This window comes from Lissotriton vulgaris, unplaced genomic scaffold, assembly GCF_964263255.1.
Source record: "Lissotriton vulgaris unplaced genomic scaffold, aLisVul1.2 SCAFFOLD_2515, whole genome shotgun sequence".
NCBI lineage: Eukaryota > Metazoa > Chordata > Amphibia > Caudata > Salamandridae > Lissotriton > Lissotriton vulgaris.
The window spans coordinates 171-288,528 of NW_028247158.1; the positions used below are offsets into that span (position 1 = coordinate 171).

The 288,358-nt window shown below is 48.9% G+C and overlaps 1 protein-coding gene across 1 annotated transcript; it reads right to left on the reverse strand.

Annotated features, from left to right (window-relative positions):
- Nucleotides 1-894: 894 nt before the first annotated feature.
- On the reverse strand, nt 895-213,562 carry COPB1 (coat protein complex I subunit beta 1). Its single transcript, XM_086949640.1, has 16 exons — nt 213,136-213,562; nt 207,699-207,843; nt 181,966-182,195; nt 162,402-162,571; nt 161,030-161,144; nt 157,326-157,418; nt 138,551-138,688; nt 107,561-107,680; nt 80,399-80,506; nt 80,172-80,318; nt 79,608-79,753; nt 75,313-75,409; nt 73,944-74,104; nt 62,569-62,689; nt 36,758-36,985; nt 895-1,113 (listed from the first exon to the last, which is right to left on the reverse strand). Exons 2-16 carry the CDS (start codon nt 207,787-207,789, stop codon nt 895-897), a joined length of 2,184 nt encoding a protein of 727 aa, XP_086805766.1. The 5' UTR covers nt 207,790-207,843; nt 213,136-213,562.
- Nucleotides 213,563-288,358: the final 74,796 nt, after the last annotated feature.

The window sequence follows — 288,358 nt, forward strand, 5'->3', positions numbered from 1 at the left end:
TTTCGGATTCGGGGGCATGTTTTGGCGTTCTGGGTGACGGATGACGTCACAGGTGGAAAGAACACCAAAAACACGCCCCCGAATCCAAAAGAGACGGGGCTGGTTTCGAGTGACGCCTGTCTCCTCCAATGGCTGGCCTCCGCTTAGGAAGCCAGCCAATGGAGGAGGGAGGAGAGAGGCGGGTTCCAGTCCCCTTACTCCTAATCATTAAATCTCCGACCGGAGACTGCGCAAGCGCAGCCTTTAGGTCCTCGACCTAAAAGGAAAAAAAACGATTTTCTTGGACATTGTGTGTAGAAGTAGAGAATAGAAATTCACAAAAGTGCATTTTTCAAAGTTCTATGTTGCACACCTACATGCTGTTTGGGGGGGAAATAGAGGATTGTGTTCAACATGTTTTGAAATTGCAATTTAAGGGGTGCATCAGGGTGTCCTTTTGGCACCCTTGAAATTGCAGGCGCAATTTGAGAGTACCAATTTGGTACTCTCAAATTGCGCATGCAATTCCTATCGACTCATGGGTCTCTGGGCATAAAGGAATGAATGGGAAGCAATTCCTTATTTGCGAGTTGCAAATAAGGAATGTGCAGGAGTCACAATTTATTTTGAGATTCCTACATGAAAAAGCATTTGCGATTCCTAAATTGAGATTTCTTAAAATTCGCAATTTAGGAATCACAAATGACAGTTTGATGTATGTAGCACATAAACATTAAAAATAATTATAGGCGTGAGAGTCACTCCTAAATGAAATTACAATCAAAAATATTCCTAATTGTAAAGCCTCATCGGACAGTCATATGCAAGGCTAAAACATTCATTCAGTTTGTAGATGACGTAACAGGTCAAAAAAATTATTAACAAAGACGATAAAATACTTTTTAGAGGGTCAATTTAGAATAGATTAAAAACTGTAAAGGTATGTTTTTTTACCTTGTTCAATTTAGATGCAAGAGGATCAGCAGCTTCTTTTCTTTGCGTTGTACCCATTGCTGCAAGCAGACTCAGCTGGAACTGGTCTTCTTTAGAGGACATTTCATTTTTAGCAGTGAGCTGCATGAAGGAAATTGGATCGTCTGCCTGAACTGTGACACTTCTCTTTTCAGACTCTTTCTGTAAAGGTAAATGAAAGAATGTCAATTCTGCCATGCGAGCTAAAATGTGAAATTATCTACTAATCCCTATTAATAATTCATCAAGAAAATGCAAAGACATTTCAAATGTCTATCCAACAAGGAGTTCCCACCTGTTTTGTGAAGGTGCTAGTAAAAGAAAAACAACTGATATACCTGGAGCAGAACCAGATACTTGACTCTTCCAAATCTGGGTTCCGCAGCAATCACAGCACCGAAACCGCCCTCATCGGAGCCACCGACTAAGGAGAAACAGCAGCTTTGATTCTTCTCGACCTCTTGGCAGGCTTCGACACAGTATCACAGCACACACCGATCGAAAGACTCCACCACATCGGCATCCAAGGGGATGTGCTCAGATGAATCATGTCATTCCTCACCTGAAGAACCCAGAGGACCCACCTACCACCTTTCACCTGTGAACCCAAGAAGATCACCTACGGTGTCCACCAGGGCTTATTACTCAGTCCCACGCTTTTCAACACATACATGACCACCCTGGCTAACCTAGTCGATCCCACAGTCTTAATCTAATTTCCTTGGCAGACGACACCCAACTCATCCTCTCACTCACAGACGACCCCACCACCACCAGAACCACCTTCCACAGATGCATGATAAAAATCGTCAACTGGATGAAGAACTGGCTACAGCTAAACATAGACAACGATAAGTTCTGATCTTTGGCAACAACAGCAAAAAAAAATTGAATAACTCCTGTTGGCCATTAGACCCAGGACCCACACCCACTTCCTCCAACCACATCAGAGACCTCTGAATCATCATTCACAACAAGCCCACCATTAAATCACAGATTAACGCGTTCTCCCTCGTCTGCTTCCTCACTGCACATGCTACGCAAGATCTTCAAGAGGCTGCCACTACACCAAAGACGCACTGTGACACAAGACCATAGAGAACGCCACAGCCAGACTCATCCACAGCCTACCCGACAAACATACAGAAGAGATGTCAATTCAAGCAAAATTAACCACAGCCTGAACTTCCACCAACCATTGAGAAGACTACGCTCCACCTCCCTTTCACTTGACCATGCTTTCTGCATTTGCAGAAGCAAAGGACGCTCCTTTTGCCACACCTCAGCCAAGACCAGGAACCATCTCCGGACCATCACCTCACTTCTGGAATTCCAAATGGCCCTCAAGGCCTAGCTGTTCTAATAAGCCACTGGCGCCTGCATACCCTATTGGGTGATTAGCGTGCTTTATAAATCTTGAATGACTAAATTATTGACTGTACAAACTAATCATGAGAGCAAGTCCAAACAAGGAAGTGAAGTCTGCCTCAGAGCGTGTAGAATACGTCTACGCCACTTACAAGACATGCTGCTTAGCCACATCCTAACAATACAACTCAAAACTACACTATTGTCTAAAGGCAATAACATTGCATTCATATCTTTAAAAAATGTATCCTCCATAATAAGAAGGCAAAAGTGCATCAACATTCAAGCTAGAAAGCCCCCAAAAACTGACAGCTAAGAACATGTTTCCATTTGTGGCCACACCCCATTCCTCACTGTAGAAAGAGTGTAGATCCCAAGATTCTCCAGTGGTCGGTGATCAGAATGTTTGACAGGGACTTAGTTCTATTTTTCCACAATCCTTATAGCCAATGGATGTTTGCTGAAAACTGTATTAAAGAATGTTTAAAGTTTCACGGAGATCCTTAACAGAGTTCTTGGGAAAGAAAAGCAAGGTCTACTGGATGGAGCAATGTAAAAACTGCTGTTTTAATTCTATTGGAAAACTCGTTGTATAGACAGCAAAAGGCACTTGGGCGCCACTAAACAATAGAGATAAGTTTGTGTATTTATCCCAGGCATTGCTGCAAGCCTCTTCAAGGAGGAAACGAGAGAAGTTTTGTTTGGGACCCTCTGTGCTCCCATTCGAACCTAAAGCAGCTAGACATGGAAAATACGTTTCTCAGGATTGGAGTATATGACAAAAGATTTGACTTCAAGCGCAAAATCCAAAAACTGAAGTCACAACTCTCAAAGATTGAGTCCAACAGTTAGGAAATAAATACTCAATCAGTATACAGAGGAATTAGATGAATTAGCATTTATTACAACCTACAGTTCTTACAGCAATCTATGTGGCATAAAAGTGAGCCATCAAAGTGTTTTGAGTTACTCTTCACAGGCAAGAGAGTAGCTTTTGAAGAAAAAAAACACAAGATCCTTGTTTGTAAGTGAAAGGTGAAGAGAAGGTGACCAAGTGTGAGAAAGTGCCTTTTTTGACATGGTTAGCCCCCACCCTTTTGCCTAGTATGTGGTGATGTTTTGATTATAGTGCACAGGGTTCATACCAACACGGTACCCTGTGCCAGTGCTTCTTGCCTAAAACTAGTCCATAATTTGCCCTTCAGGCTCCCTGTAAGTCCATAGAAATGGTACTTAGGGCTATAAGACTGAAGAGGATCCCTGAGGGTCTATTCAGTCCCAAAGAGTTGACAAGGAATACTGCCTGTGTGCCATACTAACTTGCACTGCCTAAGGTAAAGGTAAGTCACCTCTCTAGCAGGTCTTCCAGCCCTAAGGCTCTACACCACAGGTGTGGGCATATTTGCATGAGTAGATATGCTTATACAATATTTAAGTCCATTCTTAGATATTGTAAGTGCCGGGGAAGCGATAGAGAGTACATGGGTTGGAAACTTGACAACTCTGGTTCCCCAGCACCATGATGGCTTCTTTGAAAGTAGTTACCAAACTACTCCTCTCAATAAACCCACACTGATGCCAGTGTGGGATGTACTGAACCATGTACTCAGAGATGCCCCCTGAAAACCTATCAATCCTGGTTGGGTAAAAGACTGGCTGTAGGAAGCCTGCCATCACCAGGCATGTTTCCGGACCCCTAGGTTGAGAGCCTCTGCTCTCTGAGACCAGAAACAATGCACATCCGGGACTCAGGATGGGCACAGTGCTTGAGGAGGAAGCTTCAAAGGCATGCAGTCGTAGTAATGCGACCCCCAGTCACTGCTGCTAGCAGCCCATGGCTGCCCCCGGTTTACACCCCCACTTTAGGCAAGAAAACTAGGAAGAATAGGAGGTGTGGCCACCTCTGCCAACCACACCCCTAAGGTGGGGTCAGCGCGGTAAAGCACAGCTTTCCGCACCCGCCATCTTGAAGATGGGGATACCCCTCTAATCAGGGCTAGGTCTAGGCCCCCTCTCACATGGGGGGGCATAGTAGAGGGTGTAGTCACCCCAGGAAAGGTGTCCATTGGACCTACCTATCTCTAAAACGCCTCCTAAATGTAGTATTTAGGGGCTTCCCCTGAACCTAGAGAGTAGATCTGCGATTACCTAGGAAGAAAGAAGATGACCTTACAGAGAAGACTAAAGATGGCGCCTGGCTTGGACTCAGCCCTACAGGTCTGTTCCCAGTTTCTGAGAACCTGCGATCTGTCTTGCAACCAGCGACCTCCGAAAACTCTGGGAGGACTGCTGGCTTCAATAAAGATGAAGATCTTCTGAAAACAGCGAAACTGTTACCTGCATCCTGGAAAAACTCTCAAACAGAAGACTCCGAGGTCTCCGGAACAGCCAAAAGCAGACACCCACAGCCACCACTTCGACAGTGTCCTCCGGGCCGAGTTGAAGTGGGTCACCGGTACCAGCAAGGTTACCCAGCCCTCCAGAGCTCAAGTCCATTGTGGGTTCACCCCTTGAGAACTCCTGGACATCGCCTGAAGCCTCTGTGTGCATGCTGCCTTGACAGTGACCCAGCAAGAAAAACCCAACACCTAAAGATACCTCTGCACCATCGCCCCGGGGCAGAGGAGAAGCAGACCCTAGGGGTTCCTACGTCCCGGAGCATTGCAGGTCTTGAAACCCCCTCCTCTCCTTATGGGTTCACCCCAATTGGCTTCCCAGCCAGAGCCTGCAGCCTCTTTTTACAATGCCCGATCCCCACTGAAAAGCATTGGGCTCCCGCACTGCTTATCACCCTGCACCTGGCTCCCCTCGTGCTGCTGGTAACTGTTTGCAGAACTTGTTCTTCCTTTCCTCAGGTTAACATTGCAGAACTCAAAAATTGCACTGTGTCCACTTTTTCAAGTGAAAAGAATTTCGATTTAAAAATATTCTTATCTGAAAGATTTTTCTCTGATGCCTAATCATACATAAAGATACTTGTTATTTTTATAAATTGGTGTGGATCTCTTTCTTGTGAAATGCATATTTGTAAATGTCTTGCACTCCTCTGTGTTAAGCTGACCACACTACCCAGTCATAGAGCAGTTTGGGATTGCATAGCAAGCCCCTGTCCACTCATAAGGGAATCCCTGGAATCTTTATACAGTATATCAACTTACTGATATATTACATAAAGAGCCCCCTTCCTACACTTGGCCTACTCCCTCAAAAGTGAAGAACAATGTAGTCTTCAGCCAAAATAGGCCTAGGTGGTAGATGAGAAATATACACATTTATGCCTTCTGATCTTGTGACGGGTGCCTGGTAGTCAAGCCTAAGTTAAATGAGTGACAGCAAACATCAGTGGTATCACGCTTGTTGTACTAAGAACTGTTACTTTATAAAATATTTTTCTACTCGTCCTATGACTGTCACAAAAAGCAATCAATTTGCCATCAAAAGAATAGACGTCATAGAGTTACATTCCACTAAAATGTCCTATACCAGCCTGGATGATGAATTTATATTGATGTATGCAAATCAAGTTCTAATCTAAAACAAAGACGACATATTTGGTGATCAATAAATTACAAAGGAGGGAATAGAATTTTAATAGTTTCACATTTTACACTGGAATTTTAGTATTACATTAATCAGAAGGTATCAAAGAATAGAGGACATTAAAAGATCACAATCTTTGTATGTTAATCTGAGTAATACCACAAGTTGTTTGTATCTTCAATCCCTATATAAGTACTCTAATTTCCGATTACAGTCAAGTTGTGATGTATCTAGTTAGTTCAAATAGAAATATAATGTAGCTTCTCAACGGTCATAACTGTATCCAGCTGAGTTTTGACATCACAATGCCTGCTTTCATAGCTAGCAGCCACTGTGAAAGCCCTCATTAAAGCAGCCCTCATTAAAGCAGCGGATGACATCCGATTAATCAGAGACCAAGGTGGCACAGCACTATTGGTGCTCCTAGATTTATCGGCCGCTTTTGACACGGTTGACCATAAGATCTTGGTCAACCGTGTCGAAAAGATGGGCGTGCAAGGCCTGGCTAAAGATCTGCTGGCATCTTTTCTAGCAGAGAGAACCCAGGCAGTCATACTGGGCCAGTTTGAATCCGCTGAGCTATCACTGCCATGTGGGGTACCTCAAGGTTCATCCCTGAGTCCGACACTATTTAATATATACGTGTCGGACCTTGCCAACACCATCAAAGCGCACGGGATGAACCTTACCTCATATGCGGATGATACACAGCTGATACTGGCTGTCAGAAATGATGGGGAAACAGTGGCGGAAAATTTCAAGACAGGAATGCTGGCCATTGGAAAATGGATGTCAGCAAACTGTCTGAAATTAAATTCCGACAAAACCGAGGTGGTCACTTTTGGCCACCTCAGCCCTAGCTGGTCCCCAACCTGGTGGCCATCATCTTTTGGAGTAGCGCCCAAACCAGTCACGAAAGTGAGAAATTTAGGAGTCATATTTGATGACAACCTTAATTTCATGGCCCACGCCAATCAGACAGCCTCCACGGCTTTTTACAAGCTACGTCTGGTGAGGAAGATTCTTCCTTTTCTCCCAACAAATGTGGGAAAGACACTGATTAGCGCTTTGGTCCTATCAGCACTGGACTACTGCAATGGACTGTTTGCAAACGCCCAAGTTAGGATAATTAAGAAAATGCAAACAATCCAAAATGCAGCAGCCAGACTTCTCCTTAACATTCCTAAATTCAAACCTATAGCAGAGTCATTGAGGAGTCTTCACTGGCTTCCGGTCAGGAACCGAATTAAATTCAAGACTTTATGTCTCGTCTATAAGGCACTTCACCGTCAAGCGCCGCAATTCCTGTGTGATCACCTGGTTCCATATACCCCCTCTCGAACGCTACGATCTGCAGGACAGAATGACCTAGTAGTGCCACGGACTAGGTTGGTCAACTGGGGAGACAGACGTTTCCTAGTTGCCGCCCCAAGATTGTGGAATACTCTTCCACAACCGATAAGATCAAGTCCAAACCTAATGTGTTTTAGGAAGAAATTGAAAACCTGGCTTTTCAACCTCTGAAAACTTTTCCAAGCTCCTATAGGAGGGTAACACAGTATAGCGCCGAGACGCCTGCGGGTAATTGTTCGCGCTCAACAAATGCTAAAAAATAAATAAATAAATAAAGGCAGGTCACAGAACTTCATTACATCTGCAGTTTATACAACAAAAACAAAAGACTTTTAATCCTTCTGATCAGTGTTTTTTTCTAAAATGAACAGCGATCAGCTGAAAGGCTACATGCATGGTAAGAAAATAAGTTACTCATCTGTAACTGCAGATCTCCATTATTGGTATCTTTCATAGATTCACATGTATGAATCATTCTCAGTTAAAAAAAAAAACTTGAACTTTAACCAATCAGGCGACAGCGCCCTCTAGAACACTCCCAACAGAGGCCGAATCCCTCAGATTTTCAAGCACAAGTGGGATTAAAGAATCCTGAGCCTCTCGGGGGTGGGAAGTGAGTTACAAATAAAGGAGAAATGCAGTTACAGGCAAGTAACTTTTTTTCTTCTCCAGTATTGGATCTCTCATAGATTCACAATCCTGAAACAGAAAAGCAAGCAGTTACTGCATTTGTATATCACAAAATCCTTTCCCGCCACGCAAGACCTTAAAAGAGCTTTATTGGGATATGGTAACTCAAAGAGGCTTCCAAAAATGTATTGCCCCATCAATAACAAGGGATTTCTTGGAGCAAAAACATACACCGGTCTACGAACCATATTGGGATGTTATTACCATTCCTGAAGATAGGAAATTGTTCCATCAGTACAGGGTAGGACCTCTCCCAATTAATACATTTACCAGCAAATGAACAACTAACAATAATGATGTCCTGTGCCCTTTCTGTACTACACAATCGGAAAGCATAGCTCATGCCCCGAGTACAAATTTCCACGGTCCAAATGGCTGAGGCCAATATGTATTCAGAAAGGCATCAAAAGAGGTACCGAAGCGCTAAGGATATTAAGAACAGACTGTTCTGAAAGCCTGGTAATCGCCGTGGCCACATTTTTTAAATGGATGTGGGTAATTTGCAGGAATAAATTAAAATTACTGAACACTCCATCAGTTTAATCCGGTTTTAAATTTTGATTGTAAAAAAATTGGAAATGTATTAAAACAGTGTTTTTTAATTCTGGTTTTATAATATTTATTCTCTTAATTAAACGTGTATGGAACAAACAGGGGACTGAATCAACTCAGTAGTGTAAATAAGAACATCACTTAGATCTTGTAAAATAACAGATGAAATAATCACCCTTTGCCGCACTATGGATTTGCTGTTATGATTTTACTTTTATTCTATGTTGTGTTTTTAAATACGTTGTCTTATGACTTGTCGTCGAAATAAAGACTTACCTTGTATTTGTATATCTTATAGTATTAGTGCAAATAGCAGGTGGAGGGTAGAATATTGCAAATGCTACTTACCAGTATGCATCTGTTCTTGGCATGTAGGGCTGCTGACATTCATATCTGTGCATAGATCGCCGCCTAGTGTTGGGTCCGGATGATTGCACATTGTTGTCCTGGAAGAGTCTTCGAAGTATCACGAGATAGGTGGCTCCTCCTCTGGACTACAGTGCGCATGGGCATCAACTCCATCCCCAGATTGTTTTTAGCCATGGTGGCCAAGATGGAGTGAAACTCAGTGAATGATGACCATACCATGAAATGATATGTGAATACTGCAGCTGCTACGGGCGCCGGGGAGGAGGGCGGGCGATATGAATGTCAGCAGCCCTACATGCCAAGAACAGATGCATACTGGTAAGTAGCATTTGCAGTTCGAGGCATGTGGGCTGCTGAATTCATATCTGTGCATAGAATACATAGCAGTCCCTCCATTAGCGGCGGCCGCCCGTGCCAGCTGCAGCAGTTTGGAAAAGTGTCTTGAGAACAGCCTGCCCTACAGCTGCCTGCTGTTTGGAATGCACGTCTACACAGTAATGCTTGGTAAATGTGTGTGTGGTAGACCATGTGGCTGCTCTACATATGTCCTCTAAGGGAATGTTACCTAGAAAAGCCATAGAGGCCCCCAACTTTCTGGTGGAGTGGGCTCTTGGTGGAATGGTAAGAGTGCGTTTTGCCTTTGCATAGCAGATCTGAATACATTTCACGATCCACCTAGCAATACCAGCCTTGGAAATAGGGTTACCTTTGTGATGTGGCGCAAAGGCAACAAAAAGCTGTTTAGTCTTTCTAAAATCTTTGGTCCTATCAATGTAATACATTAGGGCCCATTTAACGTCAAGGGTATGGAGCATCCGCTCCGCCAGTGACTCTGGATTCTGAAAGTACACCGGCAACTCAATGGTTTGGTTGATGTGGAATTGAGACACAACCTTGGGTAGAAATTTAGGGTTAGTGCGGAGCACTACCCTGTTTGAATGAACTTGGAAGAAAGGCTCTTGGATTGTGAGGGCCTGCAGTTCACTAACCCTCCGTAGCGATGTAATTGCTACCAGGAAAGCCACTTTCCACGTCAAGAACTGGATCTCGCAGGAATGTAGTGGCTCAAAGGGGGGACCCATCAGCCTTGTAAGAAACACATTGAGGTTCCATTCAGGAGCTGGTGGAGTCCGTGGCGGAATGACTCTTTTGAGGCCTTCCAGAAATGCTTTGATGGCAGGCACCTTGAAAAGGGAAAGGTGCTGTCTATTTTGGAGGTATGCGGCCATTGCAGACAGGTGAATGTGAATGGAAGTATATGCCAGATCACACTTGTATAGATGGAACAGGTAACAGATGATGTTCTGAATAGAAGCATCTAGTGGATCAATGCTGTGGTTTGCGCAATAGATGACAAACCGCTTCCATTTCGCCGCATAACAGGCTCTAGTAGTGGGCTTCCTAGCCTCCCGAATGATGTCCATGCAATTGGGAGGGAGGTTGAGGTAGCCAAACTCTAGGACTTCAGGAGCCAGATCGCCAGGTTGAGCTGTTGCAGATCTGGGTGCTGAATGTCGCCATGGCTCTGCGTCAGAAGGCTGGGTGTGAGATGAAGCCTCTGATGCGGTACCACGGACAGTTCCAGAAACGTGGTGTACCATGGCTGGCGAGCCCACGTTGGAGCAACCAGGATGAGAGTCATCGAGTGTTGCCTGAGCTTGCGTGCCACCAGCGGTATCAGAGGTGCTGGGGTAAAAGCGTACGCAAATCTGCCTGACCAGTTCATCCATTGCCCTGCGACTGTGGGTGTGGGAACCTGGCGGCGAAGCTTTGGCATTTTGCGTTCTCCCTTGTGGCGAACAGGTCGATCTCTGGATGACCCCACCTTTGGAAGTACGGTTGGAGTACTGATGGATGTATCTCCCACTCGTGCATTTGGTGGCTGTGCCTGCTGAGCATGTCCGCCATCTGATTGTCCTTGCCTGGGAGATGTTCTGCCATGAGGAAAATGTTCCTCTGAATGGCCCACTTCCACATGCTCTGAGCCAGATGAGACAGCTGCGGAGAGTGTGTGCCCCCCTGCTCTTGAATGTAGTACATGGCCGTCATGTTTTCCGTCCGGATCAACACGACCTTGTTGCACAGATGTACTTTGAATGCCTTTAAGGCCATGAAGATCGCCATCAGTTCCAGTACATTGATGTGCATCTTCCTTTGCTGTAGCGTCCATAGTCCCTGCACTGTGTATTGGAGTACATGCAGTCCCCATCCCTGGAGAGAAGCGTCCGTTGTCAGGATGATCTGTGGCACAGGCTCTTGGAACGGTCGGCCCTTGCAAAGGTTTCGTGGATTCCACCAATGCAGAGAGTTGTATGCCTGACCGCTCACCAACACTAGGTCTTTCAACTGCCCGTGAGCCTGAGTCCACTGACGTGCTAAGCACTCCTGAAGCGGACGCATATGTAGTCTCGCGTGTGGGACTATGGAGATGCAGGAGGCCATCATGCCTATCAACTGCATGAACACTCTTGCTGGAAGCGAGTGTTGAGGACTGAATCTTTGGATCAGCGACTGAATGCTGTTGACTCTCACTGAATTCGGCTGCGCTGTGGCTGCCAGAGTGTTTATGGTCGCACCCAGATACTGCCGTATGTGGGCGGGCTGGAGATGGGATTTTGGGTAATTCAGTGAGAACCCCAGATCGTGCAAAAGGTGAATGGTATGGGACACGTGGTTGGCGCACTGCTGGGCCAACTTCGCCTGAATGAGCCAGTCGTCCAGATAGGGGTAGACGTGGATGTTTTGACATCTCAGATGCGCCGCCACCGTTGCCAGGCACTTTGTGAAAACCCTGGGCGCCGTGGTGACCCCAAAAGGCAAAACCTTGAACTGGTAGTGCTGGGTTTGAATGGTAAACCTGAGGTACTTTCGGTGAGAAGGATGCAGTGGAATGTGGAAGTACGCATCCTTCAGGTCCAGAGTTGCTAGGAAGTCCCCCTGCCGAAGCAGTGGGAGAACCTGCTGCAGCGTGAGCATATGGAAATGTTCTGACAGAATGTAAAAGTTGAGCGGTCTGAGGTCTAGGATGGGCCTGAGGGATCCGTCCTTCTTTGGAATCAGAAAATACAGGGAGTAAATTCCCGTACCTCTTTCCTGCAGGGGCACGAGCTCTATTGCCCCTTTTTGCAGCATGACGTTGACTTCTTGCTGCAACAAGTGCAAGTGCTCGCCGGACATAGGACGGGTCTTTGGGGGTATGTTGGGTGGAGTGGATGTGAGCTCCAGACAATAACCGTATTGGATAAGAGATCTGACCCACCTGTCCGTGGTGATGGATTTCCACATGGGCAGCAACTGCTGGAGTCTCCCCCCGACCGGTGTTGTGTGGTCGGGGGGCAGTGACAAGGCGTCACTGTTTGTTGGCGGTGGAGGACCTGGAGCTGTTATTTCCACGTCCTCTGCTCTTGACATTGTTGCCACGGTATCCACCCCGACCCTTGTTGGTAAAGGAAGGTTGGGTGTTGCTCTTGTAGAATTGAGTTGACTGTGCCAGTTGACCCCTCGAGGTGCCTCTATTATTGGAGCGACGAAAGGAACCACCCCGAAACTGCTGGGACTGCAAGGCACCCATAGACTTCGCAGTGTCGGTGCCCTTTTTCATTTTCTCGAGGGTGGTATCAACCTCTGGGCCAAACAGGTGGTCTGGGTTGACAGTCTGGTTCAAGATGGTAGTTTGAATGTCTGGCTTGAAACCGGATATCCTGAGCCATGTATGTCTACGAAGTAGAACGCTAGTGTTACTTGCTCTTGAGGCGGTGTCAGCCACGTCCAGAGCGCACTTAATTGAAGCATTGGTGATAAACTTCCCCTCCTGTATCAACATTTCTGCTGCTTCCTTATATTGATCGGGTAAGTGCTGTAAAAGGGTCTCTAGAGTGTCATAGTGTGCCCTGTCATATTGCGCCAGTAGCGCCTGTGTGTTGGATATGCACCATATGTTGGCTGCCTGCGCAGCCACCCTTTTCCCCCCCGAGGCCTCAAAAACTTTGGATTCCTTATCTGGGGGAGGAGCATCACCCGTAGTTTGTGAGTTGGCTCGTTTGCGTGCATTGGAGACAACCAGGGAATCCAGAGGCAACTGTCCTTTGATGTAAGTAGGATCAGTGGGCGCTGCCTTGTACTTTTTGTCGATACGTAGGTTGATGACGCTAGCTCGGGTGGGCTCCTTGAAGACTTCTGCCGCATGTTTCAACACCCCTTTTAGCATTGGTAAAGTCTTTACAGTTTTTTCAGAGACTGAAAAGGTGTCAAAGAGGAAGTCGACGTCCACTGGGTCAGCATGGAGACGTCATGATTGGCTGCCGCCCTTTCAATGAGTGCATTGAAAGCTGCAGAGTCTTCTGTTGGGGAAGTCTTGGCTGAAAAAAGCTGAGGCTCCTGCCCTGAATGCGGGTCCCCAGGATCGCCACCAGCAGACCATGGCTCAGTCACATCTTCTGGGTCTGAGTAGACTGGATAGGTATACTCATCCTCGTCGTCGCCGTCACCCTCCTCCACATGGGAATGAGTGGGTGAAAGTTCATGTGCTTGTGGTGATACAGGCTCCATAGGGGCAGAGGCACCAGCAGAGTCCATCTTTTTCTTAAGTGGAATTTGGTAATGCTCCAATTGTGGTTCAGGGGTGATCTTTCTCTTAAGGAGAGAGAGCTTGCCCGTGTTGGCGTCGATGATCACCTCCTGACGCTCCTCTTCTGCTAGCGGCTGGCGCCGTGGGCTTGGGACCACTAACGATGCCTTCGGCGTCGAAGATATCTTCACGGGCACTCCGGCCCCAGGTTTTGGTGTGAAAGCCTTCGGCGCCGTCTTCGGCGGCAGCGTGAACATAATAGGCGCTTGCGTCTTTGCCGGTTTTTGAAGAGGCTTGGGCGGCACAGGGTCCTTCGGCTCGACTGCTGCGGCCCCCTCCCTAATACGTTGAAGGGACTCCGTAACCTTCTTAGTGAAGGAGGCGGAGGGACGCACCGGCTCGAGAGAGTCTTCTGAGACTGGTTTCGGGACAGCGACCAATGACGCGGTCTTCGGAGCCGACGTCGTTGCCCCCTTGGCCTTGTCGAGTGGAAGCGAGGCAGTGAGAGACTTGGGGTCGTCCTGCCGCTTCTTCGGGTCGAGAGTGGCCTCCTTATGTTCGTCGGCCTTCTTGGGATCAAGGCGACTGGTATGTGCGTCGACCGTCTTCGGCGCCGATGCAGCTGCGTCGGCCTTCTTAATCTTCGGCTTTGACACAGTAGCCTTCGGGTCGGCCATTTTGGCGTGGCCCTTGAGCTAGACGGCCATCTTGGATTTCTTCGGCGCCGAGGCCTCCGGAGTCTTCGATCCGACCAGCGTGACTAGCGCTTTCGGTTTCGATACGTCTGGCGTCGAGACCGATGGTTTCACTTTCGGTTTCTGTACCGTGAGTGGTGCCGTACCAATGTCCGTGGCCGGGCCGGATGGCGGAGCCGTAGGACGGGAATGAAGGTTTTGGGTAAGGCCCGAAGGCGATCCCTCGACCTGGGCCTTAGAATGGTGGCTGGCCCTGGAGTCAGTCTGAGGAAGCTCCTCGTCCGAGCTATCCTCTAGGGTGGCAAGGGCCCCGTCGTCGTCCCCTACCTCCTCGACGACTTCATCGAAATCCTCATCTTCCGCGTCGTAGTCGTCCTCCGACGCCGGGTTAGATTCTGTGATCTCCTGGATAGGGTTGTCGCCGACATCCTCCGTATTGAAGATGTCTGCAGGAGGTGGTGCCGATCGCTCGGCCTCCAGGCGTGCAGCTCGGCGGAGCTTGAATGTCTTCTTTGACCGGAACTTGGAGCAGGCCATACACTTAGCCTCGTCGTGGTCCGGCGACAAACACTTATTGCACACCGGGTGTACGTCGATATGCGGATACTTCGAGGCACACACCGGGCACCGTTTAAAAGGACTTCGTTCCATGATGGAAGTGGGTTGGAGCGTCGTGTAGGCCCGTCCGCGCCGAAAGCACGCGGAAGGGCAGTGTTGGTTCGGAGCCGAGGAAATACGAACCCGAACGATAGACAATACCAACGCAAGTCCTAAAGACCTTTTGGTCTCGAGCAAAGTAAGTTAAACAACTATCGATTCCGACAGAGGGAACCGAAACGCATCCGAACCCAATGGCGGAAAAAAACAATCTGGGGATGAAGTCGATGCCCATGCGCACTGTAGTCCAGGGGAGGAGCCACCTATCTCGTGATACTTCGAAGACTCTTCCAGGACAACAATGTGCAATCATCCGGACCCAACACTAGGCGGAGATCTATTCACAGATATGAATTCAGCAGCCCACATGCCTCGAACATAGACATAACATTCCTATGCATTTTAATAATAAATTGTACATTCAAATTTACGTAAATACATAAGCAAACACATGGCAACAAAAGAGGCTCCCCTTATTGAAAATAGTAAAAACCTGTTCAGCCGCTGCAACACAGCGTTGTGCCAATTACAGGTAATAATGCTGCATTATTATATACACACACTGTCAAGTCGCAACACGATCTATCTTTTCCAGAGGCACTTCCGTAAAGAAGCGGAGGTGGAAAGTGCCCTAGTGGAGTACACCATAGTTTTCGCTGTGTGAGGCTTGCAAGCCTTTGTGTGGCAGAACTGGATTGCAGCTCAAATTCATCAAGAGATGGTTGCCATTGTGAATGGAGCACACTTACAAGGGTGTCCATATGAGGCCAACAGTCGGTCAGTTCTAATGAGTTGTTTAGTGCGATGTACGAAGGATTTCATATATCATTTGATACCTAGAGTATGTATAGACCTATCAGCTGGTGATGCTGGATTTGGGAAGAAAGTCCAAAATATTATAGTTTTATTGAGGCAAAATCCAAAGGAACCTTGGGAAAAAAATCTCTGGATAGGTTCTGAGCAGTACTTAACTGTGAGGGAGGAGCAAGAAGGTTTTTGAGTTGAGAAAGCCTGTATCTCCTCTACGCTCCTGGTCAGAGTGAGTGCCAGTAACAAGGCAACTTTCTATTGGTGAATGGGTTTGAATGAACTCTTCCTGACTTGAGATAGAACTATGTTCAGGTTCCAGTCTGGGGAAGGGAAGGAAAAAACTCTGAATAGTTCTTTCACAAACTTCTTTGATGATTCTGCATGGCAGAAAGAGAGAAAATGTGATGAACATCTATATCTTTATATTGCTGTAAGCTGTACCTTAACAAACGCGTGTACCAACAGTGACTGAGCTAGCAAGAGGAGATAGGGTAGTTATCTGCTGAACTGTGCTAGAAGAGGATGCAGGTTTGGTAACTGGCGCCATAAGCAGAAGCTTTTCAATTACTGCTTACATGTCTTTGTCCTGGCTTCTGACTTGATTTGGAAAGAACAAACCTGCAGTCCTGAGGAATATAGAGATCTTTGAATCCATTGAATTTAGGAGCCATGTGCATAAGAGAGAGATTGAGTCGGAACAAAACACCTGGCCTTAGTTCATAGTCAAAAATGTAGGGGATGTTTTAGGTGAATGTGATAGTTTTTACACAGGAGAAGCTCCGTGAAACAATGCTGCGTGGGCTACCTGGTGGCCATCAGGATGAGACAACACTGCTCGCCTTTCCTCTTGCTGAGAACCTTTGGCATTAAAATGTATCGGGGTGTAGGCATAGATCCAGGACCATCTGTCGAAATGCATTTCTCCACGATCCTGGATGTGGATGATAACTTGTATAGAACTGGCATTTGTGTTTTTTGTTTGTTGCAAAGAGATCTAAAACCGGTTTGCCCCAGAACAAGATCATATCGCAGACTGATCAAACTCTTATTCGTTGAGGCTGTGTCCAGTTCTGCTTAGTAAGTCTGCTAAGAAATTGACAGTCTTGTTGGGCATGAATAGTTATTTTCTATGTAGTCAGCGGGCTACAGATTTCCTGATCTTCCTTGGACAGGTGCCAGTGATCTTCTGCCGCATTATTTGTTCAGGTATGGCATGCTGGTGGTATTGTCTGTGCGAAGTAATACCGAAGACCCTGCTATCATTGACAGGAAAGCCTGGAGACTAAGTTAGATAGCTTTGCACTGCAGGTGATTGATAAGTGTGGTTCTTCTGGAGCGGAGACAACTTTCCTTGAATTTGCACGTTCTGTAGAGGACTGCCTGAGTTCTCCAGCGAGGCATCCGCAGTCACTGCGAAGTGAGGTATTTGAGGTAAGAAAGTGAGGTTCTGAGACAGGTAGGAGGTCTGGGATCACCAGGCTAGAGCTTGCATCATACTTGTGGGAAGTTCACCAGTCCCTTAACTGATTCTTTTGTTGGAACTTTATTGTTTTTGTAGCTGTTCTGGTAAAGCTCTAATTTTTAGGCATGCAAGAGGGATCATACTGATCACTGGGACAAGATGCCCGGAAGCTAATTGACCAGTTGGACTTTTTTCTTTTCTTTTTTCGTTCGAGATTCAATTCCTAGGGCATCGTTGCATGTCTTGGGATAGAGAGGAGTTGATCATCTTTGATAATTCACAAGGAGACCTAGTTTGTGCAACAAATTTAGACCAAGCCTCTGTGGCCTTTAAACTTTCATCAACCAGTTGTTGAGGTAGGGTAATACCTGATGACGGTCCTTCCTGAGAAAATCTGCCCAAGAGGCTAGCAGTAGGCAAAAATGCAGGAAGGTGATTTGAAGCCGATTGGGAGAACTTTGATGCGTGGGTGGGAATGCGGAAGTATGAATCCTGTTAATTCAGATAGGTAATGTGGTGTCAGAGAGGGTGACCAATGATAAGGATTGTCTCTGGAAATAGTTGTTAAATTTCCAGGGGACTATGAAGTATCACCACTCCTCTGTTTTCATGTTTATGATGAAAAACTGAGAATAGAAGCCCGTTCCTTGCTGAGAATGTGCGTCTTTCTCCATAGTTAACATAGCTACCAGTCCCTTCCGAAGCAGATGGAGAGGAGGTGGGTGCCATCTTGGTGAACTCCAACATCAGACTACATGTGATGAGATTTAGGAATGATTTGTCCGATGCGATTTTCCGCCTCAGAAGACATTTGGGAATTGTTGGCGTAAGCAGCACCAGAATGTTGTTACTATAGGTAAACTAGCCTAAGGGCTACTGAGAGGGTTAATAAGTCTGAAAAACTCTGGTATCCTCTTTGATACGGGTGTCTTTCGAGGGTCCCTCTAAAGGGTGTTTCTTTCATAATTGTAACATGCCCAAAAGATTTTGATTTGTCAGAGTCTGCCTGGGCGGCTTGCAAGGCTTCCTCGAAATGCTTGCCAAACAGTGTGTCGCCATGGTAAGGTGAACATATTATATATATATTTGCACCTATGGTTTCCAAATGTTGTGGCCAGGAACTAACCTTGGCGTCTAGGGACCACTAACCTGACAAGTTTGAGAATTCAACTGGAACTAAATCTAAAGCGCAATCTTTGTGTTCTGATGAGAACACTTCTCCCCTCCATGCAGAATCTTTTTTGTTTCTGCCGTCTCTATGTATGTAGCAATGTCTGACCAAATCTTGTGGTTATACCTGCCCAATATTGCCAGTGAACTGGCAAAGTAGCACTGGGAGTAGTTAAATACACCTCCTTGCTGGTTAGGCAGGGTTACGAGTGACCGGGATTGACATGATTATATTTCTTCCTGGATATATGAACAATTGGAATAGATATTGCAGCTTTTCGATGTAAAATCATTAAGAAAACAAACCAATTGCTTGTTTCCTACTGGAAGCGTTTCGATACTCTTTCCCGAAGGGTATGGAAACCACAAAAATCTTCTGGTGGGGATTACACCACTTGGGAGCCTTTGCTCTATCATCACCAGATGTGAACGGGTCATTCCCAGGAAGCATGGCAATTTTGGACACTGGGATCATTGTTGGAGTGGCCGAAGTATCGGAGAATGCTGATAAATCGGAAACTATGTGACCTTGCAAGCTGAGGAAAGTATTTGGAGAAATTCTGTACCATGCATGCCCTGTAGGTTTAGTACTGGAGTCACATGGACCTGTGCCGATCCTTGACCCCACTAGGTAGGTCGCTACCCCTCCGCACAGCACTGCCTGTGTCTCCCTGCCTCAGCTGCCGCGGGAGTTCGAGGCCCTCCACCACCTGCAGGCTACCACCTGCGCCTCATCCCTGGTGGCCAGTGGTAGACCGTAGGTAGGTTTGCTCGTCCTCCGCTTTATTGCTTTTATTGTATTGCCTGCATTTTCATTGTTGTGTCTGTGACTGCTGTTGTCTGTCTTCCCCCGCTGCCTGTATGTGGTCCGTGCACCTTTTTCTTCCCTCTTTTCCACTCGCTGCCCCAGTGCTCTCTCTGCCCGGTCTTTCCTTTTGTACCCCTCGCAGCCCCCGTGCCTCTGCCCGGTTTTCCGTTCTGTTCCCCTCGCTGCCCCCTGGTCTCTGCCCAGTTTTCCCTTCGGTTCCCCTCGCTGCCCCCGTGCCTCTCTACCCGTTCTGCCTTCTGTTCTTAGCTGCCCCTGTATTTCTGTGTTTTGTATTTTGCCTCTGTGCCACTTGTTTTTCCAATATTTCTGTGCCCTTTTGCCTTCTGTGCCACTCGTTTTTGTGTCCCTTTCTCCTTCTGTTAAACTCCTTTTGTTGTGCCCGTCTGCCTTCTGTGCCACTCGTTTTTTCCCTCGTTTTTGTGCCCCTTTTGCCTTCTGTTCCGCTCGTTTTTTGTGCTCTACTGCCCTCTGTTCCACTCGTTTTTTTGTGCCATTCTGTCCTCTGTGCCACTCGTTTTCCCCTCGTTTTTGTGCCCCTTTTGCCTTCTTTTCCACTCGTATTTTGTGCCCTTCTGCCTCTTTTCGACTAGATTTTTTTTGCGCCCTTCGGCCATCTGTGCCACTCGTTTTCCCTCGTTTCTGTGCCCCTTTTGCCTTCTGTTAACTTTGTTGTCCCCCACCGTCCTCGCAGTTGCGTCCCCGCCCCACTGACGGCCCACTGCCCATTTGCTGCTACCACCTCCTACCTCGCAGCTGCTCCTCCCTACCACCTCCCCCTAGATGCCAGCCGCTGCGCGGCCGCGGTTCGGCGCGCCTAAGGCAAGCCCGTTCGTGCCTGGACCGCATCCAGCGCCAAAACCCCTGACCCCCGCACTCACCACGACGACCGCCGCCACTACGACGCCAGCACTCTGCACGCTCTCAACTCCGGACAGAGCCACACCTGCTTCAAGGCCACCCCGAAACACACACACGGCCCCTTCACCTGCTGGAACTGCAGCTACACCAGCCTCAGAGCCGACTAATCACACGCCAAGAAAGACCCCAACCACCTCCGATGCATACTACTGAACACCCGCTCCGCACGCAAGCATGCCATCGCGCTCTGGGACCTGCTCGACATAACATCCCCGGATGTCGCCTTCCTTACAGAGACCTGGTTTAACGACTCCTCCGCACCGACATCGCCCTAGCCATGCCAGACGGCTACAAGGTCACCCGCAGAGACCGCACCAACGGAGTCGGAGGAGGAATCGCCATCGTCCACAAGAACAGCATCAGGGTCTCGACTAGCACCGACAACGCGCTCAGCACCGCCGAACACATGCATTTCCAGATTCACATAGACCCTAACTCCACCCTCAGAGGGACCCTCGTCTACCGACCCCCCGGCCCCGCCCCCAGTTCAGCGACTCCATCGCCGACTTGATCAGCACGCACGCCTTGACCTCCACCGACTACATCCTCCTCGGAGACCTGAACTTTCACCTTGAGAACAACAACGACAACTCCACAACCCTGATCGATTACCTCGCCAACCTCGGACTGAAGCAACTTGTCACAACGCCCACCCACTCCGCCGGCCACACGCTCGACCCTGTCTTCTCCTCAAGCCCGCACGTCTCCGACAGCCACACCACCGAACTCCTCAGTACCGACCACTGCTGCATTCACTTTGCCTTCCAGAAGCCCACCACACACCACCGCACCCAACAGATCCCCCGCCGCTGCTGGAACAAAATCACCGAAGACCAACTACACGCAAACCTCGCTCTCAGCCCATCCACCGAACCCCTCAACACAGACAACGCTGCCCAACAGCCCCAGACGCTGGATCAAGGACTGCTCCAACACCCTCACCCCCAAGAAGAAACCCCCCCACAGAGACACCAGCAAGAGGGCCAGCTGGTTCACCCCATAACTGAAATGAATGAAATTAATGAAATGAATGAATGAAATGAAATGAAAAGGGTATTTGTATAGCGCGGCTGCTGCCCAAGGGCGTCCAAGCCTGCCGGAAACTAGAGAAGAAATGGCACAGTGAACAAACTCCGGTTAGCCACGCAGCACACAAGGACGCCATCAGCAACCACCACCACCTCATCGGGCGGCCAAGAGGACCTCCTTCAAAGACCGCCTTGACGACAACAACGCACACAATAGCAAGAAGCTCTTCAACATCGTGAATGAACTCTCCAACCCCAGCTCCAACATCCTCGACATCCTGCCGTCTCAAGCCCTGATCGACTCTTTTGCCACCTTTTTCCACCGCAAGATAGCAGACATCCATGACAGCTTCAACACCCAGACAGCCCCAACAGACAGCAACACAACAGACCCTCCACACACTATCGACCACGACCCCCTGCTAGTCCAGGCCAGCGTGAGCATCGATGACATCATCAAGACCATGCGCACAATCCACTCCGGCTCTCCGTCAGACCCATTCCCGCACCAAGTCTTCAACAGAGCAAGGAGCTCCATCGCACCCTACCTGCGCAACGTCATCAATCTCTCCCTCGAGACCGCGACCTTCCCAGAGATGTCGAAAAACGCCAAGATCAACGCCCTACTCAAAAAACCTAAGGCAGACCCAAGAGACCTCAAGAACTTCCGGTCGTTCTCTCTGCTCCCCTTCCCGGCCAAGGTCATCAAGAAAACCGTCAACAGACAGCTAACCCGATACCTCGAAGAAAACAGAATCTAGGACCCTTCCCAGTCAGGGTCCAGCAGCAACCACCACCGAGACTGCCCTCATCGCCGCCACCGATGACATCAGGACCCTGCTGGACAACGGCGAGACCGCAGCACTCATCCTCCTAGACCTCTCTGCTGCCTTAGACACTGTTTGCCACCGCACACTGCGCGCACGCCTCCATGCTGCAGGGATCAGAGACAAGGCTCTGGATTGGACCACCACCTTCCTCTCCACCAGAACCCAGAGCGTCCGCCTCCCCTATTCCGTTCCAAAACCTCCGAGATCATCTGCGGCGTACCCCAGGAATCCTCCTTCAGCCTGACGCTGTTCAACATTTACATGGCCCCGCTCGCACACGTAGCCCGACAGCACAACCACAACATAATCTCCTACACCGACAACACTCTGATGATCCTCTCCCTCACCAAGGACCCCATCACCGCCAAAGCCAACCTCCACGAAGGAATGAAGGCCGTAGCCGACTGGATGAAGACTGCAGCTGAACTCGGACAAGATGGAGGTCCTCATCCTCGGCTCCAACCCTTCAGCCTGGAACTGCTCCTGGTGGCCGACGGCACAGGGGGCAGCCCAGACACCCACCGACAACGCACGCAACCTGGGAATCCTCCTCGACTCAATGCTCTCAATGACCAAGCAAGTCAACACCATCTCCTCCTCCTGCTTCAACAACCTCCACATGTTCCGCAAGATCTACAGATGGATCCGGACAGATACAAGAAAGACAGTCACCCAGGCCCTCGTCAGCAGCAGACTCGACTACGGAAACATCCTCTACGCGGGAGCCTCGACCAAGCTCAAACGACTACAACGCATCCAAAACGCCTCAGCACGACTAATCCTCGACGTACCACGCCACGGCCACATCACCCCCACCTGAGAACCCTGCACTGGCTCTCCGTCAACAAGAGGATATTCTTCAAGCTCCTCACCCACACACACAAGGCACTCCACAAGACCAGCCCAGCCTACCTCAACACACGGCTCTACTTCTACAACCCCCACCGCCAGCTACACTCCGCCGACCTCTCACTCGCCACCGTCCCGCGCATCCGAAGAACAGCCACTAGTGGGAGATCCTTCTCCCACCTCGCCAAGACATGGCACACCCTCCCACTGAGCCTACGACAGACCCAAGATCTGCTGACCTTCAGGAGGATACTCAAGACCTGGCTGTTCGATCAGTAGTGCCACCCGGCGCCTTGAGACCCTCCCGGGTATGTAGTGCGCTTTACAAATGATTGATTGAAGTTGGAGGCAATGCGAAGTGATGAAATTGCTCCACAAATTGCCTCTCCATATATTGCTAAATGTTGTAGACATGCTCCTATTAGTCACCTTAATTCTTGACACTGTTATTCTGAATGATGTGTCTTCTGTTCTTTTTGACGACTTTCGCCATCTATATAGTCGTCGATGAAGCAGACGTAGATGACAAGGCTGATGTTGACAATGTTTCAACGCTCGTAGACTAGGACATTGTTGTAAACTACTATCGTAGATGAGGCTTTTGTAGACAATGCCATCATAGAGTAGGCCGTCGCAGACAAGGTCTTCATAATGCAAATGCTACTTACCAGTATGCATCTGTTCTTGGCATGTAGGGCTGCTGACATTCATATCTGTGCATAGTCCGCCACCTAGTGTTGGGTCCGGATGATTGCACATTGTTGTCCTGGAAGAGTCTTCGAAGTATCACGAGATAGGTGGCTCCTCCCCTGGACTACAGTGCGCATGGGCATCGCCTCCATCCCCAGATTGTTTTTAGCCATTGGCAGAGATGGAGTGAAGAAAGTGAGTGATGACCATGCTATGAGCATATGTGTATATGAATGAATACTGCAGCTGCTACAGGCGCCGGGGAGGAGGGTGGGCGATATGAATGTCAGCAGCCCTACATGCCAAGAACAGATGCATACTGGTAAGTAGCATTTGCAGTTCGAGGCATGTGGGCTGCTGAATTCATATCTGTGCATAGAATACATAGCAGTCCCTCCATTAACGGCGGCCGCCCGTGCCAGCTGCAGCAGTTTGAAAAAGCGTTTTAAGAACAGCCTGACCAACAGCTGCCTGCTGTCTGGAATGCACGTCTACACAGTAGTGCTTAGTGAAGGTATGTGTGGTAGACCATGTGGCTGCTCTACAGATGTCTTCCAAGGGAATGTTACCTAGGAAGGCCATAGAGGCCCCCAACTTCCTAGTGGAGTGGGCCCTTGGTGGGATAGTAAGAGTGCGCTTAGCTTTAGCATAACAGATCTGAATGCACTTTACTATCCATCTAGCAATCCCCGCTTTGGAGATTGCATTTCCCTTGTGTTGTGTGGCAAAAGCAACAAAGAGTTGTTTGGTTTTGCGGAAATCTTTTGTCCGGTCCACATAGTACATCAAGGCCCTTTTCACATCAAGAGTGTGGAGCATACGCTCCGCCAGCGTCTCTGGGTTTTGGAAAAACACCGGCAATTCAATTGTCTGGTTCATGTGGAACTGTGAGACTACTTTTGGTAAGAATTTAGGGTTAGTGCGGAGCACCACCCTGTTAGCATGTATTTGGAAGAAAGGTTCTTGGATGGTGAGCGCCTGCAGCTCGCTCACCCTCCGCAGCGATGTAATTGCTACTAGGAACGCAACCTTCCAAGTCAAGAACTGGAGCTCACAAGAGTGCAGTGGCTCAAAGGGAGGACCCATCAGCCTTGTAAGAACCACATTGAGGTTCCATTCTGGAGCTGGTGGGGTCCTTGGTGGAATGACCCTTTTGAGTCCTTCCAGAAAGGCCTTGATAGCAGGGACCTTAAAAAGTGACAGGTGCTGCCTATTCTGGAGGTATGCTGCCATGGCAGACAGGTGAATGCGGATGGAAGAGTACGCTAGATTACATCGATACAGGTGAAAGAGGTAACATATGATGTTCTGAATGGAAGCATCTAGCGGGTCAATGCTGTGGTTCACACAGTAGATGACAAACCTCTTCCATTTAGCCGCATAACAAGCTCTTGTAGTGGGCTTCCTTGCCTCCCGAATGATGTCCATACAATCGGGAGGAAGATTGAGGTAGCCAAACTCTAGGACCTCAGGAGCCAGATCGCCAGGTTGAGCTGTTGCGGATCTGGGTGCTGAATGTCGCCATGGCTCTGCGTCAGAAGGCTGGGAGTGAGATGAAGCCTCTGATGCGGTACCACGGAGAGTTCCAGAAACGTGGTGTACCATGGTTGGCGAGCCCACGTCGGAGCAACCAGGATGAGCGTCATCGAGTGTTGCCTGAGCTTGCGTGCCACCAGCGGTATCAGAGGCGCTGGTGGAAAAGCGTACGCAAATCTGCCTGACCAGTTCATCCACATCGCATTGCCCTGTGATTGGGGGTGTGGGAACCTGGCGGCGAAGCTTTGGCATTTTGCGTTCTCCTTTGTGGCGAACAGGTCTATCTCTGGATGACCCCACCTTTGGAAGTACGGTTGGAGTACTGATGGATGTATCTCCCACTCGTGCATCTGATGGCTGTGCCTGCTGAGCAGATCTGCCATTTGATTGTCCTTGCCCGGGAGATGCTCTGCCATGAGGAAGATGTTCCTCTGAATGGCCCACTTCCACATGCTCTGAGCCAGGTGAGACAGCTGTGGTGAGTGTGTACCTCCCTGTTTTTGGATGTAGTACATGGCCGTCATGTTGTCCGTCCGGATCAACACGACCTTGTTGCACAGATGTACTTTGAACGCCTTTAGGGCCATGAAGATTGCCATCAGTTCCAACACATTGATGTGCATCTTCCTTTGCTGAAATGTCCACAGTCCCTGCACAGTGTAGTGGAGTACATGCGCTCCCCATCCCTGGAGAGAGGCGTCCGTCGTCAGGATGATCTGTGGGACAGGCTCCTGGAATGGTCGGCCCTTGCAAAGGTTTTGTGGATTCCACCAATGCAGAGAGTTGTATGCCCGACCGCTCACCAACACTAGGTCTGTCAGTTGCCCATGAGCCTGAGTCCACTGACGTGCAAGGCACTCCTGAAGCGGACGCATATGTAGTCTCGCGTGCGGGACAATGGAGATGCAGGAGGCCATCATGCCTATCAACTGCATGAACACTCTCGCTGGAAGCGAGTGTTGGGGTCTGAATCGTTGGATCAGCGCCTGGATACTGGCGATTCTCACTGAATTGGGCTGCGCAGTGGCTGCCAGAGTGTTGATAGTTGCGCCCAGATACTGTCGCACGTGGGCGGGCTGCAGATGGGACTTTGGGTAGTTCAGAGAGAATCCCAGATCGTGCAGGAGGTGAATGGTGCGCGACACGTGGTCTACGCACTGCTGTTCCGTCTTTGCCTGAATAAGCCAATCGTCCAGGTATGGAAAGACATGGACGTGCTGGCGACGGAGATGCGCCGCCACCGTCGCTAGGCATTTTGTAAACACTCTCGGTGCCGTGGTGACCCCGAACGGCAGGACCCTGAACTGGTAGTGCTGGTCTAAAATCTTGAATCTGAGATACCTTCTGTGGGAAGGATGCAGGGGAATATGAAAATAGGCATCCTTCAGATCCAGCGTTGCTAGGAAGTCCCCCTGTTGAAGCAGGGGAAGAACCTGCTGCAATGTGAGCATATGGAAGTGCTCCGAGTTGATGTACCAGTTCAGGGGCCTGAGGTCCAGGATCGGCCTGAGTGATCCGTCCTTTTTGGGGATTAGGAAATACAGGGAGTAAACCCCCGTTCCCCGTTCTTGCAATGGAACGAGCTCTATTGCCCCTTTTTGCAGCATGACCAGAACTTCTTGCTGCAACAAGGTCAAGTGCTCGTCGGACATAGCACGGGTTCTTGGCGGTATGTCCGGTGGAATGGACGTAAGTTCTAGACAGTACCCGTACTGGATAAGAGACCTCACCCACCTGTCCGTGGTGATGGATCTCCACGCCGGCAGGAACTGTTGGAGTCTCCCCCCGACAGGTGTCGTGTGATCGGGGGGAAGTGACAAGACGTCACTGCTTGTTGGTGGTGGTGGACCTGGATGCATTGTTTCCACGTCCCCTGCCTTTGATATTGTTGCCTCTGTAGCCACCTCTGCCCTTGTTGTTGTTATACGAGGACTGGGAGCTACCCTTGTAGTATTGTGTGGATTGGGATGCCTGGCCCCTTGAGGTGCCTCTTGAGTTGGAGCGGCGAAAAGAACCACCCCGAAACTGCTGGCTTTGTAAAGCTCCCATAGATTTGGCAGTTTCAGTATCTTTCTTCATTTTTTCTAGGGAGGCATCCACCTCTGGGCCGAACAGATGGTCAGGATTCACTGTCTGCCCCAATATTGTGGTCTGTATGTCGGGTTTGAACCCTGAAATTCGAAGCCAGGCATGACGTCTAAGTAAAACACTTGTATTGATGGCCCTGGAGGCAGTGTCTGCCACATCTAGGGCACATTTGATGGACGCATTCGTAATGAGTTTACCCTCCTGAATGAGCATCTCCCCCGCCTCTTTATACTGGTCAGGCAAGTGTTGAAGGATGGCCTCTAATGTGTCATAATGGGCCCTATCATAACGTGAGAGCAGGGCTTGAGTGTTAGAGATCCTCCAGATGTTTGCTGCCTGTGCAGCAATGCGTTTGCCTGATGCCTCAAAGATTTTTGACTCTTTGTCAGGGGGAGGAGCGTCACCAGTCGTTTGCGAATTTGCCCTTTTTCTAGCGTTGGAAACCACCAGGGAGTCCAATGGCAAGTGTCCTTTAATATAAGTGGGATCCGTGGGCGCCGCCTTATACTTCCTGTCGATGCGATGATTGACCACCCGCGCCCGGGTGGGCTCCTTGAACACCTCCTGTGCATGCTTCAGCACTCCCTTAAGCATTGGAAGCGTCTTGACTTGCTTTTCGGCGACTGAGAAGGTGTCGACCAAAAAGTCCGCATCCACTGGATCCGAGTGGAGCTCGACGTCATGGTTCGCCGCAGCTCTCTCTATCAGTGCATTGAATGCCGCCGAGTCCTCCGTCGGGGACGTCTTTGCGGCGAAAAGTTGAGTGTCCTGGCCCGACTGCGGGTCGTTTGCGTCGTCTCCTGCTGTCCAGGGCACCTGCTCCTCGTCCGGATCCGAGTACGCAGGATAGGTGTACTCGGCCTCTTCCTCGTCGACGTCAGGCACGGGGGAATGGGCCGGCGAGTGTTCCAGGGCTTGTGGAGACAGTGGTTCCATCAGAGCCGAAGAGTCCGCAGAGTACTTTTTGCTCTTGAGTGGAATCTTAAAAGGTTCCAAGGTCGGCTCCGATGTAATCTTCCTCTTGAGGAGCGACAATTTTCCCGTGTTGGCGTCGATGTGCACCTCACGACGTTCTTCCACCGCGAGCGGCTGGAGCCGAAGCTTTGACACCACCAAGGCAGCCTTCGGCGACAAGATGTCCTGAGAGTGTCCGCTCTGCTTAGGCGCGAAGGCCTTCGGCGCCGACTTGGGAGGAAGGGTAAAACGAATGGGCGTTTGCCCCTTGGCAGGCTTCGTCGTGGGCCTAGGCCCCACAGGGTCCTGGCTGGGCACCGCAGCCTGCTGGATCCGTCGTAAGGATTCTCCCACCCTCTTTGTAAGGGATGCCGAGGGCTGAAACGACTCGAGCGACTCTTCGTCTTCGAGAGCGTGTTCGACGGTAAGCCTCTTCTTCGGCGCCGACGCCCCATGGCCTGGCGCACTGTCGGCGTGACGCTTTTTAGAAGCCGTCTTCGGGTCCGCGACCCCTTTCGGTGCCGACGCTGCCGCGTCAGATGCCTTAACCTTCGGCGCCGACCCAGATGGCTTTGGGTCGGCCACTTTGGCGCGGCTCTTCTGGTCAGCCATTTTGGCGTGGCTCTTCAAGTCGGCCATTTTGGGTTTCGTGGAAGTTGACGCCTCCAGAACCTTTTTCACCAGCGCCACTTTTGGTTTCGGTTTCGCATCCGAGGGTGCGAGACCAGTTGGCTTCACTTTCGGTTTCTTGGTAGAAATGTCCGTGACCGGGCCCGGAGGCGGGGACGTAGGACTGGTCGTTAGATCTTGGGTAAGGCCCGAAGGCGATCCCTCGACCTGGGCCGTATAACGGGGAGTAACCCCGGAGTCTTGTTGGGGATGCTCTTCGTCCGAGCTATCACCCATTGTGGGACAAGCCCGGTCGTCGTCCCCTACCTCGTCGGAGACTTCGTCATAGGCCTCATCACCCGCGTCGCCGGTCTCTTCTTCGGACGCGGGGCCAGAGTCCGATTCTTGTACGTCGTCTTCTCCCTCGACCGATTCCTGGAAGATGTCATCAGGTGGGGGTGCCGAAGCCGACAATTGAGCCTGGAGCCGATTAGCCCGGCGAATCTTCAAAGTTTTCTTGCTCCTAAATTTGGAACACGCCATGCAAGTGTCCTCACGGTGATCCGGTGACAAGCATGTATTGCACACGGGGTGCACGTCAAGGTGAGAATACTTTGAGTGACACAGCGGACACTTCTTGAATGGCGTCCGCTCCATAGCAAGTGTGTAGAGTAGGCCCGTCCGCGTCGAAGCACGTGGAGGGGCAATAAGAGATCGGAGCTGAGAGTCAGTAAGAAGCCCGAACGGAACAATACCGACGCCCAGCCTAAAGACCTTTTGGTCGCGAGAGAAAGTAGAACAAACTATCGGTCCCGATAGAGGGAACCGAAACACATCCGAACCCGATGGCGGAAAAAAACAATCTGGGGATGGAGGCGATGCCCATGCGCACTGTAGTCCAGGGGAGGAGCCACCTATCTCGTGATACTTCGAAGACTCTTCCAGGACAACAATGTGCAATCATCCGGACCCAACACTAGGTGGCGGACTATGCACAGATATGAATTCAGCAGCCCACATGCCTCGAACACAAGGCCGTCATGGACAAGGAAGTCCTCGATGAGGACGTTGCAGACAACCATCATAGGTGAGGCTGTCGTAGACGGCCATCGTAGATTAACATCGTAGACGAGGCTATCGTTGAATGACCGTCATAAACAACAGCCATAGATGAGGCATTAGTAGACAATCGTTGTAGACAATGCCATTGTAGATGAGGCCATTCGTAGATGAGGTCGTAATAGTGGACATGGTTGTGGTTGCCGACCTGATCATCACAATTTAATAACAATTATTTTGATAGCAGTTTTGCTTTATTCACCTCACTTTCAGGTTATGGAGATTTCCCTGATGGAGTATCGGGGCTGAAGACTGTCTGCCTTTGAGGAAATGTTTTCCCATTTTCACTCTGTGTGAGAGACCCAGGTTTAGTCTTTTTTATGGCTGTTCTGTGCGCATTGTAAAGACCTTTCGTGAGACCTCTCCCTTTGACTTCTGCTGTGAGGTGAAGGAATACTCACTGTCCTTATCAGAAATGAAAGGTTTAAGTTTCTGTAGTCCAAATAATAGCCCCATCTCTCTCAGCGTTGGTTTTTGAAGAAAAGGTTAGCCATATTTTGTAGTCCCTTACCTGGTTTTCTGCTACTCTGAAATGGGGTTTCTGGTTGGCTAGGGTATGCACATAAGCCAGGCACAACCCACCACTCTAGTCAGGGTAAGGGAGTTACACACCCAAGATAACCTCTGCTCAACCCTTGGTAGCTTGGAAGAGCAATCAAGCTTATCCCAGAGACAATGTGTAAAGTGTTTAGGCAACACGCACACACACTAGGCACACCACACAAAAAGAGACTCCACAGAAGGGTCTACAAAAATATCCTTTGTATTACACATAAAAACACATGTGCCACTAGCCACTTATCATATGTTACATAGATCATAAAATCCCTTTGCCATAAGGTAATGGTCATAAACATCAGTTAGTCCATTTTTGTTTTAATTAGTATTTCCATATGATAATAGAGCCTTCAGCTCAGCCAACACAGTTCGTTCTCCTTTGGAGAACTTCATCAGGGCTTTAGGTAAAGCAAGGCGAAAAGTCAAAAGTAGTAATACCAATTCGAAATAAAGACTTTATATACAACAAAAGTATCTTGGGCTTCATTTTCTGGCACACACCCACTTACAGCTATATTTTCAGGATCTGGGACACAGACACAACATGTAAGGGCTGGGGCCAGAGTATTGTCACACTGGACTTTTTTGAATAAGGAATCTTGTGTGAGGTGCAGAACTAACAGTCCACCGTTAAAGCTGTGTTGCTCTGTAAAGTTTGGGGATAAACCTGTCAAAAGGGCCAGGTCTAACCCAGTCAGAGAGAAATGAAATATGAAACCAAATCTTGGATGATAACAAAAAGAATAGCTGAAGAAACGGAGCAGAGCTCAGGGAGACTCAGACTCTTCTGGGACTGTTCTAGAGAGTTTTCCCGATCGGTTATAGTTCAAGTTTATTTCTTTTTTATCAAATAAAAAAAGGACATAGGCTATTAAACTAACCTTTTCATTGCCATTATAGCCTATGATAGTGATACATACTACTATATTATGGTACTGTGGGACTCTCACTTCGATGACGTGGAATGATTCAAGCATGTGAATCTATCAAAGATTCCATATCGGAGAACGTTTATTTTGAGCATACTATAGGCCATTACAGAAAAGAATGTGCATGTTTCCACAGATTCAGAATTTCATTATTTTTTTTATTTTTAATTGCATTAACAACTGCTTTTGATGATTTTCTTTTTCACACTACACTCACATCTGCACTGCTATTCTTCATGTCATGCCACTGTACTGTCTTTCGTATGAAAAAAAGGAGCAAGACAGCAAAGACTTGTGCAGTTTGGGGGGGATAGTCAATGGTGTGATCATGCATAATAAGGAATAAAATACAGTCTGCAGTAGGTTAAAAGAATATTGCAAGTCAACTCAGATTCCCATAACCTTATAAAGGAGCTCATCATTTGTCCTCATTCAGCAATATGGTCATAGCTCTCCTCAGCGACTTGCAATATACAGCAAGGGGTACTGCATCCCATATATATATATTGCTTAACAATATTGTCTAAAAAAACTTCTTAGGCCGTTAGAAGTTAGGTTAACCTGCATTGAAAATCAGCTGCTTGAGGTGGAAAAAAGTGTTATCACCCTGTCCAGTTTAAGTCTTAATGGCAGTGATGTACCTGCAATTCCCACATCGGCCCCTACTACGGCCACCTTGGCATCTTTAAAAATAAATCTATCTAATACACAGCATTCGAATAAGGATGCAGCAAAAAATGCAAATCAGAATCAGAGTGTTGCAGATAATTCTATTGCAACCCCCTTGAACCCTCCTAAAGGTAATTCTGTTAGCAAACCACTTTTGAAGGGTCCTGTACCAAATAAGAAACCCCAGATAGCGAGTGTTGCCGATACGCATTCTCCTGCACACACTGCTTCAGGCCCAAATAAGTCCTCTGCCGACACACTTCCTCTTGTACACACTGCTTCCGGTCCAAATAAGTCCTCGGCTTATAGATCCTCCATAAATAAAACTTATAATCACAATCTTCAAACACCCTATGCTTGTGACAACTTTAAGGGAGGATACATAGATCTGCCCCCTGATGCAAGTCCTTTTGTAGTTGTACTTACTGGGGTCCCTGAACTAGACCATCAACACGAAGAAACCTTTTTGTCCTTAAAAAACAAGGTGATCCATTGGTTAAACTCAAATAAACCTGTTCCCAATCACATGAAAAGTAGAATTCTAATGGTTCGCAGGGTCCCTTGGATTGGTCCTATAGTCAAATCAATTCCGGGTGACTGCATTGTTATCTCATTTGAGGAACCCCATAGTGCCCAACAGATATGTACATGGAAATCATATGCAGGCATTTCATCTATTGAAGCTAGGCCCCTATCTTTCTTTTACCCCCCTCAGAGGCGCCACAACTATGGGATCAATTGGACCACGATCAATCACCATTCCGGATTTGGCCCCGATTTGGGTAGTCAGGGTATTCGAAATGTGTGGAATGGAGTCCCAACTTTCAACAGGTTTAGTAGCTTAGATAGAGTTGACTGACTTGAGACCTCGCCAAATCACACCATTAATTTTTATGGTACTTACCACCCACCCGGTGATGAGAATACCCTTTCCAAACATGAAAACAGTGAGGAATCAAAGGATGGGGGAGAGGGAGATAATTACTGTAAAACCGGGGACTTTCTGAATAAGAAATGTATTCTTGTAGCAAACTTAGCGTATTCTAGAGAGGAAGAGGGTTGTCATGGTGATGAAGTCGACAATGTAGCAGGGGGTCTAGTCACTCAACCAGAACAGAACGACACTCTTTAGGTGTTTCATTGCAAGATAGTGTGAAACGATCAGTGGTACCAGTATTGGCCACTATTAAGTCCACCTGTCCTGGTAGTGGGGTTAATCCATTATTGCTCATATTGTCCTGGAATAATGCAGGAGTTAACAAAAATCTGAGGGACCCAGATTGGGCTGATTATATTGACTCTAGTGATTTTTGCTTACTGCAAGAAACATGGGCAATAGACATTCCCCACAGGATAGGGTACAAAACTTTTGGCACAGAGGCTGTAAAGTCTAATAGGGGGAGGCCCTCGGGGGAACTCATCATATGGGTTAAAATCACATTGAAGAGTAAGGTTGAACTAATAGATACAGGCACCCCTGATATTTTGGCTCTAAAACTTGTAAATTTGAATGGGGCTGAATGTTACATTATTAATGTCTATAATAGACCCCTTGCACATTACAAAGTTTCTACCACTCTCGAAACTTTGGATAGCTTTTTGAAAAGGGTGGTTGGTGATGCCCCAGTGATCCTGGGCGGCGACCTAAATTGCAATTTTGAACCCGTTCTAGGGCTTGCTGATGTTTTGGAGGATGTAGATCAAGCTTATAACATTCCTCAGCTTGAGACTTCAAATTGTGTTAAATGTAAGGCTTTGGTTGTGCAATTAATGAGGTTAACTGCAGATTATGGTCTTAGAGCATGTAATGGCCGTCTCCCTTCTGACCTAACAAAACAACCAACTTTCGCGAAGTCCGACAGTAACCTGGATTTCATACTTGTCTCGGTGAGTATATGGCACTTTATGGCTGACCTCAAGGTGGCAAATAGGGATGAGAGTGACCATTATCCCCTTGAACTTTATATTGATGCAGCTATGTTTAGCGACCCCTCTGTTTTATTTTCCACTGAGACTTCCAACCCCAATTTGTGTGATCAGGTACATGTCAGCAACAATAGACGTGCATTAAAATGGTCGCACATCCTTGCTCAAGGAAATGCCCTAGCAACGGTATACTCACTCTTTGACACAATGTTCAGGCCTATAGCTGGACACTCCTTCTCACGCGATCATTATGATCATTTCATTGCACTACACAAAATGTTTTTTGAGGAGTTAAAATCTTGTTTGACTAAAATGCCCAAAAAAAAGCAGCAAAATGTAATAGTTGGGTGCCATGGTAAACTATGGTACGACCATTCATGTAGGTTGGCCAAGAGGGAGCTCCTGTTTGCTATCAAAAACAAATCGAAAGATGATGTCAGAGTCGCAAGGGAATCATACAAGCACACTCAAAGGACTTCAAAAAAATTATGGGAGGAGTCGATTTGGGCGGTTATGTTGGCTGCTGCCAAATCCAAGGACAATGTTGGATTCTGGAGGTTGGTTGCAAATGAGGGCCACGCAGGTAGAGCAGTGAAGGATACTTTCTTAGACGAACTGACTTGGGTGACGCACTTCACAACTCTTTATAAACAGTATGATAGTGGTTCTGATGAGACTCCATGGTTGCCACCCCCGATAGAATGTCTTGACTTCACACTAGGTGAAACAAAAAGGGCAATCACTGAACTAAAAAACAGCAAAGCTCCTGGTCCCGACAAAATACCGGGGGACCTGTATAAACATGAGATTGAAGTCTGAGCTCCGTATATAAACCGCTTGTTTAACGCTTTATCCAGCAACTGTCAATTCCCAGATAGCTGGCGCGCAGCAGAAGTTGTTTTAATTTTTAAAAAGGGAAGTAGATCTGTCCCATCAAACTATAGACCAATTAGTTTGATGGACACCCTGCAAAAACTCTATGCCAAGAATTTATTATTTCGGATAAATGACTGGCTGGAGGAAAAAACAATACTCACCAAATTTCAAGCTGGGTTTAGGGGTAAGATCAGCACCATAGACCAGGTCTTTAGATTCTGTTGTATATACTGGAAATATGTACACATTAGGAAAGGTCATTTGTATGTCGCTTTCGTAGATCTGAGAGCGGCGTTTGACCTTGTCCCCCGCAACTTACTCTGGAGATCCCCAAGTGAAGCTGGATTGCCAGGGTGCCTTCTGGTTCAAACAGTTGAGTTGCACGCTAGGAACCATGCCAACATCAGGTGGGGTCCAAATGGTGAACTGACGCGTAATATCCCAATAGAGCGTGGCGTCCGTCAAGGATGCGTTTTGGCCCCCACCTTATTTTCATTATTTGTTAACGATATCCCTGATCATTTGAACGGCTGTGCTAATGACTCACCACAACTAAATGGAGAAAGGGTGCCTGCGTTGCTTTTTGCGGACGACGCCATCTTAATATCCCAACCCAAGAAAGGCCTCCAGGCGCTCCTGAACTCCTTTAGTATTTATTGTGTGAAGAAAGGACTAGAGATAAACGTTGACAAAACTAAGTGTATGGCACTGAATCCATGTAAACCTGATAGAGGGACTTTAAATCTGAATGGTCAAGTTTTAGAAACCGTCGATAACTTTTCCTATCTGGGGGTGGTGCTTGATTTGAATTGAGAAAAACAAGGTGTCTTATGCCCATAACGTCAAGCCAATCATTAGCAAACTTAACGCTAGTATAAGTAAAAGTGTGACTCCGGTGCTTGAGCTTTTTAAATTTAAAATCCAATCTGCTGCCCTTTACGGGGCTGAGATATGGGGACCCTGGGCAAGGGACAGTTTCCATGGTCTGGATAACAAATTTATGAGATCAATTGTAAGGGTACCCACTAGTACACCGTTGATTCCTCTCCAATTTGATCTGAACCTTAAGAGAACTGATAACCATATAACCATTAGACCACTAATGTTCTGGATAAGGATATGGTCTACACCAGAATTGATTGACTATAGGAAAGGCCTCCAGGAGATATTAGGTTTAGATTCTTTTCATTCCGTTCTATGGCTCAGACACATTAAAAAATGGTTTTCAATTCTGGGCTTGCCTCAGTTATGGGAGAGTCCAGAAAACCAACCACCTTTCGCCAAGTCTATGGTGAAACGAGCCTTCTGGTCCCACATAAATAACCAGTTAGTGAATGAAAATAGAACCGGGTCTTTAACCCAAGAATTCTTAATCTTTAAAGATGATCCCTCCTTTGAGTTTTTTTTGGATGAAATAGAGCCTCCCATTGCGAAGTCTCTATTTCTGAAATTCAGGTATGGGAATCTTATGCTAAACTCCAATCTGGAACGTTGGTCTAAGAGAAAACCGGAATGTCCAAATGTTAAACATGGGAAGTGTTCAATGTGCTTAGGTTCTTGCACGGAGGATGAGGTCCATATGCTGTTTATTTGTAAAGCATATTCAAAAGCACGAAAAAGGTGGATCAAACCCCTGTGCTCCCTCCTAGGAACAAGATCTTGTATTACGGCATATAGAATTATTAAAACTAATACTTCCCAATCCATTGTATTTAGCATCAGTAGATTTCTTTATTCTGTGTACATTGTTCGCAGGAAGTTTGGCCAAATACTTTGAGCAGTTAAATCCTTGCTGTTCCTCGAAATATCCCTCCTAACCTGGTACATGCCTAGCAACCAGACAAAAAATGAGATGAAACCTTGGTGTCTTTGTTAATGTTTTTATCAGGAGGTTTATAATGAATTTTGTATTTAAAGATATTATATTTTTAATTTCCTTTTTAAAAAAAGATTTGTATGTGTATATTGTTATGATACTGTGTTTTTATGTATGTGTCTTTTATGGCCAAGGCGGCAGAAACAAAGAAATAAATATATATATATATATAAAATATTGTCTTTCAATCCTATCTACACAGTATGCCTTTGATATTTATTTGTTTTTTTAACCATCAAGAACAGCATTGAACATATGTTCAATTATGAGAAAAAACGTAAATATTTACCTTCTGAGATAGTTTTTCCTCCTCCAGTTTAGCAGAAAGCATGTGTGAAAGAGACTGTCTGCATTCTTTGTTGAAAATGTCATTCATCAATGGAGAACATTCAGACAAAACCTTCAGGCAAAGAGAAATTCTGTCAACGTCGTCATCAGTGATTGGCTTCTTTGGGAGTGAAGACTTGCCCAAGTGAAGAATAGTGGCCATTATCAACATGGCTTCAGCAACAAATGACTATAAAGTAGAAAACAAGGAAACAAAACTTCAGCAATTATACAATTTTTCAGTACTTAAATTCACCAATGTTCATCTTCAAAGCCACTGCAGCAGACTAGTAATTTAACAAATGCAGGTTATGCACATATCGTCACATAAATTATCACATATAAGTAACACTTTGAAGGATTTGCTCTGCTGATGTTAAAGGCACTGCACATTTGTACTACAAATACCTGGAGACTTCAATTACAAAAGGTTTAAAAACAAACATGTTACAAAACATAACAGCACTATTTTAATAACCAGGACAGACTCTGGAAGAGTAAACCGCTTTACTAAAGGCATTTTTCATTAATATTTCATTTATTTCTTGCGGAAGAACACACTTGAATTCTTTCTTGTACAATTGCTTTTTTGGTGGGATAGTAGGAGATCCAATTCAATTCACTAGTTGAGCACCAGATATTCAGCACCCATTTGTCCGATATGATTTTGCACCATTCTGTAGAAAAGCACCGATTCTGCTCCAAACTGCATTGTTGTGATTGGGGGTGATTAAAGATTACTTATTTACTAGCATGGTCCAAGCTCATAAATGTTTGGGTGTTCCCCTTTCCTTGTCCTACCAACAGCATCTAGTCTCTTACTATTCTTGTCAGGGGCTATTGGATGCTGGTGTGTTCGTCCTCTATGAAGCAGTGTTACAATGAGTGAGGCAGAAGGAACATTAAGTCTGATTTCGGTAGGGTCAATATTGGGGATGGTTTTTACTGTTTTCACCCATACAATGATGAGGGTGCCTCTTTAAAAGCTTCCCGATGTGGATGGGTTACAGTGGGTAACATAGGAAGACATAGGTTTTTCCGGACTGCACAGGGTCTAGTTTTACCAGTAGGTACAGCTCCTGCTCGTTCATTTTGCTGTAGCCGGTCTTACCCGGTACCCAGAATTAGCTGTTCTCCTAATTGTTGCATGATAAAATGCTAAGTCGACTGGCAGGGTGCATTTGTTGGGTATGCACCTATTTACTCTTGAAGAGTATCCATCTCTTTATCCTTCCATATGGTTTATTCCTGATATGGGTCCTCTTGTAAGACAGGCTGTGTGTCTTGCTCATACTCAATCGTGTTCTTCCTCCTGTGGTTCAGGACATAATGGAGGGTATCTATTCTTCAGGTTCTGTTCTAAAACTTCCATAGCTCTCGTGTCCTGTTTTTACAGGTATTTGCAGGCACAGAGTATCTGAAATTTCTTTATTTTTTTAATGCTGCTACCTTGGTCTTGAGGCATTGTTTTCTTTTTTAGGGGTAATAACGTTTTCTTCTGCTTAGCTGTCAAGCATCAACACACTTCTTTTTTAAGGGGAGCTCGAATATCTTTCGCCATTATCTTCCTCTGATCAATAGCTCCCTATGTAGTTTTTCTCTATTTGCTTCTCTTTACAACCAACTGTTTTTCTCTTGGTGTCAAGTGATTTTTCTTACCGATTGAATCAGACTACCCGGTCAGTTCTGAAAGACTTTCCTCATGAGATATTGAAGGCCTACGCTTTTTCTGTATCATAAAAATCTTTTTAGGAACGGCCTCAGTATGTATGTATGTGTTAATAGAAGACAGCCAGAGTGCAATTCCTCTGAGCCTGTTTGACCTTCGTATGGCCATTACATTTTTTTTTTTAAATATCTTTAAAATCTCTGAAATCTCGCTCCCACTTATTGGTACGAGATATAAGCTAAGAAAGCCATTATTTTATTTCACAGATTTGGTGATTTTGATTGATCCACCGTGACAAACCGCTAACCTCTCGAAAGTGTTTATATGTACCACACTCGATCCAGGTACGTCCCTAAAATCCTACGGTGAATAGAATGTTCGTTTACCCTCAAACAGTCAAATATAAGGAACACCATTTATGTCATTTCAGATCGTACAGTTTGGGTTGCTTTAAATAACCTCGAACCATTCATACAAGAGACCTTTTCAAGAAGAGATACGTTTTACGACTCTTAGTAATCCTCTCAGGTATGACGAAAATTAATAAAATCGGTAGACTTGCTTTAATTTGCTTTCAATATAAGCAATATAAGCCCAAGACTGATAATCAAATATGTATTTTTCCAGCGTGCATTAAAAACCACCTCAGAGTGAAACACCATCCATTACCTTAAGACCGTGTATTTTCTCTGGTCCTCTCAAGTGAGTGTAACAAGTTTTCAGTCTCTGAAATGTATATGCGACTAGCTTAAAATATTAACAAGCAGAATAAGACTTGTAAATAACAATATGAGACAACTCAAGTATCTTACGTGAATCTATTTGACAACGTATGTTTTTAGTTTAAATGTCCATCAATAGGATGTGATGCACACAGCACTTCAGTTAGGGTGAATAAAATGTATCCTATGTGGATGTATTTGTTTTGTTACCACATTAATGAACTGTATGTCATTTTTAGGTCTCGGTAATATCCGGTCTGCCGAAGGCAGACCGGATGTCCGAGAATTATTGTCTCTTTGTGTAGCAGCTTAAACCCGCCCCCCTCCTCGCCTCTCCTCCATTGGCTGGCTTCCTAAAAGGAGGCCAGCCATTGGAGGAGAGAGCCGTCACTCTGATTTAGCCCCGTCTCTTTCGGATTTGGGGGCGTAAGTTTTGCTGTTCTTTAGCTCGTGACGTGGTCCGTCACTCAGGACAGCAAAACACGCCCCCGAATCCGAATTTTTTTCGGAGCTTTGGGCAGCCATTTTTTTTTTATCGTCTGCCGGTGAGGATCGTCATTTCTCGTAGCGCTTTCCATTCAACGCGGCTGCCCACGCCGCACTTGTGCCAATTCTTGTGCCACCCCACCTGCAGCGCAAGAAGAGAGGGAGAGAGGAGCCGGCGCCCGTGCCCGACGGTGGGCGGGGCCGGCTGGGACAAAGAAGAGCCTCGTAGGCTCCATTTCCACTTCCCCCAGGTGGGGGGAAGCTGTTCTACAGCTCGCGGGCAGCGCTGCGCAGCTCCGGTCTCAGGAGCGGACCAGGCCAGAGATCAGCACCAGCAGGGGCTCTCCTGTGTAAAAAGAGCCCCGCTCCCCGCCTGCAGCTTAAGCGCCGTCCATCTGCCCTCTGCCCCACCCCCCACTCTTCCTCCGGTGAGCGAGCGCTCTGTCCCCCTGCTGATGTCTCCGGCCCTGGAGCTGCCGCCGGCCCTCAGGTAAGAGTTTGTTGGGGGTACGGGAGGGCCGGCTGGGACAAAGAAGAGCCTCGTGGGCTCCATTTCCGCTTCCCCCAGGTGGGGGGAAGCTGTTCTACAGCTCGCGGGCAGCGCTGCGCAGCTCCGGTCTCAGGAGCGGACCAGGCCAGAGATCAGCACCAGCGGGGGCTCTCCTGTGTAAAAAGAGCCCCGCTCCCCGCCTGCAGCTTAAGCGCCGTCCATCTGCCCTCTGCCCCACCCCCCGCTCTTCCTCCGGTGACCGAGCTCTCTTTCCCTCTGCTGATGTCTCCGGCCCTCAGGTAAGAGTTTGTTGGGGGTACGGGGGTGGCATCTGTCAGTGATGTTGACCGGGGGAGCATAGGCTGCAGGGTGTGACGTGAAGGGTTGTGTGTGCATGTGTGTGGGGAGGGATGCATGTGTGTGTGTGTGTGAGGAGGGATGCATGGTGTCCCCGGCGAGCTGGCATGTGTTTAATGTGGACCCAGGAGGCTCGACCAGCATTTTCACTTGGCCACATTGAGTGATCGTGGGCAAATCTCTTCATCCATTGTGGCTCACTTCCTTTATCTGCCCACACAGAGCGCTTAGAGTCAGTATTGAGCGCGTTATTGCACTAAACTGGATGTATTCGCAATCCGGAGGGCTTACTCTATCGCAGTGTTAAGTAAGAGAGTGCAGTACACGGCACATGCTGTTTCTCGTGCTTTTAAAAGCACTACGGCTCGGGGGCCTTCTTTTACCTGTATCTTGGTCGGTGTCACTTTAATGTGAGTTTCGAGTGGCCACGGAGTCCAGCGAGAGTAGTTGGGGGGGGGGGGGGGTCGGAAGGGGCACGTGGCAGCAGATGCCATGTGTATGCCATGTGTAACTCAGAGGTGTATCGGGCGCGCTAGGTCTCGAGGGCTAAATCGAGTCAAGGCGCTAGAGCAGATCTTGGGTATTGTGCCCCGCTCCTTACGGCCTTCATTGACGCTATAGCATGCCTCATTGTGTCCGCTTGAGCATCCTCGGGTATAGAGTTTGTCACACACCTTCGTCTCTTCGCTGCAAAGACACAGGCTTACATAACAGATACTATATAGAAACATGTCACTGTTGTGCCCCTTATTGTTAAGTAATGCACAGGGCAGATTTGCCGCAGACCTGACACCTCCGCCCCATTGGCTTGTACAGCGGGCGCAGGTGTCAGGGGTGAAATATCAGGCATGATGATATGCGACCACGTGCCATATGTCGCACCCTGAGCTTCCAGCACGATTTCAGGTTAGGGCTTATAACTACTGTCCCTCCGCACGCTTGGACTTGGTGCCCATGGCGGAAAGGAGAAAAGCGAGACTACGTGTTCCAGAATGCACTTTGCGGTACATAGATCTCTAGTTCTCCAGGTTCTCTCTTCCTTCTCTCTTCACTTCTTCTCTCCTGTCTTCCTTCTCTCTCTCTTGCTTCTCTCCCTTCTCTTTTCTCTTCCTTCTCTTTTTTCTTCCTTCTCCTCCGTCTTCCTTCTCTCCACTATCCCCTCTCTCTTCTCTCTCTTCCTTCTCTCTTCTCTTTTCTCTCCTCTCTTCCTTCTCTATTCGCTCTCTTCTCTCCACTATCCCTTCTCCCTTGTTTCTTACTTATCTTCCTTCTTTCTTCCTTCTCCCTTCTCTCTTTACTTCCTTCTCTCCTCTTACTTCTCTCCCCTCTTACTTCTTTCCCCTCTCTTCCTTCTCCCTTCTCTTCCTTCTCCCTTTTCTTCCTTCTTCTCTCCGCTCTTCCTTCTCTCTTCTCTCCCTTCTCTTACTTCTTCTCTTTTCTTCCTTCTCTCTTCTCTTCCTTCTCTCTTCACTTCCTTCTTTATTCATTCTCTCTCTCTCTCCCTTCCCTTCTTTCTACTCTTCTTCTCTCTTCTCTCTCTTTTCTCTGTATCTGTCTCGAGACCGAGCTGGCACCTAGCCGGAAGTGCTGTCTGGAGCCTGCCACACTAAGCCCCGGCATGGCGTGTCGGATTATGGAGCCTTGTTAGACCACCAGCGTTAGAGGCCCAAGGGTACACAGGTCTAGGGGGTTACTGCAGGGCTCAAGTTGAGGTACCACACGGGTGGACAGCGTCCCACCACTTATTTTAAAGGGGGGATGGCATCCCCCCTGCCAAACAGCTGGACTTCACTCTTTGGCCTCTCTGGGACGAGGAGCTCGGCACCTCTCGCTACCTCACTTTCTCACTTTTCTCTCTCAAAACATCACTACCTCACTCTCTCACTACCTCACAACTTCACTCTCTCTAACTCACTATCTCAATCACTCTCTATCTCACTCTATCTCACTACATCACAACATCACTCTATGCTTATATCTCACTACCTCACAACATCCCTCTCCCTCACAACATCCCTCTCCCTCACAACATCCCTCTCCCTCACAACATCCCTCTCCCTCACTACCTCACTCTTTCACTACCTCGCTCTCCATCTCACTACCTCACTCTCTATCTACCTCACTCTCTCTCTATTTCAATACCTCACTCTATCTCACTACCTAACTCTCTCTCTGCTAATGCAATAGGTATCACATATGCCAAAAAAAGCTAATGCCAATAGAAATGACAATGCCATTTATTTAGGGATACAAATAAAATAAAAAATAATGAGCAATACCAATAGCTCTACCTATAATATTGCCGAGACCATTGCATTGTAAATGCTTGTTTGCACAGGGTTTTTTTTTCTCAAAAAACTAGTCCTGATGATGGTCTTGTTGACGACAGCCTAAAAGACCGAAACGTCGACCTAAATATCATCTCCCCAGGCATTTCTGCCATAGGACACCTAGATATATTTGTGTATTTGGTTTCCTGATGTATTTTTTGGAGTTGATTTTACTGTTACGAATTGTCATTTGAATGTATATTTGTTGCTCTTCATAATAGTCTCTGTATAGTTTTGCTCAACCTGTATCCCCATTTAATTAATTTTTCTCTGTGATTTATATCAATATAAATAATTCTTTTTAACATAATACCCTTCCTTGCTGTGTGCCTTTTTTACTCTTTTTTACTTTTTAAATTTGTCAATAATGAATGTATTGTCGTCTGATAAAAGCGTCTAACAAAGTCATTAAGTCATCCTGAGGATACGTTGGGTTCTATTGTTACTGGACTCTGTCATCCTTGAGATTCTGTGGCAGAGCTCCAATGTAACTGTGCGGGCATCGCAGAATTTCATGGTTTTCATTCTTCGATCATCGAATTCCTTTCTACTTCGATGTGTTTCATCTACTAGTTCCTCCATCTCAAGCATATATGTAGTTTTGCTTTACTTCTAACTGTCTTTAACACAGAACTCTGGTCCTTACTTCTGAAGCCAATGCTGTAAAAACAATCTGAAGATGGAGAATACATTCTGGGGCACAGAGGAATTATGATGATGTTCTAGTGCATCATCTAGACTCCTATGATTGAAAACCATAATATAACAAGCATTAGAAATGCAATAGGTCTCGCATTAGGAAAGTTTGAGCTATTGGTATTGTAAATGACACTTTTTTATTTATGTGTTGGTTTTGAAAGTAGCAAAATTAATAGCTTTGTCAGTTATAATGTCAATAGTATTAACTTTTGCAAATGTGACACCTATAGCATTTGTAATGCAATGTGTGTTGTATTTACGTGACTTACATGTCTTGATATTACAAATAACAATGGCTTTTAATTTTGTAAATAATTAATACTTAAATAAAAGTTATTGTAATTTATAATGGCAATAGCTTAAACGTTTGTAAATAACTTTTGTGAAGATTATGTTCAGTGTATTTTATTGTCACGAAAATCCAAGCACATTGCATTTGCACCTACACACACACAGAGCCACACACACACACACACACACACACACACACATATAGATATGGTAGTGGTGGATCTGGGGGATATGGTGGTGGTGGATGTGGTGAAAGCGGTGGTGGATGTGGTGGTGGTGGATGTGGTGGTGGTGGATGTGGTGGTGGTGGATGCGGTGGTGGTGGATGCGGTGGTGGTGGATGCGGTGGTGGTGGATGCGGTGGTGGTGGATGCGGTGGTGGTGGATGCGGTGGTGGTGGATGCGGTGGTGGTGGATGCGGTGGTGGTGGATGCGGTGGTGGTGGATGCGGTGGTGGTGGATGCGGTGGTGGTGGATGCGGTGGTGGTGGATGTGGTGGTGGTGGATGAGGTGGATGTGGTGGTGGATGTGGTGGTGGTGGTGGATGTGGTGGTGGTGGTTGCGGTAATGGTGGAAGTGGTGGTGGAAGTGGTGGTGGATGTGGTGGTGGATGTGGTGGTGGATGTGGTGGTGGATGTGGTGGTGGATGTGGAAGTGGCGGTGGATGTGGTGGTGGTGGTGGATGTGGTGGTGGATGTGGTGGTGGATGTGGTGGTGGATGTGGTGGTGGATGTGGGGGTGGATGTGGTGGTGAATGTGGTGGTGAATGTGGTGGTAAATGTGGTGGTGGATGTGGTGGTGGATGTGGTGGTGGATGTGGTGGTGGATGTGGTGGTGGTGGATGTGGTGGTGATGGTGGATGTAGTGGATGTGGTGGTGGATGCGGTGGTGGATGCGGTGGTGGATGCGGTGGATGCGGTGGTGGATGCGGTGGTGGATGCGGTGGTGGATGTGGTGGTGGATGCGGTGGATGTGGTGGTGGTGGATGCGGTGGATGTGGTGGTGGTGGATGCGGTGGATGTGGTGGTGGTGGATGCAGTGGTGGTGGATGCGGTGGGTGTGGTGGTGGATGCGGTGGTGATGGTGGATGCGGTGGTGGATGCAGTGGTGGTGGTTGTAGTGGATGCGGTGGTGGTTGTAGTGGATGTGGTGGTGGTGGTGGTGGATGCGGTGGTGGTGGATGTGGTGATGGTGGTGGTGGATGTGGTGGTGATGGTGGATGTGGCGGTGGATGTCATGGTGGATGTGGAGGTGATGGTGGATGTGGAGGTAATGGTGGATGTGGCGGTGGATGTCATGGTGGATGTGGAGGTGATGGTGGATGTGGAGGTAATGGTGGATGTGGTGGTGGAGGTAATGGTGGATGTGGTGGTGGATGTGGTGGTGGATGCGGTGGATGTGGTGGTGGGGTGGATGCAGTGGATGTGGTGATGGTGGATGCGGTGGTGGTGGTGGATGCGGTGGTGGTGGTGGATGCGGTGGTGGTGGTGGTGGTGGATGCAGTGGTGGTGGTGGATGCAGTGGTGGTGGTGGATGCAGTGGTGGTGGTGGATGCAGTGGTGGTGGTGGATGGGGTGGTGGTGGTGGATGGGGTGGTAGTGGTGGATGGGGTGGTAGTGGTGGATGGGGTGGTGGCTGTAGTGGATGTGGTGGTGGATGTGGTGGTGGATGTAGTGGTGGTGGGTGTGGAGGTGGGTGTGGAGGTGGGTGTGGAGGTGGTGGTGGATGCGGTGGTGGTGGATGCTGTGGTGGTGGATGCTGTGGTGGTGGATGCTGTGGTGGTGGATGCTGTGGTGCTGTGGTGGTGGATTCGGTGGTGGTGGATGCGGTGGTGGTGGATGCGGTGGTGGTGGATGTTGCGGTGGATGTAATGGTGGATGTGGAGGTGATGGTGGATGTGGAGGTGATGGTGGATGTGGTGGTGATGGTGGATGTGGTGGTGATGGTGGATGTGGCGGTGGATGTGGTGGTGGATGTTGTGGTGGATGCGGTGGTGGTGGATGTGGTGATGGTGGATGTGGTGATGGTGGATGCGGTGGTGGTGGATGTGGTGGTGGGGGATGGGGTGGTGGTTGTGGTGGTTGTGGTGGTGGATGTAGTGGGTGTGGTGGTGGTGGTGGTAGATGCGGTGGTGGTGGATGTGGTGGTGGTGGATGTGGCGGTGGATGTCATGGTGGATGTGGAGGTGATGGTGGAGGTGATGGTGGATGTGGTGGTGGATGTGATGGTGGATGTGGTGGTGGTGGTGGTGGATGTGATGGTGGATGCGGTGGTGGTGGTGGATGCGGTGGTGGTTGTGGTGGATGTGGTGGTGGTGGGTGTGGTGGATGTGGTGGTGGATGTGGTGGTGGATGTGGCAGTGGATGTGGCAGTGGATGTGGCGGTGCATGAGTGTTGTGCGGAGTCTGCAAATTGGGATGAGAACACATTGATGTCCGGTATCATTAGACGAAAAGCTGAACTCCAGGAGGAGGCTTCTGTCACAGACGGCGCGCGGCCACTCAGCTCAACCTTAAGCTCGCACGAGGAAAGCAAGGGTCCGTATATTACTGTTTACTGTAACAAAAATAAGGTGCACTGCTTCCTTAATTATCGGTTTTACATCTGTGCAGGGAGCAGGAGGGCGGGGAAGAGTGGGAACAGCAAATGTATCTTTGCCGAAGTTAAATGCGCAATATTTTTTCTTTATGTCAATTTTTTTTCCCATCCTGTTTCCCTTTGAGTAGCCGTGCGTTTTTTCTGCATTCGGGCAGAGTGGTGAGCAGAGTCCGTTAAATATCCTCTGGGAAAGTGCTTCAGAAGACATTTGCAGTGCTGAGGTTACCCCAGCCACAGTCTCCTCGCCATGCTCCAGATATTGAACCTTCCCGTAACTACAATTACAGCAGGAACCACAACATGTCGATCTGAGGACTGTTCAGCAACACCCATTCACCCGGAGTTGTGTTTAAAGTTAAAAAAAAAAGTAGACACGGCCTGCGGCTGCCGGCCCTGAAAGTGAAAGTACGGCGGCCGGCCGGGTCTCGGGGAAAATACAGATTTAAAAGTGAACAGTCAATATTTGCCAAGAGCTTTCCATTTCAACGCAAGAAGCGTGGCTGGAATTTGTGCTTTCGCTAAAGCGCTTTAGGCACGCTGAAGGGCGAGGGAGGCGAGGGAGGGAGGAGAAATACGAGATGGCCTGGCAGCCGTGAGACGTGTGAAGCAGGGGGGCGGGGGGAGCGGATACCTTTGAAGTGAAGCTAAGCTTCACTTCAAAGGCTTGTTGGCACAGCGCACGCTGGGGGATGACTGTGGGAGGGAGGCTGGTGTCTGTGCACGCGCTTTTTATGGCAATGCACATGCGCATTGAGCGAGCTTTTCACAGGCACTTCATGGAATCGCCCAATCTCGGTAAGCTCTGTTTAAGCCCCTTTATATCTCGCTCCGCTCAATGCGCATGCGCATTGATAGGTCACGAGACCTAAAAATGCAGGCAAACTGAAGCATTTTCCAGACCAAACCACTAAACATCAGACAAATGCAAAGTATGTTAACTTGGAGGAGATTCACGCTTCATAAGCGGGTGGTACAGCTCCATTCCTGGATACAAAACCTTCTGGTAAAAAGATGAAAGCACTGAAGGTCAACAACATCATCGGCCTCTTCTTGTGATGACAATGGAGTAATAGCTCAGTTCTACTTTGCCAACAGACGTTATATTGTGAAGGCTGCAGATGTGTCAGTGTTGAAATGCCTCGGGGAATGGGTTTATGGGATTATCTAAGTGTTGGGTATACAAAGTCTGTATTATGAGAAACTCTCGAATATGCCTTTGAAAGACAACAGGTAATTTAGCCCAAAAACAACTTTAGGACCATCATTGTTATTTTTGTCATAACAATTGAAATTCTCTAAACATGGGCTTTTATGGTAGAGCAACAGGTCTACCGCCCTTTGCACTCCCTTTTGACATTATAATTAACGTAACTAGTAAGGAAAGAGCCCAAAATGGGAAATTACACTTTGATGGTCCTCGGTTCTAAGAAGCAGGTTAGTAGATTGTTGTATGCCCAGAGTTCGAGATTTTTGGGCGTAGTGTGTGCCCCTTAGCAACTGAACATTCCATACTGAAATTACCATTATGTGTGTGATCAAAACTGCAACAAAGCAGAGGCAAAGCGGTTTAAGGCTGTGTAGGAAGGTGACTCCCTATATAGTACATGAAAATGAGGTACACTGTGCAGAGAGTCCCAGCAAACCCCAAAGGAATTACAGAGGCACAAAGGACATCCCAAATGTTCTCTTTTTTGGTAGTGTGGGTGAGTAGTTAGACATGTCAGAGGGTAGTGCTAAGCATTACACACACATCACAAATAAATGACACCCACTAAAGAAATCAGACACCAATTCATAAAAATAACACCTAATTATCGAACATGCTACTTACCAGTATGCATCTGTTCTTGGCATGTAGGGCTGCTGACATTCATATCTGTGCATAGATCGCCGCCTAGTGTTGGGTCCGGATGATTGCACATTGTTGTCCTGGAAGAGTCTTCGAAGTATCACAAGATAGGTGGCTCTTCCCCTGGACTACAGTGCGCATGGGGATCGACTCCATCCTCAGATTGTTTTTCGACATGTGGCAAAGATGGAGTGTAACACTAAGTGATGACCATGCTAAGAGTAATTCTGAGTGCTGCCGCCGCTACGGGCGCCGGGGAGGAGGGCGGGCGATATGAATGCCAGCAGACCTACATGCCAAGAACAGATGCATACTGGTAAGTAGCATATTCGGTTCGAGGCATGTGGTCTGCTGAATTCATATCTGTGCATAGAATACATAGCAGTCCCTCCATTAGCGGCGGTCGCCCGTGCCAGCTGCAGCAGTTTGAAAAAGTGTTTTTAGAACAGCCTGCCCTACAGCTGCCTGCTGTTTGGAGTGCACATCTACGCAGTAGTGTTTTGTAAATGTGTGTGTGGTAGATCATGTGGCTGCTCTACATATGTCTTCTAAAGGAATATTTCCAAGGAAAGCCATGGAGGCCCCAACTTTCGCGTGGAGTGGGCTCTTGGGGGAACCGTTAATGTGCGCTTGGCCTTTTGATAGCAAATCTGAATGCACTTAACGATCCACCTGGCTATACCGGCTTTGGAAATGGGGTTGCCTTTGTGTTGTGGTGAAAAGGCAACAAAGAGTTGTTTTGTTTTCCTAAAATCTTTAGTCCGATCTATGTAGTACATCAGAGCTCTTTTGAAGTCTAGTGTGTGGAGCATTCTCTCTGCCACTGACTCAGGATTCTGGAAGAACACTGGCAGTTCTATAGTTTGATTGATATGGAACTGTGAAACCACTTTAGGCAGAAACTTAGGGTTAGTACGGAGTACCACCCTGTTGGAGTGAATCTGTATGAATGGCTCCTGGATAGTTAGTGCCTGAAGTTCACCAACTCGTCGTAGCGATCTGATTGCTATCAGGAAAGCCACTTTCCACGTCAAGAATTGAATCTCGCATGAGTGTAGAGGCTCAAAGGGTGGACCCATCAGTCTGGTGAGGACCACATTTAGGTTCCATTCAAGAGCTGGTGGGTGTCGGGGAGGAATAACTCGTTTGAGTCCCTCCAAAAAGGCTTTAATGGCAGGCACTCTGAAAAGCGAGATATGCTGCCTGTTTTGGAGATAAGCTGCTATTGCGGACAAATGTATACGAATGGAAGCATAGGCCAGATTGCCCAGATTGCATATGTATAGATGTAACAGATAACAAATGATGTTGTGAGTAGATGCATCTAGCAGGTTGATGTTGTGATCTGCACAATAAATGACAAACCGATTCCATTTTGCCGCATAACATGTTCTAGTGGTGGGCTTTCTTGCCTCCTTTATGATATCCATACAGTCAGGAGGCAAGTTGAGGTAGCCAAATTCTAAGACCTCAGGAGCCAGATCGCCAGGTTGAGCTGTTGCGGATCTGGATGTTGAACGTCGCCATGGCTCTGCGTCAAAAGCCTGGGTGTGAGGTGCAGCTTTTGATGCGGTACCACGGATAGTTCTAGAAACGTTGTGTACCATGGTTGGCGTGCCCACGTTGGAGCAACCAGGATGAGTGTCATCGAGTGTTGCTTCAGCTTGCGTGCCACCAGCGGTATTAGAGGTGCTGGGGGAAAAGCGTACGCAAATATGCCTGACCAGTTCATCCATATCGCATTGGCTTGCGACTGTGGGTGTGGGAATCTGGCGGCAATGCTTTGGCATTTGGTGTTTTCCTTTGTGGCGAACAGGTCTATCTCTGGATGACCCCACTGCTGGAAGTACGGCTGGAGTACTGATTGGTGCATTTCCCACTCATACATTTGGTTGCTGTACCTGCTGAGCAGGTCCGCCATCTGATTGTCCTTGCCAGGAAGATGTTCCTCTGAATGGCCCACTTCCACATGCTCTGAGCCAGATGAGACAACTGTGGAGAGTGTGTACCTCCCTGCTTCTGTATGTAGTACATGGCCGTCATGTTGTCAGTCCGGATCAACACAACCTTGTTGCACAGATGTACTTTGAATGCTTTCATCGCCATGAAGATAGCCATCAGTTCCAGAAGGTTGATGTGCATCTTCCTTTGCTGTGCTGTACATAGTCCCTGCACTGTGTAGTGGAGTACATGAGCTCCCCATCCCTGGAGAGATGCGTCCGTTGTCAGAATAATCTGTGGAACAGGCTCCTGGAACGGTCGGCCCCTGCAAAGGTTTTGTGGATTCCACCAATGCAGAGAGTTGTATGCGCGACCGGTCATCAACACTAGGTCTTTCAACTGTCCGTGAGCCTGATTCCACTGACGTGCTAAGCACTCCTGAAGCGGACGCATGTGTAGTCTCGCGTGCGGGACTATGAAGATGCAGGAGGCCATCATGCCTATCAACTGCATGAACATTCGTGCTGGAAGCGAGCGATGTTGTTTGAATTGTATCAGCAATTGCATGCTTTTGATCCTCACTGAATTTGGCTGTGCTTTGGCTGCCAGAGTATCTATTGTCGCGCCCAGATACTGCCGTACGTGGGCGGGCTGAAGGTGGGACTTTGGATAATTCAGTGAGAACCCCAGATCGTGAAGAAGGTGAATGGTGTGGGACATGTGGTCAGCACACTGCTGGGCCGACTTCGCCTGGATAAGCCAGTCGTCTAGATACGGGTAGATGTGAACGTTCCGTCTCCGTAGGTGTGCAGCGTGATCTTCAGGATCAGTGTCTACAGGATAGGCACTTGGTAAACACCCTGGGCGCCGTAGTGACTCCGAAAGGGAGGACCTTGAACTGATAATGCGGATTCTGAATGGTGAACCTGAGGTATTTTCTGTGTGACGGGTGTAGCGGTATATGAAAATATGCATCCTTCAGATCTAATGTTGCGAGGAAATCTCCCTGACTGAGTAATGGCAGAACCTGCTGTAATGTGAGCATGTGAAAGTGTTCTGATAGAATGTACTGGTTTAGGGGTCTGAGGTCCAGTATGGGTCTGAGGGACCCGTCCTTTTTTTGGGATTAAGAAGTACAGCGAGTACACCCCTGTACCTCTTTCTTCCACAGGCACGAGCTCTATGGCTCCTTTTTGCAGCATGACTACCTCCTGCTACAATAATTGCAAATGCTCTGTGGACATAGGACGGTGTTTTGGGGGTATGTTGGGTGGAGTGGATGTTAACTCCAGACAATAACCGTACTGGATAAGTTGCCTCACCCACCTGTCTGTGGTGATGGATTTCCAGACCGGCAGGAACTGTTGCAGTCTCCCCCCGACCGGAGTGGAATGGTCGGGGGGCAGCGACAAGACGTCACTGTTTGTTAGTGGCGGAGGATCGGGAGCTGTTGTTACCACGACCTCTGCCTTTGGTACTGTTTCCACGATAGCCACCCCTACTTTGTTTGGTGTAGGTGGTTTGCGTGCCTCCTTTACTGTATGGTGTCTGCTGGGACAGCTGGCCTCTGGAAGTTCCTCTATTGTTGGAGCAACGAAAGGAACCACCCCTGAAATGCTGCGACTGTAGAGCCCCCATAGACTTTGCAGTCTCAGTGTCTTTTTTGATTTTTTCCAAGGTTGTGTTACCCCTCCGGGCCAAATAAGTGATCAGGGTTAACAGGATGATTCAGTATGGTGGTTTGTATCTCTGGCTTGAATCCGGAGATTCTCAGCCAGGCATGTCGTCGTAACATCACACTTGTATTAATTGCCCTGGCCGCGGTGTCTGCCGCGTCCAGCGCACACTTGATAGATGCATTTGAAATAAGTTTGCCTTCTTGTATTAGCATCTCTGGCGCCTCCTTATACTCATCTGGCAAGTGTTGTAACAGGGTTTCAAGTGTATCATAATGAGCCCTGTCATATCTGGCTAAGAGTGCCTGTGTGTTGGAGATGCGCCAGATATTGGCCGCTTGAGCTGCCACCCTTTTCCCTGATGCTTCTAGCACTTTAGATTCCTTGTCAGGGGGAGGAGCATCACCCGTTGTTTGTGAGTTCGCCCTCTTCCGGGCATTGGAAACAACCAGAGAGTCCAACGGCAACTGCCGCTTGATATACGTAGGGTCACCAGGTGTCGGTTATTTCTTCTCAATTCTGGGGTTTATCACCCTTGCCCTTGTGGTCTCCTTAAAAATGTCCCCAGCATGTTTTAGGATACCCTTTAGCATTGGCAGTCTTGACAGTTCTCTTTGAGGTTGAGAAGGTGTCAAACAAAAAATCCTCTTCTACAGGGTCGGCATAGAGCTGTACATCATGATTTTTCGCTGCCCTTTCAATAAGTGGATTAAAAGCAGCCGTGTCTTCAGTAGGCGAGGGTTTAATAGCATAGACCTGACTGTCTGGGGCAGTTTGTGGATCTCCTGGGTCAGCAGCATCTGTCCAGGGTTCAGCGTGATCTTCAGGATTAGTGTCTACAGGATAGCTGTACTCCTCATTGTCACCCTCCCCTGCCTCCACATCTGAGTATGTGGGAGAGATAGGGGCAGTGTCTTGTCCATGTGGTGTTATAGGTTCATAGAGAAGAGATGACGTAGCAGAATCCCTCTTTCTTTAATGGAATTCTATATGATTCTATAGGCTGTTCAGGGGTGATCTTTCGTTTGAAAATAGAAAGTCTACCCATCTCGGCGTCGATGAATTGCCTCGACTGATCTTCAGGCGGAGGCTGTCGATGCTTGGTGGCCACCTCCTCAGTTGTAGGTTTCAGCCCCACGGACACCTTCTTTGTCGCTTCGACGGCCGTCCTCGGGTGGAAGGCCTTAGGCACCACTTTCGGCGGCAGTGGATGGGTGCAGACGGTTTTGGAGGTTTACTGACTGTCTTCGGGGGCGGAGTAGCCTTTGGTCCGACAGTAGTAGCCTTCTCTTTAATACGTTTCAGCGAGTCCGACACCTGCTTCGAAAAGGAGGCAGATGGCTGTGTTGACTCGACGGGTTCCTTCGAGACATCACCGGGTGTGGACTCGAGGCCTGTACTGCTCCGAGCTTTGTCGGGTCGACGCTTAGGATCGAGAACCTTCTGAGTTCAGAGTCCTTTGTCTGTGTCGACGGCCTTTGGTGCCGACTTCTTCGGGTCGACGTCCTTGACCAGTTTCTTTGGTGCCCTGGTCTTCTGTTCGACACCCTTCAGCGACCTCACCTAGTCGAGAAAACTCTTCTGCGTAGTCGGTGCCGATAGTTCAGAAGTCTTCGAACCGACCAAAGCGATACGCACTTTTGGTTTCAATTGAGAGTCCAGTGCTTTCGGTTGTGTAGAAACCGATACTTTCAGTTTCGATTTCGATCGGTCAACCGATGGCTCTTTAGAAATGTCCATAGCCGGGCCTTGAAGCGGGGCTGTAGAACCAAGTGTACAATCTTGGGTAAGGCCATGTGGCGATCCCTTGACCTGAGCCTTATCGAGTGTTTTAGTTACGGCCCCCGTACCAACGGTTGGGCCTAGCTCCTCGCTTGAGCTATCATCCATGACCGCAAAGGCCTCATCGTCGTCTCCTACCTAGTCGACGACGTCTTCAGTATCGACCATTTCTACATCTGCGTCGTAACTGGAGTCGATCTACGAAGTTGGATCAGACAGGTTCTCCTGATCTTTCTGCTCGACTCCCTCATCTTCCTCGGCATCGAAGATCTTCACCGGGCAGGTGCCGTCTGCTGGGCCTCCTTCCGCGCAGCACGTCTAAGGCGAATCGTCTTCTTGGAGTGGAACTGAGAACAAGCCATACAGCTGGCTTCATCGTGATCCGGAGACAAGCACTTGTTGCACACCGGGTGGACGTCGATGTGAGGATACTTGGAGTTGCAAACGGGGCATCTCTTGAACGGGCTCCGTTCCATGATGAATCTTCGATAAGGCCTCTGGCGTCGACCGGGCCTTAGTGTCGAAAAGCCACGCGGCTCTACTTGATGTCCGGCTCGGGACAGAGCAGGAACAAGTACTGGTGCCGATCGCGAGACAATACCGACGATAACTAAAGGCCTTTTGGCCAAAGAGAAAGTTTATTATAGATTCCGAACTTGAGTTGACAAAGACATCCGAACCCAATGGCAGAAAAAAAACAATCTGAGGATGGAGTCGATGCCCATGCGCACTGTAGTCCAGGGGAGGAGCAACCTATCTCGTGATACTTCGAAGCCTCTTCCAGAACAACAATGTGCAATCATCCGGACCCAACACTAGGCGGCGATCTATGCACAGATATGAATTCAGCAGCCCACATGCCTCGAACGTATACATTTAGATACCAAGGTCATAGGAATCAAGTAAGTACTTTCCCGAGTTGTGAATTTTTACAGTTTTCAAAAATGGACACTTAGTGCAGTTTCTGGATCGGTAATGTTATCCTATGGAAGAAAAACATGTATTCCATTAGGTAACTTAGCAGCAACATACAGAACTGCTCTTCAGGACTTAAGGTGAATATCGGGCAAGGTCTAAGACCATACCAACAGGTCACCCCGGGAGGCTCAGGGGCATCTGGATGCAGTGCTATATCATGGCGTCAAGTATTGCATTCACTTAACTGGGAGAATGGCCCAGTTAAAAAGAGGCTCCAAGCAGTGACTAGAGAACCAGTTCGATGGACCTATAGGGTGGTCAACCCTTGAGATCCTTGGGCACACAGGGAAACCCCATGTCCACTTCTTCTCGGGCTGTAGGGCTTGGGTGCAGTAGTGTGTTATGGTGTCTCGTGGTTGGAGGGGTCTACAGACAGAGGCTACAGGCGGCATCTGTAAATCTAGTCTGGGCAAACCCAAGGATGGGCTTAAGCCTTGTGAGACTGGAGATCTTGTTGGTGCCTTCACCTTCCTTCGACTCAGGCTCTGGAACATGGGGGTATAGGCATTTTGATGCGTCAGGTGGCGGCAGTTACAGACTCACATCTTGGTCTTTGTTTTGCATAAGCGGGGCAAACAAGACAGCTGGGCCACTCACAAAGTGGCTCTCACTATCCCTAAAGCCCCTCGACATGCAGGCCAGTCTTCCTCTACACTGGTGTCCAGTTTGGGCACATTAAGCCTTGGCTGCACAAGGGGACCAATACACAGGGTATTCGTCTTATGTGGCTCCCGGTGTCCTCTCAATCAGTGGGCTGTGTCCTCTCAATCAGTGGGAGGACAGATCGTGTCTTAAGGAGCACAGGGACATCTTCCTGCGGGGCTGCTGGGTCGGGCAGGCCGGGTATCAACAGCTCGGTGGACCGCACCTTGCATTTTTGGTGCCTGCAGCTGCATGGGAGTAGTTCCTATAGTCCACTATGTTTCTTCAGAAAACTACTGAAACACGGATATCCCTCCGGGTTTCTTGGATACTGCTACACTTATTGGGGCACCAGTCAGGCTTGCCGGGTTAGTGTTAAGTCAGTCGTTGCTCCTCAGTTCTCGTGGCAGGACTCTGCTTTGTCCACTCCTCCTCTGATACCAATCTGAAGGTCTGGGATCAGGGGGACCCCCAGATACTCAATTTAGGGGAGTGAGGGCCAATGGCTACTTAGCCCTGTGGCCACAACCCCCCTAGATGACCACTTTCTTTGGGGAGTGGGAATCAAACGGTCTCAGAATTCCTATTTCCACCGCACACAATATGGTGGAGTTTCTAAACTTGTGCTGACTTACAGCTGGTCACCCTAGAGGTGTGTCCAGCCTGGCAGTGCAACACGCTTCCTGCACAGTTAATTTTCCTGCTTGTCTCTGTGCCAAAGGCTTTGGACAAAGGAGGGTGGCATCCTCTCCTGTGTAGGGAAACCGGAGTTGCATGCCAAAGGTGCTGGAAATTGCAAAAACAACAAGTGATGGACAGAATGTGGATCAATGTCACACACTCACCCCAGTCCAAGGATCTGGGCCTAAATCCATCGTTATTTTGCACTCCACACCACCCTGGGTTAGACAATAGCGATATGCAAATCAGCTCTGACCCTGAGCCTCATGGGAACAGTCCAGTCCGAACTACAAAAGCCATGTCCTTTCCAGAACGGAATCAAGCATCTGAGGACCGGACCGGTTTCGAGGTAACACCTCTCATCAGCCCGGCTAGCTTGACTCCAGTGGTGTGGAGTGTCTGGGACCCACGTCTGGGCATCCCCAGCGCACTTATGGCGGAAATTGCAAACACAACAACAAAGGTGGTGGGCTCTTTGAAGCTCCCCTGCGCTGGAATGCTAATCTGCAGGCCATCTATGGAAGGGAGTGTAAACACCCTCTGCCCCAACAGGCTTGGTTTCGGACCTCCTGAGAGCAAAGGCCCTCACCCTTGGGGGTCAGAAACCTATCTCTGGTGAGAGGCTGGTAAAAAACTGTCAGTCAGCAAATCAGTAGTAGGTTCATTCAGGAGCATGCAATAATAATACCACCACTGGAATCAGTGCAGGTTTATCAATAAGAGTTGTTTGATACTGTAGAGAACAGAGCTTTTGTTGCAGTTATGCAGTCTCAATGACATTTCACCCTTCTGTATGGTCTGCAGTTTCTTCCCTAGCCAGGGCGCTATCATTCTCAGGTACCAGGGTCAGCAGGTGAGCTTTAGTAAGGTTAGGACCCATGGCAAGGGTCAATGTTTGCAGAGTTCCTTCAGTTTGCACACCTTTTCGTAAGGACTCCGGTTGAGCGCCTCAAAATTACCTTTTGTCTCAGACACAGTGTCAGAAAGTGCCTCTTTTGCCAAGTTAGCTCCCGCTTTTTGCCTAGTTTTGATGTGACTTCAAATGTAGTGCACAGGGTCCCTGGCAACCAGGTGCCCTGTGCCAGTGCTCCTTACTTAAAAACAAACTGCCAATTGGTATTTCTGCCCCATGCAAGTCCCTAGTAACTGGTACCCTAGTGTATGAAGCTGGCACTGTATATACTATATCAAAATGAGATATAGTGTGCACAGAGTCCAGTGGAACCCCAAAGGTAGGTAGAGGTAAAAGTAGATCGCACCTTACTCTCAGTTTGTGGTAGTGTGGGTAAGCATTAAGGCTTTATCAAAGGGTAGTGTTAAGCATTTGTTGTACACACTTAGGCAAGAAATGATGTCACACACTCAAAGACTGAAGTCAGACCAATTGGTTTTTGTCAAAAATTGTTCTTGTATTTCTAGAACCAAGCCAAGCCTGCTGCAGGTAAGTGAAATAATACTTTGCAAAATCTTATGCAGTGTTTTACAGTTGTATGCAGGTTCAAATGCAGTTGGTTGAATTGCAGGTAAATCAACAATTTGAAATTACATTTTAGTTAGTTTACAGATTACTGTGTACGTTATTTTTTAGATTACTTTTCAGATTACTTTTGCTAATCAGTGTGATATGCCCAAATATCACACTGAGACATCTCCTGAACAAAAGGTAAGTAATTCACTTTTAGTACATATGCAGTTTTTCAATGTTCCAAACAAACCAACTCCGCATTTAAAATAATTTCAAGAAAAGCAGTCAATGCGATCCTATGGGAGGAAATGAATTTAACGCTTTGCAGGTAAGTACTTATTTCTGGGTGTTGGTATTCTGGGGTTAGAACTAGGGTTCCTCCAGGGTCAGGGATGCACTCTTAAAGCACCCTCAGAGACACTAGGGAGGCCAGATGTAGAGTGCTTTGGCCCACAGCCACCAACCAGAGCTGTTCATGAGTAGGGCACAAGGTTGTGTGAGCAAGGCTCCTGGTGTTGGGCTCAGGGCAAAGGGGGATCAGAGTTAGCACCCAAAGTACATCCGAGGGGCGCATGGGCGACTGGGTGCAGGGTGCTATTTTGACTTCGGGTGCCCTGTGGATTTCAATGGGGATTCTCCGGTAGCAGCAAAGACTGCAGGCTCGGGGACTAAGACCCTTTGGTGGTGACCACCAGTTGGAGAGGTAACTTGGGATGCCTGGAAATGCTGGGACACCGTTGGTTGGGCCACCCAAGGCAGTGAGACGTCGGGTGCAGGGGTGCCATGAGTAGACAAGAGGTTTATTCTTTGAATGGATCTTTTTTGGTCCCCTTGTTGGAAGCATCTTGTACAATTCTATGAAATATCCAAACTGTATTATGTTCAGGATCCATCTGGCTGATCTTCCTCCACTCCTGAAGGAAGTTCTTTATTCTGGCTCCTACTGGTGATGGGTGCGAGCAGCTGCAAATTCTGGGAGTCACTTGTTAGTGGAGGGGTGCTAACCCTGGGAGGCTGTCCCCTTCTCTGTGTTCTTCCTCAAAGGGACAGTCGTCCCTCTTGCTGGTACTGCAGTGCTGTTAGGGTGCTGCTGTTTGACTGTTTCCAGATAATATCTGGTGTGATATTCCTGACTGGAAGCTGCCTCTCGCTATAGGCCTGCTAGATGGCACTGTGTCTTCATATTCCTCTTCTAAACTGCAATCGCCCCACTGTCTATGCAGTTTAGGGGTTTTTCTTGAGATGGTTCAAGGTGTCATCAACTGTGCAACCAAACAACTGTTCCCCGCTGAACAGGGTATTTAGAATGTGAGCCTGTCCCTCCGGCTTGAATCCCAATATTCACCCTGAGTGAGGGCACAAGGTGATCCCCATCAATCTTCTGCATACATTGTCAATTTCAGCATGTGTTTGCAATGTTTTTGCCCTCTTCTGCCAAGTGTGCAGCTCGCTTCTTGCACTGATCCGCCAGGTGCTTTATCAGTTCAGCTATCTTCCCAGTGGTGGTAGGCACATCTATTCAGGAGTGCATAGGAATTTGAGATGCACCACCGGTTTGCTGCTCCGCACTTAAGTTTTCTAAACGTGAAGTCTATCCTTTTACTCTCCTGGTCAGGTTGGAAGGATGTTGGCCCTCTTCTGTGCTGTCGAGGTGATATCGAATGAGCTGGTACTGTACCCTTTATGTACGCTGGGTCCTTAGATGAATACTTCTAATTTTTCTCTGTTCTTGGACTCACAGCACTACAAGTGGAGAGTTCTTTTAATGCTTCTCTTTCTTGGTCTAGGGTGCTAGGAAACATTGGCAGGAAGTGGATCCTGGCTTGCGATGGCAAGAGGGTCTCCAGCAGGAAACAAGACTGCAGATTTTCTTCCTCCAGCTGAACTCCTTGTTTACCTGCAGCCTTCTTGATAATCCGATTATAAATATTGTCATTGGGGTGAAGGCCTTGACAGATACCAGTCTACCCCTTCCTCCAGGGCATCTGTATCCAGGTCCTGCCACTGTGACTCTGTGTACTCAGATTTCCCTGAGCCCTGAAGCATGCCCTCTAGTTCCTCTTCTTCCGCCTCAGGCTCTGTTGCCAAAGGAGGTTACATTTCTTTGACAACCTTTATGGATTTGTTGAAGTCCTTTAGTTTTTGAAGTAAGGTGGCCATTTCTGCCTCAATGCACCTTTTCTTCCTTGCGATTTCTGCCGATAGTTCACTTGCATCAAGGCTTGAAGTTAATTTTCTCTTCAGTGTCGAAGAATCCTTTGATGACTAATCAGTAATCGGTGCTAGTCTCAAGACCTTTCCTTTCTCAACGTTGAATCTTTCCCTCGACAGTCCTTTGACTAGGTCTTTTCAGGAGATTTTCCACTTGCGGTGTCTCTTTCGTGGGATCTGAGGGGTTCTCGGTCTCTGGCCTGCCTTCGGATGGTAAGTGTTTCGACAAAGAGGCTCCCTCTGATGCCCTGGAGTCCAATTTTTGTTAATCTCTACATTTTTTCAGGTTTTATATTTCTCTTACCTCCTGTCCTTATTGGTTGCCTGGCCTTTGACAATCCTCAAGTCTGCGTACAATATTTCTCCCTTGGTACTTTCCCTGACGTTTTCCTCATCATCGCTCGACAGACCTAGGTCTCTCAGTGATAGAATTGTACCCTAATATGATGTGCTTGCCTCTGCCTTTCTCTCACCCACATGGCACAGGAGTTGCAGTCTTCACTTCAATGTTCCCCAGGCAGGCAAAAGTTGCCAACCAGGTGTTGGTACTTCAGCGAGAATTTGTGATTGCAATTAGAGCAGAACTTGATTGGAGTCCTCACCATTAGGCCATACCAGGAGCCCCTGTCCAGGAATTATTGCCAAAAAAAAATGGCAGTTCGGGCTGGACTGTTCCCATGAGGCACAGGGTCAGACTGATTTGCATATAGCCATGTCTGAACTGGGGTGGCAGAGTGGGCTAAAGAACGGTGATGGATTAAACCCAGATCTTTTGACTGGGTGTGAGTGTTTAATTGATTCAGATGCTCGGTCTATCACCACCCCCTTTTGTACCAGTTTTGGCCGCCATAAGTGCGGCAGGGTATGCTCAGACGTGAGTCCCTGGCTCACTTTGCCACTGAATTCAAGCAAGCCGGGCTGAAAACGGCTGGAATGCCAGAAACCGGTCCTCAGAAGCTTGTTTCCGGTCCAGGGAAGACATGGCTTGGCAGTTCGGGCTGGACTGTTCCCATGAGGCACAGGGTCAGACTGATTTGCATATTGCCTTGTCTGAACTGGGTGGCAGAGTGGGCTAAAGAACGGTGATGGATTAAACCCAGATCTTTTGACTGGGTGTGAGTGTTTGATTGATTCAGATGCTCCGTCCATCACCACCACCTTTTGTACCGCATCTAGGTAAGTAGCACAAGCTCTGCCTAGAGGTCCCTAGTAAGCATCATAAACTGAAGATATGGTAAATCTACCCTACCCGTTATGCAGTACATGAAAGACAGTACAGCGAGTACATTCAAATAGCTATGTCCATGTATACAATTAGTAGCTTTGAAAAGTGACAAAGTAATGATTATATTAATTCCAGATTAGGTTGAACTCTATGTGAAACTGATGAAGGGAAATTTATAGAAGGTCTACTATAAATGTGAGATATGCTAGCGATTAAAGTAATCACTGCCAATGTAGTTTAGGACTAAGTGAGTGTCCTGTCTAAAGGTCTTTACAAAAGTAGTGCCTTGAGGCTGTAATTAAAACCTAGGACGTAAAAACACATGTAATACGGGCTGTCCTCATGGGAAGTTACAAGAAGAGACAAGGCTGTACTAAGGAGGGACTACATAGCCTAATGACCAATCAAAAGCTACCTTTTACAAATGACAGGGACAGGAGCCATTTCCAAAGATGGGTGGGAAGTAAGTGTAGCTTTATCTACATATCCTGAATACAGCATGCATCGAAGAGACAGCGCAAAAGCTGCCTAGGCGAGACCTAAAAATAGAAGGACTACAAAATAGTGGAGAATGTCAGATTCAACCACTAGATTGCAGAATAATGCACAGCATGTGAATCCAGAAAAGATTCACAGTGCAAACAAGTTTCTAATCAAGCAGAAAGATCCACCAATAGATCATTCTGAAGTTAAATAAATAACTGGACTAGGTCACAATTGTGAATTCCCCTGTATTGTGTGCTTTTAGAAGGTTAACAGAATAAAGAAAATGCACATTCTTCAATTTCTTGCCAGAAACAGATTGGCAACATAATACAGGTAGATAATTGCCTAGTCGCTCCAAAATAGTTGTAATCTATGATTATTTAGATTCTGCATCTAATGAAAACTCACTGAAAGAATGCAAGGAACATTTGCACACAAGGTTAACAGTTAATCCCTGCTAGCCTTGTAATATGCATTCTTTTAACAGTAGTTGGTATTTTGCACAGCTCAGAATAAATTTAGGCCAACCACTAGAGGCTCAAATTTCTACAATAATAAAGATCACAGTATGAGTCAGTAGATTCTATGACTATTATATTTTTAGAACTAACATTTGATCTTGTTCTACCAGACTTGGCACATGTGGTGAACAATGCCACATGCAGAGACAATAACACTTGCAACCAAGACTAGAATAACTTATTGGTAGAGCGTAAGCCTAGAAATAAACAAAGAGAAAAAGGAACAAAATCGCCAAAGGAGACACGAAGGCAAAACGAAAAAACACTGAAACTGGGAAAAAATTTGAATCTACAAATGTTGACATGCTTGCAGACTAGTGACAAACAGATCATTAAATTGCCACCAGACACTGATGCATTTACTAATATTCTAGACATCATAAGCACCATGAAGGGCCAATGTAAACTGACAGACTGTTAAAAAGTCCTTCTCTTTGACAATGCTAGATAGAATGGTCACAACTATTATGCTCATTATTAATATATCTTCGCATTCTACAGCTAGAAATCAATAGTAGCCTCCAATCAAAATAGTGATGTATGGAATACATAAACATCACAAAAATATCATGAAAAACAGTTAACCCAGTCAACGTAGTTTTGCAGTTTAACATTGTAAATGTATATTCACAAAAATAGTACGAATTTGTCTGCTTGTTCAAAATGTAACTTACATTTTGTTTCTTCTTATCCTGAACTAGGGCCACATAACGTAGTGCAATCTTGGTCAAAGTAGTTGCAAGTGAGGCAGCAACAAAAAAGTCTCCTTCAAGCAGGAATCCCCTTAGTGGAGGTCTAAAGCAAAATAAATAGGAAATAAGGCAGAGGTTAAAAGCAGCAGCACCATTACCATCAGAAAAAGTGAAAAATGATTAACAAACCCTAACTCCAGTAGCTTTCCTCTGTTCTTTAAGTTTGTTCCTACTCCTAACTGTACCGATTTAACTTTAATAACATTGCTAGATAGAACACATTATTGACAGTCTAACTTGGCACATTCAAAATAGGATTACTCTATGAATGATGGGTACTGAAGGTCTGAAAACATTAATAAAAATCACTGCCAATGGTTCCCAAAAATCTGGGCTGCTGGAAAGTGCAAAGCTGTAGTTGGCATGCTACCACTGTTTGACAGGGCAGCAGTGTGAAGTATTGGACAGTGTGCTACATATTGAGCACTGTCCATATGGAGTATGTGCTCCAGGCTACAGCAAGGAAGTGGAGTTTGCTTGGGCCCGGCCATGCTCCACTTGCTGTACCTCATTATCAGCTCTGCCAGTTTTCAACTGCACCATGGCAAATGCATTATAGGGAAAGCAAAGACTAAACTTTTATACTTGAACAGTTTGTGTACTATATACAAGATACTTAATATTTAAGCAAATGAATGGATGATTGTTGTTGAACTGTTTTTAATACAAACCCTGCAGTAATTCATCATCAACTTTCTTCATATTTCTGAAATAGATACAGCGTGTATGCTACACTGGCAACAAAGACTAATATACTGGCACCTGTGCACACTATAATGTTCCTTCATGGTACCGTAGAATATTAATACGCAATCTTTTGTCTAAGAGGTCCCTTCCTTAAAGCAAGGAACACATTCAGTCATAAAGATCAAAAGCAATACATACTGCTTTACACTCAAGCTTACACTAGGTGTTCCAGTGTTTGTGTGCACTAGCATGGTCTGAAATAGACTGGCATTTATGTTTCACTTGCTAAAAAAAAAAAAGTTAGGCTCCTTCTGGAAGACGTTATTTTGTTGACCTATGTCCGAAAATGGTTTGTGTTCAATTGTGTTCAATTAGAGAGGAAGTAAGGTGGGATGCTTTTGTGTGGGGGCGTACATAAGTGTGTGCGAGTGTGTACACATGTGTATTAGTGTTTGTATGTATAAGAAAGCGTGCGCTTTTAGATAAAGACGATAAAGGTATAGTGCGCGTTTTCACAACTCTTTTCTACAGACTCCATCTACCAGTTTTTCATTCTAGTTTTCCTTGATGTCAGTGTTCGTGTACTATGCTGCAATTAAGGACTTATCTTTATTTAAACCGAAAACAATTTGGAAAATCTAGCCAAATACCGTATGCAGAAGTAGACTGCATTTAGAACAAGTACCGCCAAAGCTAATAGGTCTAGCGATAGCTGTCCATGCTTGTCTTGTCATAGTTTCTGTATAACTGCTTGGTTGGGGGTGATGTAATTCCCTATACAATACATAAAAAGATCCACGGCTAAAAGCAAAAAAAATGTTGGGGATCTAAAAATCGTGCCTTGCCTTAGTAGTACATGGGACTCAAGGGAACAAATAGTTTCTTACCTGTCGGTGTAGTTTTGCAGCTTGATGATCTTTCTGGATTCACTATGCTGTGCATATTCCGCGGTCTTGTGGTTGGGTCCGGATTCGTAGTCTTTTCTTTGTTTTTTTTTTTTTCGTCACCCAGGTGGGCGTCGGCGTCACCCCTCCTTGGGTGTATTTCTGGTGACGTCGGCATGCTTCCTGTGGAAGTTCCCACCCTTGGGCGCCATCTTCGGATTCTTTTTTCCGTGTTTCTTTCGTCTCCGAAGTGATGGCAATGTTCTATGTAGGTGAAACTTCTTTTAACCGCTTTGTATATAAAGTCATTTCTGCTTTTTTTTTTTTTTGACCACCTCTTTCCTCTCCAGCCTCATCTTTCTGGCGGAGGTGGGTGGGTTCGCTAGTGAATCCAGAAAGATCATCAAGCTGCAAAACTACACCGACAGGTAAGAAACTATTCGTTTTGCAGCGTGAATATTTCTGGATTCACTATGCTGTGCATAGATTTTGTAGAGGTTTCTCATTTCTGTGGCGGCTGGGTGGAAGATGAGCTTTGGTTCTTGAATATGTGCTGGAGCACCCTTTGTCCGACTTGTGCTTCTCTGTTCATCTGAACATCAACGCAGTAGTGCTTCGTGAATGTGTGCACTGAAGCCCATGTTGCCGCCAGGCATATGTCTTGTATGGGTGTATTAGCCAGGAAGGCTATTGTCGCACCTTTTGTCCTAGTGGAGTGGGCACGTGGCCCCTCTGCTAGTTCTTGCCCTGCCCGTTTGTGGCAGAGTTGGATTGTTTGCGCGATCCGCTGGGCCTGTCGGTAGCCGCGGACGCCAGGTGTCTCTGCGTCGGCGCTTTCGGGGTCTTGCCCTCGTTTTTGCGAGACTCGGAGTCTCTCGTGCTCTTGGGGAACGACGAGTCTCCTACCTTATCAGATGTCTTTGTGTAATCGGTCTCTACGACCGTGTAGCTGTCGTCTTCGGCGGCAGCGTTGTCCTCTTCCTCGGAGGACATCCCCAGCTCGTACAGCGATGGCGTCTGGGATTTTCCTTGGAGGGTGGCGTGCGCTACCCTTTGGCTCTTCCTCACACGAAGGGTCTTCGGGGCGAAGACGGAGCAGGCGTTGCAGTCCTCGCTTCTGTGTTCTACCGGTAAGCAAAGGTTGCAAACTGGGTGTTGGTCTTTCTGCGCTAACTTGTAGTGGCAGTTAGGGCAGAACTTGAACGGCGTGCTGTCCATCATCGAGTGTTTAGGCCTCCCTGGCCGCGCGAACGTCGACGATCGTCGAAGTCCTCGATGATTTCTCCTTCCTTTTGCCGGGCAGTGTTCGGCGAAGTATTTCGTAGTCTTCTTCTTTCGATATCTTCTCCAATTTCAATCTTTTCCTAGTACTATCTCCAAAAATGTCTGGAGCCCAACGGGAATGATCCAGACCCGACCGCGGAAAAAAAGAATCCGAAGATGGCGCCCAAGGGTGGGAGCTTTCGCAGGAAGCATGCCGACGTCACCGGAAATACACCCAAGGAGGGGTGACGCCGACGCCCACCTGGGCGACGAAAAGAAGAAAAGAAAAAAAAAAAAAAAAAAAGGAGACTACGAATCCGGACCCAACCACAAGACCGCGGAATATGCACAGCATAGTGAATCCAGAAAGATTCACGCTGCAAAACTACTTTGTGTGTTGATGTGCATCTTGTGAAACAGAATAACATTGTCAATAGCAGTGCTGTAGTGGGCAGAAGAAAACTGTGAATGGCACAACAGACCAATTAATGAAAAGGCAATATAAGTGTATATATACATATTTTTTCATTGTAACATTAAGTCAAGTCAAGTCAAGTCAAGTCATAACATTTATATAGCGCACTACATACCCGGGGGGTTTCAAGGCGCTTAGGAAGGGGAGGAGGATTATTTGTCAAATATCCACGTTTTAAGTTGCTTTCTGAACGCTAGGTGATTCTGGGTGAGGCGAAGGTAAGCGGGGAGAGAGTTCCATGTTTTGGCAGCCAGGTATGAGAAGGATCTGCCTCCCATGGTGGCCTTGTTGATGCGAGGTACAGTGGCGAAGGCTTGGCTGGAAGAGCGAAGTTGGCGGGAGGGGGTATAAAAGGACAGTCGAGAGTTGAGGCACTCTGGTCCGATGTCGTAGAGTGATTTGTGTGCGTGGGTAAGCAGTCGGAAAGTAATCCTCTTATTGACGGGTAGCCAGTGGAGGTCTTTAAGGTGACCAGAGATGTGTTCGTTGCGTGGGATGTCTAATATGATCCTGGCTGAGGCGTTTTGGATTCGTTGTAGTTTCTTCTGGAGTTTTGCGGTAGTACCTGCGTAGAGGGTGTTTCCGTAGTCCAGTCGGCTCGTGACCAGAGCGTGGGTGACAGTTTTCCTTGTTTCGGAGGGGATCCAGCGAAATGTTTTTCTGAGCATGCGAAGAATGTTAAAGCAGGAAGAGGATACGGCGCTGACTTGTCTGTTCATTGAGAGTGAAGAATCCAAGATGACGCCTAGGTTCCGTGCGTGGTCTGTCGGGATCGGTGCTTTTCCGAGGGCTTCCGGCCACCAAGAGTCGTCCCATGCAGAGGGGGATTTACCTAAGATGAGGACTTCTGTTTTGTCTGAGTTCAGTTTCAGACGGCTTTGTTTCATCCATTCTGCGACTTCTTTCATTCCTTCGTGTAGGTTAGTTTTGGCGGTGCTGGGGTCCTTGGTGAGAGATAGGATCAGTTGAGTGTCATCCGCGTAAGAGATGATGTTGAGGTTGTGTTGGCGGGCGATAGCCGCGAGGGGGCTCATGTATACGTTGAAGAGGGTGGGACTGAGTGAGGATCCTTGTGGTACGCCGCAGATGATTTCAGAGGCCTCGGACTTGAATGGTGGGAGGCGGACTCTCTGGGTTCTTCCGGTGAGGAACGAGGTGATCCATTCCAGTGCCTTTCCTTGGATTCCGATGTTTCTGAGGCGTTGTAAAAGGGTGCTGTGGCAAACTGTGTCGAAGGCTGCAGAGAGGTCGAGGAGGATGAGGGCGACTGTGTCTCCATTGTCCAGTAGAGTTCGAATGTCGTCTGTTGCTGCGATGAGGGCGGTCTCAGTGCTGTGTTTGGCTCGGAAGCCAGATTGTGAGGGGTCGAGTGATTTGTTGGCTTCGAGGAAGGTAGCGAGCTGGTTGTTGACAGCTTTCTCGATGACTTTGGCCGGGAATGGAAGAAGCGAGATGGGGCGGTAGTTTTTGAGTTCGGTGGGGTCTGCTGTTGGTTTTTTCAGAAGGGCGGTGAGTTCAGCGTGTTTCCAGTCTTCTGGGAAGGTAGCGGAGTTGAAGGAGCAGTTGATGACGTCTCGGAGGTGCGGAGCTATGACGGAGTCTGCTTTGTTGAAGATGTGATGAGGACATGGGTCTGTGGGGGATCCAGAGTGGATGGAATTCATCAGGCGGATGGTGTCCTCAGTGGAGATTGGGTTCCAGGCGTTGAGGGTGTTAACGGGGGGAAGATGGTCAGCTGATGGTAGGGTGGGTTGGCTTCCGGGTTGGTTGTCAAAGCTGTTGTGGATGTCAGCAATCTTGTTGTGGAAAAAAGAGGCTAGGGAATCGCAGAGGGTTTGAGAGGGGGTGATGTCGTTGGAGTTGGCCGAGGGGTTGGAAAATTCCTTGACGATGTTGAAAAGTTCCGTGCAGGTAAAGAGTGGTGGGTGGGGGATTTCCACAGACTATGACTAGGGACAATTATTGATTTATTGAACTTTCCCTCGTTGTAGTCTTTAGAAATCCCTCCTCACCCCGTCGCACCGCTCTTACCTGCACAGGCCGCGGATGAAGTAAAGTGGTATTACATGTGCTCATGGCCTGTAAATTAAATGCTACTAGTGGGCCCGTAGAACTGATTATGCCACTCTCTTAAGTAGCTCTTTAAACAGGTCTCAGGCCTGCCATTGCAACCTATGTGTGCAGTTTTAAGCTGCCATCTCGACCTGGCAAAGTACACCATTTGTCAGGCCCAAACCCTGCTTTTAATACCTGTTAGTCACCCCCTACAGTAGGCACTGGACAGAACAGAGGGCATGGTGCATGTACTTTAAAAAAAAATGTCATGTCCTAGTGGAAAAAAACTCTGCAAGGCCTACTTCTACAGTAGGACAACATTGTAGTTACCTTGTTACATTTATTAAGCTGTGATTGCTAATTGGGAGCAGGTCGATTATGGTGTGTAAAGAACTGCAATTAAAAACACTCACTGCAAAGTCAGAATTTTACTCACAATTCTAAAAGTGCAACTTTTAGAACGTTGGTATTTTCTTCTCCTAAAAATGTGGTGCCTGCAGCCTGATCCTGAATCACATGATTAGGTGTTCCAGACAATGAGACAAAGGGAAGCTAGATGTTGGCAGAATAGGCCTCTCCGAGTTAATGAGGGGTGGGAGTGAGGGGGTTAGTTTCACCTACCACTCTTGCACATTACAAAGTCTCTTACTGTGCACCCCACAAAGAGTTTCTCACTAGTCTATTGGGACCCCAGACAAGATGGGGCCAGGACAGGGAGGAAGGGGTGCCTGACACCACAGGAGGGTGGAAACCTCAGGATACCTCTAGAAGCTTACACCACTTAGAAGTGAGCACCAGGTATAAATGTTGAACCCTTAGACCCAACTCTTCAGTACACTTCTGGACCTGCAGAAAGCTCTGCCAGGAAGAAGGGCTGTTGTGCTGCTGAAAAGACTGCCACTCTGCTGAACGGCTGCGCTCAAATGACTGCTGCCACCTGTGATGCCCTTTTGCCTGGGTAAGAATCACTCGAGCTGCAACTTGTAACCTGGACAACCAGAGTCACTCCAAGAGCTAGTCTCTTGTAACCAGCACATGGAATCTGCAACTATGAGTTTAACCCTGCCAAGTGGTATCACCCCAGTCCTGGACTCTTGGAAGTGGGCCGGAGGGTGCTCTTCCGGTCCATCTGTGGATCCTACAGACCGGATGAATCTTCTCTGCTGCCCTGCACAATCAGAGCAGAACTGACAAATCGTTTCTGCTGCAAGTATTCTTCCAACTAAAGGAGTCATCAACCTCTCAGCCCACAACCTCATCAGAACTGCCGCTGCTTGATGCATCCCCGACACAGGCCCTTGCATCGCAAGCCTCTCGTCGATGGCATCCTGGACGGAGTCACAGGACTTTGCATCGCAAGCCCTGCAGTCTCATCGCAAGCTTACCTCGTCAGTGGCCTCCTCGACGACGATGCAGGACCCTGCATTGCAGCCTTGCAGCTCTCCAGAACCGATCATGTGTGACAAATCTCTGATCCAGACCTCACATCAACTGAGCTACGCAACGTATCCTTGAAGCAGGACCTTGCAACACTCTGCAAGCAGGATTTACAGTACTCTTCTTCAGCAGGCATTACTGGGTCCCTGTAGCTGGCCCGCGTTCCATCGTAGTCCACCTGAACTTGATACCAGATTTCTGCAGTTGGTGCTTTGTGGCTCTATTTTCACTGAAATCTTGAAACTTGCATATCTCCATTTCTGATTGGATTTTTGTCATTTTGTTCTTGCTTTATTCATTAAAATGTACTCTATTTTCCTAAATTGGCACAGGATTTCCCTTGTGTTGTGTTTTCCCTTTATTACTGTTTGAAGTGCTGCATAAATACTTTACACACCGTTTCGAAGTTAAGTTGGACTGCTGTATGCCAAGCTACCAGTGGTCTGAGCACATATTAAGTGGGGGCTGCTTGTGCCTCCACCCTGACAAGGATTGTGGCTCCTGCTTGAGAAGGGTTTCAGTCCATCAACCAGTAACCCACTTTCATATAAATGGGCTAAAAGCTCACTCCAAATACCTTGGTAACTTCTTTATAAAACAGTAAAGCACGATAGCAGCCATCTAGTAGACAAGTTACGAGTAAGTTAATGAAAAAATAGATTTCTATATCTCTTTGTTTTATCAATATAATACAAATAGCTATGTTAATCTCTTCAAAGTGCGAATTATTAGCTCTGAAGGAAAGCAAGAATTAGGAAAAAAGTAGAAAACAATTTGCTGGATATATATAAAAATCTAGAATGGTCCTGAGAAGAACAGTATGATTTAAGAAGAACTTATTTTGGTATACAGCTCACAATCATGCAGATCCTGCACACACTATTGCACAAAGTAATAGTAACTGAGGCCCTCATTAAGAGTGGTCTCTTAATTCTTATCCGGCTGAAAACAGCGGGTACTAGTTCCATCAGAATTATAATGGATTGCAGAAATCTGCAAGGCGGCCACTTCGAAGTCGGTCCATACCTTTGCTATGCATTACTGCCTGGACACTGATGCCAGGGCAGACGCTCAGGTTGGGCAGGCTTCGCTGCGAAATTTGTTCGCACAATAGTGGTGTTAATTCTCGTTCTCCACCGCCGCTTGGTGTGGGGATGGGCTTGCCATTCTATTCACTAGATTATGACTATACACAGAGATCCCCTACTACAGAAGGAATAGTTTCTGTCCTGTAACTCCAGTTCTGTAGTAGGGGTATCTCAGTTATAGTCATAAGCGCCCGCCCTCCTCCCCGGTTGAGAAAGATATTCATGTAAGGAATGCGACAGGTCTGGCGTGTTACGCCTTCAAAAAGAACTGAAAGTAAAAGGGACCTGCTGTGCATTCTGGGATACTGGGAGAAGTTCTGGAAAGTTCTCTTAAAGGCACAGTATCCTATTTAAGCCACATAATGGCAGCCTATGGGGCTTGTCGGTCCATGCTTTCCTCTCTATCATTCCTGAGGCTTTTACTGGTAGCGGCAAGCTTCTCTATGGAGGAAACTGGGCAGGCTGTGCTGTTTGTGTGCTTTTTTTGGTGGAATTTCTAGTTGAAGTACTGGACAGTGTAGCCTGTGGATATAGGCACCATTATATGTCTTTAAATTCTCTCTTAAGTGTCTTTGCAGTTCTGCATTTTTTGACAATTTAAGAGATTATTTTTGATTGCCGGGGTCCACGCACATGGGCGGTACTATTCACTAGATTATGACTATACACTTAATGTTAAACACAATCACAAACACTGCTAGAGGTCCGATTGTCCCTGTCCTGAGTGTGTCAGTGATGTGAGCTCCTGCACTCGTCCCAAAGTTAAACCAGCACTAGCACCAACACCAATGATAGAACCACCATCAGTACTCATTACTGCCCTAAGTACTTGCCCCTGGTTAAGGGGCAAATAACGTTCAGTCAGAGCAATTTCACGAGTTATGGACCCCCCTCCCCCCACACCACCACCGTTTTTAGCAGCATGTTATCAGTAGATGTGACTCTGCGGGGCACAGTAGGAGATCCACTCGCTTTGCGTTTGCCGATAGCGAATTACTGAGCACTCACCTAAAATAACCTGCTTAAAGAAGAACTCCGTGGGCAAATGAAAGATACAGAGTCTCAGCTGCTAAATAGGCAGCGGCTCAGTTTATAAAGTCTATGCATCCAACATGGGGGCCGGGGGAGGGAGATACAAGGTTGCTATTGAGAATCAGGCCATCTCACACAGTTATGCCCAAGAGACCATGAGGGCGGCTACAAAACTTCTCAAAATCCGGACTACAACCCCTTCATGCACAGACAACGCACCATGAAGATACACATAGCCTGCAACTCCCAAAACCCATATGGTCCGGCTATTTGAGGTGGCCTCACCATTTGTAAAATGTGCATAAGGACTGTGGAGAGAACGGAGTAAGCCGCTGAAGAGTAAGAGTAATAACACCGGCATCTCAGTGCATGTGCACCTACTAAGTAGACAACCAACTGGAAACTGAGGGGAAATTGAACGGGCGTGCCCGCTATTTTTAAAAAAAAAACATTTAGCGGCAGGCCATGCTGTTTGCAATTGCCGTTCAAAGAAAATGCACACAGAGATACTATGTACAGAACTGTGGAACGGGGATGGAGAGTTTTAATAAAAAGCTAATGATCGTGCACAGCGTGTGGCCCCATTGTGAGATGATGGATTATGTGGCAATGGCGGAAAATCCATAACTATGGGGAAAACACTGCAGCCTTGAAAGTGCATAATTCCACAGGTCTTGATTAGGAGGCAGAATTAACTATTCTCTCACCTTAACACTCATTAGTGCCGGCCTGCGCAGATGAAATTGGTGCAGCTTACGAGGAGGTTTGCTCACCTTCAATGCCTTCTGAGAGAGAGCGTGGAAGGTAGCCGATACCTACACCAGGTCTCCGAGGAGGGGATCTACGCCGCTCCTTCCTCCTCTCCACCAGCCTCCTCCTCCCCCAGGGGCGCCTCACCGCACACGCACGAGTGAAAAAGAAACCGAAACTTACAAGGCACGCGTCGCGTCGCGTCGTAAGCTGTCTACAGTAGAAGCTCACGCGCGCGACCAAATCCCAAGGGGCGCGTCGGAATCTGCCTCTGCCATGCTTCTCAATGCTGCGCGTGGCCAGCTCTTGTCTCCACTCGTTGTCGGCAGAGCCGACGGCTATAGTTCTCGGCGAGAACGCGCTTCCTGCGCTTCTAGCCGAGACCTAAAAAGGGCATTACTTATGGGTTGCATAAAAATAGGTATGCTCCGCGAAATTTTTACAACATGAGCTGTCTCCCCATAATGCGGTAGCATTGGCAACTATACACAATGAATAATGCATATATTGGTTGTCAGAAAAAGAACATTTCTCTTTTCAAATTTGAATGATGTATGTTGTCTGTTTGGGAGGGTGGGAGTTTTACAGTACACCTTTTCAAGTGGGTTTGTTGGGCAGACAACATTATTAATTACTAGACATGGAATGTCATTTCTCAATGCTACTGCACCTATTATTGAATTATGCATAGTCGCAACAGGAACTACAAATCCAATATATTACACTGTATGTTTATGTATGAGAAGGGACTGCTGTAATAAATACATGTACTCCACTAATTCATAATTTCTGAAAACTGTAGCTGTCACCCACCCAAGCTGTATTGTGGAGACAGGCTGCAAGGTAGACACATCGGTACAAGCATTGAAATGTCCTGTCTCTAATAGTGGTATATCAAAAGCAGTAATGCTAAATCCAACTTTACTAGTAAAGAGGGTTAATCATTACCATTCCAAAGATTAAGAATATTATGCAGCTACTCCTTTCTAATCGAGAATTACAGCTTTAAAGTGTTTTAAGGAATTCCCAATGTTAACCTATGTGACTAGTTGGCCTCACAGTGGTGGAAAACTAATTTAAGTGGTTGTCACTACCAAGACATGCAAAAGCTTAAATGTAAATGTCCTAACTTATACATTCAAAAAACCCTGGCCTTTGGGCTACAAATAGCCTACCTTAGTGGTGTCTTATGTGTAATTCAATGGGAGTTTAAGGCTTGGCAAGTGGTTTTAAATGCAAAGTCAAACTGGCAGTAAACTGCACTCACAGGTCTTGCAATGGCAGGCAGGTTTAAAAGGATACTTGTTTGAGTGGCACAACCAGTGCTGCAGGCCCACTAGTAGCTTTTAGATAGAGACCCTGGGTATATGGTATACCACTTTACAAGGGACTTCTAAGTAAACTAAATATGCCAACTGGTTATACACAAAAGTCACCGTGTTTAGGGGGTAGCACATGCACTTTAGCACTGGTAAGCAGTGGTAAAGTGTGCAGTTTCCTACGACCAACATAACGATACACCAAAAAGAGAAGGTAAGCAGGTATATAGGTTTTGGGGAAGACCGCCCTAAGGATGACAAATCAAACAAAGTATATAGAAATGTGGGAAAATCTAAATGGTCAAACCTGTCTTCCTCCTTTTTGACTGCCCGGGAACTGCTGAGGGCGCTCTGAGTAGCATAGGTGCCCATCTCCGTCACAAGTTTCTGGGCCGGACCAACAGTCACTTCTTCTTCTGGTTTATTTTCACCAGCTTCTTTCTTTATTTCAGTTTCTACTATTGGAATCTGAAAAGGAGTATGCAAATATGACACAAAGGGTGACCACTGTTTTTATGGAGGCATCACAGTAAATTCAGGACCAAAACATAACACTGGATCATATTTAATTCACAGTAGGGGGAGGGGGATTGTGAAATACTTAGTTTGTTAGTAGTTGTGGGCGAGGGTGGGTTGATTAGCTTATTATTGCCATTATACCATACTATATGTGTGGGAACTCACAATTACATCTATCACTGTTTATTTTGATTGACCTGTCGATATTGACATGCTTTGATGTATACCAGCGACTAAGGAAGTTGTGTATCAAGAAAAACTAATAAAATGTTTAAACAAAAAAAAATGTAATTCATAGTATAGAAAAATAAAATTTTAAGGCATGTTTAGTAAAACAAGTTTGTGTAGAAATGAAACATAACGGAGGATTAGCTGGTGGTAACAGATTTAAATCCCTGGAATCACTGTGAACTGGAGGAGTGGAGGAATGACTATCAAGCAGTGATCACTGTGAGAATGGAAGCAGGCTGGGGTTTGGAGGCAAGAGGTGAAAGCAGGGAAGGATCAATCTAACTGGGATGTGGGCAGAAATGTTGGGGTTGGACACGCACTCTTGTGGACAAGAGGACAATCAATGTCAAGGATTTAGCACTGCCTTTGGTAAATTGGTTTAGAACTGGAAGGCAGAGATCAAGTCATTAGAGGATCCTGAAGAGAGAGTGATGTTTGCAATGTCAGACATGAATCAATGGGAAGAGGGTTAAACAGTCAGTGAATATTTAGTGGCTGGGTCCAAGGGGAATGGACCTTGGGTACTAAACTCTGTAAATGCTGGATGCATTTTGTAGGGTCCTTTTGGGGAACAGAAAATTATAACAAAGGGGGAGGGAGTGCCAGAACCGGTCTTTCATTGTTTCTATGGTAGTTTAAAGTGTGTTACCTCAGGCATGGCTGTCAGCAAAGTTCCTGTAAGACTTTGAAATCAGTTTATTGGGTCAGAAATGACCGTACAGAAAAACACTCAGTTCATAGTTACAAAAACTCTTTGTGTCTTCTAGGAAAATGGCTTTTCTAAACCAAACTTTAGCAAAAACTTGGATGCTTTGAGAAGATCCAACCCTGTCAGTAAATAAAAGACTGAGGCATAACAGCACGGCCAGTCTTTTTACAGTACAGTGTCCATACTCATGAGAAATAAAAGCAATGATATTCCATACCTCCCCCAGAGATCTGCGGACCTCGGTCATCACACTTTGTATATCATCCTTTGTGCTGCAGTATTCTCCAAGAATCCATAAAGCACCACGATAAATTCTAAAAAAAGAAAGTACAAAGTATTTCAGATCATGATAGTGAATAATACTTGAGGCTCACCAAAGCAGAGCATAGTGGGAAGTATTACTTTTAAACCTTTACATGAAAAAAAAGAAGATTGGTTATTTGATGAATTTGAAGATTTTATGTGAAGTACTTAGAATATTTCAGCTTCTAAGAATATATTTTGCAAACTTCGGTAGTATGCGTTTTAGGATAAATCAGATCAAATTTGCATTTCATAGTCAATCCACTATGTTAACTTAATAAATCACTCTATTATAGATCAGTTTTTTCTTGCCAAGACAGGATATCCTCATTCGTTTATTCAACCATTATGGGTGCTAATTTGCTCATTTTCACCATAAATTTTCACTGAAAATGTGGTACCTGCATGCAGGACATTTTTTATTGAAGGCTCAAGTTTTTTTCAACAGGAGATGATTTTAATTCAAATCTTTAAACAACTTTTTTTTACTTGAATAACATCTTTTGAAAATGTTTTCCTTGAATACATTCAGGCATTCGTTTCACAAATTAAATCACGTTCGGAAGGTTTTAACATTTTAATCTCAGCAAAATGTTAGCTAAAAAGATACAAGAAGGTACTTAAACGTGCCTAACTTTTCTAAACAATAACCTGTTTAAATCAGAAACAACGTTTTGAAGAAGAAATATTTTATTATTTTTTGTTTGTTTACACTGCTCCACAGCAAATGTAGTATGAGGTCTTACATCAAACAGAACAAACACAAGGAGACGATGGACAGAAAGCTTAAACTTTTCAGACGCTCACCGCCAGTCACAGATCTAGCTCACTTTGCCATCCCAGTTCAGACCCAGCCATATGCAAAACAGTCTTGGACCTGTTCCTAATGGGAACAGTCGAGCCCGAACTGCCAAGCCAGGTCTTCTCTGGACAGGAAACAAGAATCCTTGGACCAGTTTCGGGGTAACAGCCCTTATCAGCCAGGCTAGCTTGAATCCAGGGAAACCCATGCAGACTGCCATTGCAGGCTGCTTGTCTTGGTGCAGACAAAAGTGAAAACACAACATGGCACACAGCCCTGTGTGCTATGCCTGCAAACACGGCATGCAGTACAGGCAAGTCACCGCTATAGCAGGCCTTATTGCCCTAAAGCAGGGTGCACCATACTACATGTGTGGGGATAACTGCATGAGTCGGTATGCACCTGTGCCAGCCAACTCAATTAACGCCAGTACAAGTAATCAGGGAAGCCATTTTGCATCCTCTCTTCCTCATCATCTCCATAAGTTCTGTGAATCTCCCGTACATGTCAGTCAAAACTAAATAAGTCCTCCTGGTGCCGCAAACACCAGTGCAGAGGCAAAGGCACAGCTGGTGGATCCTCCAGCACTACTGGCTGGGTGTTAGTGATTTCATAGAGAGACATTGGTCTGGATCTCAACAAACCCTACTATTAATCGGAGATCAGTTTCAGTGTCAAAACCAGAACTGGAATCTTTGAAGGTAGGGACGGTGCCGTAGGATCAGACATGGTCTTATGTGAAAAAGTGGAACCACGATCTGCCACCAGCAGGAAGATAAACAGGACAAAGTGGGCTTGGTGCCAGGGAAGGGAGTGTCAGCAGGAATACACTTGGTGGACCCAGTGGAGACGTAGGTGCCCAAAGGCACAACAGGGTAACTCAGAATCATTGGAAGTATTGCAGTGCTGCTTCACTGAAGGTCTCTAACCCCTGCAGCGTCTCAGTTGGCCCAAGAAACTTTGGCACATTATTTTTTACTAGGGTTGGATGCAGACATACTGTGCAAAGTTGGGCTCCCTGTCTTGACTGTGTGATCCAGTCTCCCGAGTGAGAATGAAGGGGGTCCTTCTGCCAAAACTTTTTGTGTATCTGTTGGGACTTGTCCTTGGCTTCGCCTTATCCCAGGATGGAGGCCTGGATCGGACTTGGAGTGGCAGGGAGCTCTCAAACTGGAGTGAGATTGGCCCAGTTTCTTGTGCTTGATGACAAAGCTTCACCTTCCATACCCCAATGGCCTTCTAGTGCAGCACTTACTGCATATTTTAAAATCACTCCTGGATCCACAACACCAAAGACAGAAATTATGCTAGTCTGTCATCAACACAGGCTTCATGCAGGTAGGGCACGGTTTGAACCATATAGTCTTCAGGGGAGACAACCTTTTTGAGGGAAAAAAAATAATCAGTTTGGAGATCAGTAAAGCACCGACAAAGTTAGGGAGATGAGCTCCTGATCCGTGTCAAATGGCGCAGAAAAAAAAGGAACTGTTGTCAGCATGCGCAGGTGTTGGCTATCAATTGCTCTACGCTAGCACTATCAGAGGTGGGATAAAGTTGGCATGGAGTCTGATAGTGACACCTATTAGCACGCATGAGCAATTGTTGTAAAAGGTTCCAGATCCAGTCTGGCACCTGGAGTAAATGAAAAAGGTGAAGAATTTTAGAAGTATCCATCAGAGAAGATGATATTTCTCGCTCTACTTTTTATTGTGTCCAAGACTTAAAACGTTTTGCTTTCACTCCATTAAGGGTGTGAGCTCCCTATTCTCACTGGGTCCTCTAGCCTAAATGGAGTGAATACTTTCCCACATCTACTCAGCATCTCTTGAGCTGCGCCATAAAATCCGACATGTGTGATCCATGTTTTGGAAGCCACTAAGATATCACATAGGGAGTGTTGGACAGGCCACATGAAGGGCTTGCTCCCTCCCCGCATGACAGGGCCCGAGCCCCGGCCCTCCAGGTGGTATCCACAGAAGCAACCCGCACCCCGTCCCCTACGGGACTCCTGCCCCCGGACATCTCTGTATCATGGGGCCGAGCCACTACCAGCTCCATCGCCCGGCCCGGCCGCCATCTTGGACACTGCACCACGAGGCCGCGTGGCCTCGACTCGACCCTAACCCTGGGCCTGGCCAGGCCCCGACATCCCGGCACCACCATCCTCCCAGGAGGTGAACGGACCACTTGGCAGGTCAATGGGAGAAAGAAGTGTCGATGGCTCTCCCCCGCCAGGTGCCGATCGCCCCCAGCTCCCCCGGGCGCTGGCTCCACCCCCCTGCTGGGTGTCTGGACTCCCTCATCTCGGACCTCCCGACCTCCAAGTGCGAGGGTCCGGACATCAAAGGGCGCCAGACCTATAACTGGGGCAGCTCCAGAGCAGGAAGGCAGTTGTATCCTGGAGTCGAGAGACACCGTGAAGAACTCATCCTTGACGGACTACTGGCGCTGCCGTAGCCCTGCCTTGTGAACTATCGTCCTGCCTGCTGGCGCTGCCGCAACCTTCTGCAACCTTCATCCTCGTCGGGACCTGCTGGCGCTGCCGCGGACCGTTATAACTACCACCTTCACCGGGACCTGCTGGCGCTGCCGCGGACCGTCGCTACCTACGATCATCTCGGGACCTGCCGTCGCTGCCGCGGCCCGTCCACCTAGAACGCCGAGCTCGAGGATTGTGAGCTATCCATCATCTCATCGCATCTACCAGATTGGTAACAAGACTGTCCCGCTACCCCCTTTCCCATCCAAGAGACTAGAATCGAGGGGACCCCTGAGTCCTGACCTCCTTGTACCATTCTACCGTACCTAAAGATTGCTTATAAAGAACGTTAAACCTTATCTTTGTGTGGTGTACATCTGTGGGGGGGAAGTTACTCGTCTGTTCGATCGCTGGAGACGGCTCTCCCCGGAGACCTCTCCCCTTGTCCTCGGCCGACCCTCCAGGTCCGTCTAACAGGGAGGCAAGATGATGGCAAGTATTCAAACCTCTCAAAACTAAAGAGGGATTACTTGGGTAAGTACGGTCTTTAAAATAATCAACAGGTGTGAATTCCACGTTAATAATGCCATTAAGCAGAATGTGCTTTCCATGTCCATGTCAACACACACATCAGCTGCAGGAATAAGAAGTTTGAAGTGCATAACCAGTAGTCCATTGCAAGTATCATTAAATCACAATTATCCAACTGATTTAGTAGCAATGTTAAGGACCTAAAAGGAATCAAACTTGCAATTAAATGGTGGAACGTTTAGAACGTATAGCTGAAGATGATGGCACAGATTCTTAAAAAGCATACAACGTGAACTCGCTTGAAGTGACAGAGTGGAAGTTACAGTGAGGGAAATTTTAATTCAGAATTGAGCACATCTGTCATGTTGTTATTGTAAGGAAATAATGAGACACATACTTTACTGTTTTAATGGCATGGAAGACCTCCAACATCTTCTCCACAATAAGTGGCCTCAGATTTTCAAATCGTTGAATTGCTTCACGCACAAACTCTAAAACGTCAGCAGCTGCAGCCTCATTGTTATCACTGAGGAACTCCATCAACTAAAGGAGAATTATAGAAACAAAACGTGAAATTATTTATCTTGGCAAAACGTTTCAATAAGCATTTCCAGACACATCTAAACACCACTGCACTCCTTTTAGGGCCATATGTACTAACACATTTTACCATAGACAGCGAATGGGTTAAGCCCTTAGATACATCTGCCCCATAGTGAATTAACTAAAATATTTAGTAGTGAGCTATTGTTTTATATTTAACAAGATACTGATTTTCCAAGAAGAAAACACAGCTACTAAAAAGTAAGTTGTTTGAGCTGAACTATAAAACTGCCTTATGAAAATATTTTTTTTTTTAGTCAGTGCATGGCCAATAAAGGGAGATTATAACTCTTTTGAACACTATTAGAAACTGATATTGCATGGATACAGCAATGAACACTGAGAACTGGGTCCATACCACTGGGATAACATTTGCAGCCATATCCGGAAAACGAACACTACAGGAGTGTAACGTCCGAACAAGCAGCTGCCTGTACTTGTCAGTGTCTTCATGTTCCGAGGCATTATTTGTCTTAATCACTTCTTTCTTCAAAACTATCACCAGCTGTAACATAAAGAGTCCATATTAAATGCCTGTTTCTTTTAAATGCACTATATAAATTGTAAAGGACAGAATATATTCACCTCTTCAACATTCCTGGAAGATACAAGATCAAGAGCTAACTGAAGAGTTTTCTTCCGGACCTCTAAATCCGGCGTACTTAACACTCTTAGTATGTCCATAACCAGATCCTGGGGCGAGAAAAAAAAAATGCAACATCATTAACAATCCAGGAACATACCCAAACCATACAAGTGGAAATTGCACGAAAAAAAATTAAAACAGAATAATGTAAACAATAGCAACAGTAATACAGGTTTGTCCATAACCACTTACATACTATCAGCTGGGAAGATCAAGCTATATTCAGTTCCAAGCAAAAAGCATGAAAATTAAAAAAAAAAAAGAGTAACTTGGGGGTCCGTGAAAAGAGACTTCTTGCATATAATACTATGACTTCAGATCACTGGGCAGTAACCTTGCAGGTCTCATGCTACTCCAGTGAAAGTGTACACACTGTCAAATTAAATAAGAAACTGAGTTGCACCAGTATAAGAAGTCCTTTTGATTGGCAATTAATGGTGGTTAGTAATTCAAACTTATGATACCATTTAGTTCCTTCAGATAGAGAACATATCTACGACGTCATGACTCATCGGGCATCAGGATAAATTCTGCAAGAAGTATGTGTGACCTATTGCCTGCACTAAAGAATATGCTTATGCTGCACACTGACTAATAGGCAGGTTTTAGAAAATCGCTTTGAATACTATGATAAAGGGAAGGCCAGTGTTATTATAATAGGAGCTTTAAAAATACATTTTTGAAGCAATATATGGCTGTGTAAATCCTTGCCCAACGACAACTCAGCCCTCTAATGAGCATAGTTTATGAACTAATGGCAGCTCGTTCCATATCCAGGCTATGGAGGATGTCCTCTCAAGTGCTCACACCTGATATTGGAATAAAAAGGAGAAGGATATACAATAAAGTATTGGGTGTTTTCAAGGGTGAAGATAGTACAAGCCTGGAGTAAAATCCCACATGGTAGACTAGGATAAAGTTCCGAAACAAAGATATCTTCATTTTCTTCAATCCTCCTCACAGAACCTCCTCATCTAAAGAACATCAATATCAACAAACACTGGCAAAGCCAATAGGTCTCGCCTATGCAAGAGCTATTGACTTTGTTTCGACATTTTTTATTAACATGTGTTTTAGCCATGTTGTACACCAGTGTGGCTGTTGCTCATCATGGATAAAAGTTAATGGTGTGGCTTAGGGTGGGAGGTAGATTGGGGCATAGTGGATTGGGGTTGATTGGATTAGAATTAGGTAGAATAGTGTAGGCTGTAGTGGGGTAGGCTGTGGTAGGGTAGATTGGGATAGAGTGAGGTAGACTGGAGTGGGGTAGTTTGCCATTGTAGATTGAAGTGTGATGGATTGGAGTAGATTCGGGTGGATTGGGGCAGCGTGGAGTGGGGTATATTGTGGTAGATTGGAGTGGGGTAAACTGGGGAGGAGTGGGGTGGAGTAGGAAATATTTGGGTGGAGTGGGGAAGACTTGAGTGAAGTGGGGTAGATTGGGGAGGAGGAGATTTTAGTGGGGTGGATTAGGGTAGGGTAGATTGGAATGGACTGGGGTGAAGTGGGGTAGATTGGACCGAGTGGAATACTTTGGGGGGGTGGCGGGGTACATTGGGGTACGGTGGAGTACATTGGGGTGCACTGGGGCGGGGCAGAGTGGGGTGGGGCAGAGTGGAGTAGAATGTGGTAGAGTAGAGTGTGTTAAACTGAGATAGAGTGAACTGGAGACTAGTGAAGTGGAGTGTGGTAGATGGGAGTCGAATAGACAGATTGGAGTGGGTAGACTGATGGGTATTAGGGTAGACTGGAGGGGAGTGGGGTAGACTGGAGGGGAGTGGGGTATACTGCAAGGGTTAGTGGGATAGACTAGAAGGGAGTGGGATAGACTAGAAGGGAGTGGGATAGACTAGAAGGGAGTGGGGTAGATTAGAAGGGAATGACATTTCGGAATACCCACATCCTCTGGCATATAGGACCTTTAGTTCTGCAAAAGGACACGGTCAGAACTAAAACAGTCTCAATGCCATTTCTTTAGGACAGAACAAATGATGAACAAAGCATCAGACAAAGATGCTTTTCTGATTGCCCAGCTAAGGAAGAGTAGAAACAGTGAAGGTCACAACTGCATACACAATAAGGTGGAGAGGGGTACTGGCACTCAAAGGACGACACATTTGGGTTTTACAGAAAATACATCAAAGCCTGAAATATGACCCTACGAACGCATGGAACACGGGACACAAAAAGAACAAATATGTGGGTCCTCTATAGACACATTTTGGGAACAAAACAGGCATAAGAAGAAGTCCTTTGAGATCGAAAATTTGGGTGGTATAAAGGTGTACCCTGAGGGCCATTAATGCACAAAACGGGGACAATATATACAAAGTAGAAAGGTGTTCAAGATATATAAATAGATGAAATCCCAAGGAATAAAAAGACAATGGGTGGTGCTAAGCCCCAGGGGGCCTAGACCGTGGTGCCAGGCTGCAGCAACAAGAGCAAAGGGGCCAGGCGACGGCAACTGGCACAAAGGAGCCAGGCGTCGGCACCCGGCGCAAAGTGGCCAGGTGGCGGCACCCGGCGCAAAGGGGCCAGGTGGCGGCACCCGGCGCAAAGGGGCCAGGTGGCGGCACCCGGCGCAAAGGGGCCAGGTGGCGGCACCCGGCGCAAAGGGGCCAGGCGAGCGGCAACCGGCGCACAGGGGCCAAGGGGGCAGAACCCGAGCGCACAGGGGCCAGAGGGGCAGAACCTGCCCCAAAGGGGTCAGGGGGGTGGAACCTGCCGCAAAGGGGCCAGGGGGCGGAACCTGGCGCAAAGGGGCCAGGGGGGGCGGAACCTGGCGCAAAGGGGCCAGGGGGGGGCGGAACCTGGCGCAAAGGGGCCAGGGGGGGCTGAACCTGGCGCAAAGGGGCCAGGGGGGCGGAACCTGGCGCAAAGGGGCCAGGGGGGGCGGAACCTGGCGCAAAGGGGCCAGGGGGGCGGAACCTGGCGCAAAGGGGCCAGGGGGGCGGAACCTGGCGCAAAGGGGCCAGGGGGGCGGAACCTGGCGCAAAGGGGCCAGGGGGGCGGAACCTGGCGCAAAGGGGCTAGGGGGAGGAACCTGGCGCAATGGGGCCAGGGGGGCGGAACCTGGTGCAAAGGGGCCAGGGGGGCGGAACCTGGTGCAAAGGGGCCAGGGGGGCGGAACCCGGCGCAAAGGGGCCAGGGGGGCGGAACCCGGCGCAAAGGGGCCAGGGGGCGGAACCTGGCGCAAAGGGGCCAGGGGGGGCGGAACCTGGCGCAAAGGGGCCAGGGGGGGCTGAACCTGGCGCAAAGGGGCCAGGGGGGGCGAAACCTGGCGCAAAGGGGCCAGGGAGGAGGAACCTGGCGCAAAGGGGCCAGGGGGGCGGAAACTGGCTCAAAGGGGCCAGGGGGGCGGAAACTGGCGCAAAGGGGCCAGTGAGGCAGAACCTAGAGCAAAGGGGCCAGTGGGGCGGAACCTGGCGCAAAGGGGCCAGGGGGCGGAACCTGGCGCAAAGGGGCCAGGGGGGGCGGAACCTGGCGCAAAGGGGCCAGGGGGGAGGAACCTGGCGCAAAGGGGCCAGGGGGGCGGAACCTGGTGCAAAGGGGCCAGGGGGCGGAACCTGGCGCAATGGGGCAAGGGGGTAGGAACTTGGTGCAAAGGGGCCAGGGGGGCGGAACCTGGCGCAAAGGGGCCAGGGGGGGTGGGACCTGGCGCAAAGGGGCCAGGGGGGGTGGGACCTGGCGCAAAGGGGCCAGGGGGGGGCGGAACCTGGCGCAAAGGGGCCAGGCGGGGGGGGGGAACCTGGCGCAAAGGAGCCAGGGGGGCGGAAACTGGCTCAAAGGGGCCAGGGGGGCGGAAACTGGCTCAAAGGGGCCAGGGGGGCGGAAACTGGCTCAAAGGGGCCAGGGGGGCGGAAACTGTCTCAAAGGGGCCAGGTGGGCGGAAACTAGAGCAAAGGGGCCAGTGGGGCGGAAACTGGCGCAAAGGGGCCAGTGAGGCAGAACCTAGAGCAAAGGGGCCAGTGGGGCGGAACCTGGCGCAAAGGGACGGAACCTGGCACAAAGGGGCCAGGGGGGCGGAACCTGGCGCAAAGGGGCCAGGGGGCGGAACCTGGCGCAAAGGGGCAAGGGGGGGGAGGCGGAACCTGGCGCAAAGGGGCCAGGGGGCGGAACCTGGCGCAAAGGGGCCAGGGGGGCGGAACCTGGCGCAAAGGGGCCAGGGGGGGAGGCGCAACCTGCCGCAAATGGGGTGGGGGGGCAGAACCTGGCGCAAAGGGGCCAGGGGGGCGGAACCTGGCGCAAAGGGGCCAGGGGGGCGAAACCTGGCGCAAAGGGGCCAGGGGGGCGGAACCTGGCGCAAAAGGGGCCAGGGCGGCGGAACCTGGCGCAAAAGGGGCCAGGGCGGCGGAACCTGGCGCAAAAGGGGCCAGGGGGGCGGAACCTGGCGCAAAAGGGGCCAGGGGGGGCGGAACCTGGCGCAAAAGGGGCCAGGGGGGCGGAACCTGGCGCAAAAGGGGCCAGGGGGGGCGGAACCTGGCGCAAAAGGGGCTGGGGGGGCGGAACCTGACGCAAAAGGGGCCAGGGGGGGCGGAACCTACCGCAAAGGGAACAGGGGGGCAGAACGTGGCGCAAAGGGGCCAGGGTGGCAGAACGTGGCGCAAAGGGGCCAGGGGGGCAGAACGTGGCGCAAAGGGGCCAGGGGGGGGGGCGAAACCTGGCGCAAAGGGGCCAGGGGGGGGCGAAACCTGGCGCAAAGGGGCCAGGGGGGCGGAAACTGGCTCAAAGGGGCCAGGGGTCGGAAACTGGCGCAAAGGGGCCAGTGAGGCGGAACCTGGCGCAAAGGGGCCAGTGAGGCGGAACCTGGCGCAAAGGGGCCAGTGAGGCGGAACCTGGCGCAAAGGGGCCAGGGGGGCGGAACCTGGCGCAAAGGGGCCAGGGGGGCGGAACCTGGCGCAAAGGGGCCAGGGGGGCGGAACCTGGCGCAAAGGGGCCAGGGCGGCGGAACCTGGCGCAAAGGGGCCAGGGGGAGGGGGGCATAACCTGCTGCAAAGTGGCCGTGGGGGGGCCGAACCTGCCGCAAAGGGGCCGGGGGCGGAACCTGCCGCAAAGGTGCCGGGAGGGAGGCGGAACCTGCCGCAAAGGGCCTGGGGGGGAGGCGGAACCTGCCGTAAAGGGGCCGGGGGCGGAACCTGCCGCAAAGGGGCGGGGGGCGGAACCTGCCACAAAGGGGCCGGGTGGGGCGGAACCTGCCACAAAGGGGCCGGGTGGGGCGGAACCTGGCGCAAAAGGGGCCAGGGGGGCGGAACCAGGCGCAAAAGGGGCCAGGGGGGCGGAACCAGGCGCAAAAGGGGCCAGGGGGCGGAACCTGGCGCAAAAAAGGGCCAGGGGGCGGACCCTGGCACAAAAAAGGGCCAGGGGGCGGGCGGACCCTGGCGCAAAAGGGGTCAGGGGGCCGGAGCCTGCCGCAAAGGGGCCGGGGGGGGCGGAACCTGCCGCAAAGGGGCCAGGGGGGCGGAACCTGGCGCAAAGGGGCCAGGGGGGCGGAACCTGGCGCAAAGGGGCCAGGGGGGCGGAACCTGGCGCAAAGGGTTCAGGGGGGCGGAACCTGGCGCAAAGGGGCCAGGGGGGCGGAACCTGGCGCAAAGGGGCCAGGGGGGCGGAACCTGACGCAAAGGGGCCAGTGAGGCGGAACCTGGCGCAAAGGGGCCAGGGGGGCGGAACCTGGCGCAAAGGGGCCAGGGCGGCGGAACCAGGCGCAAAGGGGCCAGGGGGAGGGGGGCATAACCTGCTGCAAAGTGGCCGTGGGGGGGGCCGAACCTGCCGCAAAGGGGCCGGGGGCGGAACCTGGCGCAAAGGGGCCAGGGGGGCGGAACCTGGCGCAAAGGGGCCAGGGGGGCGGAACCTGGCGCAAAGGGGCCAGGAGGCGGAACCTGGCGCAAAGGGGCCAGGGGGGCGGAACCTGGCGCAAAGGGGCCAGGGGGGCGGAACCTGGCGCAAAGGGGCCAGGGGGGCGGAACCTGGCGCAAAGGGGCCAGGGGGGCGGAACCTGGCGCAAAGGGCTAGGGGGGCGGAACCTGGCGCAAAGGGCTAGGGGGGCGGAACCTGGCGCAAAGGGGCTAGGGGGAGGAACCTGGCACAAAGGGGCCAGGGGGGCGGAACCTGGCGCAAAGGGGCCAGGGGGGCGGAACCTGGCGCAAAGGGCCAGGGGAGCGGAACCTGGCGCTAAGGGGCCGGGGGGGGCGGAACCTGGCGCAAAGGGGCCGGGGGGCGGAACCTGGCGCAAAGGGGCCAGGAACCTGGCGCAAAGGGGCCAGGGGGGCGGAAACTGGCTCCAAGGGGCCAGGGGGGCGGAACCTAGAGCAAAGGGGCCAGTGGGGCGGAACCTGGCGCAAAGGGGCCAGGGGGCGGAACCTGGCGCAAAGGGGCCAGGGGGGGAGGAACCTGGCGCAAAGGGGGCGGAACCTGGCCAGAGGGGCGGAACCTGGCGCAAAGGGGCCAGGGGGCGGAACCTGGCGCAAAGGGGCAAGGGGGGGGGAGGCGGAACCTGGCGCAAAGGGGCCAGGGGGCGGAACCTGGCGCAAAGGGGCCAGGGGGGCGGAACCTGGCGCAAAGGGGCCAGGGGGGGAGGAGGAACCTGCCGCAAATGGGGCGGGGGGCAGAACCTGGCGCAAAAGGGGCCAGGGGGGCGGAACCTGGCGCAAAAGGGGCCAGGGGGCGGAACCTGGCGCAAAAGGGGCCAGGGGGCGGAACCTGGCGCAAAAGGGGCCAGGGGGCGGAACCTGGCGCAAAAGGGGCCAGGGGGCGGAACCTGGTGCAAAAGGGGCCAGGGGGCGGAACCTGGCGCAAAAGGGGCCAGGGGGGGCGGAACCTGGCGCAAAAGGGGCCAGAGGGGGCGGAACCTGGCGCAAAAGGGGCCAGAGGGGGCGGAACCTGGCGCAAAAGGGGCCAGAGGGGGCGGAACCTGGTGTAAAAGGGGCCAGGGGGGCAGAACGTGGCGCAAAGGGGCCAGGGGGGCAGAACGTGGCGCAAAGGGGCCAGGGGGGCAGAACGTGGCACAAAGGGGCCAGGGGGGCAGAACGTGGCACAAAGGGGCCAGGGGGGCAGAACGTGGCGCAAAGGGGCCAGGGGGGGGGCGAAACCTGGCGCAAAGGGGCCAGGGGGGCGGAAACTGGCTCAAAGGGGCCAGTGAGGCGGAACCTGGCGCAAAGGGCCAGGGGGCGGAACCTGGCGCAAAGTGGCCAGGGGGGCGGAACCTGGCGCAAAGGGGCCAGGGGGGCGGAACCTGGCGCAAAGGGGCCAGGGGGGCGGAACCTGGCGCAAAGGAGCCAGGGGGGCGGAACCTGGCGCAAAGGAGCCAGGGGGGCGGAACCTGGCGCAAAACCTGGCGCAAAGGGGCCAGGGGGAGGGGGGCATAACCTGCGCAAAGGGGCCGGGGGGCCGAACCTCTACAAAGTGGCCGTGGGGGGGCCGAACCTGCCGCAAAGGGGCCAGGGGGGCGGAACCTGCCGCAAAGGTGCCAGGGGGGAGGCGGAACCTGCCGCAAAGGGGCCAGGGGGCGGGGCGGAACCTGCCGCAAAGGGGGCGGGGGGGGGCGGAACCTGCCACAAAGGGGCCGGGGGGGGCAGAACATGTCGCAAAGGGGCCGGGGCGGAGGCGGAACCTGCCGCAAAGGGGCCGGGGGGGAGGCGGAACCTGCCGCAAAGGGGCCGGGGGGGAGGCGGAACCTGCCGCAAAGGGGCCGGGTGGGAGGCGGAACCTGCCGCAAAGGGGCCGGGGGGGAGGCGGAACCTGCTGTAAAGGGGCCGGGGGGAGGCGGAACCTGCCGCAAAGGGGCCGGGGGGGAGGCGGAACCTGGCGCAAAGGGGTCAGGGGGCGGAACCTGGCGCAAAGGGGTCAGGGGGGCGGAACCTGGCGCAAAGGGGTCAGGGGGGCGGAACCTGGCGCAAAGGGGCCAGGGGGGCGGAACCTGGCGCAAAGGGGCCAGGGGGGCGGAACCTGGCGCAAAGGGGCCAGGGGGGCGGAACCTGGCGCAAAGGGGCCAGGGGGGGGGAACCTGGCGCAAAGGGGCCAGGGGGGCGGAACCTGGCGCAAAGGGGCCAGGGGGGCAGAACCTGGCGCAAAGGGGCCAGGGGGGCAGAACCTGGCGCAAAGGGGCCAGGGGGGCGGAACCTGGCGTAAAGGGGCCAGGGGGGCGGAACCTGGCGCAAAGGGGCCAGGGGGGCGGAACCTGGCGCAAAGGGGCCAGGGGGGCGGAACCTGGCGCAAAGGGGCCAGGGGGGGCGGAACCTGGCGCAAAGGGGCCAGGGGGGGCGGAACCTGGCGCAAAGGGGCCAGGGGGGCGGAACCTGGCGCAAAGGGGCCAGGGGGGCGGAACCTGGCGCAAAGGGGCCAGGGGCGCGGAACCTGGCGCAAAGGGGCCAGGGGGGGCGGAACCTGGCGCAAAGGGCTAGGGGGGCGGAACCTGGCGCAAAGGGCTAGGGGGGGCAGAACCTGGCGCAAAGGGCTAGGGGGGCAGAACCTGGCGCAAAGGGCTAGGAGGGCGGAACCTGGCGCAAAGGGGCCAGGGGGGAGGAACCTGGCGCAAAGGGGCCAGGGGGGCGGAACCTGGCGCAAAGGGGCCAGGGGGGCGGAACCTGGCGCAAAGGGGCCAGGGGGGCGGAACCTGGCGCAAAGGGGCCAGGGGGGGCGGAACCTGGCGAAAGGGGCCAGGGGGGGGGCGAAACCTGGCGCAAAGGGGCCAGGAACCTGGCGCAAAGGGGCCAGGGGGGCGGAAACTGGCTCAAAGGGGCCAGGGGGGCGGAAACTGGCACAAAGGGGCCAGTGAGGCGGAACCTAGAGCAAAGGGGCCAGTGGGGCGGAACCTGGCGCAAAGGGGCCAGGGGGCGGAACCTGGCACAAAGGGGCCAGGGGGGGAGGAACCTGGCGCAGAGGGGGCGGAACCTGGCCAGAGGGGCGGAACCTGGCGCAAAGGGGCCAGGGGGCGGAACCTGGCGCAAAGGGGCAAGGGGGGGAGGCGGAACCTGGCGCAAAGGGGCCAGGGGGGCAGAACCTGGCGCAAAGGGGCCAGGGGGGGAGGCAGAACCTGCCGCAAATGGGGCGGGGGGGGGCAGAACCTGGCGCAAAAGGGGCCAGGGGGGCGGAACCTGGCGCAAAAGGGGCCAGGGGGCGGAACCTGGCGCAAAAGGGGCCAGGGGGCGGAACCTGGCGCAAAAGGGGCCAGGGGGCGGAACCTGGCGCAAAAGGGGCCAGGGGGGCGGAACCTGGCGCAAAAGGGGCCGGGGGGGCGGAACCTGGCGCAAAAGGGGCCGGGGGGGGCGGAACCTGGCGCAAAAGGGGCCAGAGGGGGCGGAACCTGGTGCAAAAGGGGCTAGTGGGGGCGGAACCTGGCGCAAAAGGGGCCAGGGGGGCGGAACCTACCGCAAAGGGACCAGGGGGGCAGAACGTGGCGCAAAGGGGCCAGGGGGGCAGAACGTGGCGCAAAGGGGCCATGTTAGACGGACCGGGAGGGTCGGCCGAGATTACGGGGAGAGGTCTCCGGGGAGAGCCGTCTCCAACGACTGTACAGACAAGTAACTTCCCCCCCACAGACGGACACCACACAAGATTGACGTATAGCAAGACTTTATATGCAATTCTTAGGCTACGATGATATGATACAAGGAGGTCTGGACTCAGGGGTCCCCTCGGTTCTAGTCTCTGGTTTAGGAAAGGGGTAGCGGGACAGTCTTGTTACCAGAAGGTGGATATAGCTCTCAATCCTCGAGCTCGGCGTTCTAGATGATCGGGCCGCGGCGGAGCCAGCAGGTCCCGAGATGGACGAAGGAAAACGACGGTCCGCGGCGGAGCCTGCAGGTCCCGGTGAAGATGACGGTTACAACGGTCCGCGGCCACGCCAGCAGATCCCGACGACGATGAAGGATGAAGGTTACGAAGGCTGTGGCAGCGCCAACAGGCAGGACGATGGTGCACAAGACCGGGCTATGGCAGCGCCAGTAGTCCGTCAAGGATGAGTTCCTCTTTACGTCTCTCGACTCCAAGATACAACTGCCTTCCTGCTCTGGAGCTGCCCCAGTTATAGGGCTGGTGTGCTTTGATGTCCGGACCCTCGTACTTGGGGGTCGGGGGGTCCGGGATGAGGGAGTCCAGACACCCAGCAGGGGGGTGGAGCCAGCGCCCGGGGAGGCGATGGGCGAGCGGCCCTTGGCGGAGGAGAGCCATCGACACCTCTTTCTCCTATTGACTTGTCAAGTAGCCCGCTCACCTCCTGGGTGGATGGTGGTGCCGGGATGTCTGAGGCCTGGCCAGGCCCAGGGTCGAGGTCGATCGGGGACCGGGCGGCCTCGTGGCGGAGTGTCCAAGATGGCGCCCCAGGATGGGCGCGCGGGCCGGCAGTGGATCGGACCCACGAGGTTGGCATGCTCGAGGGCAGGGGTCCCTGAGGGGACGGAGGACGTGCAATGGTGGTGCGTGGTGCTTGTGTGACCGGGCTCGGGCCTGGTTGGACCGGGGGAGAGCGGCCCTTCAGGTGGCCTGTCCAACATGCGTCCCCCCCAGCTGAAGGCGGGGAGAGTTACCCATCCTCTTGGGGACTCTCCTCGTCGAGGCGGAAGAACCGGGACAGGCCATCCGCGTTGGCGTGATCTGGCCCAGGCCGGTGTTCAACTGTGAAGTCCATCCCTTGCAGCGAGATGGACCAGCGTAGTAACTTTGGGTTTTCCCCCCGCATCTGCATCAGCCACTGCAGGGGTCGGTGGTCGGTCTGCACCCGGAAGTGGGTGCCAAAGAGGTAGGGCCGGAGCTTCTTGAGGGCCCATACCACAGCGAAGGCCTCCCTCTCGATGGTGCTCCAGCGTTGTTCTCGTGGTAGGAGTCGCCGGCTGATAAAGGCCACCGGTTGATCAAGGCCCTCGGTGTTTATTTGGGACAGGACCGCCCCAATGCCATGGTCGGAGGCATCCGTCTGGACAATGAACTCCCGGCTGTAGTCGGGGGCCTGGAGCACCGGGGCAGAACACATGGCGGCTTTTAATTGTTCAAAGGCAGCTTGGCACTCTGGGGTCCAGTGGACGCTCTTGGGCTGGTTTTTTTGACGTGAGTTCTGTGAGGGGCCCTACTATGGTACCGTAGTCCTTCACGAACCTTCGATAATATCCTGTGAGGCCCAGGAAGGCTCGTACCTCGGTCTGAGTGATGGGGGGCTGCCAAGACTGGATGGCGGCAACTTTCAGCTGCAGCGGGGCCACCAGGCCGCTTCCCACCTGGTGTCCGAGGTAGGTTACAGACCCTTGCCCAATTTGACACTTGCTGGCCTTGATCGTGAGGCCAGCTCGCTGGAGGGCTTGCAGCACGGCCCGGAGGTGGTGGAGGTGCTCAGGCCAATGGTGACTGTATACAGCGATGTCGTCTAGATAGGCGGCGCTGAATCCTTCTAGCCCCGCCAGAACCTGATTGACGAGCCGTTGGAATGTTGCCGGGGCATTTTTCATGCCGAAGGGCATGACGGTGAAATGGTAATGGCCATCGGGGGTGGAAAAGGCAGAACGTTCCTGTGCCCGGGGTGTGAGGCCGATTTGCCAGTAGCCCGCCGTCAGATCGAAGATACTGAGGTAGCGGGCAGCTCCCATGCGGTCTATTAGTTCATCTGCCCGTGGTATGGGATGCGCGTCTGTTCTGGTGACCGCATTCAAGCCCCGGTAGTCGACGCAGAACCGGAGTTCTGGTGTGGTGCCGGGTGCAGCTGCTTTGGGGACCAGTACTACCGGGCTGGCCCAGGAACTACCCGAGGGCTCAATGACCCCGAGTGTGAGCATCTTGGCCACCTCTTCCTGGATGCAGGCCCGTACCCGATCTGGCACGCGGTAGGCCCGGTGGCGGATAGGGGGGCTGTCCCCCGTGTCCACATCGTGCACACACCAGGGAGTGACACCGGGGGTGAGGGAGAACAGGTTGGCGAACTGTGATAGGAGGGCTTGGCACTCTTGGCGTTGTTCTCCGGTGAGGGCCTCCGATAGTCGGACCCCATCCACGGAGCCGTCTTGCTCCTGAGTCCGTAGGAGGTCAGGGAGAGGCTCGGAGTCTTCTTCAACCCCATTGTCTGTGGCCATCAGGAGGGTGAGCTCTGTTCGTGCAAAGTGGGGCTTCAGTCTGTTAGCGTGGAGGACCCGGAGAGGGTTCCGGGAGGATTCCATGTCGATGAGATAAGTGGCAGGACCCTTGCGCTCGACTACTTTGAAGGGTCCCGTCCATTTGTCTTGCAGGGCGCAGGGCTCAGTGGGGGACATCACCCATACCTGTTGACCAGGTTCGAATTCAATGGAGGAGGCATTCTGGTCATACCATTTTTTCATGTCCTCTTGACTGGCCTCTAGGTTGGCTTTTGCCAGTTCCCTGAACCGCCGGCTCTGGTTGCGGAGGGTTAGGAGGTACCGGAAGACATCTGGGGGGTTCTTTAACGGAGGCATCTCCCAGCCTTCTTTGATTAGGCTGAGCGGCCCCCGCACTGGGTGTCCATATAGTAGTTCAAATGGGCTGAAGCCCAGGGATTTCTGAGGGACCTCTCGGTAGGCGAAGAGGAGGCACGGCAGCAGCACATCCCACTGGCGACGGAGGGGCTCTTCCAACCCCCCGATCATTCCCTTTAGCGTGCGGTTGAACCGCTCAACCAGTCCGTTCCCTTGAGGGTGATAGGGGGTCGTGAATCGGTAGGTGACCCCGCACTGTTGCCAGAGAGATTTCATGTATTTAGAAATAAAGTTCGTGCCTCTGTCGCTGACGACTTCTCGGGGGAAGCCCACACGGGAGAAGATCCCCATCAGCGCCCGGCCGACTACCGGGGCGGTCACAGTCCGCAGAGGAACAGCCTCAGGGTAGCGGGTGGCGTGGTCCACCAGCACCAAGATGAATCGATGGCCTTGTTTTGTGCGCGGGTCCAGGGGCCCCACAATGTCTATTCCGACCCTCTCAAATGGGGTAGTGACTACAGGGAAGGGTTGCAGGGGGGCCTTTAGTTTGCGGCCGCTCTTTCCACTGGCTTGGCACGTGGGGCAAGATCGGCAATGCTGGTGCACATCGTTCCTCATTTTGGGCCAGAAGAAGTGGGTCACTAGGCGACTGTAGGTTTTGTCTTGTCCCAGGTGCCCTGCCAGGGGGACATCGTGGGCCAGGTTTAGCAGAAAGTCTCTAAAGCGGAGGGGTACTACTAGTACTCGGTTGGCCCCCAGCTCGGCGATCCTTTGCTCGCTGTACAGCAGATCATTGTCCCAGTAGACCCAATGAGTTCCGGAGGTATCTCCTGCGCTTTGGGCGAGCGCTTGCTGGCGGAGTCCCTCGAGGGAGGGACAGGTCTTTTGTTCTTGGCGAAATTGTTCTTGCGTGGGCCCCCCCTCTTGGGCCCACTGGTCGAGATTAGCGAGGTCGGAGGGTTGAGCTGGTTCGAGGGGGATGTCCTGGTCGGTGGTTTCGGCGGGGGCGACCGGAGGCGGTGGCGCCGGCCATTCTGGTTCTTCTGGGCGATGGTTGGCACGGGCGGCCATGGACCGGGTGGTGACGCACGCCCAGTCCGGGACGCCTAACATCCCCAGGTGTTCTCTTCGCTCCACGGCTGTCCACGGGGAGCTCTCAAGGTCATTTCCGAGGAGGCAGTCTACGGGGGCATCGTCTCGGACCGTTACCTTCAACATGCCGGAGACCCCTCCCCATTCGAAGGGGACGCAGGCCATCCACTTTCCGAGTTATCGGCTGATCGTACAGGGCAGAGAATGTTCGGTAGATACTGTTCTGGGGTCACCAGGTGACAGCGGACGGCTGTTACACTGGCCCCGGTGTCACGAAGGGCTTCGGCCCGGCGTCCATTGATGCTTACCCATTGGCTGTACTTCTGGGTGTTAGCGGGTAGGGGGACCCGCGGGACCATGTCTCTTCCCCCTAAACATGCGAGAGTCATGGCGGCTGGTTCCCATTCTTGGTGCTCTTGTTCGTATGTCTCCTGCTCCTCGGAAATCTGTTCTTCCCCTAGGGCCGCAGCGGCCACTTGGCGGGGTCTTGGACTCTGGTACTGCGGGCAGCTTGGGTCGTTTGCATAGTGGCCGACTCGTTGGCATCGGTGACACGTGACATTGGCTCTGTGCCCCGGTCGCGCCGGGGTGCTGCCCCGGTTGGCCGGGGGGTTGGTGCTGGTAGTGGGGGCGACCGGAGCGTTGTCTCTTCCTCGTCCTTGGCCCCCTCCTCCTCCTCTTGGTCGGTGCTGACCATTGTTGTTCCGGTTCTGCTCGTAGGACCCATTCCGGCCCACTCTGGTGATCTCCCACCGGTCAGCTTCGGCTGCGAGCTGCCGGGGATCCGTTAACTTACTGTCGAGGAGGTGCTGGCGGAGTTCGATGAAGCAATTGTTCGACAGATGCTCCCATACCATCAGATTGAACAGTTGTTCGTAGGTCGTGACGTTGCTTCCTCTGATCCAGCCCTCGAAAGCTCGGCTAAAGTACGTTACATAGTCCACCCAGGTTGTACCCGGGATGCGGGTGCAGTCTCGGAACCTCTGACGGTACATCTCGGGTGTGAGGCCATAGCGGGTGAGCAGGGCCGCTTTCATATGGTCATAGGAGGTCATCTGGTGGTCCGGGAGCTGTAGCAGGGTATCGCGGCCCTCATTGAGGAATCTCCCCCATAGACCGGCTCCCCAATCGTTTCTATCGATCCGGTGTGCAGTCATAGCAATTTCATAGGCCTTAAACCATTGCTGGATGTCGTCCTCTCGGAAATATTCTCGGACAACATCCTTGGGGATGTGTACCTTTTTCTCTGTGGTCCCTGAGGTGTGGGGTTGCCCGGACATTCCTAACTCTTTATTCTGCTTGCGCAGGTTGATTTCGGCGAGGTTCCGTTCGTGTTCGTACGCCAGTTTCTTTTCCTCGAGCTCCCTTTGTCTCTGTTTCTCCTCTCTTTCTTCTCGGAGACGCAGGTGCTCTAAGTTGATTTTTTGTTCGGCCAACTTGAGTTCAATGTCCATCTTGAGTCGGGCCATTTCTAGCTCGTGTAGTCGGGTTCTTTCTCTTTCCTGGATCTCGTCTTGCGAGAGACCCGTTCTTTGCCCTTCAGGGGCCGTGGTGGTTTTTTTCGCGGTGCTTTGATCGGGGGTTCCGGCAGCCCCGGTCTCTGCCCAAGATTCTAGGGCCTGCTTAAAATCGTCTTTGGTGCTTAGTCCGGTGGTAGCGATACCCAGTTCGATGCAGAATTGTTTTAGTTCACGATGGCTGTTCCAGTTTCTCCATTTGGAACTTCTCGGTTGATCCGCTTTCTTTAGTTGTCATTGTGATTTCGTTGTGGGGTGAGCTACTCTCTGTACGTTATGCGGTGATTCGGATCGCGCCGCTGGCCACCAATGTTAGACGGACCGGGAGGGTCGGCCGAGATTACGGGGAGAGGTCTCCGGGGAGAGCCGTCTCCAACGACTGTACAGACAAGTAACTTCCCCCCCACAGACGGACACCACACAAGATTGACGTATAGCAAGACTTTATATGCAATTCTTAGGCTACGATGATATGATACAAGGAGGTCTGGACTCAGGGGTCCCCTCGGTTCTAGTCTCTGGTTTAGGAAAGGGGTAGCGGGACAGTCTTGTTACCAGAAGGTGGATATAGCTCTCAATCCTCGAGCTCGGCGTTCTAGATGATCGGGCCGCGGCGGAGCCAGCAGGTCCCGAGATGGACGAAGGAAAACGACGGTCCGCGGCGGAGCCTGCAGGTCCCGGTGAAGATGACGGTTACAACGGTCCGCGGCCACGCCAGCAGATCCCGACGACGATGAAGGATGAAGGTTACGAAGGCTGTGGCAGCGCCAACAGGCAGGACGATGGTGCACAAGACCGGGCTATGGCAGCGCCAGTAGTCCGTCAAGGATGAGTTCCTCTTTACGTCTCTCGACTCCAAGATACAACTGCCTTCCTGCTCTGGAGCTGCCCCAGTTATAGGGCTGGTGTGCTTTGATGTCCGGACCCTCGTACTTGGGGGTCGGGGGGTCCGGGATGAGGGAGTCCAGACACCCAGCAGGGGGGTGGAGCCAGCGCCCGGGGAGGCGATGGGCGAGCGGCCCTTGGCGGAGGAGAGCCATCGACACCTCTTTCTCCTATTGACTTGTCAAGTAGCCCGCTCACCTCCTGGGTGGATGGTGGTGCCGGGATGTCTGAGGCCTGGCCAGGCCCAGGGTCGAGGTCGATCGGGGACCGGGCGGCCTCGTGGCGGAGTGTCCAAGATGGCGCCCCAGGATGGGCGCGCGGGCCGGCAGTGGATCGGACCCACGAGGTTGGCATGCTCGAGGGCAGGGGTCCCTGAGGGGACGGAGGACGTGCAATGGTGGTGCGTGGTGCTTGTGTGACCGGGCTCGGGCCTGGTTGGACCGGGGGAGAGCGGCCCTTCAGGTGGCCTGTCCAACAGGCCAGGGGGGCAGAACGTGGCGCAAAGGGGCCAGGGGGGCAGAACGTGGCGCAAAGGGGCCAGGGGGGCAGAACGTGGCACAAAGGGGCCAGGGGGGGGGGGCGAAACCTGGCGCAAAGGGGCCAGGGGGGCGGAAACTGGCTCAAAGGGGCCAGGGGGGCGGAAACTGGCGCAAAGGGGCCAGTGAGGCGGAACCTGGCGCAAAGGGCCAGGGGGCGGAACCTGGCGCAAAGGGGCCAGGGGGGCGGAACCTGGCGCAAAGGGGCCAGGGGGGCGGAACCTGGCGCAAAGGGGCCAGGGGGGCGGAACCTGGCGCAAAACCTGGTGCAAAGGGGCCAGGGGGGCGGAACCTGGCGCAAAGGGGCCAGGGGGAGGGGGGGCATAACCTGCGCAAAGGGGCCGGGGGGCCGAACCTCTACAAAGTGGCCGTGGGGGGGCCGAACCTGCGGCAAAGGGGCCAGGGGGGCGGAACCTGCCGCAAAGGTGCCAGGGGGGAGGCGGAACCTGCCGCAAAGGGGCCAGGGGGGGAGGCGGAACCTGCCGCAAAGGGGGCGGGGGGGGCGGAACCTGCCGCAAAGGGGCCGGGGGGGGGGCAGAACATGCCGCAAAGGGGCCGGGGGGCAGAACCTGCCGCAAAGGGGCCGGGGGGGCGGAACCTGGCGCAAAGGGGCCAGGGGGGGAGGCGCAACCTGCCGCAAATGGGGTGGGGGGGGCAGAACCTGGCGCAAAGGGGCCAGGGGGGCGGAACCTGGCGCAAAGGGGCCAGGGGGGCGGAACCTGGCGCAAAGGGGCCAGGGGGGCGGAACCTGGCGCAAAAGGGGCCAGGGCGGCGGAACCTGGCGCAAAAGGGGCCAGGGCGGCGGAACCTGGCGCAAAAGGGGCCAGGGGGGCGGAACCTGGCGCAAAAGGGGCCAGGGGGGGCGGAACCTGGCGCAAAAGGGGCCAAGGGGGCGGAACCTGGCGCAAAAGGGGCCAGGGGGGGCGGAACCTGGCGCAAAAGGGGCCAGGGGGGCGGAACCTGGCGCAAAAGGGGCCAGGGGGGGCGGAACCTGGTGCAAAAGGGGCTAGGGGGGGCGGAACCTGACGCAAAAGGGGCCAGGGGGGGCGGAACCTACCGCAAAGGGGCCAGGGTGGCAGAACGTGGCGCAAAGGGGCCAGGGGGGCAGAACGTGGCGCAAAGGGGCCAGGGGGGCAGAACGTGGCGCAAAGGGGCCAGGGGGGGGGGCGAAACCTGGCGCAAAGGGGCCAGGGGGGGGCGAAACCTGGCGCAAAGGGGCCAGGGGGGCGGAAACTGGCTCAAAGGGGCCAGGGGTCGGAAACTGGCGCAAAGGGGCCAGTGAGGCGGAACCTGGCGCAAAGGGGCCAGTGAGGCGGAACCTGGCGCAAAGGGGCCAGTGAGGCGGAACCTGGCGCAAAGGGGCCAGGGGGGCGGAACCTGGCGCAAAGGGGCCAGGGGGGCGGAACCTGGCGCAAAGGGGCCAGGGCGGCGGAACCTGGCGCAAAGGGGCCAGGGGGAGGGGGGCATAACCTGCTGCAAAGTGGCCGTGGGGGGGCCGAACCTGCCGCAAAGGGGCCGGGGGCGGAACCTGCCGCAAAGGTGCCGGGAGGGAGGCGGAACCTGCCGCAAAGGGCCTGGGGGGGAGGCGGAACCTGCCGTAAAGGGGCCGGGGGCGGAACCTGCCGCAAAGGGGCGGGGGGACGGAACCTGCCACAAAGGGGCCGGGTGGGGCGGAACCTGCCACAAAGGGGCCGGGTGGGGCGGAACCAGGCGCAAAAGGGGCCAGGGGGGCGGAACCAGGCGCAAAAGGGGCCAGGGGGCGGAACCTGGCGCAAAAAAGGGCCAGGGGGCGGACCCTGGCGCAAAAAAGGGCCAGGGGGCGGGCGGACCCTGGCGCAAAAGGGGTCAGGGGGCCGGAGCCTGCCGCAAAAGGGGCCGGGGGGGGCGGAACCTGGCGCAAAGGGGCCAGGGGGGGCGGAACCTGGCGCAAAGGGGCCAGGGGGGCGGAACCTGGCGCAAAGGGGCCAGGGGGGCGGAACCTGGCGCAAAGGGGCCAGGGGGGCGGAACCTGGCGCAAAGGGGCCAGGGGGGCGGAACCTGGCGCAAAGGGGCCAGGGGGGCGGAACCTGGCGCAAAGGGGCCAGGGGGGCGGAACCTGGCGCAAAGGGGCCAGGGGGGCGGAACCTGGCGCAAAGGGTTCAGGGGGGCGGAACCTGGCGCAAAGGGTTCAGGGGGGCGGAACCTGGCGCAAAGGGGCCAGGGGGGCGGAACCTGGCGCAAAGGGGCCAGGGGGCGGAACCTGGCGCAAAGGGGCCAGGGGGCGGAACCTGGCGCAAAGGGGCCAGGGGGGCGGAACCTGGCGCAAAGGGGCCAGGGGGGCGGAACCTGGCGCAAAGGGGCCAGTGAGGCGGAACCTGGCGCAAAGGGGCCAGGGGGGCGGAACCTGGCGCAAAGGGGCCAGGGCGGCGGAACCTGGCGCAAAGGGGCCAGGGGGAGGGGGGCATAACCTGCTGCAAAGTGGCCGTGGGGGGGCCGAACCTGCCGCAAAGGGGCCGGGGGCGGAACCTGGCGCAAAAGGGGCCAGGGGGCGGAACCTGGCGCAAAAGGGGCCAGGGGGCGGAACCTGGCGCAAAAGGGGCCAGGGGGCGGAACCTGGCGCAAAAGGGGCCAGGGGGGCGGAACCTGGCGCAAAAGGGGCCAGGGGGGCGGAACCTGGCGCAAAAGGGGCCGGGGGGGCGGAACCTGGCGCAAAAGGGGCCGGGGGGGGCGGAACCTGGCGCAAAAGGGGCCGGGGGGGGCGGAACCTGGCGCAAAAGGGGCCGGGGGGGGGCGGAACCTGGTGCAAAAGGGGCTAGTGGGGGCGGAACCTGGCGCAAAAGGGGCCAGGGGGGCGGAACCTACCGAAAAGGGACCAGGGGGGCAGAACGTGGCGCAAAGGGGCCAGGGGGGCAGAACGTGGCGCAAAGGGGCCAGGGGGGCAGAACGTGGCGCAAAGGGGCCAGGGGGGCAGAACGTGGCGCAAAGGGGCCAGGGGGGCAGAACGTGGCACAAAGGGGCCAGGGGGGGGGGGCGAAACCTGGCGCAAAGGGGCCAGGGGGGCGGAAACTGGCGCAAAGGGGCCAGGGGGGCGGAAACTGGCGCAAAGGGGCCAGTGAGGCGGAACCTGGCGCAAAGGGCCAGGGGGCGGAACCTGGCGCAAAGGGGCCAGGGGGGCGGAACCTGGCGCAAAGGGGCCAGGGGGGCGGAACCTGGCGCAAAGGGGCCAGGGGGGCGGAACCTGGCGCAAAACCTGGCGCAAAGGGGCCAGGGGGGCGGAACCTGGCGCAAAGGGGCCAGGGGGAAGGGGGGCATAACCTGCGCAAAGGGGCCGGGGGGCCGAACCTCTACAAAGTGGCCGTGGGGGGGCCGAACCTGCGGCAAAGGGGCCAGGGGGGCGGAACCTGCCGCAAAGGTGCCAGGGGGGAGGCGGAACCTGCCGCAAAGGGGCCAGGGGGGAGGCGGAACCTGCCGCAAAGGGGGCGGGGGGGCGGAACCTGCCGCAAAGGGGCCGGGGGGGGGGCAGAACATGCCGCAAAGGGGCCGGGGGGCAGAACCTGCCGCAAAGGGGCCGGGGGGGCGGAACCTGGCGCAAAGGGGCCAGGGGGGGAGGCGCAACCTGCCGCAAATGGGGTGGGGGGGCAGAACCTGGCGCAAAGGGGCCAGGGGGGCGGAACCTGGCGCAAAGGGGCCAGGGGGGCGGAACCTGGCGCAAAGGGGCCAGGGGGGCGGAACCTGGCGCAAAAGGGGCCAGGGGGGCGGAACCTGGCGCAAAAGGGGCCAGGGCGGCGGAACCTGGCGCAAAAGGGGCCAGGGCGGCGGAACCTGGCGCAAAAGGGGCCAGGGGGGCGGAACCTGGCGCAAAAGGGGCCAGGGGGGGCGGAACCTGGCGCAAAAGGGGCCAGGGGGGCGGAACCTGGCGCAAAAGGGGCCAGGGGGGGCGGAACCTGGTGCAAAAGGGGCTAGGGGGGGCGGAACCTGACGCAAAAGGGGCCAGGGGGGCAGAACGTGGCGCAAAGGGGCCAGGGGGGGGGGGCGAAACCTGGCGCAAAGGGGCCAGGGGGGGGGCGAAACCTGGCGCAAAGGGGCCAGGGGGGCGGAAACTGGCTCAAAGGGGCCAGGGGTCGGAAACTGGCGCAAAGGGGCCAGTGAGGCGGAACCTGGCGCAAAGGGGCCAGTGAGGCGGAACCTGGCGCAAAGGGGCCAGTGAGGCGGAACCTGGCGCAAAGGGGCCAGTGAGGCGGAACCTGGCGCAAAGGGGCCAGGGGGGCGGAACCTGGCGCAAAGGGGCCAGGGGGGCGGAACCTGGCGCAAAGGGGCCAGGGCGGCGGAACCTGGCGCAAAGGGGCCAGGGGGAGGGGGGCATAACCTGCTGCAAAGTGGCCGTGGGGGGGCCGAACCTGCCGCAAAGGGGCCGGGGGCGGAACCTGCCGCAAAGGTGCCGGGAGGGAGGCGGAACCTGCCGCAAAGGGCCTGGGGGGGAGGCGGAACCTGCCGTAAAGGGGCCGGGGGCGGAACCTGCCGCAAAGGGGCGGGGGGCGGAACCTGCCACAAAGGGGCCGGGTGGGGCGGAACCTGCCACAAAGGGGCCGGGTGGGGCGGAACCTGGCGCAAAAGGGGCCAGGGGGGCGGAACCAGGCGCAAAAGGGGCCAGGGGGCGGAACCTGGCGCAAAAAAGGGCCAGGGGGCGGAACCTGGCGCAAAAAAGGGCCAGGGGGCGGACCCTGGCGCAAAAAAGGGCCAGGGGGCGGGCGGACCCTGGCGCAAAAGGGGTCAGGGGGGCGGAACCTGCCGCAAAGGGGCCAGGGGGGCGGAACCTGGCGCAAAGGGGCCAGGGGGGCGGAACCTGGCGCAAAAGGGGCCAGGGGGGCGGAACCTGGCGCAAAGGGGCCAGGGGGGCGGAACCTGGCGCAAAGGGGCCAGGGGGGCGGAACCTGGCGCAAAGGGGCCAGGGGGGCGGAACCTGGCGCAAAGGGGCCAGGGGGGCGGAACCTGGCGCAAAGGGGCCAGGGGGGCGGAACCTGGCGCAAAGGGGCCAGGGGGGCGGAACCTGGCGCAAAGGGGCCAGGGGGGCGGAACCTGGCGCAAAGGGTTCAGGGGGGCGGAACCTGGCGCAAAGGGGCCAGGGGGGCGGAACCTGGCGCAAAGGGGCCAGGGGGGCGGAACCTGGCGCAAAGGGTTCAGGGGGGCGGAACCTGGCGCAAAGGGTTCAGGGGGGCGGAACCTGGCGCAAAGGGGCCAGGGGGGCGGAACCTGGCGCAAAGGGGCCAGGGGGCGGAACCTGGCGCAAAGGGGCCAGGGGGCGGAACCTGGCGCAAAGGGGCCAGGGGGCGGAACCTGGCGCAAAGGGGCCAGGGGGGCGGAACCTGGCGCAAAGGGGCCAGTGAGGCGGAACCTGGCGCAAAGGGGCCAGGGGGGCGGAACCTGGCGCAAAGGGGCCAGGGCGGCGGAACCTGGCGCAAAGGGGCCAGGGGGAGGGGGGCATAACCTGCTGCAAAGTGGCCGTGGGGGGGCCGAACCTGCCGCAAAGGGGCCGGGGGCGGAACCTGGCGCAAAGGGGCCAGGGGGGCGGAACCTGGCGCAAAGGGGCCAGGGGGGGAGGCGGAACCTGCCGCAAATGGGGCGGGGGGCAGAACCTGGCGCAAAGGGGCCAGGGGCGGAACCTGGCGCAAAGGGGCAAGGGGGGGAGGCGGAACCTGGCGCAAAGGGGCCAGGGGGCGGAACCTGGCGCAAAGGGGCCAGAACCTGGCGCAAAGGGGCCAGGGGGGGAGGCAGAACCTGCCGCAAATGGGGCGGGGGGGCAGAACCTGGCGCAAAGGGGCCAGGGGGCGGAAACTGGCTCAAAGGGGCCAGGGGTCGGAAACTGGCGCAAAGGGGCCAGTGAGGCGGAACCTGGCGCAAAGGGGCCAGTGAGGCGGAACCTGGCGCAAAGGGGCCAGTGAGGCGGAACCTGGCGCAAAGGGGCCAGTGAGGCGGAACCTGGCGCAAAGGGGCCAGGGGGGCGGAACCTGGCACAAAGGGGCCAGGGGGGCGGAACCTGGCGCAAAGGGGCCAGGGCGGCGGAACCTGGCGCAAAGGGGCCAGGGGGAGGGGGGCATAACCTGCTGCAAAGTGGCCGTGGGGGGGCCGAACCTGCCGCAAAGGGGCCGGGGGCGGAACCTGCCGCAAAGGTGCCGGGAGGGAGGCGGAACCTGCCGCAAAGGGCCTGGGGGGGAGGCGGAACCTGCCGTAAAGGGGCCGGGGGCGGAACCTGCCGCAAAGGGGCGGGGGGGCGGAACCTGCCACAAAGGGGCCGGGTGGGGCGGAACCTGCCACAAAGGGGCCGGGTGGGGCGGAACCTGGCGCAAAAGGGGCCAGGGGGGCGGAACCAGGCGCAAAAGGGGCCAGGGGGCGGAACCTGGCGCAAAAAAGGGCCAGGGGGCGGAACCTGGCGCAAAAAAGGGCCAGGGGGCGGACCCTGGCGCAAAAAAGGGCCAGGGGGCGGGCGGACCCTGGCGCAAAAGGGGTCAGGGGGGCGGAACCTGGCGCAAAGGGGCCAGGGGGGCGGAACCTGGCGCAAAGGGGCCAGGGGGGCGGAACCTGGCGCAAAGGGGCCAGGGGGGCGGAACCTGGCGCAAAGGGGCCAGGGGGGCGGAACCTGGCGCAAAGGGGCCAGGGGGGCGGAACCTGGCGCAAAGGGGCCAGGGGGGCGGAACCTGGCGCAAAGGGGCCAGGGGGGCGGAACCTGGCGCAAAGGGGCCAGGGGGGCGGAACCTGGCGCAAAGGGGCCAGGGGGGCGGAACCTGGCGCAAAGGGGCCAGGGGGGCGGAACCTGGCGCAAAGGGGCCAGGGGGGCGGAACCTGGCGCAAAGGGGCCAGGGGGGCGGAACCTGGCGCAAAGGGTTCAGGGGGGCGGAACCTGGCGCAAAGGGTTCAGGGGGGCGGAACCTGGCGCAAAGGGGCCAGGGGGGCGGAACCTGGCGCAAAGGGGCCAGGGGGCGGAACCTGGCGCAAAGGGGCCAGGGGGCGGAACCTGGCGCAAAGGGGCCAGGGGGCGGAACCTGGCGCAAAGGGGCCAGGGGGGCGGAACCTGGCGCAAAGGGGCCAGTGAGGCGGAACCTGGCGCAAAGGGGCCAGGGGGGCGGAACCTGGCGCAAAGGGGCCAGGGCGGCGGAACCTGGCGCAAAGGGGCCAGGGGGAGGGGGGCATAACCTGCTGCAAAGTGGCCGTGGGGGGGCCGAACCTGCCGCAAAGGGGCCGGGGGCGGAACCTGGCGCAAAGGGGCCAGGGGGGCGGAACCTGGCGCAAAGGGGCCAGGGGGGGAGGCGGAACCTGCCGCAAATGGGGCGGGGGGCAGAACCTGGCGCAAAGGGGCCAGGAACCTGGCGCAAAGGGGCCAGGGGGGCGGAAACTGGCTCAAAGGGGCCAGGGGGGCGGAAACTGGCACAAAGGGGCCAGTGAGACGGAACCTAGAGCAAAGGGGCCAGTGGGGCGGAACCTGGCGCAAAGGGGCCAGGGGCGGAACCTGGCACAAAGGGGCCAGGGGGGGAGGAACCTGGCGCAAAGGGGGCGGAACCTGGCCAGAGGGGCGGAACCTGGCGCAAAGGGGCCAGGGGCGGAACCTGGCGCAAAGGGGCAAGGGGGGGAGGCGGAACCTGGCGCAAAGGGGCCAGGGGGCGGAACCTGGCGCAAAGGGGCCAGAACCTGGCGCAAAGGGGCCAGGGGGGGAGGCAGAACCTGCCGCAAATGGGGCGGGGGGGCAGAACCTGGCGCAAAAGGGGCCAGGGGGGCGGAACCTGGCGCAAAAGGGGCCAGGGGGCGGAACCTGGCGCAAAAGGGGCCAGGGGGCGGAACCTGGCGCAAAAGGGGCCAGGGGGCGGAACCTGGCGCAAAAGGGGCCAGGGGGCGGAACCTGGCGCAAAAGGGGCCAGGGGGCGGAACCTGGCGCAAAAGGGGCCAGGGGGCGGAACCTGGCGCAAAAGGGGCCAGGGGGCGGAACCTGGCGCAAAAGGGGCCAGGGGTGCGGAACCTGGCGCAAAAGGGGCCGGGGGGGCGGAACCTGGCGCAAAAGGGGCCAGAGGGGGCGGAACCTGGCGCAAAAGGGGCTAGTGGGGGCGGAACCTGGCGCAAAAGGGGCCAGGGGGGCGGAACCTACCGCAAAGGGACCAGGGGGGCAGAACGTGGCGCAAAGGGGCCAGGGGGGCAGAACGTGGCGCAAAGGGGCCAGGGGGGCAGAACGTGGCGCAAAGGGGCCAGGGGGGCAGAACGTGGCGCAAAGGGGCCAGGGGGGCGGAACCTACCGCAAAGGGACCAGGGGGGCAGAACGTGGCGCAAAGGGGCCAGGGGGGCAGAACGTGGCGCAAAGGGGCCAGGGGGGCAGAACGTGGCGCAAAGGGGCCAGGGGGGCAGAACGTGGCGCAAAGGGGCCAGGGGGGCAGAACGTGGCGCAAAGGGGCCAGGGGGGCAGAACGTGGCGCAAAGGGGCCAGGGGGGCAAAACGTGGCACAAAGGGGCCAGGGGGGGGGGGCGAAACCTGGCGCAAAGGGGCCAGGGGGGCGGAAACTGGCTCAAAGGGGCCAGGGGGGCGGAAACTGGCGCAAAGGGGCCAGTGAGGCGGAACCTGGCGCAAAGGGCCAGGGGGCGGAACCTGGCGCAAAGGGGCCAGTGGGGCGGAACCTGGCGCAAAGGGGCCAGGGGGAGGGGGGGCATAACCTGCGCAAAGGGGCCGGGGGGCCGAACCTCTACAAAGTGGCCGTGGGGGGGCCGAACCTGCCGCAAAGGGGCCAGGGGGGCGGAACCTGCCGCAAAGGTGCCAGGGGGGAGGCGGAACCTGCCGCAAAGGGGCCAGGGGGGAGGCGGAACCTGCCGCAAAGGGGGCGGGGGGGGGCGGAACCTGCTGCAAAGGGGCCGGGGGGGGGCAGAACATGCCGCAAAGGGGCCGGGGGGGGCAGAACCTGCCGCAAAGGGGCCGGGGGGGGCGGAACCTGCCGCAAAGGGGCCGGGGGGGGAGGCGGAACCTGCCGCAAAGGGGCCGGGGGGGGGGGAGGCGGAACCTGCCGCAAAGGGGCCGGGGGGGGGGAGGCGGAACCTGCCGCAAAGGGGTCGGGGGGGAGGCGGAACCTGCCGCAAAGGGGCCGGGGGGGAGGCGGAACCTGCCGCAAAGGGGCCGGGGGGGAGGCGGAACCTGCCGCAAAGGGGCCGGGGGGGAGGCGGAACCTGCCGCAAAGGGGCCGGGGGGGAGGCGGAACCTGCCGCAAAGGGGCCGGGGGGGAGGCGGAACCTGCCGCAAAGGGGCCGGGGGGGAGGCGGAACCTGCCGCACAGGGGCCGGGGGGGGAGGCAGAACATGCCGCAAAGGGGCCGGGGGGGGGAGGCAGAACATGCCGCAAAGGGGCCGGGGGGGAGGCAGAACATGCCGCAAAGGGGCCGGGGGGGCAGAACATGCCGCAAAGGGGACTGGGGGGGGTCAGAACCTGCCGCAAAGGGGCCAGTGGTGGCGGAACCTGCCACAAGGGGCCAGGGGGGGCGGTACCTGCCGCAAAGGGGGCAGGGGGGCGGAACCTGACGCAAAGGGGCCGAGGCGGAACCTGCCACAAAGGGGCCTGGGGGGCGGAACCCAGCACAAAGGGGCCTGGGGGGCGGAACCCAGCACAAAGGGGCCTGGGGGGCGGAACCCAGCACAAAGGGGCCTCGGGGGCGGAACCCAGCACAAAGGGGCCTGGGGGGCGGAACCCAGCACAAAGGGGCCTGGGGGGCGGAACCCAGCACAAAGGTGCCTGGGGGGCGGAACCCGGCACAAAGGTGCCTGGGGGGCGGAACCCGGCACAAAGGTGCCTAGGGGGCGGAACCCGGCACAAAGGCGCGAGGTGGGCAGAACCCGGCTCAAAGGGGCCAGGGGGGGGCGGAACCCGGCGCAAAAGGGCCAGAACCCGGCGCAAAGGGGCCAGAACGCGGCGCAAAGGGGCCAGAACCCGGCGCAAAGGGGCCAGAACCCGCCGCAAAGGGGCCAGAACCCGCCGCAAAGGGGCCAGAACCCGGCGTAAAGGGGCCAGAACCCGGCACAAAGCGGCCGGGGAGGTCAGAACCCGGCACTAAGCGGCCGGGGAGGTCAGAACCCGGCACTAAGCGGCCGGGGAGGTCGGAACCCGGCACAAAGGGGCCAGGGGGCGGAACCAGGCGCAAAGGGGCGGAACCATGCGCGAAGGGGTCAGGGGCGGCACCCCGTGCAAAGGGGCCCGAGGGCGGCACCGGGCGCAAAGAGGCCAGATGAAGGGGAGAGGGAAGTTGGGTTAACACAGGCCCCAGACTAGGGAAGGGATCAGGCGGCACAGAAGCTACACTGAGGGTGGTGACACAAAGATTACATGGATGGGCAGACAAAGATACCGCCACTTAGGAGTGCGATGACAAAGGAACCACAAAGAGGACGGACACAGACACTACACTGAGGGAGCAGCGACAGTCACCAAGCAGAGGGGGCTGAGACTTGCACCATTAGAGGCACATTGGTTCTTAATTAATAAAGAAATGAGGTAACTCTAAAGTGTCTAAACTGATTGGGCAAATGTGCATCTTCCTGCGATAACAAGGATCTAAATTTGTATGCCCTGAGATGGAAGACCGCAAATGAAATTCCCTAATACCCACACACACGGATGAGGACTGCATAAATACATTAACTTTTTTTAAAGTCTAGCCAGGACTTACCTGGAGTATTCTTTCGTGAGCAGGATGATCTTTTAGTTCAATCAAGCGATCCAGAACAATAAGTTTGACATTATTGTCACTCTCCTTAATAATTAAGTCAATGTAACACTGAGCAGCAGCCTATAGAAATGAAGGAGCACGTAACATCAGTTAACAGACTCTTCTGTAACCCATTAGTCATTGACACATAAACAAAGGTTTAGAGAAAACAAAATAGAACCACATATTCAATCTTATTTCTGCTCAATTTCTGGGCAAGGCAAATAAACTAAGAATTTCCATACTGTGACTACGGAGCAAAATAAGGATATGAACAAAAAGTTTAGGAACCCCAAGTAGACAGAACCGTTTTGGATTCAGAATTCTTCCCTAAGGGTATCAGATATGCTTCTAATAAGCAGAGCAGCAAACTCTAGAATTAAAACATGTAAACATAAGAGAAACCATGCAAAGCAATAGACCCAACAACACAAACTCATAAATGTAACAGTCTTATTAGAGTACAGTTCAGTAGAGTGCAGTTATTGCAATGCACTAACAGCATTCAGGAGATAAACAGAGCAAATATTGAATAAAATGGTTGTATGTTCTTACTTCGCATTCCGTTGCAACGCATGCCTTTACCACGCATGCGTTACAACGGAATGGTATTTCTACGCATTTGCTTTTCCTCGAATTCTTCCGTTGTGACGTCATACGTCGTTAAGAGGAAGCGGAAGTTTTTTTCCGTTTTCTCTTAAACGATGTGGATTGCCTGCATATCCCGACGTGACTTCTGGTGAGTTTTATTTATGGGGGGGAGACCCCCCCCCAATCCCCCCCAGCCCCCTTTTTTTTTTTACTTTTAACCTTTACCACATATGCTTTTACTACATACCTCGTAGTAAAGGTATGCGTGGTAAAGGCTTTGGTGGTAACCACGCATGCGTTGTACTGCATGCGTGGTTAAGGTATTCGTGGAAACAGCCTCGTTGTAGTGGCCGTTTCCCGAATAAAATAGTAGTGGTAGGAAAACGTTGCAAAGTCATCCAGTGCCCTCGGCACCCCTAACTGGTACTGGTGGTAACTGACCGATTGACCCTAAGCTCTGCCTAATCAGGCCTAAGGTCAGTACTATGCTGAAAACACACTAAAAATACAGATAAAACACCTACATACACTAGGTTACACAATGAGTTAGGGTACCGCTATGATTGACACAACCTCCCCTATAAGGCCCTAATACATAATATGGCAGGGGGATAGAAACTACCTTCTAGTCCCTAGTATATATCAGGGCGTGGCAGTTTAAAGGCCAGCAGCCTTTCTGCACTTGCAGCACTGCTTTTAAAATGCAAACTGTGCCCACTTTGGGGAACTTAAAAATGTATAACCTAAATAATAAACTACAATGTTTTGGGATATTATGTGCCTCCAGGGTCTCCCTTAGGTGTATCAAGGGTGAGGGGTCAGGTACTTATAAGGAGTATCCTTATAAAATGATTTTTATATGCCCTGGGGTTAGTGAAATTCCACATTTCACTTCCCACATTGTAGTAAAGTGCTTACCAAAATAGACTTTTGTGCTAGGAGCACTGTGGAGCGAGGATCTGAAATATTTTCACATATTCAGACCCACTAAAGCCTTCCCTAGTGTTCCAGGGGTGGGGGTTTCTGTAGATGTACGCATGGTTCTTATAAAACATGTTTTATAAGCCCTGGTGATGGAAAAAGTGCCCCGTTTATTTTTTCCGTTGCAGATCCCCAGCCCCAAAGGTTAACATGGCAAGACGTTATTGATTAATAACTGAAGACAGGGAATCCATAAAAATATAAGTAGAATGGTAATGATAAATCCAACAATATGCTACTATTGAATTTATCCTAAACAACACATACAAGAAGTTATGGGCCTTTCTTGTCTTTGTCTGTAAGCCAAAATTCAGCCCTCTAGTGCTCTGCCCTGATTGGCCAGAGTTAAGTGGAATAGCCAGGCTGCTTTGATAAGGTGATAAGTAGCTCAGGGGGGTCCGAGAGCCATACTGGGAGAAGAAGGGCTCTGCTACATAGGATTGCTATGACAGGGGGATGGGTCGTAAAACATACTCTTCAAAGAGACGATGGAACAGACAGTGTAAGCCAGGTCCAATTACAGCCCTACCCTTTGAATCTAGCCAGATGGCAGGAATTTCCAGATGCAAAGGGGAGGGAGCCTATGGAGATTAATTCTCCTGGCAGTTGGCTTAACTAACTCTTGCTCCTCTGCTGAAAAGTCTGAGCTATTGAATTTTGGAGAAATAGTGATTTTGGGGAGACCATTGTACCACACTTTGGAGGAAGTGGTCATGCTATGGGATGTTGCCCTGCAATTCACTGGACAGGAGTGCCCTCCTGCTTAACCCCAGAGATCACTGAATAAGTATCTGAGAGGGGCAGTGCCTCTCAGCTCTGCTGGTTGAAACTGAGAGAAGGAGAAGGATTGCAAAGCTGGTAACTTGATTTGCACAATCAGGCCCTGTACTCTGAAAAGACTATGCCTTCTGCATTATCTGGAACTACAACACTTTGGATGTACCTTAGTGAAAGAGGGAAAAAAAGGGGGACGCCAAGCTGGAAAGTTGGTTTTCACCATCAGGCCCTGCTTTCTGACAAACTGCGCCTGCTGCATTATCTGGAACTATAGCCCTTTGGATGTACCTTGCTTCAAGAGGAATAAAGAGTGGGCTCCCTGCAAACTAGGGGTCAACAGAGCTCGCCTGCATCAACACCACCAAGAACCCCTCTGTCTGGAGTGTATGTAGTGGACTTACGTGTGTTGTAAAAGTGCATTGTGGGAATTGTGGTCCCAACCTTTCAAGGACAATCTTGGAGATTCCAAACCTTTGGATTGGGTTTCAAACACTTTGAACCTGCAAGAAGAATTTCAGGAAGAAGTTCCTCACTGAATCTGACCTGCTGGAGGAGCCTGCACAACATCTGGTGAGAAATCCTCAAGAAAAGTCTGAAGGTAACATTTTGACCAGGGCCTCCCACTTAGTGTATCTGACCAGGGCTCCGTTGTGGTCGCACTCAAACTGTCAGAGGCAACCAAATGTCCAAAAGTGGCACTATTGGTTTCTAAGCACTAGAAGGTGTTTAATCTTTAAACATTCATATCTCTGGTTCCCTACAGGTTTTTCTTTTCATTTTGGTGTCCTTTTAAAGATAAAACTGTTTCCTATTTCTATAAGTTGATGTTGGATTTTTATTGTCTGTTGAGTCCTAATTATTAACTGAATTGATGTTTTTAAATGTTTTATATAACTGTCTCTGAAGTTAAGCCTGCCTACTCGCAGCCAAGCTCCAAAGGGTTGAGCATGGGAAAGATTTTCAAAGACCTATTCCCAGCCATAGTTTGTATTAGTTGCCTTATTGCCAGAGATAGATTTAAATTTACCACTACCAATAATCCACTTTCTAACAAAGGTATATATACATCAATACAAAACACCTCATACTAACAATGACTTTTATAATGGTTTGGGACATAATAAGTATAAAATCTAACAGTAAATTAGGAAATAAGGAAAGTCAAGCTGAGAAAGCAAAGTCGGAATTCGTGCATGGTCTCTAGGCTGAAAATGGAGTGATGGTCTTCAACTGAAAAATATTGTAAAATATTCAAGGGGATGAAGGGGAGCTGGTGTGGCTTTGGTTATTCAATGGTTGATATATCTACAGGATACTATAGTGTTTTCCTCTGGAAATAATTAAACATATTTGGTGCCCTGCAGAGCAAGAGAGACTCAACATGGGACAGGAAATGTTAAAACATTAGATTACGTACAACGGTTCAGTACTTCTCAACCATTCAGCCTGCAAGATGGTTTTAAAGATGAGCAAGGCTTGACCCTCCCAACTACTGGCGAAGGAAGTAGTTCATAAATGTATTAGTTAAAGTGCCCCTTTTTGCATGGTTACCCCCTAACTTTATGCCAAACGCCAGATGCAAACATGACCTGCTAAGCAGGCCCCAGCACCTGTGTTCTTTCCCAAAACTGCACCATTGGCACACCTCTGGGCACATCTAAGTCCCTTGCAAAAGCTACCAGTGGCCAGAGAGGGTCCCTGGAAATGCAGCATGTATTATACCACCCTAAGTGGCTCCACATCAAATACATGCACCGCAATTGCAGGCGATGTGTCGTAGTGTGACTTAAATAAAGGAGTCGACACACCACCAATGCCTGTGGCAGGCCTTACAGCCCTAAGGCAGGGCGCACTATACTACAGGTGAGAGCATAGTTGCATGAGCAGTATGCCCCTACAATGTCTGAGTCCATTCGTGGACACTAAGTGCAGGGAAGGAAGTTTGAATACATGGGCTGGGAGTTTGTCAACACAAACTCCACAGTTCCATGATGGCTTTTCTAAAGACTGAAGTTTGGTATCAAATTTGTCAGCATTATAAACCCACACTGATGCCAGTGATTTATTACAGACTGCGCTCAGAGGACATCTTATCACTGTAAAATGACTGACTTCTAATGTATTGGCTGACTGGTCCCTGCCACCCAGCTACCACCAGACAGGTTTCTCACCTTATGGGGCGAGAGCCTTTGTGCTACCCAAGCCTACCCCCCCCCCCCCCCCCACCCCCCCAAGACCTCAGTTGTGTAGCAGTGAAGATGAGCCCTACTGATCTGTCTCATCCCCCAGCGACCCTGGTCCAAGAAACCGGACACCGGTGTGACCCGCAGCCAGCAACCTCCAGGAACCCCATAGACCAGAGCTGTCTTCACCAAAGACTCTTTTGCTGGACAAATCCGATGTCCATGGGAGAAATCTTTTCACAGAACTCGGGATCCAGGCCGATTCGCGACTTCTGCACCAGTCGCCCAAGTCCAGGTGGCCCACCGACACCTCCCAGGCGATACTGAACTGGAATCCAGCTATGGACCACCTCTCCTGAACTTACCCACGACGCCTGCAGCATCAACTTTAAGAATCCCCAGGATCGGAACTAGTGAGAGAAATCAGAAGCCCAAAGACACTTCTGCATCTGCACCAGCATCCGAGATTCCGATCTCCGCCCCGGGCCTAGGAGTGCCCAACCGACAGATCCCCCCCCCCACTAGCCAACTTACCTCTACAGTGATGAGATTCCTTCAGCCAACCTTCTGGTTCAAGCCTGCAGCAGTTTTCTTCAACCAAGGATCGCTATTGGTTTCTAAAGTCCACCTAACGCCTCCTTTGCACTCTGCCTTCTGCATCAACCCACCCAGTCTCTTAGCTCTTTGGAGGCCCCTCCAGTGAAAACTGTTTACTTATCTGTTAGTTACTCACCAGTGTTTCACCCGATAGTACAGCACAGTGAAAGACCAATGCAATCCTAAGTGTTGAACCTAAAAATAAAGTCTATTTTTTTACATTGAAAAGTATTACATCCATATGCATTGATTCTATACAAACCTTTTGCAAGTAATAACTGTTGCAACTAGTATTGCATAATTAATATTTCTACTTACCTGTGACGGAGTTCAACTTGGTTCCTAAAATAAAAGTAGGGGCGTGGCCAAGATGGCGGTGTGAGCGGACGTGCCTTGCCGAGCTCCCGCCGCTGACCGCCACACTATAGCCTCCATCGCTTTCTTTTTGGCAACGGACGGCGTCGCCAGGCCCCTGCACTTGATACCTGTTCAGTGTGATCCCTGTGGGACGGTATCGCGGCTCAACGCTATCAGGAGCGGGCCGAATTCAGGCGGGGACGGCGCGGCGCACTGAGGCCTGTGCTCACTGGAGCCACGAGGACGAGGCCGCGAGGGGCGGGGCTGCGCGCCCGGTGCAGGTGTCTCCCCAGCGGCAGGTCCGGCCCGCGCGGTGGAGCGCGAGGCCTCCCGCGACTACTGCGCGGAGGCTTCGGCGGACCTGCCGCCATCCACCCTGTCACGAGCTGAGCCCCGGAGCCGAGCAAGGAGCTGCTGGAAGCGCGGCGGTGGGGTGCTGAGCGGAGCCCTGATTTTCCAACGCGGCGCCCAAGGTGAGGAGAGCGGGCGGCTGAGACGAGCCCCCGGGTGGCCCGCTGCTCAGGCTGGGACGCTAGAGCGGCCCGGGGGAGTGGAAGACAGCATCGACAGCTCCCTGGGTGACCGCTACGTCGGAGTCCCTCTCCGGAGCCGCCATTTTGGGGACAGGCGCTGTCCGCGCTGGACCGGCCCTCGGCCTCTGGCTGCTCGGGATCCCCGTGCCTTCGGAACGGTGGCGCTTCCGCCCCCCCGCACACTTAGGGGCAGGAGAAGAGACACTACATCCGCGGTGGGCCCAAACATCGGTGGAACGCGGGAGAGTGCCCTGCCCACGCGGCGGACAGCGTGGGGGAGCAGTGCGAGAACTCCGGAGTGGTGCTGTTGCCTCGGAAGGCCCGCGTGCACCGCCCCTACTATTGATTGCTTGTTGGTGGACTCCGTGGCCCGGCTTAGGGGCTGCCATCTTGTGTCTTTGCTTGACCCTGCACCTGACCTTCCCGCGCGGGCCGCGCTGCCTCGGCCTAGCCTCTGTCCGCCGTTGCTGGGGAGGTGGGTGTGGGGGGGTTGCGGGGGGGGGGGGGGGTAGCCAGCACTCGGGCCCCGGTGGTGTGAACTCGGGGTGTAGAGGAGGTCGGCTGCGGGCCACCCGGGCTGGGTCCCTCACCCTAACATCTCGACGCCTGCCTACTTGTTCTCAGACGCACGGTCGGCCCATCCCGGCCGGTCCTCCCTCGTGCTGCTGGTCGGCGTGAGGGGAATGGCTGGCAGGGTGCGCAAGGACAGGACCATTAAGGACTTACTCACTCCCACCACCATGGGGAAGAAGACGGATCTGCATGGCGCCGGCTCCCACACGGCACCCGCGAAGTCAACGATGGGCTCACCGGGTGCGCACCCCCAGAGCACCGACGAGCCTGTCACGAGGGCCTTCTTGGAGTCTCTGTTCGGCGGACTGAGGGAGGATCTTCAACTCCTTAAAACGGAACTGAAAGGCGAGATCAGGGAGCTGCGCCGAGACACAGACGCCATTGGCGAGCGGGTAGCGGACCTGTAGACAAAATGCGACGGCCGGGTTGTCGAGATGGAGGCACTGCAGCAGGAAATTATCCGCATTCACGACCAGCAGGTCGACTTACAGTCGCATGTTGAGGACTTGGAAAATCGCTCTCGAAGGCATAATATTAGAATCCGAGGAGTGAAGCTCGCCCCAGACACGGCGGACCTCTTCAAGTTCACGCAGGGCCTCTTCAACCACATCCTGGGGCGGCCGGCTGACTCCGCCATCACCCTAGACAGGGCGCATCGGACTGGACCGCCGCGGGCGCCTTGCCAGCCGACATCCTGGTGTGCGTTCAGGACTTTCGCACCAAAGAAGAAATTCTTAACAAGGCGCGACAAATGGGCCCCATCACTTATGGCGACCACTCCCCGACGCTCTTTCAGGATCTGGCAGCCATCACCCTGGAGAAGCGCAGATCGTTCAGGCCGGTCACTGCTGAACTCCGACGCCTTGGTGTTGCGTACAGTTGGGGGCACCCGTTCCGCATAGTGTCCAAATTGGACATCAAACTACACCAGCTACGATCCCTCACAGATGCCTGTCGACTGCTGGGCATCGAGGTTCCTGCACCGGAGGAGAGCACGCACCCTGGAAATACCTCAGAGGCTAGTTCCGCCAGCCAGTGGAGGCAGCAGCGACGGCGGCGGCGCAGACCCGGTCGACCGCCACAAGAGGAGATTCACGAGGGTCAACGGGCAGCTGTTGAGACGGCGGCACTAGAGCTGGCAGCGACGGCTGAGGGCTGATGGACATGAAACTGGGGGCCCGGGGGTTCCCTCGGGCTGGTCATACCTCGCCTAGGCGGTCGGCGGCGGGAGCGGACCTGGAGGGGCTGGACACATTCCCCTACTTTTTCCACTCATCTGTGAAAGATGAGGGACAGTGACCCACCTTTATGGTGCTTTACCTTGTGGTTTCTTGTTTGGGGTTGTGGGGGGGGGGGGGGGAGAGGGGGTGGAGGGAGGTGGGGAGGTTGTGGTGCTTCCTTTGGGGATGTTGGGGGTTGGAGGGGTACGGGTGTAGGATACGGGTAGTTGAAGGGGAGGGCGGGCGAGGGGGGGTTCCAGGTCCAGGGGGTTTCACAATGTTGAGTGGATGGGCGGCTCAAGAGGTGCGAGGCGGGCCTTTACGGGGCGCGCCTCGGCCTGGTCCCGGGGACCGGCCGCGAAGACTGGCATGCATCGAGGGTCGAGGTTGGTGCTCAGGCATGGAGGACTGGGTGGTCAGGAACGGGGAGTACGGATGATGGTTTATGGCTGCTACTGAGGTGCGCATCCTCTCACTGAACGTGAGAGGCCTTAACAACCCTACAAAACGCAAGGCGGTACTGTCGTGCCTCGAGCACTCACAGGCCGACATCTGTCTCCTGCAAGAGACGCACCTACTGCAGAAAGATTGTATACGCATGAAATCACACCTCTTCCCACACCAGTTTTTTTCATCCACACCACACAAGAAAGCTGGGGTTGCTATACTGGTGGCAAGAAAGTTCCGGGGGCAGGTCCTGCGACAGGGTGCGGAGATAAAGGGGAGACTCTTATCTTGCCACTTCACGCTGGGGGGATACAACTTTACAGTCTGTTCAGCCTATGCCCCCAATGAGGGACAGGAGGGCTTCTTCCATGAGGCGCTCAGCATGCTGGCGGCCTCGGCGGATAGACACATACTGCTGGGGGGGGATCTCAACCTAGTGTTTGACACTGCCCTAGATAGATCGGTGCAGCGCTCCACACAGGCGGGGTCCTTGTCGGTGGGAGGGTTGACACGTCTGAATGACCTAGGTATGGTGGATCTTTGGCGGAGTTTCCATCCGGGCACCAGGGCCTACTCCTATTTTTCGAATGCACACCGCACTTACGCCAGATTAGATTATTTCTTGGCCTCTACTTCCCTACATACCCTCACCTCCGCGGTTGAGATAGGCGTTGCATCCCTCTCTGACGATGCCCCCCTGCTGGCCACCTTCCTCTTCCCACCGATGCAGCGGCCGCCCCGGTGCTGGCGCCTGCGGGACACACTGCTGCACCGCAAAGAAGTGCCGGGGAAAATTGCAGAGGCGATCCGAGACTACCTACTCCACAACACCACAGCAGACACTTCCCCGACCACACACTGGGCGGCCCTGAAAGCAGTCCTCAGGGGAGAATTCATAGCCTTATCTGCAGCGGAGAATAGAGCGCGAGCTGAGAAGAGGGAAGAACTAACGCAGAAAGTCAGGGAACTGGAGGGTATGCATCAGAGGACGTGTGCGCCGAGGATCTGGAGGCAGTTGACTCTGGCGAGAAAACAGTTAAGCGCGCTAGATCAGGACAGGGCGGAATTTGCGGAGCTGAGGGTACGCCACATGTACTACACTGGGGGGGGGGGGGGGGAAGGTGCGGGCGCCTTCTGGGTCGGGCACTTAGAGAGAAACGTCTGCGCCAGGCAGTGCAGGAAATCACACTGGCAGGGGGTAGAATGGCCACGGAAGATAGCGACATCGCAGCCACATTCGGCGCGTTTTACACCTCATTGTATTCGGGGGAAACGCTAGAGGCGAGCGACCCTTTTTTGGACTCTGCCCACCTGCCCGCGCTTACCGCGGAGCAAGCAGCGACCCTAGACAGCGACATAAGGCCCGAGGAGGTGATCTCGGCCATCTCTCGGCTCCGGCTGGGGAAGGCTCCGGGGCCGGATGGCTTCACGGCCCTCTTTTATAAGAAATTCTGCATCCAACTGGTGCCGCTCCTTACCAAGCTTTTCAATCATTTCTCCGACCCCGGGGCTATCACGGAAGATTTGCTAGATGCCACCATTTCTGTGATCCCGAAACCGGGCAAGGATAAGAAGAGCTGCGCAGCGTATAGGTCCATCTCGCTTCTCAATATCGACTTGAAACTATATACCAGTATCCTCGCTAAGAGGCTCGGCCTGCTGATGCCGAGGCTGATCGACCCGGACCAGACGGGGTTCATCTCGGAGCGCCAAACCATCGACAACACCAAGCGGGCACTGCACCTTATAGAAAAAGCCACGCGCACGGAGGGGGAATACATGCTGTTGTCTATCCATGCAGAAAAGGCCTTCGACCGCGTCCATTGGCCGTACTTAGAACAAGTGTTGATACAGGCTGGCTTAGGCAACCGTTTTCGGGCCTGGGTGCTCAACTGCTACTCTAGACCCTCGGCGACAGTGCGGGTCAACGGGTTCTCATCGCCCCGTTTCCCTATAGAACGGGGTACGAGGCAGGGCTGCCCCCTCTCCCCATTACTATTCGCCTTATATATGGAACCCCTGGCACAGGTGATACGCCTTACTCCGGAGATCCACGGCATCAAGATGGGTGCCTTCACACACACCATAAGCTTATATGCGGATGATGTCCTGCTCTCCTTCTCCGCCCCACGTGAATCCCTCCCTGCCTGTGTAGCGGTACTTAACACTTTTGCAGGGGTGGCTGGGTTTAAAGTCAACCTCAGCAAATCTGTAGCGCTCGACCTCTCTCTAGAGGAGTCCACGAGAATATTCCTGGAGGGCCTCTTCCCCTTCCCGTGGGCGTCGGAGGCTGTACAGTACTTGGGCATACAATTAGCGCCGACCTTGCAGGGTACGGTTCGCAGGAACTACGCGAAACTGAGAACCACGATTAGATCGGAGTTGGGTAGATGGAGGCACCTGCCGCTGTCCTGGCTAGGCAAAGTGGCGGCTATTAAAATGACAATCTTGCCGCAAATACTCTATCTATTCAGGGCAATCCCCATGCGGCCGCCGGAGGGGTGGATTCGCCAAACGCAGGCGGAACTAGCCAACTTCATTTGGAATGGGCGGCGTCCGCGTATGAAGCTGCGCCTGGCGATGCTGCCTCCCGAACAGAGAGGGTTGGGCCTCCCGGATCTGCTTTTATACTTCCAAGCGGCGCAGTTACGGACGCTCGTGGAGTGGAGCAAATGGGAGTCAGAGAAGCACTGGCCCTTCCAGGATCAGGCGGTGGCCGGTCGCACCCTGCAGGAAGTGCCCTTCTTAAGGCGGCGCCTTCGACCCCCGAATCTCTATGCCTCCTTCATTACGAGGACGCCTCTGGAGGTCTGGGACCAGGTGAACGTAGCACACAACCTGACTTCCTTCCCATCCCCATTGACTCCCCTAGTGTCCAATCCGGACTTTGGCCCCGGCATGGATGCGAAGGCTTTTGCGAAATGGGGCCCTGCGGGATGCAAAGTGTTGTACCACATCTATGCCGAGGGGGGTGCTATCCCCTTTGATGCCCTCCGTCGTGAATTTGGTCTGCCGGAAGAGGAACGCCTTTGTTATTTTCAGGTGAGACACTGGGCGCTACAACCGACCGTCAGATCTGGGCTGACCGTAGACTCAGTGAATATGAATACTGGCTGCTCTCCCGAAAGACTGACTGTGGCCTTATTTCAGATCTTTACCGCATGCTCCTGGGCAGGTACGCACACATCCATAATGCAGGCAGAGCGAGGTGGGAAAGAGATCTAGAACGCACGTTGAGTAATAAAGAATGGAAAGGCATCTGTTACAGGGCCCGTCACTCCGCGCACCACATGGGGCTGACAGACACTCTCACAAAACTGGCCACATACTGGTACTATACCCCTGAAAAACTACACGAGATAGACCACACTAGGGATGCGCTCTGCTGGCGGGGCTGCGGGGAGACGGGTATACTGGTACACTTACTGTGGAGCTGCTCCCGCCTGCAGGCTTACTGGACTCAGGTGCTGGATGAAGTAGATTTACACTTGGACACCACTATCCCGAGGTTCCCCGCTTCTGTATTGCTGGGCTCCCCCAATCCCATTACATATCCCCTACGCTCCCATAGAGGACGACTGATAGCCATAGCCCTGGGCTCGGCGACACAGAATATCCTCACTTACTGGCGTACCACGCATATCCCCACGTTTCAAGGTTGGCTGCATCGCCTCTGGTACGTCCTGGGGATGGAGAAACTGTCTCTGATTGCAAAGGGGGAGGGGGACAAATATCCCGAACTGTGGCAGCCCTTCTTGACCCTTCTGGCCTCCGAATTCAGAGGTGACCTGCCCTAGATATCTACACCTGTTACGACTGACCCAACCGGAGGACACGAACACGGAGGCATAAACGACCATAGTGACACCACACAAGAAAGCTGGGGTTGCTATACTGGTGGCGAGAAAGTTCCGGGGACGAACTAGGAACATCAACCTGGAACAGGGGTGTGGGGTGGGTAGGCCGGGGGGTGGCGGGTACGGGGATGTTTCGTTGTGTTTTGGTTCTTTACCCTATCTGGACACTATTCAGCTTTTTGGGACATGGACTCCATTGCGAGAGCCGTTGTGTGGAAGCGATGCCCTTTTCTGTAGCGTCTCCATGGCTGGGACTCAGAGACATTCTACTGGCACTGGGGCGGGGTCCTTGACACGCATATGTCCAAGCTCCCCACACCCCCTTTTCCCTGTTTGGACTGTTTTATAAAAGCTGTATTGACGCTGGCCGGGCTGAATGTTGATGCCAGACCTGCCTATGAAGCGTTTTTTGTATGATGTACTGACTTTACAGCACAATAAACAAAGTTTATACATAAAATAAAAGTAACTAAAGAGATATATTTACAAAACATTGGCCAGGAGTTAGTCACTGACTGTGTTCCTGTCTTGTAGGAGTATGTACACCAAATGCAGTCACACTACTCTTTGATAATCCTTACAGTTCAGCCCGGCTACCACTAAATTGAGAGTAAGGTATTATCTACTTTATCCTCTGCTATACCTTTTGGAACTCACTGGACTCTGTGCACACTGTACCTCTTTTTGGTATAGTCTATACAGAGCCAGCTTCCTATATTTACTCTCTGTTATAGTATGTGAAGGCCAGGATCCTGTATGGGTATTATAATTTACTACTGGTCTTAGAGGGCCACTAAAATTCCTGCACTCCAATCCGATAAAACAAATCCTCCCTTTAGGCACTTGATTATTCAACAGTAGAAAAGCAAGCTATTAATGTTAAAGGGAATGATTCAGAAACAGGTTAAAGAAAATCAAAATCACTAACCTAAATGTTAAGCCAGTGCTATATTTTTAATAAAGTATAGGGCTTTTCTTTTCAGTTAATAACAGGAGCAATAAAAAAAATCTGACACATATAGAAAACCATAAGATGGCCCCAGCCTTCGCTGCCTAGATACAACCCCAGTCACTTTTAATGCTTTCCCACGTTAGGCTCCTAATTTTCCTTATCTATAGTCCTACAGACACTTTTATAATATGGACCTGTGTTGGATCGACTATTACAGCATTTGGATTTGGCGGTTTTGCCACAATGTTTAATAACAAAATGTTAGGCAATTTGAAGGTACCCTAAGCACTGGCACAATTCTTCATAGCCATTACGAGAAGCCCTCATACCACTGGTGAAAAAACATGCCATCCTGGACAATCCTTTCTGAATAGGGTTGCTAGCTTTACCATGTTCTTCTGCATGGATATGTGAGCATTGTATTTATTGCTCTTTGATTTTCATGGTTGATAAGCCTTTAGGCACTGAAAAGATGCACACAATCCTGGTCATCTAGTAACATTCTGACATCACAGTTTTCAAGGCTCTCTTGGAGGTCAATGTTAAATCAGACACAGAGGACAATACAACCCATTTCATTTTTGGAGTAAAGCAATCAAAACAAATTTAGTAGTGGTGTTGTTGATGCTTTAAACATTAAAGTATAAAGGAATGAAGAACCCAGTGAATCAATGTAATAACCTTAGATTTTCATTTAAACACATTTCCTGAGAATGCCAACTAGTTCAGTTAAGATTTGTTTGTGAAATTGAAGTGGCCTTCTCTTTATGGGCTAGGTCCTGCCTCAAAAAGCTTCAATCTCCTCAACGCTCTGCTTTGATTCATCTTCATTGTCACAAGACATTTTTCACTCAGATGTTCTTGATCTCAAAAATGAAGAACATTTGGAGGCGGCTCTAGTCAAGTTTGGATTTGGACTCAAATACCGCCAATGGGTTGGACTCCTCTATGCAGACCCCCGAGCTTGCGTTAAAGTGTACGGACTGTTGTCTGAAGCCCTCTGTCCCCCCTACTATTTGCCCTCACAATCGAAATAGTGGCGTGCGAGATCCGACGGAAGGAGTAGATTCTGTCCTGTAACTCCAGTTCTGTAGTAGTTGTATCTCTGTTATAGTCATAATCTAGGTAATAGTCCCGCTCATGAGCGTGGACCCTGGAGCAATTAAAAATAATCTCTTAAAATGTCAAAAAATGCAGACCTGCACAGACACTTAAGAGAGAATTTAAAGACAGATAATGCAGCCTACACTGTCCAGTACTTCAACTAGAAATTCCAGCAAAAAACCACAAACAGCACAGCCTGTCCAGTTTTTCCTCATAGAGAAAACTTCCCTTTTCTCACACAAGCCTCTAGAATGATAGAGATGAAGGGGTGGACAGACAAGCCCCATAGGCTGCCATTATGTGGCTCAGACAGGGATACTGTGCCTTTAAAAAAACTTTCCAGAACTCTGAGTATCCCAGAATGCACAGCAGGTCCCTTTTACTTTCAGTTATTTTTGAAGGCGTAACACGCCAGACCTGTAGCATTCCACACATGAATATCTTTCTCCACCGGGAAGGAGGGCGGGCGCTTAGGACTATAACAGATACCCCTACTAAAGAACTGGAGTTACAGGACATAAACTACTCCTTCTGTAGTAGGGGATCTCTGTGTATAGTCATAATCTAGTGAATAGAATGGCAAGCCCATCCCCACACCAAAGCGGCGGTGGAGAATAAGAAAAAATAACACCACTACTGTGCGAACAGATTTCGCAGCAAAGCCTGCCCAACCTGAGCATCTGTCCTGGCATCAGTGTCCAGACAGTAAAGCTTAGCAAAGGTATGGACCGACTTCCAAGTGGCCGCCTTGCAGATTTCTGCAATGGGAACATTACGTAGCAAAGCAGTCGTAGCAGCTTTGCCCCTGGTGGAATGAGCCTTAAGTCTACCCCCCTAAGGTCTTATTAAGCTTTCTGGTAACACAATTGTATACAGGACACAATCCACCTCGAAATGGACTGTTTAGAGGTAGCAAAACCGGTCCTGACTGATCCATAACTGATAAACAATTGGTCTGACCTAAGAATATCTTTGGTTTTATCCAGATAAAATTTTAACACCCTCCTAACATCCAGGGAACGTAGAGACCTTTCCGCTGGAGATGAAGGATTCTGAAAAAACGTACGTAAAGTTATGGTCTGGGTAACATGGAAATCAGAGATAACCTTTGGAAGAAATTTAGGGCGAGTAGGCATAACAACCTTAGCAGCATGAAATACAGTATAAGGTTCTTGGCAACACAACGCCTGAATTTCACTCACCCTGCGTACCGATGTAATGGCCACGAGGAACGCCGCCTTCCAGGACAGGTGCTGCAGCGAAGCCTTATGAATCCGTTCAAAAGGCTCCTTCATCAATCCGGACAGCACCACATTCAATTCCCATGAAGGCGAAGGAAGCCGTACAGGAGGGAACACTTTCTTCAAGCCTTCCAAAAAATCCTTGATCACAGGGATCTGGAAGAAGGAGGTCTGTGAAGGGCATTTCCTGTAGGCAGTCAAAGCAGCGAGATGAACCTTAATGGAATGAAAATTAAAGCCAGACTGCGTCAAATGTAACAGATATGGAAGGATGACATCTTCCTTACATGTCGTAGGATCATAGTTCTTGGACTTGCACCAGATGCAGAATCTCTTCCACTTGTAAGCATAAGAAGTCCTAGTGGAAGGACGTTTAGCCTCCTTCAGTATGGCCATACAATCTTCAGGAAGATTCAAATGGCCATATTGTACTATCTCAGGAGCCATGCCGCCAAACTCAAAGACGAGAGGTTGGGGTGCACCATCTGCCCCCCGAACTTCGTGAGAAGGTCCGGCCGGCATGGCAGCCGTATGTAAGGAAGGAGAGACCGGTGAAGCAGGTCCATGAACCACCACTGCCTGGGCCATTCCGGGGCAATCAGGTTTATCCGTGCCCTGGACTGGGACAGCTTGATAAGCACCGCCGGAATCAGGGGAATGGGTGGAAAAGCGTACAGAAAGCTGTTCGACCAGTTGATCCATAGCGAATTACCCAGCGTCCCCTGCTGGTAGTATCTGGATGCGAAGTCTCTGCATTTGCTGTTTTCGGCGGTGGCGAACAGATCTACGTCTGGAGTCCCCCACCTTGCGAAGACTTCTCCTAGTACTTCATCTTTTATGACCCATTCGTGGTTTTCCTGAATCAGTCTGCTCACTGCGTCCGCCTGAACATTCTGCACACCTGGCAGATGGGTAGCCGTTATCGTCAGTCCCCTGGCTAGCAGCCAGTGCCAGATCGCCTGCGCCTCCTGCGACAGGGTGCGCGATCTCGAACCCCCCTGCTTGTTGAGGTAATACATCGTGGTCGTATTGTCCGTCTGTACAAGCAGAGAGTTGGTCTGGAAGGACGGATGAAAGGCCTTCAGTGCCAAGTGAACAGCTCTGAGTTCCAAGAAATTGATAGGATACGTGTACTCCGTCAGGAACCAGAAAGAACCGCGAGTACAGACCTCTTCCCCTTTGAGACAGAGGGACATCTTCTATAGCCCTTTTCCTTAACAGGATATCGGCCTCCGCCTGGAGCTCGCGCAGCTGAAACTGCGAGCTGACCGGTGGAATTGCTGGAGGCGGGCTGGTGAACCGAAGACTGTATCTATTGCAAACAATATTCAGCACCCACTTGTCCTGAGTAATTTTTCTCCACTCTGCCAGAAAATATCGAACGCTTCCCCCCCACCGGAGTGGGTAACGGATGACGGGGAAGTAACCGCTCAGGGCTGAGACCAGGCCAGCCTTTGGACGCGGTGGCAGACTGCTGACCACCCCTGCCCTTCTGAAGCTTCTGGAAGAGCTTCCTCTGGAACTGCTGCTGTTGTTGCTGTCCAGACTGCTGTCCTCGCCCTCCTCCTTGCGCCCCATACCGTCTTTGGAACAGGCGGTAGTTTTTCTTCTGGTCCTTGGGCTTCTCCAAGCCCACCGCTGTCAGAGTCTCGGCCTCCGCCTTCATGCGGGCCATCTCGTCGTCGGCGTGCTTCCCGAAGAGGGTCTCTCCCGAGAAGGGCAGATTGGCCACCCTCTGCTGGGCTTCGGGCTTTAAAGATGTCAATTTAAGCCAAGCGTGGCGCCTCTGGTTGATACCATGGCAGTAACCATGGGCTGCCAGGAGCGACGAGTCCACAGCTGCGCTGATGAGCTGATTCGACACCAGCAACCCCTCGTTCAGGATCTCCGAGGGAGGAGGTCTGGGAACTGTTGGAGGGACTCCCACAGGGCCCGATCATAGAGCCCCAACAGTGCTGATGAACTGGCAGCCTTCATGGAGGTAGCGGCCGTCCCGCATACCTTCCTGCCCGCTGAGTCCAACCAGCGACTCTCCTTGTCCGGAGGCACATATGATGATGGCGTGGTGCCGTGCTGCTTGCTCGCCGCCGTCACTATTACGGAATCCGGAATGGGATCCGCCCGGAGGAAAGCCGGGTCCGTATCAGGTGCCTTGTACTTCTTCTGCAGCCTCGAGAGGACTGCCTTCGTCACTGCCGGAGTGAGAAAGAGCTCCATTGCAGGTTCCACTAACCCTGGAACCAAGGGCAATAGAGGCCAAGACAGGTGCTTCTTGTGAATAGAGGCCAAGACAGGTGCTTCTTGTGAAGAGTCTCAAAGATGACGGAGGTCGTGGGCGTGGGCACCGTCAGCTTGATGCCCAGCTTGTTAGCACCCCTCAGCAAGACCTCCTGAAAGGACACCACGTCGTCCACCGGGGATACCCTCGTCTGAGGGGATTCAGATATGGTCGGAGAATAGTCCCTCGCACTTGACGATCCCGTGCTGTAACGAGACCGACCCCTCCTATGGCCTCATCTGGATCTCGTCAATGATCGACGGCGACTCCTGGATCTCCCTCTCCGTCCGGAGCGAGATCTGGGTCTTCTAGGCCGTGGGCGTTCGCCGGGTGCCTGAGGAGCAGCCTGTGTTGGAACCTGCGGCGGCGGCCTGACCGGGGACCCGGGCCGAGGTGCCCCCTTAGGCGGCGTTGAAAGGTGAGGCAGTGAAGTCGACCTCGGATGCCTTGGTGGTGCACGTGGCGGCACAGGAGGAGGTAACAGTGGCGGCGTACGTGGAGGCACCGGAGGCGGCAACTGTGGTGGTACACATGGAGAAACCGGAAGAGGAGGAGGCAAAGGAGTGCGCAGCGGCGGCTCCTTTGGCAGTGGAGGAGGAGAACTAGGCGACCTCGGCTTAGGTCAGAGAACACCGAGCCCGGTGTCACAGTCTTCTTCTTCCAGGGCGTAGACGACCGAGAGGCAGCGCCCCCTGTCGGTGACCGACGTCGCCGTCTCGTCCCAGATGACCTGGAAGAACTCCTGGCTCCAGAATGCCTCCTGGAGGGAGATCTCTTCCTCTTATGCGCTGAGCGCCTCCTCGGCGTCGAAGAACGCCTTTGTGACGTCGACGAAAGTCGTCTGGACGCCGACGACCTACGCCTCGACGACGGGCTTCACCGTCTCGACGCTGATCTCCTCGACGTCGAACGTCTTCTCCGCTTCGACATCGGCGACCTCCTTCTCGACGCTGACTTTCGAGTCGACGTCGACGGCGAACGCCGGTGTCGCCTGGACGGCGAGCGCCGACGCCGGGTGGAATCTTCGACGTAGACGTGTCGACGACTACGTCGAAGATGACAACGGCGAAGATGTTAATGTCTTCGGCGGCAACCTCGACGGTGGTCTCGTCAGTCCCCTCGACGTCGAGCGTCGACGTCGTCTCGACCCAGAGCCTTGGAGAGAAGGGGAACAGACCGCCGTCATGCCTCTCAACGCCGTCGTCGATGCCATCGACGACGACGGAGAACGGGGACGCTTTCTGGCCTTCTTGACGCTGGGGAGCCCCCAGAGGTCTTAGCACGTGCAGAGGAGGCAGTTCCAGCCTTTCCAAACCCACCTTGACTCTGCAGCCTTCTTTCTTTCCGTCCTTGGAGCCTGATCTTCCTTCTGTCTCTCAGGGTCCTGGAGGAGAAAGACTGTCAGATCTCACACTTCTCAGGAAAATGAGAAGCAGGGAGACACAGGATACACAGTTCATGTGGATCCGACTTGGCCTTCTTCCTGGAGCACTCCGGACATTTATCAAATAATGCAGGCATATTTGATAAAAAAATAGAGTGCTCAGATGATAGAAAAAGGAAGAGGGCACCAAAACACGTCATGTGAAAACACTTAAACACTTAAGAGTGCAAAAAATTCTTTAATAAACCCAAAAAAGGGAGAGCTCAATGCTCCAGGGTCCTGCTAGCAGGAGCCGGAAAAAAAGAACTGAAAGTAAAAGGGACCTGCTGTGCATTCTGGGATACTGAGAGAGTTCTGGAAAGTTTTCTTAAAGGCACAGAATCCATGTCTAAGCCACATAATGGCGGCCTATGGGGCTTGTCTGTCCACCCCTTCATCTCTATCATTCTAGAGGCTTGTGTAAGAAAAGGGAAGTTTTCTCTATGAGGAAAAACTGGACAGGCTGTGCTGTTTGTGGTTTTTTTGGTGGAATTTCTAGTTGAAGTACTGGACAGTGTAGCCTGTGGATTAGGCTGCATTATCAGTCTTTAAATTCTCATTTAAGTGTCTGTGCAGGTCTGCATTTTTTGACATCTTAAGAGATTATTTTTGATTGCTCCGGGGTCCACGCTCACGAGCGGGACTATTCACTAGACTATGACTATACACAGAGATCCCCTACTACAGAAAAGTAAGATACAGGGGTTTCAAAGTACACCGACTGACGTAGGGGGAGAAAAGATCTTGCTCTATGCGGACGATATCTTGTTATAGGTTACCCAACCGAGTGACTCGGTCCCCGCAATGTTTGAGCTTTTGGGCAATTATGGCTTCTTCTCGGGCTATGCTATATCTTGGCATAAATCGGTCCTATATAGCTCACTGGCCAGGTAGGCGTGGCCTCCTCTCCCCGGGGCCATCCAGGTAGCGCAGACGGGATTCACGTATCTGGGGATCTATCTCACTACAGCTAGAAACCTCTCATATCAAAACAATATCCAGCGGGTGATAACAAACTTTGCAGCTGAGGTGGAAAGAACTTCCCCTCATAATCCTTGGCCGAGCTGCGATGTTCAAAATGATCACTTTGCCGCTTCCTATATGCCCTTCAAAATGAGAACTTCCCCCCCTCCTTCTCAGGCAGACATTCTGAGTGATTGACGTGGAATTGCGCTCCCTGCTGTGGCTCGGGAAACAACCAAGGAGCGCTCCAGGTACGCTGCAGCGGAACTAATATAATGGAGGGATATCCCTGCCCGCCATTGAGGCCTATTATTGGGTGGAGCATCTGGCGCCAGTGAATGAATGGATCCACTTCCCGGGTAAGCACCACTCCTATAGGCTAGAGAGGGACAACATGGCACACCGTTCATGCTTATATTGTCTATATGGGGGGCAAGGTAGGAGACGCTTACTCCCGGCTACGCAAATAACGTTGAAAGTCTGGGACCAGGCGACTAGGGCAATGGGCTGGGCACATAAACCAACTAAACAGACACCGATCTGGCACTGCACCTGGTCGAGGGAACTCCACAAACTCAAGGGCTTTGGAGGCTAGGATGCCATCGCCATCTCCAATGTAGGCGATGTGGTGCGAAGGGAGAACTCAAAACCTTCAGGACACTGGCAACGGAGTTTGGGCTGCACTCTACTCAAATTTTTAAATACGCGTAACTGCAACATGCCTGAACAGCAGAATGCTCGCTCTCCCCTCCCCTGCCCTGCCAGACTATGCCCCGCTGGAGGGACGGCTATTACAAGAGCAGATTCCCAACAAGGCAGTCTCTCTGGCGTGCAGGACACTGAATAATAGCATGCCCGACAGACTGGGGAAACTGATGGAAACATGGGAGCAGAACCTGGGCACGCTAGAAACAGACTAGAAGCGGCCCTGATGCACCATAGGGAGGTGGTGATAAAATCCAGCCTTGGACTCATGCAATAAAAGATATTACATACGGTGTATTTTGACAGGGCCCGACTCCACCGAATGAGACGAGCCAGCGAACCGCACTGCCTGCGTTGCAGACAGTCACAGGGGGATGGATTTCTATCATACTATCTGGGACTGCCCTGCAATCCACACATAATGGGTACACGTATTGGGAGAACTGAGTAAAGTATTAGACGAAACACTCGCTCTAGATCCTAAATTTGTACTGCTGGGCATACCCGGTGATATTGACTTGTGCCGCCCACAGCCTATATTTGCACTACTGGCATTGGTGGTAGCGAAGAGACGTGGCACGCACATGGGGGGTGTCGCTACCTCCCCAACTAGGAGAATGGAGGAGGGGGATGGACATGTATATGGCAGCAGAGAGGGTTACATACAAAGCGAGGGGGTGCCCCTGGAAGTTCCGTAAGATATAGGGGAAATCGAGAAAATATCATGGACTGGATGGAGGCCTGGGAGCGGATTAGCATTATACGGTTGTTAGACCTAACTAGGCTCCGGATTGGGGGGCCACTGGGCCTGTGTCTCTGACCCTTGGGGAAGACCAGGAAGATGGGGAGGAACCTGCCAGATCTGAGACCTACGAAGAGACTGTATGTCTCCCTGGGTCATGGAATGAGGGGGGTGATGTGTCTTTTGGGATGGGCGGTATGTGGGTGCTTTGAAGCGATTGTGACTTATTGTGACATGCTAGCTGTTTTGTATTGGTTGAAAATGCAAATAATTTTTTTTTTAAATGTAGAACATTACACATTAAAAATAGAACAAGCATTTGCAATGCAATAGGTCTCGCATTTGCGAGAGCTGGCATAGTAAATGACAATGCCTTTTATTCACTGCTTTTGAAAACCTGCAACCGGTGCATAAACACGCACTTTGTACGTATAGTCCTGGCTTACACAAAGCAAGGCTGGCAGTAAAACAGACTGCCAGCCTTGCTTCTTAGAAGTACAAAGTGCTTGTTTACGCGCAGTTTGCAGGTTTTCGAACGCATAAATAAAAGGCATTGTTATTTAAAATGCCAATAGCTCAAACTCTTGCAAATGCGAGACCAATTGCATTACAAATGCTTGTTAGTGTTAGTAGAGGGCCTTGCAATAAACTCCCCCTGCGAGTTTTCCACACAGTGTGCTATGCCTGTTAGCCAGGCCCTAAAGCTGCAGGTCGGGTTTGGGGCTGGGCCTGGAATGCGGGCTGCACCTCACACTGTGGGGGAGAGCGGTTTCCAGGCGGGACTTTCAGTGTTTGCTGCCTGTGCTGTTCAGAGAGAAAAGGAGCTTTTGCTAGGCAGGGTCAGAGTTCAGGTTTGCCTGCATTGCCGAAAGGTTTGCCCGCAATGCAAGTGAAAGGGCACAGCTGTTGGGGTGGAGACCTTGGGTCGGGAATACTGCACAAATGTAACTTTGTACAGGGGATAAAACATTTTCAAAGTGTCACTTTGGAACCACTGACTTCCTGAGGTTATGTATGGCAAGATCCAGAATAAATAACACGTTAGGCCGCAGGCTTCGGCTGAGTGCTCTCAGCTTAACCCTCAGGCGCTGAAGTGCGTGACAAGACTGCTTCTAGGTTTTATGAATGATTTCACCCTAACTCCGTGTATTTGACCTAAAGAATGCAGAGTTTGGAGCAGAGACAGTGGGTGTCAGATGTACTGTACCCCATTGATAAACACATTTGTTCCCCTTATATTTATGTGTGGCTGTTTAGGTGGTATGAAAATACGTACCCTGGGTTAGGCAAGAACTGTGGACTATGTCGCTAATAACTACACGGAAGAGGGCAGTTCCAAATCTCCACTGTATGAGACAGCAGAAGCATTTTCAAAAGCGGGCAGCCCTGCTCCAGTTCCAGGTGGCAGTTTACAAATGGTTTCCATGTGTTCACTTGTTTGTATTTGGGCCTCTAATGCACCTTTACGAGCAAAAATGTAGTTGTCTGTTAGAATGGTTTATTGGGGTTTTATTGTATCTGTTGGTTTCAGATGGTGTTTTCATCTGCTCTGTGTGACATCTCTTTGATTCATTCCTCGATGTGGGACTCTGTGTATCAGGCGTTTGGCTGCAAATTGATCAGGCATACAGGCCTGGATCAGAACATCCTAGTGGGCATGCAGTGCGGTGTCCGCTTCCGTAGATACTTTGGCCCTTTACCTCTGTCGGGTTTATGCACAGTGACGTAAACTTTGAACGTGTTTACTACCATAACTGGAAGCCTTGAAGTGACTTTAGGGCCAGTGTGATGTGGTTCAAATAGGAAACTGTAGGACTAGGCCGCCCAGCCTTATAAGAGAAGCCAATGGAATTCTGTAGTCCCAGCATTCACAAGGAGGTCGCTGCGCGGCGGGAGTCAGGCCCAGAAGAGTTTACCTCGTATCATGCGAATCTCCGAAAGGCTGTTTGGGCTGAAATACATATAGGGCTTGGAAAGCGTCTAGCGAAGCCCCGAAAAGCCACTGCGGCTGGGCCTCTGGAATACTCATGAAGATGGGGATGCACCAACCTCGTATAAGAAGAGTCTCTGAAGGACCACGTTTGTCAGACAGTGGCAGGTTGGTGTCTCTCAAAGGTTTGTAGGGTTGTGCCTCTGATAGGTCTGCATGGCTTTCGCCTCTGGCAGGGACTGGGCGTCTGAAAGGCTGGTAGGACTGGGTGCATGATGTAGAGTGTAGATAATCCTAGCGTGGCAAGGTCGCCCCGTCATCCCTCCTCGGAGGAGAAATGGTGTCCTCTGATGATGTCACACGTGTGTTATGTAAGCACTCCCCATATAACTTATAGCAAAAGGCGTGGGCACGTCATGGGTCAGTTTTATTGAGGACGCTACAGGGGATAACATGCCAGGAAAGGATTATTAATAGAAGACAGATTCCAGAAGTTGTTAGAACGGAGATTGTGTTTGATTCACTCTGAATCTCTCGATCCAGTGGGTAAACCATGTCAAAGGAACTCAATGCCCTCTTCTTGCTCACATTCCAAGTCATTCATGAGCGGGAACTATTTTAGGGATTTGATGTTTTTGATTCATGCGGTCACCGCGCAGACTGAAGCCATTGTTCTGGCCCGTGAACAGCTTACACCAGGACATTATTCTCATTTTCCCAGCCGGATGGGTGCAGTTTCTGTCATTTACCACGCATACGTTGGTTTAGAACCCCAAAGGCCTTCAGTTTCTGTTGAGTTAGGGTACCCAGAGTATTCCCTTGTTGCAGGCAAGTGAAGCACTTGGTGGCAGAGAATTAAACGAGTTACATTACCCAGGGGCACAGTGTGGGCTTCCACAGCAAGAGTCGTTGCCTACCAGCAGCTGTTCCCATTCATAAAAGCAGGAGAAACACTGTCTCTCCCCTGGTGAAACATAGTGAATTTCTAACCGCGCTCCCCTTAGTGGCTGTGAAGGCAAATACACACGCCTATGCGGACGACGTCACACTATGTCCGTAATCCCCAGCAGATTTTCGTCCCTATGGTCCGTGAGGTGGTACGGGAACAAATCCATTCTTTTTCCCCTTACTGACGCCACTGCCCCCTTTAATTCCGGACTACCGGTTTGTATGGGTGTCGGGACGTACCAGATACCTCGTTATGTGGCTCAGCAGGGTTGTGGACGTACTTTGGAAGACCAATTTCGGCCGCGCTGTGGACTGGCTGGAGTCTATTATCCAACTCTGGCGACGACTGCCTCGGTCTCTAGTGGCCGCATAGCCAATACCAGGATGGTGACGCTCCCGAAGTTTTTGTATTTATTCATGAACGTCCCCATCCCTCTCATAGCTCACTTCTTCCGCAGACACCGCTCACTCATAATCACCCTTGTCTGGGCGGGATGCAAGCTAGAATCGCATACAATATGCTCTCTCTTCCTCAGTCGTGTGCCGGACGCATGTGGGGGTGGAGGAGGACCTCGCAGCCCCCTGGCCGCTCTTGACCGCTCTTTTTACCCCAGCGAAGCCCTATGTGTGGCGAGATCGACACAGTTGAGACTCTGTGATGGGCCTGGGATGTGCTCTGGAGATATTCCGGATTTAGTATGCTCTCTGCAAATGCCATGCCCATTACACATAAACCTACATTTCCCCCTCTACAGACGGCGGCTATGGTTGAACGCGGAACTCGCTTGAGACTCTCTACGGTATCAGACCTCTATCCTAGCAACACTTTCTTTTATTTACTGGCTTAGTCCAGTCACATGGACACTCTGCTTTATTATCAACTCAGAGCTCTCTGCAGGGAACTTCACTCTATGTTTCCTCAGCACCCCACTCCATGGTTGGCCTTCACTTTCTTTATACTTCCCCCTCTTCCCCCCACAAGCTGGTCACTAAGATGAACGCCCTCACACTTGCGGACTCCTCTATCTCCACGGACCGCGCCCGTGCAGCCTGGAGTGCAGACCTGTGCACCGATCTCTCTCAGGAGGACTGGCTGTACTGCTGTAATCAAATCAAACGTATATCCCCAAACAAACTTCTGCGCCTCATACAATTTAAATATTTGCATAGACTATAACGCTCCCCTGCTCAGCTGCACAAAATGGCCTCATCCCCAGTGACAGATGCTGGCATTGCTCCGCTCCTGTGGCAGACTTCTCCCACCTCGCCTGGCTATGCCCTAAGGTCTCAGCATACTGGTGCGATGTGTGCAGCACTATCACTGAGATTACCTCTGCGCCTGTCACGCCGGACTCTCTGCTGGGCCTCCTAGGGTTTGTAAAATTCTGTCCAGACACTACTCGCCGGCTGACTGCAATGCTTCTTGTTCTCGCAAGGCGCAGGGTCTCCATGTGCAGGAGTCGCAAATCTATGCCCAAAGTTAGTACTTGGCTCGAGGAAGCTTCATGCTGTCAGACACTTCTTTCCCAATCCTGGGACTTGGTGCCAGCCACCTGCCATCCGGTCGATATTATGGGTCCCTTTGTCTCCTATCTCCAGCGACAAGACGCCTTACCCTCTGCAACCTCGCCCGCGCTCCCTGCCGGCACTCCGCCCATGGCGGCTGCCGGAGCTGGTTTGTGAGGTGCTGCCCCCTACCCACTTGCCCTCTGGGCCCCTTGCGCCCTTTTCCATCTGAGTGTGGTCTTCCCCGGGTACCCCCCTGCTCCTCCTGCTTCACCTCAGAATTTCTCTTTTTGTGCAACGCGGTGCGTTTCTTGCATATGGTGGTTCATATAATGTATGTAATAGATGTGATTCTCTTTGCGATTGCAGACCTCCCGCTTGTCCATACTGTAACTTGAAGTGCAAATTTTCTCAATAAAGGTTTTCAAAGATCAAAAAAAAAAAAAGAACAACTATTCCTTACTAATTCCCTCTAGCACTTGTGAACAATACTTATCTCTCTAAGGTCTTGATTTGTGGTATGAAGGACAGATTACAGGGGAGAGGGCAAAGGAGGCAGATTTTACAAAAGGGTGGAAGTATATGGAAGATCAAAATTATAGCAATATGGATCCCGCCCATTTAATCCACCCAATATTTTGCTGCTTGATCACCCAGTATTGGACCATTACTCTGAGTTAGCCTCGCCATTAATAGTGCTGCACTTAGCTCCTGAGGTGGAAGGGGTGAAGCGGAAAATCTGGTAATTAGCTTCCATACTATAACCGGAAAGAAGAAGAAGGAAGAAGATCGGATGCCAATACGGGAGAGGCTCCCTTTGAAGTTTGGTGGTAAAATTTGTGGCAGTCATGTCACCCAGGGGGTGGAGCTGAAACCCCCAGAAGAGTCATGTACAGACCACTTGACTGGGCCATATTGGATTGTCTCAGCATGCAGGAGGATTGGAATAGAGATAGAGGGGTGATGAGAGATACAGGGATTGACCAGGGTAGCCTGGAATCTAGAACTTTCCACTCACACATAAACTCTTCAACAAGGGAGAGATGGAGTTAGACCCTGGACTTGGAAGGCGGCAACAACATGCACAGCTGAAAGGACTAGCTCCCAGATGGACTAAGGACTCAGTCTGCAGCGGACCCCAGGACCAGTGGGTCTCTCCATGGCCAGTGAGTTTGGCCCTTTACACCACCTGAGGAACAGTTGGGGAAATAATTGAACTTATGAGCCCCAGCTGTACAAGTGAAGCATCAGAAGCTGCACAAAGGGAAAAAAAGCTGGTGCAGCAAGCCAATGAGATCATCTCCTGACAGATTGCACCCTTGATGGGGCCAGGGAGATTCTGTAATAGCTTCAGATGAATAGGGCTCACCACCAGGTGCAGAAGCAGCCCAGGATCACCATATTCGGTCCAACAGGGCCTAAAATATGCACAATGAAAGATTTGACCTTTGACCTTGAGTCAAGTGACAGATCGCATGGGGTTCTGCTGCAAGTTTAAAAGACACCTCCAAGGTGGGTCAAAGCCTGGCGGGGGGGGGGGGGGGGGGGGAATGGAGGGAAAGAAAGAAAGAAAAAGAAAGAAGCATGCCCCTACTCCCATTCCATGTCTGAGGGCAGTGTGTCGGTATCACAGATATGACACCAGGCAGGAGGAATACAGTTGCTGGCTCCTGAACCGGCATATGGCAGTGCCATCCAGATGGAAAGCCAGCTGGGTGGCAAAGGAGATGGTGCTGCCTCAAAGGAATGTGCATCAGAGTGTCCCAGGTAGAACTGGGCACCCCAAAGAAACAACAATAAAAAAAGAGAAAGAAGAAAAAAAAAAGCCTCCAGGTGAAAACCCCTAACTAAACAAAAACCACAGTGGTAGAGGTTGACACTATCAAATTAATATCTCCAAGGAGAGAGAGCCCCAATCTCTTCACATTCTGTGATAACCCCAAGGATTTCAGGGGCACCACCAAAACAGAGGACTGTGTGAGGGCTGCAAGAGTGGCAGCAGCCCCCACAACAAATTTGGTGAAAGGCCCTAATTTTCCACAGTCAAGAGATCCATGACCCCCAGGCTTTTTAACTTTTATTTTCAATCACTCAGGGCTGCAGCATTTGTTCTACAGGCAGGGACCGCTAAGGGTTGGTCCCATGGCTGCAGTTAATATAGCCTAAAGTGGTTCAAGAAAGTCATAGAGACGTTCATTTTAAAATGCCTTAGTTAAAAATGTATTGCCAACAGTGATTTTGATGAAAAGGGGAGCGATGTGGGCGAAAGGCTGGAGCTGTTGACCTCGAAGCTAGGGAAGCAGGTTAGAGTCTCAGCAGGGTCGCTCAACAACCTGTAACTATGGGAGAATCACTTAATCTCCCCATGCCTAACAAACAATGAATGTGTCAGTCTATAACGCAACTGGTGCTCATGTAAAGCGTGTCGATACCAACGGGTCGAGTTTGCGCTATATAATCCCCTCCCCCCACCTCCACTCCCCCAAAAAACTGTGACTTTTATTAATAATACATTTAAACATGGTTACTGGCTTCAGTGACAAGATAGTGATTTTATCAATAAAATCAATCAATAAATAGCCTTGCCCCATGCTATTTTTTCTAATGGGGGTGGGAGAGATACTTTGATTTTGGAGGTCATGACCCAGTAGGAGTCAAATATGATTTCAGAATACTATTACCGCCTACTTTAGATTCATTGAAAGCCCTATTTTGAAACTCATCCCATTGCCTTTCCTTGTTATTGTCTTTACAATACGCCAACAAAATATGTTAAAAATGTGATTTCAGAATGTCACCAAAAGGTAAATTAATTTGCTGGATATAAATATTTGTAAATTAATGCATAGTATTTAGTAGTGTGTGTAATAAATATACTTCTAAGTAAAAGCACAGACTGGGAAAAAATGTATTGGGTGCCAACGAATGGGGATTACCATCTAACACCCTCTCTCCTGACCAGGCCTTACACTGCTCTGGTTCGCAAACCTGACAGTCAAGTGCTACAATGGGGTGCTAGGTTCTTAATGAGATTAGTGTGGCAAATTACTTGTGCAGGTCTCCCATCCTGCACAACTAAAAACCCGATATTCTACTGAAATGGTTACTTACCTGTAGGTATTCTTCAAGGTGCAGAACTATACCTGTAGTTAACTAACAATTTTGTTTTGCAGTGTGAATCTTTTCTAGATTCACATGCTGTGCGCAAATCTTATAGCAGCGTTCCCTTACTTCGGGAGGTAGGGTTGAAATTTGAGTTTGCAATGAGTAGCCACACAGTAGTGCTTTTGAAGGTGTACAGATGGTCATGTGGATGCATTACAAATGTAATTACCCAACTCATTGGCAACGAAGGCCAGTGTCACTCCTTTCTTCCTTGTGGAGTGTACACTTGTTTTTTCTAGTAATAATACTCCAGTTTGCTTGTAGCAGATCTGTATTATATGGATTATAAATCTGGCGATAGTCCCCTTGGTAACCGTTTAACCTTTGCTAGAGGCTGCAAAGTACACATAGAAAAGGTTTCCCTTACTGTGATGCTTTGTTGCCTGTGTGTAGCACATCACTGCTCTTCTAACATCCAGTTTGTAAACAAGCCTTTCTGCTTGCGTTTCAGTGTTTCAAACAAAAAAAAGCTTGTGGCTTTATAAACTGGTTAACATAGAAAAAAAGAGATCACTTAACAGTGAGAGTGCGAGAGCGAGTGTGTGTGTGTAAGTAATAAGGTTCTTGCGTGGTCAGAGCTTGCAACTTTGGAGTCTGTAAGGATATGACGGCTGTGAGAAAAATAGTCCTAGGTGTTATGTTTTTGAGTTCCGCCGAATCAATTTTTCCAAAACAGAGTTCCTATACCTTTTCTACTCTTCTGCTCCAATCACTTCACCCACCCCTGTGTACTCTCTCCTCCACCCGAACATACATCCTAATATTTAACTCATTAGCTACAACTAGGTACACCGCTCAACCTTTTGATGCATATATGAGAGTATATTACTGCTACAACCACAGCAAACCAATACCAAGTAATGCACATACAAAAACAAAAATACACTCATGTCACCCATTTCATGAAGCTATGGCACTAATCGACTCTTAGTTTTTAAAGTTAGACTACTGTGACAGTGTGCTCGTGGATCTACCCCTGTAGTATTTTTTCTTACTTTATAAGGTGCTTAATTTCGCAACCAAGACAAGAAACCTAATTATTTCACGGCCAGACAAACCCCTAACCTCTGTATTGAGGTTGGCTGTAGGTCATCTACAAAACAAAAAGGCCCTCTACAAGGTAGATCAGTGGTTCTTAACCTTTTCACTTCTGTGGACCACATGCAATCATTACTAAAACCCAGAGACCCCCACTGAATCATTATTGGAATTCGGGGAGCCCCACTGAGTCATCACTAGAAGCAGAGGTCTCAGACCTAAGCATTTTCGATGATTTCAATTCCAAATGATGTGCATAAAGAAAATACAGATACAAACATTCAAACAAATACACAAAAGAAATATTTTATTCAATTCACAAACATAAAAATATCAACAATTTAATAGGAAGGATGGAGCTTTTCTAAATTAAACTGAGGCCACTCATTGTCCAAACTATAATCTGTATGATGCACGGCTACCACAAATCAATCTCAGGATACAAACTAAGGTTTTCCATTGCTCATTTTGCTTCTTTATTTACATACACTTTATTCATATGATAATAGCCATTTATTTTTATAAGCAGTTTAAGACTTTGCAAATTCTTTCTCTCCAATTGTTGGCTACTGTAAAGTAATGAAGAGCTTTTTATATTTAATGGATATCCAAGACATACCTGCACCTAAAGTGCAAATGCTAAGCACAAGTTCACTTCTTAAAATTAAGATTGCTTAAAATAAAATAAGCAGATATTATGACACACCATTTTAAAAATAGCAAGACATGTTTATGAAAAACATAATATTAATATACCAAGATGAACATTAATATCAACAATTATTCAATAATGGAGCTGCACATGGATTGATTTTTTTTAAACAAGCCCTTGTGACATACCTTGATAGCTGTTGGTGCACTAGATAAGGTGACTAAAGTTCCTGCAGCTTCATATTTCACTGCTGGGCTTGATGACTGCAGTAAATTAAATATGCAGCGAATAAAACGAGCTCTCTCAGATGGATTTGCATGACAGACCTGCAAGCAAAAGCAAATAGTGAATTATAACAATTTTAACAACTTACTAGCCAAACTTAGCAAAAGGCTGTGAAAAAGACTAGCGAAAGTAATGTCTTCAAAACAATGTAGATTAAGACACATAGCTGCCTAGCATATGTCAACTGGCCTTCTTTGAATGGATTAGTAACACAATAAAATGCATTACAAGATGGCCACAGCATATGCATACACATCCGAGAAAGCTATCATTTAAGGTATTCTGTTCTATTTTAATATACCCATTCAGAGATGCACATACACCTTGTAATGTTTATCTTTAAATAAGATTTGTTAACAGTGTCAAAACCTGTTCCTGAATGCCTGCCACAGTCATCTTGAAATAGTAGGAAAAATATTTGACGTGGATGCCGGACATCATTGCAGGAGGGGGAAAAAAGGAGTAGGGAAGCAACAGCACATTTGGTGGTGGTGTGAAACGAGGGTGGGGAGGAGGGAGAGAAAATACTACTTCATACACAGCTAGAAAGGTCTGACATCAGTAGTTAAATGCTACATTACAAAATCAGTCAAAACACTCAGATCATAATGTTCATGGGCCGAACAATCACAAAAGGAGGGAGAAAAGGTATTGAATCAGGAGCAGATAAGTCAGACAGACAAAATTATTCAATCGTAAGCGAAGGGCTGACCGAAAGTCCACTCTGAATATATGCTGTGTTGAAAACAACTTTTTACCTACAGACATCTAAAGCGGTCTGCAGCAAAGACTTAATTATGTACACCTAATACTAGATTCTCCTGAAGTACTTCTCCCTTTATATCTGATCCTCAAAGATCCATCTTGGGCTGACGTCTATTACATAACAATCCAAGCCCACTGTTTATAAATTACATAGTACAACAGTTAAACTCTCTAGAAGGCAGTAGAGTAAAATGTTATGTGTTCCAATGTGTAGACTGTCCAGTTTTCACAAGGATTTTGAAATGTGAGATTTTCCGAGGCGAGACGGCTGTACCAACTGCTGTTAGTGGAGATTGTTTTCCCACACATTTTGTTTCCTTCAGGAACAAAGATTGAAAATGCAGAGTAACTGGCTCCAGTGTTGTGATCAGTACATGGCCTTAGGACGGGGGTGGGGGCTGTCTTGGAGGGTGGTGGTAGATTGTGGAGGGAGAAATCGAAAAGGGTGAAAGGCTGCTTGCATTACTCCCTATAAACTTTCAGGGAGGGTATTGCAGCCATCTTCCAACATCTACTGAAAGCAAACCCCAAGCCAACACAAAGAGAATTCCAATCCCAGCAGACAAGACTAATATTTACTGAGATACATTCACCAGTGACACTTTATTTTTACATACTCAGAGCGAACTGAAGCACAGTGCAAACAAGGAGCCCAGAGTGAATTTCATGTGATGATAGGGATCAGAAGACTCCTGAGGGCAAAGTGGGCAGAGTATCTGTGTATGACATCTCCGGTCTGCGTAGGTCCTCTGCATATCAACAAGCATATGCACAATATCTGCAAGCCTAGGCAAATCTAGGTCCAGCATTCAAGAAAAGGTCTCCCCAAACCCCAAGAGAATGAAGGACAAGGAGGAAACCATGTAGGAAACAGGATATTTGTTGCACTACCTCTCCACTTTTTGCCTGGTAATTGATGCATCTTTGATTGAAGTGTACTGTGCTCCTGCTAACCAGGTCCCCAGTACCAGTGTTCTTTCCCGAAAAAATTTACAACTGTTCCCCCAATTTGTAAAACCTTTAGCACCCTCTGCAAGTCCCTAGTAAATGGTACCTTAGTACCTAGATCCTAAGATACTAAAGAGGGTCCCAAAGGGTAGCAGCACAAATTGTGCCACCCTAAGGGACCCCTCACCAAGCAAATGCAAGACTTCCATTGCAGGCTAGGCGTGTCTTGGTGCAGACAAGTGAAAACACAACATGTCACATATCCCTAGGTGCCATGTCCCCTACCACTGCATGTAATATTTGTAAGTTACCCCTACAGCAGGTCTAACAGCCCTAAGGCAAGGTGCTGAATATTACATGGGAGGGCACGAGCAGATATGGCACTCTGCTGGTCAGTCCTATTACTGCAAGTAAAAGTAACGAGGGAAGCCATTTTAAAACATGTGCTGGACACTGGTGAAAACAAGTTCCCCAGCTACAGGATGTCTTCACTGAAAATCGGAATGTTGGATATCAAACATCTCATATTGGTAAACATGCACTGATGCCAGTGTTGGATTCAACCTCAGAGGTGCCCCATGAAAACTTACCAGCCTCTATTGTGCTTGAGGACTGTTTTCTGCCAGCTTGCCTCCCCCCACCCCAGAGTTGCTGTCTTGACCTCAGGGCCTTTGCTCTCAGGAGGCCCTGAACAAAAGCATGTACAGGATGAGGGTGTAACACCCCCTCCCACATGATGACCTGCTAATAAGCCTCCTTGGGCAAGCGAGATTCAAAGAAACTGCCGCCACTGGTATGTGAATCTGACTCACCTTACAAGAGAGTAAGTCATACTCCCTGTCCAGAGGCCATGGAAAATTAGCTAGTCTGGTAGGTGTGCCACCTTCACGCTAGTACCACACCTAAGGTGGGCTACTGTGAGTTGGAAATGATTTTTCAGAAGTAGCCATCTTTGATGGATTACCTAGGAATTCTGTAATAGGGTTACACTCACTTCCCACAGAAAGAGAGCATATGAGAGGGTGGAGTGACCTCCAGGGTCAGTAGCCTATTGGCTACTACCCTACACTCCCATAACACCCCTAAATTCAGTATTTAGGAGAGTACCTGGCACCAGATAAGGAGATCCTGATGACTTATATATATGTTATATATGTGCGATCTCTTCTATAGCGCACGGCTACCCCATAGGGTGTCCCGGCGCTTTGGCAAAGAGATCTGAGGCCAAAAACACCATACAGCAACTTACAGTGGTCTGAGAGGTCAACTTATGAAAAAAAAGGACCCGAAGAGCCGCAAAAGCAGAAGACAGAAGAGAGCACCTGACTTGTCCCCAGCCCTGCTGTCCTGTCTGCTCTCCTCTGTCAAACCTGTGCCAAAAAGGACTCATACTGCAGCTGTAAGCCTCCAAAACCTGGGAGGACTGCCTGCCTGCAACAAAGAACAAGGCTTCCTGAAGAACAGAGGAACTGTTCCCTGCATCCTGCAGAAACTCCAACACAGAAGACGGAGGCCTCCAGAACCACCAAAACCCGACACCTGTAGCCACCATCCCAAGTTGAAGAGGGCCTCCCAAGCCCTCTAGAAGAAGAGTCCATTGTGGTTTCACCCCTCGTGGACTCCTTGACGTCACCTACAGCCTCTGCACGCAAGCCACCCTCGACTGCGGCCAGCAAGAGAAACCAGATGCCAAAAGACACATCTGCATCCGTCACCCCAGGCCGCTGAGCAGATGACTCCAGGTGTCTCCATGTCCCCAAGCATCGCAAGCATTAAACCCCTGTGTTGGTTCGCCCCAACTGGCTCCGTAGCCTCCTCTTACAGTGAAACCTATTGCGCTCACAACGTTGTTTTGCCCCCTGCACCTAGCCGACCTTGTGCTGCTAGGTGTACTGTTGGTGCTGCCTTAGGCCTTGCCCACCACTCACCTTAACTCCTGGAGATTAGTCCTGCAAATCGATGTATTGTTTGAAGAACTAATTTCTTCCTTAGGATAAAATTGCAGTGTCCACTTTTACAAATGAAAATATTTTATATTTAAAAATGTACTTACCTGAACGATTTTTCTCTGATGCCTAAAAATTATATAAAGATACTTGCTATTTTTATAAATTAGTGTGGATTTCCTTCTTGGGTAGTGTTGTCAGTTATTAATCATGGTGTATATTTGCAAATGTCTTGCACTAGTCTGTGTTAAGCTTAAGGCTCCTCAACCACACTACCCCCTAATAAAGCATTTTGGGATTGCATAGCAAGCCCCTGTCCACTCATAAGGGAACGCTTGGACTCTTTGGTGTCGTCTCCTATGCAGACGACACCCAACTGATCCTATCACTCACCAAAGACCCCAACACCGCCAAAACCAACCTACATGAAGGCATGAAAGAAGTAGCAGAGTGGATGAAGCACAGCCGTCTGAAACTGAACTCAGACAAAACAGAAGTCTTTATCTTAGGCACTTCCCCCTCCGCTTGGGACGACTCTTGGTGGCAAGAGGCCCTTGGAAAAGCACCCATCCCGACGGACCATGCACGAAACCTGGGCGTCATCCTGGACTCATCTCTCTCGATGAACAGACAAGTCAACGCAGTCTCATCTTCATGCTTCAACATCCTCCGCATGCTCAAAAAAACATTTCGCTGGATCCCCACCGAAACCAGAAAGACAGTCACCCATGCACTGGTTACAAGTCGCCTGGACTACGGAAACACCCTATACGCAGGTATCACCGCAAAACTCCAGAAAAAGCTCCAACGCATCCAGAACGCATCAGCCAGACTCATACTAGACATCCCATGCAAAGACCATATCTCTAGCCACCTGAAAAACCTCCACTGGCTCCCCGTCAATAAGAGGATTACTTTCCGACTCCTAACCCACGCACACAAAGCACTCTACGAACTTGGACCCGAATGCCTCAACACACGACTTTCCTTCTACACCCCCCCTCGCCAGCTTCGATCTTCCAACCAAGCCCTTGCTACCATTCCTCGCATCAATAAATCCACCATGGGAGGTAGATCCTTCTCCTACCTCGCAGCTAAAACCTGGAACTCTCTCCCCACCCACCTACGTCTCACACAGAACCACCTAGCATTCAGAAAGCAACGTAAAACCTGGATATTCGACAAGTAACTCCCTTCCCCTCCTCAAGCGCCTTGAGACCCTCTGGGTATGTAGCGCGCTATATAAATGTTTGACTTGACTTGACTTGACTTTACACAATATAACAGGTTCTTGATATATCACATAAAGGCCAGCTTTCTACAAATCTCATTAGAGTGATTGAGATCTCGTGGCCGTTAATGAGGCTGGGGATTTTAGTTAGTTTTTTCCTGTGAGCTATGTCTTTATTGTCTGCTGAGGATGACAGACCTTCTATTGGAGGCCCTGAGTAACAGAATGACCTATCTTTGAAAGTCTGAAGGCTCTTTTGCTCAAGTGTACAAGAACAAGCACATTGACCACCATACATCCCCACATTTTGACAATTAACTTTTATTCAGGGTACTAAAAGCAGCAGAAATGGGGTTGACGAAACAACAGAAAGACAATGTCACAAGGACATATTATGGCAAAGATATGAAGTTAAAGACAACTTAAGGCAACTAAAGGCCCAAAAAAAATAATTAGTGAAAAGGTGAAGGTGACCGACCCAGGCTTTCCCTCGTCTGGTAACAGGACAAATAAGAATTGTAGTGAAAAACCGATCTTGAAGCAAAGGTTCAGAAAAAAAGACTAACTTTAATCTTTACATAAAACCAATGCCAAAGTTTTTTTTGTTTGTTTGTTTTCTTAGACTTTTATATAGCGCAAACTAGACCCGAAGATATCCAGTATCAGAGTGCTTTACATGAGCACCAGTTGCATTACAAATCAACACGGAGGAGAAAAAAAAAAAGAGTAAGAAGGAAAAGGAGAGCGAGAGAGAAGGAAAAGGAGAGCGAGAGAGAAGGAAAAGGAGAGCGAGAGAGAAGGAAAAGGAGAGCGAGAGAGAAGGAAAAGGAGAGCGAGAGAGAAGGAAAAGGAGAGCGAGAGAGAAGGAAAAGGAGAGCGAGAGAGGAGGAAAGAGAGAGAGAGAGAGAGAGCGAGAGAGAAGGAAAAGGAGAGCGAGAGAGGAGGAAAGAGAGAGAGAGAGAGAGAGCGAGAGAGGAGGAAAGAGAGAGAGAGAGAGAGAGCGAGAGAGAAGGAAAAGGAGAGCGAGAGAGGAGGAAAGAGAGAGAGAGAGAGAGAGCGAGAGAGAAGGAAAAGGAGAGCGAGAGAGAAGGAAAAGGAGAGCGAGAGAGAAGGAAAAGGAGAGCGAGAGAGAAGGAAAAGGAGAGCGAGAGAGAGAGAGAGCGAGAGAGAAGGAAAAGGAGAGCGAGAGAGAAGGAAAAGGAGAGCGAGAGAGGAGGAAAGAGAGAGAGAGAGAGAGAGCGAGAGAGGAGGAAAGAGAGAGAGAGAGAGAGAGCGAGAGAGAAGGAAAAGGAGAGCGAGAGAGAAGGAAAAGGAGAGCGAGAGCGCGAGAGAGAGCGCGAGAGAGAGCGCGAGAGAGCGCGAGAGAGAGCGCGAGAGAGCGCGAGAGAGAGAGAGAGAGAGAGAGAGAGAGAGAGAGAGAGAGAGAGAGAGAGAGAGAGAGAGAGAGAGAGAGAGAGAGAGAGAGAGAGAGAGAGAGAGAGAGAGAGAGAGAGAGAGAGAGAGAGAGAGAGAGAGAGAGAGAGAGAGAGAGAAAAGCAGAGAGAGAAGGAAAAGCAGAGAGAGGAGGAGGAGGGAAAGCGAGAGAGAGAGAAAAAAAAGAGATGGTGTGAGTAGGAGCGTTAGTGTGTTAGTGATTCCATGGATGATGACATCAGTGATTTCTTCTTTCATGATAAAATCCACCTGATTCAACCGTCGTTTGTCCTTGTGGGCACAGCCGAAACGGATGAGACGCTGAGTACCCTGCCTTTGGGGTCAGTTACTCACTCACCCAATTTCCCCCTATTTCCTTACAAAAATTCAGTTCTTAACTCTTCACTTGAACAGAGAATGGTACCTAGCTGCAGGAAAAGGGCAAAAATCATCCCCCTTCAGAAGAAACCTTCAGCGGACCCTACGGTTGCATTCAATTATAGGCCCATTTCTCTGATGCCCTTCTTTTCAAAGGTCCTGGAGAAGTACTTTAATTCCGTGCTAACAGATTATATAGAAGGAAACCATGTGCTTCATGACAGACAGTCGGGCTTTAGAACCACTCTAAGCATGGAAACAGCCCTATTGGAGGTTTCAGAAACCATTAAACTCAGATGGACAAAGGGGGCAGTGCGGTGCTGATACTGCTGGATTTATTCGCAGCCTTTGACACCGGGCCCCATGACCAGCTGAGGTCCTTCACAGCTCTTGCGAAGGTTATTGGATGTGGTGTTGGGGGCACGGTGTACAATTGGTTTGCGTCCTTCCTTACTGAGCGGTAGCAGGAAATTTGGTCCCCTCCCCCTTACAGCTGCCATTCCTCCAATGCAAGTAGGGGTCCCGCAGTGCTCTATTTTGAGCCACACACTTTTTAATATTTATATGGCTCCACTTGCACGTCTGGCAGATTTGCATGGTGCAAAGATCATTTCCTTTGCCGATGACCCTCAACACCTGTTCACTTGTGACAAAGGTGCGAGTTTTCGTGGAATGGAGATAAATAAATGTTTAACTGAGGTCTTTTCTTGGATGCGACTTAACCAACTCAAGTGTAATCCAGAAAAATACAAAATCATCTTTTTCGGCTGCTCCCCTTGGGCGGACTGGAATTTATTGTAGCCCTGTGACATGTACCCTCCTTCAACCCCAGTCAGCACAGTAAACAACTTGGAAGTCAAGTTGGACACTAGTCTAGCTATTAAGTTCCAAATGACATCCACCACATCGTGAGGGAAAGAAAAAGAAATCAGGTTGCCCCGTTCAATCTCCAGGCATGAAGGTGTAATGTCTGGAGGTGGGGGTGTAGAACCTGCCCCTCCATCTGAGAGAGGAGATCTGCCCTGTAAGTGAGACGGAGCGGCGGGTGAGAGGAGAGGTGGAGAAGGTCTGAGTACCACACCCTTCTTGGCCAATCCGGGGCAATCAATATGACTCGGGCCCGGTCTTGGCGAATTTTCCTCAGAACCCGAGGAATCAAAGGTATGGGAGGAAACGCGTAAAGGAGTTGTGAGCTTCAACTCAACTGAAACACGTCCCCCAAGGCTCCTTGCATCGGATACTGGAGACTGCATAATGACAGGCAGTGAGCATTCTCGTGAGTGGCGAACAGGTCCACCCGAGGAGTCCCCCACATCCGAAAGATGTCGTGAACAACCTCTGGATGGAGCCTCCACTCGTGATCGGCAGAGAACTGCCGACTGAGACTGTCTGCACGAACGTTCTGAACCCCGGCCAGATGATTTGCCACCAGACAAATCTGATGGTCCTGAACCCAGGACCAGAGACGCAGAGCCTCTCTGCATAGACACTGCGACCCTACTCCTCCCTGCTTGTTGATGTACCACATCGCGGTCGTGTTGTCAGTCAGGACCTGAACAGACAGACCGCAAAGGGAAGGGAGGAAGGCCTTGAGCGCCAGACTTATTGCCCGCATTTCTAGAAGGTTGATATGAAGCAACCTTTCCTCTGGAGACCTCCAGGTCCCCCAGATGAGCACCCCACCCGAGAGTGGACGCATCCGATATTACTGTGGCAACCGATGGAGGAATCTGAAAAGGCTTCCCTTGAGACAGATTGCCTTCCACGCTCCACCAAGTCAGATCCGCTGCAGCTTCCTTGGAGATTCTCACCGACTCCCTGAGATCTCCGTTGTGTTGATACCACTGCCTGCGGAGGCACCACTGGAGCGCCCTCATATGCCAGCGTGCATGGTTGACCAACAGAATGCATGAAGCCATCAGACCGAGCAGGCGAAGGACCTTCAGGACTGGAACGACCGCTCCATTGTAAAACAAAGGAATCATCTCCTGTATGTCGCGAATCCTTTGAGGGGGAGGGAATGCACGACACACAGTAGTGTCCAGTACCGCACCTATGAACAGGTTGCGCTGTGAGGGCACCAGGTGAGACTTGGGTACATTTATCGAAAAACCCAACCTGTGCAACAACTGAGTTGACACTTGCAGATGATGGAGCACCTTCTCCGGCGATTCCGCTTTGATCAGCCAGTCGTCTAGATACGGAAACACATGTATCCCCGTTCTCCTGAGATGAGCTGCCACCACTGCCATCACCTTGGTGAAGACTTGAGGCGCAGTAGTAAGACCAAACGGAAGGACCACAAACTGGTATTGTTGTGACCCAACCGTAAAACGGAGCTACTTTCTGTGCGACTTCAAGATGGGAATATGAAAATACGCATCTTGCAAGTCGATCGACACCATCCAGTCTTCTTCCAGCAGCGCTTGAAGAACCTGTGCAAGAGTGAGCATCTTGAACTTTTCCTGTTTCAGGTAAAGGTTCAAGATCCTGAGATCCAGGATTGGCCGAAGCCTGCCATCTTTCTTGGGGATCAGGAAATACCGGGAGTAGCACCCCTGACGCCTTTCCTGCTGTGGAACCACCTCTATCGCACCTTTTTGGAACAGAGCCAGGACTTCTTCTGCAGGCAAAGCAGGTGGCCCTCCGAACAATAACCCTGGCAAGGAGGGTAATTGGGAGGGAATTCCTGGAAAGGAAGTGCATACCCTTCTCTACAAGATTGAGAACCCAAAGATCCGATGTTATTAATTCCCAATCTTGTAGAAAAGGAGTAAGCCGACCCCCCACTGGGCCCACATGATCCGGAATGGCGGATCTAGGGCTGCTTTGCTGCGTTGGCCGGGGGTTGGGAAGGAGAGGAGGAGGAGGAGGATTGACGACCTCTAGGGCGGGATTTTTGCATGCCCCTGTATGACTTGTACAGCATATTCTGCTGCTGTTGAGGCTGCTGCTGGGATGGTCTGTAAGAACGAAAGGAAGATCTTCCAAACCCCCTGAAGCGTCTACCAGTAGTACCTCTGGACTGAAGACCCAAAGATTTAGCAGTGGCCCTACTGTCCTTAAAACGTTCCAAAGCAGCATCAGCCTTCTTGCCAAACAATCCTGAACCATCAAAAGGCAAGTCCAACAAAGCAGACTGGATGTCCGCAGAGAACTCCGATGATTTAAGCCAGGCAGCCCTCCTAGTGGCCACGCAGGAGCCCATGACCCTTGCCACCGAATCAGCAGTGTCTAGACCACTCTGAATAACCTGTCTCGCAGCTGCTTGAGTGTCTGATATCACTTCCTGAAAATCCTTCCTGTCATCCTCAGGAATTTTCGGAATCAGCTGCTTGACAGAATCCATCAAGGCATGGATATACCTTCCCATCAGACACGTTGAGTTGGTTGACTTTAACGCCATACTGGCTGATGAGAAAACCTTCCTGGCATTCTGATCTTGCTTTCTGGATTCTTTATCCCCAGGAACCTGTGGAAAAGCACCAGCAGATTTCTTTGAGCAGGCAGCCTGCACCACCAAACTCTCAGGCAAGGGATGAATAGATAAAAACGCAGGGTCCTCAGGTGCAACTCTGTATCTCCTCGCCACTGTTCTAGAAACTGCAGGAGCAGATAAAGGTTTCTTCCAAACCTCATAGATGGGCTCAGATAAGGCCTCGTTGAAGGGTAACACAGGTTCAATAACTGACGAGGGTGAATGAAGAACCTCTGTTAAAATATTAGGTTTATAATCAGCAGTGGGCAGAGTAATATTTAATAAACTCGCTGCTTTTTTAATAACGGTGTTTTAAGGCACCACATCCTTCGATGGCACACTTGACACTGAAGCCAATTCGCACTCAGGCGACAGTTCAAGCCCACTGGCCTCACACAAGTCTTCAAAAGGATCCTCAGAATCCTGTAACTCCCCTTCTTCAGTATCTGAATATTGATATCTTTCCTCTTCCAGAAGCCTCTGGGCCTTTCTCCGAGATCTTTCCTTCACAGCAGACGTCAACGGATTCGGAATCGACTCCGACGGGGTCGGTGCCGGCGTCGAACCCGAAGTCGGATGAGGCTTTTCAATACGAGGTCAGACAGAATCCTGCCTCGGAGTCGTAGGCTTCGGCGTCGATGAGACTGGCGTTGTGCGCTTCGGCGTCGACGACACCGGAGGTGTCGGAAAATGCCAATGCGGAGGTATAGCCGGCATAAAAGGCATGAAGGGCGCAGGGGCGTAAGCATGGGGAATACCCAAGTTGAATGCCATAGGACCCGTGGGACCAACAGGTGCACCAGACGGGAACATTGCCCTGGAATAAACACCAAACATGGTGTTCAGGAACTGAAAAGGATCCTGACCTGGAGCTGGAAATTCAGGATATGGATCTTTGGGTCGTTTCTGAGGAGGTGGAGTCGAAACGACGTCGACCTCTTCACCGAGTCCAGGAACCTGGGTCGACGAATCCGCAGGCATCGGAACTTCGACTTCACCAGCCCCCTGCTCCTCACCTTCATCCTCCTGACCAGAAGGATGGGATGGAACCGGAGATTGGACCTGCTTCTGAGATTCGGGTGAATCCGGATGTGAAGCCTCACCAACAGAGATATGTTCCGACTCCGAAACCTCCACTTCCTTATTCAGAAGTTTGACCTGGGACTTCGGTCTTGAACTAGAGTCCTTTCCGGAGTGATGATGTGACTCATGGCTCCTCTTCTTATGCTTCTTCCTCGAAGACTTCGAAGCGTCAGCCGAAGACTACTCCGAGCGTGACCTCGAACGAGACCTCGACCTCGATCTCGACCGACGAGTTCGAGACTTCGAAGACTTCTTTTCTTTCTTATTTTTAAGTTTTGCCACAAGGAGTTTCGTCTCTCTTTCTCTTAACGCCTTCGGAGTCATCTTCTTGCAGCAAGGACAGTCCTCGACGTCATGGTCGGAACTTAAACACCAAACACAGCATTCATGAGGATCGGTGATAGACATAGTCTTGCCACATTCGCCGCAAGCCTTAAATCCAGTTTTCTTCGACGACATTTCGAAGAATATAAAGATAGACACAATAACAGGATAATAGTAACAAAGTTACTGTAAAGCTACAGTACGATCCCTGAAAACCGTTAGCGTTGACGACGCGGAAAAAAGGGAACTGATGTCATCACGCCGGCGTGGGCCTGTTATAGGCGTCGGTGACGTCAGCGGAGTCGCGAGCGGTGCCGTGCCTCTGTGACGTCCGGATCCACGTCGGCGCGAAGCTACAAAAAGAATTTCCGAATGTTGCTGACGCAAGGGGATATTCACAAGGTGAGGAATCCACACGGCAGATGTATCTATCAGAATCAAGCTATTGCTGGTACTTATTATTTATTCAGAGTTTTATATAGCGCGAACAAGATCTTTACAGATATCAGAGCGCTTCACAGAAATAAGGGTGGGGATAGCATGAAGGTGACGCAACATAATATTAGGTGCAATATAAAATTCAGTAGCATGATCGGATGGCAGTCATGTTCTAATAAAAGATCAATAAACAATCAAATAAGCGATAATATAAGACGATACTGAGTCTTTCATACAACTACGATAAAAGTCAGGCGAACTAATGCTAAAGGGATTGCTTATGCCAGTACCTAAAAGTTACGGGGAGCAAAGGGGAACGGGCATCGAGATTCAGTAGGCTAACGTGTATAGTCTAATAGATATTTAGTGAGTAATATAAAAGGATCGACTATCCAACATGGAATTATGGCAAACAAGAAGAATAAACGAGTCTAGATCCTGAATAATATGACATTATTTGACATTAGACAAACATGTAACCAGTAATACCCAAGCGGTGCGAAGTCTCTGCTTCGGCTTGATAAGAATGGTAAAAAACTTTCTTCCCCTTCTCCCGGTGGAATCCCATAAAATCATAGTAGAAGCCTTAATTACATCTAGGTTGGAAAACGTAAATATCTTGTATCTGGGGCTGCCAGAGTATTTGCTCAATCGGCTGCAGGTTGTTCAAAACGCTGCAGCCAGAGCTATTCTTATGGTAAACCCCAGAACTTGCAAGTCACCCCACCTGAAGGCGTTGTACTGGCTCTCGGTGAGAAAGAGGGTCCAGTTTAAGGCCCTAGTACTAGCTTATCATGCCTTCCATGATACGGGTGCGGTTTACCTGAGAAATAGGATCCAACGTTATCAGCCTTAACGGGCCCTATGATCCTCTAGACAATCCCTCATGGTTATTCCCAAGATCATGAGATCTCAGATAGGAGGACAGTCATTTCAGGTCCAAGCTGCTAGTCTGTGAAATAAATTGCCCCTTTACCTTAGACTGACACAGGACCAGTTGTCTTTTAGGAAACAACCTAAAACGTGGCTGTTCCAACAATAACATCATGGTGCCAGGGCGGGTCCCTTTCTGTTTCAGTTTTGAGATTAGCACCGGGACACTCTCCGTGAGTATCAGCACGCTTTATAAATGCCCAATTTCATTTCATTTAATTTCATTTGAGATGTGATGAGTGATGCCACTGACCATGTTATAAAAAAAACCACAGTTGATGGACAGAATGCAGAACGATGTCATACATTCACCCCAGTACAGAGATCTGGGCCTAAATCCATCGTTTTTTTGCACTCCAAACCACCCCAGTTCAGACATGGCCATATGCAAATCAGTCTGACCCTGTGCCTCATGGGAACAGTCCAGCCCGAACTGCCAAGCCATGCCTTCCCTGGACCGGAAACAAGCTTCCGAGTACCGGTTTCTGGCATTCCAGCCGTCTTCAGCCCGGCTTGCTTGAATCCAGTGGTGTGAAGAGCATGGGACTCACGTCGGAGCATACCCATCCCACTCAGGGTGACAAATGCAAAAACCACAGTTGATGGACAGAATAGTGTGGAGTGCAAAAAAGCGATGGATTTAGGCCCAGATCTCTGTACTGGGTTTGAATGTATGACATTGTTCTGCAATCTGTCCATCAACTGTGGTTTTTGCAACTGACCATGTAATGTCATGAGTGATGTAATATGCGAGGTCATAAGCAGTGCATTGTGGGGGCGCGAGTTATAGTTAGCTCGACTAACTAGAACTGCTGAGTTTCACTGGTTTTGTAAGAGTGAAACATGAGCCCAGCTATAACGTCCCTATAACCTTTGGCTCTTTCAGTGAATGTCTAAGGTATTTTTTATTCTATTTCATAACTATAACATTCCTGTGACCTTTGTTTTTTTAAGTAGTATTCGCATTTACACAGTGGAGGAGAAAGGGGGTGGGCCTCTGACCGTCTCTCAGGAACATTACGGTGTAAGACTTGAAAGGGTTGACAGGAGGACTGCTTGACCCCCAAGGTCCCTCGAATGTAAAGTGGACTAAACCCCACCAACCAGTAGTGCGCTAGGAGCCGCGTTTGCAGAGAAGTGGAGAATGGAAAGAGGCCTCGGAAGACCTCTTAGCAATCCCGCAGTGTGGAAACCTACTGGCCTTGAGGTTCCTTGGGGTTCAACAAGCCCTCCTGTTACCTCCAGTAAGTCTCACACAGCGGGATTGCGGAGAGGTTTTCGGAGGCCAAGCCCCCTTTCTGCGCCACTCTGCAAACGTGCCTCTTGGGGCACTACTGGTTGGGGGAAGAAGTCCACTTTTGTTCTGTGAAGTGAACGCCAAAAATTACTTTTCAGGTGAAAAGAAATTACTGCATAATAGTAAGGGCAACTCGAAGGAAGCTTTGTTGTCACGCATCCTTCAGAGGAAGTGATCTTGGGGTGATCACCAAGGTGACACTTTATTTTTTTGTCCTCCGACTTAGTCTTCTTTTACAAACATTTTCCGCATTAACACCTAATACGTCTACCAATCATGCAGCTTGTGGTAGATACAGGATTCTTACTGAATGAAGGTCTTAAGCACATTACCAGACTCACGCCGAGTATAATGAAAACAAAGGTACCTGTAACACCAATCCCAGAAAAACCACTTTGCTGACAAAAATGCACTAACCACAATAAAACAAAATCCATGTAACAGCACATTACCTTTCAATAATAATACCTTTCAATAAAAATAAACCCACTACAAAATTAAGATTTTTTTTACACACACGTTGTGCGCATGTATATATATATATATATATATGCAGTGATGGATCAACGATTCTCCTGCATCACACAGGTTGCACTTTAAACACAGGGTGGAGGAGAGTTCCTTCCTCCCAAAAGTAGGACACATACATTTACTGAAGAGGGGCTGCCATCAGAGTTTGATGTCCCCAACTTTGGTCAATTTGTAAATACATTTTATGTGACTGGTTTCGACATCAGTATAGACTGAGGTGTAAGTAGCACTTTAATCTTTTGCGTATAGTTGTACATTTGTCAGTGAGGTTTACATGGTCATTGTTTTGCACATTCCATTGGCACCACTATAATGATGAAATTAATTTTTATAAAGGTGGTTTTAAGTATGCATATTATTACTTTTTAACCATGAAATGATTTATATATATATTTATTTATATTTATATGTATATTTATAGTGGTATATTTACAGCTGCGATATTTTGCACATGTGTAACTGCACTATTGAAACGCACTTTGAAGATTTTGCCTTTATAGGACCTTAAAGCAGTCTATACTATCCAGCATTTATGCAGATGTTGAAGTTCTGTGAATACGACAGTAATTCCCTTCTATTTACAAATGTGGAATGGCTGCAATCGCTGTTTTCAGCATTTTGACTTGCCTACTAGTATTTTGTTTATTTTCATTCATCACATGGTGTGCACACGATCAGTTAAAAAGAGGGCATTGTGGGTAAAAATTCTGATGTGATCAAGGGCAACTGCCCGAAACGCGTCGTCTGCTACGCTGCTGAATTTTCTGGAATAAAGAAACCCTTTTGCCACTATTTGGGATTCGTTGGTCTTTTGTTTGATCGCCGAGGCACTGGAGATTCCAAGCTGACCTTTGAGTTGATATATATATATATATATATATATAGAGCATTTATATAGCTCACTTCTACCCGGAGGCCTCGTAGCGCTGTATTCATACCGCTGTGGAACCCATCCTGGCTTTCCTGTGACATGTCCACTCCTGGGCACCCCCAAGGTGAAGCCAGGCATCCACAGCGCTGCAGGGGCCGTTGTGGAGATTAAGCAAGCTATTGCCCAGAGTAAAAGAGTGGGACCCATGATTAGACTAGGCACTGAGGCGAGAATTATCAGATCCGGGGAAATTAGGCGGGAATTGAACCCTGGTCCCGGGCCAGACCTCTGCATCAGGGTCTGCCACTCTAACCATTGAGCCTCGCTTCTCCGTGTATAGATAAACATGTACAGTTTGTGCACAAAAATGATTAGCCTTTATTTAAATAATTTAAAAAGCAACAATCGCAGAGGTCACATTTTGTACCATAACAGGACTTTCCTGAAGACAATTCTAAAACTTGATGGACCTAAATGGATAATAACTACTTTTTTTGCACAGTATAAATCAATTATTCACTCATCTAGTATTTCAGACATAGTTTGGCTCTGTTAACGAACGCTGCAATAAAGACCATCAAACATGCGGAGGAGCCAAGCCAGCGACTGAGATGGCCGCATAGACGCTCGGCTCCGTGAGCCCTCTCGCCCCGCGCATACGTCCTGGCAATTATCCTGAGCCATAACGGCATATTTAAGTAGGCGAAGGAGAACTTTCACTTACCGTCTGCTCCTGAGGCTTCTACGTGTGGCGGACCCGGAGGAATGTTCCCGACTGTTCCGCGGCCCTCGCGGTGTTGGGACCGGGGTGCCGAGTGAGAGGAGCAGCCGGCCACGACTGCGACAACAGCGGCCACTGGTGGAGGTGAGGAGTCGGCCGGTAGGCGCCGGTGAACAGATGGGCCGATGGTGACAGTGCCGACCCAGTCCACCTAGCGGAGTGCCTCGTGGGGCTGCGTGGCATAGCAGGGTCGAGGGGAGTGCACGACTTTTGCCCCCCCTTACCAGTCCTGTGTCCGGGCATACTCAAGGTTCACCCCCGGAATCAGCGGGCAGCTCCCGGGGAGCGGCAGAGATTTTGTTTAGCCCTTTGGTGACTCTTCTCCAGGGAGCCTGCCTTACAATTCTGAGTCCCGGCTGTGGATCCTGTAGCGCCCTGGTTTAGGGCCCGGTCCCTGAGGTGAGGTGAAGAAGGACGAGGCAGGATCAGCTAAGATGGCGGCCGGCACCCTCCTCTGTGGACCACATCCAGGTCGAACAGCTGCTGTGCGGGTGAGATCAGGGGACTCGCGGTGCGAGAAGGAGCCCACATCCAAAGATATCTTGGCTGCTCTAACGACCCTGCATGAGACCCTGATCTGTAATGCTCGGGACTTGGGAAAAAGGATGGCCGCCATTGTTGTCCCGCCGTTCCGTACGGGCACAGATCGATCTCAACGGAGTGCCGACGTGCCCGCCTCCATGTCCATGAAGAGTGCTCCAGCTACGCCTAGGTTCATGGAGACGCTGAAAGACTCGGCTCAAGTGATCGCCCTGGATAGCTCTGCTGTATATGCGGGTGTCTCTTCGGGGCACATGTCTAATTGGCGGCTGAGGAAACCACGCCGTTTTACTTTTTGGGCTGCCCCGGCGACGTCGCGGCGCTTGCCGGATTGTGTGACTCTCCCTCCTCGGATGGTGAGACTGTGTTCGGACTTGGAGGTGTGTTCGGGGTTAATATCGGCACAAACGGATTTCCGCCATATAATTTCGGATGGGTTTGGGTTGCTGCAGTCCCATGAAGCGAAAACTCAGCCTGGCCCGCCCGGATCACCTGGACCCTCCAAGCCGCTCCAGAGTCTGGTGGACTTATTGTTGACTGACGGTGCTTGGGGGACACTCGGCTGGAATTATATTGCTGGTGTGGTCGGCGATTGATGTTCTCCATGGATATTCTGATCTTGCTTTTAGGATGTCTCCTGGGCGCAGATCCACTTTTTTCTTCTCTTCTTCTTTTTCCTCTTTTTCTATATTTCGGGTCTCCATTAGGGCGACGGGCACGCTGCTGGGGGGGGGTAGGCCGTGGCCTTCTGCAGGGGTGCAGGGTGGGGGGTAGGGGGATGGGGTTTGTTAATTTGTCCGTTATTGTTTCTATGGCCTTTTAGTCTTTTTTCCCTTTTTAGTGTCGTCGTCATTCATGTCTCCTGCAATATGTTTCGTATTGAGGGGTGGGGTTCAGTTTTGCTACGGAACGAGTTTGTGCCCACATTTATCCTGATTCGCGTACCCTACCCCCAATGCTTCATTTGTATTTGTATTATTTGCGGATATCCTGATTCATGCTCGTTATTGTAGGACCATGTATGACCGTATGGCACTTCTTTTTAGTTTTTCCTCATTGTAAAATGAACCTTCGTAATCCTGAATTCCGATCTGTACGCCTGCATACAAGCCATGCCCTGGACATTTGTAGGAACCCGGTTTTCAACCTGTTCTGACCTTTCCACATTGCTCTGCTATACTTCTGCTTTGACTAGCGGCCGGCCGGGGTGGTTGTAGGCCCATACTTGTAATTCCTTGAAGTAATAATAAAGGTTCCCCAAAAAATAAAAAAGACCATCAAACATGCATGTAATCCAGGTGACTTAGTGATTGCAAACCAAGTGACCAAAAGTAAGCAGAGAGTCAAATGACAAATCTCATGCAAATGCATGGAAATGCAAAAGTTTGTAGCTGTGTTATGAATGATCACACATACCTTAAAGTATTCAGTGAGACATGCATAGCATAAAGGATAAAGTGAATAAAGTTTCACTGGGAATTCATGTTATTAACGGATAATCAAGGAAATTACTAAATGAAATACCATAACACAATAAGGTCCCTATAAACATTACTAATATTTTACTACATGACTTGTAAAATGTGAAATATCGAATACCTCTGCATCATCATTCCTAACAAATACAAACTGATCACAGACCAGGGTATGAAACAAATGATTATCTCAGCATGCAAATGGCTGCTGATTTAGACATTAAATTTAAAAAAAATAAAACATACCTTGTAAATTAGTTCAACAATCACCAACTGCAGAATATCTCCGAAAGTGTGCACTTGATCAATACAAGTGCTCAAGTAGTCCAATGCGCGGTCCTATGGGAACATATTACAGTATCAAAAGAAACATTTGGCTTTCACAACATAAATTTGGCACCATTAAAAACATGCAAACTATTATTAGATGGCCATCAAAATAATTTTAAAGTGTAGAAAAATCTTTTCAGGCATATTAATTTTTCAGTGTTCTTTTCAAAGTTCGGTTTTTCCTTTTAGTAAAAATGTGTATGGCAATTTTTCAGGAGCAAAATTATGACCTTTCTTTGCATATCTATTCTAAACAAACACTGCTCATCCCCTTCCATGGTAAATATTTAGTTTTATTTTACTACGTACTCTTATTCCTTTTAAGTCTATATTAGTGACTACATCCTTCAATATAAGGATTTGAGGAGCAAGTAAAAATGTGGTAGAAAAAAAAGCTGGGGTTAAGACAATCTTACATCCAATCAAACACATCAATCATGCAAAACTAAATAACAATATTAATAATTACAAAACGGATTACAATGATGGAAACAAAAACATTATTGCCGAAAAAAGGATGTAGAATTTGTGAAGAAAACAATAAGACTGCACAGGAAGACTGTCAAGAGCAGAAATCTATTGACATAGTGCTAGTTATTTCCACTGCTTGTGAGGCTAGGCTAACCGCAGGTTTAAATGAGTTCTCAGTAAAAAATAAATGGATGCAAAGACTGTAGGAGAGTAGGGTCTGCTTCCTATGGGCAGCCCCACTTTTTGCTGTGATTTTCAGGTTTTTCGACTTTAGTGTGGCTGGGGGCCTGCTAATCAGACCCACAGCCCAGCTGTTTTCTCTCTAAATTGATACCATGTACTTTAGGTACATACCAGATTGGGTACTGGGTCACCTTTGTGAGTCCCTGTATAGTGTACCATAGGTACCCAGGGCATAGGTGCATCCAAGGCCTACCAGGGGCTGCAGCATGTATTATGCCACCCCTGGCTACCCTCCAAACTGACACCACAGGCTGATCACTCAGCTTGGGTAAGGTGGTGTAATCACCCCTTACTTAGATATAGTATACCTATATCTACCTTATATATAGACACATATGCACCTATAAGTCACTCCCATGGTAGGCCTCGACAATCCTGGAGGCAGAGTGCTTGGGTTTATGTGAGAGGGTGCCCTAGCATGAGCTGAGCCCCTCTGCAGCTTTCGGAACCATCTCCTTATAGCTGTTGTTTTATGATATAGCCATACCATATACTCTGAAGTGCATTATAATCCTCGCGGTTAATGCTAACTTTCGTTTGGCTTTATCAAAACACGTTGTGTAAGGTGTCAAACACTTTGGAATACTACACCATGTATGTTACTGCTTTGCCCGGTTAAGGTTAAACAGAGCCCCAGCATCACAAAATGGATGCTGCTGCCACAGACAAGTCTGACCTCCTGCTGCTGGACGAAACTCCGGCAGGGGAGGCCTGGACAATAGGTTTCCTGTCCAGGGAGGTGCCAGCACCTCCCCAGACAGGCAGATGTGTATTGGGACAGGGAGGGCTGAATCAGCAAATGCTTTTTGAGACTCTGCATTGGGCACACAAGGTGCTCCATGCATAGCCCGGTTCAAACCAGTTGCTGGGGCACTCCAGCCCCAGCTCTGGCGCGAAACTGGACAAAGGGAAAGGGGTGTAATCACCCCCTTCCCAGATCCGCCCATAGGAGGGATCTAGGCAGGTAATCCAGCCCCTTAGCTTAGTATAAGTATAGGAGCTGTGTCCCCAGGACTTCAGATTATCCTGGAAAGAAACATTGATAGAGAACTCTTGGACCTTCGACATTCTATTCTGACTAGAAGACGGAAGACATCTCCCTTGTGGTCAAGGAGTGACCACCCTGTGCAAACAGGCACCACCAGCAACTTGCCGGTCTGCTTTGTCGACGCTACCGCCGAAACCCGAAGACGCAGCGACACAGGAACTAGACTCTCAGACTTCTCTAACTCCGACCCACATCAACAGCAAAGCTGAGACCCGTGGCGGACACGAGAGACGTGGGACCGGACACCCTGGACATCCTGCATTTTGCTAACTGCTCGACTATTGAGGTACCCTCGCAGTTGTGCATTGGGGTACGAGAAACCCCAGAACTGAGCACCATTTGCACCGAAGCTCAGCCCTCCACACTCCACGAGTGCCGCGTGGGGCCTGCTCTTGCATTTCAGCTTGTGTCTTCCTGGTTCCTTATCGTTGGCTAGTGAGCCCCCTGAAGACTTTTCCTTTGAACTAAACTGCTTTCCTGGTTGCTCCAAGCTTGCTCCAGCTTCCCTTCAAAGGAGAAGCGCCACAGACCTTGCTGGTCTGCAACAGAGCCAATCTCGACATCCTGCGTGGGTTGAGTTTGCCAAGGCTTGTTGGGTCCAATCCGGATACCGACACCACAGTCAACTAGATCCTTCGTGGGACTGCTCGAATCCAGCGCCTGGCCATCGTCGATGCCTCCTGGACCTCGTGGCTTAAGAGACAAACTCACCTTCTTCACTTTCAAGCACGCGACATCGCCTGGTTCCTTCCTGGTCACTGGCTAGTGACCCAGACTCTGTCCACCTATGCTTTCTGGTTATTCAGATCTACGATCCACCCTTGAATCCGCCCAGACACTTTTCCTCTGGTCACCTGCAGCACTTCTTGGCAGATCTCCATAGCAAACGACGACCAACCCAGACACGAAAAGACACCTATGTATCCCGCTTCCCTGGGTGAGGTAACACAAGTACTCCGGTGCTCCCTTGGGTCTTGACTCTCGAAGTGTCCTAGTTTAAAAGGGTTCCATCCTAGTCCATCGGGAAGTGCCCTTAAACATCAACTTTGTAACTTCTTCGTTTCCCGTTATAAGTCAATGGTAACTCGCGACTGTGTTTAGACACTGCACGCATCTCCCGTGGGCCTCCTACTTCCTAACCTTTGGTTGTTTAGTGTAGTCCCAGCGATTCTACAGGCCCTAGGCCTGCTGTCTAACTCTCACGTGGTTCTTATACCACTTCCTTAGTATATGGTTTGTGAGGCCCCTAGGGCATAACTGTATTTGTGCAACTCATAGTATGCTAATTGAGTAACTTGTGATGTACTTTGACCTCGGACCTCAAAGAGTGCAGAGGGGTTGTGTTAGAAATAAATACATATATATTTGATTTATATACCTTGTGTGGTGTCCTTTAATTTGGTATTCAAGGGATTATAACTGGTAAAACAGCTTGCTTCACATGCTCTCTGAAGTCTTAGCCTATGACTGCTGGTCCATGCTACCACTAGCTTGTCTATAAGGTTGACTTGACAACCACTATCAATAAGGGTCGATTAGACTGGTGCAAGGTGCCCACTAGAATAGTGGACGTCATATGCCAGGCTAACTTCTCACCAAGACCACATTAGAAATAAATATCTAAACGGCAATGTGCTCAAACACCATCTGTCTACAAGCTAGAAATCCACTTGCATCAACTAAGCACAACTTATGGAGTGAAAGTATTGTTTCTCTATTTTCAACGTTCATAGCTCACAATTTCCAATCAGTGAGAATGTAGCTTATTATTCATTAGTTTAACCACACATACATACTATTTCAACATGGACATCCAAACTGTTTACTACACCAACCATAAATCTTTAAATGCACTCACCTGGTCTGCATGTATTAGCATCATGAACGCATTTCTCTTGCAACTGGCATCTTTTTCGTTCACCAAGAAATCATGGATCAGTTCAGGAGCATCTGGGATGAGGTTTTCAAAATTTCTGAGAACCAAATGTCAGCTTTTAATAATAAGGGACTAGAGCAGCTAAAATATCACATTCGTTTGGAAAAAGGAGGGACACATTAACAATTGCAAACTTTAAATTTTCTAATGCAAAAATGATTACTTCCTGGATAAGCACTTTCCGCTAAAATGAGACCTCGTCTTTTTTTCATTTTACTTACTTAATTTGGAATAGGATCGCGCTGGAGTAGCCTCAAGAGGCAATCAACCAATTTACCTAGCAAGAGAGGAGACTGTACTTTAAGGCAGGTGACTTTAAGTCCCACCAATGAAGCAACTGCGATAAAATAGTGGCCTGGAGTATAAATGAAAAGCATTACAGGGTTTAGTCTGAACTCTTCATGGGGAACATGGTTGGCCTGGTGCATAAAATGAATGAGAGGCTACGTGCTTTTTTATGACCTATCAGAAAGAGTGAGAATCAGTGGGTACTTGATACAAGATGCAATAAAACAAGAATTACAAACATTGCCCAACTGACAGCCAAATGGTAATGTAATGTAAAGTGGGTCTGAAGAGCGCTGCTTGGCATCCATGAGGGTATCCAGGCGCCGAGTAGGTGAGAGAGGCCATGTGGTAAGGCTGGGCATAAGTACATGCAGTCTTGATAGTCCCGTAAAACAACTAATTCAAAATAAAGGTCTTCACCATTTTGCGGAAATGAAGAAGTGAAGAGGAGGCCGCAAGGTGTTGGGGAAGATCGTTCCAGAATTTGATGACTTGGAAGGAGAATGATTTACCTCCCATTCTGCTTCTGTGAGTGCGGGGGAGAGGGGGTATGTGAGACAGAGTGAAACTGAGCGAAGTTTGGTGGAAGTGAAGCCGGTGATGGAGTTGTGCCGAACGTGTGTTTTGTAGTGACTTGAATGTATGTGTAAGAAATTTGAACTGGCAGCACTTCTGGATGTGGAGGGGGGGGGGGGGGGGGAGTGAAGCACTCTGAGGAGTGGCGCAGTGCAGGTTCGGCAGGGGGGGGGGGGGGTGTTGAAGTGTTTGGATGATTTCAAATCTGTGAAGAAGACTGGTTGTTATGCGGTGGTTTAAATGATCAACTAACCAGCTTAGTATGGAATGTATTGAGTTACTGTCATTTCTGGCGAAAAGCACATATTGATCAGGCAGCAACCTTGGCACTAACAATGGAAATCTTATTCATTTGTACACGATGTGAAAACCTACCAACGAGCTCTCAAACATACCCAAATTCACGGAGGCCAACCACTTAGACTCTTACCTGTAAATTGTGTAGATTGCAAGGACAGCATTCCTTCGCACATAACTGTGACGATGCTCCAGACAAGCGCGGATAGCTGGCATCAGAGGTTCCAGTAATTCAGCCTCCTTCAGCTTGCACAGAAATCGAAGGGTAGAGCCTCGGATGAATTCATTAGGATGCTGAAGGTCCTATAAGAAGATTAAATATTTTTTTGGCTTAAACATCGCTACAATGTAATACATATATATATATATATATATATATATACACACTGACATGCATCTGCACGTCTCGCTATTCAAACAAGGGAAATAAAGCTTGAAGAGCAACTTGGTTAAAATAGACCCTAATGTGCCCAACATTAGTGCGACATATGGCTACAGCATTCTGGGACATATAGGGTACAAAACCCAAAAAAGAAATGGTCGATATACATTGGAACATGTATTTTATACAGGATGTATTTGGACATTTTGTAAGATTAATGCCTATTCTTTTATTTTGTGGTATTTAAGTAAAGTTATATATTATGTAGGACATCGAGACGACCTGAGGGGAGCACAGTCCATGTTAGAAAAGTTTAGACAATTATCTGACTTAGGAGTCAACAGGCAGAGGTCCAAGCTCTTTCTTATGGTGCAGAGCAGATTCTTTCCTCTCTTACCCCAGCCAGCTAAAGAAACGGTCGCTAGGGCCCTCATACTATCCCGCCTGGATTATGCCAACGCTTTGTATCTGGGTTCCCCTTCCTTTCTGGTTAACCTCATGCGCGCTAGCGGAATTCCGCTCGCGCGCTGAAAATTCGAAAATCGCACTTTGCATGACGAGCTGGGCTCGGCATCAGCGTGCGAGCGGGCTACGCGATGACGAGCCCAGCTCGTCATCAGCTCCGAAGGGGTTAATAAACTTCAGCTTATCCAGAATGCTGCCGCAAGACTCCTGCTGGGCATCTCCAGACGAAACAGCATTAGACATCAATTGGCTACTCTTCACTGGCTGCCGGTGGCCCAAAGAGTCCAATTCAAAGCTCTGGTACTCACGCATCGAGCCCTTCATGATACAGGTCCTGTCTATCTCAGGAAAAGAGTGACTTTCCATGTTCCAAGTCGCCACCTAAGGTCAGCCTCCCAACGAAGGATGGTAGTCCCCCGCTTCCGTCGAAACAGATTGGGCGGGCAATCTTTTTCGGTCAAAGCCGCCACCCTCTGGAATTCCCTCCCATTCACTCTCAGGGACACCAGAGACCTTGGTTGCTTTAAGAAGCTCCTTAAGACCCATCTTTTTAACATAGCCTACTAAAGCTGCTTGGTTCTGCTGTTCAGTTCTCGACTTCTCTGTGGTTTTGCTTTGCACCAGGATACTCTTGAGTAGTTGTGCGCGCAATAAATATCCATATAACATAACATAACATAACAGAGCAAAAATCCCCCAGAGTGGAAACCCTAATGTTTGGGCTACCTTGGGGTTCAGATTTTATCACGACCAGGCTGATCTAGTGGACGGAAATGTTGGGTGGGCTATTAGGGCACTGAGGGCTTCAACTGAGTTCTGGAAGACACTGCCGCTCTCAGTGGCGGGCAGGATATCCTTTCTAAAAATGGTGGCTCTGCCCAGTCTCCTATATTTTTTTTACTACACTCCCCAATGGATTCCGAGGGCATCATTTAAAAAGCTGGACTCCTTCATCACCGGATTCATCTGGGGCAGGGGGCAAAGACGAGTTGCACTAGCCACAATGCAATGCGCAACAACAGTGGAGGGGTTAGCGGTCCCTGACTTCAAGACATATTATATTGCAGCCCAACTACAATGGCTGATCCAGGGACTGGTGCATAGACAGAATCAAGACCGAATTTTGTACTGCCACTACTCGACCTGCTCCTAGTGTTTCTCAGAGTGCTTGGAGCGCCTCTTGGTGGCTCGCAGGAGCTTAGATTGATGTCTAAATGCTGGAGTAGGGGCCTACAGAAGATCCACATTGAAGCCCCTTACTCCCCAACGAATTACTACAAGATCTATTTAAAGTACTGCCTCATGGCGGCAACTGGCAGGACCTCGACCTCTGGATGGAGGCAGGGGCAACAAAGGTAGGAGATCTGTTTAGAGATACGGAATTGCTCCAGTTTGAGGAATTCCACGCAGAATTTGATTTACCCCAGGTCCCTTCCTACTGCACAGAGCTCTCACGACAGCAATAAGTGCATATGGAAACGCAGAAACTACTGAACCTCCCACATAACAGAGTTGCCAATATATAGCTCTCAGGGGGCACTATTAAGATAGTCTCCGCTTATACAGAGCTTTGCGAGCAGACCAGCAACAACCGCTGGAGAAACTATGGACCTGGGGGGGGGGGAGGACGATTTGGGTATCTCCATTTCTGCTAAGGACTGGGATGGTATCCTAGACAAAAACACAAGGTCTCCAGGAATGTGTGCTTCAAACTCATTATTACAATGTCCTCCATAGGTCATACTTCACACCAGAGTTCGTGTGCCTTCTGATGGGCTCTGTCGGAAAGGAATCAGACTCGGATTTCCAGATTGCGGACGACAGGCTCAGAGAGCCCGTCCGCTGTCCCGAAATCCCTCAGTACTCTCCCGGCCGCCTCTGTGCGACCGAGGGAGTACGATGGCAGTTTTTCACTGCCTTTTCGTGCCAGTTTTTAAGGCACGAAAAGGCAGTCAGAAACTGTCTTTGGTGGCCCCCAGTATGGCCCCCATGGGTGCGAGGCTGCCTGGGGGCACCTATGGTGCCCCTCTGTGGATCCCTGTACCCGGTGTCAGGCACCTTGGGGTGCAGGGATGAATTGCACCCCTGCTTTTCACAATGCAAGCATGCTTTCTGCTCGGAATGGATGCTTGCATTGTGAAGTGTCCGTCCGACATCGGAATCAGCCCCAGAGAGGGAAGAGTGCACATTTTACACATGTTTTGGGAATGTCCCATTCTAACTGAGGTCTTAAACATGATCGAGAAGGCTATCAAGAGGGAAGTTCCCCACACACCGGGACACTGTTTACTGGGATGGTTTCCCCACACAACTAAGACGAAAGTCACAAGCAAGTTCCAAGACTTAGCATTTATTCTGGCCAAACGAGAGATAGCGAGAAACTGGAAATCCCCAAGAGGCCCCCGGACTCATGTATGGAAAAAAGAAATTATTAAATGGGCGGTATGCAAGGGGAGGATACCCCTAAGAGAAGTTGGGATTTATTTGCTTTCCACTAAACAGATGCAAGTTGACTGATACAATTGTATTGCTTGATACGTGAAACCCAATAAAATCGGTTTAAAAAAAATGTACATCTTCTAACAAAGCAACTGATTGTATAACTCTTCCCCTGATGAAGCAAATGGCAATGCATTGGATTACATTTTGTTGAGTAACAAGAATCTGCAAATGGACACAAAAGTGTTTTGATTTAAGTATGCAATATTTATTCGAAGAAAATAATAAGCTACGAAACATGAATGAAAAAGTATTCTTTTGAAAAAGTATATTAACTATTTGTGATTCTATTACAGTCAAGAGATACCGGTGCAAACCAGGAGTGACAATAATTGTAGCCATACTTTTTGTTGATCAAATCTCTAGTAGGCAGTGCTGCTGAATCCATTTACAAAAATTATTAATATAATTAATTGATAACATGAACGCTCAGAAAGCGATACCTGTATTAACATTTTCACAACTCAATTTCCTATTAATTTCTCAGCCAATGTGGAGTCCCTTTTGCCTCTCCTAGCACTCTTCTGAGGAGCATGAAGGTGGAGGGAGGAACAGATGTCTTCCTTCCATTGTCTTTCTCTAGCTGTTTGACTTCCAGTTTCTGATTCTTTATGCACTTCCTTTGTTCCTACAACAGTCTACTTCTTTACAGCCATCCGCTTTTGAAAATACAGAAAAGCTAGCAATGGCAGACTGTCATGCTTGTATATACTTTCCACTAACATACCAAGAAACAAATATTGGTAGTACCATACTTCCCCCTCCCCTTATGTGCCTAAAGGCAGGTATTGGATAGTTACAGTAGGGGTGTCCCTCTCAAGTCAGTAAGCCTGGGAAAAGATCAAATATAAAGAAAAAAAATCTACGTAACAAGAGTTGGTTACTTGAGTTACTAGAGGAATGTACAAGCAAAGAAGACTTATCTTAATACTTAAAAATATGAATGTATTCAAACTATTCAAATAGGAAAAACAGCACAAACTCAAACATAACCAATATTGCTTGTTCAAATGATCAATCATCCATACAGTGGTTCCCAAACAGTGGGTCGTGAGCTAGATTTTGGTGGGCAGTGAAAGTCCTAGCATATGTAAGAAATCAGATTTTTGATACTAATATTCAATATAAACGTTTTTAAAAAAGTATCTGAAAAAATTTACTTTTTTAATAAACAAATAGTAAAAATACTTGGACTTTTGTCCCTTCACGTAGTGAAATAAGTGAAGTGATACTATTCCTGATCTGATGTGGAATTAGGTTTCTCATACAATTGTCTAAAGTATTGAATGTCCTCTTTGGGTTTGTTAAAGGATGGTTATCATCCACCCCCCCTTTCCCCACTTTCACCCAGAGGACGCGCTCTCCTTTAGACTCACTCGGGCAGGATATAAATAGTATGGATCCTTGCTTCCCAAATATTTTAGAACCACAACCCAATTTTTAGAATGCCAAACTTTTGCGACCCACCTAGTTTAATGGACATTTTAAAGATTTTTCTCGAGAAATTTCTCAAAGATCAAACCTTCCACAACGAAAACAAAAGATTGACAGATATTTGTAACGGCCACCTTTAGTTCAGATGTACTCTGGCTAAACAATTTGGCTCATGCCTTCTACCTCTGAACAACAAGCCCCCAATAAACCTCACCCTTTCCCATACCTAGGCAAAGGTAGGTAAGTAGGTGTTGCACAATTAATAGACTTTATCAAAATCTAAATATGAAAAGCTTAAGAACCTAGCAGTGTAATTAAATCTAAGTCCCAAATGGTACTTCTTTATTTTGTTGGTACATATTCACTAAGTGACAGTGCACATATGCTTGTGTGTGTTTTTTAGTCCAGTAAATAAGGCTCTTTCTGCAATCACCTTCTAGGCTACAGAATGCTCTCCATTTATGACTTCTCTCGCTTAGCTCTTTCTCTCTTAGCTTTTAGTCTCAATGATAGACCTAATATAAACAACTGATTGGGAAAGGGTGTTTTCATTCCTATTTCCCTCACTCCTACTGCATAAACTCCAGGTCACTGGTTTGCTTCAGTGTCGATATTCTACTCACACCTTATAGGATTCTGCCATTTTAAACCTTAAAGACTTATTAAATGTAGGGTTACCCGTTGAATATATACTACACTAAGCTTTGATAAAAGTCTACATAAAGAATGAAAAGTGAAGATAGAACCTTCAATACATTTAGCAGGTTTGTTGTAAGAGCAAGACCACGTGGTTAAGTCTTGTACTTGCCAGCCCCTTAAGAAGACAGGACCCGTCTACCCGCTGCCATATCCCAGGCATTAGCTGGTTTGAGACAGATGTACCCGCCCGTCTCAGAGTCCACTGTGACTCACTATCGCGGATTCTTTCAACCCAGACCTCAGACGCCGGGTCGGAAATATCACTATCTATACGTACACAAGTATTTCACATCAAATTACTGGACCAATCTCCTGGAGTTAAGGGAAGTATGGGGCAAGGACCGAGGCAACACCAACAAGTCACCTCGGAAGGCTCTAGATCATCCAGGTGCAGAGGTGTGTTACGACGTTGGATGTTCCATTAACTGTTATGGGGAATGGTCTGGTTGCAAGAGGTTGCAAGCTGGGACTGGGAGACCAGTGAGGCTGAACCAACAAGGGGGCTCCGGTATTACAGATGTGGGGACACCTATGTTCCTCTGTTCCTCTGGCCAGGGCTGCTGGGTGCTGAGGTGTTCGGGGGTTTTCGTCAGCCGAAACACATGTGGTAGAGGGGGCCTGCACACAGAAGTTGCAGCCAGAGTGGACAAGTTCACTGTGGACAAACCCAAGGTGGGCTTTGTTTCTGGAGGGGTTAAGGAGGCACGCTGGCACTGCAGTCCCACTTCAACTTAGGATAGGGGGCACAGGCGCAATGGTGCTTTACAGCGCTAGGTTTGCGGCAGTCCGGAGTCCTCACAATCCTTCTGGAGTGCATGCAGAATGCAGGGAAGCAGCTCCGGTATTCCACTGTATTTCCTAGGTCTTTGTTGAAGGCAGGCAGTCCTCCCAGGCTTTTGGAGGTACAGCAGCTGCAGGAGGAGACTACAATGGTGCCAGTTTGTCAGGAACAGCAGACAGGCCGACAGGGTTGGCGCCAATTCAGTTGCCTCCCCACATTTCTTGCTCTCCATGGATCTTTGGTGTCCTTATTAGGGCAGCAGGAATCGGATTTCCTGGTGCCAAGGGCTCCTCTAAATACTAGAATTAGGGCTGTTAGGGGAGAGTAGGGTAGTATGCCAATTCACATGCCAAAGGCGGTAGGCTCTTTGAAACTGCCTGCCTTGTAATTCATATTTACTAGCATTCCTAGAGATGGGGTACAACACCTCCTTCGAGAGCAGGCATTGTTCCGGAGAACGTAGAACTCTCACCCCTGGGAGTCAGAAACACGTCTATGGTGGCAGGATGGACTGGAACAGTCAGCCAGCATACTAGAGGGCTGGTAAGTTTAAAGGGGTACCTCTAAGGTACACTCTACGTACATGTATTAATAAATCCATCACTGGAATCAGTGTGGGTTTATTTATAAAAGGGGTTTGATACAAAACACCATATATTTCAGTGAAGCAATTATGTCGCAGGGGAACTCATTTGGACCAGTGCCCAGTACATACCTTAAGGTGGCTTCATTGTTCACTTGCAATATCCAGTCACAAAACTAGACACCATGGGCATGGCTTGGAGCATCAAGATGGCGGTCGCACTCTAAGACTGCTCCGGACCACGCCGTCATCTGCTCCGAATCCCAAGGCCCACCAGCACACTAAACAATATCTTTCACCTCCTGTCCTAGTCCGGCAGTAACAGCAGTGAAATCAGGCCCCGAAAAGACCCTTCTGTGCAGTAATTCATCCGGGGGGCGGCTCGGAGGTCACGGAGGACCAGGGACAAAATAGCGGCACCGTGATCCAGGCCCAGGATGAAGCAGACCGAAGAAGATGGCGGTGCGCGCCCTGTGGCACAGAGAGGCTGCGTTGATACACCGGACCTCTCCCACGAGGCTAGAGGAAGAGGCGACACATAGGGTGGCAGGGAGCACCAGTGGAATCCCTCACCCAACACAAGAAAGGCGGTGAGTGCAACCCCCAGGACTGTTGTGGCGGGGCAGGCCCAATGTCATGCCGAATCCGAACTGGGGCCGCGGGGCAACCACACAATCGCGCGGGTGGCCTCTGACCTCTGCGCGAACCTCAGTTTAGAAAATAAACTGACAGCTTGCAAGAAAGATAATCAAGGGATACGGATCGGGCCTCTCCCCTCTGGCGCCGGCGTGGACTTGTGGGAGATGCGGAAGAGGCCTGGGACACATCATCTAGAGATCAGTCTGTCCCGTTAGGAGAAAAGAGAGCCCTGCGGACGCCTCGAGGAGGCGAGAACAATGCAGGCCCTCAATGGCTAATCTTGACGAAGAGGCCCACTGTGAGAGATTTCTCCGACACGGCACCCTCTTGACAGACGGGCAATGGGCACAGAATGTGAGGCCCGAGGCCGGATAATACATTAGGCCCAGCGAGGAGCGAGACCCAGGTTGAGGACGCAGAGTGGCCTCGGAGCAACTCAGGAGGGCATCTGGCCCCCACCTTGGAAAAAGAAATAAGTGGCTGAATGGGCCCCTTACCCTCCCTGGAGTGGAACGGGCTTGAAAGAAGAGTGGAGGGTGACCCGGACACAGTGCCCCAAATCGACTGAATGGGTAAGGACCAAAGCAGGCCTTGGGCAGGCTGGGGGCATAGGCCGCCCAAAATGCAGGGAGAACAACCACCTGGCAGAAGAGTGACCCGGGCCGAGGGAGAGAGGGCGACCTGGGACTGCAAGCAGAGAAAGAAGTGGTGAGGACACCAACCTAGAGCCCCCCCCTCCGGGACCACGTCCATCTAGAGAGATACCATAGCCCTTAAGGCATGGAGGTCGCCCACCCGGCGTGGGGACTGGGGAGGTGAGGTCAAGCGAGGGTACAGCAAACCACATCCGGGCGTCGCGCCCCCCCCCTCCCCCCTCATCCCCCCCCCTCCTCCGGGAGCAGAGGATCTATGGGAGCACCAGTGGGATAAGGCTGCCCTCCTGAACAGATACGGAGATCTGAAGGCAGGGGTCTGGAAACTCTGGGAACCTGCCAGAGCAGCACCGAACCAACGGGAACCCACGGGTGGGGCTGGTGGGCAGCCGGTCACCCCCAGCCACAAAGGGGTCCCAGGTCCACACAGAAAAGTCCCCCGTCTGAAACAGAGCAGCGGCGGTCGGTGCAGGTGAGGCCCAAGAAAAAAACAAGCTCCTGACCCAGAAGACTTCAGAGGGGAACCCCCCCCCCTGGCGCTCACAGGGGTGGCTGACGTGGGAGCCTGGTCGCGCCCAACTGGGTAAATGGATGGTGCATCCCGGGATCCCCACCGCGAGCCATAGGGGATCCTGAAGGTATACCCTCCAGAATAGGGCCGTGAGAGTACGCATGCCCGGGCAGCATCGGTCCAAGGCAGCCAACCGGGCAATGCAGTTTTTCCTGCGACCAGCTTGCAACACGCCTTAAGACAGTTCTGGACTTCTGATCAATAGTCAGACTTGCGGCACTGTAGCACCTTAGAAGTGGCACAGGGCCTAATTCCCAACCTCCATGGGGAAAGAGAGAGGCGCGAAACCACCCAAGACAAAAACCCGGATGGATCAATGCACTACAAACGGGGCCGGATACCCCAAAACAATCAACGAGAAAGCCCCCCTCCTCCCAGAAGAAGACCTTAATGCAATTTTTCAGGCTATACGCTCCTCGCAGGCCTCCGTGGAAAATAAAATAGGCGAGTTATGAGTGGCTATGACCCTCGTACAGCAAGATCTCTGCAACGCCACTGCCCATATATCGGAAGCCAAATCCCTCATCTCTACAGTAGAAGATGACGTGCACCAAGTGAAGGAACAGCGCAAACAATTCCAATCCCACACAAAGGGGATGCACAGGAGAGCTGAGGATGCAGAAAACCGCTCGAGGCACAATAACCTTCGCCTAGAGGCTTTCCCGAAGGAGAAGAACAGGGAAAAGCAGTGACTTTCATCAAGACCTGGATCAAATCATGGACGCCTGGGAGCGAATTATCGTCATGCTTTGCTGTGGAACGGGCCCAATCAGGCACTTGCACCCAAACCACCACCAGGAGAGCCCCACACCGACCGATCATTGCAAGGATTCTCATCTTTAAAGATAGAGACGCAATCCTGCAAGCAGCCCACTCTCAGGCAACCCTGACCTACCAAGGACACAAAATCATTGTCTACCCGGATTACACCAGGGAAGTACAGGCCCAGCGGGGTCCTATGCAGAAGTCAAGCAGAAACTGTGTGCGCCTAGTCTTCAATACATACTACTCTTCCCTGCTAACCTCAAGCAATCATCTGAGGTGGCCTGGACTTGGCTAACTGAAGAACGCCCGCTCAGATCTCAGGTGGGGCCTTTCCTCCTGCCCCCCTGTCCAGGGCAACGGCACTGCGAGCTCTGGGTCCCAGATGCGACACAACGGTTCCTGTAGGGGTCGAGGTGCCCGGAGAGAAGTGTTTACCTCACCCACTGTTATCCCCCATAACTTTGGTGCGCCGTCTGGGTCTTCCGCCGCAATGACCCCACAGCGGAGCCGGTCTATTGAGCGGATAACAGCCGAGGGATGCTCTCTAACACCTCTGGACGTCTGGTCGGTGGACACGACCTTTCCCGCAATCCGACAATATAACGGCATCTGATCAGAAAGCAAGTCCAAACACTTAGGGAAGAACTCTCCCCAATGAAATATCTGACTGGACTGTCAAGTAGAGCTGGTGTGGTCAGCAAGAATCCATAATGGAGACAAACACAATCTGATGCATGGAGGGGTCCATCAAGCAGCTCCCACACTTACCTTTCAAGTTGTTTTTTTTTTGTAACTATTGTTACTAGGGCGACAGATGCTTCCTTTCCGGAAGTATAGGGTGAGGTGGTGGTTGGGGGCAGGGTGTGGGACTGTGGTCTCTAGTTCTGTGCTAATTATGTTAGACAGCAGCAGCACCCAATTTCTCACAATAAACTCATGCACACACGGCACTCACGACAAAAGACTAGGCCTCTTCTTACATCGTACCATTGACCAACTCAGCCACCAGGACAGTCAAATCACTGGGCCATCATTATCCCACTCACAGACCATGACCTCAGCAAAATATAGGGTGGGAGCCCCCTGCGAATCCTCTCCTGGAACGTCAATGAGCTGCTCGACAAGGTGAAGATTACGGCGGTCCAGAGAGAAGCCCAGAGATACGCCTGACGCCCTCCTGCTTCAAGAAATACATCTCATGGGTAACCACTACCCCTTTCCCGCGAGACATGGATTCAATAGTATCTGGCATTCTGGGTTTGAGAGAGGTTCACGTGTGGTGGCAATCCTACTTCGGCACACCCTTCCCTTTGTACCCACTAATGTAATCAGACCCTCAAGGCAGCTTTGTGGCCCTAGTGGGGACCTTGGGAGGAGAGGCAGTCAACTTGGTGTCAATATAGATGACCCCGGCAACCCAGACAGCCACCCTGAACGGGACCAGCGACAATATATCCTCCCTGCCGCTAGGCCGGACAGTGATAGGGGCGACTTTAATGCGGTCATGCAATCAGGCATAGACATCACAGGCACACCTTCCCAGTGCAGGACACTACAGGCTAGGAGGATGACAGAGTGGGCAGCAAAGTTAGGCCTAAGTGACGTTTGGAGGACATGGAACCCCAGAACACTACACTAAACTATACCAACACCTCCACGACACACCCCACTCACGCATGTATTGATATTGTCTTCATGCCGGCCCCAGTCTGCTGTGACTTCATGGACATTAGCATCCTCCCTCGTGGCATATCGGACCAATCTCACCTTCACTGCCGAATGGGAGGCCCCTTGGAAACGCCGTGCCCCACTTAGAGGCTGTACAACTGGTTTCTTCGAAACAACACATTTCGGGCGACAATCGGGGAAGAACTCCAACAATACTTTCTCGCTAACCAAAATACAGTCCCCTACCCGGGCACACACTGGGAGGCTGGCAAAGCCACAATTCGAGGCTTCACCATGGGACAACTTAAGGCCAAACGCTCAGCACTAGAAAACCACCTTACCATCCCAGAAGCCCAGGCGATCTGCTTGGAGCAGGCCTTACCCGAATCTGAGGGAGACTTGACAACTTGTGCTCTTGAGAGATAAAATAAAACTATTGCTCGAATCGGAGAAACTAATGTGGAGGTACTCAGTAGCCCGCGTATATGGCTGGGGAGACAAAAACGGAAGATACTTTTAGACTGGGCATTTATATGTGATCGTTTTATCAAAACTTTTTTTAAAGGAAAGGATGTTTTAGTTTGAGCAGGAAAAGGAAAAACGCTTACTGCATTCTGGTTTCATCTGGTGCCCTCGGTCCGCCGCGGTTTTCAGTTTGTTGCGGAGTGGCTTCCAGACCCTCTCCCCCCCCCCCCCCACCCCCAACCCAACCCAACCCAACCCCTCCTCCCTCACACCTCAGGTGTTCGGGTGGGAGGAGCATAGCGTGCTGATCTCTTACGGCCAGCAATATATTCCACATGATGAGCAGGACACGCAGCGGGCGAGTGTAGAGGGGCTTGCCTCAAACGCTTGTTATCCTGTTTTTAAGTATCTTGTAATGATTCAAACTACTTTGCTGCTAGTTCTGCCTTTTGCTTTTTAACAGGGCATTTTAGACGGGGCATTTATATGCGATTGTTTTACCAAAACTTTTAAAAAGGATGTTTTAGAGTTTGAGCAGGAAAAACTCTTACTGCATTCTGGTTTCATCTGGTGCCCCCGGTCCGCCACGGTTTTCCCGTTCGTTGCTGAAGGGCTTCCAGACACACACCCCCCAGGTTTGCGGCGGGAGGAGCACGCGCGCTGATCTCTTCCGGCCAGCAATATATTCCACATGCTGAGGCAGATGCGCAGCTGTCACGCCTAAGGCAAGCCCGTCTGTCCCCTTCCGCTTCACAAAAGCGTCCAGAAATGCTGGTTGTGATCCAAAGAACTGCTATTCCAGAGATTAATTATTGTTGTTTAACCTGCAAGTTAGTGACTGTCATCATCACCTGCATGTAGATAAAATACTAGGCTTAGGCACATACTTAAAATGCCGCTGAGAACTTAGATATGAAGCCAGTACCACACTTACCCTCGACCAAGTCCATAAAGTAAACCCAACTATGTACCTTAGACCATTACACTGTGGCCTGGTGAATGTTAGGTCATTAGGAAAACATGCCCTGCGTATATATGATTTAATTTTATATTATAACCTAGATGGCCTCTTAATCACATAGACATGGCTAAAGGACTGGTCCAACCCAGACCTTGTACAATCCCTTCCTCCAAAATATACTAGATCTAGAAGAGATAGACCTGTACAGAGAGGGGGGCCTAGCAATTATTGACAGGGACACTTTAAAATGTTCAACGTTTGATATCACAGAGATTAAGGGAGCAAAAAGTCTAGGCTTCCGTCTACAATTAGCTAGCTCAGTGGTATTTGCAGGAGCCTTGATCTATCAGCCAGCAGGGACCAGCCTTAATTTTCTAGACACCCTTGGTGAAAGTCTCAGTGCCTTGATAGTTAGGTACTCAAACTTCACCATATTAGGGGATTTTAACCTTCACTTGGAAGCAGATAACTGCTCAACTACAAAAAACGTTATAGAAACAATAGAAACGTTAGGACTCAAGCAGCTGATAACAACGTCAACACATAAGACTGGGCATACCCTGGATGGAATTTGTACTAATTCCAACAATGTCACAGTGACCGCTCCGGCTACACTAACCTGGTCTGACCACAAGCTCATCCCTTTCGCGATTGGAGGTACCACCATTTATACAGAAAAATTGAATAAAATGTTAATGATCCCTAATCTGCACACCTTGGCAGAATTCGGTAAGCCCATTGAAACAGGGGATCCTTCGCTTGACACGAATATATTTAATGACATGGATGGCCGCACTAGCCAATAAATTGGCACCAGTGGCCACACTCCGCAGAGCCTCCCTGGGTAAAACCTCGGTTCCCTTGTTCACCCCTCCGCTAAAAGAGCTACAAGGCAGATGAAGAAAACTTGAGCGGAAATGGAGGAACTATAATAACAAAGAGCTTATCATCTTCAGAGCAGCCCCTAAAGACTATCATATGAATATCAAATGTTAAAAGAAAGTTCACTACACCAACCTTATTAAGCAGGCAGCGTCTGAGCAAAAATACATTTTTAAATTGTTGAATTCTTTACTCATCCTAAAATGCTCGATCAGGAAATCTCACGGTGACAAAAACTATGTGACCAGATCGCGGACTACTTTGACAAAAAGGTTGGAGACTTTAAAAAGGATTTTAAATTAACGGATACCCTATCAACAGAAAGGTTAGATCAGGATCTAGAAAATAGACAGATGCAAAACCACTTTAGGGAGATCACCCTTGAACAGTCCAGACATGCTATCATCACAGTAAATCAGGTTCTCCATGCGATCCCTGCCCCCGAAGATCTTACATGCACTTATCGATACCATTAATCCAATAATCAATCAGATCATAAACTCCTCACTAAGGCAAGCTTTAGTACCGGATAGTTGGAAAACTGCCTCTGTTAAACCACTCCAAAAGAAACACCTCCCAGATCCACCTTGTCCAATCTTAGACCCATCTCTTTACTGTCCTGCTTAAGTAAAATAAGGAGAAGCTAGTAAACCGACAACTAAATGCTTTCTCCTACAAAACATCATGTTACACCCCAGGAAATCAGGAATTAGGGCCAGGCATTCAACTGAGTCAGCCCTGCTACTCCCTTTGGAGACACTAAAATTCGCATTTGATCAAGGAAAGGTGGCAGTGCTGATTCTGTTGGATCTCTCTGCCGCATTTGACACTGTCTCCCATGTTATCTTGGGTGAACAGTTAATAAGAGTGGGGATCTCGCATAAAGCGTTGGCTTGGCTAACATCTTTCTTGGGGAACAGAAGACAAAGAGTAACACTCTACAATTGCATATCAACAGAGAAGTAGCTTCTCTCGGGTTCCAGGTTTTCAGTCTTTTCTTAAACATGGATTCCATTTGTGCGATTCTCAGTTGATGGGTAGGTAGTTCCATGCTTTTGTTCCCAGGACTGCCATTGACTTTCCTCCTCTGGGCATCAGACGGAAAAGGGGGTGCTAATAAATTTTCTGTGAAGGATCTCAAAATGCGTACAGGCACAAAGGTGTGACATCACTACTGGGTAACTCTGATACTTTGTAACCCGGAACGATGCAAAAGCAAAACAGAGCAACCTTAATATTACTACACGGTAGTAGGTGATCAGGGCTTGATGAATGCAACAAAATAAAAATAAAAAAGCAACACATTTCGTTTTAATATGGCATATGGACGTTTCTATTTGTCTAATAAAGTTACTGGGCACAATGGAAACGATTTCATGTTTTCTAACTCACATGAAATGTTCTAATCTACCCTGATATAGGCGCTGAAAACAGAGATTCCGAACTGCCTATACCATGCTACTGGGGATGCCTTTCCCAAGAGAGTCCACAGTTTATGCTAAACCGCTCCTATTCTCTAATACTAGGAGGCGCTATATAAAAAGCATAAACAAATAAATACATTAAAAAATATTTAGTGTCTGTCTCTCGGAGCCGGCAGGACACGAATAGAGTGGGTGGGTCTGCGGAGTCTCGTCTTCGTCAAATGCAGCTCTAGATATTGTTAACGTCCTGCCAGGAACATACCGGGGTGGCAGAGACACTTGGTTTTTCACTTCCTTCGTAATTGCACAGAGAAGTATCTCTGAGGATGAAGCCGGGAATCTCCTCGAGTGAGGGACGGGCAGCCCCGAGTGAGGGACGGGCAGGCCCGAATGACTTCCCCCAAGTACAGATCCCCGATTCCTACAATCCCCTGTGTCTTCGGTACCTACTTAAGTTAGACGGTTACACTTATTTGTATTTATTTTTAGGATACAGATAGTTTGCAGCATGTTAAGGCACTGGTAAGGCAGGGCTGAATGAAGCTTATGTTGTTAGCACAGTACAGACAGCCGATGTTTGTGCGAGATTGTAGATTATTCTAAGGCGTTTGTCCGCTTTAAATGGCATTTATAGAACGCTTCCTACCCCTGACGAGGTGCTAGAAGCCTGCAAAAAGCCCACCTTGCCTCCAGCTCTTCCACATTAGGTGTTCACTGCGAGTCTGCCCTCAGTACCAGCTCGGTGAACCCTGATCTAGGTGCTGGAAACAGAGTTTCCAAACTACCTTTCCCATGCTACTGTGGATGCCTTTCTCAAGAGAGTCCTTATGCTTCGCGGTTTATGCTAAAGCGCTCCTATTCCCTAGTACTAGGAGGTGCTATATAAAAACCGTAAGCAAATAAATACATAAAAAAAAACTTTAGTGTCTATCTGCAGTGCCGGTGCAGGACACAAAGTGGGTGGGTCTGCAGAGTCTCGTCTGCGTCAAATGCAGCTCTAGTATTATCGGTTTCCTGTCAGGAACATACCGGGGGGGGGCAGTTTCCTTGCCAAATACATACCAAAGGATGGGGGCGAGGACACTTGGTTTTTCACATCCTTCGTATTTACAGAGAAGTATCTTGGAGGATGAAGCCAGGAATCTCCTCGAATGAGGGACGGGTAGCCCCCGAGTGAGGGACGGGCAGCCCCCGAGTGAGGGACGGGCAGCCCCTGAGTGAGGGACGGGCAGCCCCCGAGTGAGGGACGGGCAGTCCCTGAGGGAAGGTCAGCCCCAAAGTGAGGAAGGGCAGCCCCCAAATGACTTCCCCCAAGTACAGCTCCCTATTGAGCGGTGGGGGGTGCTGAACAGAGACTGCGGAGACTGCAGTGGAAGAGGCTGAAAAGAGGGGAACTAATACAAGGCAGTAAACAAACATGCAAGCAAAAGGAGTAAAAAAAGCCAGATTCTCATTTCAAATTGCTTGAGCCTAGGCAAATATTTTTTTTCACTGAGTCACCTTTTTCTTTATCATCATATAGGAGAGCACCTTCAAATATGTGAGTTCATCAGGTCTGCTGCACAAACAAATCTTAAGTTTGACTTCATTTACTAAACATTTGTTCAATGTATAATAAAATTCTAGTCCACGGAGGAGAGTGCTTGCCTCTTATTTCACTAATAGCATTGTCAGAGGGACTTAAAGATGGAGATTAAAAAAAGCAGAGTCAGTGGAAAACTCCACTACGGAACGGAAGAGTCGTACAAGTTTAGGGCAGAAAGTCATTTGTGCAGTTATGAAGCGTTACATGGTGGAGAGACGGGGTGCAGGTGGAGCCCCACAGGCTGAGACGAGTCAGGCAGAGGCAAAGGGGAGATGTGTATATAAGAGCTGCCTAAAGGGAGAGGCGGGGCGGAGTCACACGGATGGTGGGGTTGGATGACGTCCGAGCTAGGAGAGATGCACCACAGAGCTCCAGAGAGGCCTGTGTGAAGGAGTGGTGAAGGTCTGCAGGGGACTCGAAGCCTCATCCGCTCTTTCCTTTGTTTGGTGCTTTCTTAAAGCACCTTCACTGGGAGGAAGCGAGAGACGCTTGCAAGCCTGAACCCACTTAAAAAGAAATTTGCTTTCAGCTCCCGTCAACCCCAATCCCGAGACTGCTCTCCCTCTCACCCCCCTTCCTTTAACCTTATTAAACTGAGATAGGTGCACAGCGGCGGGCCACCATCGGCTGGGAGTGAGCCCAAGTGGTCCCCCAGGGGCCCTTCACAAGCACCAGCGAGCGAAAGTTGTGCCACCTCAGGTGTAGGTAGTTTATCCAGTCCGGTACTTATTTATTGCAGTATGTATGATGCATGCAGTTGTAATGCTTTCTCACTAGCAATACCGGATTCCAAGGCCAGGTACACACAAAAAAACAAGGAGGCACTGCAGAAGCTCTATCCCGCAGGCAAAACGCGGTGGGATGCGAGGAATGCAGCTGCAGCGTCCCGCGAGTGGTGCGTGTGCACTGTAAGGAAGACAAGCGCGGCCAAGAAAGTAAAAACGAGCTTTGTAATATGAGCCACAACAGATGGCATCCTGCGCGTCGCTGCTCACTCCCACAAGATGGAGGCCGTGGGAGGAAACATTTACTGGAAAAGGTGGGACATGCACCCGACTTTGGGCAATTGCGTGCTTTCATTTTTGAAAGTCACAAGCAATGGCCAATCACTTCAGTTTTTCAGCAAACTCGTGTATGTGGCTTTTTTTAGCCACACGCCCGAGTTTCCTGAAAAGTTGAAGTGATTCCAAGAGGTCATTTTCTAGAGCAACGCATGCGCACTGTGCTAGGCTCGACCTAAAAAGGGGCAACAAGTGGGTGGAACCCTGCAACAAAAGCCCAGTTTCCTGCTCCTCACAAGGGGCCTTTCAGGCTTCAAGAAATCTACTTGCCCATTTACTATGGCGAGTCAAATTATATAAGTGAGCTATTTTTAGGGCCAACTGAACCATTCTGGCGAGAGCTCGAGCTGGCAAAGACCAAGTGTTCTGTTCATTCAGGAAATTAATGAGCAATAAAGATACCTTTAAATCTCGTTTTATCTTGTCGCATTTGTGTTCGATCAAAGACAGAGGGCAAATGGCAGCTAATATCTTTCTTAAAAATTGCTGCTTATTTTATGCTGGAGAGTAGGGTTTACTTTTGTTACTCTGACTGCAAAGCTAGAGGATTTTGTAAATTTAACTGTCTAAAACTCCGGCCTGGCGCGCAACATTCAAGCTTGTAAACGAACTGCACAAATATTTCAAAATACATTCCAATAGTTATGAAATCATTATTTTGTAATTCTGAAGACAATGGAAGCAAATATTTTCATAGGACCAAACCAAATCTTACTCAGTGATGGACAAATGATAAATATTTGCTATACGCTAGTTAGTTTTAATCAGTAAAACTGTATGGCACTGGAAAAGTTTGTGGCCACTTCAATATAGAATGTCTATCAGTAAAAGAAAGCTCGCTACCGCACCATGCGTTAGTAAAAATTTTAATTAAAATTAAGCTTTAAATAAGAATTGAGTAACATTCATGCACCCCCTCTGATGACAATGCTATTAGTGAAATAAGAGGCAAGTAGGGAATCATGTGCACTCTACTCCGTGGACTAGAATTTTATTATACATGGAACAAATGTTTAGTATATTAAATCAAACTTAAGATTTGTTTGTGCATCAGACATGATGAACTCACATATTTGAAGGTGCTCTCCTATGTGATGATAAAGAAAAAGGTGACTCAGTGAAATAAAATATTTGCCTAGGCTCACGCTATTTGAAACGAGAATAAGTGTCAAGTGCATTAGAGTAAGATTATTTAAATAGTTAGACCTGCAGGGCTAGCAACATCTTTCTGACTTTACTCAGATTTAGGTCTTAACTTATGTGACATGGCTTAAAGAGCAACACCTTTGGAGTGGTAGGGGAACAGAAGCATCCCTATGAATTGACAAATTTTAATGATCTATTAGTTTTACAGCTTTAAACTATGTAATGTGGGCTGACTTTACTATACAAGTATAACGTATTTTAGATTCAATGCTCTGGGCAGTACATTAAAACTGCTGGACGTAAACATTAATTAGACAAAGGCAAAAACAGATGATTTTTTCCAAAAGCTCCTATGTACTTTTAATAGAGCTATAGTACACATTAATTAATAGCTACAAGATGAACAGTATGAATTGGTAGCAAACACAATACGAAGTAAAATCAACAAAGCAAACTACTTTTCTGTGACGCAAATACTGCATTTACCTACGTTTCTCCGACAACGCTGTTATGCAGAATTTGTTGTACTGAATGTAGAGGTCATTCTCTTATGATTCAGTTGTGTCAATGTGGAACAACTGTATTGCTTTAATAATTGCGACTTTAGTATACATGCCCTTAATACATTTTATATAATATGGTTCTATTTTGATAATTATATGGAATTACAGTACACTTCAGGCTTGATTACAGTTTGTTTCATAGTTCATCTTTACTACCTTAAGCCTTCCATTTTCTTTTTTGTACGTCAAAAAGCAGCAATGTAGTTTACATTTAAAATGTTATGGTAAAGAAAGTCACTTGGTCTGTACTGGCACCACTTAAGCATTTTCAATTTTCTGTCCACTAGTTAAGGAAAATAAGTAGATGCATACTGAGTGTGAAATTCTAGAGTCTGAATAGCAAGACTATATTTTCTTGCCTCAATTACCCAACCCTCTGCATAAATCATTCTCATAAGCCTGGCAATCACATGAATATACATCTCCACCTAAAAATACTGAAATGCATTTGCCAATCAGGCAAGGGCTTACCTTTCTGTAAGCATCACAGACTAGGATCATTTCTTGCAGAAGCCGACCATCTGGAGTTGTTTTTGGAACAATTTCCCAAAAAACAAGCAGAAGTTTTTTGATGGTGTGATCTTGCAGAGGCAGCACAAAGCGAATGATCGTCATCAGAAGGCCTGGGAGCTTCTCTCCATTAAGGATCATTGTGATGACTTTCTTCAGAGCTTCTGTCTTTGACTTTACATCTCCCTTTTCTGTTGTTAGGAAAAAGGATGCCAAAATTAGTTCACTAAAAATGCACAAAACAATAATATGCAGAAACACACAAGTAAGCATTAAGTTTTCAACTCTTCTTTTGCTTTGGACAGCAGCAAACTATGTCATGTAATCAACTTTATTACTTTAAAGTACACTTCTGAGAAACCCAGAGTAATTTATTTTAAAAAAAAACAATAAAAAACCTGCATTTCAATAATGGTATCCAGGCAGTCATCCATGACAGTCTCTTTTATGCTAGTGGCAAAGTGAAGTATTTGATTTGTGCTGCCAATTTTCCTTAAATAACTATGTACAATAGAAACCTATCGAAATTTTAACAAGTTGCATAATTTTACTTATGCCTAGTCTAGTAATCACAGAGCAATCAGGTTTCATGTTTATGTTTGCTTGTTTCCTAAATTGCAGCTGTCACCCCACTGGAGTATCATGGCGCTAAACACAGGTCAAACATGTTTCTAGCTGCATCTACTGAAAATCGGCGATAAATATCTAAAGACACCCATGTATTAAGATTCTTCTTAAAACTAAAAAAAAAAAATCTCCTTTTTTTGAGTACATCTGGAAGATAATTCTACATCTGGGGGACAACAACAGAGAAAGCTCTTCCCTCTATGGTCTTTCAACGAAATCCAAGTGTCACAAGGTTCTGACGGAGTTGATGTCAGGTTCAGCGTAGGGTAATACAGCATAAAGCAAGATCTCATAGAGCTGTGACTGGGTGAGTGAATTACTTTGTGTACCAAACATAATACCTTGAATACAATTATTTTTTTCATTGGCAGCCAGTGAAGTTTGGCCTACACCCTGGATATATGGTAGCTACACAGAGTGCCGTTCACCAGCTTAGCTGCAACATCTTAGAACAGTTGTGTCAGAAAGGCTGGTACTCAATCAGGTGTTAATGGAGCATGGATACTCATCTGTTAGTGTCTCAAGGTGCTGAGGGTAGAGGGGGGCTGCTGATAAGTCTGGATGTGGAGGTTCAGTTGTAGAGCCAGTTCTTGAGGTCATTCATGAACTGCGTCAATGACACTGATTGCCCGAGGTGGAGGAGCAGGGTGTTCCAGGTCTTGGCGGCGAGGTAGGGGAAGGATCTTCCGCTAGTTCTGGTCTTGTGGATCCGTGGGATGAAGGCCAGGGCAAGTTGGACGGAATGCAGTGGTCTGGCCGGTGTGTGGAAGGTGAGGCGGTGGTTCAGATATTCTGGTCCCTCGTCATGGAGAGATTTGTAGGCATGTGTGGGGAGCTTGGAGGGGATTCTCTTGTTGATAGGGAGCCAGTGGAGTTGTCGGAGGTGTTGTGTCACGTGGCTGTGGAGGGGGACTTCAAGGACCAGTCTGGCTGCGGCATTTTATACATGGTGTAGTTTCCGGAGCCGTTTCTGGGTGATGCTGATGTAGAGTGCGTTGCTGTAGTCCAGTCTACTGGTGAGGTAGTGTGTGGGTGACCGTCTGTCTGGATTCTGTGGGGATCCATCTGAAAATCTTTCGAATCAGGCAGAGTGTGTGGAAACAGGATGAGGATCCTGCGTTGATTTGGCGGTTCATTGAGAGCGAGGAGTCCAGTATGATGCCATGGTTGCGCGCTTGGTCCGATGGGGTGAGAGGGCTTCCTAGTGCAGTGGGCCACCAGGAGTCATCCCATGCTGAAGGGATGGGTCCTAGGAGGAGTACTTCGGTTTGCCCGAGTTGAGCTTGAGGCACCTGGCTTGCATCCAGGCAGTGACTGTCTTCATTTCGTTGTGAAAGTGGATTATGGTGGTTGTGGGTTCATTGGTGAGTGAGATAATCAGCTGGGTGTTGTCAGAGCGTAGGAGATTATGTGGAGTCTGTGGCTTATGACAATGGCTGCGAGGGGAGCCATGTAGATGTTGGAGAGGGTGGGGGATCAGGGAGGAGTCCTGGGATTACTCTGCAGCTATTTTCTGTAGGTTCTGAGAGGAACGGGGGGTAGTCTGACTTGCAGTGTTTGAGCGATCAGAAAGGAGTGGATCCAGTCCAGTACTTTATGGTGGATGCGGGTGCATGGAGTTTGGTGATTAGGGTGCGGTGGGAGGCTGTGTCGGAGGCGGCTGAGAGGTAAAAAAGGATGAGGGCTGAGGTTTCTCCCTGGACGAGGAGATAGCAAATGTCATCAGTGGTGGCAAAGAGTGCGGTCTTGGTGCTGTGGTTGCTTCAGAAACCCAACTGGGAAGTGGACAGGCAAGGATCCAATAGGTCTCCTGAGGGGATGCTCTTCACTGTCTTGAGTATGTTGCCTGTGGTAAGCGGAGTCCAGTTGAGTACAATCTGTTGGGGTGTGGCGTGGTTGCATGTGGGATTGGGCGCATTGGCGGGGTCTTGGGTGCTGAAGCCACCGTAGATCTGCCTGATCTTGTGGTGGAAGAAGGTGCAGAGTTTTTCTCAGAGGTCTTGGGAGGATGGGACGTCTGTGGTCTAACTGTTGGGTCAGGCGAATGCCTTGACGATGGCAAAGAGTTCTTTGCTGTATTGTGAGTTTGCATTTATTCTGTCTTTGAAGGCCTTTTTCATTGTAGTTTTGAAAAGAATTTTGGTGTGCATTGATGGCGGATTTGATGGTTGCGTGGGTTTCTGAGGTTGTTTTGTTCCTCCATCTCTTCTCGGGTCATCGGCAGGTGGTTCTGGACTTGTGAAGGGCGGTAATGAACCAGCTTGGAGTGTTGCTTGCCTGGTGTCTTCTTGAGGGGTGCCAGAGTGTTAATGCAGTAGGAGATCCAACATTGAAGATTATGAGCTGTGGAGTTGGCGTCAGTTCGTGTTGGAGGCGTGGTCGTGCCGAGGAGGTCGAGGAGTAGTTCTGCGGTAGGGTGAGGTGGGGAGGGGTGATGAGGGCATGGTGTACGGTGGGCTTGACGATGCAGAGATGTACACAGTGGTGGTCGGTCCAGAGGAGCTCGGTGATGTGGCTGTAGGTGATGTTCCCGCTGGCAGAGAAACGAGGTTGAGCATCTGTCCAGATGTGTGGGTCGGTGCAGTCACTAGCTGCTTGAGTCGAATGTTGGCAAGGTTCTCCAGTAGCGAGTCGGTGTTCTGGTCGCTGGGGTTGTCTAGGTGGGAGTTGAAGTCCCTGAGTAGGATGTGCTCGGTGGAAGCAAGGGCCTGGGGTGCGATGAGGTCTACAATGGAGTCTGTGAACGGCGAGCAGCAGCTGGGGTGTTGGTCTGGATCTGGAAGTGGACGTGTTCCATGGTTGTCGTTGGGTGGTTCGAGTGCTTGGTCAGTCAGAGGTTTTCCTGAGAAAGACCGCGATGCCTCTTCTCCTGGTCGGTCGGTGCAGTACTTGCAGGTAATTTTGTTGCCGTCCAGGATGGCGGTTGTGATGTTCAGTCCAGAACAGGGGTTGGTCCAGGTTTCCGTGAAGGCGATGTCGGGAAAGGCAGCCTCGAGGAGATCCCAGATTTCTGTGGCGTATTTGTGGAGGGATCGCACATTTATCGCAGTTGAGCCAGTCAGGTGCGCTGATGGTCGGCTGAGAGGTGAGAGGAGCTGGCATGTTGGTGTGGGTGAAAGCGTGATTGCAGTTCCGGCAGGTGAAGGGTAATGCCAATAAATGGAGATATAGTAATTGAAACGAGATTAAATAGAGGAATTTAGAATTGTGACCTTTGAGATAGTGTAAATGAGTATAACACTGGTTTAAAACAGAGTAATTGAAACAGGACTAAACCACTGCTGATATTGGTTCTTTTACGGTAATGCCACATCAATATTGATGTCCAAGATCCTTACTACTGGAACAGCAGAAGGTAAAGGATCAAAACTAGGTGGCCAGAAGCTTGCAGAGGCAACAGGTTTCGAAAGGGCCAAGATCAGTCTTTAGTTTGTTTAGTTTAAGAGGATTAGAGTTCATCCATAGCTGTACCTTTAACAAGCAATCTCATGTAGTATGGTTGTTGCCCTGATGTTATCTTTAAAACTTGCAATATTTTGAGTGTCGTCGGCATACAAAATACATTTCAACCAAACAACCCAATCAAGTGGGCCAAAAGAGTTAGGTCAAATTGAAAGGAATTGGAGAAAGGATAGAATCCTGGAGGAGGCCAACGCTACTGGAACAAGAACTGTCTTACCAGAGTTGGGGATGAGGGGTGCCGAAGGAAGTAAAACAAAATCTACAAATTGAGTGGAAAGGTAGGACATTTTAGCTCCAAGTGGCACTGAGCACTGCGTGCCACATCCAAGAAGGCCACTATGCTGGAGAAGTAGTGAAGCACAGCGGGCCGATGAGAAAGATGATGATGATTCAGAAGAGGGAGTGGTGATGGACAGAGTATCTGAATTAAGCAGAACACTCCTACCCAGTCAGCAGATCAGGGCTTGATCCATCACAGTTTTTTAGCTCACTGCACCATCCCAGCTCAGAACCTGGCTACATGCAAATTAGTCTGTCCCTGGCCCAGTGCATCATGGGAACAGGGCAGACCAAACTACCAAGTCAATTCTTTTACTGGAAAGGAAACAAGCTTCCGGGGACCGGTTTCTGACATTACAGCCGTCTTCGGCCCGGCTTGCTTGAATCCTGATGGTGCAGTGAGCAAGGGACTCATGTCTGAGCATACCCTTCCACGCTTGTGGTGGACAAAACGATTCAGAAAAGGGGTGGTGATGGACAGAGTATCTGAATTAAGCAGAACACTCCTACCCAGTCAACAGATCAGGGCTTGATCAATCACTGTTTTTTAGCTCACTGCACTATCCCAGCTCAGAACCTGGCTACATGCAAATTAGTCTGTCCTTGGCCCAGTGCATCATGGGCCAGGGACAGACTAATTTGTGAGCTAAAAAACGGTGATGGATCAAGCCCTGATCTGTTGACTGGGTAGGAGTGTTCTGCTTAATTCAGATACTCTGTCCATCGCCACCCCCTTTTCTGAATCGAGAAAGATGATGAGGCACAATTTACATCAAGCTCACAGTAGGGATCTCAGCAGAGACCTGTAGCTGAGCGGCACCGGAGGATAGCACAACAACGCGCCAGGAGAGAATACCCACACAATGTATGAGTTAGATGCATCAGCACACAACCCAATCAGCAAACTTGGGGGGGGGGGGGGGAGGGGGGGGGGGGGGAAGGGAATAAAATATGCAGATGAAATCAGTATCAATAAAAGACATGCTAAGTGCCCAGAAGCCTGACAATCCAAACTCAGTCGGATACCGTCCAGTCATTGCACACTCATTTCCAAGTCAGAAAGCTTGAATCTCCAGACTCCAGCAACCAAAGAGAAAACCACAAACTTTTATTAAAATTTTGCAAAGAGATTATGGCTTTGCATCAAGCCTACAACAAATCTCTCTCAGATCGTGATCACTATGTACAACTAGATTTTGCACTGCAATAGGTCTCGCATTTACGTGCGTTTGAGCGATCGACATTGCAAATAGCAATACCTTTTATTTTTGTTTTCATTTTTAAAACAGAAATAAAAGGCATTGTCATTTACAATACCAATAGCTTAAACTTACGTAAATGTGAGACCGACTTTATTGCAAATGCTTGTTTAAGGGTAGGCAGTGGTCCGTCCGACCACTGCCTGCTCTTAAAAAATATTTCACATACATTCACAAGTCGCAAACCCCATGTTGCGAGGTGGTGATAGGTTAGCGACTCAAAATAGGATTTGTACATGGGGTAGACCTATTTTACGTCGCAAACGAGCAGATTTCCCGTTTGAACTGCAAAAAAAGGTCGTACATCTGGCCCTTAGTCCCTAACCCAACTCCTGTGAGCGAGCCATGTCTGCTCACCCACAGTTGCCTTAGGAAAGCCAAAGTATTGTATTGTATTGTATTGTATTGTATTTGTATTTATTCCGATTAGTTCTTGCTTATATCTTTCTACTGTATTGATGTGTGTGGGAAGTTTATGAATATTTAGTTACTAATATATAAACTAAAATGAGTCATGAAGTTCAGCTGAGCTGATAAAATAGGAAAGAATCGGAACGGAGTACAGACATATGTCTAAGGGCTACAATAAATATTTTACTTTCATATCTGCAGTAATTTGTTATCGGTATTTTCACTCAACAGGCCTACTGAATATGAGTTGGGACCACCATCAAGCAGAGTATCCTTTTACAACCCCAAACTGGCAGACTTCATTTTAAAGCAGTTGAATGAATAAATCAGTTGTCGTTCAATGCACTATTGTGCAGACCATGTTTTAAGCGGACATTCATAGGATTGAAAGCAAAGCCCATTTTGGGGAGTAACGTAAGTGTGACAAACAAATCAAGACACTTTAATTGGTGAATCACAAATGATAAATATTTACTGAAACCCGATGTCCACACTTTATCACTTGTGTACAATGTAGTTTTATCAGTAAGGTAAGGTATGCGCACATTTAGTGGCCTTCTCAAGCAGGCTCCGCGTGAACACCTCACCGCTAGCACAGCAAACGTCTGCACGTGTCAGCCAGCATGGGCAGTAAGGGTCTCTGCTGTCAATCATCCAGAGAGGGGCACCAGGGCCCGCAGAGGAGACAAACCACTGGCAGCCACACAGGTTATGCTGTGCGAGGGGGGCCCAGGCCGGCCTCGGCACAGCACTGCCTTAGAGCTGCAGAGGGACAGGGTAAACAAAGTACAATATGCATGATCACTCTGTTCTGCGATTGAAACGCACTTTGCAACCCTTGCTGCAGCCCCCCTCCAGCTCAGTGTGACCATGTAACCACTGAGCACTCCCCAGTCTCCAGGCCCAACCCCTTCACTCCACTCCATGCCAGAGGAAATGCCCATAAGCTCTCGCCATGTAACCACTGCAGCTCCGCCACCCCGTGCCAGAGGAAATGCTGATGAGCTCTTGCCATGTAACCCCTGCGCTCGTCTGCAGCCCCGCCACTCCGTGCCCGAGGAAATGCCCATGAGCTCTCGCCATGTAACCCCTGGGCTCGTCTGCAGCCCCGCCACCCCGTGCCAGAGGAAATGCCCATGAGCTTTCGCAATGTAACCCCTGCGCCCGTCTACAGCACCACCACCCGGTGCCCGAGGCGATGACCTGGGCTACCATCTGGCTCAATATGAACAAGTAACCACTGCCCGTCTCCATTCCAGGCCCCCATTAGCACAGACCGGCAGGAGCGGCGACGGGCAGCAAGACCAGAAGAAGGGCGGCAGGATGTGATGCATGGAGCTGGCAGGACAGGCAGGGACGGGTGCGTCAGGCGGGGCACCGCCTGTAGCGGGAGCCCAGTGATAACTTCACATCTTGGCATTACCCCGCCCACCACCCGAGCGCCTCACCGTCCGGACACGTGAGACAGACTCTCACAAGGCACTCTAGTAGCGCACAACAACCCCATCCCTTGTGCAGGGCAGGATGGTGGGGTGGGGTGGGGCGGCCTGCAGGCTATGTACCTGGACAGAGCCTCCGGCTGCAGGAAAGGTGCAGGGATTAAAGGGGCGTTTCCCACATAAAAGGTCCACAGGGATAGGACGTGATGCCACGCACTGGAAGGGACAATCATAACTAAAGCGGACGAGGCCACGCGAGGCAAGAGATCCCGAACTCAGTGCGGGCAAGTAGGACAGGAAGGCTCTGCATACTCCATAGTGGATAACGCGCCCCAAGGCCACACAAGCGTCCCCCACAACTTACAGTATACATTGGACAGCTTAAGCAGATGTAGGAGTTAAGACCACTGTCCGCCTTTCAAGCTGACAAAACATAGTGCCTACCGACTTATGAAGGATACTGTGTAACACTGCAAGTAAACGATCCAGTCAAGATGGGCCGGTAACAAGGAGGGACTAAGAAGCCTCATTATCAATCAGAAGCAACCGTTTAGCATAAACAATGATGCCAGCCAATCAGAATGATGGGCGGGGCTTAAACTCCACTTCTGAAATCTCCTCAATAACAATAAGCCTCGCAGAGGGACCAGCGCATGTGCGCTGCATCGCAGTTCTGCGAGACCTAAAAAAACGGAGGTACCCGTCACCAGGTGGACACTAACATGGCAGATTTTACGCATGAAAAAGACTAACAAGATCGGAGTAGAACAACCATTGAACAGAACCACCAATAAGTCAGGTGAAATATAATTAGCATCAGAAGCATAAGAAAAGATATCCCTAACAAAGGTCTAGAATTCTATATTCAGGCAGTATTCGCCAACTGCTACACTCCTCCAGCAGGTGACCACATGTCGAGATAATACAGACAGAATCTACTCTGCATATGAACAAGACCAAAAACTTACACTGGATGACCTCAATCATGTTACTTTTCCAAAGAAAAAGAACAGTTTGTTTAAAGGTCAGAAAAAACAAGAGCACCTCTATGATAAACCAAGTAGTGGGAGTAACATAAGGCAAACAGGACAAACACGTGAGGGTGACAGTGTTAACTACCTAGCCAGATCCACCACAAGCGACTACCACTCAGCAATTAAACTTACAAAAAGAAATGATCCACTATATATAATATTTATCTTAATGTGCAGGGCCTCAACTCTCCCTAATAGCGATATTTCACTGGATAAAACATATGAAAGCAGATGTTGTCCTCCTCCAGGAGACTCACTTTGTAGCTACAGGCACAACCAACCAAGAATCTGCGCGTATTGGTTCCTGTCCCAATTTCGTGCCACAAACACTACTAAAACGAAAGGGGTAGTGATTCTATTGCATAGAGGTTTGACATTTCACTTGGAGGGGAAATTGTCCAACAGGTGGGGCTTCTGGTTGGAATTAGAGGTCAGCTTGGTGATCCATTTATTTCACAGATCTCACTCCCAAAAATGATGCAGGTATTCTATGCATATATATTCCTCAAAAATACTGTCCTCTCACCAGCAATCAACAGGTCTCACAAAAGATAATCCAATTCAGATACCCGACCTCATCCACGGGTTGAAGGCAGCAACCGCTTAGATATTTAGTGTTCTCAACATATGGCAGACGAGGATTTCACATGTTTCTGTGATGTACACAGAACCTATTCGAGGATCAATTTTATACTTATCTCGAGACAACTGGCCCCTGAAAATAGGTTCTGACATTGAGACAATAATGCTAATGGAAAACACTCCAACTAGGCTTCACTTAGACACACCAACTGATTTATGCTGAGAACCCTGGAGGCTGAGCAAACTGGGGCTGAGAAAACAAACTGCGGGGACGGCAGACATGTGGCGCCGGGCCTGAGCGGCAGAGCTGGGTGAGCCCGGGGGCGCTGTAAGACTCGTGTGGAGTGGCCCCCTGCTTCAGTTCCGGTGCCTGTGTGGGGGCCCCATTGTGACCATTTTGAGGGCCCATGGAATCGAAGGCGCGGCCAGTGGAGTGTGGGTGAGCCGAGTGCTGCAGCGACGGTGCGCACTGGGCCGGCGAGATATTGGCGGTGGGCGCTTCGCTCTGACCGGTGCCCTGGGCCTCTCGACAAGTGAGCGGAGCGGGGCCCTGAGGAGAAGAATCCACTGAGTGCCGGTAAGAGACAGACTGGTGGCGCTGCGTGCAGTGGATCTTGGCGGACGCGCAGTGGATCGGCGGTGGAGCCTGGGACGGTGCCAGGGGTTCTGCAAGGGATCGTGTGTGGACACGCTGCTACTACGGGCCCTGCCCTGGACCCACAGCCTTGAGACTGCACTGTACTAGTGAGGAGAGTGCAGGGTGGCCCCCTTTTACCCCCGAGCAACCCCTCCTTGGTGCCGACGGAACTCTTGTGGAGGGCCAGACGGGGGCTCTGCCTGGTGAACACTACCGTCACTGGGGACCCGCGTCGCAACGTGGGCCTAGGCGTGGGAGGATCGGATCGCTGGAGACTGGCTGCCATGACGAGAGGCAAAGGAGGAGGGGGCACCGACGCATGGGCCTATTGATAAATTTACAGGGCCTAGCTGAGAGCCGGAGCGACTGGGGGCCAGCAGGAGCCTGGGCCGAACAATGCGGCCTTGATGGCGGCAATCACGCAGTCCCGGGATATGTTGCATGCTGAAATTGGCGCAGTGGGGGGGGATGTTACACTCCTGCGGCAGGATCTGCGGAACTCTGTGTCTCGTATTACGGAGGCGGAGACGAGGCTCTCGGGGGTGGAGGACGATGTCGCGGCCCTGAAACGGCAAGTCGCCAATATGGAGTGTCCAGAAGGGCCTGGCCCTGCGGGCCGAAGACGCAGAGGGACGTGCCCGACACAATAACCAGTGCTTTGTTGGTTTTCCGGAGGGCTGCGAGAAGGGCGACATGGAAAAGTTTCTGACCCAATGGCTGGAGAGCTGGCTCCCCCCGGATCCCCTGTCTCTCTGTTTTGTAGTGGAGCTCACGGGCCCTGATCCAGAAGCCTCCTTTGGGGTCCCGCCCGCGTCTAGTCTTCGCGAAACTGCTGAATTACCATGACCGCGATGTCATCTTGAAACAGGCCAGGGCTAAGGAACCGATCCTATTTGAGAACAGTCGCATTATAGTCTTCCCTGACTACACACGTTTAGTGCAGCAGCAGCGCCAGTCGTTCCAGGCGGCTAAGGCTCGTCTTCGAGACCTTAAACTCCCATATGCTCTTCTGTTTCCCGCCCGATTGAGAGTGGTATTTCAGGCACGCACTCATTTTTTTGATACCCCAGAGGAGGTCTTTAAGGAGACCGATGAGACAGTGAGAGTGCGACCGCACACGCCGCCGGGGCTGGATTCTGACTCTTCGGTGAATGGGGCCCCATCGCAGAATGCCCGGGGATCTCGCCGAGAAGGGAATTGGCGATCCCGGTCGCCCGGGGATCCAGCCGAGAAGGGAACTGGCGATCCCAGTCGCGACAGCGCTCCTCCTCTGGAGGGGCCTCGACCTGGATGCCCCATGCCTCTGGACACTGAGCAGCAAACCTGTAACTTGTGTAATGTGTATGCTTTATGGGGGTTTGCGGACTCCCCTTTGTGGGACATCTGTGGTTCTGTGCTTTAGTTCTTGGCTGCGGGAGGAAAATATGGTGTGGGCCGCTTCCCCCTCCCTTCTCAGGGTTTGGTGGTGGGTGGAGGTGGGCTAAGTTGATATGGGTCGTTGGGTGGGCATTCATTGGCATGGGGGACCTCGGTGCCCACGTTTGGGATGGGGTGCCCACCTTGCCGCGACAGGTACTTCAACTGTTTTGAGGTTTTGAGGGCGGGGGTATGGTGGTTGCTTGTTGGGGGATGGTTTGGTGGGGGTGGGGTTGCACTGCCTCAGGGGTCCTTCTTGTTTAGTTTTTCCTTGTCCATACGTAGGTATGGAAGTGAGATACCTGAAACACCTCTCAGATGACGCATTGCGCTGATAAACCCATGGGGACCCATAGTACCCTGCGTATACTAAGTTGGAATGTCCGTGGGGTATTGGACAAGATTAAGCAGAGAGCGGTGTTGCGACAGGCGAAGCGACTTGGGGTAGACATTCTCCTCCTACAGGAAACCCATTTGATGGGCACTAAAGCCCCGTGTCTGCAGAGATTTGGTTATCAGCAGGTCTATCATGCTGGGTTCCTGAGGGGGTCCAGGGGTGTGGCTATACTCATACACCGTAGAATCCTCTACACTCACACAAAGCTTTGGACGAACACACAAGGGAGGTATCTGGTTGTACAGGGTATGGTGGGGGAAGGTTCCTCTGGTCTTGGGTTGTGTCTATGCCCCTGCCCCCTAGGACGGTATCTGATGAGGGGCGAGATGAATTTTATCTTCCTCTGACAGATGAGGAACTGGGCACCGCCCTGGCGGAATTGAACTCTGGGAAGGCCCCCGGTCCGAATGGCTTCCCCAGTGAATTCTTCAAGAAATACAATACCCAGTTGGCTCCACACTATCGGGCGACATTGGAGGAGGCCAGAGATCAGGGCAGGCTCCCCCCGGATTGGAAGCATGCGGAGGTGGTGGTATTTCACAAACCGGGTCGACCCCCGGAGCGGCACGCCTCCTATCGTCCGATCTCGATCCTCAATGTGGAGGCCAAGGTCCGGGCCAAGGCTTTGGCCAATCGGCTCCTTCCCTATATCTCAGGATTGGTACATCCGGACCAGGCTGGCTTTATGCCGCAGAGGGCGACCAGACACAACATCAGACGGGCGCACGTGGCGATGGAGGCAGTTCAAGGTACTGGGCAGCAAGCTGTGTTGCTCCTGGCTGATATGGACAGGGCATTAGACTCCTTAAGTTGGGTGTACTTGTTTTCACTGCTTCCGCGGCTTAACCTGGGCCCCCGTTTCCTGTCCTACCTGCGCCTTCTGTACACTGACCTGACGGCCTCTGTTCGCGCTGCGGGAGCGGTCTCCTCTACATTTCAGATTCGGCGCGGTACTTCTTTGCCTTGGCTATGGAGCCGTTAGCGGCGTGGGTGCGCATAGATGCACAGATGAGTGTGTTTGAATGGGCGCAGGGCCAGTCAGACAGAATTGCGCTCTACGCAGACGACGTCCTCTTTTTCCTTACGGACCTTCATAGATCGGGACCGCGTCTTCTGAGAATCATGCAGATTTTTGGGGAGTCGTCGGGACTCTATATGAACCCCCGCAAATCCACACGGTGGATGCTGGGTGAGCCGAATCGTGCAGTGGGTGACTGGGCCGCTGCACTTCAGGTAGCAGTGGGAGGACTTAAATACCTGGGGATGTTCCTGTCGGATGTCCCGGCCGTGTCCTGGGAGCGGAATCTGGTGCCGGTCAGGGATTGCGTACGAGCCGACCTAAAAACTGGGTCGCCTATGCCGCTTACCATTTACGGCAGGTCAGCGATTTTTAAAATGGTGGAGCTCCCACGCCTGCTGTATCAACCGCAGCACCACCCGTACCCAATACCCCCGTGGGGGTGGGGGAGAGCGGTTCATGTGGCGTTGCGCACGTGCTTCCTCTCCACCTACTGTGGGGGGTTAGCGACCTCGGATATCCTCTCCTACTATCAAGCCTCCCATTTATTGGTGTTAAACGAGTGGTAGTATGGGGACAGGACTGACCCGGCATATGCCACGGAACAATACTTGATGTTTCAAATACATTACACACCATCCTCTATACGGCATCCCTGCGGAATGCGCTGCCGGCGGTCACCCGGTGGTGTTTCACATCTGGCGACAGGCTTTGCGCCCTATGGGGTGGTGGAACACTCTGACAGAGGAGACCCCTCTGTGGCACAACGGACGGTTTCCGGCCCTGGCGTCGCTGCGCGGCTTTAAGGGGTGGGACAGCATCGGAATCTCGACCTTAGGGGACGTGATGCATGGTACTAAACTTAAATCCTTCCAGGATCTTAGAGACGGTTTGGAGATGCCCAAGTCCCAGTTCTTGAGATACCTTCAATTTCGTCACGCCCTGTCCCCCAGCCTGGAGGGGTTAGAGACTCTCCCAGAGTTTAGCCCACTGGAGGCAAAAGTGTTCATGGGGGATCTGGAGAAGAAGAAAGTATCTCACACATAACTGGTCACGCACAGTTCCCCCACACTACAGAAACGTAGGGAGCCTTGGGACGTGGGTGGGTTAGAGGAGGAAGATTGGAGGGAGGCATTGGCCGCACCCAGGGGTGCCGCCATAGCGATGCTTCTTCGTCTTGTCCAGTTCAAATACCTGCATAGGGTCTACTATACGAGGGTTCGTCTTTGGCAGGCGGGTCTGATTGCTTCGCCAGACTGTCTCCGCTGCCACAGGGAGGAGGGGATGTTTCTACACATCGTCTGGAACTGCGGGGCTCTTGTTCGTTTCTGGAGTCGGGTGCTGGATTGTCTGTCTGAGGTATTGGGGTGGGAGCTCCCCCGCACGCCACAATTTGCCTTACTGCAGGTCATGGATGGGGTGGGGGGCAACATATACAAGAGACATTTGATGTTATTGGGCCTCACGACAGCCAAAAGAGACATAGCTAAAGGGTGGAAGGATCCACGGGCTCCATCGGTGGCTGTATGGAAGAGGGGCCTAGATTTTTACATGGGGTTGGAGCGTCCGATTTTTGTAGCCAGGGGGTGCCCGCGGAAGCACTTTAAAATCTGGAAGCGCTGGCCGGACTACTGGGGGGTGTGGCTGGAGCCCCCAGTAGAGCAAGATGGGCTTCCTTAGGAGGGGTGAGGGGGAGAATGCAGTGGAATGTAAAATATGGAATGGACAGGACAAATGGACTACTTCTATCGTTCTCTTTAAGCTGTATACTGCTTACTATGATGGAATTGGACCGAATGAGGACTGTGCGACCTTTGGGGCGGGGGGGGGGGGGGGGAGATGGGTTGGGGGCTGGGAGTTGGGGGGGGGGGGAGGGGGTTTGGGATGGTGGGGGGGGGGGGAGGGGAAAGGGGGGATGGGTCTCTTTCCTCTTTGCTCCTTTTCCCTTCTCCTGGTTATCTTTGCAAATGTTTGCCTTTACAATGAAAACGTCGATTGCTGCTGATGCGGTTATGTTAATTCCTGCAGTTTTTCCTTGGGTAACAGGGCCCTGCATTACTTGTGCAATCTGACAAAATTTTTTTAAAAAAAGAAGAAACCGAACTGCGCAGTAAATCATTAAAGACGTGATAGAATGTTACTTTATTAAGCATTACATTGGCATAATTATATAAGCAATAATCTGGGACTGTGCAAAAGCAGTTATGGGGGGGGGGGGGGTATATACCACAATCTCAACCTCGAAAGACTGGCTAAAAAGAAAAAACACAGGACCAGCTGTAAGCAGGCTGAGCAATGTCACAAATAGAATAGTTCACCATGTAGAGGGAGGTCTGTTGGGTTAGGGGCAAACTACAGCATCTTCTAGCAAAAGAGGCAGCTAAGATCCTCTACATTGGACAGACCTACTATGAGCGAGGCAATAAGGCTGATATGTTATTAGCATACAAAATTATGAAATGTGGCACTAGGAACATAAAACCAATTCAGGATGGGGGAGGGTATTTAATATGTAGTAACGTAGTTTAGCATTTCTGGTAGAAATTCATCAAATGTGCCATAATGCCCTTAATCTTTTTTATTTTTTTTTAATAATGTAAGTGCCTAAGTGATCACTTCAAATATGTATTGATGTTCCAGTGTATTAGAGGCAGAGGAATCACTTCCTTACCAAAGTTGCACTGTCACCCGTACTGCGTAGTGAGATAGACTATAATATTTCGCAATGCAGTGCAAGTAATGGCACTGCTCATGGTAAGATGCATATTTTTCCTATAATGTTATGCAGATTTTACATTGTGAATTATGCTAAAAAAAAATGTTTTTAAAGAAATCTCTCATTGAGAGTGACAGATTAAGTTCACTTGGTTACATGGGTAATGTGTGGTAGGTAGAGTTTGTGATAAACGATAAATTAAGATGTTAAAAAAGGAAAAGGATCAGCTGCCACATTTGAAGTAATATAATCTAGGAAGAAGAAAGGGGTACAATTTGGAAGATACCACTTGAGCCTGCTGTTCAGATAAGCAGGGTCAGCACTGTTTAAGACTTTGCGGACAAATTAAAGAATTTTGAAAATATCTCTACAACGAGGAGCCAATGTAGGTTCCCAAGATGAAAGACATGGGCCCTTACAAGCAAGACCAGAAAGAAGTCTAATGGCCAAGTTCAGCACAATTTGGAGTCTATCAATTGCATAGTAAGGAATGCTGTAATACAGCCAACTACAGTAATCCAAATGAGAGGCAATCACGCGATGTACGATTGCTTTCCAGGCAAAAATCAAATACCAAGTAAACATTTTGCACAGCACATGTAGCAAACAGAATCAAATAGCAGTGACCATATAGACCCATTTGGTCTTTGAAAGTTTAATGTTGAGGAAAACTGAGATTTCATTTCTGGCCATGTAAATAGAAAGAGTGATGTTCTAAGATCAAATACCAGCAAGCAGAAGGTCAATTTGAAATGTTGTAAGAACTGATGTCACTAAATCATTTTACGAGAGGCACAGCAATAACAAGCATTTGCAATGCAATAGGTCTCGCATTAGGAAAGTTTGAGCTATTGGTCTTGTAAATGACAATTTTTTTTATTTATGTGTTGGTTTTGAAAATAGCTAAATTAATAGCTTTGTCATTTACAATGCCAATAGTTATAACTTTCGCAAATGTGACACCTATAGCATTTGTAATGCAAAATGTTTGTATTTACGTGACTTAGATGTATTGATATTACAAATAACAATGTGTTTTTTTTAATCATTAATACTTAAAGTGATTGTAATTTATAATGGCAGTAGCTTAAACTTTTGTAAATAACTTTTGTGAAGATTATGTTCAGTGTATTTTATTGTGACGAAAATCCAAGAACAGAATTGAAATATTAACATCTTTTTGTGACATTTGTAATAAAGCTTGAAACATTGAGAGAACATATTTGAACCAGTGATGCTGTGGTGGTGCTTAGTGATGCTGTGGTGGTGCTTAGTGATGCTGTGGTGGTGCTTAGTGATGCTGTGGTGGTGCTTAGTGATGCTGTGGTTGCGCCGAGTGATGCTGTGGTTGCGCCGAGTGATGCTGTGGTTGCGCCGAGTGATGCTGTGGTTGCGCCGAGTGATGCTGTGGTTGCGCCGAGTGATGCTGTGGTTGCGCCGAGTGATGCTGTGGTTGCGCCGAGTTATGCTGTGGTTGCGCCGAGTGATGCTATGGTTCCGCCGAGTGATACTGTGGTTGCGCTGAGTGATACTGTGGTGGTGCACAGTGGTGCTGTGGTAGTGCACAGTGGTGCTGTGGTAGTGCACAGTGGTGCTGTGGTGGTGCGCTGTGGTGGTGCAGAGTGGTGCTGTGGTGGTGCAGAGTGGTGCAGAGTGGTGCTGAATCATGCTGTGGTGGCGCTGAGTGATGCTGGGGTAGCGCTGAGTGATGATGTGGTGATGCCGAGTGATGATGTGGTGATGCCGAGTGATGATGTGGTGATGCCGAGTGATGATGTGGTGATGCCGAGTGATGATGTGGTGATGCCGAGTGATGATGTGGTGATGCCGAGTGATGATGTGGTGATGCCGAGTGATGATGTGGTGATGCCGAGTGATGATGTGGTGATGCCGAGTGATGATGTGCTGATGCCGAGTGATGATGTGCTGATGCCGAGTGATGATGTGCTGATGCCGAGTGATGATGTGCTGATGCCGAGTGATGATGTGGTGATGCCGAGTGATGATGTGGTGATGCCGAGTGATGATGTGGTGATGCCGAGTGATGATGTGGTGATGCCGAGTGATGATGTGGTGATGCCGAGTGATGATGTGGTGATGCCGAGTGATGATGTGGTGATGCCGAGTGATGATGTGGTGATGCCGAGTGATGATGTGGTGATGCCGAGTGATGATGTGGTGGCGCCGAGTGGTGCTGGGGTGGCGCCGAGTGGTGCTGGGGTGGCGCCGAGTGGTGCTGGGGTGGTGCCAAGTGGTGCTGGGGTGGTGCCGAGTGGTGCTGGGGTGGCGCCGAGTGGTGCTGGGGTGGCGCCGAGTGATGCTGGGGTGGCGCCGAGTGATGCTGGGGTGGCGCCGAGTGATGTGTGGTGGTGCTGCTGAGTGATGCTGGGGTAGCGCTGAGTGATGATGTGGTGATGCAGAGGGCAGAAAGGCACAAAAACAGAGTCTAAACAGAGGGCACAAAGACGAGTCTAACAGAGGGCATAAGGATGTGGCCAGCCTTGATTATTAAAAGTGATGACAGTGAATTTAAATTGGCTGAAAGAAACAAAAGTGAAATGAATAACCAAATTTAAACTACTCCTCAGGCACTTCAAGTGCAACTATTCTCAATAGAATCATATGTAGTTGATCTTGCACCTATTAATAGCAACGCTGGCAAACGCTCCAGGTATAGAGAGCCACAGGGTATAAAGACACACCCAAACATAATGCTTGTAGTGATATGACCTTTTCATTTACCAATTGCCGTTTTGGAAACTGCATCATTCGTGCTTTTCACGTCTAGGGGGTAACACTCAATTATTTAAAGAAACTCCTAATGCACTGCACAGTGGTGTCACGAAAACGAATGTCCCCGCCACGGCAGATTGCGAAAAAGCCCCCCGCCTCCCACCCCCTCATATCTTCCAGCTCTTTATTGGCCTTGGGCTGAATGGGGGCCCTCAGGTTGGAGGTGCTGCAAAAGGGTCACACCGATAACACAACTTGGGTTGACTGCTCTGAGGCGAGAAAGGTTGTGATGGTGCACGGCACAGCGATTAGCATAGCACGGCACACTGCACAGTGGTGAGCTTGGCTAGAGTGAGGTGCATAATGACGACCATGGCTATACCGTGCTGCACAGTGAGAAGGGCACCGAACAGGCAAGGCGCTATTTGTGCAAACTAATGAACAGCGCTAGGCTCGGGAGCTATACTTCGTGATGGTGGTGCATTAAATGCCCGTCCGGCATTAAAATGAAAAACAACGGAAAAGATACGCTTGTTTGTGCGCATTGAAGGAAACCCGTCGGGCATTAAAATGAAACCGCCGGAGAACAAAGAGCTGTGAAAGCTAACACTTATTAGCTCGAAACATATAAATGAAAACTAAACAATTTATTAAGTATACGTTTGTGTGTGCACATTTAAAGGAAAACCGACGAAAACAAAGCGCCGTGAAGTTCCATTTCACATTTAAAGGAAACCGAAGCAAAGCACTGTGAAGTTCCAAAGCTAAACAACTTAATAATAAGGATAAGTTTGTGTGTGCACATTTAAAGGAAAACAAAGCACGTGAAGTAAAGCTAACAGCAAACGAAAGGGCTAGTTGAAGCTGCCATGATAACAAACGCATGCAATGTCTTAAAAAACAAGCGGCACTGAAGGAAGTGTGAAGAGGGGGGGAGGAAATGCGAGACACGGCCTGGCTGCCGTGAAGCAGTGGGCGGGGGAGCGGATCCCTTTGAAGCGAGCTAAGCTCTTGGAGGCAGGAGGCTCGGGCAAACGCGTTCACCACATGCACTCGATGAAATCCGCGATGGTTTCAGAGCTTGGTTTAGCCTCTATATCTCTAGCCAGCAATGCGCAAGCGCATTGGCAGGCGAGACCTAAAAATTTAAATGGAAGCAAGATGGGGGGGGGGGAGGGGGGTGTAGTGAAGCAACACATAGTGTGGAGGGGGCAACATAGGGAGGGCTGGAGATACAAACCCAACACAGGGATGGCAGAGGGGACACGAAGCCAACACAGGGGAGGTCAGGAGCGGCATATGCAATATGGAGACGCACACAGGTGAGTGCATCAGGGAGGGGCGGGAAGAAGCACTCGAGGAAAGGTAGCAGCATGAGTGGGGAGGTAGGTACACAAGGAAGACGGCTCAAAAACAAATACTTTCTCTGCGAGTGCTTACACAAAAAGGAAAAACATGGAGTGCCCTGACATCAAGCACAGACACGAGGCAAATATAAACATGGGAAAGACGCAAAGCTCCATCGGAGTAACAAACACAAAATTGACATGCTCAGATACAAATAAGAAGCAAGTAAATGAAACTGACAAAGAAGGCCCACCGTTGGTAAGAAACGGATGGGCTCCAAGCCCCTCTATGTTCATGGTAGGCCACAACATGCCTTGCAACATACAGTGCATGTGCTGTAGGCCTAACCTAACGTGACCTGATAAACCAACAAATAAAAGCAAATACATTACCAATAAGTGTTTGAAAGCATAACAAAAAGTGCAAAACTCAAAAAACTAACAAAAATGTATTCGAAAAGAATGAAATCCATGGAAGAATTTACAATCTGGAACCTCTGCCCTGCAAAGATCTAGTTAGCTCCCAATGTATTTTCTGAAAACGAGCCTCAACAGATTATGCCTTGCAAGGAAACGAAAGGAAGCAGGACTTAATTGAAAAGGCTTTCCAAAGGCTTTGGCCAAAAGAGTTTTTCGCAAGTGGAGTATCCAGCAGGAAAATATATATACTGCTTAATAAGCAACTACCTCCTAAAACCTTGAGGTATACTAGGCATACAAAGGATTATCTATCTAACTGCTTTAAATATTATTGCAGGATGCCTTGCAGGCTGATTCAGATACGCAGCGAAGCTCCCAGAGCACAAGAGATGATAAAATGTGTTGATGCCACTCAGAGGTCTGGCACCTAGATTCGGGAATAGTGTGAGGAAACCTGCCGCAGCACAGCATTACTCCCATTAATATGAGGAAAAACAAATGCCTGACTGAACGTGATGATTTCTTATGAGGGAATAAAGTTCTTGGTGAGCATGGGCAATCAAAGGTTTTACTGTACTAACTTGTGTTTGTCCCAAGAAATGTAGTTTAAATGGCTAATAGGGAATACATGACAAATCCTAACAGCTTTACTGAGCAAACCAGCAAACGTGACTACAAGGTGCACCACAGTGTATACAGCAAGGTTTGTACCACAAACGTCTGAATACAGGGAGCAAAGAGCAAATATGTAGCCTTTTTTCAAATGTACATTTTGATGAAATGCCGACATACACTATTCTGTGTGCTAGAGACAGCCATCCATTTCAATATCAGCCAAGTACATCGCATTAAAAATACTACTTATTATTATCTGCGTAGACATGGAAAGAGATGCACCATACCCCAATTATTTACCCAAGCAATTTCACAAAGATTGAGCGAAATTCCCAAAGGGCACATCACAATGTGCAGTATAAATACCAACAGGCAATACAAGAGCATGGGAATAGGTGAGGATCCGGATAACTCCACCTTAACAAAAGTGTCTAACTTGAGAAGATGCACCTGAACTACATCACAACCATCAGCCAACTTTTCAGGAGCATGGACAAGATGGGAAGAGTGCCTCAACTGCCCTTTATCAAATGTCACTCAGAAATCCAAAAAGATAAGGAGTCGGGTGACACTACTCACAACTCTGTTGAGAGCGCTGTCACAAAAATAAAAGATGGCAGACTTATTGCTACAGCTAAAAGCCCAACTGGTACAAACGTAGAAGATTTTTTCCCCACATGTTAGTTTAAGGGCACCATATCAGTGGCATTAGTCAACTAATAAAGTAAAGGCAAACCAGTATGTAAGTGAGAATGAATTCTTCAAATATACAGTCCCTTTTCTTTAAAAAAAAAAAGTGAATTCTGACATATATATATATATATATATTAAATAAAATAGCCCTTTTAAATTGCATTTCCGGACGGGTGTCCTAAATCAGCAACAGCATTCAAAATAACACCGAGTTGGACACGTAATCAAAGAAAGAAGACCTTGAAACAATACCGGACTACATATTTAAAAGGTCTAGAATTGATGTGCAACCACAAGCCCCACAACGCATTTCGAAACGGAAGTTATTCCTCAAATAAAGGCCACTGGAGGCGAACGAAATGGATGCTGTAACATCGAACTGTGGAGTTGCGTGGAACAGGTCAGAGAGCGAGGCTTACCCTTTGAGAAAGTTCCAGGAGGAACGAAACATGTCAGGACTCAGCCTCAAAGTCGCTTGTTTTTCTATTAATAAAGCAGCCTTTTAAAAGAGTTTTCCAAGGTGTGGCCAACTTTCTTCCCTCGGAGAAAAACTGTTCTAATATATATATATATATATATATATATATATATATATATATATATATATATATATATCGAATTCGCCCAACACTCCACCTTTCGGGAAAATAAGACGAAGCGTACCCAATATTCCAGTGCTTAATATATATATATATATATATATATATATATATATATATATATATACACACACACACACACACACACACACACACGAAAATTACTCTGTGCTATGTAAGTATTCACAATAGATGTTAAGCAAAATAGAAAAGGGTAAAAAGATCCTTGGTAGTTGTTGAGATCGTACTTGAAGTAAAAGATCAATAATATATATTGGGAAAAAGTATTGTAAAGGTACAGATTTTAATGCATAGAAAAAAGATTGACAAAGTCTAAGTCTTCATTTCATGATATTCGACTGCCACAGACAATGAGCACTCCATGTTTTTACCATACCATAATGTTTACTGATATGTAGACGAGAAGATTAATAAATGGAAGACTGGAAAGTGGTGTCACTTTACTAGGATAGTCTACGGCCTTGGTGGAAGTAATAAATATGCATTCTTGAAGTAACAGGTCTAGGTCTCAGAATGTTGTTTTGTGGCTTTTTTATTTTTGAATTATATCAAAATGAAAATATTATTTCAACCAAAATTATAAAATGGCTACTATGAAGACAGCCTGACCACCGAGTGAAACCTAGATCTAGATACTTGAAGGTTTTCTTTAGTAAATGTAGGCCTTCAACACAGTCTGCCACCACACCCTCTGCACACGCCTCCATGACGCAGGGATTCGAGACAAAGCCCAGGACTGGACTACCTCATTCCTCACCGGCAGAACCCAGAGTGTCCGCCTCCCCCATTCCGTTCCAAAGACACCAAGATCATCTGCGGCGTACCCAAAGGATCGTCCTTCAGCCCAACACTCTTCAACGTCTACATGGCACCGCTCACCAACATAGTTCGATCGCACGACCTCAACATCATCTCATACACCGATGACACTCAGCTGATACTCTCCTTCACCAGGGCCCTCACCACCACCAAATCCAGCCTCCACGCAGGAATAAGGGCCATTGCCGAATGAATGATGAACAGCCGCCTTAAACTAAACTCGGACAAGATGGAGGTCCTCATCATCGGATCCACTCCCTCCACCTGGGACGACTCATGGTGGCCGGCCGCACTGGGAGCCGCACCGACTCCCACCGACCACGCACACAATCTGGGGGTCATCCTGGACTCATCGTTGAATAAGACCCAGAAAGTAAACAGAGAATTTGTGAACACTCGCCAGTCTATTAATTTCAATAATTTGGAAACCAAAGGCTTAATAAACAGAAGGGGGACTTCATCAACAATTGTAGGGTAATCTGTATAATTATAATACAACATATTTCATAGTCTGAGTAACACCCTCAATGGAAGAACAAAAATGTTAAATAATGGAAGAAAAGGCAGGACACTGCTAACAAACAAACTCCCTTTTACCATATACATGCCTAGCCTGACTGCCCGAGACATACCAGAAAGAAAATAATTAAATTAGGACAGTATAATGTCATTTAGCCAGCGATACATTGAAAAGCTCCTGCAAAATTCAACAAAGAGTGGTCCAAACCACCCCAATCAGGCATAAATTACCAAAAACCTATAAAAGGATTGAAAAACAACTTGAAGGTCATCGAGAATTTACTATCATTGTAAGCCTAGAATTGTGCTCTGTGTGCGCCAATGTATTTGAAAGAACAGGGTTTAAATCTGCTTTTGAATTCACAAGTCTGTTTGCTGCCCCAGAGGCTCTCTTGTTTTTTGTGGGGTTTTTTTCTTAATAAAACAGAGGTAACAGCAGCTCACTTCAACTCAGTCCCAATAACTGGGGAAGGTATTAATTGCTCCTGCAAAAGCAGGGGCGACAAAAGGAAATAACCGCATTTTTAAAAATCTTTGCTGGACAGCCATACAAGTGGGTAGAGGAGAAGGTCCAGAGTCATTGCAATTTTTGATACTAGTCATCAAATCTGTATTGGTGATTTGTGCATACTAAGAAAAAAAGTGAAATGTGTTCATCAACTTAATAAAAAATTTAATAGTAAAATGATAATTGGTGGTTTACAAAGAAATGTTAACATCCAATTGCAATATAAAAAGGATCCAAGTTTCAGAAACTCTTATCCCAAATATTCACCCTGCAACGTACCATAGCAACATGTAGGTCGAGTCATTTTGGCTCACTCACAAGTCAATACCGGCAAACAAAGAATGCATTTTCAAATTATCTTCCTATGTAAGTTGAGATGAAGGAAACATTGGCTCAGCTGCCTAGGTAGAGAATTTCCCAACCAGATTGTAGAGTCAGTACAACAGCTGGACACCAATGTTAAATAGCAAATAGGGACAAATAGGAGTCATGAAAGAGCCAAGTTATGAGATTTACTGATAAAAAACAACCCACTTTAAGCATAAAACACATATTGTTCCATACAGGCATAACCAATGTATACCTTTTCAAAGATATCAATACCACTTTAATTCTTAGAAAAAGTGGTGGACCGGGAAATCTAAAGTCGTAGTCATAGAAAAATCAAAAAGATTAGGTCAGTCAAACTCACATTGAGAACATCAAAGATGGAGTTTTACACAACAAAGGGAGGTGCCACTGTATACTCACTGAGCTTGATTTTCTACTGCCAATCACCAAGGACACATTTTTACAGTGCCATTAGGCAGGATTTTCTTCTGCAGTAGGGCATCAGAAATGCACCAACAGACACCACACGCTGGGCATGAGGAACCCAATGATGTAAGTAAATAAATATATATAAACAATTTAAGAGAGTAATCTATGCCTTATTGCGGGAATTAACTATGGCCCGTTTGCAAATTAAAAATGAAGTGATAACCGGTCATAGTTTCTCTGAACACTCCTGTATAACAATAAAAGGGCATGAATCTCTTCACCATCTAGGATATTCAATGCAAGAACATCACTCCAGTTACTGGCAGAGTTAATTTCTGGAAATGGTTGAGTTTTTCAGGAATACTAACCCCCGGCTCTACTAGGGACACTTTACCTAGGATTCAAATAAGGAAGTGTTGGAAGGTACATAATATCTTGAATAGACTGCCAAATATATATTTTTAACAGCTAAATGTATGAACTCTTAGCACCATTTAACAATGTGACTCAAGCTTAATATTTGCTGTTGGTCTGTTACGCGACTTAAGGTTGGTAAACATCTGCTTAAATGCTACTCTTATTTAATTTCTTCGTTGCCTACATGACAACTGTATTACTTTGATGCCTAGTATCATTGAAGTTACCCGAGAATACCTTTTGCAAACAATGCTGGCTTTTGCTGAGTCCTCATTCGAACAATTTTAGCAAAGGCATGATCCAGCCACAGGCTTAACTGAAAGTCTTCAGCATTTACATCAACTGAGATGTCTAATTTATTACAGTTTTTGCTGCCATAATAATGTTACTAATCATACACTGTCTTGTTCCACTACCTTAGTCTGAAAATAGACGTCACTAGCATAAGTGCTCAACGCCCACTAAGACCATTTAGAACATAATTCAAATAGCTGCCGTTGCATTAAAAGATGGCCAACATCAGAGTATTACTGGGACTAGAATATTGCTGTGTAAAACAGTAAATACAAGACTGCCTGTATGACATGCTACAAGAATTAGACGGATAGTAAGGTAAGACCTCACTACTCCCACTTTCTGTACTGAATAAAGGTTATGATGGCAAGCACAACATCAAACCTCATAGAAAAGACAACCAACGATATCAGTTGTTACCCACCAGAAGCAATTCTGGCAGGTAAATGAGGTGTTACTTGTCCCTGGACGGCAGTAAACACTATCAAGACTATTTTGTGTAATGCCTTACATCCCAAAACAAGAAATACAATTTCAATACTTAAGAAATGCTTCTTCCTAAAGCATTCACTGCAAAACGACTCTTTCAGCTGGTTTCCTAATACTACTTCCCTATCAGAAGTAAAATCACATTTGCTTGTACAACCGTAAATACTACTGATACATGCACTTACCTAGATCAGTTTTTAGGCTGATTTCAGATGGGGGCTCCGATTCCAAGGGAACATTGATAAGCGTGTAACAAACATTTTCTGCTGCAGTCATGATGGTGGTTTTCTATTTAACTTAAATAACGGCTTTTAATTTGGAGTCAGATGGCTGAAAAAAAAATAGATGAAAATAAAAATAAATCAAGAACACTTTCCTCATAACAAAGAAAAAAGTAGCTAACAGCAGCTACACTTAAAAACAATATTAGGTTCTAATATTCAAAATTAAGAATTATATTGTGAATAGATTGGAACGATTCAGCAAAACAGCTAGCGCAAATGCAACATAAATCGAAGGACCACTGCAGCTTTTGAGAACATTGAGCTATAGGGATTTAGGTGCAATCAGTTGTGCATTTAGTGAACTGAACAACGAAAAGAGTCCTAGGCAGGAGCTGCACAGAAAACAGAGCCTGTTGAGTGGAGTTAATTCAAATCAAATGAACTTTATTCGGTTTCACTACAGTAAACCATAAAAGTTACAAAAAAAGTCCAAAATACAGTAAAACATGATTACAATGGAGTAGTTTACAAGATAAAATACATTTTTTTTAAAGTTTTTAAAGATAACCCATACCTTCCCCTCCTAATGTAGTCAAAAACAATAAATAGAGCTAAAAACCAACCTGGCCACAACCCCCTGAGTTTAGTGTTCACCTGATACGGGTAGGCTTATCCACCTGGGCCTGAAAAATCCTTAAAAAGATCCTCCATTTTACTTAAGAATTTAGACAGGCCCTAGTTCTTACAGTGGATTTTAAATAGCCAACAATAAAATATATACAGTACTCCTTGAGCAATTTATTTATTTATTTTATTTAAGTGCTTGTATAGCGCAGGAATCGACCCTCGAAGGGGTATCTCCGCGCTTGCTTCGCCAGATGTGCATAAAAACAGAGCTTTAGGAAGGCATAAGAAACTATGCTGTCAGGAACAGGTGTGTCTTGAGTGTTCTCCTAAATTTAATATAATCGGTAGTTTGTCTCAGTCCAGGGGGAAGTTTATTCCAAAGGGTAGGGCCCATATAAGATAGGGCTCGCCCACCCTGCCGTACCTTTTTAACCTGCGGGATCTGTAGCAATAGTTGGCCGCTGGAACGAATACGACGTTCCGGGTTATAGATGTTACATTTTTCAGTCAGATATTGAAGGCCTGAGCCAAACAAACTTTTGTGTATGACACAGCAGATCTTAAACTTAACCAGTTGACGAATGGGCAGCCAATGGAGTCTTTCAAGGAGGGGGCGAGAAGGCGTTCTAGGTGGGACATTTAAGACCAATCTCGCTGCGGTGTTCTGGGCCACTTGCAGTCTGTTGAGTACCTCTTCATTAGCAGACAAGAAGAGGCCATTACAGTAATCTAGCCGGCTGACTACAAGGGCCTGGACAAGGGTCTTTCTAAAAATGTCCGACAAGTATGGAAATACACGCCTCAGAAGTCCTATCATCCGAAAACAGGACCCTGCCACCTGGTTTGCATGCTCTTTTAACAGTAATCCCTGGTCCAACCGTACACCTACATTCTTCACTGTCTGTTTAGGGCAGGGAACAGGTCCCAGATCGGGTGGCCACCAATTGTAAATACAAGAAAGCAGGGCAAGCCTGGGTAAAATTCAACCTCTTTAGGATAGGAACTAAAAAATGTCTGCGAGGAATTACAAAAAAGGTACAGAAGAGTACGAAGTGTAATAAGTCCTGTGGAGATTTATCATCGCAGCCAAAGGGTGCCAACTGTTGTCCTCTACTGCACCCTCTTAGCCTGGTAAGCAAGAGGTGGAAAAGATTCATACAAAACCTAGTCAGTAAAAGCTGCTCGTAAGTAGATAAAGACCCCACGAGGTATGGTTCAGTAGATGGGGTTGTTTTGAGCGTTAAATAAAATCGAACACTAGGTTTCTGTAAATCCCGCTCATCTCTTTCCAATTTTCTTAATGTGAGAAAGGAAACCCTGATTGTATCCACATCCTTCTTTACAATAGTTTCGGGATTAGAGTATAAATCACCACGTCCTAACCCTTCAAGGCAGTTTTTAATATATTTGTGCCAGGGAATTCGGGACCCATTATCAAGCACCATACACTCTTAAAATCTCATGGTTAAGCGTTAATGCCTCATTCAGCCAAAACACAAGAGGGCGTAATGCCAGGATGTCACTTAGATAGGGGACCCCTAGTTCTTCACGGGCCACCAGATTAGACAAACCACGCGGAACACACAACAGGCGCTCCAAAAAGGTATTCTCGGCCACCTGGAGAGAATCCACTAAGATACGTCCCCAGATTTCGCGACCCTAACTGGCTGTAGCCACACTTTTCGCTTGGTACATTTTTTAAATGGCTGCAATTGGTCAATTCCCTAGTTTGGAAGCAAAATTAAATATGGCATTCCCCCGGGCCAAATCCCACTTTTTCCTACTTACTTGAGGCCCCCATTTTAACCTGTCATCGATGAGGACCCCAAGGTAGAAAAATACGTTAGTGCGAGGTACTATAGCAGGTCCAACCCTAAATTGAAAACTTTATTTTGGGCGAGACCCCTCTGCATAACATAAGATTTCTAATTATTAACAGATAGATCCCTGTCCAACATAAAGTTAAAAAAAGCGTCTAACAAGGACTGCAGGCCTCTAGCAGTCCACGATAAAAGCACTGTGTCGTCCGTATATAAGAGGACGGGAAGACCTTGACGCCCTACATGCGGATAATCTACCCCCGTGGCTCTTAACACTATCAATATCATTGATGTAGAAATTAAACTAGAACGGGGCCAGGATACATCCTTGCCTTACTCCCCTCCTGATACTAAAATCCTGTGAAACCCAGGGATCCTGGGAGAATCTAACATTGGCCTTAGTCTTCCTATGTAGATCTTCGAAAAAGTTAACAATATTGATCTCTACCCTCATAGACCTCATGGACTGCCACAGTTTATCCCTGTTCACACAATCAAATGCGGAGGACAGATCCATTAAGGCTAAGTAGACAGTGCCTCGGCGCGCCACAGTATATTTGCTTAAAACCATCATTAAATTGAGCGATTGGGCCATAGTTGACCGTCCAGGTCGAAATCCAAACTGGATATCTGACAAGATCTTATGATCTGCAGCCCAGATGGAGTCTCTTTCTAAAAGTACACGACCCACCACCTTAACCACCGAATCAAGGAGAGAGATTGGCCTGTAGAAGTAATTGCTATTTAGATCACCCTTCTTGAAGATGGGGACTTTAGTGGAAGTTGCCCAAGAATCTGGACAACCACTCCGGGCTGCTGCGTTGAACACAGCCACAAGAACCAGAGCCCAGAAGAGCGGGTCAGACTTAAAAAGGTCGGGGGAATAACATCTGGTCCTGGAGCTTTATTGGCGGTTAACCCTACAATACCAGTCTCGACCTCACCCTGTTCAAAAACCATTACAGATTAGTCGCAATCATGGCCTGCCAGGCAGGTTTGCTCCGCTGGGCTTTCAAACATCGTTTTAAAATGGAGCACCCATTCCTCCTCTGTGATGTGCGAATCTAAAGCCCCCTCTATGTCACACTCAAAGAGTGGTCTATTAACGATGTGCCAAAACCTGGAGCTATTCTTAAGAGTACTCGACTCAACTAACTCCCTTCAGGCCTCCACCTTCAAATCTCCCTTCGGTTTGGCTAATATTATTTAGTACTCTTTGCGGCTCTCACGGACCAGTAATTGATTTCTCGGCCTAGCTATCAAGGCTTCCTTCAGCTTTCTCGATGCCTGAGAGCAAGAAGAGCCAACCATCTGGGTGTTGAGGTGGTAATCCTACAAGCCTGTGCACTTAGTTGTTCTCCAATTTTATTGGAGATGAGATTATAAGCACTGATGACCTCCCCCGGGTATATACCCTGTCAAGTGCACAGTAAAAGATCGGTCGCACAAGCCTGTTGAGTGGAGTCACAAAGTCAGAGTAGGGATGGGAAAACCAATGCAGGACGAAAGAAAAACGCATGTACTGTCCTCTCTCCCTTTCGGGGTCTATGCATGAGGCAGCAGACATTCAGTGTAGCTCTCTCAACATTATAAAGATGAAGAACAATGCTCACATGACAAATTCCGGCTTGGCGAAATGCAAGGGTGAAGTTGCTGGATTTTTTTTTTTTGGGGGGGGGGGGGGGTTATTGTGATTACTTTTGGCAAAAGAAGGAGACAATCAACTGTATCGTCCCGGGAAAAAATGTAAAAATAGTTTATTTTGTATGCCTCTTTAACCTTAATCGATTTTATTTATGGCAGTTAAACATAACTCAATCTCTTTTGTAGTCACCTCGCTTGGCACTGGTCCTTTGAGGACACCAAACTGTGCCATAAAGTTAGTAATTTACAAATACTTAATAAGGCATTCTATAATCGTGCTTATATAATTCATAAAGTTGAGTACATGAGAGTTGGACTGATGAGTATTTTCATGCGCCTAGTTGTACTTATAATTGAACTGTGCACCATGTAGTCTTTTTTGCGTGTCATAATACTAATTTCAGCAGCACAAAATATCGAACATTTAACAGTATCCTCCTTCCTAGCCTGCCACCAACTGTAGTGTCATACTTTAATTCCTCTGTTAAAACACTAAGGTTCAAAATTCAAATCTACCCCACTCTCGCCCATACTTCATGTTAAAGGGGGCCTTAAGAAGATTATTCCTTTCCTGCATCCCTCTTCTAAGTTCTTCTCAATGACACCCATTACACCTGGATACTTGACATCTAAACCCCCATTCTTTGAAACTTTACCATAATTGAGTAAGCGTCTGTCTACAAAATACAGCTACTCTTCTATTATTGGGGGGGGGATAGGTGAGAATCCGTTACTCTTTCTTGCTCGAGACATTCACCATTTAAGGGCATTTTGGTAAAATCCTTTCTGGGTTTTGTGTACCTCTTAAGTGGCATCCCGGCATGCCACCGCTTCGTTCTTCCGGTCACTTACACCCTACTGCTACCTTAGCGTCCTCACTGAACCCGAATGCCACTGAAAATAATGTAGTTCAGCAAGGTCTTAAAACCGGACTCAGTTTCGTTACACTACTGCAAACTTTTAGCACAAAAGACCGTGTGTTGTCACTGGTGCTAGACAAACGAAGGTACCCCATCTACCCTCTTACAGAGAAAGGATGTTGCTAACTGACAGTAATCAGATCAAAGTCTTCCGTCGGGTCCACTCCACCCCCACCAAGGTCTGCACTGCTAGGGTGTAACGGGTAGTGTCTTGCTGCTCCCCTTTTCGCGACCTGACTCTACTTTCAAGCGGGCTGGGCTCCAGAGCAGCAGTGGTTTTATCTCCTGTGGGTTCAATACGTTTCCTGCTATCCGATCTCATGCTCTACCTCATATACCTGCTTCTCTACCAGACAACGCGTCCCCACGACAAGGCTCTCTGCGTACCTCTGACTGTGTGCCCCTGGCCCCTCTCCTCGCCGGTGGGTGTCGCTCCCTACCCCAGCGGTTTCGTTGTCGCCGTGGCCTGCGATGTAGGTGACGTGGAAGAGCTTCACTTTAGAAGCCACATCAGGACTACGGAATCCGGGAGAAGGCAAACTTCCTCTCAATCTCCTAACGCTACGTACAACTTAACTTCCGGGTTAACGCGGGTATCGGCGTCTCAGGCACAAGGCACGTCTGGTCTCTCGCCTCGCCCAAGTGTGTGTTACGTGCTCGCCTCAGGAGATTATGTAACAATACTGTACTTGGACGTAAGTAAACTCCTTTACATAGCTATATACTACTCTGACTAGGCGTTGAAGCTCTTCATGCGAGGCAGCACGTAGCTCGTTTAGTCTAGCGATCGAAGGTAGGAGAACTGTAATCGTGTGACGGTGTGCAGGGTCGGATTTATTTATTTATTTATTTATTTATTTATTTTTTATTTATTTATCAGGGTCGGATTTATTTATTTATTTATTTATTTATTTATTTATTTATTTATTTATTTATTTATCCGTTCTTATATAGCGCGGACTTTACCCGAAGGTGTCAGAGCGCTTCATAATAGGAACAGAACTGATACATGAGAACATTACAAGTGAGCAAAATATAAAAGCAAACGTTACATTAAATGAAGCAAAAATGACAATCGTGGCCCAACAAAATACAAGAGGTAGCAAACGGTGCATTACAAAAGTGACAATCGTGAGCTAACAAAATACAAGAGGTAGCAAATGGTGCATTATAGGAGGAAAAAGTGACGTGTGCAGGTTACAAAAGCGTACAAAGTAAACATCAGGGCACGAGTCGGGGTACCACGCGGGTGGACGGCATCCCCCCACTTATTTCCGAGGGTTTTTCAGGGTGGACGCCGTCCACCCTGCTAAATCAAAACCGCGTCCACCATTAAAAAACGGGTGCGCGGCGCGCACAAAGTAAATAAAACATTTCCGCATTTGTCCGTAATTTTAACCGGGCACAGCTTGCCCCCACCTCCCTTCTTGACTCCGATGCTGTATGAAAGCTCAGACCCCCAGCAGCACTGTAGAGGCACAGCGGGATGGCTACCCTCACACCTCCAGCCCTTGATGAGCTGTTAAAAGGTGCTCGAAGGTGACTGAGAGGGAGGGGCGGCAGCGTCGGAGCAGCGACATCTATTCACATGCAAACAGCCCTGAATGTGTCATGTCTCTGCTATTTAGAGGGGGGCTCACACATTCCATTTCTACCCAGGGCCCCAAACATCCGAGACTCGGCCAGATTACACCCCGGATTACACCCAGGCACCACGTGGTTCTCTTCACATAGTTTAATTACTGTTACTAAATTGTAAGCAAACATCGGTTCTTCAAACATGCAGGCTATAATGTAAGAAATTAAAGAAATGGCACAATCGCACCCACACTGAATAACAAAGTATGGAGGACAATCAGTTCAATCAGTTCTCTCGGAGTATTTCCTGTAAGTACAGTACATCACAGTGGGGGATGGCATTTTGAACAGAGAGCCTGTCTTCTCGTTGTCTTGTGCAGGAGAGGAGCCCAAGATGATACTAGAATACTGCATGCCCACCCCTGTGTTCCCTCTCCTGTGATGGCTCCTGCCCTCCCCTGAGTGATGGCACCTGTCCCCCCATGTTGTGGCTCCAGTCCACCCCCACCTGTGATGGCTCCTGTCCCCCCCGTGGTGGATCCTGTCTCCGCCCTGGGTGGCTTCTATCCCAGTCCTAGAACGGCCCCTGCAGCGAGGGTGAAGTTCTTGATGGGCCTCTTCTCAAAAGGGCTCAGCTCAAAATTAATATGGAAAGGTGGGCGTGTAAGTAAGTGAAGGGATGTGTGAATGGCTGGATGAATTAGTGAAAGGGTGAATGGATGAATGAAAGATTGAATAAATGGATAATGAGGGAGGAGAGATGGATTGATGAGTGAGGGGAAGGATGGAGAGAAAATGTAAATAGCTGGATGTATGGGTGGAAGGGTAGCTGGATGATTGATGAGGGGAAAGATGGATGAGGGGAAGGATGGATGGATGAGGGAAAGGATGGATGAGGGGAAGGATAAATGGATGAGGGGAAAGATGGATGGATGGAGGGGAAGGATGGATGGATGAAGGGCAGGATAAATGGATGGGATGGATGGATGGGTGAGGGGAAGGATGGATGAAAGGAAGGATGGATGAGGGGAAGGATGAAGGATGGATGGATGAGGGAAAGGATGGATGAGGGGAAGGATAAATGGATGAGGGGAAAGATGGATGGATGGAGGGGAAGGATGGATGGATGAAGGGCAGGATAAATGGATGGGATGGATGGATGGGTGAGGGGAAGGATGGATGACAGGAAGGATGGATGAGGGGAAGGATGAAGGATGGATGGATGAGGGAAAGGATGGATGAGGGGAAGGATAAATGGATGAGGGGAAAGATGGATGGATGGAGGGGAAGGATGGATGGATGAAGGGCAGGATAAATGGATGGGATGGATGGATGGGTGAGGGGAAGGATGGATGAAAGGAAGGATGGATGAGGGGAAGGATGAAGGATGGATGGATGAGGGGCAGGATGGATGGATGGGTGAGGGGAAGGATGATGGATGAGGAGAAGGATGGATGGATGGATGGAGGGGAAGGATGGATGGATGAAGGGCAGGATAATGGATGGGATGGATGGATGGGTGAGGGGAAGGATGGATGAAATGAAGGATGGATGACGGGAAAGGATGGATGATGAGGGGATGGATGGATGGATGGATGATGAGGGGAAGGATGGATGATGAGGGGGTGGGTGAAAGGATGGATGATGAGGGGAAGGGTTGGTGGATGGATGGATGATGAGGGGATGGATGATGAGGGAATGGGTGAATGATGAGGGGGTGGGTGAAAGGATGGATGGATGATGAGGGGAAGGATGGATGGATGATGAGGGGATGGATGGATGGATGGATGATGAAGGGAAGGACAGATGGATGGATGGATGATGGGTGGGTGAAAGGATGGATGGATGGAGAGTGGGTGAAGGGATGGATGGGTGGGTGAAAGGATGGATGGATGGATGGAGAGTGGGTGAAGGGATGGATGGATGGATAAGTGGGTGAAAGGATGGATGGATGATGAGTGGGTGGGTGAAAGGATGGATGGATGGATGATGAGTGGGTGGGTGAAAGGATGGATGGATGAGTGGGTGGGTGGATGGTGGATGGGTGAAAGGATGGATCAGTGGATTGGATGGTGGGTGGGTGAAAGGATGGATGAGTGGGTGCGTGGATGGTGGGTGGATGATGGGGGGTAGGTGGATGAGTGAAATGATGGATGGATTGATGGATTGATAAGTGGTGAATGAATGGACATATGAGTGAAAGGGTGGGTGTAAGGATGGATGAGGGAGTGAAAGGGAGGGTAGATGGACAAAAGGATGAATAGATGTGTGAAGGAGTGAAATGATAGATGGATGAGTGATAGGGGCAATGGATGGATTCATGAGTGGATGAGTAGATGGATGGGTGGGTGGGTGGATGGATGGATGGATGGATGGAAGGAAGGCTAAGTGAAAGGGTCGATGGAGAGAGAAAGGGAGGATGGATGGATGACTAAAAGAGTGGATGGGTGGAAGGATTAGTAAGTGAAAGGATGGCTGGATTGGTGAAAGGGTAAATGGCTGAATGGATGAGTGAATGGATGGATGGGATGAAAAGTGGATGGATAAGTGTACAGATGGATAGGGTGAAAGGGTGGAGATGAGTGAAAGGATAGATGAGGGGATGGATGAAGGGATGGATGAGTGAAATGATACATGGAAGGATACATGATGGATAGGTTTGCAAATGGTTGAATACTTTTGGAAATGGCTGGGCTTACTTATATACTATTGCGCGACCTCTGATGTGTCTGTAAAACGTACCTATTGTCCTGAAGTTTTGTCCTAAATTTTGACCTCCTGTCCTGAATTTGTGTCCTGAATTTTGACCCTTTGTCCTGAATTTTTACACTCACCGTCCTGAATTTGCACCAATGCCAGTTCGTCACCCTAATTCTTTGTGCGGTAGAACCGAGGCTCTTTAACACAGCAGCATGAGAGTGACGAGAAAGAAACCTGGCAGAGTGCTGCCAAAGAGCTCTCCCACTCAGAATATTTCATTATTCAAGTGATCGTGAACAATTAAGGGTAAACTGAGATGTGAAAAACTAAACACAATGTGATGCGGCTGCACGAGACTTGAGGAGTTAATTAAGTATTATTACTAGCAGGTGTGCTGTAAGTTAAATTAAAACATTTTACATGCACTGTGCGCCTCGTGCGTGTAGAATCAGAGTACCACTAGACCCGGCCCTACCAATTAAGTGCCGGCGCTAAGCACTGGCACAAATTAAGCCCTGCATTGAACAATTGACACCAGGCTACAAAATGTAAGTAGTATGATGGTGTACCCTTGTGTGTTCTTCCGTGTGTCGCTGTTTCCACATGGAATGTTTAATGATGACAGCAACGCCCCCTTCTAGTTTGTGTTGTCGGTCTCAATTGTATAATTTTGTGGAATGGGGAGGTGTAGGATGGCGCTGGATTGTTCATTTAAACATGACTCCATGATGACGTCTGACTTGGCATTACGTATGTCAGTATATTTTTAATTTAGGCTCAATCCTGTCAGTGTTTGGATAATTGCTCTACTGGATAGGGGGGCACAAAGTTTTGCAAAGGTTCTGCCCGCTTTCTTCAAGGGGTCCCCACAAAATGACATCATGAGCTAGGCCCACCCCAATTTTATAGTAAGTAGTCTCTGTAAAGGGGGAAACAACCATTACAATGCATGAGTCATAATTGGCCCTTTTTTAGGAACTATCACAAAAATAAACAGTATTAATACAAAGTAAAGCAATGTTTATATTTTGTTGCACTGAAGTAAATGAAGGCAAATAAGTCAAACTAAAATATACCAAAACTAAATACATTTCCTAAAATAAATAGAAATAAATACATCTGCTAAAATAAATACAATGGCCAGTTAATATATCTAAAATTTAGGCATTGACCCAAGTTAATGCCCCGGCAGCTCCATTGTCTTCAACCAAGATTCCCAATGTTAGACTAATGTTCTGATTTGTTACCTTTGCTGCAAATTGTAAAGCGTTCTGATATCCTTCAGGATCAAGTTCGCGCTATATAAAACTTTATAAATAAAATAAATAAATCTAGCCACAGCTAGAGAGAGGCAGCTGGGACTAAACTATGTAATACAGAGTCGCTAGTTTACAATAGGTGGGGAGATAACATATAACACTCATCAATAGAATAACGTGAGTATGGAGCCCTAGTGTGTGTAATAGTCATTGTCGAGTGTGGGAAGCAGCCTCTCTGGGAACCTGTAATGTATACAAAATCTTGCAGTCAAACTTTCCTGTAGTGTTTTGAAAATGTGTTGATGTCACCTTCGCCAAACTTCATCCACATTTGGGCTGCTAATTCCTCCATACAGGGACCTTAAGTCACAGGCTTAAGTACCAACCAGCTTCAATTGTTAAATCTTGCATTATATGCAAATGATAGATCTGCCTTACATGTGATGTCATTTCCTGTTGTGATGTCACTTCCTGTCGTGATGTCACTTCCTGTCGTGATGTCACTTCCTGTCGTGATGTCACTTCCTGTGACCACGCCTACCTTGGAGAGTCCCCCCACTTCTTTTTTTAGGACTTGTGCCCTGGTAAACATAGAGGTATAATACTGCAATATATGGAGGACACTCAAGCACAAGAACAAACGTTACGTAAGCACTGGTGGCACTTGTGCAGGTATCGAAAACAAACAAATGTAAGAGGTAGAAAACAGTGTGTTACAAGAGAAAGTGACGGGTGCATGTTACACACGAGTACCAAACACAGGTAGAAGGATAATACTGCAATAAATGGCAGACTCTCAAACCACAAGAACACACTGGGAAGACACTTCCATAGTCATGTAAAGTAGATTTTTCTATAATGGAAGGGCTTCCTTCAGATAATATAGAGGGCATGGATTACATTTGGAATTGTCTTTGAAGGAGGAGAACTTTGAGGTCAGTTTTGAAGGCCTGTGAGGAGGTGGTGGTCCGGAGCTGAGGTGGAAGTGAATTCCAGATTCTCACTGCGCTGCCTGAAAAGGATTGGGCCATCGATCTTTCCTTCTTGAAAGTGAGAGGTTCAGGCAGTAGATTTTCCGCATTTCGTGAGGGTCTAGAGCCTCCAGAGAGTTTCAGTTTATTCACCAGGTAGCGCGGAGAGGAGGAGTGCAAGGCTTTGTGGGTGATGCAGGCAGTCTAGCCTCGATGGGAAGCCAGCGGAGGGTGGATAACATGGGAGTGATGTGGTCGCTTCTTTTGGCCCCATAAATGAAACGAGCTGCTGAATGGAGGACAGCCTTAAGGGGGGACAGGTGGGATTTGGGGAGGCCAGTCAGAAGAGAATTGCAGTAGTCCAGTCTGGATAGGACCAGCGATTGGACCAGGGTTTCAAGGTCATGCTCCTGGAAGAAGCGACAAATCTCCCAAAGAAGGCGCAGTTGGCATCGGGCAGACTTTGCAATTAAATTAATGTGGGGAGTAGATTGAGTTTTGTGTCGAGTATGACACCAAGGGATTTTGCGCTGTCGACAATGATGGGTTTATTGTTCAGCAGATTCATCTACTCCATCCATGATTTAACCGGGGGAGGAGAAAGAGAGGAGAAGAGGAGGAGGAATTCAGTTTTGGAGGATCAGTTGATGTGTTGACATCCAGTTTTGAATGGAGTCAAGGGTAGAGCTTAGGACGGAGCGATTGTGAGTGGAGGCAACCTTGAGGTAGATTTGAGTGTCGTCTGCGTAGAGATGATAGTTGACCCCAGATTTACTTAGGAGATTTCCCACAGGTTCCAAATAGAGATTAAACAATGTGGGTGCAAGAATAGAGCCTTGGGGAACACCTTGACCCACCGCCAAAGGAGATGAAAGACTGTCAGCTATTTTGATCATTTGGGATCTATCAGAAAGGAAAGAAGCAAACCATTTAAGCACAGTGCCCTCCATGCCCATTCTCTGTTGAAGAGTGTTGAGGAGGGTGTTGTGATTGACAGTGTCAAAGGCTGCCGAAAGGTCAAGGAGAATTAGAAGACAAGACCGCCCCCACGAGTCTAGTATTCGCAGCGCGTCATCGATCACTTGCAGCAGGGCAGTTTCAGTGCTGCAGTTTTGGATGAAGCCGGACTGAAAATTGTCAAGAAGATCATTGTCCTTGATATGACGAGAGAGTTGTTTCGCAACACATCTTTCTGTGATCTTCGCAAGAAAGGGTAGGTTAGTGATGGGGTGGAAGTTGTTTAGGTCATTCGTATCCGGAGTGGGTTTTTTAAGCAGAGGGGTGACCTGCCCAGTTTTGAAGGGAAAAGGAAGGGAGCCTTGACAGAGGGAGAGGTTGTCCAGAGTGGTCCAATAGGGAAGAGAATGGGTATAGAAGTCAATGGCAATGGCACTAGGGATGGGGTCGAGCGAGTGGTTGGAGGGCTTTATTTCGAGGATGCACTTGAGGATAATTTATTTATATTTTTATTTATATAGCAGTGACCACAGTTCTGCTGCAGGTCTCACCAGGTAGTTACTATTCTTCTCTTGATCTGTCGAATCTGGAGTTCTTGGGTTCAGGTGTGCCGCCTAAATACTCAATTTAGGGTTGTTTAAGGGGAGTGACAGGAAGTAGCCAATAGGGTACGTACCTTTAGTTTGTTGACACCATCTATATGCCTACTTCCTGTGGGAGATGAGCACAGCCATGACCCTAGAATGCTAATTCTTTCCAAAACAAGATGGAGGAATCTGAAAAGTGGTGTCCAAATCATCTGGCCACCCCTAGGGGTGGTGATAGCTGAATTGTGGGCACACCTCCTAATCTTACTAATTTTCCCCCCTGTCTTGCTGCCAAAAGTGGGAGAAGGACAGGGGGGTGAGCATATCCACTGTCTGGAGAGGCCTGGGTCACATAACAATGGTGGCAGGGCCTTTGAAGCTTCCCACCCTGGAATGCACATCCTGCGTGAAGGAGGTGTGAACACCTCTGCCACAAGTAGGCTTTGTTCCTGCCATCTGAGAGCGAAGGCTCTCTCCTCAGAAACCTATCTACAATGGCTGAGTGTTCAAGGCCAGTTAGTCCACACACTAGTAGTCAGTAGGTTTTCAGGTGGCATTCATAAGGAGGCCTCTGGGCGCACTGCTTAATAAATCCACTGCTAGCATAATTGGGGGTTTATCAAGAGGCGGTGTTTGGTACCAAACTCCATGGGGTACAGTGAAGCCATCATGTAGCTGTGGAACTCATAATCACAAGTGTCCAGCCTTTGTACTCGTCATGGCTTCCCTGTACACTTGTAATATCTAATGTTTTGTATTTGGTATTTGTAAAGCGCATATATCACCATAAGGTCTCATAGCGTTAGCTAGTGTTCACGGCAGGACAGGACAGAAACAGCTTTGAATTTACGTGACTGAGCTAAACAACCAAGTTTTGAGTAGTTTACGGAACTTATTATGATCCGTCTCCAGACGGAGGGGTAAAGGCAAGGTGTTCCAGGTTTCTAGGGCTATCCGGGAGAAGGATCTACCCCCATTTCTGGTGATTCGGATCTTCGGCACTGTCAGAAGAAATTTGCTGTTGGACCTGAGAGATCTAGCCTGTTGGTATATAGTGCGTTTTTTTAGCTAGGTAGAGGGGTCCTTTGTTATTGAGTGTCTTATGTACCAGGCAGCACAATTTAAAGTGGATTCTTTTTTTGATTGGGAGCCAGTGTAGAGCCTTCAGATTAGGCCCAGATGGAGATCGCGCGGGCAGGTTGAGGACCAGCCTGGCTGCTGTATTTTGCACGACCTGGAGCTTAGTCAGGAGTCCTACATTTATGGAAGCAAGTAGGGAGTTGCTGTAGTCCAGGCGGGTGGTAATCAGTCCCTGCACGTGGGGCATCCTGGAAGAGAGAGGGATCCATTTGAATATTTTTCTGAGACTACGCATGAGTCCGTAGCAGATGCGGACCAGATTGTTGATTTGATTTAACATGGACAGTTTGGAGTCCAGAATTATGCCTAGATTACGTGCGGCTGTCGCAGGTGAGGGACAGGGACCTAATATGGGGTGCCACCAATCACTGTTCCATAGTTTGTCTGCATCCCCAAAAAGCACGATCTCTGTTTTGTTAGCATTTAGGAGAAGGTGGTTGTTTGTCATCCAGTTGTTTATAACTATCATACAGAGTTTAAATCGATTTTTGGTTTCGGTGATGTCTGGTCGCTTGGTAATTAGCAGCTGAGTATCATCAGCGTATGACACTTTTTGAAACCCAAAAGAATTTATGAGTTTGGCCAAAGGGGACACGTATAAGTTAGATAACGTGGGGCTCAGAATTGAGCGCTGGGGGACCCCTTTATTAATAATTTGGCTTCCTGAGGAGAAATCACCTATTTGCACTTTAGATGAGCGAACTGCCAGGTAGCTCCTAAACCAATTACGGGCTGCTCCCTCGACACCAGATACACACAGGCGATCAAGGAGGATGCCGTGCGAAATGGTGTCAAAGGCAGCCGATAAGTTGAGCAAAACCAGTATAGCTGATTGCCTGGCATCCAGGGAAAGTCTGATATTATAGACTATTTCAAGCAGGGCCGTTTCGGTGCTGTGGAAGGCCTTGAATCCTGATTGGGAGGGGTCCAGCAGTTTATTGTTTTCCAGATGTCGGGTAAGTTGGCGATTAACCATGGATTCTAGAAAGAGTGGTAAGAGCGATATTGGCCTATATTTGGATAGTTGCTTGGGATCAGCAGAGGATTTTTTCAAAATGGGTTTAATAATGGCCTCTTCCCAGGGGGTTGGGACTATAGACTGTGACAGGGACTGATTGAGTAAAACAGTAAGTTGGGGGAGGAAAACAGGGCCAATTTTAGATAAAACTTGAGCTGAGGCTGAGTCTGTGGGAGAACCTGTTTGTATATGATTAAGGGCTAGCAATACTTCCTCCTCCGTGATAGTATGGAAGTTAGCAAGGGGGGAAGTATAAAGAGGTACGGGGTCAGAATTACTCCCGTTAGGTATAGTGTCAGAAGGTTGTGGAAATGTTTGGTGAATATCATTGATCTTTTCAACGAAATAAGTGGAGAGCGAGTGCACCCACTCCTGGGAAGTAGGCAACGGGGGTTGACAGGAGGGAGGGTTAGTAAATTCCTTAACGATGTTATACAATTCTCTCTGTGAGTTAGCTGCAAGGGTGAGTCTATTGCCTAGGTATTCTTTTTTAGCCTCGGCTATATGATTCATGTATAGCTGGTGAGTGGTCTTATAATGCTGTTTATCCCTGCTGTCCTTGGAACTCCTCCACTTGCAGTCCGCCTTCCTGATGGCAAGTTTGTCTATTTTGAGTTTGGGGGTAAACCAAGGGGAGAGTTTCGTGGGAAATTTAGTTAGTTTTTTGGGAGCAATGCAGTCCAGAGCGGTAGTTATGGCGAGGTCAAGACCTCTGGCGCCATGGTTGGGATTGGTCAGCTCAGACAAAGGAATGGGGGAAAAATGTGCGGAAAAAGAGTCCAGATTGATCTTGTTCCAGGATCGACTTAGTTTGCTTATATTAGAAAATGGGAGTATACTTAGAGAATCTTGAAGGCGGAACCTTATCACACAATGGTCTGACCATAAAATAGGAAACGGTGGATCAATTTGAACTAAAGGGGAGTTGGTAAGAAGAAGGTCCAGGGTGTGCCCTGCTGAGTGGGTGGGACCGGTAATGCGTTGGGAGAGTCCTAAGGTGTTAGGACTGTTTATAAGATCGCTTGTGTGGGGATCTGATAGTAGCTGTGCATGAAAATTGAAATCCCCTATTAAAAGAAAATTGTCTGCAGCCAGTGTATGGGGGGCAATAGCCTCTATGAGGTTGGTAGAGAAATGCGCTCTATTGCCAGGAGGCCGATAGACTAGTGCACCGCACCAAGATTTGTGACTGGTACTCTCTATGGAGAAGATGCAGATCTCCCCCCAGTCAGCTTGTGATGTCTCAATAATGAGGATCTTTATATTGGTTTTAAAAGCAATGGCAATCACCCCACCTCTTTTTTCCTTCCTGTCCAGTCTGAGTATTTGATACTCCTGTGGGATAGCCGTGGCTATGTCGGGGTGGGAATTTTCATGTAGCCAGGTCTCTGTTATGAGAAAGAAGTCTGGTTTCTCAGAATCTATTAATGCCTATGTTTCTATAGCATGCTTTGCAAGGGAACGGGCATTGCAATAGAGACCTGTAAAATATTTATTTGTGAGTGTTTGCTGGTTAGTATGGTTGAGTTCAACCGCCTCTTTATCTGGTGTAGGTATATAGTCAGCGGTAGGATTGGGCATAGGGAGGACATCAATGGCATTCTTAGCTAATACCCGGAGATGGGCAGTCTTACTTGTTGTATTTAATGAGTGCAGTTCCAGACTAGAAAACTGGATGATGGCCATGAAGAGGAGAAGATAGGAGGCTAAACAAGCAGAGTGACTGGCGACTGGCGGTGGTCTGGCGCGGACGGGCGCAGACGGGCTTGCCTTAGGCGCGCGCTGCGCGCGTACCTCCGTCGCACCTCCTTAAGTGGGATAGGAGATGGGCAGGACCGCTACAGTTAAAGTGACCTCCGCGTGTTGTGGGCGGTAATGAATGGCGATGCTGGGTCCCTCCGCTCAAACTACACTTGCCGCAGCGGACCAGGAGAGCATGCCTGGAACAGTAAGCAGTATTTAAAAGTCGATTATAAAAATGACCAAGAGCAGCACAGCATATAGTTTTTAAATATAGAGGACAGGTCTTGAAAATGGCACGTAAATCTGACCTGTAGTCCCGTGAGATCGACAGCAACGCGTCCGCTCGGGGCACCTCCTTAAGTGGGATAGGAGGTGGGCGGGACCGCTACAGTTAAAGTGGCCTCCGCGTGTTGTGGGCGGTAATGAATGAGGATGCTGGGTCCCTCCGCTCAAACGGCACTTGCCGCGGTGGACCAGGGGAGCATGCCTGGAACAGTAAGCAGTATTTAAAAGTCAATTTTAAAAATGACCAAGAGCAGCACAACATATAGTTTTTAAAATAGAGTACAGGTCTTGAAAATGGCACATAAACCTGACCTGTAGTCCCGTGAGATCACCAGCAGCACGTCCGCTCGGCGCACCTCCTTAAGTGGGATAGGAGGTGGGCGGGACCGCTACAGTTAAAGTGGCCTCCGCGTGTTGTGGGCGGTAATGAATGGGGATGCTGGGTCCCTCCGCTCAAACGGCACTTGCCGCGGTGGACCAGGGGAGCATGCCTGGAACAGTAAGCAGTATTTAAAAGTCAATTTTAAAAATGACCAAGAGCAGCACAACATATAGTTTTTAAAATAGAGTACAGGTCTTAAAAATGGCACATAAACCTGACCTGTAGTCCCGTGAGATCACCAGCAGCGCGTCCGCTCGGCGCACCTCCTTAAGTGGGATAGGAGGTGGGCGGGACCACTACAGTTAAAGTGACCTCCGCGTGTTGTGGGCGGTAATGAATGGCGATGCTGGGTCCCTCCGCTCAAACGGCACTTGCAGCGTCGGACCAGGGGAGCATGCCTGGAACATAAGCAGTATTTAAAAGTTTATTTAAAAAATGACCAAGAGCAGCACAACATATCGTTTTTAAAATAGAGGACAGGTCTTGAAAATGGCACGTAAACCTGACCTGGAGTCCCGTGAGATCACCAGCAGCGCGTCCGCTCGGCGCACCTCCTTAAGTGGGATAGGAGGTGGGCGGGACCGCTACAGTTAAAGTGATCTCCGCGTGTTGTGGGCGGTAATGAATGGGGATGCTGGGTCCCTCCGCTCAAACGGCACTTGCCGCGGCAGACCAGGAGAGCATGCCTGGAACAGTAAGCAGTATTTAAAAATCGATTTTAAAAATGACCAAGAGCAGCACAACATATAGTTTTTAAAATAGAGGACAGGTCTTGAAAATGGCACGTAAACCTGACCTGGAGTCCCGTGAGATCACCAGCAGCGCGTCCGCTCGGCGCACCTCCTTAAGTGGGATAGGAGGTGGGCGGGACCGCTACAGTTAAAGTGATCTCCGCGTGTTGTGGGCGGTAATGAATGGCGATGCTGGGTCCCTCCGCTCAAACGGCACTTGCCGCGGCAGACCAGGAGAGCATGCCTGGAACAGTAAGCAGTATTTAAAAATCGATTTTAAAAATGACCAAGAGCAGCACAACATATAGTTTTTAAAATAGAGGACAGGTCTTGAAAATGGCACGCAAACCTGACCTGTGTGTGTCCACACACCCTATGTGTGGACACATCCACACATAGGGTGTAGTGCACCCTGTCTTAGAGCTGGAAGGTATGCTGTAGGAGTGACTTACTTATACCACATGCAGTGCTTTGCTGGCATGGCACTCAGGGTTGTGTGCCATGTCGACTCTATGTTTTCTCTGCACCAAGACATGCAGGCTGCGAGGATAGTTTGCATGAGCTTGGTCAGGGACTCCATTCATGCTGCAGCCTTTAGGGACCCGCTTGTTTCAAGGCCCAAGGTACCAGACGTGACCAGGGACTTCCCTGTGCACTTGTAATATCTAAGGTTTTGCTTAGATATCACCGGGACACATCCACACATGGGGTGCAGTGCACTCTGTCTTAGGGCTGTAAGGTCTGCTGTAGGATTGACTTACCTATATCACATGCAGTGCTTTACTGGCATGGCACTCAGGTTGTGCCATGTCGGCTCGTTGTTTTTCTCTGCACCAATAGAGTTTACATGAGCTTGGTTGGGGTCCCTATTTGTCCTGCAGCCTTTAGGGACCCCCTTTTGTTCCAAGGCCCAAGGTACCAGAGGTACCACTTACTAGGGGCTTACAGGGATCCTAAAGGGGTGCCAATTGTAGAACATTGGTTCAGTTAAGGAAAATAACTCTGATACTGGGGACCTGGTTAGCAGGAACGCAGTTCACTTTCAAAAGTCGGACCAGATATCAGCCAAAAAGTGGGGGATACTGCAACAGAATCCTGTTTCCTACAGTCATCCAGTGGTAAACAGAGTTTAGGGTGTTAACGAGATGTGAGCTATCATTTTTGTAGGAGACCTTTAGATACAGCTGTGTTTGTCTGCGTACTGATGATAGAACATCCCTGCCTCCTTAAGGAGGACTCAAAGTGGCTCCATGTCTAGGTTGAATTGGGTCGGACTTTCCCAAAAAAATGACTCACATTTCCAGAAGTTGCAGTTTCATGAAACACCATTGAGTTAGTCTCATTGGACTCTTTTTATTTTTTTATTTAAATAAATACTTGGTAACTTAAGCATTTTAATGCCTAAAGAACCAATAATATTGTTGAAAACTAGAAGCACTGCATTTTGGCCGGGCGGATGAGGTGAAATAAAATGGTTAAAGGGCCACAGCACCAGTCTGGCTACGTCTTCATCTAGCCTGGTGTTAAAGCACCCAAAGCTGATATTTTATTCTTTGATCATTATTTATTTTAAAAGTAAACTTAAGGCAAAATCACTTTAAAATGTGTTCTAAATCTGCCTTATTGGCCCATGACTTATAGTTAAACTAAACAAAGGCAGGAAAGCCATGTAAAAAAAGAATAGAGGGTTATCTATACTACTATTATAAAGAGAAAACTGTGTCCTTTGAGCCAGGTAAACTTGAAAAGTACACCACCAATCGCAACACCCAATACAGCGTTGGAAAGGGGAGGTCCAGTAGATGGATATAGGCTATATAAAAAAATATATATACGTTATTGAAAAAATTTACAATTAAAAAAAAGTAGTCCCTTCGAAGTAGCGCCGGCCGTGTGCGCTAACCACATACGCGCTGACATCATCATCGGAGGACGGGAGCACGTGGAGGAGCGGCAGACAGGACCGCGGGGAGGAGCGGCGGATATCAGCGCGGGGAGGAGCGGAGAACTTAGCCACACTGGAGCGGCCTGAGGTACGTGAACCGCTGGGAGGAGCGGTGAAGTAAGGAGGACTGCACTGCAGTGGCGGCGGACAACAGCGCGGGGAGGAGCGGAGAACTTAGCCACACTGGAGCGGCCTGAGGTACGTGAACCGCGGGGATGAGCGGTAAAGTAAGGCGGACAGGAGCGGGATGACAGGTAAACTTTAGCGCTGCAGCGGGGCGTGTATACTGGCTTTGTTTGTTTGCTATATCATAAGACAGAGCCACCCAATAATCCCACAAGGACTGGGTATAATCAATAACAAAATTACAAATTGTCCCCGTAGGAATCCATTTACACAATATTCTTCAATCAATTTCCGTCACAACCGTGATCATGAATTTGTAAAGCAGCAAGGAAATTGGAGTTATTAAGAACTGTTATTTTATTTTGTTTTTATCAAAAAAGTTTTTTATGGCAACAAGGAATACTACACAATATATACACTTTTGGTTGTAGTATTAGACACCTTTTGTTTTTTAGCATAGGGAACACATTACCATGCAAAACAATAGTAATTATTACAAACTTCATTCATTGTAACAAACATTCCAACAATGAAACCGATAAAATGGTGTCGTGCGTCGACGTTTCGGTCCCTCGTTGGTTACATAGAATCCATCGGACCATCATCAGGACTGGTTGCCCATATATATCAATCAACCTCCAGCCGGAGGTGATGAAGACTAGGATAAGTTTTAAGTAGTTTTAGCCAATATGGCCCACTCTCAAATGAGTCTAAGCTCAACGTTGTAAATACAGTGGTATGTTCAACAGCGACAAAGTCACTAATAACGTAAAGTACGTGATTTGATCCGAATTCCAATTCAAACAAATGCACCAGGAACGACTTCCCAACGTAATGCAGGCATCCTGTAAACACTTCGACTGCAGCGCTTGAGTCACTGGTCGAGGAGAGTAGCGTTACTGTCTATCCTTTGGTCAGTTGCGGATGATTGGGGGCACTGAAGGTGGCGGTGAACTTGGACTGAGGAGGTGGTTGGGGGCCTTGGTTTCGGCGACTGGGAGCAAGCCTGATTGCCCCCGGACAACGTGGGAATGGAAGTGAACCTGGGGTTAAGCAGAGTTAAGAATAAGTACCAGAGCCCAAAACTCTGCTTAAAAGTACGGGACCAGTGCAATTACATGTCGGCGGGTGGAATACCAGCAAGCCTGATTGTCCCCAGACAACGTCGGGGCGGGCTGCTAGTTTATTTTAAAAGTCCTCTGTAATTATCATGTAAGCCTCTGCAGATTCTTAAAACATGAACAAATGGACATTTTGTTTTTACATTTATATATAGAATGAACCTAGCCCAAGGGCAATGGAGCGATTTACATGAGTACCAGTTACATTACACAAGATCAAATTCATTTTTACTAGAGGTCTTCGGAGAATAAACAATTTGTCCAGAATCACAAGATGTTCCGCTGAAGCAGCCAGTACCTGAAGCTTGTTCCACACTTCCAAAGTCAGCAACTTTGGCCCTAACTCCATAACCCCTCTATTGTTTTCTCTGGGCAAGGTGGCCTCAAAGTGAGGCCTATGCAAATAAACATACAACTTTCACCAAGGCCTGAGGACATTGTGGGTATGGTGACAATACCTGCCCCCAGTGAGGCCAGGGCTGCTTCTCTTATGCAGCCTCCCCCCAGCCCACAATATCCTCAGGGCTATGGCCTGGCAGGGAAGGGGTCAAGAAAAAGCACAAAGCCCATCACCCAATTGCAGACTCCCGCCTTCTCAATCCAACCCTGAGGGTGGATTCAGCTACTGTGCGGGCACGGCTAAAAATAACAAAATATACTGTAACTATTTTGGGGGCTTTCTCCTACAGATAACTGCATATAAAATATAATGCACACACCTTAAATGAAAAAAATCATGCAACTTAAATGTATTGAAAAATTCATGTTTCTGGTAAGAAAGCCTGATTGGCTAATGCAATTATTTCAGATGTCTCTGGGTGTAATCATATGGTCACTGATTTGAATCCTAGTCGGTGCATTTCCTAAATTGGGATGCGTATTTATAGTGCTAAGATATCAAAGTCTGTGACAAAAAGCACGATGAATATGTAAGTTATCAGTTTAAAACAATGTTTTACACACAGTATGTGAAAAGTGGCAAATTGTATAAATAGGCTGTCGTAAACATTGCAAACAAATTATTGTGCTTAAATGTTTAGAGTGCTTTTCGAAAGTCATGTTTTTAGTACCAAATTGACTGTACACGTGTGTATTTTTTTAAATAGGTTTCCATTAAGAGGAGAAATTCCTGATTCTATAAATCAAATCCTAATGCTGGCTACCAAAAAGCCTTTAGATATGGCGATTCAACATTTGCACATATTTTCTTTCAGAAGCAAGGACTCTGGAGAGACAATTTCGTTCTTAGTTAGCTGCCTTTTCCTTCTTTTCCTTCACAGTAGCGGAGTCCCTTAATCTTCCCCTTCAATTTATGGCAATTCAACCATTCAGGGATGGTTGTTTTTTTAAGTAAAAAGCCTGGAAACTGTTTTGATCACATTAATAAAGCTTGGGAACATCCTTCCCTCATTCCCCTGCCCACTCTGACCTCCAGGTTAGTCTAGTGTTATTTCTCATTGTTGCGTATTGGTATTGGTTTACTTCAGTTTATTTGTCTTTAGATTACATTATGAGCAGTTAGGTGTGATCATTAGTGGGGGGAGATGTATCTGCGTTCATGCAGATAATTTGTAGGTTAATAGAGGAGGTTAGGCATTGTTGGGTTGTAGGCATGTCAGTACTTTTCTTCATGCTATTTTGATATCTATAAAGCACTATCTGGTGAATCAAAGTTCGCAACTGAGGCTACACATTAAATCAATACATTTAAACAAGTCCAAGCACATTAGGCTTCAATGGTAAAACAGAATGGTAAAGTTCAAACTAGAAAGGATTATTAAAAGTTAAAATGCTTAGAAATTCAAAATCATCAAGTCAGTGTCCATCAATAATCAATACATGAATGCATAAGTCAATATGAAGTTCACATCAGTCAAAGTTATATAAGAGGGTGAACTAATATAAGTTTCCTCAAAAAGAACAATCACGTTTATCAGTTCTACCATAAAGAGTACCCTAAATCTCCTGTGATCAGTAAGTAGTCTATAAGCCTTATGAACTGCAGCCAACTCTGCACTAGCTTAAATCACACAATTCTGAAATTGCTACACCTACACATAGTTCCCATAAAATGCTCTAATCAGGTTAAAGTGTTAAGATACAATCTAGATCTCATTCATTTCTCAGGATCCTTCACAATACAACTTATCTAAGCTGCCACCGAACTTGTAGTTATCCACAACAGAACAAGATACACTGGACCAGCCTATACTCTACAAGTGGACTGTTGCAATCATTTGCAAGAGTCCACAGTTATCATGTAAAAGAAAACAATTCACAGGCGAAAAAAAGGAAAGACATTGCATTTATTAATTGGTATTTCAGCTTCATCTAGAAATTAAATGCATACAAGAAAGAGACAAGAGGCAACCAAAAGTTAGCTATTTTAAATATAATTTTAAATACAGGCCTACATTAGCTATGAACAATCAAAACGTGAATACTCAGTAACAATTCAGTGTTTACATGTTAATATCGATAAAATGCAAAACGTTTAATATTTTAAAAAAGTACTCCTCTGGTGACTCTTGAGAGTCACCACAAATTACACCTTGTTTGATACTGAATCTCCCCTTACACAGAAGTTGTCGACTTTCACAGCATGCTTCAAGACTCCTCTGGTTCCTTCAGCTCACAATAAGTTTGGTTCAGAGTTCTTCAAGTTCCACTTCTTCCCGCTTCCTTTTCTTCTCTCTCGATTCAGGCAGCTGCTTCTCTCCATTGCACTCTGACCCACCATTTTCAGAAATCCTAAATTCATCTTATAAAAAGAAATAGGCATATCACATAAATCATAATAATTAATATGTGTTCATATTTTTCAAAAAATATTCCACTACCAATATCACCAAACTATTCACCAATCTTCGAAAATTATTTCTCTATTACTTCCCAAGCACTTGACTCCTCCTAATCCTTTACCTCGTGAGAAATATCAGTCATGTTAGTTATAAACGCTCTAATTTCATTACTTGTATATGAAATATAAGTGCAGCATTGCTGAACACGTAACATGCAGCTGGTTCTGCCCTCTTACGTGAATACGATATCTCAAGGTAAGCCTGTTCTTCAAAACCATTGCACGTATAGCCTTAAGAGCTTTATTTATTGTGGTTAAAGCTTCAGCTCTGTTAGTAGCAAGACAATTTAATAGAGTAGACATCTTTCTGATTTTCAAATCATTTGAAACTATAAATATCCTTTCTGGGTACAACTTTTAAAGAAGTAGAGGTTGTAATCTTTGAAATGTGCTGAAGGCAATTCCAGAGATATAATAACAGACATTAAGGCAAGCATATATGAGATTTAGTGAAGAATGAAGGCAGGCAGAAAAGGAAAGAAGGGGGTCATTCAAAGGAAAATATGAGGGGCAAAGATTCAAAGTTTTAATTAAAGTTCAGTACTTTATACAGGATTTTAGAAATAAAGAGCATGCTTTTTGAGATAACATCCAATTAGAGAATGCAAAACAGTATTGTTTGCATGTGAGGTAGTACTATATTAGGTACTTTTGGTATGCACTACAATCAGGCTACCACTAGGCCACACTTCAGGGCAGTCATCTTATCACCTCAGGAGATCGTCACGTAAAGCAGTTGCTGGGATCATATACAAGAGCTTTAGACTTCTCTCACAGGCACAATAACCTTAAGATGGTACCAATGCAAGAACATTTATAGGAAACAAATGAAAACATTGAAAATGCCGGAGACTGTATCTTGTGAAGTTCATCCTCAACTTTGGCTCAAAGTGTTAATTACAAAAGCAAAGCAGGATACACTTGGATGCCTTTGGTTTTTGCGTGGCACAAGGCAGCGGGTGATGAAAGCTCCCCGGATAGTGGAAGTATATTGCCTGCATTTCTGTAGCAGGAGAGTGGCGATCCAAATATTGAGGTGGGGTAGTTGATGACTGGGCCACCTTCATGTAAAAATAAACAGCATGTTTTGCTTCAGTAGTTTGCACACTACACAATGCACGCCTACATTAACTTCCCTCTCAGAAATTACTTATAGTTCTTCAAGCGAATTATTTATTGAGGCATGCGAGCAGTGGCGGCTCCTCCGTTTGAGCGGAGGAGCCTCGCCCCACAGGCCAAAGCGGAAAAATAAAATGGTAATAAAGTTTATTTATTACCATCTTATTTTTCAGCAGCTGATCCGCCCTGACCTGAGAGGCAGGACTGGGCGGGCCAGTGCTGCTTAGTGGCAGCAGGAGTTGTGTGCTTTAAAATGCAAATGTCTCTTGGGCCAGCCAGGCATGCACATTTTAAACTTCTCTAACCTAGCTGTCTTAGACAGCTGGATTAAAGAAGGCTCTTGAGAGCGCTGATTGAGGCTGCTCCTACCAATCCTGGGGCTGCTTTCATGCTCGCGAGGGCAGCACCATTATTAGTTAGTGCAGTTTACTGGGTCCCGCATTGGAGCCTACCTGGAAGAGACGACCAGTGGAGGAGTACGTCACATCGCGCCTCAAGTTAAGTGCTTTATTTATTTATTTATTTTTGCGCCCGCCCATCCACCCTTGGTACATGGCAGCCACCACTGCATGCGAGGTCAAAATGTAGTGACCTTCTGTACTGTGGAAGCAAACCAACAATTTTTAACTTTAAAGGCTGTGGCATTGCTCTTTGTTCAATGTATGTTTATCAGTGATAAGAGTTGAAAACAAATCATTATATTATTGCCTAATAAATGTTTTTTTAAGCCAGATCACTGATAAAATAGACATAAATTGAACAAAGGGCAATACCTCACCCTTCAAAGTTAAAAAAGACCTCCTTATGATCCATTCCAAGTGTACATGTAATGGATATGCCTGGCTGTGAACTTGTATAAGTGTCTTTTTTTCTTTTCTTTTTTTTTACATACTATTGTACTCAAATTTGTAATACAATGTTACAGTTACTCATCTACAAAACCATTTATTTTAATTAGTTAAGCTATATTTGTTATGTTGATAAAGAATGCTCTCCACAGCAGAACATTTACTTGAAAAAGCTTGGAAATAAGTGCAGGCTCTTATGTTCTCTGTTTAAGGATTACACTTTTCACTTGATTATTTTAGCATTTCTTGTATCTACAAATATATCTGTTCATCAATAATTACTTTACTTATCAATAGACAATAAAAGTAAATACACATCAGACCTCACGTTATTCCATGAAACTTATTTCCATAGTTCCATCATCCCACACTTGGACATATTAAAGATTCTTTTTCCCAGGTCCACCTTATATATGCAGGCAAACTAGGCAATCACCCATAGTGCCAAGTAAAAAAGAGCACCAAATAAGAGGGAAAAAATGAAATTGAAAAAAAATTGAGGGTGACAGTGGGTGCATGATTGCCCGTTTTGTCAGTTGCTTGCAGTTAGTCCGGAGCCTCTGGTGTTCTCACCTTTTATAACCTGCTTCATAATATTCAAGATCTAACCATGCCACTTGGCCTTCTACTACCAAGACTGGAGAATGCCCCAATGTGATTTCAGCAAGTTTATTCAATGGCTAAAATAAGATAATTCTACTAAGGAAGATGACCTATTTCCAAAAAGAAAAAAATGGACATAGTCTCACTGAGTTTCTATGAACCGCAAAGTAAAATCCTATTTAACTGCAAATTTTAAAGGTCTATTTTTACAAGTCGAAACATAAAAATCAAACAAGGATGCCTCTCTAAACGTACGTTTTATACTGAAAGATAATCCCATAAATGAATATCAAGTTTCAAGTTCAAAAACTTATTTCGGCTCCAAGGTCATAAAAGGACTTCAAATACAATAAAAAATAAATAAGTTAAAATATTTGTTAGTACAAAATAAAACGGACTCCTTATATTACAACCTATACACACAATAGCCTTATATGCAACAACAATCATTAGGATAGTGGGCTCACAATTATTGATCAATTTACAGGGGGAAATAATATAAAAAAGGGAGGGTCGAAAGGGCCAATAAAATATAAATCCAGGGTCAAAACATGAGAAAGCACATCATATCACATCATTACATCTACAGTATGTTGCTTATCAGAAAAGGTACAGATTTTTGACTAATTCTCAACATAATCATCAGGGAATGAGTGAAAAAATCAGAGGCTTGCTGAGGTCTGATTCTGAGGGCAACTGCTGTGCTCTCTGCCCTAGCGGGTAACTGGGCTGCGGATCTCCGATTGTCGAGGCCCTGGAGTGCCTACTTGAAAGCCCGACTTGTGTGAACAGCCCCTAGTCGTGCAATGGAGCCGCGGACCTTCCTGGTCCCACCAATGAAGCTGGAAGGGACCTTGCAGGGTCAACTAGACCAAAGCAAAGAAAATGTGGCGCATAATGATGGCAAATGGAATGAGTACAAGGGACGGAGGACTCTGATATATGTGAAATTAAGATTTGCTTCCCTTCTGCCTGGCTTCCCAATTACCTGGCACGCCCTGGTTTGACCGCTGCTTTGCTGAACAGGTGTTGTTGACCCTGAGGCTACCACTACAGAGGACCTGGCAGAGCTGTGGACGTGAGAAAGTTAAGGGGACTTGCTGCTGGTTCCTGAGGTGTGTTTGGAGTCCTTCTGTAACGACTCGGAGGCTGAAGAGGTAATTTAACATCAACTTTATTGAGCTCCCACGCAAGGCACTATCGTGAAGGCTCGCACAGGGTAAAATGGCCGGCAATGACCGTTCACAAACGGTCCCTGTAACGTCATAGTTGCAGCACAAGACTATGACAAACAGAATCCACACGCACAAGGCAGAGTGCGAAGACAAAGCCTACTACATATATCTCCTTCCCTTCAGAGAAGAGGAAACACAGAAAGGGAAAAGATGGAGGGAAGGAGAGCGGGTAACCAGAGAATGAGAGAGAGGAAGAGAAGCAAGAAAGGCGAGGATGAGAGAAGAGCGAGGAAAGGAAGGGGAAAAGAAAGGGGAACTAACGCCGGTACCTAATCAGCGTCCTGACTGCTCTTGTGCTCCTCCTAAGCACGGAGGGTGAATGACATGAATCATGAACACTGCGATCTCTGGGAACCTAGGGCCAGATGTAGGTAGCCCAATACCGGTCGGAAACGGACGAAAATACCAATTTTCGGCCGTTTCCGACCGGTATTGTGATGTAGGGGACTGAAAATCGTCCGATTCATTAAATTCACCGAATCGGTAAAGTTACCGAATCGGTAAACATTTCGAATCGGTAAATTTACTGATTCGGTAATTTTACCGAATCGCAACAGTTGGCGAATTGGTAAATTTACCTATTCGGTAATTTTACCGATTCGGTGAATTTACCGAATCAGTAAATATACCGATTTGGAAAATTAGAAGTGGTAAAATTGAATATTGAGATGTAGGTAAGCTCTTAAATACCGAATTTGCTTGAAATTCGGTATTTAAGAGTCTGTATTTACCATGGAATGAAATCAGGTGGTAACCAGGTGCAGCCTATAAAAAAGGACCCAAAATGCAACACTTTTTTCACGATGGCGGCATTCTATGTCATTGCGAGGCGGCTACGGCTACAGTAGGAAGGAGAGAGGGAATGGCTGAGACAGGAGCAGGTCTACAGACAGAGGCTCACCTTGTTCATGCTCACAGAGCCAGAGATTCTCCAGAGGTACAGGTTGGACTCTGACACCATCTTGGACCTCATCAGGGACCTTCACCCACTGTTGGAGCACACTACCCCAAGGGCGCACGCCATTCCACCCCACGTGCAGGTGCTGTGCAGCCTACACCTGCTTGCGTCAGGGAGTTTCCAGAGTGTGGTTGCTGCAGTAGGTGAGGTGACCCAGAGCAGCCTGTCACGCTTTTTCCACAAATTCCTTGACGCCATGGTTCAGAGGATGGACCATTATATAACTTTCCCTGAAACCCATGCTGAACTGCTCCAAACAAAAACTGACTTTTATCTGATGGCACATTTCCCCAACATCATCGGCTGCATTGATGGCACCCACATTCCCATTTGTCCCCCTGCTGCCACCGAATAGATATATAGGAATCGAAAGTCCACCCACACCATCAATGTGCAGGTGATCTGCAATGCCAAGTGCGCCATCACTGACCTAGTGGCAAAATTTCCTGGGAGTACCCACGGCTCCTACATATTTCAAAACAGCGGTATCTATGCACGGCTGACGGCAGGGGAATTTGGTGAAGGATACCTGCTAGGTAAGACACAGTGTGCGACCCCATTAATACCTATTGCAGAAAGAAGTACATGTATGCATGTGAGTAATGTACTCCCATTTCCTTTCTGGGGACAGTTCATATGCCCTCTGCTCCTTCATCCTCACCCCCTACCTCAACCCCTCAACACCAAGCCAAAGGAGATATAACAGGGCCCACAAGAGCACAAGAAATGTTGTGGAGCGTACCTTTGGTACATGGAAGAGCAGGTTCAGGTGCCTGCATAAGAGTGGAGGTCCCCTGCAGTATACCCCCATCACCTGCTGTAAAATCATTGCTGCCTGTGCCATGTTGCACAACCTTGCCGTGAAGAAGGGCACAGAGGTGGAGTTGTCAGACTTTGAGGATCATGACGACGAGGTTGCTGTGCCTGAACCACAACCTGCTGGAGTGTCTACACCAAGTGATGGCAGATACAGACGTGAGGAGATTACACGCAACTATTACTGAGTAAGTAATGAGACACAGGTTGTATATGGGACCAACGTATTTTAATGGTGCCACAACGTTTAAGCACGTTAGTGCAACAAAATAAAAATATTCGCGTGGGGGATGTATGTCCCAGGTTACTTCACTCATGAACGGTAATGTCACTTGCGCCCGCGCTTCCCTGAGCCACTTGGATGTTGTTCGCTTTGTTCAGCGTGCCCTGCAGCCTCAGCTTGGCGCCTGGTACTCCTCCGTGTCTCCACATTGGAGCTTGCTATGCTGCTCCGGCTACTTGTGTCTTCACCCTCTGCCACGTCCAGGGCAGGATTCTGTGCTGTGTGGGATATCAACATTGCCTCTAGAGCACTGGTCATTCTGGCCATGCCCCTGGTGACCTCAGTTGTATTCTGCGTCAATGCCTCCTACATATTTATGCCTCTCCTGCATAGCAGGGATTTGGCAGTGGCCAGGCGATTGATGGCCGAATTCTGGGCACGGGCATCCCTGCGCCATGTGTGTGACACACTGTCAAGTTTAGAGCATAGCTGTGTAACTGATTGGCTCATCTGCTGCATCCCTGATGCAAATTTCCCTATTTGTTTTGGCAACTTCTTTATTCGCCTCCACTATTTCTCTCATGCCCTTCCCTATGTCTCCTATGTGCACATTCAGGGCTCTGACTTGGCGTTGGCAGGCTTGGATTGATTTGCCCTGCATCCTTTGAATGCGCACCATGCTCCCCTCCAGCCCACGGAACACAGTGCCCTCACCACATCCACCTGCACTGCTGAGTCCGCGTTGTTTTCTGCGAGAAGGGCCCATCTCATTTGTGGACTGCAGTGCTGCTGGACTCTCATCCACGGTGTCTTCAGCCTCCCCCTCACCCTCTGCCGCCTCCATTGATGGTAGTGGGGCCACGACACGCCTCCTGGCTGGTGGGGTTACAGGAGTGGACTGGAGCAGAGATGGTGAACTTTCTGGTGAGAATTGCAAGTGAGGGGATTGGGAAAGCTGCGGGGAGTGCAGCAACTCTGAGGTCAGTACAGTGTCATCTTCCATGGACATGCCAGTTGTGTCTCCTTTGTCCTGCGAGACTTGCACTCGGCTTGAACCTGCTTCCTCACTCTCCACCCTCTCTGGTGCAGTCCCTTCTGTGTCAGTGGGTCACCTGCGTGATTTGGCCCCTAGGTATAAATGAGCGTATATTAACTGTGTCACGGTCACTACAATAAATGAATTACACATTTCACTTTCATTTATCTGTATTCATTTCACTAACTTGCTGATGTCTGCACTGTTTACACATGGTCTTACATTTGCTGACTACATTTCCCATAATGCGTTGCTCCTGTATAGTGCTAGCAGTACTGGACTGGGGTTTGCTTGTCCTCAAAGGGTAAATAGAAGCAGGTTGGTATGGGGTGTCATGCTGCGCATGCGTCTTACCTTTTTTTGTTGCAGCTCTGGCTGAGCTGTCCACATCTCCCAGTCTGCAGACGCTGTCTGGTTGAGGCCACCAACTCCTCCAGGTCAGTAAGGCGGGGGCTGTGTTCCTGCCTCCATCGGTTAGGCCTGCCTGCTTGTGGATTTCAGCCATTTTCCTCTTAGTGAGGCTCCTGAGGTCACATAATTTTTTTTAAGGTCCTCAGTGTTCCTGGTTGTGACTCCCACAGCATTCACTTTCTCAACAATTGCCAGCCAGATTTTTCTTTTGGCAGACTCGGCAACAGTGAGGGATTGCCTGCCAAAAAGTTTGTGGTGCACCCTCACTACCTCCTCCACATGTACCTGCAGCTCCATGCTGCTGAACTTGATTTTCCTCTTCCTGTCAGACTTTTGGCTTTTACTGCTGCTTGCCATTTTTCAGTTTGTAAAGTTACAAAAAACTCTACCTGCTGCTCTGTGACTCTGCTCAGCTCTGACTGCCTCTCCAGAACCTTCTAATTAGTTGCAGCTGCCTGGGTAGCCACTTCCTGGTAGGGAGGGGGGAGTGTGTTTGTACCTGATTGGCGGTCTTCATAGGTTTCTCTTTTGTTTTTTTCCCGATTCGGTATTTACCGAATCGGTATTTCCCATTCAATCCTATGGCCAAAAAGGCCCATAGGAATGAATGGGGTATACCAATTCGGTAAATACCGATTCGGTAAATACTGAATCTCCGATACCGAATTTTACCGAATCGGTAAAAATTACCGATCTTTTTCCTACATTCCATTTACCGATTCTGAAATACCGAATCGGTAAAATCGGTATTTTAGAATCGGTAAAATGGTTTTACCTACATCTGGCCCATAATCTAAAGACTCATCACATTCCTCAGTAGAATTGTGCATAAAATCCACAACTTCTTTAACTTTTACAACTTTGTTCAAGTTCCACCAGTGGCGTCCATTGACACGGACTGCACTGCCACACACTTTATCAACAATCACAGGTTTACTGAACTTGGAATCACCTTTTCTAACAAACCCCTGATTCTTTATTTTCACACAGTCACCAACCGCCACCTCCCTGCAAATGACTTGCTTCCTGTCATCAAAGTATTTTTTCTGTTGAGCTCAACATTTTTAACCTTACATCTGACCTTTTAATCTAGTTCTTGTGAAGAGGTGTTGGACCTAAACCATTTAGACATCCATGCAGGTCTCTGTACATGGCTTCCTGGCTCTCAAAAGTTCGAAGCGAGATACTCCTGTAGATGAATAAGGAGTGGTCCTGTAGAACCACAGCATAGCTCTTACAGACGAGGGGACAGTTTTGTTGTGCACGATAGCCCACTTGACACAATCCCCAATTACTCTATTAAGCCTCTCGACCAAACCATTGGTTTGGGGATGGTAAAGAGAGCTTCTAAGGTGGGTAATGGCAGATTCTTTAAGAAACTCTTCCACATCAGCAGACACAAACTGCATCCCGTTGTCAGATATGATGGATAAGGGAAAAACTTCTCTCATGAAGACTTCTCTCATGAAGTCAATAATCTCTTTAGAGTCCACTTTGGAAACAAACTTAACCTCAGGCCACTTTGAGTAATAGTCATAATTACTATGGCAAACTTACACTGAAGAGGTAGAGAATGAAAAGGCCCTAAAACATCAATACCTAATTTCTCCCATGGAGCTTCAGGGAGAGGTATGGGAGTGAGGGGAGGGTTGGATGTACGGAGACTTTTGTCGCTTCTAGCGCAAATGGTACACTCCTGCACCATAGCTCCAAACATCTTTGTCCATCTGTGGCCACCAAAAGTACTCTCTGACCCTACGTTTGGTAAGAGTGGCCCTTAAGTGTCCTTCATGAGCTTTCTCCAGTAAGGTGGGTCTAACACTTCTTGGGGGTACAAGCTTTTCTGACCTGAACACTAGACCATCCTCTATGGATAGCTCATCGCTTATCTTTACAAAAGGCTGCAGGTCCACGTCCACATTCCTTTCCCTAGGCCACCACTGCATTATGTATTTTTTTACATTGCTTAACACACCATCATTGGCCATCGCAGCATTCCACATTTCTTGCCCCACTGAACATACATTCATAACCTCCTCACAGGCGATAATACAATCCTCTTTTTCATCATAGACAATATCTTCGACATCTTGCACAGCTTGACTGGTGGTAGAAGGCAGGCGTGACAGAGCATCTGCTCTCCCATTTTTCCCCCCAGCAATGTGAGTTACTTCAAAATTGAATTGTAACAGCTTCGATGCAAGACGAGCAATACGAGGTGTAGCATTCCGGTTGTTAGTATTGCCCAAAATAGCTACCAATGGTTTGTGGTCTGTTTGTAGTTTGAATTTTCGCCCCCACAGATAATTCTTTAATTTTTCAATGCCCCACCAACATGCAAGAAGTTCTTTTTCAATAACAGAATAATGTGTCTCTGCTTCCCTCACTACCCTGGAAGCAAAACCAATGGTATTTTCCTGATGTCCCACTTCTTGTGTCAAAACTGCTCCTAACCCATAGCTACTGGCATCGACAGTCAAAGTACAAGGTACATCCGACACATACGGTTTCAAAGCTCTGACTGTACTCAGTTGTTCTTTGAGCCAAGTAAACGCTTGTTTGCAGTCATTGTCCCATACAAGTTCACTTTTATCCTTCAACAATCTCGAAATGGGACGACTTTTAGTGGCATAGTCTTGGATGAAACGTGCAGAGAACTCCGTCAAACCGAGCAAAGATTTTACTCCAGCTTTGTCTTTTAGAGCAGAGGCATCCATGATTCCCTGGACAAGACTAGGCTTTGGCGTGACCCCCGCACTTGAGATGGTGTGCCCCAGATATTCTACCTTGTCTTTGGAAAATACGCATTTGTCACGTTTAAGGACTACACCGTACTCTTGAAAAATAGAAAGAATCTTGTCAAGAACAACATCATGTTCATTTTGATCCTTGGCAAATAAGAGGACATCATCCTGAAATATTGCTACATTTTTTATGTCTTTGAGTAAGTTGACCCTCACTCTTTGGAAGACAGAAGCTGCCGAAGCCAGACCAAATGGCATACGACAGAATTGGAACATCCCAGAGGGAGAATTGAAAGCGGTGTAATGGCGAGACTCTTTGTCGAGTTCTATCTGGTGGTACGCAGAGGCCAGATCCAGTTTGGTGAAGACTTTTGCACCTGCTACAACACCCAGCATCTCTGTTATATTTGGTAAAGGATGTGAGTCCACCCAAATCACTTTATTTAGACTGCGCAAGTCAATGCAGACTCTCAATTCATTATTTTTTTTCCTCGCCACAACTAAAGATGAAGACCAGTCCGAGGACTCAATTGGTTCGATAACCCCTCTTTTATGCATGGACAAAAGTTCATGTTCTAGGTCTTCTCTAATACTGAAGGGTATGCTTCTGATCTTATGTTTGACCGGCACGGCATCCTCCCTTACCTTTATTTTGTGTCTGAATCCTTTAAAACAACCTAATTCTCCTGAAAATACTTTTGGGTATTTGTTGAGCAATTCTTCTACATGTGTGGAGTCACGGATAGCCTAGACTTGTTCTCTTGCACCTGGGCATAACATCATGCCAAATAAACCTTGATGGAACCATCCTAAAATGTTCAGACCATGAACAGCCACGTATATTTTCCCATGTATATGCCTTTTCTTGAAAACCATCACATCTTCGAAATACCCAAGAAGATCTATCTTTCGTCCTTCATAGGACACAGGTTCCCGGTCTGGTGGATGTAGGGGTCTTTCCCCCCATTTTTCTCTGAAAAGTGATTCAGTAATCATTGTGATCCGTGCACCAGAGTCTACTAGTAGTTTCTGGTTTTTGTCACCAACTGCGATATCCACATACGGATCCACACAGTCATTACGATCTCCACTCTTCACACTCCCATCGTTCACCACAAGTACCATGTCTTTCAATTCCCCTAAGGTATCCTCATTGTCGCTTTCGCTTGAGCCTTTAATACAGCTTAAACGCTCATTTTTTCTTTTAATAGTCTGGCACACCTTGTCAAAGTGCCCCATTTTGCCACAGCTGCGACAAACGGCGTTTCTAGCGGGACAAGGCCTCCCACTTTTTGTGTGAGATGGATACCCACACCTGAAACAGATGTCCATGCCTCGTCGCCAAAATCGAGTGTAACGACTCGGAGGCTGAAGAGGTAATTTAACATCAACTTTATTGAGCTCCCACGCAAGGCACTATCGTGAAGGCTCGCACAGCGTAAAATGGCCGGTCCCTGTAACGTCATAGGTGCAGCACGAGACTATGACAAACAGAATCCACGCACACAAGGCAGCGCGCGGAGGCAAAGCCTACTACACCTTCCCTCTCCCCTTTCTTCACTGTGCGAAGAACGACACCTGGAACCTGTATACATGGGCTGCAGCACACTAACTCAGCAGATTTTTGAGAGCTTGTACCGTGGTTGCTCAACTGACATCTCCTTACTGCACCACGGAGCACCACGCAAACTGCGTCACCTCAGGGCTCCCGGTGAGCAAGCCTGCTGTGTGAGGGCTTTTTCAGTGACTGACATTGCATATCCTTACTGCTCCTGAGGTGTACCCCCTGGACTTTTGCGGCTTATGAGTGACTTTCATCAAAGTGGGTAAACCACACACCGCATCTCCGCAGTTGTGTGATACGCGTTGTTACATCACAGACCCAGGAGAGCTTGCATTGCCTGGCAGATCGGCGGTGGGGTTTCGCTCAAAAGGAGATGACCCATCGCTGGATTCTTCACACCATATGAACACCCATTGTCCTGTATTAGACGGCACTGCAGCCCGCTAACTTCATCAGCATACCTAGTCGAAGGCCAAACCTGCTTATTTCCATGCCTTCTCTTCAAACTCACTCTCGGGCATTCTAATGATGGTGAAACCAAAGCTCAATAAACCACTGCTGCCGGGCAACCTAGACCCAGAAGCGGACTCCTCTCCTGCGGACAAGACCCATGGCAGCCTGCAGCAAGTAGAGAAGATGCTCCTTGCCCACTCTGAGAAGTTTGATAAGATAATTCAGTCCATCATGGACACTAAAGCCTCACTGGAAATCCATATTGACTCTGTCATAGTGGAGATTAATTTACTACATGCTGATCACTGCAAACTGGCGGAGCGAGTGGAGGAGGTTCAATCCATGCTGGCGACGGCGCAACCCTTACTGCAGGACATGCAAGAACGCCTGAAGAAGGTGGAAGCTGAAGTACTCATCCTCAATCGAAGACAGAGGACTCAGAGGGCAGATCAAGGCATAATAATAGCCACCTGATGGGATTTCCTAAGTGCACGGAGGGCCCCAGTGTGGAGCTGTTCTTAGAGGAATGGCTTGTGAAAAACATCCTGGACAGCAAGATGCCTGTCTTCTTCTCAGTTGAAAGGGCTCATTGCATGCTGGGACAGCCCCCTCGACCAGGGGCTCCTTCATGCCCTCTCATAGCGCAGATTTATAACTATTGCAATCGTAACTTGCTCCTACAGTGTTTTCGCACCAAGGGTCCCATAGCTAACGAAAGCGCTCACATCGCGGCGTATCCCGACTTCACTATGGCGGTGCAGCTTCAGCAGGGGTCATACTCCCGCGTTAAACAGCGACTTTGAGAACTAGACCTGAAATACGCTCCTTTATTTCCTGCCAGGCTACGTGTCATTGATGGTGACAAGACTCACATTTTTCACTGCAGCCCACTAACTTCAGCAGCACACCTGGTTGAAAGCCAAGCCTGGGGACGTGTGGACATGGCTCCACCTCAAGGATATGCTATTTTCTCCTTCTTTGGATCAACATGAAAACGAATGGTACCTACCCAAATAGAGACTATGTCGGCGCCGCACCCAGAGTGGGCGTCCAACCAAGACCAAGGCTGCTGAGGAATGAGCCCGAGCAGTGGTTGAAGCCTTCTTGTACAACACAAACTCCTTTGCGCTTCTCCAAGATGAATGCCCATCGGACTCGAGTGGTTCACTCCCTTCCATCATCGGGGACATTCAGGGTCTGAAGGTTACTTCCAGATCGTCTGATGACTTGTGACTGTGTTTACTGGAACTGCCACCTCTCTGGTGCCGGACTGTATGCACACTTTGCTTGATAGGCCAATAGCCAGCAGGTAAGAGGTGGTATGTATGGGATTGTGGGGAACTTATAGTCATGGGCGGTATCGAGATGTATCCGAGCAATGTTGCCACCTCATCGGGCCACAGGCGGCCCCTGGCTTTGATTTTGGTGCCATGTCACCCCATGTTTCCAAGTGGACTCTAGCATGATTTTTTTTTCTCTTTTGTGCTTCTCCTTTTTCACATTATATTAATGTTGATGTATTGCTTGGGCATTTTTCTATTTAAGGGCCTTCTCATGGCTACTGTCCAGTGGGAATGTGTTGTTTATTATTATAATGGTTAATCGAGATACTCCTCTAATGTTCCACATGGTAATTGCTGCAACCCCATGGACATATGTAGTGTCTACCTGACTAGGATGTGCCACATGAAGGTGGGCAGCGGGTTCATGGGGTCCCCAGACTACACACAATGCACAATATGACAAGAGAGTCCCCAGAAACCCGCGTCCCTCAATACCACAGAATTACCTGGAATGTATGAAGTAAAACTTCACCAGGAAGGAATCTGAGGGACACAGCGGGAGTTTCAGGAGGTTGCTTTATTGCCTGGCATGACGCGTGTCGTTGAGTATACCTTTATCAAATGCCTTAACACTAGGCTGTAGTTCTCCAAGCAGATTAAACATGGTTACTTGATCCCCATTGGTGGCAGGTCAGCAGGGCTGTTTTTTGTGTGATGATTGGCTGCAGCTCACATCGGTAAACTGCAATACCCAGCATGCACCACAGCGGCATGCTCGGCACCTTGTCATCGAACGGTCCACAAAATGCTTCAATAAGCACTAAGATTAAACTTGCAAAATCTCGCCTGCAACCTAAACGCCTCTAGAAGTTCTTCACTATCGAGCGAGCTCATAGGGCGCCGATCCCTCCGCCGCGGCCCAGCCGCGGACAATAATCGCACGGATCCTTAACTATAGGGATCGCAACGCCATCTTGCAGGCAGCCTGCCAGCATGGAAATCTGCGAATGGATAATGCCACCATCAGACTCTTCCCAGACTTTACAATGAAGATACAACAGGAAAGCCGGTCCTTTGATGAAGTTAAAAAGGTGCTTCGAGAGAAAGGCATCAAATATATGATGTTTTTTCTGGCAAAACTCAAGCTCATCCTGGGCGGGAAATCCTTTTTCTTCACCTCCCCGGAAGATTGCACGCCTGGCTGGAAGAACGCATGGTTACAGCGGGCCCCGGATCAGGAAGTTGCTGGCGAAACACAGCGCCACAATCTCCGACTTCCTCGGGTGGTTCTCCGGGGAGAGGACGTCAGCAGCTGGGAAATACTTTGCTGTGAGGCAGGAATCGGCCGTGCAGCCTGTTGGCCTCGCCAGACATGGGGTGAAGTGGCCGGGACTGGTTTGCTGCGCTGGAAATAACTGGAGCACACGTGATGTATATTGACTATTTCCTTGTCTGCATTCATTTATGTAAAAGTGGATCCGGAGGGTAGACCAGCCGGGGGGGGGGGGGGGGGGGGCCCTAAGTGGTGGGAAAATCGTGATGACTCGATTGTACCTGTTTGGATGGAGGGGAAGTGGTCCGAAATATATGGGGAATGGCCTGGAAATGAGTTTTGGCAGCTGCACGACTCAGGGACAAAGTGGACAGGAAATGGCACTTGATAGACTGAAGGTGGGGCTGACGGGAGCCCTCAAGTTGTGGGACTAGGTAGCAGTACTCACCCTTTGATTTTCATTTGAAGGGCTACAGGCGCTCTGCGTGTTGGGGGATGTCTGGCCCGGTTGGCCGGTGTAGCAGGGTAGCAGGCAGGGGGGAGAGTTCTAGGGGTTGGGGGGATGGTTGTGAAAGTATTCATCTTCTTTTGTTTCTTATGTGATGCATTTGTTTGCTGTTTCCCATGTGATGCATTTGTTTGGGCTCCGAAGGCACTATCGGGAGGCAAGCGGGAAGTGGGGGGAGGGGAGGGAGGGTGTCTGCCTCCTCGAATGATTGTGTTAGTTTTCTATAATGCACATACCACACACCAGTTACATTAGTGTTCTGTCATGGAATGTTAACGGCCTACAAAATAAGATAAAGCGCACTATGGTTCTTCAGTATTTGCATAGACACGCACCAGACACTGTCCTGCTCCAGGAAACGCACCTCCTCGAGAACCATAACAAGGCCCTCGATAGATTTGGCTACACGATAGGGGCACACGCTGGGTTCACCACAGGCTCGAGAGGGGTGGGGATACTCGTTAGGAACTCCTTGCCACTGACAATCGGGAGACAATGGTTGGACCCCTTGGGACGCTATGTGGCACTGACAGCTCAGTGGGAAGGTAAGACGGTCAATCTATGCTCGCTCTACATCCCTCCCAAGCTCTACAGCACCACCCTCCCCGATATCGGGAGGTTACTGCTGGATATGACACCAGGTATCCTGATCCTTGGAGGCGACACGAATGCAGTGATGGACAGGGACTTAGATAGGTCGCAGACGCAGCCCCCCAGGGGAGGGCCCTGTCACATCCGGGACTTTGTACACGCTATGGGCCTGGTGGATCTTTGGAGGGTGCACAACCCCCTGGTTCGGCAATACACACACATTTCGGCAGCGCATGGTTCGGGGTCCAGGATTGATTATATATTTACTCAGGTGGGAAGCATGGGACTGTTCCAGGGTGGGTGTCATAGGGCAAAGGGGATATCTGACCACTCCCCAGTGGATGTACATCTCCGAGGCCCAGATAGGGATTGGACTGGCCCTCCCAGGCTAGATACATTTTTATTTAAGGATCAGGACTTCCAGGAAGCTTTCAGGGAGCGGATAGACCAATACTTTACTGAGAACGTGGGCTCTGTTACCTCGCAAAGTGTAGTGTGGGAGGCGTACAAGATGGTGGCCAGGGACTTCCTGCAGGCGGAGGTAGGAAAACGCTGGAAGGACAGACTTGCGCAAATTGAGAAATTAGAGCTGGACCTGCAAGCCCTAGGCAACTTGGAAGTCGGGTCCCTGGAGCAGGATCGGGATAGGCAACACAGGCAGCGTCTCCTGGAGAAAGAGATAAGGGATGTGCTTACTGATCAGGCACGTTTGCATGCCTTTGCTATCCAGAGGCGAGTGTATGACTTGGGGGATAAGGCCAACAAAATGATAGCCTGGCTGGAGAAACGGGATCGGGAACGTAACTGGGTCCCGGGGATTAAGCGAACGGACGGATCTGTCAGGTTTACCTCCACGGGATCCAGTTGTTGCACCAATGGTTCCACCTCCAAATGTCACCAACACCCCGAATTGAATATACAGGGTGTTCGAGTCATTAGGCGAGTGAAAAAATAAAAAACTAAAATAAAAAACAAAGGAAGGTAAAGGAAGGGTCTGCAGGGAAAGGATACCTGTAAAATAAAGCAAGACACATTCAGTAAATGCTATGATGAAACATACTGCTACACTCATAAAGTCTCACTAAACATGCACAAGTGTACCTGCTTATAATGGAAGAAAAGAACTTTGATAATGAACCAATCTAGTCACTTCAGCACTGCCTTTAGGATTCCCTATGGAAACATAAGCAAGATATAAATGTGGCCTTCTCACACTTTGATACTTCAAACAATATTGTGACTCTAAGCAATCCACCTCCTACATACCACAGGGTAGCACCGAGGACATGTAGTATTCGGGGGTCCATGGAGTTTAAAGTAATCAGTACAGACTCGGCCAACAAGCCAAGGGCACGGAAGTGTGTAGGAGGCAAGAACCACAACACTCCGCCCCTCTAAACCCCTTTCGGGGTTTATAATATCCACAATCAATTATGTTAAACAGCAACGCGTAGTTGCGTCCACCACGGCGTTCTGTTTACTTCTAGAACACTTTCCCTTTGAAACACGGTAACGCGTAGTTACATCACTACAGCGCCCCGCTACTGAGTTCAGGGTTTTTATCTAGATGAAATAGGACATTGCCGGGTATTCACGGTAACGCGTGGTTTCGACTGCCACCGCGCTCCGCAACAAAAGAATGCTGCCTCCAACTCCTCGGATGCACTAACAACAGTAAGTGGACTGATACTATCCTTGTATCAGTGTATTAAAGGACAAACCAAACACAGTAACAAGCCACCGCAGCCGCGGTTGAGGAAAGTACACGGTAACAGGTTTACCGGAAACTATGGAGCAATGTCTTACCGCTGTCAGAAGGATCAGCGCGATGAACCAAGGAACTCCCTGGATGAGAGATCCTACCGCTGACTCACCAATACCTCTAACTGGTGAAAGCCAGAACACAGGAACTGGCACGCAGAGCATCCGCTCTCACGCAGGGGGACGGAATCAGAATAACACGCACCCGGAAGCGTGTCCCCACCTCTAAAGTACTTCCTGAGGAGAGCAAGAAAAGGATCATGGGAACTGTAGTTTTCCGTGTCTAGGCAGGCGCAACACGGCGGAATCTGACAGTAGGTCCTCCCCCTAGCGCCTCCTAGACCCAGGCCGCTACGATGGAAGGAACGGACCGCGGCAGGAGCATGCACATTCCCCACAGGCTCCCAAGAATCGTCCTCCGCCGAATATCCTTTCCAAGACACCAGGTACCACAAAACTCCCCTCCTCCATTTCGAGTCCTTGATACTCCGGACCTCATACTAAGGAACCCACATCCCCGACCACAGGTGGAGGGGCCCGTCTCCTAGCAGAGTGAGCCGGTTTCAGAAGGCTACAGTGAAACACAGGATGTATACGTAGCGAACCAGGCAGCTTCAGTTTAAATGCCACAGGATTAATCTGTTTCACAATAGTGTAGGGCCCTATGTAGCGAGGATGGAACACACTGCGCAGCTTGAACTTGATGTTTTGAGTGGATAACCACACCCTATCCCCCACCTGGTAAGTAGGACCCTCTATCCGATGACGATCCTCCCATTTCTTGTACTCCGCCTTAGCTTTCTTCAAATGCACCCGTATCCGCTTGTGTATGGCACGAATCTTCCGCATCTGTCCCATAACCGTAGGCTGCCGAGACACCTCCTCAGGGATGTGCACCGGAAGGATTCGTGCATCAAAACCATATGTAGCAAGAAACGGAGAAACCCCCACTGAACTATGCCAAGCGTTGTTGTACGCTACCTCAGCCATCCATAACATTGAAACCCATGACTCCTGGGCGTCCTCTGCGTAACAACGAAGATATTTCTTCAGCGTTTGGTTCAAGCACTCCGTCTGTCCATCGGTCTGCGGATGAAAGCTAGTGGAGAGCGAGGATTGTATATGCAACGCCCGGCACCATACCTTCCAAAATCTGGCAATAAATTGGGGACCCCTGTCTGACACTATAACCTCCGGCACACCGTGCAATCGGATGACATTGGTTAATAGAAGTTGAGCCGTTTGGCCAGCAGTAGGAAGATTTACGCATGGGATAAAGTGTCCCAACTTTGTGAGGCTATCAATGACCACCAATACGGCTGATTTACCCTGATCAGGAGGCAGTCCAGTGACAAAATCTAGGCTGATGTTTTGCCACGGTCTTCTGGGCGAAGGTAATGGTATCAACAGGCCTTTCTTTTTTCCAGTCGCGGTTTTCGCACGTGCACAGGTCTCACACTGCCCTATCCAGGAGGGTACGTCAGTTTTTTCAGTCTCCCACCAAAAGTGCTGTTTCATGTGCTGAACTGTCTTATGTACTCCGTGATGACCAGCCATGCGGAGAATCATGACACCAAACAAAAGCCTTCTTTTGCAATTCCTGAGTGGGGAGGTACAACCTATTGTCCTGAAAGGGTAGGCCTTGTTTTAGTGTGCGATTGGCACCCTTCGTGGCCCAAAGAACCCAGGCATTTTGATCCTTGGTTTCCCGGACAACATCCAAAAAGGAATTTACCTGGATTGCACAGAACACTTTTTCAGGACTCACTATCACCCTCATTACGTCTTTACTCCCGGTTTCCTCAACCTGGTCTCAACGGGAGAGGGATTCTGCTTTCAGGTTATCTGCCCCAGGTCTGAAGGTGATGGTGAAATCGTACTCCGAAAAAAACAGCATCCATCGCATCTGTCTTTGCGTGAGATGTTTGGCTGTCTTCATGTACTGAAGATTTCTGTGATCTGCGAAAACAGTGACAGGGAATTTGGCCCCCCAAAGGTACTGTCGCCATTCTTGAAAAGCTCTTTTTATCGCTAGCAATTCTTTCTCAGCGATGGTGTAGTTCTTTTTGGGTAGGCTCAGTTTTTTAGACAGATACGCTACAGGGTGGAGTTGTCCGGTATACTTATCCCTCTGAGACAGAACAGCCCCTATGGCCTCATCAGAAGCATCAGCTTCTACGATGTAGGGGTATTCTGGTTTAGGATGAGCTAGAATCGGGGTGGTTGTAAATGCCTTCTTTAGGAAAGCAAAAGCCTCTGCGGCTTCGGTGGACCGCAGGAACTTGACTCCTTTCCTAAGCAATCTTGTCAAAGGAACAGCCACCTGAGAAAACCGCAGGATAAACCGGCGGTAATAGTTCGCAAAGCCTAAAAAGCTTTGCACTTCTTTCACGCATGTGGGTGTAGACCATTCCTGCACTGCTTCTATCTTTCGTTCGGACATTTGTAGTCCCTCTTGACTTAGCATGACACCTAAGAACTCCACTGTGTTTACGCCAAATTCGCATTTGCTAATCTTGCAAAACAGTCTATGTTCTCGTAGTTTCTGTAGTACTTCCACTACGTGTTGTGTATGTGCAGTGGTGTCCTCTGAGTAAATAAGGATGTCATCTATGTACACCACCGCGCTAATGTCCACAAATTCTTTCAAAACGTCATTCAGAAAATACTGAAATGCCGCTGGGGCGTTGCATAGGCCAAACAGCATTACAGTGTACTCATATAGGCCGTATCTTGTTTTGAAAGCGGTTTTCCACTCGTCCCCCTCTCGGATTCGGACCAAGTGATACGCCCCTCTAAGATCCAGTCTGGTAAACACCTTGGCATTTCTCACCTGGTCCAGTAATACCGAGATGAGAGGTAGTGGATACCTGTTTCTTATGGTGTTCTTATTTAACATCCGGTAGTCCACACAGGCTCTCAGATCCCCATTAGCCTTTTTGATAAAAAACAGGGGAGAAGCGGCAGGAGATCTGGATGGCCTGATAAACCCTATGTCGACATAATGGTCTATGTACTCCTTCAAGTGTATTGTTTCTGGATTAGATAATGCATACACTCTACATGACGGAATTGTAGCCCCTTCTACCAGATCTATTCTGCAATCATACAGCCTATGCGGGGGAAGCTGCTCGGCCTTACTTTCACTGAAAACGTCCCTGTAACTCTGATATTCAACAGGCAAACCCACTGCTTTTTCCGCTGCCGTAGCCACCAACAGGGGAATAAGCGCGGGTGAAAACAGAGCAATTTTATGCACTTCCATATGTGTCTTACATTCTGTGGACATAAACTGTACAGTCTTGTCCTTCCAGTTGATTGAGGGATTGTGATGGCTGAGCCAAGGCAACCCCAAGATCACCTCGTACTGGGGGGCCTCAATGATATTAAGAGACAGCTCCTCCTGTGCCTGCCTTCCTTTACTTCTATGGACAAGGTTACCATCTCTGTTTGTTCCGTTATCAGACCCGAAATCAATGGCTTCCCATCGACAGCTAAGACTTCTTCGGGTGTGCCTCTGGGTACCCTGTCCAGTGATAGAGACAACACTAACCGGCTATTAATGAAATTCCCGGTGGCCCCTGAGTTGATCATAACCATTACTTGGTGTATCTGTAACTGGCACTCCAACCTCATGGGCAACAAGATATGGGATTCGGATTCGAGCAGGGCTAATACCGTTAGTAATGGAACTTTCCAGAGCTGAGCCTCTCTATTGTTTCCTTCAGCCATCCCACTTGCCTCATCCTGAGCACTCAACGTTGTGATGGCTACTCTCTTGTTTTTGTTCCATCCCCCTGAGGTTTTAGGTTTGGAGGGAAATTATCTGACATAGTGGCCTTTCTTGCCACACTACATACATAGTCCGGATATTCTACGACTTTCTTTTTCCTCTCTGGTTAGAGGAGCCCGGACCGCCCCTATTTCCATAGGTTCAGTGGTAGTCTCGGTAGAAGGCACGGCCCTGCGGGGAGTCCATTCAAGTCTAGGAGGGCCCCTATCCCACCTTCTCCTAGCCCCTCCTCTGTCTGTCATTCTACCATCCAGTCTCAGGGTTAAATTGTTCATGTCCACACACGTGGCTGGTTGGGGATCGATTTAGGCAATGACATCCTTAAGGCCATCCCTTAACCCTTGATAAAATAGAGACATTCGTTTTTCTTCAGGCCACGAGGTCTCTGCCACCAACCTGTTAAACTTGGTTAAGTAGGTTATCAAATCAGATCTGCCTTGTCTTAATTCCAAGAGTTCTCTATCCGCACTAAAGGTGGTGGCCCTTCTGTCAAACACCTTCTCGAACTCTGTGCGGAAAGCCGACCAATCTGAAAGAATAGGATCATCGTTTCTGACTAAGGGTACAGCCCAGTTAGCTGTATCGCCAATCAGGTAAGAAATAGCAAACGCCACCCTCGAATGATTGTTAGGAAATGAGGCCGGTTTGCAAGAAAAATGGAGCAGAATCTGTGTTAAAAATACCTGAGTTTTAGCTGGATCCCCTGAATACCTCTCCGGACTGGCCAGAGGGATGGGGGGGACCGTAACCTTTAACTGCGGTGAAGAAGCATCAAAGGGATTCCTAGTCAACCTGTCTACTTTCTCCCGTAATGCAGTGGCTTCGGTTTTGGAGGAGGCAAGCTCCTGCTGTACCAAAAGCAAAGCCTGCAAGACGTCATCCATGGTAGCCATTATGCAACAACTGGACCGGGCAGAGCAACTTTCGTGGGCGTGTTATTCTGTCAGGTTTACCTCCACGGGATCCAGTTGTTGCACCAATGGTTCCACCTCCAAATGTCACCAACACCCCGAATTGAATATACAGGGTGTTCGAGCCATTAGGCGAGGGAAAAAATAACAAACTAAAATAAAAAACAAAGGAAGGTAAAGGAAGGGTCTGCAGGGAAAGGATACCTGTAAAAATAAAGCAAGACACATTCAGTAAATGCTATGATGAAACATACTGCTACACTCATAAAGTCTCACTAAACATGCACAAGTGTACCTGCTTATAAGGGAAGAAAATAACTTTGATAATGAACCAATCTATTCACTCCAGCACTGCCTTTAGGATTCCCTATGGAAACATAAGCAAGATATAAATGTGGCCTTCTCACACTTTGATACCTCAAACAATACTGTGACTCTAAGCAATCCACCTCCTACATACCACAGGGTAGCACCGAGGACATGTAGTATTCGGGGGTCCATGGAGTTTAAAGTAATCAGTACAGACTCGGCCAACGAGCCAAGGGCACGGAAGTGTGTAGGAGGTAAGAACCACAACACTCCGCCCCTCTAAACCCCTGTCGGAGTTTATAATATCCACAATCAATGATGTTAAAAAGCAACGCGTAGTTGCGTCCACGACGGCGTTCTGTTTACTTCTAGAACACTTTCCCTTTGAAACACGGTAACGCGTAGTTACATCACTACAGCGCTCCGCTACTGAGTCCAGGGTTTTTATCTAGATAAAATAGGACATTGCCAGGTATTCACGGTAACGCGTTGTTTCGACTGCCACCGCGCTCCGCAACAAAAGAATACTGCCTCCAACTCCTCGGATGCACTAACAACAGTAAGTGACCTGATACTATCCTAGTATCAGTGTATTAAAGAACAAACCAAACACAGTAACAAGCCACCGCAGCCGCGGTTGAGGAAAGTACACGGTAACAGGTTTACCGGAAACTATGGAGCATTGTCTTACCGCTGTCAGAAGGATCAGCGCGATGAACCAAGGAACTCCCTGGACGAGAGATCCTACCTCTGACTCACCAATACCTCTAACTGGTGAAAGCCGGAACACAGGAACTGGCGGGCAGAGCATCCGCTCTCACGCCGGGGGATGGAATCAGAATAACACGCACCCGGAAGCGTATCCCCACCTCTAAAGTACTTCCTGAGGAGAGCAAGAAAAGGATCATGGGAACTGTAGTTTTCTGTGTCTAGGCAGGCGCAACACGGCGGAATCTGACAGGATCTATGCAAACTACGGGTAAGGAGATAGCGGCGGAATTTGCACGATTCTATGAAACAATTTATAGGTCACACACTACTAGGCAGGAACACGAGTGCCGAGACTTTCTGGCCCCTCTGCAGCTGCCGGCCCTAGAGCAAGCAGATAGGGACATCCTAGAGTCACCGATAATGGTTCAGGAGGTGGAGAAGGCCATGGGAGACATACCGGCGGGGAAAGCGCCGGGGCCCAACGGGTTTCCAGCGGAAGCCTTCGGGTGTGCAGCGGGCCGCCTAGCACCCCACATGCTGCGAATTTCTAACGAAGCCAAACAGGCGGGAATACTTCCCAAGGATCTGAGATCGTCAACAATTGTTGTAATACATAATGCTGGCAAACCGCAGGAGATGTGTAGCTCATATAGGCCCATCTCCTTGCTTAATTTTGAAACAAAGGTCCTTGGTAAAATTCTGGCCACAAGACTGGGGGCAGTCATCCAGTCACTGATCCACCCGGACCAGTCGGGCTTTATGCCCCACAGGAGCATGTGCCTAAACCTGCAGCGTCTATTCGGGGTTCTGCAGGGAGTGTCCGAGAGGCCAGAGGTGCCGGCGGCCCTGCTGTCCCTTGACGCCCATATGGCTTTTGACAGCATAGAATGGCAATATCTTTATGCAGTCCTGGAAAAACTGGGCTTCGGAGAAATCCTTCGAGCGTGGGTGCAGCTGCTATATACTGCGCCACGCGCAAGAGTTCGGGTAAATGGAGTGATGTCAATAGAGTTTTGCCTGAGCCGGGGCACGCGTCAGGGTTGCCCCTTTTCACCACCTTGTTTGCACTGGCGCTTGAACCACTGGCGCACTAGATCCGGGCAGACCCCTTGGTGAGGAGCATAGACCTGGGAGGGGGCTGGGAGGAGCGTATCTCGCTGTACGCTGATGACATCCTTCTGTACGTTCAGAGGCCGGCTGCTTCCATTCGGAGGTTAATGGAAATTTTATGTGAGTTCGGTACTTACTCCGGATACCGTATAAACTGGGATAAGTCCCTGGGTCATGTCCTAACAGGACCGCTACCATAGCTGTCAGCAGACTGCTGGGGTATAGCCTGGAAGGATGTCTTCAAATACTTAGGAATCTGAATCACACAATCTGACTTCGAGTTCTTGCGCCTGAATGTATCGGCGCAACTGGATCGGCTTCAAGGGGACGTGGAGCATTGGAGGTCTCTACCGCTCTCCCTGATGGGATGGGCAGTTTTATTCAAAATTATGTCTCTCCGCCGCCTGCTGTATGCTTTACAGTGTGCACCCTTCCTGGTCCAGACCAGATTTTTAGGATGGTAGAGTCAGAACAACGCTCCTTACTTTGGAGTGGTGGGTGCCCTAGAATAGCTCTTAAAAAACTGCAGAGGGGGCCGTATGAGGGAGGTTTGGCTGGGCCGGATATCCGTCTATATTATTGGGCGACACAGCTGATTAATGTGAATGGGTGGGTGTTTGCCCCATTGGAAGAACCTGCTTACAGGATGGCTAGGCTAGCCCTAGGGAATGGCACATACTTAGAAGCCCTATATGCTAAGGGAAGGCGTGGCCTCTCTCTACTTCCCCAGACGGCAGCAGTGGTTAGAGTGTGGAAGAGAGCGACAAAGTTGCTTGGACGGGAGGCAAGACTTACGTAGCGGACGCCTTTGTGGGCTGGGACCTTCTTGCCAGCAGTGACGATTTGCATCGGTGGAGTCTAATCGGTATTGATGTATTGGGAGACATTTGGAAACGGGGAGAGATGGTAGGATTTGCGGAGTTGCAGACCGAGTATCAAATGGGGAGTGGGGAGTTCCTACATTTCCAACAACTCAAGTTCGCCCTACACAGTCATCTGCCCCTAGGGGAGGGACTACCGGAGTATGCTCCGCTGGAAAATAGATTACTACTGGACCCCATGATAGAGAAAGCGATCTCCCTCACATATAGAAAACTTATTAACAACATTTCGGACATTCTGGGGGCCCTGCGGGAAAAGTGGGAGTCGGATCTGGGACTGTTAGACAATGATGACTGGGGTGAGGCCCTGTAGTGTCCCCAGGAGGTGGCGATTCATGCAAGGTTCCGGCTTGTCCAACTGCGCATCCTGCATAGATCAAACACCCCGCGGATTACGCAATACCTGATAGGCTATGCAGACTCTTGTTTTTGTTTACAGGGGTGTGGGGAGGAAGGGACCTTCTTCCATATATTGTGGGACTGCGCTAGGATCAGAGCGTATTGGTCCAGATTGACAGGTGTCATGTGGTGGTGGGAACGGACGTTCCGCTGGAGGCCAGATGGCATGTCTTGGGGGTTACCAGTGACATCAACTGGCCGAAAATGGACAAAGTGTGGCTAGCTCTGGCGTGTATAGTGGCCAAGAGAAATATTGCAAGGCGATGGGGCAGTGACCTACTGCCTACAATGGAGGAGTGGGAACACGATTTGGAAATGGCACCAGCGGGCGTAAAAGGTGATTTACAAAAGCCGAGGCTGCCCTAAGAAATGGGACTTTATATGGGCGGTGTGGAGGTGATATAGAGGTGAATGGATGGATTCCCAGACAACTGAAGACCCAACATGAGGGGGGAACGGGTTGCACCTTCCTACACTGGGTTTGTGCGCTCCTCATGGGAGGCCTGGAGTACCTGACCATGCCTGGACTCCTCGGGCTGTGGCGTTTTAAGGAGGGGCGATGTGTGGCTCTGATGGGGAGAGGGGGAGTGGGGTGGAGGTAGAGAATATTCTGGGTATGCATTGCTGGGACACAAGTGGGAGTTGCTGGGGCTATGTCTATGTTTGGTGGGAGGGACTGTTGTGAGAGGTGGGTCTGATAATTGTATGTGCTGATATGGTTGATTATAAGGCTGATGGTCGGTGTATTACCGTTGCTAACTGATGTGCAATGTTATGGAGCTGATTATTCAATAAAAAGATTTTTAAAAACTTGCAAAATCTGGATTGGTGCGCATGTAGATGCAAGTCAAGTGTTTCGCAATATTTCTCCTCCTTGGCCCCCAGACGTCTAGCCACATCAGTCCAAGTCGTGCTGAACCGGAGACAGGAGTATAGTGCCATCCATCTCTCTGTGCAGTCACGGACCGCATTTCCGCAGCAGTCCAATGGAGTCCTTGGATGTGGCGGTCTCGAGGGCAACCAATCCCTTTGCACACCTTCTATTTTGCCCATGAGCCTCCGGACATTTGGTGTATGTATATATATATATATATATATATATGTATCGCTGCACTTTCCTCCTCTCATCCGTTGTTTAGGAAAGAATACGACTGGCACTCTGGTATCCGTTTCAAAAATGTATTATACCAAACCCCCCTCACCCCAAACAGACGCGTTTCGCCTTTGCAGGCTTCGTCAGTGTTACGTTTGTGCCACGTATGAGTCACCATTTTAAACCTTTAGCCAGTCTGACATAATCATGGACATAGAAGACGGCTACTGACATTCAAAAAGATGGTGGCCATCTTGTAACGTGCAAATTGCATTGAAATATACATGGCTTTAAATGGTGACATTAAATAAAGTGCGTAGTGCTCATTTAAAAACATATAACACAAAACTTTCATTAGAAAAGTTTGTAAACACAGTACATTCTGTAAATGCAATCAATTAAAAAAAAATATATATATATATGTATATATGCATTCGAAGTTTGCTCAGATACGAGTTCCACACTCCCAGGCAGGTAGGTAACGCCCAAATTTATTAACACAAGCAGCTTCACATTCTGTTATCAAGTCCTTTGCCTTACGCGTTTCTGGGAATTCTTTCCCCTTCGTCAGAGGCGGCGTGAGCAGTTTCTTTGGATGTGCACTGCCTCGTCCCCTTGGTGCTTATGATGCTTCACTTAATTGTTTCAGCTGTTCTCATGCACGCTGGGACTTGCAGTCTTTTTTTCACTTTTCAATCCCTCCAGTGGGTTAACTGGCTCACGTCATTTAAAGGACAAATGTCAGCAGCCCTTCAGTGAGCCTCCGAATGAGACTCTGCTTGCAAAATGAATTCTCCTGCCACGCCGATCATGGAGGAAACTTTCCTCCATGCAGACCCCTCCTGCTTCCTGGGGCGGTGCGTCGACTCCACGGTCTGAAGCCACCGTGACGAAATGCATTCGAAGTTTGCTCAGATACGAGTTCCGCACTCCCAGGCAGGTAGGTAACGCCCAAATTTATTAACACAAGCAGCTTCACATTCTGTTATCAAGTCCTTTGCCTTACGCGTTTCTGGGAATTCTTTCCCCTTCGTCAGAGGCGGCGTGAGCAGTTTCTTTGGATGTGCACTGCCTCGTCCCCTTGGTGCTTATGATGCTTCACTTAATTGTTTCAGCTGTTCTCATGCACGCTGGGACTTGCAGTCTTTTTTTCACTTTTCAATCCCTCCAGTGGGTTAACTGGCTCACGTCATTTAAAGGACAAATGTCAGCAGCCCTTCAGTGAGCCTCCGAATGAGACTCTGCTTGCAAAATGAATTCTCCTGCCACGCCGATCACGGAGGAAACTTTCCTCCATGCAGACCCCTCCTGCTTCCTGGGGCGGTGCGTCGACTCCACGGTCTGAAGCCACCGTGACGAAATGCATTCGAAGTTTGCTCAGATACGAGTTCCGCACTCCCAGGCAGGTAGGTAACGCCCAAATTTATTAACACTAGCAGCTTCACATTCTGTTATCAAGTCCTTTGCCTTACGCGTTTCTGGGAATTCTTTCCCCTTCGTCAGAGGCGGCGTGAGCAGTTTCTTTGGATGTGCACTGCCTCGTCCCCTTGGTGCTTATGATGCTTCACTTAATTGTTTCAGCTGTTCTCATGCACGCTGGGACTTGCAGTCTTTTTTTCACTTTTCAATCCCTCCAGTGGGTTAACTGGCTCACGTCATTTAAAGGACAAATGTCAGCAGCCCTTCAGTGAGCCTCCGAATGAGACTCTGCTTGCAAAATGAATTCTCCTGCCACGCCGATCACGGAGGAAACTTTCCTCCATGCAGACCCCTCCTGCTTCCTGGGGCGGTGCGTCGACTCCACGGTCTGAAGCCACCGTGACGAAATGCATTCGAAGTTTGCTCAGATACAAGTTCCGCACTCCCAGGCAGGTAGGTAACGCCCAAATTTATTAACACAAGCAGCTTCACATTCTGTTATCAAGTCCTTTGCCTTACGCGTTTCTGGGAATTCTTTCCCCTTCGTCAGAGGCGGCGTGAGCAGTTTCTTTGGATGTGCACTGCCTCGTCCCCTTGGTGCTTATGATGCTTCACTTAATTGTTTCAGCTGTTCTCATGCACGCTGGGACTTGCAGTCTTTTTTTCACTTTTCAATCCCTCCAGTGGGTTAACTGGCTCACGTCATTTAAAGGACAAATGTCAGCAGCCCTTCAGTGAGCCTCCGAATGAGACTCTACTTGCAAAATGAATTCTCCTGCCACGCCGATCACGGAGGAAACTTTCCTCCATGCAGACCCCTCCTGCTTCCTGGGGCGGTGCGTCGACTCCACGGTCTGAAGCCACCGTGACGAAATGCATTCGAAGTTTGCTCAGATACGAGTTCCGCACTCCCAGGCAGGTAGGTAACGCCCAAATTTATTAACACAAGCAGCTTTACATTCTGTTATCAAGTCCTTTGGCTCACTGAAGGGCTGCTGACATTTGTCCTTTAAATGACGTGAGCCAGTTAACCCACTGGAGGGATTGAAAAGTGAAAAAAAGACTGCAAGTCCCAGCGTGCATGAGAACAGCTGAAACAATTAAGTGAAGCATCATAAGCACCAAGGGGACGAGGCAGTGCACATCCAAAGAAACTGCTCACGCCGCCTCTGACGAAGGGGAAAGAATTCCCAGAAACGCGTAAGGCAAAGGACTTGATAACAGAATGTGAAGCTGCTTGTGTTAATAAATTTGGGCGTTACCTACCTGCCTGGGAGTACGGAACTCGTATCTGAGCAAACTTCGAATGCATTTCGTCACGGTGGCTTCAGACCGTGGAGTCGACGCACCGCCCCAGGAAGCAGGAGGGGTCTGCATGGAGGAAAGTTTCCTCCGTGATCGGCGTGGCAGGAGAATTCATTTTGCAAGCAGAGTCTCATTCTGAGGCTCACTGAAGGGCTGCTGACATTTGTCCTTTAAATGACGTGAGCCAGTTAACCCACTGGAGGGATTGAAAAGTGAAAAAAAGACTGCAAGTCCCAGCGTGCATGAGAACAGCTGAAACAATTAAGTGAAGCATCATAAGCACCAAGGGGACGAGGCAGTGCACATCCAAAGAAACTGCTCACGCCGCCTCTGACGAAGGGGAAAGAATTCCCAGAAACGCGTAAGGCAAAGGACTTGATAACAGAATGTGAAGCTGCTTGTGTTAATAAATTTGGGCGTTACCTACCTGCCTGGGAGTGCGGAACTCGTATCTGAGCAAACTTCGAATGCATTTCGTCACGGTGGCTTCAGACCGTGGAGTCGATGCACCGCCCCAGGAAGCAGGAGGGGTCTGCATGGAGGAAAGTTTCCTCCGTGATCGGCGTGGCAGGAGAATTCATTTTGCAAGCAGAGTCTCATTCTGAGGCTCACTGAAGGGCTGCTGACATTTGTCCTTTAAATGACGTGAGCCAGTTAACCCACTGGAGGGATTGAAAAGTGAAAAAAAGACTGCAAGTCCCAGCGTGCATGAGAACAGCTGAAACAATTAAGTGAAGCATCATAAGCACCAAGGGGACGAGGCAGTGCACATCCAAAGAAACTGCTCACGCCGCCTCTGACGAAGGGGAAAGAATTCCCAGAAACGCGTAAGGCAAAGGACTTGATAACAGAATGTGAAGCTGCTTGTGTTAATAAATTTGGGCGTTACCTACCTGCCTGGGAGTGCGGAACTCGTATCTGAGCAAACTTCGAATGCATTTCGTCACGGTGGCTTCAGACCGTGGAGTCGACGCACCGCCCCAGGAAGCAGGAGGGGTCTGCATGGAGGAAAGTTTCCTCCGTGATCGGCGTGGCAGGAGAATTCATTTTGCAAGCAGAGTCTCATTCTGAGGCTCACTGAAGGGCTGCTGACATTTGTCCTTTAAATGACGTGAGCCAGTTAACCCACTGGAGGGATTGAAAAGTGAAAAAAAGACTGCAAGTCCCAGCGTGCATGAGAACAGCTGAAACAATTAAGTGAAGCATCATAAGCACCAAGGGGACGAGGCAGTGCACATCCAAAGAAACTGCTCACGCCGCCTCTGACGAAGGGGAAAGAATTCCCAGAAACGCGTAAGGCAAAGGACTTGATAACAGAATGTGAAGCTGCTTGTGTTAATAAATTTGGGCGTTACCTACCTGCCTGGGAGTGCGGAACTCGTATCTGAGCAAACTTCGAATGCATATATGTATATATATATATATATATATATATATATATATATATATATATATATATATATATATATATATATATATATATATTTCAGCATAAGAAATCTGATGAAACAGACATCAAACAAGCCCACAAAGTCGATTTAACAGGTGAAGTTTATTCCTGGCAGCTAGGAACGACGCGTTTCGACCACATCCGTGGACTTGGTCACATGGCCCACTTCTCCACAGTACATCATATTTAAATGTACAGTGGGATTATCATGTCATAGACATAGAGAAAACAATATGTACATGTTTTAACATCACATTTAAAAAAAAATGAAGAAGTTCATAAATGTGGTTAGTGCATATAAAAATCCTAACTGCAGTTTTGGGACATGTATGGGTTTTGTGGATGTCAAATATAAGGTCAACACAGTACATTGGAATACATCACAATATGTCGTAATGCTGTCTGTCCGTGCGTTGAGAATTGCTGCGCACGAGTGATCTTAATTGTGTGACTAAAGGGTCTAATGCCCTTTGTGTGCCATACTGTGCAGGTGCATGTGTTACTATTCATACTGATTCATAGTGAGGGTATAGTACCCTATTGTGCTAGAAGTGGCTTGGAGTGAGATGGGTTGTTGCTCAGGACTCCGGTGCTCATATCTGTAACTCAGACGTGATCTCATACGCGATGTTTTGCCAACGCATTCCTACAAGAAGAAACACACCAATTAGTACATGTACGATATACACGATTCATAGCAAGTATTCACACAAACAACATCTTTGAAAGGACAGGCACATGGCGAACTATCTACCTATAGTCATGAGGTCTGCAGTAGTGACGTTTAAAAACAAGGGTGGGGGTGCAATGGTGGAGGGTGAGGGGAGGGGTTGTGAGGACGTCTGCTAGGCAATGTTGAAGTACATTACAGTTAGTTTTGAGGTATTTACAGGTGACTGTACAGTTCCTCATCCTGGTTAAGACCATATGGAAATATGGTGCCTGCTAGAAGGATGAAGCAAGATTCACGTTTGCAAAGGGAGGCAATGCGATTGCCTCCTCTAGGATTGAGGTTAACTGTGTCCAGTCCCAAAAATCTCGCTTTGGTCCAGTCTGCCCTATGTTCTTTAGCAAAGTGCCTCGCTGTACTGTAGCTCAGATCTCTATTGGTGATTGCGCGCCAGTGCTCAAGGATCCTCTTTTTTACTGCAAATGTGGTGGATCCTATATACCAAAGGCCACAAGGGCAGACAATGGCATATACCACATACTCAGTGTTGCATGTTATCATTTGCTGTATCTTCCATTTGGTTTTGGTCCTTTCTAGGATGGTCTCAGTGACATTGATGCTATGTCTACAGGTCTTACATTTACCGCATTTGGGGAACCCTTTGGTTTGCTTGAGCCAATTGTTCTCTTTGGGATGGAGATGGCTATGTACCAGTATATCCCTCAATGATGTGTTCCTTTCGTATGTGATGGATGGTCTTATTCCTATCTCATTGCGCAGTATGGGGTCTTGCCTAAGAATATCCCATCTGTTTTCAAGGATGATACGAATCTGGTTTGATTGGCTGCAGAATTTAGTGATGAATCTTGTGGGCTGCTTTCCACTCTTTTCTTTGGTAGCCTTGGTTCTGCTTGCTTCTAGGATTTCCTCTCTGCACTGAGTCTCAACTGTTTTTTCGGCTTGATTAGAGCTTTCTTGGAGTACCCTCTATCTTTGAACCTCATCTTCCTTTTTTATTTAGCCAGTGTATACGTTTACTCAGAGCTACAGTTGTGTTTAGCTCTTAAGAATTCACTGCAGGGGATACCCCACCTGAAGCTAGTAGGGTGGGCACTGGTGGAGTGAAGGATGGAATTCCCTGCTGTGCTTTTTCTAAAAAGGTTCGTACTTATTCTCCCTTTTTCCACTGTGAATTTCAGGTCCAAAAACTTGACAGAATTTTGGCTGTAGTGTCTGGTAAACCTGAGGTTGACATCATTACAATTCAAACAGTCAATAAAATCATTTAGGTCATTCTCAGCTCCCCTCCACACAAAGAAAATATCGTCAATGTATCCTAGCCACTTGGAAACATTATAGGCCCATTTTTCGGTTTGGTCATTCCAGAGCACCTGCTTCTCCCACCAGCCCATCATGAGGTTGGCGTAGCTGGGGGGGAAGCAAGTGCCCATTGAAATTGCCTGTAGTTGTTTAAAGTGGACATTCTAAAACATGAATACATTCTCTTTGAGGCACGTATAAATCATATCAAGTAACATATTGGTGTGTTGTAGGTATTCAGCTTTGCGGTTTTTCAGGAAGAAACAACAAGCTTTGAGCCCATTTTCATGTTGTATACTCGTGTAGAGTGCCTCTACCTCTAGACATACCAACCTTTCCCTGTCACCCATTTTGATGTGTTGTATTTTATGCAAAAAGTCAGTGGTATTCCGTATGTAAGATTTAAGGTCTTTGACAAATGGGAACAGAAAGTAGTTTACATATATACTTGTATTCTCCATCAAGCTGTTTTTGGAGGATGCTATGGGCGTCCCTGGTGGGTCAGTATTGTTCTTATGTATCTTCGGTAGAAGATAAAGGGTCGGTGTGTCATTTTTAAGGAATTGTCTCTCATCCCAAGATAGGAGCCCATGTTCGTGCCATGTTGCAAGTTTGTCATGGTATAGACTTTTGAGGGTGGTAAGGTATTTTTTATCTACTCTGTCATAGCATGTCTTGTCTTGCAGTTGGCAATGTGCCTCTTTAAGGTACATTTCACATGTCATAATGACAACGTTCCCCCCCTTGTCAGAAGGTTTTATGATAAAGTTTAGATCTTTTTGTAGATTATTTACTGCCTTCCACTGTTCTTTGGTTAAATTGCTTTTGCCTGGGTTCCTCCCTAAAAAGGGAAATTAGGTCTTGGGCCACAAGATCGCTGAATACATCAATGTTATCCTTTGGTAGTATCGGTACAAACTTGGATTTAGCTCTAAACCCAGTTAGTGGTGTTGCGTCGGTGTCTGTGCCCAGAAGATTCGTTATATATATATATATTACTCCAAAATTCTCCTTCGCTCGAGGGGTCTTAATTTGGGTTTCACCGGGGGTACCCTACACAGTGGACACCCAGAGGGGGGACACGTGTGGTTGATTTGTGATCCTAGAAGGCAACTGGATGGTGAACCTCTCACATTATCCACAATCTACGCCCCGAACACTCCATCAGGGTGACTTTTTAGACACCCTCACACCAGCGTTCCTTGGAGACCCATCCTTCCCCAGACTCTGGGGCGGGGACTTTGTGTCCCAGATGTGATGCTTGACCGCTCTACCCCCCCAACTCAGAGCAGCCGCTATGCGAGGGACCGCCCAACAGCTTGCTCAATGGATGTTGCGAATGCACCTCTTGGGTGCAGGGCGACTGTAGATTTGGATTATTCTTACTACTCGCAGGTCCTCGACTTGCAAACCAGAATTTACCTATTTCTATATGCGGCCCATCTAGGACTGCTATTACCTTGCATGCAGCCTATCTGACCATTGTCCCCTTAGGCTGACCTGACAGTGGGGCTGACAACGCCCAATCATACCGGCATGGTGGCAGCTACCATCAGAGGCTTTGTCTGACTCCCCCTTTTGCGTGAATCTCACCCACTATATTGATCAATATTTTACCCTCAATGCAGGCAGTGCCACGTCTTGAGCGGCTAAATGGGATACCCACAAAGTGGTAGTGCGGGGCCACTGCTTGGCAGCCTCCTCTGGGATAAGTAAGAAGCTGTTGAATGACCTATCGAATATAAAGTGCGACCTCTGCTCCCTGGAGAAACGGGTGGGCGATCGGGCAGCCACAACTGCGCAGCTTCACCTATTGGGAAAGCAGAGCAGTGAGGCAGAGGCCACACTTAGCATGCCCAATTATAGATGACGTGTAGCTTTACAGCACTCGGAGGGAGAGCACTCGGTATGACTACTTGCCTGGTTAGTACGGGAGGATTAGCAGAGCACCTCCATAGATGCGATACGCACTGACAGGTTGCACATCACGCAGGTGGACATCAATGGGGCTTTCTGTGATAACTATCAGGAACTACACGCAGCCCCTGCCCTACCATTCGCGTCCCGGGCTCACAATTTCTTTGGCCCCCTTCAGCTAGTACTACTGAATGCCCTATAGAGGGCTGAATTTGAGGATTTGCTACAACTGGAAGAGATCCACATGGCCCAGATTGCGCAATGGAAGACCCCGGTCACTGGCGGTTTGCCAATTGACTACTATGCCACCTTTTTTACTCAGACCTCACAGCACCTTTTAGACATTTGTGCTGAAGCCAGAGAACTGGAACATCTCCCTGACTTAATGCACGAAGCCTCGACTGTAGTTTTACCCAAACCCGGCGGGATCTGCTGGATGTCCGCTCCTATCGCCCTCTTTCTTTACTTAAGCTGGACTGCAAGATTCTGGGAAGAGTGTGGGCAAACCTCATCCCAATTACCCACCTACTGGTCTACACAGACCAATCCGGTTTAATATTGGGATGCAATACTTTCATTAACATCCGCTGGTTACTACGCCTCATGCACGGTACCCCACTCGGACAAGTAGCGTCACTGGACGTGGAAAAAAAGTTTGACACATTGAGGTGAGATTATCTTTTTTTAGTTCTTGCTGAGATGGGGTTCGGACCAAGATTTCTGGGATGGATCAGTCCTCTATGCAAATCCCACTGTGAGGGTGAAGACAGGACGGGTCATCTCGGACAGGGTGGATATTTGTAGGGTGACGAGACAGGGATTTCTGTTGTTCCCCCCTCCTGTTTGCACTGGCCATGGAGACCCTGGCCTGTAAACTTCATCTGACGATACAGGGATGTCCGTTGTTCCCCCCCCTCCTGTTTACACTGGCCATGGACCCCCTGGCCTGTAAACTTCATCTGCGGGTGAAGGAGTGGGATATCCGGGAGAGAGATGTATACCATAATATATTGCTTTACACTGACGACGCCTTAACCTTCCTCTGGAATGTAACTGAGTCACTTCTGGGCCTTGTGGAGATATTAGACACTTTCGGTGAGATATGTGAGATATGTGTATGTATTGAGATAAGTCCTGTGTATTCCCTCTGGTGCGCAGACCTGCTGCGGAATGGGAGGATCCTCCAGGGACTCACTGTCGGGATTGGCAGCAGCGCAAGAAACAAGAACGCCACTAACCTTATTCTTGTGCCAAGCAGAGACGATGTCTGATGCCAAGTCCCTTAATTCCTTCCTACACGACCCCCAGCAGGGAATTATAATCACCCTGCCTGACTTTGTGCCCGGAGGGAAAAATGGGAAAGAAGGAATGTAGGAGGAGGAAGTAGTTTTGGCAGTAATCCTCTCCAGGACTCTCAAGGGCGTGGTAACTCTTTGTGTTGGCTCTGTAACATCTTCAAGGCTATCTGGAGGGCGATAAAACACACAATTACCCTTATGCTCTGATAAACTCTTCACCCTGAATATGATTAGCCCTATGTTCCCACTCACCACAGTTTCTCCATGTTACTCGTCATAGAAATACGAGCTCCAATTTCCAATCAATAGAGAGTCATATGACTTAAAACGTTTTAGTCCCAAAAGAATTGCAGGAGGCAAATACTGCAGAGTAATTAACCAAAAAAAAGAGTCTCGTGAAGAATGAAACGATTCTTCTTCTCCTGGCGTTGTTTTCGACACAACCCGGGAACTTAATTCGCCACAAAGATATTCCTTTAACTTCGGTAAGGAAAATACAGTCTTGATACTTCAAATATCAACATCAAAAAAGGAACGAGGAATTCACTTTCGGCGCCTCCACACCAATATTACTTTTCCTAAAAAACCTCACTAAACTACAAGCATTCACACTGAACGCGTCTGACTCCCAGACGCGTTACAAGTTTAAACGCTTTGTTTACTCACGTGCTGCCCAACGCGTCTCCGCGCTTGGAACAAACGCCGCGGCTATTCTTATCTGGCGAAGCTCAAACAAGATTTCAGGAACCAGGTTCAAATAACAAAAGGAGGCGAGCCCGCACTCCTTTCCGTAACGCACAAGAGTTCAGCTTGACTACCCTCCGGTAGTCCAGGGTTCGATAACGAGGTTCTTCTCCACGAACCTTGGTTCTTCACGCTGGGATCCGGCGGGGAACACCATCCGCCCTTCCACTCTACTACACAGGATAATTGACAAGCACCTTTCTCATGCAAAGGAGGGGCTTAAGACTCACGAGCATACCCCAAGGCAGTCTGGTAGTTGTAGTTCGATGGATTCTTCCCGTTTTCTCTGCATAACAGGAATTCAGTCCCCTTGTCCTCATAATTGCTACACTCACCTACGGTGGTGCTATGACACCTTTAAACATCTAGGGACAGAAATATATCACACTGAAAAAGACCTCAAAGACGGGAATCTGGACAGGGCTGTGGGCTCCATACGGCGTTCCCTTTCTTCCTGGTGCTTGCTCTCACTGACTCCGCCAGGTTGTATAATTTACAACAAGGGGTGGTGAGGGACAGAGTCTCTGAATTAAGCAGAAAACTCTCACCCAGTCAAGAGATCAGGGCTAGATCCAACACCGTTTTTTAGCTCACTGCGCCATCCCAGTTTCAGAACCTAGCTGTATGCAAATTAGTCTGTTCCTGTCCCAGTGCATGATGGGAACAGGGCAAACCAAACTACAAAAGCCAATTCTTACACTGGGAAGGAAACAAGCTCCCGGAGACCGGTTTCTGGCATTACAGCCGTCTTCGGCCCGGTTTGCTTGAATCCTGATGGTACAATGAGCAAGGGTCTCACATCTGAGAATACCCTTCCACGCTTAGGGTGGACAAAAATATTTACAACAAGGGGTGGTGAGGGACAGAGTCTCTGAATTAAGCAGAAAACTCTCACCCAGTCAAGAGATCGGGGCTAGATCCAACACCGTTTTTTAGCTCACTGCACCATCCCAGTTTCAGAACCTGGCTGTATGCAAATTAGTCTGTTCCTGTCCCAGTGCATGATGGGAACAGGGCAAACCAAACTACAAAAGCCAATTCTTACACTGGGAAGAAAACAAGCTCCCGGGGACCGGTTTCTGGCATTACAGCCGTCTTCGGCCCGGTTTGCTTGAATCCTGATGGTGCAATGAGCAAGGGTCTCACATCTGAGAATACCCTTCCACGCTTAGGGTGGACAAAAATATTTACAACAAGGGGTGGTGAGGGACAGAGTCTCTGAATTAAGCAGAAAACTCTCACCCAGTCAAGAGATCAGGGCTAGATCCAACACCGTTTTTTAGCTCACTACACCATCCCAGTTTCAGAACCTGGCTGTATGCAAATTAGTCTGTTCCTGTCCCAGTGCATGATGGGAACAGGGCAAACCAAACTACAAAAGCCAATTCTTACACTGGGAAGGAAACAAGCTCCCGGGGACCGGTTTCTGGCATTACAGCCGTCTTCGGCCCGGTTTGCTTGAATCCTGATGGTGCAATGAGCAAGGGTCTCACATCTGAGAATACCCTTCCACGCTTAGGGTGGACAAAAATATTTACAACAAGGGGTGGTGAGGGACGGAGTCTCTGAATTAAGCAGAAAACTCTCACCCAGTCAAGAGATCAGGGCTAGATCCAACACCGTTTTTTAGCTCACTGCACCATCCCAGTTTCAGAACCTGGCTGTATGCAAATTAGTCTGTTCCTGTCCCAGTGCATGATGGGAACAGGGCAAACCAAACTACAAAAGCCAATTCTTACACTGGGAAGGAAACAAGCTCCCGGGGACCGGTTTCTGGCATTACAGCCGTCTTCGGCCCGGTTTGCTTGAATCCTGATGGTGCAATGAGCAAGGGTCTCACATCTGAGAATACCCTTCCACGCTTAGGGTGGACAAAAATATTTACAACAAGGGGTGGTGAGGGACAGAGTCTCTGAATTAAGCAGAAAACTCTCACCCAGTCAAGAGATCAGGGCTAGATCCAACACCGTTTTTTAGCTCACTGCACCATCCCAGTTTCAGAACCTGGCTGTATGCAAATTAGTCTGTTCCTGTCCCAGTGCATGATGGGAACAGGGCAAACCAAACTACAAAAACCAATTCTTACACTGGGAAGGAAACAAGCTCCCGGGGACCGGTTTCTGGCATTACAGCCGTCTTCGGCCCGGTTTGCTTGAATCCTGATGGTGCAATGAGCAAGGGTCTCACATCTGAGAATACCCTTCCACGCTTAGGGTGGACAAAAATATTTACAACAAGGGGTGGTGAGGGACAGAGTCTCTGAATTAAGCAGAAAACTCTCACCCAGTCAAGAGATCAGGGCTAGATCCAACACCGTTTTTTAGCTCACTTCACCATCCCAGTTTCAGAACCTGGCTGTATGCAAATTAGTCTGTTCCTGTCCCAGTGCATGATGGGAACAGGGCAAACCAAACTACAAAAGCCAATTCTTACACTGAGAGGTTGTATAATTTGGCAGAGATCGCTGTTAGCATTTAGCTGAAGCCATCTTGTTTCCGGCAGCCATCTTGTTGACCATGTGCTCGCCATGTGCTCTTTCCTTCTTTACTGTCGCTTGCCCTTGTGCTTTGCTCAAGAACTGGCTATACTTAGCCTCTGCTACTCTGCACATGCTCAGTAGAGTCTGTGGGAAATATCCTAAACAACGAAGTGTAAATCACGACTTACCTGAACAACGAAGTAAGAACACCGAGGAATTCCGAATAACGAATTCCTGAACCACGACTTTCTTAAACACGACTCGGACTCTCGCTGCTCAGCTCAAGTTTGGGACTATAGGCAAGCTGAGACACAGCTTGGGCAACACATCCACATCCGAGTACCTTCACGAGGCACGAAGCCATTGGAGTGTGCAGACATATCATCCCAGTGAGTAGTAACACGCTAGTATCTTGAGTTAAATAACATTTAAGTCGGGTCTTTCTTGCTGAGTACACAATGTGGGCGTTGCAGCTGCGCACTTTCTGTCATAAATCACAAGCAAAAGACAGGCTCGTATTCTGAACATATCTTCCACAGTATCCCCGCCAGGGCTTATTTGAGCAGGTTACTCGGGGATTAAAGTAAGTCAATAGGAGGGGAGTTAAAAAAATCATGGAATTCACTAGAATTAGGGGGGAAAGTGAAAAAGAAAACAAATCTAAGTGTTAATTCACTACCAGTGTATATGGATGAAAGCGTCTCACTGGAGCGAGAATGACGGGTGTTAAAATATACGTTGATAAAAGTATCATCAATGACAAATGATTATTATTTAAATCATGTATTATTACATTTATTTTATAAAATAAAATGAAAATAATATGCGAATTAAAAAGAACACAGTGGTGAAAAAGGGTAATGAGCAATATAAAAATAATTTGCGGTTGTATTGTTATTACAATAGTGCCATCTATTGGCCAGGCACGAGGTGGATTTTTTCGTGGTAAAGGAACTCGCTGTTAAAAATGTAGTGGTTTAGCACTGATCGTTGTTTAGCCTACGTAGTTTAGGAATTCGTGGTTAAGGCAGTAGTTGTTTAGTCATACATCCGAGTCTGTAGCTGCCCATGCACCTGCTCTAGTTCATCACTGTCAGGCTGTTTTAATTGAGGTCGGCAATCCATGGCCCCTCCTTCTCTGTTGACTGTGCATTCTCTGTATGACCATCTATGTATGTACCTCTTCCTATGTGTGCTTGTACCACCTTATTTTAAGCTCCTGTGTGGGTGTAACAGACCCATGGTTCTTCTACTCCTTGTGCTACTTCATACACTGTTGAAGGGTGTTGTGTGAAAATAGTTACACCTCATGAGGTTTAATAAAATATCTTTTTGCTATTTCAGCTTCTGTGCCAACTTCTTTTTACTGTGTGCAGAGAAGGGCGGACCCCTAGCACTGGTAGGCCTTGCTGAGGTCTACTTCTTCAAATTGGTGCCCCTTGTGGGGGTCATCGGCGACTCGGATGCCCGACGGAGTGGTTTTGACGGAGGATTGGAATCTCGCTATGGACGATCGCTGCCTGAGGAGGCCAATGTCTTGGCAGCCACTGTTTTTCTACTCTTCCCTTTCTGGCCCTCCAGGTGGTACCAGTCCTTGACTGAAATCCCTACTGGTGTTCCCCGTGCAGAGACCATTTGGTCGATTCAGAACTTGGTACTTGGAATCTGGAGACTCTTGCTTGCTAAGGTTGTTTGATGTGACACTTCTTGTATGAAATCGACCAATATCTTGGAACTTGTTTGGATATATATAAATTTCAATTTACATAGGCAGTTAATGAGGAGACTTTTCTCCAACTTTTGAATAATTTGTAACTGCACATATTGTATAATATTGTATATGCTACAATATTTTTGGCATGCCTGTTTCAGGCACACTTCATAGAATGTGTTGCTTCTTTGGAGGTACCAATGTGAATCTTGAGCGTAATCAGCTGGCTCCCCCCGAGGGGACACCAAATAGGGACATGTATATTAAAAATTGTATTTCTTCTATAATGTACAGCACGTTATGGAATAAATTTACTAGTAAGGATCCTGAGTTGTGATGGCCTATAAATGGGTCATTTGATCTTAAAAAGATTCAGTATGTGGAACAATGTATTTTAAGCGCAAAAGTAGACAAGATATGTTTGACTGTGTACGAATGTGGGAGAAAGAAGCACATGAACGAGTGAGAACAGAGCAAGCTTTGATAGACAAAGAACAACACAAAAATATCCATGCGAAAGCGCTGGAAAAAAAAATAAAGAAATTAAGGAGATAAAAGAGAGAGTATAGGGAGCGTCATTTACAGGTAAATTGCCAATACCCTGTCCGGCGCCCCCTCTACCCTCTCCTTAATAAACTTCAGGAGGATTACATTTTGTTGGATCGCTCCCCGGCTCTACATACTTTTCCCTCTGCCCCTACCCTTGATTCTGATGATGACATTTCTCCTTCGGATCAGGATAAGTTAGGATCGGATGCTCAGCGAGAGACTCGCTCCTTTCTGACTGCTGACCGTGCGGCCACTCTTAGATCTGCTGCTCGTAAAGCAGCCTGTGATAACATTTTTGCTTCAGATCTTCAGGATAGAGGGCAGTTATATTTTGTAGAATTGTTTGCCACAGAAGTAATGGCACGGTTTAGGAAGCATTCCACAGAGTTAGAGCCTGTTGATATAGCAAAAGATTATAAACAATTGCGTGACAGTCTTTTTCTCCCTTCCCAGGTGGCTGACTTAATTAGATGCATGGTTAAACTACGTGCTGATTGACTCAGTTTGTGAGAGGAGAAAAAGGCAGCTTCTGCAGCTGAACAAACAATTCAGACCACCGTGCCGCGGGATGACACTCCAGGGACAAATAAGAATATTGTGGTTGATGTGAAACCCATGCGGGAAGCCGCACCTTTATATGTCCCTCCTAAGGGTGTGGTAATGAACGATGATAAAGATTCCACTGATGCGAAGGGTTATTTTATTTATAATTGGGTCTATACTCCTAGGAGTAGAGCGGATATCATAGCTCTTAAAGCTGCTTTGCCTGATCCGCGGAAGAATCCGTCTGCTTTTCATGACTTTATCTGATATTGATATTTTTTTGGGCTTATTCTACCCCCAGATATGTGGAGGTCTATTCGTAAAGTCGATGATCATGCAACTTTTGGGGATGCTTGGAAGGTACTAGAGAGGATAGATGCGGAACGAGAACCACCACAGAAGCCGCGTCAAGAAATTCTAGACCTTCCAAAGGCTGTAATAGTTAAATTGAAAACTCTCATTCCTCCTAAAAAGATAGATTGGGCTGTGTTAGCATCCTGCAAGCAAAAGGCAGATGAATCGGTCTCTGACTTCTTTACACATTTTGAGGAGGCATTCCAAGACTTTAGTGGCCAGTCATTGGCAGATGACACGGGCAGGCATCTGTTTGTCAATAAATTTGTCGCAAACATGTTGCCAATAGCTAGTCGCCTGAAAGCCAGCAAAAGTTCATGGACCATGTCTTCCCCAATCTCTCTTTTGACTATGGCTCAGTATTATGAACATCAGGAATTGGAAGCCAAGGGCAATGAGGATAAAAAAAATAAGGAGCTGAAAACAAAGGTTATGATTGCTCAGGTTTATGGCCCATCTTATGGAAGTAGTGGTAAAGGCAGACGTGCAATGTATCGTCCAGGCACACCCTCTTTTTCCTGAGTCACTTTGTCTTCTGATCAGTGCGCTTACTGCAGGGAGACTGGACATTGGGCTTTTGAATGTCCTCGCTTGCGTATCAGCGTGGTCGGGGACAAATGAGAAGCCAACAACCGATAGCCTGGTCCTCGCTTTCTGGCGTCCTGTAGTCAAAGGTTTGACGCCAGAAAGTGAGGACCAGGCTATCTGAAATAGTCTACCGAGACTGAGCCGGTTTTCCGCCTTTTCGCCCTGCCGCACTAACACGGAAGGCGCAGTAACTGACACCTTCATATATTCTGGACTTTTATTTGGAACTGGCGTCACGATGTGTGACTGATCTACCCACCGGCTTTATGTTTTGCAGTTTCTCATCTGATTGTCAAGAGATTAGTTACCCTTCCGGGTTGGAATTATCACCGGAATTGGGCTTTTCAATTTTTGGATTCAGCCACTAAGCCCTGAAGATTTGTAGAACATTGGTTTTTCTACAATGAAACACGTGTCGGCTGGCTGTGTGTAACCTATGCGGGATGACCAATTAAAGAGAAAATAACCAAGATCAGACTCGTATGTTGGACTTTTTTTTGTACTTAAGAATATTAATCTACATGATATGCTATTTGTTATGAGTGCGCAGGACTGTTGTTAACTTATGATTGTGTGGTCTTTGACTACACTGATTGAGGGTTTTTTTAGGGTCTCCCCTCCCGCACCTTCTTTACTTTGTTTATTTACTGACTAAAACGTTAATAGTGCTGGAGCGCCATTACTTCCTGGCTACTAAAACCTGTGTCTTTCCAATACAAATGATAAGCCGCCCGGGCAATCCAGTACGCAGGGGAGATATGAATGATAGTACTAGGTTTGATGCTGTTGGGCATACTCTGAATTCTTCTAATACTTTTGATAGGCATCACCAATATCAAATATCTGATTATTTGAATTCAGATTTGAAGGACTCTGCTTATGCATAGGAATGCCTAGGAATCAGTTGAAGTCCCAGTAGATCAGAAGGGTCCCTATGTTCAAGAACATGTTTTGGTTTCTACTGATTGGTTTCTGGTTGATACAGGAGCAACTAATAGCGCCTTGTCTAAGCAATTGGTTCCCAGGGCTCCCCTGTCTGGCTTAACAATTACATCAATAGGTTTCAATGGGAAACCTTCCCTTAGCCAACTGTCACAACCAATTGCATTTCATGTTGATAAATTTACTGCTCCATGTCCATTTTTGCTTTCCACTAACACACCGGGCAATATTGTGGGTCTTGATATGCTCAAGTATTTTAGGGCTACAATACGTTGTTCCCCAGAAGGTGTGTGCGTTATTTTGAATGATAACTATCCTGTGTCTGAGAAGTCCTGTCTCATTAGAGAGGATATTGCTTTGGCATCACTCCCTAAAACTCTGTGGGCTACATCAGATACAGATGTGGGGCAAATGGTTATTCCACCAGTGCATATTCTGGTGAAGGAGGGTGCTTCATTACCTCGATTGCCTCAATACAAGATTTCTTGAGAAGGTGAAGAGGCACTTGTACGTATTGTTCATGATCTGTTTGAAGTGGGGGTTGTGGAAGAAGTCCCTTACAAAAATAGCCCTATCCTTCCCATTCTGAAGAAAGACACTGATACTAAAATCTACAGGTTTATTATTGATTTGCGAGAGGTTAACAAGATTGTAGTGCCCAATACCCAGTAGTCTCTCACATCACAACACTCCTCACCTTGGTTCCTCCAACTGCTACTACATTTACTGTGATTGATTTGAAAAATGCTTTCTTCTCAATCCCTAGTCACGCCAGCCAAGCGTTGAAAATACAGCTTGATTCTTTCTCTGTGCCGACTGTGGTGGCTCTCATACAATATGTTGATGACATCTTTTTGGCAGCTGATACGCCTGATCAGTGTGAAGAAGAAACACTGTCATTGCTTTCATTTCTTGCATCACACCATCACAAAGTTTCGCTGAAGGAATTGCAGTATTGTAGACAGAAGGTTACCTACTTAGGTCACCTTCTGTCTAAGGAGGGACGTGCACTTACACCAGACCGCATTCTAGCTAATTTATACACGCCTGTGCCCGTACTCAGAAAGATGTTCGTGCATTCATTAGTCTTCTTTTTGTAGGCAATGGATACCAAGCTTCTCACACATTGTTAAACCTCTTTTGACTTTTCTGACTAAAGACACTCTAATGCCCCTTCCATTGACAACTGAATGCTAGAATGCTTTCCGCCAGTTGCATCAAGATCTTTGTTCTGCACCAGTATTAGGTACTCCAGATTACACTAAAGCTTTTACACTCCATGTACACGAGAGAGATGGTTGTGCACTTTCAGTTTTAGTACAGACACATGGTGACAAGCAGCGTGCTTGCGCATATTTTTCAGCTGTTCTCGATCCAGTTGCTCGTGCATTGCCTGGGTGTTTCCATTCTGTCGCAGTGGCAGCTGTGTCTATACGTCAGAGTGAAGGGATAGTCTTGTCACATAGACTGTTGGTGTTTAGTACCCCATGCACTTGATGCACTTTTGAATCAAACTAAAACGCAGCATATACTAGTGCTAGGTTGACAGAATACGAATTGACACTCTTGGCCCCTCATATCACCTTGACAAGATGTTCAACCCTGAATCCAGCTACTCAGTTGCCATATTCAGCAACTCAGTCGCAGTCACAAGAGACTCATGATTGTATATTCCTTACTGAGGAAAAGACAAAGGGTTGTGTCGACTTGCAAGATACGCCCCTCTCAAATGTTGATGGGGAACTGTGGGTAGATGGGTCCTGTTTGAAATTACCAGATGGCACAACATCAGCTGCATATGCAATTACAACACTTCAGACAATAGTTGAGACAGCTCATATTCCACAGAAGTCAGCTAAGGCAGCTGAGTTAATAGCTTTTAAACGAGCATGTGAACCTAGTACTGACTTTTCTATGAACATTTATACTGACAGCCTCTATGCTTTTGGAGTGGCCCACAATTTTGGGCTACTCTGGAAGGAAAGAGGCTTTCTTACATCCCATGGGATGCAAATAATGCATGGAGAATTGCTACGCAATCTTCTGACTGCTTTGACATACCCGAAGAAAATAGTGATTGTTAAATGTAGCGCACACAAGAAAGTGACTGATAAAATAGGACAAGGCAATGCCTTCGCAGTTCACACAGCCCGTGAAATTGCACTGCAACAAAGAACCACATCTGTGTATGTAGTGAAGTCACAGGCTGAACCTTGGCATGCTACCAGGCAGGAAGTGCTAGACATGCAGAGATCTGCTTCTGCAGAAGAACTTGAGCAACGGTCTAAAGAAAGAACATTGGATGATGAGGGCTGTTGGAGAAATGAAGACATGACCAAGTGGAGACTGCCCACAGCCTATTTACAGCCTATGATTCATATGGCTCATGGGCCGGCACATGTTCGAGCCTCCTTGATAACAAAGTTAATTACGCTAGTTTGGGAACATCCAGAAATTGCCGGCACAGCTAAAAAGATAGTGCAGTCCTGCTTGATTTGTCTTCAGTACAACCCTGGAAAAGGGACACAAACTCCTACAGGAGGGTTTGCCATACCAACTGCACCTTTTGAAGTTTTGCAAATGGATTACATCCAGCTTGAACGCTGTAATAATCTGAAATATGTAGTGGTGGTATGTACCTTCAGTAAATGGACCTACGAAAGATAATACAGCTTTTACTACAGCAAAGGTGCTTCTAAAGGAATTTTCCCCCAGATTTGGTGTTTGCAAACTTTTGTGGAGTGATAACGGACCCCATTTCATTTGGCAAGTTGTTGAGTATGTCCTGAAAGGATTAGGGATTAAGCAAAAGTTTCATGCTGCCTTCCATTCACAATCAGCAGGGCTAATGGAGAGATGCAATGCTACTTTCAAGCTTAGGCTAGCTAAAATTCAGGCTTCCATATCCTTGAAATGGCCTGACGCACTACCCTCGGCATTGTTGTCCATTAGATCAGTGCCACATTCACGATCTGGCCTTACACCATATGAGGTGGAATTTGGAAGACCTATGAATATTTGGGGGAATTCCTAAGCCACGCCCCATACATGATGTATCATGTGTTTTGATGACCTATCACAGTTGACTGACAGTTTGATTTCTATTCATCAACAGGTTCAAAAAACTCTTCCTGACAGGTCGGAAGGTGAAGGCCACGGACTACGGTCCGGTCTTTCCATAGATCGAGCAGCTTGGAGCCTAGGTGGCATGGCCCTTGAGACAAGAACTGCAGTCCGAGTGACGAACAGGAGGAACTGGGTGCATTCTACCCACTGCAAGAAGGTGCAGTCTACCCTGGTGGAACCTGCTGCCCTGATCGACCATCGAGACATCCTGGACACGGAGAGAGGCCAAGTCACATCACCTGAAGAACCTGAGGAAGTCTTCCCGGACCATACGATTCCTGGTGCATCCCGATATCAACTGCGGCTCCGGAAAGAAATTTCATTGTTGAAAAAGACTGGTTGAGCAACCGTCCTGGGTAAGTGAGAAACTGAGCTGAAGAGGGGGGGTGTCTTTTTGTGTAGTGACACCCATCTTAACCCTCAGTGAAGAAACCAACGGCTGCCCAGGACTTCAGAGCTCCAACGGTTTTGTTACTTCAACAACGAGATGAATATGCCTATGGAGAAAACATCAACTGCTGCGAGGATCTGCGACAAGAAGATAATGTGTATTGTTGGGTTAATTGTCACTGTGATCACTGTGGCAGTGAAAACTTGGGTTGTAGAGGAAGTGTCTCCTGCTCGACAAATACTGACTGCCACTACTCCAGCACCTATTGAACACCACTATTTTACTCTCCCTTATCATGAGCAGAAGCATAGACAGTCTTATCTGAACAACACGTTCATCCAGATGTTGCACCACACGCACAATGCTACGAACATTACTTACTGTTGGGTGTGTGGAATGATGCCAGCTCATCAGAAAAAGGGAGGAATACCTTTCATTCCTCTTCCCTTTTCTCACAAGGGTTCTTGTCAAACCTGGTTTGCACTTTTATTGGCTTCTCAAGTGGCTAATAATACTGATATGTGTGTAGGGAGATTAAACTTCTATCTTGATAAAGCGTGTTATCCTGATGAAGAAGGTGATCCGCAAGCTAAAGGGACTAAATGGGAGATGGAGGAGTACCGACGAGGAAATGCTTCCACACATTGGGGCAGATTTACGACTTCTGGCGCATCTCTGCAAATCAGCAGGGATGCACCAGAACAGATGCATCATGTAATCCCCGCTTGCACCACCACGGATGTGTCGCATTTACAATGCGGTACACCATGGTTCAAGGAGGGGCAGATGTGTGACGCATCTGAGGCCGTAAAGGTGGCGCAGTGCTGGAGTCGTGTCGCAAGCATGACGCAACTCCAGCACTGCTCGGGGGTGCCCTATACTGGCTGTGCTGCATCACTCCTTAAGCCTGCTACAAGCAGGCTTAAGGTTTTGACGCAGCGGGGTCGGAAAAGTGACTGAGTGAAATCTTGTAGATTTCACTCAGCCACTTTTCAGAGGCGTTCCTGCCCCGGAACGCCCCACCCCTGCACCAGAACGCCCACATGAAACCTGACGCAAGTTTCATGTGGTACAGGGCTTTACAACGTGACACATCTCCCTAGATGCGTCATGTTGTAAATACCCCGCAGCATGGCGCTGGCTTTGCGCCGCCGCTGCATCACAAAAGTGGCGTGCGGAGCTTGTAAACCTGCCACATTATGTTTACCTAAATACTCGTACTGCTAAGGGTAATGGACCATTTGGTATAGCTGTCACTAGAACCCGAGCAGATTTATGTGTGAGTAGTGTTGGGAAAATTCCAGTGGGAAGAAGCGAACGTGCTCTAGTTTTGAACATTGCTGGCACCAACAACAGTAGTTTCACGTCTTCACATAACATGTATTTTATCTGCCGAAATAAGGGATACTACCATCTACCTGTTGGATGGTCTGGAATTTGCTGTGTGTCCTTTTTGCTACCTCCTGTGTTTCAGGCACCTGCATCATATCACAAGGACTATCGACTGTTTAATGACATTTCCAAGAACAGATACAAAAGAATAATAAGTAATGATGAGGTGGATCAGACTGACACAGCACTGCAGCAATATGTTGATTTTATTTTGGGGCTGTTCTTTGCTGATGCTGCTTTGTACAGTAGGAAAATCAGACGTTTGACTCGTGTCGTAGAGGCCTTGACCAACCAGACAGCTATGGCACTTGGAAACATCACAGAGGAACTACAGATTGCAAGGATCGTGACGCTCCAGAACCATTTGGTCCTGGACGTGGTTTTGGCTGATCGAGGTGGTGCATGTCACATCATCGGAAGTAGCTGCTGCGTGTACATTCCAGATCATGCCCCTTCAGTTTTTGATTCGATTTCTAAGTTGCATAGATTTGCTGCTGAGATTCACCCTGATACTGGCACATGGCCTTTGGCTAGCTGGTTTTGAACATTATTCACTACCTGGGGCTGGAATCTATTGGCAGTTCTGCGTATATTACTTGCAATTCTACTGACATGCTGCCTATTTATACAATGTGGTCCTATGCTTTGCTCCGTCTGTATCACTGCTTGTACACCTACCAGACGTGATGTTAAACAAATGAATGCCCAGCTATACTAGACAAAGAAGTTGATGAAATGATGCAAATTGATATACATGATGTGTACTTAGACTCCTCTAGATTATAAATGTCTTCAGCTATTGCTAAAAGGGTCGGCTGTAGAAATTTGACAGAGATCGCTGTTAGTATTTAGCTGAAGCCATCTTGTTTCCGGAAGCCATCTTGTTGACCATGTGCTCGCCATGTGCTCTTTCCTTCTTCACTGTCGCTTGCCCTTGTGCTTTGCTCAAGACCTGGCTATACTTAGCCTCTGCTACTCTGCACATGCTCAGAAGAGTCTGTTGCTGCCCATGCACCTGCTCTAGTTCAGCACTGTAAGGCTGTTATAACTGAGGTCGGCAATCCATGGCCCCTCCTTCTCTGTTGACTGTGCATTCTCTGTATGACCATCTATGTATGTAACTCTTCCTATGTGTGCTTGTAACGCCTTCTTTTGAGCTCCTGTAAGGGTATAAAAGACCCATGGTTCTTCTACTCCTTGTGCTACTTCATACATTGCCGAAGGGTGTTGTGTGAATGTTGTTCCACCTCATGAGGTTTAATAAAATATCTTTTTGCTATTTCAGCTTCTGTGCCAGCTTCTATGTACTGGTCTCAGGACTTGTGTGCAGAGAAGGGCGAACCCCTAGAACTGGTAGGCCTTGCTGAGGTCTACTTCTACAAGGTTGGGTGGCTATATCTAAATTGTTGGCTCTGTACCGACTGCTGTACTTCTTTGTGGTCACTCCTGCTCCCTAGTAGCTTCTTCTGGGAGCGGAACGGGTTCCTGCATGAACTGATACTGGGCTCTGGACGTCGTCTGGTCACCTTAACCACAATACAGTGGCCGTTTAATGAGGGCGGATTGGGGCCCCCCATTTTGAGCTTTACAATGCCACCGCACAGATGCAGTGGCTCATGGCATTGTTGTGTAATGTGTATCATCCTTAAACCGTCTTAGTGTGCGCGGTGCTGAACGATGTGAGCACTTGCACCTGGTTGTCCGATTCAGCATCCAGTACACAGCAGAAGATCAGACAGATGGTGGTGGTGCATGCTTGTTGGCACACGTATGTACACTCAAAATTCTCTGCGCTTCCATACTCCCCAGCAATTGTTATTTGGTATTTGCCTACATTGCGCAAGGCACACATTGCCCTGATCACGTTCCTTAGAACGAGGTTGAACTCACACAGCTAGGTGGCCTCTACAATGAGGGCACTATCATGCCCTTCCGGGTCCTGGTGGAGTCATATGGCTTAAATAATGGACAGTTCCTCACACACTGGATTCTCCAAAACATTATCAAGGAGATATGGAATGCTGATGTATCTGAACCACCCAATTCTCCGATGCTCCACGTCCTCTTATCTGCTACTTGCACCCACCATGCCATTACAGCTTTATACTCTGCGCTCCACACCCCACTAACGGACCACGCAGTGAAGGAACACGCCTGGTGGGATGAGATACTCCATCAATCATTATTTGATGGGGGCCTTGTCTTGTGGCCTCCAACTGGCAAAAACTGCATCTCGTAATCTACATTTTTGATGTACACAATTCAGTTTTATTCACCAGACTTATCTCTCTCCACACCGCATTCAACACATATTCTTGGCACTCACCCCAGAATGCCCGAGATGCAAACTGCGCAATGCAGACTTCTTCCACGTGGTCTGAGCCGGCCCCTCATTACAACCTTCTTGGACAAAGATAACTGTGCTGGTTGCTGATATGGGGAGGCACACTCACTCCAAAACCTGAATCATGCCTACTGGGACTGCGCCCTCTTATGAAGGATGACAAACATTTGCACTGTTTTATAAATTTGGCTTATGTATTATTTAATGCAGCATCGCCATGGCATGGAAGTCTCCTGCACCCCAGATACACATCAGTGGTCGCATGATTTGTTAACATGGGCTAGGGCTGAAAAACACACACAGGAACACACACACAGGTTGCTTACAATGAGGGGTGATTCCCAGACAGGAAGCTAGTACTGGGAAACCTTCAGTGGAAGCCAAAACAGAAGAATGACCCCCATGAAAGACAATTGGTTCTCCCATTGTTCAGAAATGGCTCGGCGGGCATTACACTGATCGCTCTGTCGTAGCTAGCTTAATGTCCACTGCTTCATATGCACATGATAATAGCATGAACTGGTCTGCATGACTGCCCTGCCAGATACCCTCCCAGTTGCTATTACGTCTGAACACAAACTTTGTACACGTATAGGACACTTGCTTCTGTTGTCTCCTCCTGTTATGCACTGACAAGATATTGCCCTTCCAAACCATCACCAATATTCTCCTTTTCTCAGAAAGGCCCCCTACCATGACATCAGGCACATACCTGCCATGGTGGGGTAACAACATGAATGCCACACATCATGAATAGCTGATAAGGAACTATTGAGATCTCACACTGTTTAATTGTTTATGCTTTGTTCCTCATTGATTTTAAGATCTGCTTCCCCCGCTCAATGATGTAACTCAAGCAAAGCTCATTGATTTTGTCAATACAGCCTTTTACTGATAGATGTGATGTATTATTATACGCAACCTCCTCAACAGGGTTGAGTTCCTGGAGGAGCGCGCTGAGGACGCAGAAGGGCGGGCGCGAAGAAACAACATCAGACTGGTTGGCATACCGGAAAAATGGGAGGGGACGGACCCTACGCGCCATGTGGAGGACTGGCTAAGAGACCTCTTACCGGAGGGAACACTATCGCAGCACTTTGTGGTGGAGCGGGCCCACAGGGTATCCACGAGACCCCTCCACCCGGCATCTAACCCCAGACCGCTGATCTTTCGCATCCTTAACTACAGAGACCTCGACGCCATCCTGCGCGAATCCAGGAAATTAGGAGATATTCGAATAGACAATGCCACTGTAATGTTTTTCCCGGATTATACCATCCAGGTACAATGACAGAGACACTCCTTTCTAGCGGTGAAACGTAGGCTGCGACAAGCGGGCCTCAAGTACTCACTCCTCTTTCCCGCGCGTCTACGAGTGGTGGCGCAGGATAAAACACACTTTTTCACCAGCCCTGAGGAGGTTGAAGCCTGGCTGGATGGCGGAGTGGAGGGAACACCTCGACAAGCGTGGGGCACTGCTACGATGACACGCTCCCGGGGATCAAGACGAAGGCGCAAATCACCTACGCCTCACAACTCGCAGGAAACGGCGACCCACTCTCCGCCAGCGGACCTAGTCTTGCAGGAACAACAAGATGCGCTTCGCAGGGTCACGGAAATTAGCAGCTCTCCAGCGCCGTCCTCAGCCCCACACGCCAGTCCGCTCACTTTTCCCAGCGACGACTAAGCAATCTACGGCATACCAGACTCTCAACAATCCATGGACCCACCCGTTGTCACACCACAAACAGTGGATCTACTTGGCTGAGGGGAACCCCCTTGGGATCCTCGGAATATTCACGCTGTGATGACTAATGCGCGCTCGCGCCCCCTGCCCGACATGGGGCACGGATTATTTGGGCGGCGGAGGCCGAGGGGGGATTCCCCCCCCCCTTTACTCTACATGGGATGGAGTCGGCGAAACACAGTGAGTACCACCTTACAGACATTACAAATGCTAGACCTGTGTCATTTTGGCGCCTTCCCGCCCCCTACCGTACTTGCTGCTGGACTGGCGATCCCCGGCCCGACCTTGCTGGAGGTGTGCGTCCTCACACGGACTTCCTTTCCAATCATTGCAACGGACGAACGCTCTCCCACCACGTTGCATTTGCTGATGCCCGGTACAGCCTGTTAGATATGGCCCATAATCTAACGGCCAGGGATGGGACACCACCCCACTTTGAGAACAATACTGTTGTGTCGCTACTGTGCCAATTACCCACCACCCCCTAGAACTGTATAGTTAGAAGCTTATTTAACTCACTTGAGTTTTTAGGACGGCCGCATGTTGCGCAGCCGACCTTTTGGCATTTCTTATTGTATTGCCTCTTCTAGGCCCCATGTTTTCCCTTTTACCCTCACCCCTTGGGAACTGTCTGTGTTGTTCCTTAATGCGACTGCAGCTGGGTCTGGTCTGGAAAAGGGGAGGGTGCCGGGAGATCAATGGAGGACCACACTCAGGGAATTGGGACTGGATGACAAAGGTGACTCCTACACAAGTGACGATAAGGGCTGAAATTAGGATATGTACATGGAATGTCAGGGGCATGCTTACACCAGCGCGACGTTACCAGATTTACTCTTATTTGAAGCGCCATAAATTTCACGTAGCACTATTACAGGAAACACATCTAAACAAAGCAGAGATGCGCGCTCTACACTGCAGATGGCGCGGGCAACTCTATGCCACTGAATATTCCTCCTTCGCCGTGGGGCGCTCCTATGGGTCCGTCCTGGAACCGCATGGGCAGTCATGGACACACATGTGGACCCGGACGGCAGGTACGTGATAGCCCGAGGTAGTGTTGGTGGCCTGGCATGCACATCGCAAAAATAGCACACAAAACAAAGAAACCTTGGTATTCACCATTGGGTGTGGCAACGCCACGCCGATCGGGCAATAAGAAATATGTTATCGTCACATAGAATAGAAATGCTTGTATGAACTAAACACAGCAGAACACAATGATAAATGCAACAATCATTCAACCAGTCCCGGAGTTGGAGACGAGTTCAACGCTGTACTCATAAACAGTAGGCGCATTGGCTGCTTGTGCTGGTGACCGGACTGACAGCCAAGGCACTTCTGTAGCCGTGACTGGTGAGCTGCGCCCCTGCTGAACTCATTTGCATAACGACCGGTGTTCACCATCCTGCTGTGTTGCAAACACAAGATAGAGGCAGCCAGGTGACAGAGCAATTAGGAAAGCAAAGGAAGGTGATGAGGTTAAATTGGCTTTAATCCTTTGATTATTTTGCCTGAGTGGCTTATGTTTGTCTGTTTGCCAGTGCTTTTTAGGTCTCGGCCTGCGTAGGCTGTGCTTGCGCTGTCTTGCTGGCAAGTTCTTATGTTTTAGAGTAGGGGGCTTGACCCCGCCCCTCTTCTCCATTTGCTGGCTTCCTAAACGGAGGCCAGCAATTGGAGAAGAGGGGCGTCTGTCCATTCAAGCCCCGTCTTTTTCGGATTCGGGGGCATGTTTTTTCATGTTCTTTCTCTCCTCTTCCCATTGGCTGGAATTTTACATTCCAGAATTTTACATTCCAGCCAATAGGAAGAGGAGAGAGAGAAAAACACGCCCCCCAGTCGGAAAGTGACGCAGCGTTTCTCCGAGGCATTTCTGCTTGACCTCGGAGAAACATGGTGGTGTCCATGGAGTGGTCCACAGGGGAAGTTTTGAAGTTCCACTGCTGCCCGCTCTTACCTTCCACCCATCCCTCATTCTCTCTGCTTTCTCGCTGTCCACCTCCCTCTTCCCCTCACTCCCTTCGATCTCCCCCCTCTCTCTACGCTCTCATTGCTCTCTCCTACTTAGTTCTGCACTCCCCACCACAATCTTTCATTCATTTCTCAAACAGGGAGACCCAAAGTCCACAACAAACTACAGCTGCCCCACTATCATCCGGACTCCAGTGAAGAGCCCGTTCCTGTTCACCTGATACCACTGTCCCTGCGCTCCTGCCGAGAGGCAGAAGGGGCGGAGGAACACACGGAGAAGAGCACTCGGCCAGACGGCGCCGGGAGGCTCTGATGGAATTGAGCCTGTGAGGGTTCCCCCCACTGTAGTCTCGGCTCTCTTTGACTCCGCTGCCACTCCAGAGTACCCCTCTCTCTCCTCTCAACGCGGACAGCCCTCCCTGCGAGCCCTTTCCAGGAGCAGGGAAATAAAAGCACCCTACTGCGGCTCTCCCTGCTCGCGCTGCCCCTATGTCGAAGAAACGCAAAGCCCCAGATGGCGGGGGGCCTGGCAGTATAGGGGCCGGTGGAGCCTCGGCGAGAAGCGAGGGCATCGAGGCAGGTGAGAGGGGAGCTAGAGGGTTGGGCACTGCTGGAGATTCCTTGGTGACAGGGGGGCACCCTCTGCGGTGCAGGAATGTACCATGCGCGCCAGCCTGGTGCTATGGGAATGCAATACCCACCTGTTGTGGTGCGGGCCCCTGAGGGGTCAAGAAGGTGGTATGCTTCACATCTGGTGTCCCCAGGAGCCGCTGTGACTAAGGGCCTGGCAGATGAATGCTAGGGAAGGGGCCGTGGCAAAAGACGATAGTGATGGTGACACATTAACCCTTTTATGCGTTTTCTACCCCAACGCCAAATTGTATTTTATGAAACGTTGTGCAATGGACCGTCCTTTCTAGTTTATGCAGGGTGTATGCTGGGTTAGAATGCATTTTGATCAGGGTGATGGCACCTACTTCAATACTACTACAGCTGCTAATAATAATAATTATTATCGTTAGTAGTAGTAGTAGTATTGTTGCTGCTATTACTACTGTTATCACCGCTGCTGGTGCTGATAGTTCCATCGTTATTGATGTTGGTGTAACTGTCAATAAAGTTGTTTTTTTTAATACCATTAGACTTATCTTTATTATTAATTGTTAATATTACAATGGGGAAGATTTTTTTATTGCTTTTTCATATATACATTTGACCACGTTAGTCAGTATTTTGGCTTAACTGTCTGCGTAATTTGTGAACACTTAAAACGAGCTGTATGTGTGTGTGTGGCACTCTGTGTGTGTGTGTGTG

Excerpts from the sequence above, each read along its gene's own strand:
- COPB1 (XM_086949640.1), bottom strand. The coding sequence starts at position 207,789 with ATGACTGCAGCAGAAAATGTTTGTTACACGCTTATCAATGTTCCCTTG. Across the intron at positions 157,419-161,029 it reads TGCTAATACATGCAGACCAG|GACCGCGCATTGGACTACTT; the intron begins GTGAGTGCATTT and ends ATGTTCCCATAG. Across the intron at positions 80,507-107,560 it reads CTCACGAAAGAATACTCCAG|GATCTGGTTATGGACATACT; the intron begins GTAAGTCCTGGC and ends TTCTCGCCCCAG.